Source organism: Eublepharis macularius, chromosome 4 (genome assembly GCF_028583425.1).
Source record: "Eublepharis macularius isolate TG4126 chromosome 4, MPM_Emac_v1.0, whole genome shotgun sequence".
Lineage (NCBI taxonomy): Eukaryota > Metazoa > Chordata > Lepidosauria > Squamata > Eublepharidae > Eublepharis > Eublepharis macularius.
In genome coordinates, this window is record NC_072793.1 from 31,891,730 (window position 1) to 32,148,455 (window position 256,726).

The 256,726-nt window shown below is 43.2% G+C and overlaps 10 protein-coding genes across 21 annotated transcripts in view; 3 read left to right on the forward strand and 7 right to left on the reverse strand.

Moving 5' to 3' along the window:
- Nucleotides 1-2,567, forward strand: part of ARMC7 (armadillo repeat containing 7) — a 5,026-nt gene extending 2,459 nt beyond the window's left edge. For all 4 annotated transcript variants that reach the window (XM_054978599.1, XM_054978597.1, XM_054978600.1 and 1 more), the window contains one exon: nucleotides 1,217-2,567. In XM_054978599.1, the coding sequence (XP_054834574.1) occupies nucleotides 1,217-1,554 (338 nt within the window). In that variant the 3' untranslated portion in view covers nucleotides 1,555-2,567. The remainder of the gene's footprint in view (nucleotides 1-1,216) is intronic.
- A 103-nt stretch (nucleotides 2,568-2,670) lies between these two features.
- Nucleotides 2,671-7,103, reverse strand: NT5C (5', 3'-nucleotidase, cytosolic). The gene is made up of 5 exons (XM_054978595.1): nucleotides 6,903-7,103; nucleotides 5,014-5,114; nucleotides 4,872-4,932; nucleotides 3,005-3,119; nucleotides 2,671-2,907 (listed from the first exon to the last, which is right to left on the reverse strand). Exons 1-5 carry the CDS (start codon nucleotides 7,086-7,088, stop codon nucleotides 2,765-2,767), a joined length of 606 nt encoding a protein of 201 aa, XP_054834570.1. The 5' UTR covers nucleotides 7,089-7,103; the 3' UTR covers nucleotides 2,671-2,764.
- Nucleotides 7,104-11,034: 3,931 nt separating this feature from the next.
- On the reverse strand, nucleotides 11,035-30,307 carry JPT1 (Jupiter microtubule associated homolog 1). Its single transcript, XM_054978521.1, has 5 exons — nucleotides 30,156-30,307; nucleotides 24,728-24,870; nucleotides 23,345-23,442; nucleotides 20,572-20,593; nucleotides 11,035-12,030 (listed from the first exon to the last, which is right to left on the reverse strand). The coding sequence occupies exons 1-5, from the start codon at nucleotides 30,209-30,211 to the stop codon at nucleotides 11,888-11,890; spliced, it is 462 nt and encodes a 153-aa protein (XP_054834496.1). The 5' UTR covers nucleotides 30,212-30,307; the 3' UTR covers nucleotides 11,035-11,887.
- Nucleotides 30,308-33,986: 3,679 nt separating this feature from the next.
- SUMO2 (small ubiquitin like modifier 2) lies at nucleotides 33,987-41,615 on the reverse strand. 2 transcript variants are annotated; one of them, XM_054978632.1, is made up of 4 exons: nucleotides 41,350-41,615; nucleotides 39,264-39,395; nucleotides 36,584-36,655; nucleotides 33,987-34,607 (listed from the first exon to the last, which is right to left on the reverse strand). In XM_054978632.1, exons 1-4 carry the CDS (start codon nucleotides 41,368-41,370, stop codon nucleotides 34,545-34,547), a joined length of 288 nt encoding a protein of 95 aa, XP_054834607.1. In that variant the 5' UTR covers nucleotides 41,371-41,615; the 3' UTR covers nucleotides 33,987-34,544. The 2 variants fall into 2 exon arrangements, with proteins under 2 accessions (XP_054834607.1, XP_054834608.1); XM_054978633.1 differs by lacking the exon at nucleotides 41,350-41,615 and adding an exon at nucleotides 39,695-39,763.
- Nucleotides 41,616-50,593: 8,978 nt separating this feature from the next.
- On the forward strand, nucleotides 50,594-73,856 carry NUP85 (nucleoporin 85). The gene is made up of 19 exons (XM_054978756.1): nucleotides 50,594-50,698; nucleotides 52,525-52,618; nucleotides 53,018-53,180; nucleotides 54,726-54,796; nucleotides 55,687-55,730; nucleotides 59,469-59,538; nucleotides 60,375-60,496; nucleotides 60,806-60,940; nucleotides 61,365-61,487; nucleotides 62,650-62,781; nucleotides 63,520-63,626; nucleotides 64,055-64,138; nucleotides 65,981-66,046; nucleotides 66,252-66,403; nucleotides 66,522-66,639; nucleotides 69,289-69,389; nucleotides 70,137-70,288; nucleotides 71,654-71,740; nucleotides 73,670-73,856. The coding sequence occupies exons 1-19, from the start codon at nucleotides 50,666-50,668 to the stop codon at nucleotides 73,766-73,768; spliced, it is 1,953 nt and encodes a 650-aa protein (XP_054834731.1). The 5' UTR covers nucleotides 50,594-50,665; the 3' UTR covers nucleotides 73,769-73,856.
- Nucleotides 73,857-74,424: 568 nt separating this feature from the next.
- On the reverse strand, nucleotides 74,425-110,240 carry GGA3 (golgi associated, gamma adaptin ear containing, ARF binding protein 3). Of its 3 annotated transcripts, XR_008596917.1 has the most exons (18): nucleotides 110,189-110,240; nucleotides 97,002-97,086; nucleotides 95,360-95,435; nucleotides 92,133-92,231; nucleotides 91,085-91,208; nucleotides 90,357-90,460; nucleotides 89,325-89,405; nucleotides 87,928-88,065; nucleotides 87,006-87,087; nucleotides 86,091-86,207; nucleotides 85,228-85,512; nucleotides 82,797-82,864; nucleotides 82,082-82,386; nucleotides 80,105-80,367; nucleotides 79,135-79,304; nucleotides 78,487-78,597; nucleotides 76,325-76,490; nucleotides 74,425-75,864 (listed from the first exon to the last, which is right to left on the reverse strand). XR_008596917.1 is itself a non-coding variant. In XM_054978509.1 (17 exons), exons 1-17 carry the CDS (start codon nucleotides 110,226-110,228, stop codon nucleotides 76,380-76,382), a joined length of 2,259 nt encoding a protein of 752 aa, XP_054834484.1. In that variant the 5' UTR covers nucleotides 110,229-110,240; the 3' UTR covers nucleotides 74,425-76,379. The 3 variants fall into 3 exon arrangements, 2 of the variants coding, with proteins under 2 accessions (XP_054834484.1, XP_054834485.1); XM_054978509.1 differs by having other exon boundaries at nucleotides 74,425-76,490; XM_054978510.1 differs by lacking the exons at nucleotides 95,360-95,435; nucleotides 97,002-97,086; nucleotides 110,189-110,240 and adding an exon at nucleotides 94,189-94,260 and having other exon boundaries at nucleotides 74,425-76,490.
- Nucleotides 110,241-114,576: 4,336 nt separating this feature from the next.
- MRPS7 (mitochondrial ribosomal protein S7) lies at nucleotides 114,577-122,165 on the forward strand. The gene is made up of 5 exons (XM_054977486.1): nucleotides 114,577-114,653; nucleotides 118,499-118,690; nucleotides 119,706-119,769; nucleotides 120,584-120,751; nucleotides 121,481-122,165. Exons 1-5 carry the CDS (start codon nucleotides 114,577-114,579, stop codon nucleotides 121,700-121,702), a joined length of 723 nt encoding a protein of 240 aa, XP_054833461.1. The 3' UTR covers nucleotides 121,703-122,165.
- Nucleotides 122,166-125,041: 2,876 nt separating this feature from the next.
- On the reverse strand, nucleotides 125,042-133,979 carry MIF4GD (MIF4G domain containing). 6 transcript variants are annotated; one of them, XM_054978501.1, is made up of 7 exons: nucleotides 133,897-133,946; nucleotides 132,106-132,179; nucleotides 129,298-129,432; nucleotides 128,559-128,668; nucleotides 127,208-127,363; nucleotides 125,691-125,783; nucleotides 125,042-125,474 (listed from the first exon to the last, which is right to left on the reverse strand). In XM_054978501.1, the coding sequence occupies exons 3-7, from the start codon at nucleotides 129,377-129,379 to the stop codon at nucleotides 125,247-125,249; spliced, it is 669 nt and encodes a 222-aa protein (XP_054834476.1). In that variant the 5' UTR covers nucleotides 129,380-129,432; nucleotides 132,106-132,179; nucleotides 133,897-133,946; the 3' UTR covers nucleotides 125,042-125,246. The 6 variants fall into 6 exon arrangements, with proteins under 6 accessions (XP_054834476.1, XP_054834477.1, XP_054834474.1 ...); XM_054978502.1 differs by lacking the exon at nucleotides 133,897-133,946 and adding an exon at nucleotides 133,577-133,885; XM_054978499.1 differs by lacking the exon at nucleotides 132,106-132,179 and having other exon boundaries at nucleotides 133,897-133,979.
- Nucleotides 133,980-139,719: 5,740 nt separating this feature from the next.
- SLC25A19 (solute carrier family 25 member 19) lies at nucleotides 139,720-154,957 on the reverse strand. Its single transcript, XM_054978881.1, has 7 exons — nucleotides 154,889-154,957; nucleotides 152,435-152,615; nucleotides 151,358-151,513; nucleotides 149,708-149,878; nucleotides 147,108-147,291; nucleotides 146,031-146,161; nucleotides 139,720-142,821 (listed from the first exon to the last, which is right to left on the reverse strand). Exons 2-7 carry the CDS (start codon nucleotides 152,564-152,566, stop codon nucleotides 142,621-142,623), a joined length of 975 nt encoding a protein of 324 aa, XP_054834856.1. The 5' UTR covers nucleotides 152,567-152,615; nucleotides 154,889-154,957; the 3' UTR covers nucleotides 139,720-142,620.
- A 7,213-nt stretch (nucleotides 154,958-162,170) lies between these two features.
- Nucleotides 162,171-237,681, reverse strand: GRB2 (growth factor receptor bound protein 2). The gene is made up of 6 exons (XM_054977137.1): nucleotides 237,592-237,681; nucleotides 229,378-229,618; nucleotides 175,868-175,965; nucleotides 169,724-169,846; nucleotides 165,718-165,886; nucleotides 162,171-164,295 (listed from the first exon to the last, which is right to left on the reverse strand). Exons 2-6 carry the CDS (start codon nucleotides 229,453-229,455, stop codon nucleotides 164,110-164,112), a joined length of 654 nt encoding a protein of 217 aa, XP_054833112.1. The 5' UTR covers nucleotides 229,456-229,618; nucleotides 237,592-237,681; the 3' UTR covers nucleotides 162,171-164,109.
- Nucleotides 237,682-256,726: the final 19,045 nt, after the last annotated feature.

Consider the following 256,726-nt stretch of genomic DNA (forward strand, 5'->3'; position numbering starts at 1 on the left):
TCCTTCCAGATAGTGAGCAGAATCTTATGACACTCTTGATTTCAAGACTTCTGCAGGTTTTCCTCCCCAACTGGCAGACTTACAGATAACCAGTTTACCAGATGATCACACACACACATCATTGTAAGTTACCACTTGACCAAGAGCAAGAGTCTAGTAGCACCTGTAAGACTAACAAAATTTGGGATAGGGTAATGAGTTTTCATGAGTCTCAACTCACTTCAGATACCATCTGAAGAAGTGAGCTGTGACTCACGAAAGCACATACCCTACCACAAATTTTGTCAATCTTCTAGGTGCTACTGGACTCTTGCTGTTTCCTACTGCCACAGACAGACTAACACAGCTACCCATCTTAATCTATCTCCACTTGACCAAAAGTTCAGCTGCACGCACCCAAAATGTGTGCTTTAGCATCCCACTGTAGCACCCTGCCAAATGGGAGACTTACCTTGTGCCTTCAGAGGAGTGCTTTTTATGGTCAAGGTTACAAATTAGCATCTTGTTCTTACAGATTTTTACTTTGTGTTCAGTGAGAATTACCTTGTCAGCATGCTTAGAATTCCAGCAAGGATTCCTCAAGGAGGAAGCAGTAATGTTGTAAACAAAAGAGCTTAATACAGCATAGCGACTAGTGTTAGGCAAAGGGGTTCAAATCCCTGCTCAGTCTTCAAGCTCACTAGGTGATCTTGGGCTAGAGTTGCCAGGTCCATGTTGGGAAATTCCTGGAGATTGGGAAGGTGGAACCTGGGAAGGGCAGGGTTTGGGGAGGTAAGGGTCTTCAGCTGAGTATAATGCCATAGAGTCCACCTTCCAAGTCAGCCATTTTCACCAAGGGGAACTGATTTTTGTCACCTGGAGACCAGTTGTAATTACGGGAGATCTCCAGCCACTACCTGGACACTGTCAACCCTACCTTGGGCCCTCAACATAGCCTGTCTCACAGGTTGCTCTGTAGCTAAAACGGGGAGGAGGCTTATGTTATGTCACATTTTGGGCGAATCAGCTTAGTGCCTTGCAGGAAGGGCAGCATAAAAATGTAACACAGGAAATAGAGGAGAGGAATTGAACAGCCACTTCTGCCTGTGTTTAGAACCCACATGCTGTAAACACACTGAAACTGCATAAAGAACTGAAGAAGCAGCTTGCCCTGAAACATGAAAGACTTAATAACAGAGTGGAGGTTGTAACAGGCTTTTGTTCTATCATACTTTAGGTGGCCTTTGTAACCTGTGCTTGGACAAAATCAACAAAGACTACATCTTGGAGGCTGATGGGGTAGCTGCTGTCATCAACTGCCTGTCATGCTCCAACGAGGAGACCGTCATGTCTGCAGTTACCGCTCTGATGTACCTGACCACCCCCCAGTCCCGCCAACAGATCACCGCTCTTCCCGTAGTGGAGTGCATGCTGCGTTTCTCTCTCTCAGCCAACAGGAGGCTATCCAACCTGGCAACTATCTTCCTTGAAGACTACTGCAGCCCTCTGCAAGTAGAGGAGGCCAGAAACCTCACCAAACACACAGCTCTAGGGATCCCCCTACCAAAGAATTAATGCATCAGTGAGACATTTCTTCCTGTGCCTGTATGGGAAAACTTAGTCATAAAGGGGAGAAATCAATCCAGAAATTCTGAGCTTGCAAATAACTAAGTAGGCCAGGCCTACTTAATTCTCTGTCATTTTAGGGGCTCCTGCAAAATTCACACTTTCCAGTTATGTTAATTGCTTTTTAATTAACACAAATGCCATTTGGAAGAATGAAAAGCTGCCAAAGAGGCCTTAGTTATTAATAATTAATTATTATGAATAATTAATTTAGTTATTAATAGTTATTATCTGCCTGATACTGGTTCTTTTAACTGATGTTAGTAATTTAATTATGGCCCAGTAAAGCAGAAGGTGGCAGATTATTGTATCACGAGAGACATTAGTTCTTGAGTCTGGGGCCTTTATCACTTTTCATCTGGCCTTGCATATATCAGCTCCAGAGATCTTTAACAGCAGGGGTGTTCACCCATTTTGAGTTTCAAGGGCCAAACTCCCCACCCAACAGACACCCAGGACACATTCATTATTTCACAGTTGTCACCCCCCCCCCTTATAATCCTAGGCACTTCCTCCTGGTGCCACTGGGCATACCTGGTTGCATCCTCTGACACTGCTGACAGTACCTGAATTGGCCCCTCTACCCACAAGAGAGGAAGGGAGAAAAGGAGAGGCTGGAGGGCAGAGAGATGGGAATGGGGTGAGGAAGGAAGCCAGTGCTCGCGCTGGAGGCTCCATGCAGTTACTCACTCATCGGTGAGGTGGCAGAGCTGGTTCTGCCATTTGTTCACCTCGCCTGCCTGCCAACCACAAAAGGGCACATGAGGCCAGTGAGCTGGAGAAGCACCTCTGTGCTGCAGGGACCTCAAGACAGCAGGAAGGCAATCAGGCAGCAAAGCAAAAAAAGCTATTCCCTGTCTGGCAGTCTGTGGGAACGGACTAGTTGACATTTTTGGTGTGCGACACATTTGACACCTATTTTACAGTTTTGTTTACTAAAACAATTATAAAGATACAACACACTGGAATTTAGTATTTTAATAATAACTAATAAACCAAGCATTGCAGGTAGGATAAAATACTATTCTGTTGTGAAGTGGAGAGAAGGAGATACCATTTGACTGGGTGAGTGCATGCTTCCATCCAATGGAACTTGGTCGTCGGCATCCGGACATCACTTGCACTGCCAGTTGAAATGTATGCCCCATTTCCCTGGACATCACCTAGAACGTTTGCTCTCCAGGATTGCCCTCCAGTCGTCAGTCCAAGATTCTAGTCGCCTTTGGGGGGTCTGCAGCTTTAGATGCCGATTATGACAACAAGAGAACAAGATGTGTTCCCAGCTCGGATTAGGCTCTACCCCTATGAAAAATCAGAACATTGTAACGGCAACCATTCCATCATGCAAGCAGCAGTAAAGCCCTTTGATTCGAAAGCCACACCTTGCAGGTTCTCATACCTGTGACCACATCCTTGTCATCAAACAGCAGATCAGCTGACACTACCGTCTTATCTCTGGTCAGAATTAATCGCTCCACAAATCCGGGGCCCAAGTGCTTCTCAATCCAGCTGTACTATCAGGTGAGGAGAGCAGTAATAAGAAAATGTTTTAAATTCTAATAATATCCGTTTTACTACAGGATCCCAGACTGAATGTCATGTTTAATCAGCAGTACCAGACCAGACATGATGTTTGCAATCTGAATTTCAGAGCTCATCTGAAATGTGCTTTGTAAACTTAAGGTGACACATACACAATTACTTTTGCAAATCATATAATCTGCCTCCCTGTACAGATCCTGGTGACTTTCTACAGAATCGTTTTAGTCTGGATGACAGAAATTCTTCACTTTTACACAGAGCAGGATCCTATAAAATGTGTACTGAAGAAGCACACCGCCTTGATCTTTCCTATTTATTCCTTTCCAGTCTTCTCCTCAAGGCCTCCACAAAGCTGATGATGAACATTGTGGGACCTATGTGGACAAACCACATAGACACGCAAACCATGTGGCTGAGCAAAATCACTCCCCTTCAGTCTTGTGCCACCAGAGGCACCACTGCCAGAAGAATATGGGGCTGATTTTGCCTAGTTTCCCTTCTTTACTGCAGTTCCGCAGGCTGGGTGGGCTTTTTGTTTACAAAAATTCCAGGAAGTTCTTGGGAAAATGGAAAGGTGGAAAAGAGCTGTGAATAATGTTAGAGGAACGCTTTGTAGAATCCAACTCATATTCCCTTCTCCCTCTAATCTCTTTTCTGGGGGGGGGGGGGAGTCTTTAATGGGGCCCAAAAAAGCGGTAACAGAGCGTACCATTTTTATGAAGAAGTGCAGTTGCATAAAGAAATACAGTTTGTGATCTGCATATAAATGTGATACTTATTGTTTCTGACAACTTGGTCTTTTGGCTCTACTGCTTAACAATTTACTAACTAAGCATAGTTAAGAGGAGTTACTGCTTCACTGTGAATTGTGGGGGGAGTTAAGACTTTTCATATTTATGTCAGAAGACTATCAGCTTAGAAGACCATGTCCTTTGTGCATTTGATAGAGTAGCACACAAAAACTTACACCATGCATGGCTCATAAAGTGGGAAAGCACAGGTGGAATTAGGCATATGTCTCTTTAAAATTGCAGAAGCTTTGGCCTCATCTGCTCTTTGATAGACACTTTTGAGTTTTAAAATGAACACCCTTTGCAGCAGAAATGTCAGATTATTCATCCAGTCTATATTATTCAAATTCAAGGGAATAACAGGATGAGAGTTGGCACGTATCCAACCTCAGGCTGGAGGAAGGCTTCAGACTGTTCCTTGGTGTGGTAGGATACACTCATGGACTGTAGGATACAAATTCTAGATCTAAACTGACCCCCAATAATTTATCTCACTGGGCAATGTCTGGCTAATCAAACCCAGTTTGATGTAGTGGCTAAGAGCAACAAAACTCTAATCTGGAGAACGGATTTGATTCCCCACTCCTTTGCGTGAAGCCTGCTGTGTGACCGTGGGTCACTCACAGCTCTCTCAGCTCTACCTACCTCACAAAGTTGTTGTTGTGAGGATAATAATAACAGACTTTGTAAACCGCTCTGAGTGTGGCATTAAGTTGTCCTGAAGGGCGGTATATAAATAAAATATTGTTGTTATGAAGGTAACTAAGCTAATAGCATGATTCTCCTGCCAGAATAGTCCTACCATGATGCAGGAGCAGATTAACCAATGGGAGCAAAAGATGTAACTGAGCAGAGAAGAGAGGCCAAGAGAAAGAAGCAAAAGGGAGCAGGGAACTTCAGCAGTAAAGCAATATGAAAAGGAAAGGGGCCAACCTTCTCTGGGATGCAGTATTCGTATCTCCGTAGAGGGCTTGTACAAATAAAAACATCGGTGCTGAAAAGACACAGTGTTACTAATCACCATGAGTACATGGACTATAATCCTGAAATGTTTTATATTTTCAGTGGCTCTTACTTTGGCATTTGGACCATCTCCTGTATTGCTTCAATAGCTGCTGGAATAGGATCCAAGCCCAGAAAGAAGCCTGGGGACTCGTACACACTTGCTGCCTTATCCTAAAATCACATACACAAAATTAGGATTTTTGTATTGCAACAGACTGAACAGCACACACTGAATATTAATTTCAGCTGAGAAGAAGAAATACATGAACTGGGTTTCCTGATCATCAGAGGACCCCAAGAATCTTCTGATTTCTGAAACCATGGCAATAAGCAAACAGCACTAGAAGCAGGGCTTTTTTTCTGGGGAAAGAGGTGGTGGAACTCAGTGGGTTGCCCTTGGAGAAAATGGTCACATGGCTGGTGGCCCCGCCCCCTGATCTCCAGACAGAGGGAAGCTGTGGTGCGGAGGGCAATCAATCTAAACTCGCTTCTGTCTGGAGATCAGGGGGCGGGGCCACCAGCCATGTGACCATTTTCAAGAGGTTCCGGAACTCCATTCCACTGCATTCCAGCTGAAAAAAAGCCCCAATTAGAAGTAATTGGAATGGCAGGGCTGCATTTTATTGCTGCTCAACATCAAGGCGGAACAGTTATTTTCTGTTCAAATAAAACAAGCGCATTGTAGCTTTTTAAATACATTTAGAATAATTTAAAGTGCCCCTAAATTGAAATGTAGATTATGCAAACTAGCATTAAAATCCATGAAGTACATCCAAAGCAGGACGTTTTAATTAGATTATCTCAGAGGGGAAAACGCTAGCTATTCCTTCAATTTCTGCAGACTTCCATAAGGAAAAATTCAACACACACACCAGCCTAAAGGGCATCTACTTTAATTCCATCAGAATAGCAAGCTCTGACTCACAAAAGCTCTCACCATAGAATAACTGTTATTCTTTTTTTTAATATATATTTTATCAAAGTAAAAAACGGATACAAAAAGAAAGGAGGGAAAAGTTAATAAGGTCAAGAAGATTTTGCAACTTACTGCTACAAGAGTTCTTAGAATACAGAATGCACAAAAACTTAATCTTTTTCAATATTTATCCACATAGCAATAAAAATTGCAACTGTTAAGTCCCATTGCTATATACTACACATACATAGCACCTCCCACCTCCTTCCCCTACTTAGTAATAAAAATTAATAATCAAAAAGGAAAAACTCATTCCATTATTACTACACGATTTCATCTTATCTCTTTATGTAACGGATTAATATAGCAATCCTCTCTACTTATCCCTAACTTTATCAATGTTTCCATATCTACAAACTATTTTAGCAATTATATATTTGATTATATATACATACATTTCCCCTCGTCAGACTGTAACCTCTTATAAGATATATACAATAAGTTTGTATGTGATCTTATTCCAATTTATAAAACTACAACATCTTATTCTATTTATAAGCAAAATAATTCCGCCATTTCTCTTCAAATTCACTTATTGGTCTTCTATTTATATAACTTATCAATTTGAATTACTGTTATTCTTCAAGGTAACACTGAACTCTTGTTTAATTTACCAAGAAGTTAGCCGTGCTAGTCTCTAGTTGCAAAATAGTAGTCCAGCAGCACCTTTAAAACTAACAAACTTTATTGTAGCATAAGCTTTCGACAACCACAGCTCTCGACCACAGATTCATCTGACGAAGACAGCTGTGGTTCTTGAAAGCTTATGCTACAATAAAGTTGGCTGGTCTTAAAGGTGCTACTGGACTCTCTACTGTTTAAATTGCGACAGCTATTTTGTACGAACATATCGATCGCTTGCTTGATGCATACATCTGGGCAAATCCTGGCGATCTGTTTCAGACCCTCCTACTTTCCTCTCCCATCCCCGCAGTACTCGGGATCCCGAGGCGGGCAGAAGCCCCTCTTCACCCCGGACTCACCCCCAGGTCCTCCCGCAGGCAGCGGTACTGCTCCCGCGCAGAAAAGCCCCTTCGCTCCGTCAACTCTATGTGGGGATCCCCAGGATAGGAGGCAAGAAAGCCTCTTAGCAGCCCGCCTTCGAAGTCAGCCAGCACCCCGTCCATGTCCACCAGCACCCGAAACGGGCGAGCAGCGCGGCAGGCCATTGCCCCGGCAGGCCAAGCAAGCACGTGGGCGACGGGGACCGACTTCAATGGAGCTGGGCGGAGCCGGAGCCTCGGGATTGGTCTTTGGGGCCTGTGACGTACCAGAGCCGAGGCGGAGGAAAGGCAGCGCCGCGCCGCGCCGAGATGAAAGTGCCAGGCAAGAGCGCCTCTTACCTACTTTGCCGGATCGCTGGGAGAAATGGCAGCAGCAGCTTTGATTCACACCCAGGCCCGTAATTCCGCGGGTGCAAAACGCGCCAGCGAGCATTAGGCTTTCAAGTGCAAATTGTCTAGGCAAAGGCGTTGGTGGAGAAACGTGTGACTCTTGTCATAAATCTTCCAAGTGTGAATTCTCTCCGCAAATGGCTAGAATGGAATCAGTAGTTGGCAAGGCTGGAGAGCCCCGATTTAAAATCATGCTGGAGTAAAACACAGAGAACTATGGAGTGGTCAAAAATGTGTTGACTCACAGCGAAAGGAAGAAAAAGAGCAGAAGGGGTATGTCCCAATAGTCCTGTAGATGTCTTATTGCTGAGGAAATTATTTTTGTCAGAGGAGACACGTTAAGAAGAGGCCCATTGATAAACGAGCGCAAGCCTTCCCCCTAATAGATGCTACCCACAGGAATCTGTGGAATTCGCAGAGGAGAGGCTGTGGTGATTGCTCTTAAGATGTAAAGGTGCTGGGAAGAATTCCCTTGCCTGTGGGCTGCTCTAGAATTATGCCACTGTTGCATAACTCTGTGTGTTTACTTGGAAAACAATCCTACTCTCAGCTTGTTCCTATGCATAATTATGTACTTTATTTGCAGCCCGTCTTTGTCTCTAAGACTCAAGGCAGATGAAACATCTAATAAGCAATGCAATGGGACTAGAATTACAAGTCTGAAATAGAGCAAAAGTTCTTCGACATTATGTCAAACAGTGCAGAAAATTGTATTAGAAAGGTAGAAAGCAGCGCAAAGATCATGCATGCATCAAACAGATACCACACAGTGACACAGTCCATATTCCCAGCCCCTTATTAAAGATACATTTATAGTATGGCCCTCTCCTTCCTGAACAATTCTGCTTTACATAGTTCGCAGGGCGATAGAAGCACGGGAGCTTCCTGAACTCCTCAGGCAGGCCCTTCCACAAGGTGGGGGCTACAACAGAAAATGCATCTGTATGGGCAGCTGTTGATCTTACCCCAAGTTGCAGGGGGGCACCTTTAAAAGGCTTGAATTAGTGATTTAGTTCTGTATTCAATTTGTGATTAAAGTTTTATAACTCTGTGTATTGGGTGTCTCACTTGTCATCATTTTAGTAACTTCTGTATTCTCTTATCCCAAAACTGACGGGTTTGTTGCTAGAACTGGACACCAAGAGTTGCTTGATGTCATGTGTCTAACTGCAGCAGACTTTGTAGTAAAGCAGTTTGTTCTCCAAACGTAGGTCCAGCAAACCCTTCATGACCTTGGCTTCCAAATTACCCCAAAACAGTATCTGGATGCACCAAGGAGTGTTCTAGCTACATCTAGTATGATGGGCACGCTTGGTTGGAATACTGTTTCAAGTGCCAGAACGTTGTTTACTTTTCAGAACATTTACAAAGGACAGAAAAGGAAGTTATATTTACATTGGTTTCAGTAACTGGAAGAAAGGCTCCTGCACTTTTGTAACTGCAAACTCGTAAAACAGAGTTGTTTGGGAGGGCATTTTTATGAAGGCAATGTGGCAATACAGAACTGGACTATATGCCACTATGTATTATCTATTAATTGTATATATTATTGCACTCCTACTGCATTGTTCCCTACTTTTGTCATTCCATTTTCTGCACAGCTTGACATTTTAAGTTGTTTATAATCTGCCTTTTTCACTGAGACTCAAGGCAGATTACACAGTGCAAGTCAATGGGATCGATGGCTGGAGCATTCAATAAATGCAATAAGGTAATGATTGCAGAAAACAGAAATCCAATACAGAGCTGAAACAATGTTGGAAAAAAACACTGGCAAATTGCCACCACATTAAATGATAAACTATCTAGTAGGAGCCTACTTATGGCAACAGTACACAGCATATTATCTACAGTCCCCTCCTATCTCTGTACCAATGCATCTGAACCATTTCCCTACAGCAGTCCTATTACCTATGTAAAAAAGACCTCTTGAATAATTCAGTTTTCCATAGTTTGTGGAATGCCAGGGAGCTCTTCAGGTAGGCCGTTCCATATGTAGAATCTGATATTTTGCACTTTTTAAAGTTTTGTAATCATATTCCTAGTGTATTGTTGCAAGATTTCTTATGCAATTTGATAACGTTTTACACTGTATAATCTGCCTTGAGACTCAGTGAGAAAGGACGAGAAATAAAAAACGATGAGCTGCCCACTCATTTTCTTCCCTAAGAAAAACTTTCTGGCTTTGTGATACACTGCTGGATTTAACTATTTAAAAAAATAAGCATGACAGTTCTGTAGAGATACATGATGGGCTGCACTCCCACTGTGCTCATCCCCCACTCCAACTACAGGCCTGCTCACACTAGGTTTCTCCTTTTTAAATTGGAAAGGATAAAAAGATGTGGAGAAACTGTTTCAAAATCATCGAAGTATTCTCAGCCAAGTCCAGAAGGCAAACTTTTTACTAGACTTCTTGGTTTCATGGTTAGATGCATCTGCACGAAACCAAATCCCCACTCAAAGGTAACGTGTTACAAGGGAAGGTTCAGCCCGGCCATCCGTATGACATACTGTTTTCTTGGGTGCCAGGAGTGCGCTTTTGACAACTGGCGGGATCTTGGAAAAATACCATTACCAATCACCTAATGGAGGAATCATCAACAGATGGCCAGATAATGGCGGAGTCAGCACAGCACAGTAGATCAGTAGCAGCTGCAATACCCACGAGCCCATTGTGTTGTGTACACTGAAGCCAATCCTCAGTGCTGGGGTATGAGTGTGTATTCTTCCAAAACCTGTGACTTGTAGTTCTCTGCATGTTTGCACTTGGGGCTGGGGAGGCTTCCTATTCTTCCATCTTCATCCTTGAAAAAAATCTAAATCACACAAACGAAGTCTATTGCCAAAACAACATCCAGGTCATTGTTTCAGAGGAAGAACAGTTATTGTTAGAACAAGTATTTTCTAAAATTCCATTGGATGAAAGTGACAATTGGTGGGATGTGTATGTCTTTTAAAATACAATGAGGTTTAACAGAAGCATGTCACAACCTACATAATGAAAGCCATGGCCTGTAATGGAGTTAAATATTGATTTTTCATGTTAAAAAAGAACTAAAAGAAGTTTTGAATGTGAGATCAAGTATTGTCTATGACGTAATATAGGTGGTCATTAATTACTGGGAATTTCCTATTGGGAACAGGAACAGGCAAGTCATCAAAAGCACAAAGGATTTAGGAGACCTCACCTGGGTAATCTAGTACTTACATTTTATGCCCTGTAATATAAGCTCTGCAATGTATTCCATTTTTAGATTCTGATGATACTGACCTGCCTGGGGCAGAAATATTATTCTGCTAAATAAAAACTAGTCCTTTGGAAAATTATAGGCATGTTGAATGACCTTGGTTTGTGGCCCTGAATGCATATATAAGAAAGCCAGCCATATATCTCTTTCTCCCATATTTAAGCAAGTAGTATTCTGCAGCGTAAGTAGCATGTGAGCTACATAGACACAGATTACTCACACAAGTCAAATAAAGGCTGTATTTACTTGCAAACCAATATGCTTGCATTGTCACAGCAACCAGTTAGTATGCAGGCTAGCCCAGGAAGTAACTACAATATAACAAACAGATTTTAAAATAATCTTGCCCCTGTATCTGGTTTCCAGTAGAGCATTTCCCATTGTATGCTTTAGTGGATTCTGTTAAAGATATTTGCAAGCAATAGAACAAGCAGTAAATCAAAGCAATCTGAAAATAAAAGCTCTGACACTTCAAAATTTCAATATCCTTTATTTTTAAGCAACAGCCCAGTTTTGTCAAATTACAACACACATTTAGAAAGATGAAATCGTAACCTCACGGTCAAGCACCTGCATGATCATGCATAGCACTGGAGTTGTTTGGACCAGAATGAGTTTCCCATCCAATACTCACTTTCGTAAGATTTGTTCCACCTTCTTTTAAAAAAAAAAAGAATGAAAGGGTCTGATACCCGAGCAAAAGAACAGCCGGCTCACATCACTGTATTTGGCACTGGCCCCATCTTACCAAGGCTGAATCAAGATTCCATTAGTTGAAGGCAGCATGGTAGTTATTAGCACCACGTATCTGTTCTGTAATGCACAAGAGACGCTTGGCAGTTATTGAAGGATACCGTGGATAAACAACCAGTGTGTGGCCAAGATGGGTAGGGAAGAAACCCCCACATCTGTACAACCCTGACTTTCAATCCTTCTAAGCCAACTAAGGGGTTTCTACAAGTTTCAGGACAAAAATGCCACCTAGCGCACACACAGAACCAACCAGTCTAGTTTATGATACACACTACTATATATCTTGGAAATCTTTCCGTCAGCCATGGGCTGTATAGCAAATACCACTGTTCTAAGTCTACCACTGGGGGGGGGGGGGAGAGATCACACATACCACTTCCAGTAGACCCAAGGGAGACAAAAACAAAGTTGAAAAAAATCCTTTAAAAACGAAGTACATAAAGTGCTTCCTTTAATGATAGTTTCGAGATGTACAGTCAGGCTCAAGTTGTGCAGTTCACAAGCATGGAAGGGAAAAGAAAAAGATGACAGACATGAGTTCAAAGTAGTTAGGAACAAAGAGGAAGAAGTTTAACCAAGGACTAGGCTTGACTTCCCACCAGGTGGATTTCTCCTAGAAGGTGCAGGGGCTACTGGGCTAGGAACAGGTGCAGCCGGCAGGGGCTTTTCTTCACTCGGGCCTGAAGCAGTTTCTATTTCAGCTTCGATGTTTTCTAGAAAGAGAACACAACGAGTATTGGAAATAATTCTTCATCTTGAACATCTACTTTATGGGTGCTGCCTGGATGCTTTACTGGCCAAGAACTCCTACATCTTGTGTTGATGCAGCCAGTGGCAGCAGCCCCACCCCCTTTAGAAAAATACCTTTCCTCTCAATTCTCTGCCTCTCAATAAAAACACTGGAAATTTGGGGGAACACTGAAATACCTGTGAAACAGTTTCTTTTAGAAAACTTCTAAAACACTTTTTAGACCAGGTTTTATTCAAAATGTGTAGTATGACTATTTGTGTAGAAATACTTTGTTAGAATATAATTCTTTTGTATGGCATAGACAAAGGTTTAAGGATACTTAAATGTTATTGTGTCCACAATAAATTTGCTATAATGTGTATTATACACTATTTAAGAGTTGTCAGTTTAATTCTATATCCAAATGTATTGCCAATCCTACTCTGGTCTGTACAAGACCTCCTGCCCACATAACATACTTCCTTTTGTTTAAAACTATTTACTATTCTTATTTTTTTCCTGCTCTCCAATGGCAAAAATTAAGATACACGTGCTAAGGTTAAGCACAGGGTACAGCAGACTGTTGCTGTAGTACTGGGAATAGTCACACCTTTGCTAGTAAAAACTAAGCTATATTTACTTTTGCCCTTCATAAATATGAAAGGTAATACATTTTCAGGTGCACAGTTATAATGATGTATTCAATATGTAGGATGCAGCAGATCCACCAATTCCTTCTCCCTTCAGCAGACCTCAAACTCCCAGAAAATTTTGTCTCTGCTCAGCTCTCCTGTGGGGCATTTGCTACCAGTGCCAGATACTCTTTCCCCATTCATCCCATGTACAGAGAGGTTCTGAGCAACTTTGCTTTGCACTGAAGCACTGGCTCCATCATAACTCCCAAACAGTTGAGTACTGCAACAGTAGAAGTAAGGAAGACTCCCAAGAGTTCTCTATTCTGCGGAAACACAGGCCCCATTTCCACTTTGGGGGCTTGATTTGTTGAGAATACTTTGAGTTTGAACCAGCCAATTTAGCAAAAGGGAAAATATCACAAACCATCCTGGGTAAGTATGCACTCTTTTCTTGTAACTGAAGTGATGAATATTTGTTGTACAAGGTGGCATATACAAGCAGCTTACTTATTTTGCTTGAGAAGAAGCTACCAGTATCTGCTTAATTCAAGAAACAGCTTGTAGTAAGGGTCATTCATTACAAGCACATCTAATTGCACAGCAGTGTGGACTAAACATGTTGCAATGTGAAACTAGATGCTGTCAGATATGTTGGTTACAATAAGTCTACTATTTTAGCCAGACAACTGGGGTGCCATGTTAATTTAGACAGATTGTTTTGAAACTGCTTGGGTTGGATCTTTCCTAGAGATGTTTCAGCCAACAGAATTCTGCAGGCAGCAGTGATCAGGATTGGAAAACTAACACTCTTATTTTGGGTAGAATTTTTTTGTATGTATGTAATCAAACTGCTCCTGTCATTGTCTTAAAGTATAACCAGAATATACAAGATTAATGTTTTACTCAACATGCAAGTATGAATTATTCTGCCAAAGACTAAGATTAAGAAATCTGGGCATGTAATATCCATATTATAATTCATTTTCTGTGGAACAGACAACCACAGAACACCTGCTTGCATCAGCAACTCTTTCCAGAGTCTGCTGGAAATGCTTTCCTGGTGCTTGTTTCTGGAATGACCACTATTAATCTTCAATAAGATCCAAAATGTTACAGACAACAGCTTTCATTAGTTGAAGACCTCTGTGTATCTTAAAGTTTTCCAGCTGATACTACATTTAGCTACTGAGAGTTGAGCATTTCTTTAGTTAAGGAAAATGCTTCAATCTCATGTAAGTTCCTCAAAGCAGCAGTGTTCAGATTGTTAGGGATATATTTAGATGGCCCTGTATGTAGGATGTGGATACAGGGCAATGTGCGTAGGAGAGAAGTACGATCACGTATTGCCTCCCCAACTGATGCAGTATATACCACAACATGGGTACAGGGCCTTTTGTTTGTAGGCTCCAACTTGAGAACTGTACATATAGTGTACATAGTTCACATTCACTGAAAGTAGGATCCTACTATTTAATTTTTACCATCATGTAATGCATCTATTAATAGTTATGCTTTGGTTCAGCTTTATTTCAGATTTCTGGCTGGTTCCAAATTTCTATTATCAAATCCTATTGCAAAGTTTATTGGATATGCCATCCTGTTGATTGCACTGACTTACTCGGTAATCCACCTTGAGTGCCAATGAGAAAGGCAGACTATAAACGATGTAAATAAATAAAAAATGCAGCGATACAGCTTTCCAGGCACTATGCAGTCAATGAAGCAATTCATATTCAACAGGCTATACTTCCAATATTATAAACAAAATAGGACTGTGGACTGTACCACAGTTGTTTCACCTGTCAACCGTTTGCATGATCCTGCTGTCAGTGCCACTGCTTTCTACTTATGTATTGTCGGGCTTATCACTGCTTAACATGTCTAATGCTTTATGCTCTGTTTCAGACTTCTATAATCCTAGTCCTGTTACATTGCTTATTAGATGTTTCATCCTATTGCCTGCAATGACTTACAGTGCCTTGTGTCTCAGTGAAAAAAAGCAGGGTATAAAGTAAATAAACATTAACCAATTTCCTCTGAAGTAGCAAGCTCACATTCCACTTGTTAATTCATTTGATATTCTGCAGAAGCTGTAGGTGAAATGCACATTAGTACTGCCTGCCAACTTGGCAGAACTGAGGACTGTTGTAGTTGGAGCCAGTGATTCATGCTGCTTGAATGCTTCATTGTCCATACTCAGAATGAGCAGTCAATTTTATGAAGTATGCATGCCTAATTCCAGACTTCATCTTTCTTCCCAGCACAAAATATTCAGCAGATGGGACAATACTGGCTTCTTTTACTCTAACTCCAAGGAGTGAACCTACCTAGCTCAATCTGACTGAGCTACAAAAAAGCCAGCTTGCAAATGTTCAAAACTGTTACATGGAAGACAGAAATTACACCAACTACTTGTGGGAGCTATGCAGTATAATTATGCAGCATGATCATGAAAACACTCCTCATGGCCTGATAGTCTACCAAAGCACACTGCAAGCCAGAGTCTGAGCAAGAGTTCGAGAATTATCACACAGTGGATAAGACCACTGGTTCAGCTTCCTGCATCACACACTAACTAGTTGCCTCTGGAAGGCCTGCAACTAAGCATGGAGGTCAATGGCCTGCTTCTGTTTCTTTCTCACCCCAGTTTACTGTCCCCAATTCTGAACATGGAGGTTCCATGTCTATAATGGCCAACGGCTACTGATGAACCTGTTTCTCCACTAATTTATCTGATTTCCTTTTAAAGAAAGCTAAAATAGCAACCATCACATCCTGTAGCAGCACACTTCAGAAACCAAACCATGATTGGATTGATAATTGTATTTTCTCTCATTTTACCTAACAAATCTCACAACCCAAGTTTCCTTTCCCTCTGAGGAAGTGATCCCTGCTTTCTTCTGCTCAAGCTGAAGAATCACATCATAATTCTAATGCACGGCACCCTTGCATTCTGGACAAGAACAGAGGAACTCTGCGCTTCAAGCCATGGGAGGAGTGCAACTAGGGATGCCTTTTCCTACAGTGTAATCACTGCAGTCCAAAACCAGAGCAAAGTATAATAGTTACAAGTGAGAAGAACCCGTGCTCAGGCCGTTACAGAGGATATTACTATCTAATCAGACATGCTGCCAATAGTAGCATGCTGAGTTTCTGCTCAGTTTTTATACACTGTCAAAGGGGATGGGTTAAATGACAAGTATCTGAACTTTAGAGTTCTCATCTAGTACATCTGAGTTGATGTTCCTGCAGACCATATGCATGGTTTTTTAAAAAAAAATTAGGCAAAAACTGTTTTTAATGCAGACGGATAGCCCAACTTCTATTGATAAGGTGAACCAGCTTTATGGACAAACCTCCTACTGAGCTACATTTCAAGAAATGCCCTCAAATGACTTGCAGACCAGCCTGTTGACAGTGAACCCAACCTGTTTCTGAAGCTAATCGTTATGCATAAGGGTAAAATTTTCATTCCCAGGAGGTTTTGCATCTTGTTAGCTATTCGAGGAATTCAAGATACATTCAAGAGTCAGCCTGTGGGTTATCACTTAATTCTACTTGAAACCTACATTCTTTGTTAAATGGGGTGGCTATTGTAAATAGCTTCTATCCCTTCTGAATAGTTATTATTCAAACTTTAGCCTCAAAAAGGATCAGAGGGAAGCAAGAGGAAGAAGTTGACTGTGGCTAAAGAGCAATTTGCTTTTCAGGAAGGAGGCTATTTTAAATGCAAATGCCATATAAAGTGCCCCTAGACTTTGGGAACATACCACTTTGGAGTAGGCTCTGGCCCAGACAAAGTGCTAAGCTATTTGAGATGGAGTGAACCTCATGTTTTTAAAAAATGTTTTAAAAACCTAATGTTTTTTTAAAAAAATTAAAAATAACATTCTACCCATGGATTGGGGCTGCAACACAGGAATAGACTACACTTTTCTCCCAATGCTATTTCCTCATACAAATCCCCCACATCTGTTTTTGCTTTGTGAGGAAGCACAGTGGGTATCTGTATGTTTTCCCCCTAAGGCATTAGCAGCTGGGGGAGAATTTGCACAGAGAATGCTTGGGAAAGCATGCCCCAAGGACTGCTCCCCTGCCTCCTCCCCCAAGGCCTTCCAGGTGTCTCTGCAGTTACTTTTAATTATTAAAGAAAAAGGGGAGAGATCCAACCATAGCTCTTCCTGCACCTCATGGGATTTGTTCAACCATAAAAGGTACACATCAACAAATTGAGGTTCAACTTGATTTGCTTTCATTGTCCTTAAGAGTTACCATATTCTAAAATATTTTCATCTCTTGTGGAGTAGTTTTGATTTTATTCTTTCCAAGGTGGCATAAAGCAGTTTGTATAGTTCTTCACATTCAGAGATAAAGGTCTTGCTTTTCCCAAATCTTGTCTCAGGGAGGTGCCCCAAGACATGAACAGTTTAACCACTCCAGTTGTGAGGACAGACCAAGTTCTATTTATGCATTCTATCACCTGCCTGAGGCCAAAAGACCAAACAAGAGTCAGAGGCTTTATTGGGGGTAGTAAATATGCACCCCATTGGCCCCAGTGACACTGTCATTGGCATTTTTAAAGTCAGAATACACATTGATAAGAGCTCATGAGATGCCACCCAGCAACTCTGACAGGCCAATCTCATATTTAACTAGATCACTGATATTCACTCAGTGGCTCAGGAGCTAACTGTGCTTCTAACAGGCTACTTACACCTCTTCTGAGTATAGTTTCCTAGGTGTTGCACCTGCCCTCTATTCCAGGAAAGTGGGCAAGGTCGTATCCTGGTGGGTCTTCTGGTTGGCACCTGGTTCCTTCCCTGCAGCAGCCACCACTGGAGGAACTGGAGGATAGGTAAGCAGCAAACCTCCAAGTGGCAGGCCTCATGGCAGGGATGGAAGTAAAAAACCTGTTGTTTCCAACAATTCCCTACCCTTCTCTGCATCCTCTGTGCTCTTGGGAAACTTTTAACATAGGGGAGTATTACTTTTTAACATCCAGCCTAATATAAGAGTTCTGTAGAACCTGCAAGATCGCACACTGTTTTGTATCAAAAGCCTGACTTGCAAGCCCTTCTCTTCGCTCCAGACACAGAATGGCTGCCTAAGGTTCAACAGTAGTGAGGAGTTACAATCCTACATTTTCAGAGGTATTCTGGAAATTAAAAAGGCTATAGTTACATATTCAATATGAATTGTTTTATTTTATATTATGTGTGTGTGTTTGATGGGGTTCTGTGGCTCTTGTGGTGATGGAAAGTGCTGTCAAGTCATAGCTGACTTATGGCGACCTCTGCTGGGGTTTTCAAGGCAAGAGACTAACAGAGATGGTTTGCCTTTACCTGCCTCTGCTACCCGGGTCTCTCTTGGAGGTCTCCCATCCAATTACTAACCAAACCCAACCCTGCTTAGCTTCCATGATCTCATGAGACCAGGCTTGCCTGCACTATTTTGGTTAATAGTAATTGCCAGTGTGGCTCTCTGTGAGCCATGGGCTGAATTCAATCAACTGGAGTGACCCAAGTCTGTCCTCCTTCCAGAAGTCCTGGAGTAAGTGTAGTGCAGGAATGGGCTTTACACAGGGATGCAAAGGTGAAGTTATGTGACCGTTCACTGTTCATGTTCAGTGATCTCACAAACCTAGATCAAGTTGTTCTTCTGACCTTGGGTTTTAAAATGTTTCAATGGGCAAATTTCTGGATGGTTAGCTACAAGATGAAAGATAGCTCTATATCCAGTTTAATAAGACACTCATCTTGACTGAACACATGGAAAATCAGAGGTCAGTTATGTTTGGAAGACCCGGTTAAGATTATATGCTTGAATTTTTAAAAATTCAGTCATCTCTGAAAAGCTGTTTTCATGCATATACAAAACCAGCTAAGGGAATAGAAAGATCTACAAAGAAACTAGTCGAGTAATCGTGAATAATGACAACTGCCTGCCAAAAGAAATGTATGCTATGTCACAGCTGATGAAGCTACTCATGTGCACAAGGCATTAAGCATCATGGGTAGCTGTAGAGTTCAACAGGAAAGTTCCACTCTAACCACCCCACCTCTTATAAATGAGAGGCTAGTTTTAGATTGCTTTGACCGTTGAAGAGCCCCTTCCTGCAGTGTGATGGACTAAAAGACAGAGCATATGCCAGAATGATAAAAGCACGGCACTCAACAAATACAGCTTACAAAGAATGTATCAATGTGTTCTTTTTGTAGAAAGGATTCCTAGATATCACTACCATCAATAAGGGTGCTATAATATTAAAGGAGGGACTCTGGTTCATTAGGGCAAGGGTTTGTATTCCACATTAGAAGGATCTATGCTGGAGGTCTCGGATTATGATCTTAAACGGCTGATGGACTATGAAAAGCAGTTAGTCATCTCATACATTTATAACCAGCCTCTGAAACTACTCTAAAAATTCCATGGGACTATCTCCCCCGCCCTCCCCCCCAATACAATAAGGAAAGATCTGTTTGCCTTGTTGCAGCAGCCTTAGGTCCCAGAATATGACAACTCTGGAAAGCTTAGTTTTTTTAAATAAAAGCTTGGTTTACTTGCCAGTCTTAATGTAACTAAGGTGAAAACTACTGTGACCACTGTGCTAATGAAAGTCTTTTTCTACTTTCACACTCAGTATTTCAAGAAGAGCAATGAACAATTCTCCCCTTTCTCTTTTGCCTTCCCCTACATAAAGCTTCTAATTAAAAAAAAAACTTAAATGCACCTACCCCACATCACTTCTCATGTGTGGTGGCAGACATGCATCTGTGCCTATGTAGAATTAATGTAGATAATTTAAGTTTTCTGTATTTAAAGACTGTAAGAGGACCAAGGGGCCTCAGAAATAAGCAGGTACCTGAAGGACAGCGGAATAAAGATAGTTAACTTCAAATTCTATCCTCATCCTTTAAACTATATTTACACTTGTGACTTACACTAGTCACAAGTCCTACTGTCAGAGGAGACCTGTGAAAGGAAGTTGCTGAGACTAGGTCTCTGAAGGAAAATGGCTGAACTTAAGGTCAGGACTATTAAGTATTATAAGGTTCATGGCCTAGCTCAGAAATGTGTTTGCAGAGCTGACTGGAAACACTTGTGGAGCAGTAGCTATGTTCCCCAGAGATCTGACCTTGGAGAGACTGTTCTCAGAGAGCTATGCGTTAACTCCCTAGTTTTTCACACAGCTGAAATGCCAATTAACAGTTCATCCCTGATTGGTTCTTGAATTGCTGAGTGATTCACTGAGACCTGAAAAGATGGCTTCTAAGCGCACTCAGTTCCCTTGTCCCTCGTCGAGTTTTCATCATGACGCAAGTATGCCAGAGAGAAGCTAAAAGCTGCATGCTATGCTATCACCTCAACGTGTCCTCATGCCGAACCAACTAGCCATGGAAAAGGGCTCTGATTCTAACGGATGGGTGTGATATGCAACAATGGAAAGCACTTAAGAGATGCTTAGGTAGCTAGATCTCTAGTTTTAGATAGGCAGTTTTAATATGTAGCAACACTAAAAATTTCTTGTTTTAATGCTTGCTGCCTGAATAAAAGTGCTTCATGATTTTCGAGACACTCCTTAATTAATAAACTTATCTTTTACTAAGTTAAGTCTTGAATGCATGCCTTCTGCAGGGATACAGCCCAGAAACAAACCCTGAGATTGGAAAATCTGGCCTTTGGGAAAGGAAGAGCTGTCTCTTTCTCACACGCTCGCGCACAGACACACACACAGACACACACACACACACACACACACACACACACAGGAAGAGATGGCCAAGAGAATGCCTTCAGTAGGGACAGCAAGGAGGAGACAGATAACAAATGCATTCAGGTAGCTCCTTGATGGGGAAAATAATTTCCTTTAGAAGTAAAAAAGTACTCACCAGGAACCTCGACTTCTCCAGCCTAGAACAACAATAATAAAGTTATTTTTGGTTTTGTAACACTTACTAGACACTATGATTTCTGCAGCTATAATCCACCTAACAGCAAATAAGCAGGAACTGCTTACCACAGAAGCCCTGTGAATGTTTAAGTGCACACACTGTTCATGTAGTCTAGAGTTGTGTCAACAGTATTAAGAGAAGCGTTTCTCTATCAATGTGTCAGATCAGTACTCCCAAGCTTTGTACAAAGGCATGCTAGTGTACCATGAAAGAACTACTAGCATGCAAGAAATACATTTAACATTAAGATCCCCTATAAGCCTCTCAGAAGGGTCTGCCTATTGTGTCTCAATTATTCTACCTTGCCTTCTTCCAAGCATCCTCTGCTAAGAGCTGCTCTGCATCAGTAGAGACTGGATCATTCAATCGCTTCCAATGCAGAGATGCAGCAAATTGCCTAACCTTGGAGTCATGCCCAGATCAATGATTCATATAGAAACATGGGGGGCAGGGGTGTCCTCCTTAATGAAGCCTAACAAGTAAACCAAGGAAAATAAAGTTTGTCCCTGTTATCTGAGGAACACTGTACTAAAACACTAACAGTTACAGTTTCAACTGTAAAGCAAAGCTCTAGATCAAGATGAGGAAGTCTACATGGCTGTATCAAAGGTATTAAGGAATCCTACCTCACAGTCTCATAGGATTGATCAGAATCCTGAAGACAACACATTCTCAAACTAGGTCTAACATGAGGTCTGTCTATATCAGAGTCGTATGTTGAAATTTAGAATGTACAAGCAATAAAGATGGCATTGCATTGGCCTACACCACATGCGATGTCCACATGGATTACAGATAAAAAGACTATAGGGCTAATCTACAGATCTTGAGTCTGCGATGTGCAAGCTTCAGCACTGTGTCTGGTGAGGAGGCATGGGTTGCCTGATCCCTACTACCTATCATGGGTACATTCTAAACATCTAGCACAGGGTCAGGAAGGAGGCAAGCTGGGTTCCTGCTGTTCAAAACATTGTACCCTTCCTCCAACTACCCAAATATTTTGCTTCCAGCATTGTATTCTACCCATTGCTTCACTACTTCTAGTCTGCAAAAACAGTTCCAGTCAAAAGTGGTTCTGGTAATTGTAGTTCTGCAACAAGTCTACAATTTGAGCATTCTCAGAATCACCACCACACTATAATTGTTTAAAAGGCCCTTGGGAGAAGCCATGATAGCCAAAGTAATATAAGTGTGCAGTACAGAAACTGTCATAGGAGACCTGAGCTAGACACCCAGCTAAGCTCAACAGTGCAGACATTATCAATGTGGTGACTATATATAGACTCAGTTGCCTATTCACAAGCTTAAGGAAAATCTGCAACATTTTTGTTTCAATTTATTTTTAATAGCCCTCCATTAGTTCAGTTGTTGAATATGCGATTCAGGGATATGAAGCCAAATTTAGACAGCTGTTACATTGCTCTCTGTATAGATCCATGATCAATTTGTGTTATTGAAAAGGCATACACTAAACTCTCTGAAGAGTTCCCAGCATATTCTACAACCACAAGCCCCCACTCTCTCCATATTGGTCCAAGAATTGCCAGTTGCGTACAGTTAATTGGTAACACAACTGATGTACAATGGTGTAAATTTAAAGTATCAGTTTTGAACTCAAACTGAATACATGCAACATTAACTGCAGGTTAAATCCAGCAGCTGCTATTTTAGCAAGACCTGCCTTCTTACATAAGAGACAGAACAAGATTATAATGCAACAAAAAGTGACTGAATTAGAGATGTTAATTAGCACCATATGTATCAAAAGCTTACAAACCTGTTACAAAATACCATCAATCTATGACTAGTTGAACAACAAGATGAAAAACAAGCCAATAATAAGCAAACTTTTTATGCCAATAAAAGGTTTATGATATGTATGAAGCAAACTTTTTTGTAGAACAGATCAATCTTTTATCTAGTAATAACCAAGAGAGATAGTATATAAATAATTTTGACATAGTTCTCCAATCCGTTATGTTCAATCAAGTACGCTTGTAGGCCCAGACTACAATTTGAAGACTTTAGAGTCTTGATGAATTTTTCTGCAGCAAACTGCTGTAATTACTTTGTTAGAATTAATCTTGTGAAATTTAATACCCTACTTGTATGCAAGTGGCCAACCCTATTAAAAGCATCTCTTGGTTAATAAATCATTGGTATGCTCCTTGTTGAAAGCTGAGTCCCAAAACAGTTGTGTAATACTGTTATACGTCTACAAGTCATTGCTCTTCTCCATCGCCTTCAGTCCAAGAAACTATGCAGGATCTTTTTTGAACCCAGGGTTTAACTCCTAATGATAAGGCTTAAAACAAAACCTTTGAAGTCTCAATAAGCTGTTCACCTGTCAATGGGTACTCTGTTGTCTTGTAGAGGGAAGTGGGCTATGACAACACATTCAAGCCAAAACGATATGCTACTACTTCATTTTTGGAAATGGACTCAGTTGACAATTAAAAACAATCACTGCAGGGTAGCTATCTTCCAGAGCCATTTACTCAAGATCTAGTCCTAAATCAAGTGCTAAAAATACATTGTGACTTAACTATACAGGAAGAAGGAAACAGAGTAAGACAGTTGCATCTGATGAAGAGAACTGTGGTTCTCGAAAGCTTATGCTACAGTAAAGTTGGTTAGTCTTAAAGGTGTTACTGGACTCTTTTTGCTAAGACAGTAAAGACATTCATAAGACTCAGTTGCTTTCTCCTACCTTTGGATCTACATAGTCTCCACAGTTTGCATCAGAAGATTTTCTTCTTTGGGATCCAGGTGCTTCAGAACTTTCATTGACATCACTGGATTTGGTTGCTACAAATAAGTTATTTTTTCACTTTATTAACCCTTTCTAGCATTTATATAAAGCAGTAAAAGCAACAAGTTTGATATTTCTAAGCAACAATTGGTAACCTCTAGCCTTCTCAAAAACTCTTTATGACTGCACTGGAATGGTTTAGGAACACCTTTGCTCTAGTCAACTTTTCTCTGCATCAAAGTTATTTTTAGAACATAAAATATCTGTTATATTGTCTTTACACCATATTTAGAAATGTTTCTGTTGTGTTCTTATTTTCACCTGTAGTCTGTTTTGGAGCTTTATGGAGTTTCCTTCATTTATAGGAAGGACCACATAAGTCAAGTCACACAACTGTCACTAACACCTTAACTTTCTTCTAGTTCTTGCAGAATATGAGAGGATATATGATTGGCATAACCCATCCCTGCTACCACGGTACCAGGTGATGGAGTAAACCTTTGTTGTAGGGCTGATTTTGGAAACTGCTGGCCTACATTTGGTGTTTGGATTTTCCCATTGTTTTAAGGGAATTTTAATTGCCAGTTTTATATATTTTTGGCAATTATAAATGATTTGAGGATGCCTGCACCAGAAAGCAAAGGTAAGAATGCTCTAATGAATGAAAAGTACACTGAGGCTGTAGGACTGTAGCACCAGTAAATAGCATACATTCAGGCTAGACCTTGCTTCTGTGTTGAAGGATGTGATGTAATGATTCTATCCGAGATAAGCTGAGGATGTGTGTTACATGCTGTCAAGTCCCCTCTGATTTATGGCAACCCTATGAATTAATGACCTCCAAAACATCCTATCATTAACAGTTTTGAAAATGACAATTGCTCAAAATATAACTGCTAGCATTTATAAAATATGTATTTATATCTGGACTTTCTTCCACCATGGAACTCAAGGCTGCTTACAGAGGATTTCCAGATCTTCCCTCCAGGCACTGACCAAACCCAGACTTGCTTAACTTCAGCAGGATTTCTGGATCAAGTACCTTGGGAAATTCTTGGAGCCATGCCTCTGAGTTTCAGTGTTACACCCAGTAAAGAAAAGAGAAATAGTTTGTGCTTTTCACCTATCTGGGACTGTTCCAGTATAAACAAACCCTAAACTTCATGTTACCTCTTCTTCAGTTAGTCTTTAATAAGTCTGCTAAAGCTATTTTACAGCTTCATAGAAAGGAAAACAGGCATACCTTCCCAGAAGTGCTACAATCACCGAATCCAGATGTACCCAAATTCTCAGGCATTTAAGCATTATGAGAGCCTCCTTTTAAAAAAAAAGAAATTGTACCTGTTGACCTAGCCCAGGAAGGTGGATTCTCTTCTGCAGTCCCAAAGATATCGGATGCCATCCTGTTCTTTCGCACTGGTTGGTCTTTTGGTTCATCAAATCCCAAAGAGAAATTGGAACCACCACCTGGAGGGCGAAGAACTCTAGACAAAGATGCATAATTATATTTAAAGCATTTTCGTTGTACTGAGTTTACATTGCACACAAACAGGCTATCACTTAAACCTCTTAAAGACCAGATTTACTCAACTCTGAGCATGGTACACTTTGCACACTTCAAACTCAATTGTTGCATATTACACATGAAGAAAAGACAGTCATGGAGCTTACCAGTTCCCTTTAGTTCTAATCAAAACTCTTGAGGCCTGATTTTTACCCACACAAGATAATATGGTGGGAAAATTGACTGTAACACTAGATAGCAGGTCCTGGATTGCTCTTTAATGCTCCTTTACATTAAAAAATCCAGTGCAAACTGAACACTAGAATCATATGGGGAAAGTATCTACCACTGCTCTTAGCCTAGCATGCTGCTTTTGTATTTACAGTGAATTTTATTGTGGGGAGCATTCCAAACTGTAATCCCCTTAAGTAACCTGCTGCACTGCTGCCATGTTATCATGACAGAATGCCATGAGTAAGCAGACCTTTCACTTTTATTTACAGACGTGAGTTTGAAAATGGCCATCTAGCAACACAGAGCTTATGATCCCCAAGCTTTAAAGGACTAAACTGAACAATAACTATCACACTTGCTCACTTCTAAAGGTTTGAAGAACACAGGGAGATCTAAGCTAGCTATTCTACACAACAAAAATGGGCATTTGCAGTCAGCCAAGTAATTTTTTTCAGAAGCATCTGTGGGAATACTTTTTGCAAAGTGGGATACTATCTATGAAAAGCCAGCACAGAGGAAGACCGAGTGTTTTACCCTTCTAACATACCTAGCTATTGGCTGCCTTGTGCAGACTCTGGACAGGCAGTTATTTGGAAACTTTATATGCTAAGTAATAAATTATGTATCCCTCAAAGAGCAGACTGAAGAGATCCTGGCTATGCTGACAAAACTTTGCTGGGTAAATATGGTGAACGACAAGCTGAACTTGGCCTTGGGAAAAAGCATCTCTCTGAAACATTCCCTTTCTGCAGGTTAACATGTAGGCAAGTAAACTGATGGTCTCATGGCACAGCTATACCACAATGCATCCAACAACAGTGTGATGGGGCAGGATATTCACAACTTAGGCACATTAAAGCAGTGGTTCCCTGCATTTTCAAGTATGTGAACTCCTTTTTAACTCCAAAAAATTTCATGGACCCCCACACAATAGTACTCATACTATTACAGACTGCTGATCAAGAAAATACATCATGACAAGAAGCTACTATTAATTCGGTAATATTTTTAAATAGATTTGTATTTTATTAATCACACCAGCATCTATGTCTGTTTGAAAAATATTAATATTTAAATGTGTGAGACATTATTTATTCAGTCTACAGAAAGTACAATTGCTTATTTATTATACTGAATCATTTAATAAGATGGCTGGTGCTGCTTTGAAGTTTTCAGAGATTGGGGGATTGGTTGACAGGTAGACAGTACAGACCAATGACTTGACAGAGTATAAGAAAGCTTTATATGTTTGTATAGTTTCAACTAGCAAGATTTGAGTACAGTAGCACCTTAAAGACCAATGAGAACTTGTTCACAGTATAAGCTTTCAAGTGTCAAAGCTCATTTCATCATATACAGTTTAGAGTTATTGGTGTAGCTGCCCAGAATGACCCATTTGCCAATACAGTTAGTCCATATTCATAGAAATTCACTTGGATGCACAAAGAGCTTTCAGTTCTTGACAGAACAACCAGTGGATGCTTGCTTATTTTTACTGTAAACCTGCATTTCAGTGGTAAACTGACTCCAAAGTGAGTTCACAGGTATCAGAATCTAACACAAACAATGCTTTAAGTGCAAACTACAATGTTTCTTGTGGAGAGAATTTTCAGTTGTTCTGGATCCAGGCATGACCAGGGGATGCCTGGCTGCTCCACCCATTCCACCATAGCTTTAGCAATGCTGCTTGTGTTTAATTTACAACATTTATACCCCACCTCAGGAAGGACCATGAAAACCAACTGTTGATCCCTCAAGAAAGTTGCCAACTGAACAGCAGTTCCTCAAAGAGCCACAGTCCACACCTGCTCAAGGTGCAGGCCTTTTCAGCTGTGGCCAGAGATGGGAGGTGGACAAAGGGAGCTAATATGCCCCACCCAAGCCTCTCATGATAAGCAACTCTTCACACAAGTAGGCAAGTAGCCTTGATTGAGGCAGTACCCACTTGGAGACCACTGGCTGAGGCTGGCTCAGATGCCACCTGCCCGGATAGGGCCTTGGAGCAGGTGGTCCAAATTGGGGAGATGTGGCCTGTGGCAGATGAGACCCAGCTAGCAGCGTGTTCAACTCAGAGTTTGAGAGGGGATATAGCTGCCAGGGGGGCAACGTTTTTTGGGGGGGGGGGACCTGCTTGCAATAACTTCACAGCCCCCCAAAGAGTCCCCAGCCCACAGATTAGGAACTACTGCATTAATGTGTGAACAGCCAAAAGATTCAAACTACACTGCAATAGTGTTGATGTTCTTTTCCATTCTGCAAAGTTAGCAGACCTTGATGATACTCAAGACAAGCATGTATATGGTACAATGAGCTACTTGATGATCCAGAGTATAACCATAGCATATTCAGGATAGCACAAAGATTGGAAGTCACTGATATTTCTAGATTACTGATCAGGAAATTTTGTGGAAGTTTCCAAATTCCCCAAAGTGTTATGGATCATTCATGGACATTAATAAGGAACCACCACTTTCTGAGAGTTCAGAAAGCATGCAATACAAGCAATGTGTATGCAAGAGTTCAAATATTCATCTTTTCCTTATATTATATATGTTTCGATCTTATAAGCAGATGCTAATTTCACTGTGTGTATCCACAACAACCAATGCTCTTGCATGTAATCTCTGCAGACCAATAATTATTGTTAATTTCTACATGCAAGACCCTAAGAGATAGTCAGCAGTGCTTACATGATGAAATTAAAACATGACTGCAGAAAAACTTGCTGAGTTTACCACAAACTTCAGTTTGTAAATTTATTTATCAAGAAGTTACCACAGAGACGTTTTAAGAGACAGTTTACCCCACAAGCCAAGATTATTTGTGTCCAAGGTGTGCATTCAAGAGGAACGGTAAGCGTAGAATGATCTTCAGCTTTGTTGCCTGGTAGCTACTCTTATTCATCCCAGGTGTCCAAACAAATCTCCATTCACAAGACTGTATTCACAAGACTGCTTCAACTGAAAAGTGACAGTTCTGTACTATTAACACAATAGGCAAGGCCCACTGCTGTCAGAAGCTTAAACAAAAGCCAGGGTCTTCCAGAAGTTTGTTTTAGAAGCTCGCATGAAAACGTGCCATTTGAAAAGTACGTAACAGAATTTAAATATTCCTGTCTCTGAAAAGAAAGTCCTGGTTTACCCAGTCGCAATACTCCCAGCTAACACCTTTTATTCAGATGACAAAATGAATGTTTTCTTGTTACGTATGCCCCAAAGTCTAGTACACTAGCCTCGTTCACTATGGCTTTGCTAGCCCTTTCCCAACACCCCCTAATTTCCCCAGAAAAGGTTAACAATCCCACTGTTGCTTGACATGACAATATCAGAAGAGTAACTGTTACTCCAATGCATCACATTATCTCTCATGGAATTGTGAAATAAGGTTAGGTATAGGAACTCTATAAGATTATGCATAGGAACTGTATATACTGCAGGCCTGAAAGTAGACAAAAGATTCCACTATATGTGGCAGGGACAGAGGTCTGTGTATGAACAACTTCAGAGCTCCTCTACACTTGGAGAAAATTTCAGCTTCAAAGCAACCTAAAAGATGTTCATCTGCGTTCTGTGAAGTTATTGAGATGCCAGTTTCCAGACCCTGATGTAGGAAACCTTGCTGTGGCACCATTTTAGATTAAAGACTAATATGTCTTGATTTCTTTTGAAAATACACCCAAAGAGAGATTTGTCACCTTTAGACCTGCTTGAAATTGTAATCAACTGGCTCAATCATTCAACTTCTTCTCCGTTTTCCTTTAGCCCAAAACAAGGCATTCCATTATTTTCAGAAGGACCATGCCCCTCGCTCCCTCCAGGGCTCCCTCAGAAACCCAAGAACGGCCCATACAATAATGTAGGGTTTTGACCAGTGCAAAAGATGCTCCAAGTGGCAGCACCGCAGGCAAGGCATTTCTAAAATCTAATCAGTTTAAAGCGACTGTACACTATCAGCTTGATACACCTCCCAAGTCTAAAGCCAAGTTCCAAAAGTTGGGCCAAGATAGGGGAAACCTTTCCCAGGATGCCGGGGAGGTGGCTGGCCCGGCTGCAGCCTCCCAGCCACGACTTAACAGGTAGAGACGGCCACAGATGGCAGACAATGGAAGTGTGCTCCAGCCCCACCCAGTGTGAAGACTCACTTACAGGAACAGAGCCGGCAGGCCAAGGCACCGCCTGGCCAGACAGGCCCGATCAGAGGAGGAAAGGCCAGCCGCTGCGCCGGGGTGGGGTGGGGGGCGCGGTGGGGCAGCGCCTGACCCCGCGGCGAGGCTGAGCGGGGAGGGGCAGCCGCCTCCTTTGTTAGGCTGCCAGGCAAAGCCTTGCAGCCCGCCCCCGCCTCGCCGGCAGCAGCTGTTCCTTCGGGGAGGATGACAGGCGCAACCGCCGGGCGCCCAGAGGCCTCGCCAGGCATTCCCCGGTGGGCGTGCCCCCCGCCCCACCTGCAGCCTCCCGGCAACGCGTTCCGCTCCAGGCGGCAGGGCGTGGCGACCCTCAGGCCGGGAGATGCCGGGCACCGGGAACTGCCGGCAGAAGCGGCGAAAAGCGGGGAGGAGCCGAGCCGCGCAGGGGCGGAAAGAGCCCCGGGCCGAGAGGAGAGGGGAAGGGGCGACCCTCGCCTGCTTCTGAGGAGAGCTCCAGGCGCCGGCACCACGCGCGGGCGGGGGCAGCAGGCCGCAGTGCCCACCGACAGCGGGAGGGGAGAGGCGAGGCCTGCCACGGGCCGCTGAAGCCCCCTCCCGCGAAAAGCCGGGGGCTATGAGGAGAATAACGGTCTCCGCCGGCGGCCCCGAGCCCGTCGCGCCCCGCAGGCCTGAGTTCTCTCCACGCGTCTCCCGCGGCAAGGCCCTTCAGCGCCCCGGCACGACGGCCCAGCAGCACCGCAGGCAGGCAGTCGCGGGAGAGTCAGGCTACGCACATAAGAGGAAGCGGCGGTATTTGCCGAGCCTCTTCTTCCTCTTCCCCAGTAAAAGCTCAGCGGAGCCCTGAAACCCGCTGCACGCACTCATACGCACACGTGTCTCTCTCGTACCTGGAGCTGCTCCGGCCGCTGGGATCCATCCCCTTGAAGGTGGTCGTGGTGGTCATGGTGGGAGAAAAACGGGGATGAGGAAAAGCACCCTCGAATGAGGCGACCGGGTGATGATATTCCCCGCACCTCGCCTCCCTGCGACTGCAAGAGACAACTGCAGCGGCCGCCCACTGCCGGCACCGCCTTTTATAGTGACCGCTCTTTGGGTCACCTCATTGGACGGTTCAAACCCGCTCCTCCCATCTTACTTAGCCAGCCTCATGCCACTCCAACTATTGGCCCGCCTCCAAACTCCAGATACCCGCCTACTCCCCTGAGTTTTGTTTAGACTGGTTGAGAGCTATTTTACTTAGCGCTTATTGGTTGTTCTTGGATGTTCATCCCCTTTGTTCATAATTGGGGGTGGAGCTGTCACTCACATGAGGACGCTTGGAATTGGCTGAGCTACACAACAAGTTCCCGAGCCTTTCTTCATGAAATGGCAATTCAGGGATTTCGGGCCATCCCTTCGCAGGGAGTGCCGTGCCAGCGATTCTCAACTGTTGAGCGGTCTTCGGTTTTTCGGGGAAAAAACTGCACAAGTATAGCATTTCACACAGTGATTAACTAGGGCTTATACCTATACAACTGGACAGATTCTACTGCACCTCAAAAAACTCACTACGCCACGCGAACCCTCCAACTAGCAATTCGCAGCAGTTCATTATCAAAACCTAGTTGCATTGTGGCGTATTAGCATCCCGTCAACTGAAAAAAAATCGGTGTACAATGATGCAGCACAATCTGAGATCGGGATACCTAACTATGCCAGCCACAAAGTCCAGACCATGGAAAACGAAACAAGGATTGAATTCAAGAAACCAACGATGTAAGGGCCGTGAGTAATCATACCACAGACTCTATTCAATGTAATTGTGAACAAGTTTGTCCGGGAATGCATGTTATGAAGGAAACCCAACACCATGGTCCTGCTAACTAAATAAAGACTGTGTTGCCATTTTAAAGTCCCAGTATTCTATGACAAAGGTATCAACTACAAAAGAAAAAAAAGTTACGGTTCTGGTACCAGATGCATCAAGATCCTGACCTCACACTTAACATACTCCTATATTGGGATTTCACTGATTAGTTTGAAAAATTAATTTAAAAATCAAGCAACATATCCAGCATCTCCACATTCACAAATTACACTCAATATTGCTAGTGCAAGAACCATCTCTAGTCACCACTCCAGATCAGCACAAGTCTTTATTTATACATCAGCGAGAGACAGTCTGAAGTCATGGCTGCCCCACTAAATGTTAATAGAAGGGCTAAAATCTCCTTCACTACTCAGAACACCTCATTCTTCACACGCCCTGAAAGCTTGTTGTTTCATGCAGAGTTAATTACCCCACTGGCATCATTTACTTCTGTGCACAATCATGCGACTACAGCCTCATACTCTCAGGATGGGGTGAAAAGACCGCACATATAATCCACTGAGTATCCTAGTGCTTACATGACATCAGAGCTTCTCATTCCTCGACACAGCAGCCTTTTTTAATTTATTTAATGTCATGTATAGTCCACCTTTCTCACTGAGACTTGGCGGATTACATAGTGAGATTAATAAAATCAGTATCAAGGAGAGATTCTGTTCAAATGAGCGAAGCTGCCATGGAGGGACATAGGGAGGGAGGCAGTCCTGTAGGTATGCCAGGCCAAGGCCGTGAAGAGATTTGATTTGTATGCAATAACCAATACCTTGAATTGAGCGCAGTAACTGATACATAGCCAATGGAGTGACTGTAAGATGGAAGTGATGTTCATGCTTCTGCTTGCTCCTATTTACAGCCGAGCGGCAGCATTTTACACCAATTGGAGCCTTCTAGTTAACTTAGATGGGAGACTAACATATAGTGCATTACAATAGTCAAGTTTTGCCAATACCCACACCCCATTCAACCAGTGAAGTACGTTGCTGCCATCATAAAACAATTTCTGGTGCCTTCTCTCCGCTGCTGACCAACACAAGCTTCTCTTCTGGAATTTTTTATCAGGAATGATTTTGTATACTTGCATGCACCTGCAGGTTAAATCCATTGGCTGAGAAACGAGAACTCACCTTAACAAGCCCTCAACAATACACCCCAGGACACCCACTTCCCCTTAAACAGATTCACCATTTTAAAAAATCAGATTGGGCAAGCTGGAGCAAACAACCTAGTGCATTTACATCTCTGCAATGCCCAAGGCAGCAGTTGTCTGAAAATTCATCGTACAAATTTGTCACCATGAACCCAGCATGTACTTTAAACACAAATAGTCTGATTTCCATAAAAATGCCCTTGTGAGGGCCCCCTTCCCAGCCTATTCTATATGCAATTTAACTTTTGGGTGTTTTTCTTTTAAAAGCTGAACATTGAATAACCATCCCGCAAAATTCAGTGCCAGCATATTCAAATCAGGAACCTGACACAATATGCAACATCAACAGATTCACTTACTGATCCTCATCCCAACAAGGGAAGTGTAAGCATCTCAAATTATTGCAATGATCAGTGTAATTACCTTTTCTTTAACTAATTCTATGACATTCCAATGTGCCATTCTTCCAATAAATTTCAGAGGTCACACTATAATGTTGAGATGGAGGCACCATCCCCACATATTAGGAAATCAGCTGATTTTTTAAAATTTAGTTCTTTAGAAGTTTCTAAATTCCTGTAACGTGGAATCAAATGTCAACATCTGATACAGAGGAAGTTGCAGGTAGTTACTCTGAAATAAATCAAATCTTTGGATCCAAGCACTTTCACACAGCAAAGGTTAACTCTCCCCTTCATTTTCTACCTTCCCTTCTCACTTATCTCAGGCAGCTCGATGAGTTGTACTGCGGCAGAGCCAGCAACATCTGCTTGCAGGTAAAGCAGAGCCCTTTGCTCAGCAAGCAACACTGAGCTTGTTGGCTCTAAAGTGCCTTCTAGGAAACCTCTGTATCATGATGCGACACTGGGCTGGTAGGGGTTTTCCACCAACTGCCATGGCTCACTAAAACATTTGTATGAAACGTGAAGGCCACCATACCAACTTGCTCGCACTAGCAGAGGCCCATGACAAAAGCAACAAGGCAGCAAAGTATATGGCTGTTTCAGCACCAATGAGGACTCCAGTTGGACCTTTACACCATAGTGGGACTCACCACACTACTACGATCAAACAAAGGAAAAAACCACAATACTACACATATCAGGAACTGAAAAGTAATTTTTGTACTTTAACACCCTGTCACGGTATGGGGATGCAGACAATTTATACTGTTTATTAATGCAAGCTTTAATATGCACGATGCTTAGGAATTCCCAAATGTGTGTAGCCTACAGTTCTTACTAGGTCACGCCTCCCTATCTTCTTCTTTCTGATGCTACACTGAAAAGTGTAGGTACAACCCCCTTCTTTTTTAATGCATTCAAGCAGCCATGTCTTAGATATAGCCCAATATATTTTACAGACAACTTATTCCAAATGTATGGTGGCATTTTTAAGTTTTGCAAATAGCTAATTTTACACTAATCTAGAAGTGCATACAAACTGCTTTTCTTTAATCTCAAATATTTGCATAAACATAACATTTCAACCTTGGTGTTTCTTGCAAAGGTTGCCAGTGTTAAGAAAGGCTGCTTTCAAATACAACGGCCAGCTTCCTTGTCTCTGGTACTGTTTTCCTCTTCTGTCTAAAATTAAAGAACACAACTACTGGCTGTGAAATCTGATTAAAGCACTGGAATTTGTTTGCCGCGGCAGCTGGTTTAGAGATAAGTATCTCCATAACAGAAAAATAAAAACTGCTTATTTTAAACAAGAAGTTTATTTAAACAACAAGACGCTTTACTTGAAGGGAAAACTATCCAAGATCATTTTTGTTTAGAGTAATTCATCCCTACTTAAAGACAGATTGCTCTACATGTAACAGCTACGTACAAAAAAGTTATAAAATCGTCCTTGGTTGTACAACGATAAAAGAAAAACATTGAAATTATCCAATCAAATAAGGTATGCAAGGTTTTATGTTTTTTCCAACAATTAGAGCAAAATAACTTACTGGAATATAAAGATAAAAGTTAAAGGAGCATGCCACTAGCAGAGAAATGGGGCATTTTCACAGACCAGTTTGTTTTTACCACCCCATTTCCATACGATGTTGATCAAAACATACCATTGGCCATTTAGTTAAAAAAAATATGCATGTCTGTGCACATACACCAGTTACTTTATGTACAATAGAAGGAATAGGAAAAGAAATCAAAGAGAGAAAGCTATACTGCAGTAGTCAGGATGTGGCTGAACCAAGTCTCGTTTTTCTAGTTGTGAATGTGTTGCCTGTGGGAAAAGAAATTTGGTTCTCTTTTAGTAGACTCCTCCTGTCTGCTGCTGGAACACGTCAATTGTATCTTCATCCTCCATTTCCAACTGCATTGAAAAACATAAAAAGTCAACTCAAAGTACAAGCTATGCATCCAATCTTTTGTATTTTAGACAATCTCCCTAAAAGGAACACGTCCATCACATTATGAAGCAGAAGATAACGTGCAGAGCTAGTATAGTGTAGTGGTGAGCATGCCAGACTAGGATCGGGAAGAACCAGGTTAGACTCCCCCCTTTGTCATGGAAGCGTACAGAATGACGCCGGGCCAGTCACACACGTTCAGCTTAACCTATGTCACAGGGTTGTTTTTAGGACAAAATAGAGGAGAGGAGAACAATGTAGGCCACTTTGGGTCCCCACTGGGGTAGTTCAGGTATAAATAAAGTAGATAAAGTCCCCAGGTATGTGAAATGCATATATATTGTAGAACAAACCCTTTAAAAATTTAACAGCCACAGCTGAGGGACTACAATTGACATTTATAGGAAGAAGCAAGTTCCTAAGATAAGACATCCAGAGATTTCTGCAAATTACAGAATAAATGTATGGCACATAATAGATACCATAGCACAATGCTTATCGCCAAAACACAGGCAGCTGTGACATTTCTGTAGTCTCTTTTTCCATTATTGGCATCAACTTAAGGAATGTCTATATTTGCTGTTGGAAACTATTTAGACAAAATTCAAGGTAGCTGGACTCAATTATATTAACTTCAGTGGATACAATTTATAATGTATGGGAACTTACCATAAATCTAATACCATAGTAAATCAAGGCATGTGATCAAACTCCTTCTCCTCCATTAAAGCGAAGGGAAGGGCCTGGCAAAGTTCACATAAAAGATGACACCTAGCTTCCATTTTTAGCTGTTTGGCAATTTCAGCTGAACTCCAAGTAGCATTAAGATAATCAATTCAAGACTACCACAACACTAGTTTTCTTTTCAGGAGATATAACGAAATCATAACCTAGTTTGCATGTACTTTAGCGAACAGGCTGATTTAGCTAAACAAAATTCAGCCACAGACAATCTACTCTAAAATATAAAGTTCATGAATGTGTTCAATTACCCAATGCTGATTTATTAGGATTCTTAATATTAGAAAGAATCCTAACAATCATTTAACACATATTTTAAAAAGTATTGCTATATATACAGAACTATTACATATTTCATTCTAAATTATAGGTTCTAATTCATATACTGCTATTATCACTGCTAAATATTTGTAGCCCTCACAAATAAATGAGTTTTCTAACACCAGATTAATATGACTAATAACTTCCTCCCAAAAGGGCTGAATGACTGAACATGTCCAAAACATATTCTTAAGAGATGCATCTTGTGAATTACACTGCCAAGTGTTAAGACACTCTACTTAAACCTTTAGTAAAAAGATGCTGTGGTGTCCAATACACCCTAAACATAATTTTTTGCTGAATAGGTTGCAACTTAAGATCCACAGCTGCAGGTCTATGACTTAAAGCCTTATCCCATTGCTTTAGCAAAACTGGATGCTCCACATCATTATTCCAACCATCTCTAAGGCTCTGTTTATATTTATTAACTGACCTTAAGTATTTATATACTGCTTTCTGTATTAATTCAGTAAGAATCTCCAAAAGTGGCGGAGATTCTGAGGATGTTAACGTGCTGTTAAGCTACTTGCCTGTCTCTCGGAAACTGATGATAAACGGAAATGGACTCTCTGTGCCCTTATAGTTGATAAGACACTTGTACTTCAACATTGGAAAGACAAAAGCTCACTTACTGTAAATCACTGGACTGAAGACCTTATAAACATAACAACCTGTGAATATATCCTATACAGAAGGTAATTGTGTATGGACTTGTTTTTAGATATTTGGAAATCTTTTGTAGATACCTATGCATAGAGTTTTTGTAGCCAGCACTGTTTTCTATTTTTGCACTATTGATAAAAAATTTAAAAATATGTATTTGTAGCCCTGCTTCCACTTTTCACTGCAGCAGAAACCTTTTACTTGCAGTTTTTACCTGTGCAGGTGTGTCTGTCTCATTGATCGGCTGCCCATCAAACCGGAATCTGATTTGCCTCATTGACAAACCCTACACAAAGAATAAATTGAAAAACAATGGTCCAGTAAGGCAAAAAATAAGTTCATAGTAAATTAACAATTTAGTGGTAGATTAAGTGTTTATGTACCTAGTAGGGGTATTCAGCAGTGTCTTTATTGGTACCAGCTAGAAGATGCTAGAATAAGTACATTAAATTCAGAAGCAGTGATTTGAAAAGAAAGATTTCAGCAACCAGAAGATACAGGATAGAACTTCTGGGGCAACAACTTTCAGAAGCGGCAACTCTCCTGCCAAAGCTAGTACATGTAGCAACTTTGCCACATGAACAGGACTGCTCCATAATCAGCACTTGAAAAACAGCAATTTCTGCCATACTGAAACCACTTCCCTGTTGATACCCAAGGAATCCCAGTGAGCCCAACAAAAGTATTCTCGAACAACAGGTTTCAACGCTGTGTATTAATTTACTTTATCTTCCCCCTCTTTAAAAAATTATCTTGGCTTATAACAAACAGATTCACTTTAGTTACAAATATTTTATTATATAGCTTGGGTTACAACAGCAGAAGGTAATGGTTGTGTCCTAGATTAGGTACTTGAACTAAGTATCTAAGAGATTATGGAACCATATATTTTGTTATACAAGATGTAGAATATGCATTATTTTAATCCTTTTTTCTGTATGATTTATGACAAGCCACTAGCATAACATGAAGATGAAATGACCACATGGAAACTTTTTTACTTCAGAAAAGAATGATTTGACCCTGGTTCCCACCTATTCCAATCACGGAAAAATAAAACTACAACTGAACCCAACACGTGCAAGAAGACAGGTCCAGCAAGAATTATGTTCATCCTACCCTTCTAGTCTTTAATACTAACTTTGCAGCACATCTGCCACCCAACCACCACCCGTTAACCAAAACAGGAAATGTTTAATATGTAAGAACTGTACTTCAGCCCACTAATGTCATTTTTAGCATCAGGAGAAGGTTCCTTGGCTCAGTCAGGTCTTTCTTGCATGCTCAGTATCTAACTGATCATATTTCAGGATGGGAAAAAGGCATCATATAGAGCAGACTGATTGCTAACTTGATATATATAAATTACATACATAAGTCTTCCCTTACAAGGGTCTACAATTTTGCTGTTCACTGATTTACAGGCAGGATTTTTGTCACTGTTATATTGAGCTTCTATGGCACTTGAACCATCTCTGTAGTGCAGCATGGGATAAAGTCCACCCCTTGCAACTTCCTAAACTCCAAGTTCAAGGGGGTTAGGGCCTATGCTTCTGAGGCTATTGGAGCATGTTCAGAGCACAGAATAATGTATTCTGGACATAGTCCTCCCTCCAGAGCTTATAGTGGACAAAGAGGAATTGACCCCTGCATTTGCTCCTGAGAGTGACTAGCTCTCTCTTCCATTCAAACATTATGTTCAATTGTCAACCTTACTTAAGAATGCAGCCTGCTATCGATAGGTACATATTAGAAAGGAGATTCTTCCTTTTCCACTGCATTGCACAGCCAGTACATTATAAAAGAAGAAAATAGTCAGAAGGAACTGAAAGTTAAGACATCCAGCCCTCTTCAGTGGCACCTGTCCACAACCTTTCATTACAAAGGTAAGACAACTACTGCTTACATCTTGTGAACAATGTGATGCTATATGTTAACGTTGGTAAATCTAAAAGATATTCTGATCAAGGTAACAGTAATTGAAACAACAGAGCTAACTCTGGAGACTCACTAAAAGTCACATGGACACACACAAATCCTTTCTTGCTGGAACAGCCCGGTATGGAAGCATGCACCTGTTCAGACCAATCCATTTTGAAACAGCCTTCAACTCATCCATGCACATATGCAAGTAATTATTTTGCAGAACCCCTTTGAATAATCAGTTCACCACAGATTGTTATGGTTAATTCAAATCCAGAAATGAAGAAAACACCTCTAATGAACACTTCAATTTAATACAGTGAAATGTCACAGAAGGAATATGGAGCCACAATGTTTAGATTTCACCCAGCCCACCACAATATTGCTAACATGTTTTGAAAAAAGTGGTTTTAGAAAAAGATGTTTTGAACAGTTATATTTTCTTTGCAGCTGTAATTTGCCACTTAAAAGTTTTCATTTACTTAGTTACAGATATCTAAGAATCTACAGAAGACATAAATGCTTGCACATCTCTCTCAATTGACAAGGAGATACTGTTTCACTGTCTCAAAACCATTTTCAATTTCCAACACAACTTAGTGTCACTTATCTTAATTTGTTATCATGAAATAGTTAGAATCCAGGAGTAAATACTAGAGGAGTTACGGTTACTGCTTATCAGCATTTAACATCCAGCCATGCTTCCTGCTGTAGTTTTGCATCCATAAAGAACAGAGTAAAATGTATCTTGCAACAGGAGGACCTTGGGTAGCAGTCAATACAGAGATACGTTTTTGGTTTTGCCAGTTTCCTGTCTTTTTTCCTTAGGAAAGCAGAAGATATTATAATTGGCTAGCCATATGTTAAACATACAGCTTCATATGTGTGTCACAGAATTAAGAGGCTTTATTCTTTCAGCAACACAAAGGTGCTTCAAACCATATTTTTGGCCATTTATATAGCCATCTTACCTGTCGTTCGCAGTAGGCTTTCATTAGTTTGCTAAGTGGTGTATGCCTTTTAATCTTAAACTGCACCACAGATCCATCTTGCCCAGCAACCTTCAGATTAATGTGGTCATTATTTTCAGTCTTCACTCCTTCCTGAAAGAGAAAAATATTATTTTAAAGACAAATTATTCCACTGAAGAAGTATCTGCGGGTATGGCTTGAGTATATCTATCAATCCTGAAATGATAGAAGCTATAGCTCAACCCCCAAAATATCATTCAATACCCACAAGCATATAAATGAAGTTCCAGAGGGGCTAAGGCACTCAACTAAATTAACAGTCATTGCAACATTCTGCCATGTTTGAAGTGAAAATATCTGATCATTTGATTTTCCTGCCATATAATATTTACTACAACAACAAATAATTGGCAGCAGTGAAAGATAGTTACCTTCATTCAATTACCCAGTTCAACTGACTAGATGATGATGAACATTTACAAGATTGTCATCCTGAATTTCTACAGGAAAAAAAAAACTTTTTAAAAGGCTAAGCAGTAGGATGCAGCTGTGAACTGCACAAGAGTTAATTCTACCCTTGTATAGAAAGCTACATCTATTTTTGGAACTTTAGCTTCAAACATGCTAATTACCACCACATCGCCTCCTTTATTTGAGCTAGGCCAAGCATTAAGTTATTCTTCTTGTGTATATACAACCCTGAAACACTTATTCTGAAATGGGCAGCAAAGACTAACAATAACACCTCCCTTTGCTTATAAAAAGAAATCCAACACATTTATTTTAAATTTCCCCCCTACTTTCTCAACCATAAAACTGGTTTGTTTATTTCAGTGGTTTCTCCATGTCAATATAAGGAATATGAGATAACTTCTTATTTAGCGTTTGTTTTTGCTTTTTAAAGGTCAGAATTTTGTTTTATTTTCGAATGGTCCATTCAAACCATGTGAGTCCAGAAACCCTTATGAAACTCTTGTTAATAATAAACTTTGTGAGTAATTTAGAATAACCATGCTGAATTCATGAACTAGCCAGAGTAACTTTATAAGACTGTATGGTGATTTTCCAGAAATATATAATTTGCAAAACTGTGACTTACTAACTCTACTCCCCACCCCAATACAGAGATACTGGGATAATCAGGGAAAATATATGGCACCCTAATTCAGGAGACAGCATTTTAACATCCCTTATTATAGACAACCACTTACAAAGCCTCAAGGAAGGCCTTACACCGCCACAAAAAGCCACAGCTTATGACCATTCCTATTAAATGCATGGCTTGGAAAACTCTTCCCGACGCCTACTTCCAAGGAGTCTCTCCCCACCCTTACGAGCACAGAACCCAAGCAGCGACCACACTACCGGGCTCTCCGGGCGGCGCACACACTCCACACCACCACGATCCCTTTCGCTACTCCACACAGGCGCACACAAAGCGAAGCCAACTCCACAAACCTCCAGCCCCTCTGCACACCCAACCGCCTTAAGCTGCGGCCTTCCCCGCGCAAGACCCTACCGGGGGCCCGGAGAGAGCGAGAGAGGGAGGAGAGCTCATGGAAGCAGCGGAGCATTTGGCGCCTCCGAAGCCGTATTCAAAACGAGGGCGGAAAGAAGGGGGAAGGCGGCCCACCCTCGCTCAGCAGGACGAGTCCGGCAAGGGCGAGGGGAGTTACCTGCCGGGGCTACTCAGGGGCGGGAAAGAAGCGAGCCAGAAAGGCCCACTTCACACCTCCACGGCGGGCAGCACATGACGAACTAGCGCCGGGTTTCCCCCGCGCCCTGCAGCCGGGAAGGGCCAAGGAAGCCGTCCCGCGAAAAGCGAGTCGATCCCTCCGCTCGTAGGGGCAGGGCAGGTTCTTTTCTGCGGGCCAAGCGGCTCCTCTTCCACCACCAGCGATCCCGCTTTCCTCCCTCCCTCCCGCCCCACCAGAAGAAGCCACAAGGAGGCGGGGGGAGGGGAGGAAAATGGCGCGCAAGAGCCGGCGCGGTGGAGCCAGCGCTGCGCTCCCTCCAACTCGCCGCCCCCCCCCCTCATCCATCCATCCATCCCTCCATGCCGGCCCGTCGCCCTTCCCACGCTTACCTTGGGCTTCTCATCGGCCATGGCGAGTCAGCGGGTCCGCTCCGCTCCAAACACCTCACGGCAAGTGGGGGGACAGAAAGATGAAAAGGCGATCTCGGCGGCCGAGGCAGAAAGGCTGGGGGAGGGGGCGAGTGAGCGCGCACGCACTGCCGCGGGGCCGCGCCTAAGCCTGCGTGCGCGCTCACGCGATGCCTCCCCCTCCCCCCTCAGCCGCATCCTTATTGGGCCGCGGCCTGCGAGAACGCGCAGCGCCGTTACATAACTTGAAAAGAGGCGGGCGAAGGGAGGGCGCTTCTGTGTGCGTGCGCGCGCACGGGCGGAGCCGTCCGCGCCCCTGCCCAACGTGCGCGCGACCCATAGGGCGCAGCGAGCTCTGCTCTTGCTCGTGAAGAGGGCATTGTCTTTTCAAAATGGCCGCCGGGCCTGCGAGGCTGCTGAAGTGTCCACTTAGCCAATTTGCACAGTCAAGCGTTTTAATTTACTGTTGGTATATTATTTTGCTTGGCTCAGTACACAGTATCTCTCTCCTCTTTTTAAGCATAGATTCATTTAGTTTATACACAAGCCATGTTTATTACCCTCTTTTTGTTCTTGTGCACAACCATTACCTTAGTGTGTCCGCATTATCTAGTTTTCCCCCTTTTTTGGGGTACTAATTAAGGGTCACTTATAAGTACTGCTAAAATATATTCCGTGAACCAACTAATTTGTAACTCACAAGTTGGTGCCTTTTTTCTTTCCCCTCTGCTAGCTGTTGCTGAAAACACACAGCTGAGGCAGAGTAGTTATGTTCATGGATCACCATCCAATCTTGATCACTGAGGAATTTTTTTTTAAATTTGGAAACTGGTATTCCTTCTGAATTAAGGGTGACCTCTGCCCATAAAGGATCAGATGAGAATTACGAGGTTGAATATGAAAATAAATAGCCAAGGTATTGTTTAAAATGAAGCCTACTTTTGGTGCAGGGTGTTCCAACTTTGCCAACATTCATTGACTATTTTAGGTCAAGAGTAACTCACATTAACCTTGGATATTTTAACAGCTAAAAATGTATGCTGTGATAAATTCTATTGCTTATGTTCTAAGGGATGTTTGCATATTCTCACAGAGTTGGAAGGGGCCATACAGATCTTCTAGTCCAACCCCCTGCCCAATGCAGGATGAGCCTAAAGCATCTTTGACCAATATTCATCCAGCCTCTTCTTGAAAACTGCCAGTGAAGGGGAGCTCACCACCTCTCGAGGCAGCTGATTCTACCTTTAAACTACTCTGACCATGAAAAGGTTTTTCCTAAGATCTAGCCGATACCTTTCTGCATATAATTTAAGCCCGTTGCTTCAAGTTCTATCCTCTGCTGCCAACTGAAACATCTCCTTGCCCTCCTCCAAATGACAGCCTTTCAAATGTTTAAGGAGATCAATCATGCCCCCCTCAGTCTCCTGTTCTCCAAACTAAACAATCCCAAGGCCCTCAGCTTTTCCTCGTAGGGCTCCATCTCCAGACCCCTGATCATCCTCGTTGCTCTCTTCTGCACCCTCTCAATTTTGTCCACATCTTTTTTGAAGTGGGGCCTCCAGAACTGCACACAGTACTCCAGGTGTGGCCTGAACGAGGCAGTACAGAGAGGGACTATGACCTCCTGCAATCTTGATGCATACTGTTTAATGTGTGCCTCACTTCTCCAAGCAATGAGGAGCTGCAAGGGTAGTGCATACCTGGGCTGGTTTCCTCTGGAGGAGGCAGCACAAATGGAGGTATAGATCTATTCCTACAGAGCAGCAGATCCACTATGCCACATCCAATCTTCAGAGAAAGCCTGCATCCCCAAAGTGCTTCACCCAAGGACAGCAGCGTGTCTCTGCCCTTCCAGCATCAAAAATAGCTTGTTCTCACCCCCCACATTAACATTTCGTTCTCTCTTGTGGGGGGTTCATCACTTCCTTCCCAGATAAACACCTGAACCAGTGTTGTGTCGCAATTAGAATGTCAGATGAAGAACTGGGAGACCCAGGTTCAGATCTCCAGTTTTAAGTACATTCGGTGGCCATGGCCCAGTCCTCCTCTCTTTCAGCCTAACTTACCTCACTGCGTTGTGAGGTCAAAATGGAAGAACAGAGAACAATGTACACTGCCCTAAGCTTCTTGGGAGGAAGGGTGGAATAAAAATGTACTAAGTAACCATTTTCTGATTTGCAAGGCCCAAAAAGGAATAGTTAAGACACATTATCATTCCCTTTGTCATGTAAAACAAATTGAGCCACTGTAATCTGAGGGCAAGTCACAACAATATAAAGCAAGAAAACTGAGCTTTGTTTTATCATTAATGTGAAACAAAACAGGAGGGGTCAGCTGCTTCAAAAGATCTGGTATGAACCAGCTCCCTGCATCCCACCCTCAAGAATATATTTACAAGTCATTTCAAAGGAATTCTGTGGTTCCTCAGAAACTTATCAAGTGTTCCTTGATGAGATCAGTAATGACATACAAGCGCTCCTGAAAGACAGCTTGTCTACCACGGCTTCCTTTGTATTGTGCAATCACAAGAGAATATCGGATTAGTTGCACTTGGAGCAATGCTGAGGTCCAGGAGGATTTTTGTCAGTGCCCTACATTAACTGAATGTGTGCCTAAAACATGCAACAAATTCCTCTGCAACAAGCATGACCGCTAACAAAGGAGTTCCTCGGTAGATGACAAATAGGTTCCCTGAAGTAGAGATGAAGTAGAGATTAGTAGAGATGTTTTGATCGTTAGAAAAAATGTGTTGATGGATACCCTGGGCTTTGGAAGTCAGGCACACAAAATATTAAGGGTAAGACGCTAGATGGGCAAAGCATGCAAACTGAGATCATGTTATGATTTAAAAATAAGTGACTGCACATCACTGATAGAAAGTTTTAAAGCTATTGCAGAAGATTTGATTGGGATTATTGTGTCAAATTGGGGCCCATGTACACATCAGACTAGATGGTTTTTACCCCAAACGTGCTGAGTTCCTCATGTATACAGGATGTTATATATGGCAGGCCTAGCATGAGGACTGATTTAGGTAATGTTGTGCTTATAAAGAGGCAAGTTGGAGGGAAGGTATAGCCCAATTTTGTCCTATCCTGGAATCTAAGCAGTATTGGTGCTTGGATGGGGAACCACCAAGGAAGACTCTGCAGAAGAAGGCAATGGCAAACCATCTCTACTTAATTGCCTTGAAACCCCCTTGCTAGGGTCGCCATATGTTGGTTGCGACTTGACGGCACACATGAACTTTCCTAGAAGAAGGCCTCACTGAATAACATTGGACTGATTTGTATGTAGTCCCAGGATTGCTCTCACAGCCAACTTAATTGCTGTTGCATTACAGAATGTTTGTAAAAATCCTAACTGCTGAGAAATTTTTAAAAATAACAACTATAAGTACACAATGTCTGAAGGTATGGGGCTGTATGCTTTTGTTATGTTGGGAAGACAGCACTATCACAGTGCTGGGCGTATGCGTATTAATATTATATGTTTGTGGATGGTATGCGTGCTCACATGAGGAATTATACCAAATTATAATTATAAATTATAACAATTAAAATTGTGGGGGGGAGTAAAACTAGCAAGATAACATCAGAAATATAAAACTAAAGACATTAACAATACTGTAGAACAAGCAATAAAACAGAAACATCAATTGGTTTCTGCATAGAAAATAGAGTGAATAAAAGCAAGTGCAAACATGAAAACAATCAGGGCAACAAATACAGAACTAGTCATTAAGAAATGCTTGGGAAAATAAGCATGTCTTTACTTGACACCAAAACTTCAGAAATGTCAGACAAACCATATGTATGTGTATGCATGGTCAAGTGTATGAAAGTGTATGAACAGGAAAGTGAACAGAGTATTTAAAAAGTACATTAACAAATGTAGAATCATAGGGTTTGAGCTATATAAATCTGATATATTAAATACATGGTATCACTTCCATAAAAAACATGCCTTTGACACATGGCACTTTCAATGCTACAAATATCAATAGCTAAAGTAATCCTATGCTACCACTTTATTCTCAGTTCTCAGCATTTTCCGCAGTGGTTGTAGTCAAAGAGACGGCTGGCAGTTCACCATATATATTACAAAGCTGACAGTAATCTTTTTAAGTGTAATCAGGTACCTCCTCATATAAGGACTTGGAGACATTCTGTATTGAGAACCACCCCCCCCCCCAGGATCAGCAGCATATGAATGGGAATCTTTGTTGTTCAAAAAACCCTGATATGAAAGATTTACTTGAGGTATTAGGTCATTAATGTCTCATTTACGTATTAAAGTTAGCAGGTGATGAACATGGATGTATGAACAGGCCATAGACTCACCACGCTCATTACCTTTGGGAATTGTCCAGCATTTTCTTTGCATCAATTTTGCTTTGCTTTCTATTCCTTAGAGATGTTAGCACTTTGTTTGGGCAACATTCTGCTACTCAAGTGTTCATTTTGCTCCATATTTCTACCATGTCCTACTTCTAATATTACCAATTAATTTCATCCTGATCAGTGAAACTCTGGTGATACTGCTCCATCATGTCCAAGCCACTGATCAATATTTTTATCCCCCATAAAGTGCAAGTCATAAGTGAAGTGGTGGCATTTTGTAATTCCCTCATTATCTGAGCAAAATACAAAAGTATAAGATTACCAGGCTACTAAAAATAAACTAATTATGTGACATCTCAAATGGAGAAATCAAATCATTCCACCATATGAATTAAATGATCTTGTTTTATCTACCCAGCTTGCTTCTGGACCCAATTCAGAGTGCTGGTGTTGACCTTTAAAGCCCTATAGTGCCTCACTCAGAGCAGTGAACAAAGTCAGTGTTATTATTATACTGACAATACAGCTGAGGAGCTCGGGCTGAGAGGAGTGGCTTACTCAAGGCCATCTACTGAGCTCATGGCAGTGGGATTTGAATCAGCAGTGCTGACATGTAGCTCAGCCACTTACCACTGTGCTACAGCAACTCCCTGGTGTTCCATTTATTCATTTACCCTCGGCAAAATCAACAACTGTCCATACACATGCATTTTCTGTTGTGGCCCTCACCTTATAGAATGGCCAGCCTGAAGAGATCAGGAAAGCTCCCACTCTCTTGGCTTTCCACAAACTGTACAAAACTGAATTGAGCCAGTTTGGTGTAGTGGTTGAGTGCCGGGACTCTAACATAGAGAACCGGGTTTGATTCCCCACTCTTCCGCTTGAAGCCAGCGGGGTGACCTTGGGTCAGTCACAGCTCTTTCAGAGCTCTCTCAGCCCCATCCACCTCACAGAGTGTTTGTTGTGGGGATAATAACAACATACTTTGTAAACCGCTCTGAGTGGGTGTTAAGTTGTCCTGGAGGGCGGTATATAAATTGAATATTATTATTACTCAGGAAGACTTTTTACACAGGCAGAAAAGCTGTATTGTAAGGAAATGGTTCAGAGAGATTAGCAAAAAGATAGGGACTGTAACCTATATTACTGTACTGTATATTGTCTGTTGCAGGATGCATGTTACTACTGGGTAGTTTATGCACTGTTTAATATGTCAGGCTTAATTGCTTATGCTTTGTTCCAGCATAATTTCAGCTCTGTATTGGATTTCTGCGTTTTCAAATCTTTGCAAATTTGCATTTGTATTCCATATTGCATTGTTTATTGAATGTCCCCAGCTGTTGATTGTATTGACTTACACTGTGTAATCCACCGTGAACCGCAGTGAGAAAGGTAGGCTGTAAATAATTTAAATAAATATTATACCCCACCTTTCTCTCCATTGAGGACCCCAAGTGGCTTTACATTGTTCTCCAGCCCTCAGTTTTATCCTCACAACCCTATGAAGTAGGATAGTCAGAGAGTTTGTTTTCACAGTGGGCAGGACTGCCTACATACAGATTTGAGGGCACTCCGTGTCTCTTCTCCCTCCTCCCATCAAGTAGTTCAAGACTGCCACCACCCCAGACCTACCGCTATCATATTCACCAGCACCTTAGGACACTAGTTGGGTTCTGTATATGTGAGAGGAGCGTGGATGCACCTAGGTCCCATCCCCCTTTCCATTTTACAGGCCCTGTGGAACTGTAACAGGTCCCGCAGGGCCCAGATCTCCAGCGGAAGAGCGTTCCACCAGGCCGGGGCCAGGGCAGAAAAAGCCCTGGCCCTGGTTGAGGCCAGATGGCTGTCTGGGCTGGGGACCACCAGCAGTTGCTTGTCTGCAGAATGCAATGCTCTGTAGGGGACATAATTGAAGAGGCGGTCCCTCAGGTATGCAGGTCCCAGTCCGTGAAGGGCTTTAAATGCCAAGGTTAACACTGACTTCTCACAACATGCGTGACTGGCCCAAGGTTATCCAGCTTTCATGGTACAGTAGGGGTTCAAACCTGGTCTCCTAGATTGACACTAACCACTGCACCATGCATCAGGTACACAGAGGTATACTGTATCCAAAAATGAAGGTTGTTTTTGCTAACAGCAGTTGATAGACCTATCCTTCAAGTGCCATTCTAATATCTTTAAAAAGCCATTGAAACTTATGTCCATCAACACATCTTAAGGTTCCATATAAAGCTCTGTAGAAGTACTTTTGTTCTTCCTGAATGCATTATCAATCAAGTTCAGCTGACTTCTGAAGTTCTAACATTAGGAAAAAAAGGTGTGCATAGCCATTCTTAATGCAGTAAGTCTGCCATGCCTCCGTTATTTCCTCCCTAAATTTGCCTTTCTGTATGTTAGTAAGCTCTAAAATATTCTCTTTCTCTTTGAGAAAAGATATTATAAATTTGGTTGTGCCACAAATTTATGAAGTGGCATTTAAGTTTGTTGTTCTTTACTGCCTGGTAAGGTGAAAAACAGACAAATCTGAAACAAACAACAGAAAACTACTTGTTTTCTGTTGTTTTGATGCTACTTGAATTAGAAAAAAATATCTGGAAACTTAAGTTAATTCTGCCCACTTATCAAACTTGATGGAAACAGTTCTTGACTATGAGACATCAGTAAATGCAAACTGCATACTGAAAATGTAAGTTGGTCTCAAGTTAAATATTGATCCGGTATTTGTTTTTACAGAGGTATACTACAATTGTGAAAGTTTCTTGTTAGTCCTTCTGTATAAGAAATACCCAAACAAGTTTAAAAGTTATTCAAAGCTGCTCAACTGGTGACTAAACCATTTTAAAATGTCAGAATTAAAACCAGAGTTTAAGAACGCACACTATTTAAACCTAACCCAACCCAAATTTTTACTTTTATTCTCTGTGTATATTATGTGAAATCAGTGTTTTTTCTGGGAAAAGAGGTGGCAGAACAGTCAAGAGGGAAATTAGGAAGAAATACATGGGTTTCTTTGAAATACTATTTTCAAGCACTATTGCAGAGTATTTTCAAGAGGTGCCGGAACACCGTTCCATCGCGTTCCCCCTGAAAAAAAGCCCCGTGTGATATGTTTTAAGCAGACAGCTATTACTCAGTAATATTAGTTACTATTGCTAGAAACAGAATACAGGTTAGTGAAATCCTAAGCAACCTCCAGTCTAAGCCCATTGAAATAATTGATTTCTAGCTGAAATCAACAGGCTTAGACTGGAGTAACTCTGTTGAGGATTTCACTATTAGTCACTGTAATTCTAAGAACACTTTGGTGGGATGAAATGGGGTTTAGTTTTAAGTAAGGCTCTTTAGGATGTCTTACAATGTGAAGATATTTATACACTTATCAGTGCAGTGTAAGTGGCAGAATGTTGCATGAGCATGTGTTTATTCCGAAGACTGAGTTCAACAGAATTCACTTCCAAGTGTGTGTAGGATTCCTGCATTAGTTTTTTTTTACATAGTTATTACTAGTAATTTATTAAAAGTACTATCCTAACCAGAGTTACACCCTTCTGAGTCCATTGACTATGCTTAGTATTGGTATTGACAGGGGTCATTTCGTAGAAGAGCTGGAGGAACTCATCAGCATAACTCATTAGCATATGCCACTCCCCCTTGCTATCACTGGAAGTGTCATTAGCATGACTGATTTGCATATGCCACACCCCCTGACATCACCTATCTTGGCTGTTTTGGACCCAATCCTGGCCATTCAGGGCCAAAATTGGGCCCAAAATGACAAAAAGGGACTGAAAATGGCCAAAAAGGGGCCCGAAATGGTCAGGATCAGGCCACTGCTGAGCAGGAGAGTGATCCACCACCTGTCAGAGGCCAGATCTGGGCCATTTCTGCCCTAATCCAGGCTGAAACAAGCCCCAAATGGCTGAGTCAGGTGGGTGGGGCCACCTGACATGTGACCTCTTTGAGGAACTGCCGGAACTGTGTTCCCCCTCAAAATGAGCCCTGGGTATTGAAAGCATCTTATTTGTATATGACTCAACCACCACCTAGAAACACTATGAAAGTTTTGTGCCTAAGCAGATTTTTAATTTAGGACTCCCAGGTCTAAAGCATCTCCATATCACAGACTCCACCACTGACGAACACTTTCAATGAGTCTCTGCATTAATAATATTTATATTATCAAAGGATAAAAAATTATTCTTTCAGCTCAAATCTTTTTTTTTAAAAAATTTCTAATTGTTTCCTATTCTCTCTTGTATCCCCATCCTCTCGTCTCCAGATCACCTAACCCTTTTCATAAGTTTCTGGCTCCTATTGAGTGGATCTGGGCGCATAAAACCGATCTATTTACCTAACGCCGAAAATGGATGACGGGGCGGGGGCTACCTTCTCTATCTGACCACCGACCCCAAAGCAAAATAAAACCTAATGAGGCGATATACAAGCTTTGCAAACAGCATCCTTTACTGCTGACTCTCCCCAAGCCTAATCCCGCTCTTTCTCAAGGAAACGAAACTACCCCAAGCAAAGCAGCCCCACCACAACCTCCTCAGCTACTCATGCGCTTTCCCGCCCTATCACGTTGATTCCTTTCAGGGGGGCCTTTCTCAGATTTAGTCTTGATGTCCTCGGCATGCCTGTCTCCAAGGCACATCCCAACCGCCTCCAATTCGAACCCTTCTCAAATCTCCCCTTATCTCTTCCTTATTTTTGGAAGACACTGCGTCCATAGGGAGTCGCGGTGCTGGTATATGATCAGTTTCAGCTTTTGAAACTTTCAGGCACTGCAGTGGAGAGCCCCAAAGATGGACAGCAGCTCCGGTCTGTTCGTGGGGGCGGGGTCCTCCTTTCGTGCGCGCGCGACTGTATGAGAGGCATGGCTATTGGCTGAGAGAGTTCGGTCTCGATCACTGGGGATTGGAGGCGAGGAAGGAGCTTTCCTCGGACTGAGCGACATGGAGGAACTGGATATAGAGCCGCCGCTCACTGTGCGTTGCTTTCCCCTTCTTCTCTGGGACAGACGCGGGTGATGTTGAGGGGAATGGCGGCCAGAAGAGAGCCGTGGGGAAGAAAAAGAAGGGGCAGGGGAGGGAAGCTGAAGGGAAGGGCTGCGCTGCGGGGGTTAAAGATTTGTTTGTATTAAATCTCACAGTGTGTATTCCGCCTCAGTGAGAAAGGCGGACTATAAATGACACCATCATCATTGTTATTATTAACAAGAATAATAATAAGAACAGAATAACAAGAAGAAGAAAGACAAGAAAAGATTAAATATAGAGATCTGGCAATAGAAACCACCCAACCGTGGATGAAGAATACAACAGTAGTCTCTATTGTCATTGGGGCACTGGGAACTATTTTGAAAATTTTTGTAACTTATATGGAAAAACTGCAGCTTTCTGACATAACTGCAAAAGACAGCGTTACTTGGAACAGCGTACATGTTACACTGATACTTGGCTGATACGTAGGTCTCTGGTGGAAACTTGTATCAGCTTAGCAAGGCCGATTGTTAACGTGATCTTTATTTATTATTGATTGTGTTGTGTATAATTTGAATAATAATAATAATAAACAACTGAAACAGAAATCCCCAGGGCAGCTTGTGAACAAGGGAATTCAGTAAGACGCTGAACTCAACAGGTTGATTTCTTTACTCCTCGTAATGCTTTTAACGTGCAGGAGAGAAATATGTGAGATTTGGAAGTGAAACTGTTGTGGGTCTCATCCGCAGTTTGTTTCGATGTAGTATAACTGCGGTGAATCTATACGGCACCTCAGGGAGTGGGAATTGAATTCTCCTTGAACGTAAAAATTGCTAAAATGTAATAAAAGCAAAAGATTATAATAAAATTACAAATTTAAAGCAAGCCTAAGAATCATTGTATGCAAAATGATTCTTGGAAAACTGTGTTTATTCCCCACCCCTGACCATTGTCTGCTAAAGGTCTTTCAGTGAGGGCAGTAGTGATGGAAAATGGAGGGGCTTTCTTAGCCCCTTTGCTGGTGACAGTTGGTGGCTTTGATTTGCAGCAACAGTGATGGAGAATGGGCTGGCTGTGGTTTAGAATTGATTAAGCCTTAATGCCTCAGCCTCAGGTTGGAGGACAGAATGTTGGATATGAACCTATGAAACCAAGTTCCCATGTGGTACCTGGGCAAGCAACACTTAAGTTGTAGTCCCTGTTTAAATAGCTATCATAATTCTATATGCCACAGTAGAACTGTGACTACCTATGCATTTTTTAAAGATATTTTGCATATAAAATATAATAATTGATATCCACACAAGATATTTTGGGTCTCTGGTATAGAAGAGCAGTGCTAATTTTATTGATCAGCTTTGCATAATATCTAAATTAAATTTATTATTTTATTTTGTGTTATTTATAGTCTGCCTTTCTTACTGAGATTCAAAGTGGATTTCTTACTGTAATTCAAATACAATCAACAGGATGGAATATCTAATAAATAAGGTTTTGATTGCAGAAATCTGAAAACGGAGTGGAAACAAAACTGAAACAAAGCATAAGCATTAACATGAGGCATTAAACAAAGCAGAAATTAGATAGTAGGATCCTACTTGCATCAACAGGCAGTAATTGCTATTCACAGTAGTGTAGTCCACAGTCTTCCTGCTTTGTTAGAGATTTGGCAAGAACAGGAGATACAGGGACCGGTGCTTGACTTAATGGTTCTGTTTACTCATTCCAGATTTTATAGAGAACCCTGGTCTCTTTACATTTATTACAAAGTATACTTAAAAAATAAACCTCATTTTTATTGTTATGCTTGCTCTTCATTTGTCATACAGCTGATTCCAGAACTGAACTCTGAGCAGAAGCAGTTATGTTTTGAGTGGGGACCTGTGGAAATGCTGGTGTGTGAAACATTGTTTGAAACAGCAGGTTAGTATTGTTTGTGATTAATATGCCTTGAATTCATGGTAGTGAATAAACCAAGGCTCGATAGCACATTAATAAGCTGTTGTGGATCTGAACTCTTATTGAAGAGTGATCCTTTTTTTCTGCCCTGAAAGCACATGGAAGTGTGCAGAAACCCTTGTGCAATTTTATTTACTTTAAGGGTCTACATGCTTTCATGATCCTAGGTTGTTGAGAACCAATTACGTCTAGGTGGGGTTTTACTGCTTCTGGTTGTAATTAGTATATTAATTCAGATTAGTTACACTAAGACTATTAACTAATGGGGTTTGTTTGGCTTGCATTCTGTGAATTGCACATTACTGTTCTTATTAAGTGTAATAGTGTATTTTTATATTAAAGCTTCCCTTTGGTTTGTTTCAGAGCAGAAAGAGAAAAGGCCAGGCTGCCCTTTTGTTTATATTGTTCGCAGAGATCAAGATGTATACTCCCACACATTGCGGAAACTTTTCAATGAATCACATGGGATATTTGTTGGGCTGCAGAAGGATGAGAAAGAAAGGACTGGGAAGTCAAGGACAACACAGTAAGTGATTTAAAGGTGAAAGTATCCAGACATCATTAGAGATGTATAATAATGTGCTAACTGAACCAGTAGCTCTACATATATAATGCTAGACAATGGCTTGGCATTATTTGCACCTTACCCAGTGTGAGTAAATGTGACCCTGATATTACAGCAACTACAGTGGCTACCGCTCCCATGGCCAAGTCCGACATGGGTTGTGACCAGGGTATCTGAAGGACCATCTTCTCCCATAAGTTCCTGTCCAGAAGTTAAGATCACAGGGAGAGGCCCTGCTGTCTGTCCCAACAACCAAAGAAGCTCGGTTGAAGTGTAGATGGGGCAGGGCCTTTTCGGTGGCAATCCCACAGTTGTGGAACAGTCTCTCTAGGGAGATGCACCCCTCATTTTCTAGCTTCAGGAGGCAGTTGAAGACTCTTTTATTTAGGCAACTTTTAAATGTATTTTAACTGTGTTTTTAACCGGGTTTTTTGGGTGATAGTTTATGCTTATATTTTACATTGTAAGCCACTTTTAGCTGCTTTAGTGGAACGATGGCTAATAAATGTTTTAAATAAATAAAATGCCATCTCAACTTCCATCCTCCTTTTGTATGCTACAGTTCCTTTCCATCTTCATTTTCTCTTTTGAGACCAACCGTAGTTTGTTGTTGCATCCAGACTGGCAAGCCACCATCAGATCCTGATTTGAAGAGCAAACACAAACCACTTTGCCAGTTTGGCTGTAATAACAACATTTGATTTGCTTCAAAATAGGGATGTAACAGGGAATCCAAGTGCAAGAGAAAGGGAAAAGTGTGTGTGCAAGAATGTGATTTCTTATGTAAACACCAGGCAGCGGTTTGGTGCTGCATGTGAATGGAGCCAGTAGGGAATTTATTTGATCTGAATATTTTTTTTATTTGTCTTAGTCGCTTGTGTTTCTCTGTTGCAGATGTGGTGGCAGATAAATTTTTTGTCATAAATGATTATTTTTTTTGACATAAAATAAGATTGAAATACCCAAATGATGCTTGGGACAGCTATGAGAACTGAGAGGAAGATGCTTCTGTACACTTTTTAAAAAACAAGGAATATTGTAAGATATCTATTACACATAAATCCTACTTAGAAATATTCTCCCCTATACAGTAATGAATTCTAATAAGCTATGGATCAACATAGAAGAGATCAGTATACACTAGAAGCGGTTATTTGGGTGCTACATAAACGTTGCCCCAAGGAAATACTGAGTAATCCCTTCTTAACTGCTACACTCAGGATTTGGGAAAACGTAGTTTTATTACGATAAACATAATTTGTGTTAATTAATGTCTTAACTGCTGCTTTTTCTTATACGTTATTGTATTCAGCAGGGTTGAGTTTTGTTTGCTTCAAACTGTTAACTTAGAGTAGTTGATCATATATTTGTATCTGATACAAACTGTTAACTTAGAGTAATTGATCATATATATGTATATGCCCTCTGGCCAAATTATGTTTGACATAACTGAACAATCTGTATTATAAATAAAATACATTTAAAAAACCTTTTTACTTTTGACAGATTGGTTCGAGTGAGCAAAAGCTACCGTTCTGTCATAAGAGCCTGTATGGAAGATTCACACCAGATGGCTGGCAAGTTATCTTCTTTTCTTGAAAGAAAGACTAGTTTTTTCACACACAATGCTGTAAAGAAAAGTGGGGGGAGGCTGTGGCATCTTATAGCAGTTAGTTACGTTTAGTAACAAATTTTTGCTTGTAGCCTTTTTAATAGGAATTGTCTTACATTTTGGGTTGTCTTCCTTTTGAGTCATATTCTGCACTAGTAATGTGGGAAAAGGACAACCTGAATGGTTCAGTTATCCCACAGTCTTGCTTTTGCATGTCAGTTTAATTTGTAAATACCTTTGATTAAGATCTGAATAGGAGTTTACATATAAATAAGCCCAATATGATGCTGATGGTTGCACAGATAGCAGGCAGGTCATAGTGTAAGGAAACAGAGCCTGTGGAATGTACTAATAAATTGCTGAGTAACTAAATATACAGAGCAATGTTAACGCTTCTTTAGAGTGAGATAGGACAGCTAGCCACCTTGCTGGATCTGGGTTGAAAAGGTTCTTGCGGGTGTATTGAAAAGGCTTTTTCAACTGTGTGCCCCAATTTTAGGATTTTTCTGCCCTCGGGATGTCTTTTTCTCCTTATTTTTGAACTTTTTGAGGTCTGTTAAATGTCTTATTCTGGAGGACAGTGGTAGATCAATGACCTTTTCCTCTACTAATTCTTATTCTTTCTGGATTTGTAAACTGCTGGTTGCTGGTTTTAGAACTTTTAAAAGTGTATTTTTATTGCTGTTACAATCTGCTTTTGCTGTTGGGCTTTAGTCTTTTCTGTCTGTTCTGAAAAATTAATTTATATGCCACCATGAGGGCTAAAGAAAGTGGTATAAACTCTTGAAATAAATAAATTAAATCAGTAAACTGGAAAAAGGAGGCAGTCTTAACTTCTTTAATTTTCTTTTGTAGTTTCTACATGGGACCCAGTAATGAGAATGCAGCACAGTACCCAGGTAAATTAAACATGTTTCTTTGAGCTGTCACCTTTGAGAATAAACTTTTACTAGCATCTACCACAAATCCCCCCCCCCTAAAATCCATTGGTATATTCTAATACTGTATAGATTTCATTGAAATTGCTAAAGAAGGAGCTTGTTGCAGGAATCTTCAGTTTAAAAATACTTTATGCTAATCAAACTTCTGTCTGTCTGAAACTTCCAGTGATTTAATGAAACCTTCAAAATACGATTTTTGCAAAGAAAATTTGGAGCAGAGAAGTGGCAGGGACTTGATGTTTACTCTTTTGCTTGCCTGCTGCTTCTCTGCAAAACAAATTACAAACCTCGAAGGTTATATGTTTAATATATTTTGTAAATTTTTGTATTTTTAATTCTTACAAAGGTGCAAGTGCTCAAATGTGATAAATATTCTACAATAAATATACTGTACCTTTAAATCTGTAACTTACGGCTGCAGAAGTGTATTTATATGACATCATGAGCATTAGAATCCTACTGCAATGGTCCATCGGCTCCTTCATCTTCCAGGAAATGAGTGTGGTGGTGTTGGAGTGATTTTGAGAAACAGGCATACATATGGTTTGATTAAGGGAGGTTGTAATCGTGTAATATTTAATGCAACATCATATATCATACAGGTTCTCATAGCCCAATCTTGGAGAGTTTCAGCTGTAACCACTAGGAAATGCTGTCATCTGAGGATACTCCACACAGATATTTATAGTTTTCAAGCTCCACACAGATAGCTTTGAAATCGAACAAGAACTAAGAATATACAGTTTACAACTCTGGTATTTGGAATTGATTTTTCAAAGTGGACTGGAAGGATTGGACGCTTGATGATTATTTATGAATGTTTATTAGCTGTATATTTATTGTAGTATATTTATTGTAGAATATTTACCACATTTGAGCACTTGCACCTTTGTAAGAATTAAAAATATAAAAATTTACAAAATATATTAAACATATAACCTTAGAGGTTTGTAATTTGTTTTGGAGTGTTCTACACTCGGAGGACCCCTCTTATCTGGCTGCTGCTTCTCTGCTGCAGATCTTCCCTTCTTTTTTCACCTTTGGGTGTCTAAAGAAATGATTCTCTTGGAACACCAGGCATGGGGGCACCAACCCACCACTTAAAATCTCCATCGTGAACTGGTTTTTCTCTAGAAAAAGCTGTTGGGCCATTACATGTATACTCGTGTAATGTGTAACCAATGAAGGGGGGCTCAGGGAAGTGCAACTCCTGGGGAGCCAGATCCCTTTTTAGAATATTAGCATGTGCTTATATACTGGCTTCCTGGACAGATTAATGCCTATTCAAGAGGGGTGAACAAAGTCAGTGTTATTTTCCCCACAATATAGCTGGGGCTGAGAGGAGTGGCTTACCCAAGGCCACTTACAGAGTTCATAGCAGTAGTGAGAGTCGAACCAGCAGCGTGCTGATTCGCAACCCAATCACTTAACCATTATGCTACAGCTGTTCCTCCCCTCCAAGTATTTTCAGTGTCTTTTGCCAACCCGCTCAGACACAGTCCATCATGCTTTTCTCAGACTTATTTGAGGAAGCCCCAAGGGATGAGTGCTTAGAGGAGGCAAAAACCTGCACTCAGTGGCAAAGATCCTTTACTCCCTCCCTTTTTCTACACGTTTCCTTAGTGGATGTTCCAGTAACTGCCCTTCTCTCAGGTGTGGTACTGTTCAAAGATGGAGATGCAAGGAGCCTACAGATAGGAAGAACAACCTCTCCCTTAAGGAGGTTTCTGAAGGCGCCCCTCTCAACTTCAGAGCCAGCTGATCTGCTTCAGTCTTCGAGCAGCAGTTCTTTGGGTGGATGAGCTCCTGCAGAATCTGTAACTCAGTCAGACTGAGTTAAGCTCTGCTAAAAATTGTGAGAGCCTCAGAGTTTGCAGACACTGCCATCTTGAATGCCATTCCATTTTCCAGAAAATCCCATGCAGCTAACATCATAATTTGATGCAATCTGGGGCTGAAGCCCTGGAAAGTGGACCACTTGTCCAAAACAGCCTCTTCTCTGTGACCTTGGAGGAGAAAAACGGTGTGGAGACACTTTCCTAGATGAGATCTTAGTTGAGACATAGGAGAAAAAGAAGGCTATGCTCCCCAAAGAGGCACATAAGGTAAATCAGCCTACCCAGAGCTCCTACAGCTCCTTTTGCAGCTCCAACAGACAGCACGACTCCAGAAACTCCTGGTTTTCTAAATCTTCCTGGAACAAGCAAAGATTTCCCCCCAAGGCAACTGGTAGTTCCCTAACCAACCAGGCCATTAAGGAATGGATAAGACAGTTCTGCCAATAATGCCATCATAAGTGGATGCCTCCAGGCCGCCTCCCCAACATGGAAACGGTCCACTTAAGACAGTTGGGCGCATTACACCATCAGTCATGGGTATACAAGAGAATTTTTATACCTCCCCATGGGTCAGGTTCGTCTCCAGGTCCCAAGTGCAATCAAAAATACGCACTCGTGGTGCCAGCCATATGGCACCTCTTGGGAATCCAGGCAATAGAGCCAGTACCAGAGATGCAGAGATTTTCTGGAACATACTGTGTCTTTTTTGTTGAGCTCAAGAGAAATGGAGAAGAGAAGGCTATCCTCAGTCTAAAATGCCATTTAGAGTGCAGCGAGAACATCCAGAACTCAGTGCGATGTCAAATACAGCAGGGCTGATGATAAGCGCAAAGTACTGGCTGTAACTAAGGATAGCCAAAATCTCTGGATCTGTGCATAGGCTAGAATACCAATAAGAAAAGATGGACAAACATCACAGACGTTATACAGCAATTGTTCTTTCTTGAAAGGAATTCCGTAAGTACTGTTACCTTAGGATGGAACAGAACATTGGACTTACTGTGGAAGGTTACTGTGAAAGGTTCTCCTCATCAGGGGTATGGAAGGTGTCCTGAAATGACCCCCTACTCACTCTGCAAGCAGAACTGTGCAGATTGTTTCCGCAGTGCTTCCGAATCTTGCTGGGGGAGAGCCACAGTTTATGACTGCCTAGTTTTGAGTTGAAGTGAATATCCTTATTTATTTATTTATTAAATTTATAGTCCATTCTCCCCGCAAGCAGGCCCAGAGAGGATCACATCAATTTAAAAGACATCAAATAAAACAAATAAAATTGGTAGCATAAAAACACATACAATTTACAGATACCTCCTCAGAAGCACACATTGCAGAGTCCTGTATACAGCCACTCTGGGTCTGTGGGGGCCATTGACAATCATCAGATGAAAACGACAACAGCCAGGGAGGGGATATACGCCCCCCCCCCGGTAGGAGGCCGAGTTGGAGGCCTGGTGAAACATCTCCAACTTGCAGGCCTGGCAGAATGATAATAAATCCTGCTGGGCCCGAGTCGTCACAGATAGAGAGTTCCACCAGGCTGGGGCCAGGGCCGAAAGGGCCTGGTCCTTGGTCGAGGCAAGATGGACCTCCTTGGGGCCAGGGACCACCAATAGGTGTTTGTCTGCTGAATGGAGCAGCCTCCTTGTATGTTTACCTTGTCCCTAGCCTTGAAATCTGAATCCAAGTAGCATGCTATAAGGCAGAGGCCCAAGCTCTTATTTTAGCAATATCTTATTTGTGCAAAGCAAAACTTCTCTGAGTAATGTTTGATTGTTTGACTGATGATCCTTGTATTATGACTGCAAGCTCAAAGTATTAAAATGATTGTTGCCCTTTAATTGGTGTCTGTCTCTTTTAGGTCTCTATTTTGTCTGCTATGGAGTTGATCTGGAATCTCTGTGAGATCATGTTTATTGAAGCAGCACCAGGTGAAAATTTCAGTATAACGTAATTGGGATGACATACTGTGTGTTAGCATGTTTCTAGTTCAGAATTGCTTATGCTATATTTAGCAGTTGGATATTTCTATAAAAATGGTACTAGGGAATGTCTTCAAAAGCATGATCTTTGTTGCTGCCTTTTACTACCATACATCGTGCTTCTTATACTGTATCATTCCCTTCAGTGCTGGCCATCTCTTCTGTTGTACAGCCTCTGTTGCTCAAAGGTTATGGAAAACAGATACTAAAATTTCTTCTCAGATTGAGTTTTATGCAGATGAAGTATAAAAAATAGTCAAATATGTAAGAATAATAAATAAAGAGAATTTCTGCTTGGTGGGGCTGAATTCTCTGGCGCTTCATAGCAAGGGTTTCCACATGGGGGTAGGGTCACTTTCCCCAAAACTAATTTTCTACATGTAATTTTTGGAAATTACGTATGCCACTGCACATCATGAGTGTGTATGTGAGGAATCATATTGGTAGGGGTATATCCAGCAGTTCAGTCACGTGTGTGCTTATTACGTTGCATATAAAAGGTGCATACCTGTTCTACGTGAAATTATTTCCTTGTTATCAAACATGATTTGAAATTGAACAGTGGCATCGTCCAAGAATAGTAGCTATGGCAGGAAATATTTGTTCATATCTGAGGACTTGATTAAGGGCAAAAAGACACAGCACGGAAGGCTGAGAATTGCTTTGGGGAAGCAGAATATCATAAACCCAATTATATGTATCTCTTTTCTCTTCCCAACATAGTAGTTGTAGAGCTAAGGTTTCCCAGTTCTCAAAGATGATGAGAATGTATAACCTTTTTCCAGCTGGTCCTCTCCTCCTTCACCTTCTTGACTGGGTTCGTCTTCATGTCTGTGATGTGGACAACATGGCCTGTGAAGTTCTGAAGAGTGAAAGTCCAGCAAAGCATGAAAACTTTTGGAATGCAGTGAGTGAGGAATTCTTGTCCAAGAAACTAAGCGTGCTTGCCATCTGTGATTTTATTTGTTGAAAAGATGACGCTAGAGCCAAAATAAATACTATGAATGATCTTTCCTAAAGAATTAAGATCCTTGCAGTCTACTTCTGCCTGAGGAAGGAAGACTCTATTGTGTTTGTACCATCTGTGAGTATAAGCTACTGTGTGCACTGTTGGAACAATACATATATAGGATTGTGTGCTTGTATTATGTGTAGGTGATTTCTTATGCTTAATTCCATACTCTGCAACATTCCACCTTGATTTTTTTCCTCCCAGATAACTATCTTTGTGCTTCAAGGCCGAATGGATGAAGCTCGGCAGTTGCTGTCTAAGGAAGCCAGTGCCAATCCTGTTTCAGTGAACATGTGCAAAATTCTGGATGAGCTGATGAAGAAGATGCCTGTGCTCAGTGTATGCAGTCTGTAGATTTCTTTTATAATTCTGTTTAGTAAGTTTTTGTATGGGGAAAAGACTAACTCATACAAATGTACTTGTTTTGGTAAAAGTTTCTTCTGTGTCTATAATAAACAGCTTTGATATGCAACTTCAGGGAGATTGTTTTGGTCTCTGGCTGTGATACAAACCCCCACATTTGGCAGAAAGATCTATTCAAATTAATTGTATAAATGTTATAGAAGAATTGTTCAACATCCATTGTCCTGGATGTTTCATTGGGGAGTTCCCACCCATGTCTTAAATGTTAAAATATTTTTGATTTCTCTATAACTGTTTCCCCCCTCCCGTGGTTTCAAGGGATGTTGTTTGAAGTGCTGCACTGATGATCTTAAAGACTCTACTATTATGGGAAGAAAACTGCATCCTTGTATATTTTCAGCTTGGCAATGCACAAACTCTGACAGAGATGGAACTGAAATGGCAACATTGGCATGACGAATGTCAGCGCTTCCTGCAGGATGGGACGTTTGCGTCTAATCCTCACATGGAAACTCTCTGCAAGGTGTGTAGGATTTTAGAATGAAAGAACGCTGGGTGAGTAAATGATGGGTTGCAGGTTTTGCAACGTGTTTATTATGAAGAATTTAAAGGAAGCCAGGTTTTTAAAATCTGTTCTCTTCCCTATCAGTCAACACTGTATGATCTGGGGGAAGTCTTCAAGCTATTGAGCTTGAACTCTGTCCTTTGCAAGACAGATATATCCAATGAAAGGGCTGGGACTAGGTATCTGAGCAGGATCCTATTCTGGGACAGGAGGAGTAAAAAGTTCTGAGGCCTGCACTGGGCTATGAATCAGATAACTTGTGCTAAAGCCGAACATTCAGGAACCCAGTATATTTTCCAGATGTAACAATTTATGGCAGCCCATCAAGTGAAGGTCCCTGCAGAAAGGTTGCATTTCTAAAACAAATCACAGATTTACACAGTAACAGGCTCCCGTAGTTGTTCCCTGCTCTGTGTTTTGCTGTGCGATGTTAGTTCATTGTAGCAGGAAGCCAAAGTCTTTCCTTGCACTAAGGCGTCTGTTGTTGGGTAATCTTTCTTCACTCAAGCTACAATATCTTGTTACTGGGAAACTGTCCCACCATAAAATGTCATTTACCTCTTTTGTGATCTGGATTACTGAGTAGAACGTGGTTGTGCAAATGTCACAGGCACACATTGGTTAATATCTGTGACACCGCTTGTAGCCCATGCCTTTTTTGTGAACAATTATGTTTTGTCTTCAGAAACAGAGTGCTTTCTGCTAGAGCATGATAGTGCATGTGCTCTTCTGTCTTTTCTTAAAGAAGAGAAATCTCTGTGAACACCAGCAAATCTAATTTTTCCCATTCCATTCTATGAACCCTTCTTTTCAAAAATAGCTTTTACGTGCTCCATCATGGGATGGTGAGGGAGAAGGATGATGGAAAGAATATAATGCAGAACGATTGGGGGGGGGAGAAACACTTTCCCCCTGTCTTCCTTGGTTCTCTGGAGAAAGGCTACTTGCCACCCATTGCACAAAGACAAGAAAATGCACAAATAGTATTTGATCAGAAGAACTGACACTCATTTTGTACTAACTGCCCAGTTTTTTTTAGAGATCGAATGAGTAAATTAATATTCTTTCAGGTCTCTGCTGGGGAGTACTTGAGGGGTTTGACTCTGTTCTTTGTCATTAGATCCTACTGGGAGACGAAAACACCATTCTAGAGAAGAAAGATCTCATGACTACCTGGTACCATTATCTAGTAACCCGATTATTGTATTGTCATCCTACTGTGAAGCCTATGGATCTCCACCTCTATGCACAGGTGACTTGGGTAACGCTGCTTTGAGAGAAGAGCTGGCTTTCATCTTTCTGTCACCCATGCAGAAAGGCATTTAATAATGATGCTTCCTCGCCCCATTCCTGCTTATCTTGTCCTCTGTGACAGTGGGAATTGAGGAATAACACAATTTTAGAGACAGCACATGCAAAAGTGGCACGCCAGTCTCACGTGAGCTTAAGCAAGCAGCTGATTTGGGAAAGTCTCCAAAATAATTGTACCAGACACCACCTCCAAAAGTGGGGGCTGTGTGCATGTGTGGCTTAACAATAAAGTGTCTGCTTAGCTCACAGGATCAGCAAGTGAGTGATATGGAAAAACCTCTGTCTGAGACCCCAGAAAGTGGCTGCCAGTCTCAGTAGATAGTTCTGACCTTGATGGACTAATGGTCTGATGAAGTATAAGGCAGCTTTATGTGACTCAGCCCTTTCCATCACTCAGTTGGCCTTGATTTGAGAAGAGCTGATGCTACTGTGACTTACATGGAGAATGCTGCTCAATATGTATTGTAAGTGACTTGCTTGGCTTATATTGGCCAGACAGTAATAGAAGCTTCTGTTTTCTTGACTATCTTATTGAGGGAACGGTGGTGTGTATCTGTTTCAGTCCTTGTTCCGTTTACTTTCTTTTGTATTCTTGCTGCTGTGTGCTTTTTATGAGTTTAATTGAGTTTGGTGGTGATACACCCATTTTCAGTATTGAATATGTCTCATCTCTTTGTAGTTAAGCCTGGACCAGTTTCTTGGAGGTGAGAGTAGTCCTGAGCCCTTGGACATTATTTTGCTGGCCGCCTTTGAATTTGACATCCATCAAGTGATTAAAGAATGCAGGTGACTTAGTCAACCTTGTTATAGAGCACTTGATCTGTACTTGTAATCTGCCTCAGAATCTAGAATTTCTTGTGTATTTAAAGGAATTGTTTATGAATGTAGTAATAGGAGTATTCAAAAAAAGAAGCCCCATATTAAAATAGTACTAAGTAGGTAGGTAGCCCTGTTGGTCTGCAATAGAAGAGCAAGATTCGAGTCCAGTTGTACCTTAGAGACCACCTGTATCTCCAGAGTATGAGCTCTCGATGCAACTGGATTCAAATCTTACTCTCTCATATTTTAAAAAAAACATACAGAATGAAACACGCACATGATTTTGTTAGATGTACAGTGTTGGATTTGTTTTTACTAAGTTTTTAAAAAGCCTTTACACGCATGGTAACATAAATTATAATTGTGCACTCCCTCTCTTTTACCTCTTTGTGCAGCATTGCCCTGAGCAACTGGTGGTTTGTAGCTCATCTGACAGACCTACTGGATCATTGCAATCTCCTCCAGTCTCACAACCTTTAGTGAGTACTTATAAATATTTATATTCAGTGGCAAGAGAGCCTAATTCAGGATTCTGGCATTGACCTTTTAAGCCTTATATGACTTGGGGGCCAACATACTTTAAGGACCCAAGAAGATTAATTTCTCTCTGTCATTGTTTGGCATTCCCTCACTAACTCTTATCAGCTCTCCCGTTACCCAGAGAGTGTGGTCTCCTTGCAAGTTGGGGGAATTAGCATACAAGGAGATGCAGCAAGAGGGGGTAACTAGCAGATCTCCACCAACGTATACCAGGATGGTTCCTTTGGAGGACTCTCTAATGAACAAGCGGGTGTTCAACAGGAATGGTTTTTATTAAAGGGACATTAAAGGGAAACACACAGGAATAACACACAGCATACACAGAGAGCTAACTAAGAAAATAGGAAGAGGGAGAGAGATTCAGGGTTGGGCGATATTTACCAGTCTAGGGGATAGAGGATGTCCATAGAGAGTAGCAGCTTGAGTGACCAGCACTTCGCAGTGAGGAGGAGGAGGAAGCTCAGACACACGTCTGAGGGTGTGCATAGGATCCCAGGACACGTACAAAACTACAGCAGAGGGCTGCCCAATTATATTGTGAAATGTACCCTGAGGCAGGATTGTGCCTTCTGCCCCAAGAACAATGGGCTTAATGGCTGTCTCTGGAGGTGAGACAATACATTGGGAAAGGCTTGATTGAGCATATCTGGGTAGAACTATAGGTAAAAAAGTGATTGATGACCCATGATTAGCAGAAGGGAAGAGTTATCAGGTCCCTGAATAACTCCTGTTAGGAAGGGAGAAGGGGCAAGATTGGAAGGGTGTGGATGAGATTAAACTCAGGAACTCCTGGAAGACCTCTTTTGTCTTCGTGGTTGAGAGGTCTTTTGGTGACTGGCACCTCAGAATATATTTATCAGGCTGGAGACTTTCATTTAGTGGAACTTTTACAGATAACACAGTGCAATCCTATGGAGAGTTACTCCAGTCTAAGGCCATTTATTTCAGTGGGCTTAGACTGGAGTAACTTTCCATAGGATTGCACTGTTAGTACCTGTGTAACACCTCACTGTGTTCAAAGTGCTTCATGTATGTTATTCTTCAACAGTCCTGTAAGGGAGAAGCTGACAGAATAGTGGCTTGCCTAAGAGCACTGGTGCGCCTGTGACTGAGATGTGGATATTTCCCAGCTTTGCATTCTAAACCACTACACTCTGCTAGGTTTTGCTGATAAAGTATGACTAAACTTCCTGTTTTGGGGTCGTTATCAGTCCTGTGGCACATATTGCTAAGTTAATTTATAGGGCTTTTGTTATCATTCTGATTAAACAGTTTAACTTCCACCATAGTTTTGTTGCAGTAAAGCACCTGCTTTGCATGCGGAAAGTCCGGGGTTCAGTCCCTGGTATCTCCATTTAAAAGGGTTTTGGTGAGCAGGAGCGCAGAAATAGCTGCCTGAGATCCAGAAAGCTGCTGAATATCTTAGTTGCAAATGCTGGACTACATGAGCTAAACAGTCTGACAGCTTCTTAAGGTCATGTGAGTCTGAAGATTGAAACGTAGGCAGTCTTTGGCTCCACCTCTATAGTATGGAACTCTGTTGTCATTGCTCCCCCCCCCCACCCCCCGGGGACATGCATCACATAACGGAGCAAAGAGGAAGATGCAGAAGTCTTTTCTATGAAACCAGGTTTGCTGCAGGAGACAGTTAATTTAGTTCCCTTACATGTTTCTTTCATTTTACAAAATGACATGATTACACAAATGGCAGCTGTTAACAGTGGTCAGCCTTGGTCCTGTTCTTGCTGTGAGGAACTTAGTCCACTGTGTTCTTCTTTCAGTTTTGGTTCCAATATGCGTGAATATCTCCTGTTGGAGTATGCTTCTGGACTCTTCTGCCATCATAGGTAGTATCTTGATTTCTTGTTTTATTGCTATAGTTTTATAGTGCAGTCCTCATATGTGCTGTAAGTCCAAGCCCACTGAAATCAACAGGCTTGAAGTAGAGTAATGCTTTATAGGAATGCACTGTTAGTAGCTTCTGACTTAATAAACTCTTGAATTTTGTCTGCTGAAAAATGCTGTTTAATCATTTCCCTTCCTCTTTTATAGCTTGTGGCAGCTCGCAGTAGACTATTTTGACTACTGTCCAGAGTATGGTAGAGCATACTTGGAGCTTCACATTGAACGGATCCCTTTGGACACAGAACATAAAGCCCTCAAAGTACTCAGAATATGTGAGCAGAGAATGATGAATGATCAAGGTGAATCTTTCTGAGCCTTGGTTTTGGTGTGTGTGTTTTCATTAATATGGTACTATATTTGTGTAACTACCAATCAATGAAAATGCTTGTTTTTTTTTTTTTAAATATCTTTACAAAGTTCGCAGCATCTGTAAAATCATGGCCATGAAAGCTGTCCGGAATAACCGCCTTGGCTCTGCACTGTCATGGAGTATCCGAGCAAAAGATGCTGCTTTTGCTACTCTCATATCAGACAGGTAGGCTTTGACTAGCAAAGGAGTAAAGGAAGTCCTCTGGATGTTTTAGGGATAATCTAGCAGCTGTTAGAGGACAATAATCCATTCAAAAATAGTCTTTGTGATCATGTTGGCTACATCTTGGGTGGTAGAGGTGGATTGTGCATGGCGAACGTTAAGGTCCTTTCTGTGCTAGAGGGACAAGATGCAGCTTATGTAACATTGCTGACATTTTATGTTAATATGCCCATTCCCATTGTTCTCCTGTTCCACACAAGGCATCTCAAAAGGGAACTCTTATCTCTTGCATTCCAAGAATGTTGCTGTGACATAATAGCATAAAGCACTGAGCCCATCTCTTGAGAAAGTGTTGCTTCTTCCTATAGTAGGCTTCAGGTGCTGCAGTGCTCTGAGATACAGATGAGCACAAACCAAAATCAAGCACGAACCAGGCCAGTTTGTGGTTTGCGAACCATGGTTCGTCAGATCCCATTTCTGACGAACTGCCACGAAATTTTAGGCTGGTTCATTTGGTTTGTCACTGCAATGCCAATCAATCAGTTTCCTAGGCAACAGGGGATGGACTTCCTGCAGACATTCTGCTGACCCGGAAGTGAATTTCTGCTGACCTGGAAGTGATGGTTTTCTGACCTGGATGTGATGTTTTCACGAACCAAGCGAACTGGTTCGTGAACCAGGGGCAGGATCATGAAAGTTCGTGGTTCGTGAAATTTGACGAACCACGAACCCCATGGTTCAGTTTTTTTCCGGTTCATGCCCATCTCTACTCTGAGATAGGTGTAAAAGAGGTTAGCTCTGTGTTGAATGCAACCGAGAAGAAATGGATTCCAATTTGTCAAAATGCGACATCTTTGCAAAATAAAAAATCTCCCATCGCCAAACTGTGAGTCATATGGTAACTTTATGACCAAGCCGTTGATCATCAGGCGAATATTACATGGGTGAGGTGTACTAATGTATTTACAACATCAATCAAAGCTTATTGCTATAACCAAAGGCTATAAAATCACTGGTGAAAATCAAGGAGTTTACATCCAAACTAGCTAAGCTCATTAATAAAATATAGAAATCACGCGCACACCCTTTAAAAGCCAAAGACATCACTCATGTTAAAAGCCAAAGATGTTACTTAGGTTAAAAACCAAAATGTTTAGACCTCTATTTCCCCACATACATTGCACATACATTGCTTGAATTTTCTTTGATGCAACTGTAAATAATGCACCTTTATCAGACAGCAGTCAAACAGTTATATCCTGTGATGAACAATCAATAAACTAAATAGTTCTGAGAGAGATGCTAGCTAAGTATAAAAGGAAGCAGCTTAGTAGTATTACTCTAAAACAAATGGAGTGGTTTTTGGAAGGCGATCGAAGAGAAATATAAATGGACTATAGACAGGCATCTCATAGGACACTGTAAATTTTCTAAATATCTGGGAATACATTTTAATAAACAACTTAGTTGGAGATCTCGAAGGCAGTTAAACTTACAACTTCACAAACTGTTCACCAGATCCTGATATTGTTCTATTCAAAAGGAGGCCAGCCCACCTTTAAAATTTATATGGGGAAAGCAATTGTTCAGATGTGTTAGAGATTTGAGAATTCTGGAATAGGTAATATTGCCCCGGATGGCCCAATCTTGTCAGAACTTAGAAGGATCAGACCTGGTTAGTACTTGGATGGGAAACCACCAAGGAAGTTTAAGGTTGCTACTCAGAGGTGGGCCCTGGCAAACCATCTCTGAACATCTCTTGCCTTGAAAAGCTTGTAAGGTCGCCATAAGTGGGCTGTGACCTAACGTCGCTCAACATGCACTACACAATATTGGCTCTGCAAAATAGCTTCTATAAAAGGCTTTTATCAATATTTCCTGGATTTCCTGCAGCTGCTTGGAGAGCAGAGACAGGACTTTCCTCTGTTGAAGCTAGAGCAGGTGGAAGGATGATTCAGTAATGGTGCAGATTGAAAGATATGGCTGGTATGAGCAACTGGGAGCAGGGGGGTTGGACCAATGAGGCAGTATTCAATATCCCCACAACAGTTACTTATCGGTTTCAACAGTTTAAATAAGTAGAACTGTACATTTTACATAAGCTTTGATAGAAAAATAGTAAAGAACTGGTGGTCTTGCTGGCACTGATAGTAACTCTCTAGTCCATTTGTATAAGATCTAGCGTTAAAAAATTGGAAATGGTTTGAGGATGGAATTCCTCTGAAACTAGGCTGGAAAGAAAGAATTCTATTGTGTGTTGTCACACATTTCCTGACAAATCCAGGCTCCCATTTACAAGCTTGAGAAAATGGTAACAAAAGCACTAATAGTCCTGTGAGCCTACATTTTCTACCAACAGAGTATGCTGGCCTGCTGCTTTGCCAGAACAAATTCTCTGGGCCTTGTTTCCTTCCAAATTTTGTATTTTTTCACTGACTAGAAGTAAATCGTTTGGAGTGTGTCTTTAATTTTAATTCATACTATTAAAATTTTGGGGAACACAGTTCTAGACACTAAAAGATCATTTCTTCCAGGACAGCAGGTTTTCAATCTATAGCATAGTTGTTCTGAGGGGCTGGCTTGTTGGAATGAAGTAGCAGTGTGTATTTATTGATTGTCCTGAGTACTAATCTGCTTTCCCCCTCCCCTTAGATTTCTGAAGGATTACTGTGAGAGGGGCACTTTCTCAGATTTGGACCTCATTGACAACTTGGGTTCAGCTATGCTGCTTAGTGATCGGCTGACATTTCTTGGTGAGAGCTACCATCCACACTCCTTTAAAAAAAATGGTAGTGTAAGATAATCCCATGATACCAGTACATGTGCAACACTTAATGTGGCACATCTTGATATGCATTGTATGTATGTTCGTGCACGCAAATTCCACAAGCCAGAGAATGGCTATAATTATCAATCTCCCAGGGAAACGTAAAAGTCATATTTAAGTACATAAGCTGGTGCCTTTTGTGATGTACAAGCACTTTTATAAGGAGCAGCAGCCTCTAGATGCATTAGCACTGTAGCCTGATACAGATATACCATGCGGGGAGGGAAGAGTGAACACAAGTGCACTGACCCCATCCTCCACTTCCACGATTGCTGATTGGAGTGCATGTGCAGAAGAAGTGCTTGCATATATGCCCCCTCCTGCTTAGGAACAACACTACTTCTGAAATGTTGCTGATCGTGGGGAAATTGTGTGCATGTGGGTGTGTGTTCATCCCTGTGCAGACCACTCGGCAGTTGCCTGGAGGTAGGGGGCTGGGGTCAACATGGTGATGCACGCTGTTCCTCCCCATGCATGGTGTGCACACACTAGGGCATTGACCTGCAACTGAAGCTGCCACCGGACATGATCCTGTTTTAATGTCTGCATCCATTCAGTGTTCAATCTAGTCTGCTTAATTTTGGATTGTCCTTATGGGTAGTTTCAAGTGCACCAGTATTAAAATGATTTGCACATCTCTGGGAAAGTGAACTGACTTGGCATTTGGCTATAGGGAAGTATCGGGAATTTCATCGGATGTATGGAGAAAAGCAGTTTTTCCCAGCAGCCAAGCTACTGTTGACACTGATGACAGCTCGTATCGCTCCTTCCTCCTTCTGGATGACCCTGCTGACTGATGCACTTCCTCTCCTGGAGCAGAAAGAGGTAAGTGTGGTATTTCCGAACAGCGGATGACCTCTCAGTAGTGTTAGTCAAAGGAATATCTCTCTGGGGTAACTGATAGCGGGCAAGAAAGTACGTATCCCAAATAGCTTTCATATTGGAGCATAAAGGGACTGCAGTGTTACATTACTGTGAAGAGTCGGGCAAAGGTGACAGCTGAGCTTGCAAGTACACTTTAATCCCTAAAACGTTGTCTGTATTATTCGGAAGAGAGATGGAGAGTACGAACTTCCTCTTTGTTAATGTGTTTGGAACATAAGAATATAGCAGGAGCCATGTTGGACAAGACCAGTAGTCATTGGTCATTTCCGGTGGTGGCCGGCAGGTGCCGTAAGGAAGCCCACAAGCAGGGCCTGCAGAAAACAGTGCAGACTGCTAGCCGGCCTTCTGCCTTTGAACCTGGAGGCCCCGTTCAGTTATCTCAATTAGTAATCGGTGACCCAGTTTTCCATAAATCTGTCCATCCCTCTTTTAAAAGTAATCTAGGACAGTGGTCATCACCACCTTATGGTAGTGGGTCCACAGGTTAACTAACAGGTGGGAAGCTTTCTATCTTGTCTGAATCCGTTGCTGATAGATCCCATAGGGTAATTCCAAGTTCGAGGATTATGAGAGAAGTTTCCTGGCCTACTCTATTACATTATGCATAATTTGGAGATCTGGCATGCCACACCCATTCACCTTTTTTAAAAAACTGAAAAACACTGGACGTTTTAGCCTTACCTCATAGGGCAGGTGTTCAAGCTTTGTGATAGTTCGGGTTGCCCTTTTCAGCAATATCCTTTTTGCGAAAGGCACATTATTCCAAAGGAGGCTGCACCAGGGGAGTCATATACAGAAATTAGTGTGCTAGCTCCGAGCAGTGGGGAAACAGCCAGTTAAACTGCAGGTGGGGCTTGGCTGTCTGGCCGGGAGTTAAACAGCCAAGCCCCGCTGTTTAAATGATCAGCTGCTTGTCGGGGAAATCCCCGACAAGCAGCTGAACGGTGGGTTTAAATGCCCCTTTCTGTGCCGCTGCGAAAGGGGCATTGCTTTTTAAAATGAACAAACCAGCATACCAGTTTGGATGTTTGTGGAAAGGAGCTTCCACGAACCACTGGTTCGTGTTCTGTTTTGTGCCCATCTCTAGTCATAAGCCATAAATATTTGGTACCATACCATTTCTTAAAAGCTTCTACCTCCTAAAAACCCAAAGATGCACACTGTGTACAGGTTAGCTTCAGGTTTTCTCTTTAGCAGAGATTAGTCATGCTTCTGCCACTGAGTCAAGAGATAGAATTCCAGTTTGAAGAAATAAATATTGGAGAAATTGCAGTTCTATTAAACCTGACTACCATTTTTCTCCAGGTGATATTCTCTGCTGATCAGACATATGAATTAATGCGATGCTTGGAAGATGTGATGGCTACAAAATCAAAAAACAGTACGCTACAGGTAATCCTCTTTAAAGGCAGACTGCTGGAGAGTGACAACTTGGGGCTCCTTGATGCATTGTATTTTTATTAAGGCACAGTCCAACCAAAGTTAAGTACTTTTATGTCCCATTGGTTTGCTTAACTTTCCCATTGAGATCACCAAGATCGAATCCTTAAATGATCCATGCTGTTAATATTTCGTGTGTACATGTAAACATGTGACTCCTGCATGTACGCATTTACCATAATGTGTATGATATAGGTACGCATGCCAGAGAAGGTGGGATTAACTACAGTTCTCTGTTTACATGTACACAAAATAATAAAGGCTGGTCCAAGCCTGTCTTGGTCTGAGATCCACCAGCATCTGTATCTGGTTACCCAGCACTTCCCTTTCTTAGGCTCAGCTGAGATGGCCACACTAATCTATGCTTTTGTAACCTTGTGGCAACCCAGAAACTGCTCTTGGTTTAGAATGCAGCAGCCCAGTTTTCATGAGTTAGCTGGCGAGAACACATTTTGCCTCTTTTAGAGCAGCTACAATGTCATTTTGTTTCCAAGTTCAGTTCAAGGTGCTGGTAATGACCGTCACGGCCTAGGAGCCACGTATCTGAAGAACCCTCTCCCCCCATTTGTGATGTTCTCCTAGCTGTAACCTGGTTGTCCCTCTGCGTCCTCTTAAGGTTGCCCTCTTGACATCTATAAGACCGTTCCTTTTCAGTAGTGTCTCCCTTTTTATGTTATGGGCTGTCTGTGGAGGATGCCATCCTTAAAAAGTTTTTAGGAGGTGCTGTAAGGATCTTATTTGCTAGGACTTCTAATGGAGTTTGAGATGCCCGTATCGGGGGTTAGAGGGTTAATGGTTTTTTGTTGTATTATGGTTTTTAATTTAGAATTGTAAGCCACCCTGAGCCACAAGGCAAGCTGGGGCTTAGTAGATTTTAGTAGATGAATACGTGAAGGACCACCTCTCTTCGTATTAACCTGCATGGCACTTTTCTGTTCAAGGATGGTTAATTATCCCTTGCCTGTCCTTGGACTTTTTCTGTAGTTGCTCCTTTTATGGAATAGCCTTTTTGGTATGTCAGGAAGGCATCCACTCTGGTACATTTTCAGAAATTATGCGAGACTGAATTTGATGGCTTTTTCTATGGATAGTTAGGTTTCTAAAGGAGGTTTGTTTGAAGTATATGGTTTGTCCGCCTATGTAGGCTGTCTTAATTATTTTAATTTTATTGTAAGCTGCTTCCAGTCTCAATGGAAGAAAATCAGGTTAGAAATTTAAATGAAGATGCTGCCAGGTGCTGAACACCTTTTTCCTGGCAGTCTTTGTAATCTGGAAACACTTTTGCTACATGTAAATCTGGATTTAAGTAACAGTAAATGAATCTGCATCTGTTAAGAACACGGATGTTTGCCTGGTGGCATCTCTCTGAAATCAGTCTCAAACATGAGAGAATTTAATTCAGCTCAGGCATGGTCTGCTTGAAAGCCATGCTGATTTGCTCAAACCGACCAATTTAAAAGGGCTTCAAAAACTTCCAATTGGAGCATTTAGCCTAAATTGCTACACTTAAGTCAACTATCCTCTCTTGTGTTTGTAGATAGTTGACTTAAGTGTAGCAATTTAGGCTAAATGCTCAAATTGGAAGTTTTTGAATCCCTTTTAAATCAGTCGGTTTGAGCAAATCAGCACGGCTTTCAAGCAGACCATGCCTGAGACCTTCTAGAAGATGAGCCCTGAACAAATATATCGGACTGCATAGGAATCCACTGACAGGGCTTTGACGCTGATAGAAAATATATAGGAAACTTGTAACTGACTGGCTGCTGCATATGTATTTCTCTTACTGAGATAATATTATGGAACTTCTGTAAAACCAGAGGAAGAAAGGAAAATCCAGGTGGTGGTGGTGTTTTGGTGAACTAAAACTATTTTTGTTTCTAGGACGACGACACTGAAACAATGAAGGTGGAAATGCTGAGGCTTGCTCTGGCACGAAACCTTGCACGAGCCATTGTAAAAGAAGGCACGTTGGAAGAATAGCGTAGTGGAGTAACTCTCATACTTTGCTTCAGTTACTCAGTGTACATATTTGGCTGTTTTTCTAGGAATAAATGTCTTTTTTTGCTTACCTTGTCAATTTTCTTTTTCAGTATAGTGATGTGCCTTTTGAAGAAGCAGCTATCTCCAGGTGAAACCATTGGGTTTCACTTGTTTTAGAGCTTTGGCAATTTACAATGTATTGTAAGTCATCACTACTTTGAAGTAAGCCGGCATAGGGTTGCAGAAGGTGGTCTCATCAGCAAAGCCTAGCCCATTTGGTTATTTACAACACATCTAAATTGCCCTTTTTTTATATAAGAGAACTCCTTTGACCAAGGTCAAAGGAAACAACTTTTACAAATAATTGAATTAGAAAGCCATCCACAATGCTGACTAGCAGTACCACCTGGCAACTTTGCTCCTTACAGATTAATGAGAAACTAGTAGATTTTTTTGTAAACATCCCTGATGTCTGCACATGAAAAAAAATCACATAACCCTTTATTGGGACATTTCCATTTTGTTTAGCTACAATGCAGGCAACAGAATTGGAACCGTCTATGTCACAGCCATTGTCTCTCAACAAAACTGGGGTCTTAAGATGTAGGAGAAAAACACCGTCCAGTACCAAACGGCTGCCAAGCAGCTGAAGCAGATAAAGGAAAGCTATTTTATTGAACGTGCAGAAAAGAAAAACAAATGCTTTAGAGACAAATGTACAGTCTTGAGTGACGGTAGAAAGCTGTAACTTCAGCCTATGAACAAGTAACATTCATAAATAATTTCTGAAGCTTGTTAACAGTACACTTCCACACAGTGAGACTATGGGATCTTTCTGCTGGATTATGCACTATGGGCACAGCCATACTGCTGACACTAAGAAAGCCATTTGGTAGAAAGCACTTGTGCTTTTTTCTCTCTGGCTTCCTCAGAAAGAGTGACTTGCAGTGAAACCTGCTATGGATAGACTATGGCACCTGGCACATTTCAGCAGTCTAATGTAAAACCTTATGGTAGGGAGACTAAAATACCAGTAAGGATCAGGTAAAGAAGCAGAAGAAATGCCATCCTTATTCCATCAGATAATTCTGCCCTTCTCTGCATCTCCTTTTAGGCCCTTCAGATACATCCTGTAGATAGTTATGTACACAATTCTGACCTCTCCCAACTGGCACAGAAACATTCACATTGTGGTAACTGGCTGTGTATCTAGAAAACTTTAACTCTTTGCCTAAGCATGTCATTTAAAGAGTATGTGACCCTTTTTTTGTAATATCTGTATGTTGTTAGACATTTCTATTAATACATTTTATTTAGAACAACTCTTAACCTAATGCAGATTTTCACACAGCCTCCTCTTGACAGTACAATAAAATGTTAGAGCAAGAGGAAATTTTTTTAGAAAGACAAATTTACTCAAAGATTCTTTGAGAGGGTATTTAGATCAAAATGTATTGTGGCAGATAGAAGTGACTACTCCATCCAAAGCACTGGTAGTCTCTTATGTAGTTTTGTGCCGGCTTACAAATACAGCTTGCATTCAGAGAGTTCTGTCTGCCTCAATCCTGGCGTCTTTCCTACTGGGGACAATTGCACTTAACCACTTAAATACTTGGAGTGAATAAAAAGAGCACAGTAAACCCAGCACATGCATGGTCATGGCTTTGCTTTTTCCTTAGCTGCAGGCTCTCTTGAGGCTTTCCTTTTGCTTTTATGTACATTGTATGTCCCTAACTAGTAATACTGCCTTCAGGAGAAGAATCGAGACCTGACCTGTCCCACTTTCTACCTCTGACGCTGACAAGTGGATTCTCTTTCCTCGTGTTCCCCTCTTGAGCAATGGGTAAACTCTGCCTTTGTGACTTACCAGTTTCACTTCTCAACAGAATGCTGTTTCTGAATGCACAGGGGAAGTTGCCATCAAGCTATGTGCATACAAAACTTAGCTGCCTAGAAATCACACATTGCTGTGGGAAGAAGAAAATCGAAGGCAGCAGATTCAGAGCTGTGTGTTATGTTCACATGTGGCACAAATGTAAAATATACAGCTCTTTTTCACCAGTATGGTCTGTGCTGGCTTTTACAATAGATGTTGCCTAAGAAAGAAAACGGAGGGTCAGGACATGGCAGAAACCTCCTCTTTGGGATCCTGTGTTATTGCTCAGCAAGCCTACAGGTTGTCCTAGTTCTGGCACCAAGGAGGTAAAAATTGAGCATAGGAACATCTGTTAGGGCTCTGCCCCGAAGGAGCTTATGAAGGCATCATAGCCCTTTGTAGGTATCCAGCCAATACTGAGAGAGACCATCAATCATCTCTCTCTACTTAAAAGTTCTCCCAGTTATCAGTTTTCAAGTTTTAACAAAACGGAAGATAAGACTGGATTGGCCAAGAAGAAAAGCCTGCCAGGCCTCTGTTCCTCATTGCCCACACAAGTTCATGCTTGGCATCAATGCCCCCGACCACTTTACCCCAGAGTGCAGGAAACATTCTGGACTAAAGCTACAAGTGGAGTGGACGGGACATGTGAACAAAGGTAAAATAGCACTGCTGGGTACCTCATATACCCCTTCCACTTCACAATCATTCCAGTCCCATTGAGATGCCTTTAGGTCATAGGTTCCCCCACTGTTCGACTGGGGGGAACTGATCTACTTCCCCCACTTCTGTGCTGGGTTGGTCTCCTAAAGAAAAGGTCAGCCGGTATCTCAGCCGAACTTTCTCCTGCAAGAAAGAAGAAAAACAAAATGACACAGCAGTTAAGCACAGCAGAAAAACAGATGAGCACTGCATGAATTTTGAGGGCATGTTCTGTAATGCATGTCTCAGTAACTCTGAACAATCCACACCAGGGACCAACATTAAAATCAATCATAGCTCAAGCAGAGCCTTTTAAAGTATGCTATCAATAAATAATTGCTAACTATGGGATATCATTCTTGGAGAAAGCACAGTGTAGAAAGCCTGTGCCTATGCAACAGTGCAAAGTATCAAAGCAGAACAGAAACAAAGATGGTGGGGGGGAAAGCAAACACTACAGACACTATATATTACATAAGTATAGGAGTTAGGCTTTCCAGTTGCCCTCCGCTGTTATGCAATCTCCCAGTGGTTTGCCCCATTGCCCGCTCATTGCTGGCAATCAGCTGGAGGTGGCAGCCTCCCCCGCCCCCCCCCCATCGCCTGCCAATCCCAAGAAAGCGTGCACCAGGTGTGCTACTGGTGGGATGCAAGGACATCACTTCCCAACGTGGCGTCGAAGTGCTGGCTGTGGTGGTGCTCCTTTGCTTTGCAAAGTGCAGGTGCAGGCCCATGACCAGCATGATGGCATTACTTCCTGGGAGTGACATCATCACAGGAGCATACATGCACAAAGAAAAATCTCCAGGTAAGTGCCAGATCTCTCCTCCCACAAGGAAGATACAGGGAACAAATCTGCTGACATAACAGGAGTGTTGAGCTGAAGTGGACAACCTCTTATATGGCCCTAGAAATGTGAAGACCCAGCGGGGGGGAAAGCAAAAAAACAACGGTGGGTTTTTCCTCCAAGGAATTTTTTTTCCAGTTGATGTAAATTTTGAGGAGTACTGCCGGGGGGGGGGGGGGGATCAGAGGGGTTTTTTGTTTGAAATGAGTGGAATGGATAGCATTGTGCTTGGTATGTTTGGAGTTTTGTTCGTAGAAAACTAAGGGATCAATATTAACCATTCTACTTGGAATTGCGTCCCATTTTATTCAGCGGGGCTTACTCCCAGGAGTGTTCTTAGGATAGCTCTGCCAGGCATTTATAGTCTTAAGTTCCATAAATGTGCAATGAATACAGTTGTATATGACATCTAAGAGATAAATGATTAATTTTATATTGTTAAAGCACCAAAATAGGTTTAGGTTTGACAATTTTGTATATATTGAAATTTCCTCAAGGTTTTTTTCTCCCATGGCTTCAAAATTTTTGGAAATTTTACATCTCCATCTCTGTTTTCAGGCTGTAGATTACACTACATTATAGACAGTGCTATCTGGAGGCCTACTTGATGGCCTGAATGCCACGTATGTGTGCCAGTCTTTCCATTTCGTCATGAAGTTATACTGAACAGATCCAGAAGTGTCTTAATGTAAAAGCGGACTGGTTGTATCAGTCTTAAAGTCTATCTTGAAACAGGATTCTGCATTGTATCTGGGTAGTTTTTGCACTCAATCTTTTCCAGTTCTCCTCTTATTTATATCCCTCCCTCCTTCCCACTTTATCCATGTAGGTCTCATGATCCCTAGCAAAGCCTTTTGGGGTAGTCAAAGCCCCCCGCCCCCATTTTGTTTCAGCACAGGAAAAGCTAGTTGGATCCAACCCTCTGTTTTTAACAGCAGCCATTCAGATGCCTCTGGAAGCTCACAGAAAGAGCACAGCGGATAGCCAATGCCATCCTCTGGCCCCAATGTACCAGCTGGTAGGTAACGCAAGCGTATGCTGTTTTGAAATATGGAATGAGTCAGAATGAAAGGTCTCTATGTTTCTGAATCATTTCTGTCTCAAACTGAACTGTTTTGGCACTACAGATCAAGAGTGCATGCTCTCTCTTTGTCCACATCATCAAGAGGGAGACAGAGAGCATGCATTTTATACAGAGCGCCTCAACAGTCCGATATGAACAAACATGATAGGATTACCCATCCTAGCAGAAAAGATGGAGACATTGTGACTGCAAGCCAGAGCCCCTCTCACCTTTCTAGGATTTGCAAGCAACATGACCTGGGTAATAGCAGCAGGTGCCTGGATGGGATTGAATGGCGCTAGCTCTGTCCCTGAAGGTGGCTGTAACTTCACTTTCATGGACTGCAGGTAAAAAACCAAAGGACAAATTCTTATGTAACACTCGTTTGTGCGACTGAATGTCTGAGCGATCAGCACCATACATTTAATAAGCAGTGATCAAACCATAAAAATAAATACAATGAGAATGGGCTAGGGAGGAACATGAACTGACATTTTGATTCTAAATTCATTACAAGGAAGGAAGTCCCAATGATTCAACACAATTTAATTTCACCCTTAGGTGCTTTGGGTTGAAGCCCACAGCTGTGGTTTGTAACTACCGGCTGGAATCCACTGGGGCTTTTCTGTGGATGGAAGGATTTCCACCCCTGGAATGTGACGTGTTCATTCCTTTCAAGCTGCAGCCCAAAATGTGTCTCCTGCCCCAGAAACATTAAAACGTTCTGGTGGATCCAAGCCACTGTCATGCAGAGTTGTACCAGGGAACATTTCCTGCTTCTCATTAGAATCTGCACCGGCATGTTTCCTCCAGCAATAAGATGGCCCTGGTTTCTTTATGTTAGCAGTAGCTGACAATTACCATCTTGGTGCCCCTACCTTTGGCACTGCAGCTTGTAACACAATGTTTTTGATAGGAAGGGGTGCTGTATTTAGCATGGACACCACCACTACCAGCACATCAGGCCGCCCATGTGGACACTCCTTGGCAAAGTGCAGAAGAATACGCAAGCCATTTTTGTCATAAGCAGTCACAGGAAGAGCACTGCCTAAAAGAAGAAGAATGCGTTTACATGGTGCAAGAACAGAGTTGAAGCTAGGGGAGGGAATAGAATTGCGGTAACCCCTGGAGTGCTGAGAGCTTCATGAGACAGAAAAGCATCTATTTTGTGTAACTGAGCTGCATTTTGGCTGCGGCACTAAAAGTAAACGAGGGAGCCTCTCTTTAGTTTGCATATATACCATCTAGGACAGAACAGAAGAAATGGCCCACTTCGCGTTCTAATGTCCATCACACCATCCACGAGAAATTAACATTACCTCCTCAGATCTTTACAAAAAACTCAGATAATTTAACTATTGCAGAGAAGTGCCACATTCTGCCAGTGCAACTGGAATATGCAAGTGAGCCGAATGTGCATACACATGTTCTTAATTTCTGTATCATTCCTAGTGTTGAGATGCTGACTTTTCAGAAAGGGGGAAAAGTAGTAAAACGGCAGCAGATGGAAGCACTGCATAGACAAAGAGAAGTCAGAATTACTGACCCACACTGAGACACAGGCTAGGGACTCTGGCATAGAGAGGTTCACCCAGATCCACCCACGAGCCTTTAATAAACATTTCAAGCCTTTTCCTGAAATCAAAAGGGCTGGGTGCGGGAGGAGAAGAAACACAATCATGCAGGTTTTCTAAAACCGTATTCTTACAGTATTTCCAAAAAAACTTGCTGCAGGAAAGTAGCTTGGGAAGTAACTGGATCTCCAAAACCATGGAAAAGAATTGGGACACACAGTCAAATATCAAGGGAGAGGCAGGAAGGGATGAAAAAAATGTCTTAAATGCCTACTGGGCTTAATGGACTCCAGTGGGACATGGACGTTGGCCAAAGAAATCTCGGGTCCTTTCAGAGGACTTCCTTGTTGAAACAAGGCTGGCTGGAACAGGGGACTTCCTGACCCTGTAGTACAGCTGCTTGGATATGGAACGGTAGGGACTCCTGGCGTAGCGAGTGGAAATCCTGTAGAATATGTTGGAGGTGAAGAAGCAGCAGCAGGTAATGTAGCTTGTACATGGAACATGGAGGTTGCCATGTTTACTTGGGACGAAGGCCTGAAATGGAGAGAACATAGTTAAGAGAACATCATAAACATGCAACTTCTCAAGTGCTACCCTGCATTTCTATCTCTTGTTCCATGTGAACCACACTGTATATGGCAACAATTGCCTGCAAATACAGTACTGTCCACAGTGGCCTGTGATATATAGTATAAATGGAAGCTGCTGAACGAACATTGAGATTAAGATTGTGATTCAGCTGGTGGATAGGGTACTGAGCTCCCATCACTGATCCAGGCATTACCCCCAACAAAATGGTACTGGGTCACTAAAGTAAACGAGAAATGAGATTAAAAAAGTCAGAGCCCTGCATAATGACAACCATATTATGTACTCAGGATCCTTCTCCCAAGACCAGGATCCTCAGATCCAGTTTAATATTCCGTTACCTGGGCTTTTTTCTGCATTCTATTAAACAGAAATTGTGTTCTACCACATAGGTACATGCAATGCAATGGCATCCATTATTTTTCTCATGACAGTTTGCAAAAGTTATATATGTTTTGCTTTGGATTTTTTTAAAAAAAAACCCTATAGTTTTGAAAACTTTCATCCAATGCATTTTTCATCCATGTTCACTGACCATTCTGATTATATCTTATCTACTAATAGCCAAGTGGCCCTGATCTGGAGACTGGAGCCGTGAACAGCTGCATGCTACTATTCAATAGCACTCCCTCCCCAAAGCCAGTGTAGTGTAGTGGTTAGAGTTTCAGAGTAGGATCTGGGAGACTCATGTTCGAATCCTGCTCTACTGTGGAAGCTCACTGGGGGACTTTGACCCGTTTACACACTCACAGCCTAACCTACCTCTCAGGGTTGTCGTGAGGATAATATGGAGGCAAGGAGAACGATGTAAGCTGCTGAGGGTTTCCATTGTGGAGAAAGGCAATATATAAAGGAAGTAAATTAAGAAACACAGATGAAGATGGTGGGGGGGGCAGATAAAAGGTAAGTTGTTTAATGGGTTTGAAGGAGACAAGGATGCAGGGAAAGGTAAGCTTATGGAGACAGCCAGGAGGAGGGAAAGAGGAAATAAAGTTGAGAAGGGAATACAGAGGAAAATGAAGTACTCAGCAAGCTCTTGCAGGTTCCCCACCATACAACTGGGCCTGGCTCAGCTGACACTACACCACGGGGCCATAGGGGAGAGGCTGCTGGAGGGGAAGGGGGAAATGTGAGGACAGGGGGCAGACAAAGGTGGACGGGAAGGGCAGAAGGAATTAGGAAAAGAGGGAGAGGCTATGGAGGGCGGGGAAGGGAAAGGGGACATGGTAAGGAGAGGGAAAATAGGATGCCTCCCACAAGTCCTTGTGGGTCCCCCACTTGTAAGTACACCATATTCCAAATATGCGTATTTTCAATCTTATTTGGATGCAGAATAATCATATAGCAGAGTTAGAAGAGATGAAAAAAATCTGCCATAAGGCAAGAATCTCTATTTCATTCAACCTCATCTGCTCTCTACTGATCAGCCCAAGTTTCATTCCCGCATGTGCCACAAACAGGGAGCTGGAGCGATCTTAGTGGGCCGTGCTCAGAAACACCTGCTCGTTTTAAGGAACAGTTGAGTCAACTAATCCAGATGGCTGCATGTTATAATGGAAATACCCCAATTCCTAATTTGCTGGAGGGGACAATGGGAAGGGAATGTAACGAATGAAGTAACGATGATTTTCAAGCACAGAGCATAAGAAAGATTCCTTACCTTTTGGATTCATCCAGAAGATGTCCCAATGGATCCATCTTGTGCAGACCATTGCTTTCCACTGCAGAGTTAAGATACCCAGGGGCAAGTGGCATGGCATTGGAGGGGCCCGGTGGTGGTCCAGAAGAGAACATAAAAGGGGCTGCAGTAGGGACGGGGATACCGGGGACAGACTGAGGGGCTGAGAATGTGGAAGCCAGAGGTGCTGATGTTCCACACGCAACAGGAAGAACAGGGTTCACTGCAGAGTTGCAGCCGGCGGAAACTGGTTTTGGATTCAAGAAGTCCAAGTCTATTGGTTCATTCTGCAACAGAGGAAGTAGGAAAATTGCAGTAATCCTTACAGTCCTTTGAGAAGTATTTCCCTTCCTTTACAATGATCTATGATGGCCTTCCATCAAGTTGGGCATACTCACAAGGATGTGGGAACTGGGAGGCAGAAGGACAAAAGAGTTTACAAAAGACACTAGCCCATTTCATGCTGGCCTTGCCACACCAACTCTTAGAGAAGCGGCTATGGGTGTGGGGCTCCATCGCAACTGGGTGGGAACATCAGACTGGCCCTTATTGCCCGTGTCCCTCATGGGAGCAGAAGCCAGAGCAAAACTCAGTCCTATGCAGATTTATACGTGCTCCCAGTTCCTGGAGCCAAAGATCTTCCTAACATGTATCATTCTGAGTGACAGTTTATTCCCAACAGCATAAAGCCAAGTACCTGAAACATGTTCCACTGATTGCTCTCAGCTGATTCCTTTGCTGCGGTGGGAGCCGGGTCATTCAAGCCTGAGTGCAAGTGGCAATGTTAAGGAATCGTGCGGCCGGGGCGGGGGAAGGAGGAGAGACAGAACGGAAAACTTTTTAGAAGGCAAAAACATACCACTGAGCTGGAGAAGTTCCCATGTGGTGTACTGGGAAGAATGTCTGATGGAGAGAGGGGAGATCTGAACACAAATCCACACTTGGCCAGAAGAACACCCTGAGCAGCCTGGAGTAAGCTAAGCCGTTCTCTCTAAGCTTGTTACCAAAGGGACTGGGGAGGCTGAAGGGCAGGTGATGAATGTGAGAAATAAATTAAGACACACACACACCTGTTCCCTCCCCGCATTCAACTCAGTAACTCTTTGAGAACACAACTAGGGTGTTCACACATCATCTCACATGGAAAAAATCCTCCCAGCAGCTTTAATTCTCTCCTTTCCCAGAACCAGAAGTGAGCTGGTTCTCTGATGCAGCTGCCTGTAGTTCTGCCAGTTGCCCTGGAGATCCAACTGTTTTTTCCAGCTACAACTTTGCATTTACTGTATGGGATCTGAAGTTCTTTGCCTAAGGGACATGAGACCACCATACTGGTTAGGACTTTTGACCTCTATCAGTTAATTTCGGGAGTTCATTTTTTCTTTTGCATTGTTTGTGGATTTTATTATCATTTGTTTGATAGTTACCTTTTAATACATTTTTATACCAGTTTGGTGTAGTGGTTAAGAGCGTGGGACTCTAATCTGGCGAACCGGGTGTGATTCCCCACTCCCCCACTTGAAGCCAGCTGGGTGACTTTGGGTCAGTCGCAGCTCTCTGGAGCTCTCTCAGCCCCACCCTCCTCACAGGGTGATTGTTGTGGGGATAATAACAGAATACTTTGTAAACCACTCTGAGTGGTCATTAAGTTGTCCTGAAGGACGGTATATAAATCACATGTTGTCACACACACACACACACACACACACACACACACACACACACACACACACACACACACAAAATTGTTCATTATTGGGTTCCTTTTTTCATGTTTTGTTGTGTAAAGAGCAGTCTGTGCTGCACTATACATAAAGTGCCATCCCGACCAGCAATTATACCTTTCTAATCCCATTGACTTCAATGGACTTGAAGGGCATAACTCTGTTTAGGATTGCAGAGTTAGTCAAACTGATGTTAACGAATACATTTCCATTATTGTTCTCCATAGTAATTTACTTTTTCCTTATCATTATGACAATGAGTATGCACCAACCTTGGGTTTCATACAACTAAAATTTCAATACAGATTTAAAGTTTTAGGTTGAGGACTTGCTTTGGGGCCCTTTGATGTACCTTTGGGGAAAAAAAAACCTCTTCAGTCCCATGCAGGTGTCTGTCTCCTCCTCACACCCACATATTCTAGAGCCTGAGCAAACAGACGGCAGGCAGTGCCCACTTCTGGCCACAAGCAAGTGCAAAACTAATCAGGCATGCAGAAAATTAGATCATTGCTACCAGGGCTCATTTAGAGGGGGAACACGCAGGAATGCAGTTCCAGCAGTTCCCCAAAGAGGTCACATGTCAGGTGGCCCCGCCCACCTGACTCTCGGCCATTTTGGGCCCGTTTCGTCCAGGATTGGGGCTGAAACGGCCTGGATCAGGCCTCTGACGGGTGGTGGATTACTCTCCTGCTCAGCAGCGGCCCAATCCTGACCATTTTGGGCCCAATTTCGGCCCTGAATGGCCAGGAGTAGGTCCAAAACACCCAGGATAGGTGATGTCAGGGGGTGCGGCATATGCAAATCAGCTATGCTAATGACACATTTCTGGTGATGTCAAGGGTCGTGGCTTATGCTAATGAGTTATGCTAATGAGTTCCTCCAGCTCTTTTTCTACGAAATGACCCGATTGCTACGCTCGCACTGATTGGATCCTCCAAGGGAGAAAGGAGGAGCCAAGAAATCATCACACAGCACAAGAATTGGTTCCGGATGTCAGCTGCTTCCACGCATACCTGGTAATGCATAGAGATAGTCTGTACCCAACATTCCTAAACAGATTAGCTCATTCCATTTCATTTGTAGTCATTACACAATATGAAGAGAGTAGAGTAAACAAAGTGCTGCATACCAGAGATACTGCTCTCATACTAAGGAAACCAATTTGTTTTACTAGACCCTGCAAGTTCAAGCAAGCAAACATTGCCACATCCTACAGCGAAAGGGAAATAAACAAAATGTCTAAGGTTACCAGTTAACCAGAAACAGGAGTAGTGCACTCAATGTCATAGGAAATTGTATCTTGCAAGAAGCTGTACTGCTTCTCACAAACGTCAACCCCCTTGTATTTGGTACTCTCAGAGTAGGCAATGGTGCTTGGCAGTCTTCCGCAGCAAGTGCACGTCTTACCTAAGCAGAGAAGTTCCTCATCCAGCAAAGAGAGGGAATTGCCTGTGCTGGCCAACTGAGCTGCAGTGGCTTCAGCCTGGCTGGATGAACGACTCCGAGAATGACCAGCCATCTGAGGAGGAGGCGGAAGGATGGGGATGTCTGAGGACGCTGGTGCTGGAGTTAGTGTCGGTGCTGGCGTCAATGTCACTGGGGGCATGGGTGGGGGGGGCGGTGGGGGGGTACTGTAAGTGTCCAGTTCCGCCAGATCAATGAGCGTGTTGATGTTATTGGTAGAATCGCTGCCTGCAACGATCAGGAGGGAAAAGGTACAATAGCATGGATGCACAACAATCTCCTCCCTCGGCTAGAATTTACCTTTACCCAATTTTTTTGGTAAGTGCTGTACCAAAGGAACCTAATACCACCCTTGGGAAACCACTGTGCTATGGCAGAGGACACTCGGGTTTTGTCAAACGGAGACTTCTCTGCATAAAAAACAAAACCTCAAAACATTACAAGCCTTTGCTGGTTTCATGACGAGGTACATATACAGACATATAGGGTCCTAATTGATAGCACTCACAGCCAAGCCAGCTCTGAGTCACCTGCCCTTTCGCAACCAGGGTATCCTACATTCAGATGCTCTAATTCTTTGCCCCCGTTTAGTCCTAAGAGGGTAATGTGATCTAGGAGTAATTTGGGGGCTGCTGAAAAGGGGGCAGGGAAACAAGTGAGCAAGGGAAAGTTAGTGCTTTTGAGAAGGCTTAATCCTGTGAAGCCATTTTAGTACAAAGAGATATGAACTATGCATTACAATTATACAAGAATCTGGAAACAGACATTTAACAAAAAGGAACTTTTTGCCAAGGAATGCGACTCACCATCTGTTGTAGGCAACACAGAAATATCTACTTCACCATTGATGACTTGTCCCTCAATAATTCTTTTGTAGGAATTTATTACTCGTGATAAATTGTCGCTGGCCTGCAGTATATCTCCTAAAAGAGAGGGAGGGAGGGAGAGAAAAAAGAGAAAAACTTCATCATGGATATAAATCATTGGATTCTCAGTAATATTTTTCAAATCCAGCCAAATAATCAACTCATTCAAGTTATTCCCAAGACAAAGAAACAAGGTACTAAGCCCATTCTGTTATATTATCACCCCATCCATTTCTGCTACCACAATTTAGTGTATGCAGAAATGTGACAGACATACAAAAAGATTTGGTGGTATTTGAAGAAATACCATTGACTATTCAACAAAGGTTTTCTCTCTCTCATTTGACTAGATTTAAAATCACCAATTATGTAAAAACCATTGGCTTTTTGTATACACAAAATTACTTGTCACTCTATTGTTCTTTTAATCTGGGCTTTTATCCACAGTATCTTATCAACTGACAATTTACATTAAGGTCATAATTAGTTCATTCTACCTTGCCTGGTATACTGGTAGTTGTGCATCAGAAATACTCCTCCCTCCCAATAGGAAGTTATAACTCCGAGATGGCTAAAATGAACATTAAGATGCACACAGTAATAAGCAGAGAGGGGCTAGTGAGGACATGCTCTTTTACCAACTCTCTCCTCTGAGGCTTGAAGCCTGAAATTTGGTTAATATATTGGAAAGCACTTGGGTGACTTATGAATGTCAGTTCTTTTCTGAAAGGGAATGGGTGCTCATATGACATATTACAGCACTTCCTGTGAATTAAATGGATTAAGGGCACATGGACGGAAATACAGCTGTTACAGAACCAACCCCCCCCCCACTTCCCATGGCTCCTGTTTTACCCAAACTGCTGTCATTATCCTCCGTCTCACTGGCCAGCTTGAATAGGGTCCGCCTCTTCGTTTCACATCTGTCAAAGAGCTCCTGGAAATAATGGTGAGAGACAGCCACCAATAAGCCAAACCCAACAACAGGTGCAAGTCTCTTCTTACTCATTCCTGCTAATCCATTCAAAAACATCAATTTTAAAATTTTTAATGGAGAGAGCTGCTGTAGCATAGTGGTTAAGTGGTTTAGCTGCAAATCAGCACTCTACTGGCTCGAATCCCACTACTGCCATGAGCTCAGTAAGTGGCCTTGGGTAAGCCACTCCTCTAAGCCTCAGCTCTCCAGCTGCATTCTGGGGATTAATAATAACACTAACTTGTCAACCGCTCGCTCTGGGTGGGGTAGTAATGCATCTAGAAGAGCGGTATGTAAGTGCAATTATTATTATTTATTAAAATTTAAATGGAGGAATTACCATCTCATATGTACTCAAAGTGACTTCAGAAGCTCAGGCTGCAACTAGACGTGCAGTTAGAGATCAGCGATCAGATCTCCAGAAACCTTAAATTTTATTTGAAAGAAGACTCTGAAGGAAGGGAGAAATTTGGACCAGGACCATGACACTGATTGGACTGGGGTGACGGAACTGTTTTATTAACTCTCCCGCACAGAACACTCCCCTCTGTAGTTGCTGTTCATTCTGGAAAGGGAAACGGAGCGTCACTTCCCCCACTCCCTGGCCAGGTTGCTCTATACAAAGCAGGGATCTAGATTAGAGATCTATTGTATCGTTTCTAGTGCTCTAATTTGACATAGAAACCTGGATTTTTTTTAACTGCTCGCTTCTGCGGCAGAGGAATTTAATAGCGTGGCCATGGCCAAACAGGCAATATAACAAGCATTAAATATTTTACAAGAAAAAAAATTCTTACCCACCTTCATGAGCTCCTTATCAGCCTCTGAAGAGTCCTCTTTATTATAGTGAACCAACATCTCATTTAAGAGTTTCACGTTGTTGTTCACTTCCTCCAAGATGTGCATGCGCTTTGTTACTTTCTGTATCCGTGCCTCGTCCTTCATGTTTTTAAAGCAAAAGAAATGAAACAAGTCTTACTTTTCCCCCCTTGCATCATAAACCAGGGCAGCGTGGATTGAAGAATGCAAGGAGCCTAAGTATCTAGCACCCAGAGGTTCTAAAATTCTGGCTATAAAGATTTTACATCCTTCTCTAAGAAAAGTCAGATTTCGCCTTTTGGAAGACGTTATTCAAATCTGAACAGGCAACCTCAATCCTATGCAAGACAAACTGATTCCAAGGTGTGCTGGGTTAAGTCATGCTTGATTTGCATAGATCAGCCTTGAAACAATTCTATTTGAAATTTCTGGGGAAAGCTTGGAGTTCTGGAAGGGGAAGGGCAGCCTTGGACAGTATGCGTGTATACTGCACAACAGGAGAAACTGTCGTAAGAAGACACAAGAAGTTGTGCGCGCACAATTTTTTCTTAATACTAGGCCACACCAAGGTTTCAGAGGCAGCAACAGAACTAGACAGACAGACAGATCAGGACTCTGTGTATCCCTCCTGCTGTCTCTTCTGATGCTGTCTCTGTGTTTACTTAGATTGCTATTCTCAATTAAATTTCCTTCCTTTCGGCTGACTCTTCCTCCTCCTTTGTCTAACCACCATCAAGACAATCTACAATCTCTTGCCATCCTATCAGAGACAAATATAATGCTAATCCTATTCTTTCCTAATCAGCATGGAGTTCCTTTACACTAAAGGGCTTCTGTTTCTTTACTGAAGCAACAAACCCTTGTGTGAACTTTATTCACACAAGGTTTAGGAACTTTATTCCTAAGTAGCATCCCCATTCTGCTAGTTGTGCAAACCTAACTGTGCCAACAATGTAACGCTAGAAAGAATCACATACAAAGAGGGACAGGGTTCTTTTTAATAGCTGACTAGAAGAAGGGGGGGATTTGGGCAGGTGCAGCTTGTCAAACAGGAGGAGGAAACAAAGTGCTTACCAAAATTCCCTCTTCTGGACTACTACTAAAGATGCAAGAGTCCTACTTCTGAGTAGACCTGCTTAGAGTCGCTCCCAGAGTGAACTACAATTCACTGGCAGGCTTGCCTTAGCTGTAATCCAGGCTCTGGTTACAGCATCAAACTCAGATGGATACCAGATCATCGCTTAAGGAGAGCAAAGGAATGCACAACTTCCAACATTATGCAGCCCAAAGAGATTCTAAAACACTTCCGATAAAAAAAAAATTCCAAGCCCCAAGCAATCTCTGCCTTTACTCATCTATCAGTTAGTGTTCAATCTCACCTCTTTCACCATAGATTTAATAAGCTTGTTTGCCTCTTGTAAGTCATCTGGATTTTTGCTTTTTAACAGTTTTGCTAAAAGCTGTAAAAGAAAAGGGTGGGGGGAGAAAACTTCAGAAAAGTGTTTAGGAATAGTTCACTTAAGATCCGTTCAATTTCCCTGTTTTTTCAAGAGCTTTGCTTGAGGACTTGGTACCCCAGATGTTGAACAACTCTTGTGATCTAGCAAATTGTTTTAAAACTTTGTCTGCATTTGCATCTGGATGCTTCCCTTGTGCAACCGTTATTTCTGTGAACTTGCTTTTCATTTACTCTTCTTTATTTTTAATTGGGGTTTTATGAATTTGTGCGAGCCACCTTAAAAACCTTGCTCTGCAGAAAGGCAAAACAGACCATTCTTAAGTAAATAAATAAATGAAGTTTAGATTAGTCTTTGAAGCAGCAAAGTCTAGAGTTTTGGTGGTCTGAGCATACATTACAATTTTCCTTAACTGTAGCAGATTATAGGTATGAACAACAAAAGAGGGGGAAGTGAGTTAACCTTCTGGCAAGCATCACAAGAAGATTTAATGGCTGCTTATTGGAGTTCTCCCTTTCACTTTACCCAGGGCTGGATCTAGGGTTGCCAGCGCCCAGGGCAACACTAGTCTGACCCCTTGCGCACGCACAGTGTGCGCGCGCTCCCGGCATGGCGTGATGACATCACAGAAGTGACGTCATCACGCAGGGTGGAGTGTGCCACCCGTGCAGTGCGCCGGCGGAGGCAGCATGCGGGGCTGGGAAGCCGCCCGTGCCATTTGCCTCCCCGCAGGACAGGCGAATGGCACGGGCGGCCTTGCAGGACAGGGGGCGTGCGGCAAGCCAACCGCCCCCTGTACTGCGGGGCAGGCGGTTGGCTTGCGTGGGGGACTGGGAGGCTGCCCGCGCTCCCGCCTGCGCGCTCCCGGCAGCTGGCAGCTGCTCCCAGCGCCCCCCCGGCAGCGCCAGGGGCAGACTACCCCCCCTGCCCCCCTCGATCTGGCCCTGACTTTACCTTGGATTTCTCTTCATCATCAAACACAGGATTTTTGGGGCGAGGTGGAGGAGAAGGAATGAGGGTTCTCTCCACAGGAATTACAGGATCTGACAGAACAATGCCTGAAAGAAAAAGGAGAAAACAAATGTCACTCTTTTACCAGTGTAACTCTCAGATTTTCTTGTTCAGGTAAAGTTGCCTGTGCAAAAGAACAGAGAGATCTAGTATGTCAAAGCCTCTGCTACTTGCTGATGGTATGTTCTAGCAATAGCTTGGCAAAGACTAGTGTGCTATCTCGTTATCAATCAAGATCCAGAATGGCGGGGTTCATCAGCAGACAAAGCTCACCACAGCAGTTACTTCCCTTTAAACATGACTTTCCCCATTAGTTTGACCTTTTAGGACTGTTTTTTTGCTCTCAAGCCTGTGAGTTTGCCATCATTCTACTACCTGCTGATATCTTCTGTATTGTAAGACCTGATTTTACCATTACAAGCAGCAAAGATGAATTTAGCATCCAGAATCAGGCATGGGCAGTGAGTGAGATAAAACCAATGCAGCCAGGCTTACACTGCAACAATATTTAACACTAAAGTTGCAGGGGTGTTTGTATCTATTTATCAAGTCTTACTCAGCTGAGCATGTCCAACTTAGGTACAGTTACGATCTACAAAGCCATCATATTAAGAAGTTCTATTGAACAACAAGGAAAAAGAATAAAAGGCAAGGAAGAAGTTGCTCTCGACCTTGTCTCTTCAACATGTAGTAAGCATCTTTGATTTTTGATTCCTCCGGCAGGGCTACCGTCCAGCTGTAGAGCAGCTCAATTATTTTGGCTTTGACCTTCTCTGACACTCTGTCACCTAGGTACTGCCGGGGGGAAAAAAGGGGAAAGAATTAGATTTCTCTCCCTTCAGATAAAAGAATCTACTGTGAACCACTGTAAGTATAAACTGTGAGGGAAACTATGCTATAATCATGATCTTTACTGGTTTGAGGCAGTCTCTTCAGTCACACACAATTACTGAGGTGCTCCTCAGGATGTTAAAGGTACTGATCACTAGACCAAAAAACATTTCCCAACAATCTCTTCTGAGTAAGTAAGGGCCTTTGAGATTTAAAACGAAACTAAAAACTAAAACTAAAATACCTCTCTTATATCTATCTGGAACAGTCATAGGTGGGGAATCTGTCAGTTAAAAATTCTCAAAACAGCATAAACACCTTTAACCATAATGACTGAACAAAGACATTTCTAATTTCAATAATAAGATCAGGAACATTATTTAATGCACATACTGTTTTATTACTGATTTAGTAAAGTGAGCCTGATAGAATAGATTGAAACTGTGTGTCTCATACAGATAAATTAAGAGACAACATATATGGTTTTGAAATCCCCTTTATTCACAGGGGCAAAAATGTTTCATTATATGCATTTATTCCACATTATGGAAATAATATGCATACACGAGCATGTTGAAACAAACTGACCAATATCAAATTGCAAGCTTTGGTAATAACGTTTGGGAATACGAAGAGTATTTTGAAAAGTTAGATTAGCAACAGGAAACCTAACTCATGATTTTTGATAATGCCTAGAAATGAAAAAATGCAGAACTGTCAGCTACCGTTCGCTATTCTAGCCCCTTTATTTAAATCTGCACCTTAGTTATCCAAATGCCTTTTTAGTCTAGTTATTTATGTAAGTAGTGGTAGCCAGCGTGAACAATGCGTTTTAAAGATTTGAGCAGGATACACACATGCACATTAGAGGTCAAACTTCATACTAACCTTTGGAGAAACAACTTTAATTAATTCATTTAAAAAACGAAACTTCCCTACTTCATTATGAAATCTTCGCCCACAATTCTTCATACAAGCTTCCAGTACCTATAGACAAGCAAGAAACAAAACATGGTAGATCCAAGAATAAGGATGAATCTGTCTGGATGAGTCTCCTTACCCTTTCTGATGTGAGCACAGATTGATCGTGAGCACATCAACTACAACCTGTTACCATCTTCGCTTCAGATGGAACTCCCTAGAGACCAACCCTAACCCCCCCCCCCGATCACTTTCCTTTTTCCCCACATTTTTGCCTGTGTATTTATCCCGACTTCACTATCTGAGAAATATATTACTTCCAACATCCTCCCATGTTCATGGAAGAGCCATATGCAGGCCACATTATATGAGAAGAATACAGCAGGTTGGGATCACGTGGCTGGTTCCACAGTTGGACATCAAGTTCACACATGGCTGTGCGTCTAAACCCCAACATACATAGGGGGCAATGATGCCATTGGTACCTTCCAACTTGATGATGCAGCTTTCTCATTGTTCAAGTGCATGTGCACTGGGGTCTTTGTGAAGAATGGATGGTCAGCACGTGGACACCAAGCATGGTGAGGGGCCAGGGCTGACTTAACCCAAGCCCAGCCCTTTCTCCAGGGCACGTTTTTATATACATGCTTGCAAGCAAAACCAATTATGTTAGATATAAGAGAGATTCTTGAATAATCATGTAGTCTCCAAGCCAACAAAGACAGGACAACAGGAAGATTACATACTGGAAAAAGAGAAGTGTTCCATACAGAAACTAGAATTACCACATCCAAGCTTGGGATGAAAATACCTTTGGCTTTTTAAATGGTATAAGAACCCATGCAGAATTAAATGGGGATATCACTATTTCCTTCACAAACAATTCAGTGCTTTCTGTCCCAAGCCACTTCCATTTTATACACAGAGAAACTGGATTCTATCCCTACAAATTCTGCATTTGGGAAAAAACGTTTGCATAAATGCAATTCACGTGCATAAGTTATCCTGATTTGGGTGTTTGTGGCCTCTGGAATATATTGGTAAGGACTGAAATTATAGGTCAAGAAAGAGAGGAAGTAAGACATCTGGGGAGGGGAGAAGTGGACCAGTGAGGATGGAGGGGCAGCGATGTGTTGTCATGGGGAATTAACATGAAATTTTTTGAGTCATAGATGCTCCCCTGTGAAACACTAGAAACCCTGTTCAAAGTGTTTAGGAGACACCACAGGGACATTCTCAAGCTTTCCTTCACAACTACAATAATAACAACATTAGATTGGGAAGCCGCCCTTCAGGACAACTTAATGCCAGAGCAGTTTACTAAGTGTGTTATTATTGTCCTCACAACAATCACCTTGTGAGGTGGGTGGGACTGAGAGAACTCCGAGAAGCTGTGACTGACCCAAGGTCACCCAGCCCATTTCAAAAGGATATGGGAATCAAACCCAGTTCTCCAGATTAGAGTCTTGCCGTTCTTAACCACTATACCAAACTGGACACTTATTCTGAAACAAAAGTTTGGATTAATCTTGCCCAATCTTATGCATATTTACTCCAAAGCAAATCCACTTTAAGACTGCAGCATTAGGAAACATTAGGACTGTGCAACACGTACATGTGTAGATGGAGAAGATATACTGGACAATTCTTATTATTTTCTTTTGTAGGGAAGAAGTAAAGCAGCATTCTATAAGCAAACAGGTTTCAGGAATGATGGGGCCAGGTGAGCAATAATTGGTCATCCACTGCACTTGTGTTGTGCGTTCACAGAATGAGAAGGAACCAAAAGGCTTTAAATGTCTCTACCCCTTAGTGAAAGTGCCAGTCTGTATGTACACTTGAGATAAGGAATGTTATGATAAAAAGATACAGGATGCTTTGATTTACACTCAGGGAAGTCCTGATCTAAAAGAAAACATTTTTCTGTGGGAAAAAGAACCATAAACTTCTCAGATTGCAGACTGAAAGAAGGTAAGATTCCTTTATGGAGACAAATAGACAAGATGAAGCACAATTTGCTCACCTGTCAAGAAAGCGCAAGATAGATATTTGGATATCCTGAGCTGGGTCATAAACATTTTGGAACCTAAGCCTCTGTTTGATTGGAGAAAAGATACATGTACGGATCCCAAATTCTTGACAAGTCAAAGTGAAACCCTCCGATCTGGGACAGGAAAAGTTAAAAAATCAGGACACCCTGTCAATAGCGCAAGCCAAGGTCTAGGGAACAAGGGAGCAATGGAGTGAAGCCTGTCTTGACCACACTCTATTTTTCAAAATAACGGCAGGCTTGCATCTATTTCCGAGAAGGGAATGTCAAGGTAACACTGCTGACTGTACAAATAAGCTAGCCTTATATTTTCTTTTCTTAGTTCTGTATTTTTAAATTTAATTTTCCAGTGTTCTTGCACTCTAGTGAACTGAGACTGTATTTTGGTAAATAATGATATTTTCCTTTTCAAGATCTCAAGCTACGTTTAAAGTCTTTCCCAGGGCATCTGGCTGCTCATCCACTCAACAGACCAAAAACTCCTGACTGAGCTACCGTTAGCTGGCCAGGAAGGAGGGTTGTGTGTGAAGTAGAACACAAACACACAAACTGTCCCTGTCTATGAGCTAAGCTACACGAGGACGCGCACGTGAGGGGAGTCGCAATATTAGCCGGGAAGCTTAGTTTTAAAAGAGATCGGAAGACTTTGTCAATTTCCCCTCTCTACAGACCCAGGGAGATGCTGCACAGAGGGTTTGTTAATTTCCTCTTTGCCTCCCAAAGGCTAGGTCAGTTTCACCTCCCCTTCTAGGAAGCAAAGAGGAAATTAACAAACACTCTGAGCAGCATCTCTCTGACTCTGTAAAGAGAGGAAATTGACAAAGTCTTCCAATTTCTTTTAAAACTCGGCTTCCCAGCTAACACTGTGACTCCCTTCACATGCTTGTCCTTGCGTAATTTTGTCTCTTGTAGCTTAGCTCTATGCCCCAAGCCACAGCTAGAGAAATAAAAGGCAGTGCTTGGGTAGTGGTAGTGCTTGGGTAGTGGTAGTGCTTGGGTAGTGGTGCTAGCTACCGAAGGAGAATGAGAAGCAAGTGCCAGGGGATGAAGAAGCGCTCTCACATGTATGCAGATACTCTTCTGCCTCTTGGGCAAAGACAGTGGGAAGGAAGAGGAAGGGAACTCTCTTACAAGGGACACTTACTGTCAAAGCCTGGACTGCCTCCCATTCCTGTGGTGACTGGACTTTATGAGCCAGCAATCTCACAGCTATCTGTGGTCTGAAACAAAATAAGGAGAAAACTCTCATTTTCCATCTACAGCTGCAGCTTTCATTGTTCGTGCTGCAATCACATATTCAGGCTTTTCTTTGCAAATATAGCAGTGAAAATTACTCTGTAGGTAAAAGGCAAGAAAGAATACTAAAACAGTCAAGGGGTTCCATCCAGCAAAATGATTCCCAATCTTACAGGTTCCTCTCCTCTTATCAGCCATTTCTGACCCTGGAAAATTTTATTATAGGGGTCTCAGGACCCTCATTGAATAAGAGCCACGCAAGTTGAAAGGCTCCAGTGGGGAGGGGAAAGGGAGCAAAATTATTCCCTTCTTCCTCTTTTGTCAGCTGACCTCTCCATTCATGCAAGAGACAGGAAGCAGCAATTTTTCTCCCTCCAAGTCATGTGGCTATTACTCCACACAGATCTGGTGATCCAGGGAATAAACTTTTCAGGGGCTGGGATTATCTGCTGGGAGGATCCACCCAAAAGTTTCCTTTGGTCCCCCTTGTGAACCCTATGTATATGGGTACATTTTTCTTCAACAACTGTATTACACAAGGGGAAAATATGCAGAACCACATTGATATTGTTCAAACTGCAGTTTTATTGCTTGGCATTTAACTAAATATTTTTGCATTATTTGTTTATTTTTTGCATTGTTTTTTGCACTGATTTTATTTTGGTTTTTCTCAAACTTTTTGGTTACCTGATTTATTTTGGGTTGGGGCTTCCTTCCCTTTTTCCCCTTTGCACCTCAAAACTTATCATGTATGCATGACAGACTGTAATGTTCCTCCCTTCATTTCCCCGCTAGGTTAAATATAATCCTTCTCAGTCTCATAGTAGTATCATGCTTCATGAGGGTTAATTATGCCAATAAGCAAACACTTTTAGACTCTACATGAATGCGAGAGGTTGTGATTTCTAAGACATGTTTTAAAAATGGATAACTGAAACTTTAAGAAAGTAACTGATATCCTTGATATTTCAAAAGCAATCAGAACAAAAAACTAAAGCTACTTCCTACTGAATCTTAGTCCTGGAATGAGCCTTAGCCATAACCTTTGGTTGGTTGGTTTCAGCCTATCAAAATAGTCTCATGCTATTTTTTTTTAATTTTTAAAATTTATTTCCCACTTTTCTCCCTGACTGGTGAGTCAAAGCAGCTTTTCACATTGTTTCCCCCTCCTCCACTTAATCCTTACAACAACAACCTTGCGAAGGCAGGTTAGGTTGAGAGATGTGATGATCCCAAGGTCACATGGCTGGTTTCCATAGTTCAGCAACAGATCTGAACCTGGTCATCCCAGGTCATAGTCTTACACTCTAACCACTATACCATGCCAGCTCTGCTTCTTTTATAGTTAGAATTTTTCACAACTTTTTCATGGTTAGAAAACTAGAAAGTATCAACGCTTATCAAAATTAAGTACCCACAACAAATAACTAATTCCATTTCTAACTCGTTCATGAAACATACTAAGTGAAGCACAGAGAACTCCAGCTTTCAATAAAATTACTTCTACTGTGAAACTTTGAACAACTGCTTGCAAGGTTTTGGACACATACCCTTCAAGTTCTTTATTGATCTGATCGCAGAAGCCAATGATGTATTCCCAGTCTTCTTGTCTATTCAGAGGGTTGGTGGCTTTATCTGATGAAAAGAAACAGCAAGTGTGTTGGTTCAAGATGCAAACAAAACCCACCCTGTTTCTCTTGGAAGGGACAGTGGCTGAGAATGAGCATACTCTGCCCTTCCTTTGCTTTCAAAAAGAATTTAAGAACACCAAACCCCATGATCTCAATCAGATCAGCTTGAAATGCTACACATCAGGAAACAATTTCCAAATCAGCTGAGCATGGAGAACATACTACAAAAATGACCTCAAGAAAGTTAAGCAAACATTCATTCATCATCTTCCATTTGCTATTTTCTTCCGTTGTTTGCTAATTTCTCCAGAAGTGAGCTGGCGGGTTACATGGTCAATTTTATTCACGGAACAGCGCTCACAGACTATTCCAAATACAGAAGACTTTTAAACGCTTAACAATCTTGAACGGGAATATTCCAAGGAACAAAACGGCACCAAAGGAGCAAACCATCCAAAATTAAGTACTTTTGTCCCTTTTTACTTGAATAGAACTTAAAACAGCTTAATCTTGGCTGTTTCACCGCCAGAGGTTACCTTGCTGTTTTCAATACATCTGTACTTTCATGTATTTGATGATAAAGGTGATTGCCTATAAAAACTCCTGTCATATAAAAGAAACCAATTAATCTCTTCTTATTGGTCTCTTCTTATTGTTTGTCTATCAGATTATGAGGAAATCCTGCACATGAAAACATCATTGGCATTTGAGTATTGGGGAGAGATTTTAAGTAAGATTTCTGCATCTTGTTCCTGTACTACAGTATTTCAAATTTTCTACCTTTCCACATCAGTTCATCTGCCAAGTAACGCCTATATATCTGCCATGAAAATCTAGCACACTGCAGAGGATTCAGGGGGCATGTTCTCAGCTTGTGTGGGGCAAAAGCCAGGATTCTTATGCTTCATTGTTCACCCCCATGAACTGAGAATGTCTCTGTATGGAAGTTGCTAACCTGAGTCTTTGGGAGGAAATGGCTGGATTTAGGTTCAGGTTGTAAGTATTGTAAAGTTTGTGGCCTGGCACAGCAATGTCGGAGCCTCGTGGCGCAGAGTGGGAAGCTTCAGTACTGCAACCCAAGCTCTGCTTACGATCTGAGTTCGATCCTGGCGGAAGCCAGGTTCAAGGAGCCTACTCAAGGTTGACTCAGCCTTCCATCCTCCCGAGGTTAGTAAAATGAGTACCCAGTTTCCTGGGGGTAAAGTGTAGATGAGTGGGGAAGGCAATGGCAAACCACCTCATAACAAAAAGTCTGCCAAGAAAACATCATGCTGCGATGTCCCCCCACAGGTACCTCTCTACCTACAGGAATGTGTTTGCTGGAGCTAACTGGAAACACTGGTGGAACAGCCTCTAAGTTTCCTAGAGAGTCGACTTTGGAGAGACTGCTGTCAGAGAGCTCTGCTTTTGACTCCCTAGTTTTTCACATAGCTGTAATGCCAATTAACAGCTTAGCCTTGATTGGTTACTGAGTTGCTGGGTGATTCAATGAGGCCTGAATTTTCTCAACTCATTCAGTTCCTTCGCTTAGTTCTTCATCAGGATGCAAGAGAGAAGCTGGAAGCTGCGTGCTATTTTATCACCTTAACATATCCTTATGCTGAATCAACCAAGCATGAGTTAATAAACTTATCTTTTACTAAGCTGAGTCTAGAATTAAGTCTTGTGTGTGGGTATGTCCCAGAAACAAACCCAAAATTGGAAAGCCTGGACTTTGAGAAAGAAAGAAATTTCACTCTCACAAATACAGCGAACGCGTCCTGCCTGCCTGGTTGCTGGAGTGGCTGTGGTCAGTGTCCAGAACTGAAAGGCGAGGTTGCAGGCTTCCTGCAGTCTCCTAAGACATACCCCGTCACCCACGTGTTCTCTTGTAGCTTCAGATTGCAAGAGATCAATAGTACTTAACAAGTTATCTTTCAGGAAAGTCTGTTCAGCATTACTGATCTTCGCATTATGGAGCCAATGATAAGATTCTGGGGGAATTCTAATGGTACCTTGGACATAGATTTTGTAGCTGGTAATTTTGCATTCATTGGAGGTTCATTTCCCACTGGAAACAAGAATCAAACTTCATTATTCAAAGCCTGCCTTTCACAGATTTTGAAAGCAGCAACTGCAGAAAATACAAGATATCAACAGAGATTTGTGTTTCACTTGTTCTACACAGGTTGGCACAGAAGCTGACTAAACCTGATTTTACAGAACTGACCAGAACAACTTGTGACGGAATGACTATTCCTATTCATTCTTTGGATAGAGCAATCAATGTCTGGATTAAATTACAAAAACAATGAATAAAGGACAAGAAAAAAAATCTTACCAGACAAACTAAAACACAGACTGCCAAACTGAATGATGTAACTGCACATTTTTGCAAGTTCACTTTAGAACACGAACTGGCTGACTACAGTCTAGTATAATCTATTTTTTTTAATTAGGATTCCCCAGGATCTACTGATGAGTTTTAAATGTGCAAAGCCAGACTGTTGGCTTAGGATCAAGGAGACCTGGGTACAAAAATCCCTAATCAGCAATGAAGTTCACTAGATGCCCTTGGCCAGATATCATCCCTCAGCCTATTATTATTCCTCAGACTAATAGAATCCCTCAAATATATAAAATGGGGGTAAGGGGAGCGCATTAACCACCCTGAGCTCCCTGGAGGAAGGCTGGGCTAAAAAAATAAATAAACAAAAAATACTCAAGATCTTCTAACATTTAAGGCACAATTAATCTATATCAAGTGTTCCTAAATGAAATGCTTCTTAAGAACCTAAGAAGTAATATATTGGTCTAGCAATCGGGAGGTGTCAAGTAGACCATCAGAAAATATTAAATGGTCCACGAGTAATCTGCTGTCTCTTCCTCTAGAAATTTTACAAACATCTCTATCATTTCAGTGTCTGGTGAGTATTCTGAAGTCCTTAGAGCTCCTGTGCCTTTTTTCTCCTATAGCCCTGCAAATAAATTCATAAATTCTAGTCCTATTACTTTGCTTATCTAAGGTTTTGTTCTATTGATTGCACTGACTTACATTGTATAATATGCTTTGAGGCTCAATAAGAAAAGTGGACTATAACAAAAGTAAATAATAAATAAAACTTACTAGCTAACCCATTTTTGTATTTGCCTACCCTCTCACACATACCTAATTGTGATCTCAACGTTTTAAGATATGTTTCTCCATTTGATCACCTGGAACTGTCCAGGAGCGTAGCTACACAACTGTTTTAGTAAGTACCGCTGTGTTCGTTGTACATGAAGTTGCGCACTACTATCATTCCCGGCATCACTTCCGTACATCCTTCTATGGCTCTGTAATATCACTCAGATATCATTTACCGTTTCTGATTTCAGTATTCTGCATATATACAACAAATACACTTTGCAAAGTTTTCCTAGCCTACTATTATTCAAAATCGTGCCCTTGTTTCTTCATTACCTTCTATGTTCCCTTCCCTGCACAGAGATGACAGATTATAAGAATCATAGAGTTGGAAGGAGTCATACAGGCTATCTAGTCCAACCTCCGGCCCAATGCAGGAACAACTTAATGCATCCCCGACAAGGGCCGTTTCCACATGGCTTACCTTGTTCTGGAAAACAGCGAAATCTCACACAAAGACGTTGTTATTGCATCTTCTCGCGCGATTTCGTGCGAGATTTCGCTGTTTTCCGGAACTAGGTAAGCCGTGTGGAAACGGCCAAGTATTCATCCAGCTGCTCCCTGAAGACTGCCAATGAAGGGGAACTCACCACATCCCCAAGCAGCTGATTCCACTGCTGAATTACTCTCAAAACTTCTAGACTGCTTTTCAGCTAATAAACTATGCAAAATAATCATTATTAAAACTATAAAATCAATATTAAACATTCACAAATCAGTCAACAGCAGCAGAAGAGCATTATGCTCAGAGTGCCTGGCCCATTTACATGCCTGCCATGAGAGATGTGATGCACCACAAAAATGCCAAAGGCAGCTACATTTTTCTTCTCAGCCTATCCCAACCCTTCGGAGATTTCCCTCCCATGGAACACAAACACTGGTCAGGAAAGCTACTTTAGGAAATCCTTATCTGTGTAACATGAGTGAGATTCCAAGATCAAACCTCGCTTACTCATATTTACTGTATTTCTGAACACAGAGCCATGTATATTTAACAAGTATTTTTTTGAAAGTCAAGTTTCTCATGAAAGTACCAGCTAATTTACTTTTATATATGATTCAAATATACGCATTCATAAGTATATTTTATTATTTTGCATAAATTATTCTGCAAATACTTCATGGGACATCCAGAGCAATGAAATCTTGCCTTACTGTCCACTAACTTTCACACTTGTCCTTGTACTATTAAAGATTAGAAACCTGCTTTTTTTTTTAAAGGAGATTTTCAAGATGCTCAGTTTTGCATTGTAAGTACAGTGTGACCAAGGCTTCTGGCTGACTTTCCCAGTTAGCTTAATTTCAACACAGTTGAAAAAGGAAGATGTATCCTATAATACACTAGAGACGCTAATATAGTCCTTCTATGGGGTTCTATTAGCCTGGCCTCAGAGAGAATGTGTTTTGGTCATACAACTATTTTATGTTTATAGGAACAAATACTGTAATATATTTTGGAGAAAATGTGCAGGGCTCTTCATTGCTATAAATTTATTCGCAAACTAGACAGATTGCACTGCCATGGTCAAGATCAGGGTTCCCCAATGTGGTGCCTATGGGCGCTGCGGTGCCTGCTGATACTTCTTTTGGTGCTCACCAAGTTTTATGGAAAGTGGGCATGGTTCCCCATATTCAAATGAAAGAATTTTCCACAGATGTCATAACAGAACATAAGGAGGGCTAGTAACCACTCGAGCTTTCCTTAGTCAATGTGTGGTTCCATTCCCCCTTCAGGCTTTCCTTCTTCCAAAGAAGTACAAGGAGGAAGGTATTTTATTTGGCTCCACCTTCTGCAGTAGCCATTTTGTTTTGTTCCACCTCCTGTAGCAGCCATTTTGGGGGTTTGCTCACCACCGTCTCTCAATGTTCCAAAGATGCCCACAGACTAAACAGGTTGGGGCCCTGGTCAAGATTGTCACTAATTGCAATGGTTATGTTCCTACCCTAAAACACAGAGAGGTACTGAAATTTGCCATTTTGCTTCTAGAAGGTTTCTACAGATCCCTTGACTGACATGAAACTGCAACCTTTTATACTATCTATCTATCTATCTATCTATCTATCTATCTATCTATCTATCTATCTATCTATCTATCTATCTATCTATCTATCTATCTATCTATCTATCTATCTATCTATCTATCTATCGCAATTCTGTCGTAGCATTCTCCCCAAACATATGACTTCAAAACATTAGGCCACATCCAGTAGTAGTTGATTAACAATGCATTACACATACAACATCCTTTTGTCATAGGGTTGCCAGCTCCAGTTTGTGAAATTCCTGGAGATTTGGGAGGTGGAACTTGGATAAGGCAGGGTTTGTGGAAGGGACCTCCTCAGGGTATAATGCCATAAGCTCCACCTTCCAAAGCAGACATTTTCTCCAGGGGAACTGATCTCTATGGCCTGGAGTGCAGTTGTAATTCTGGGAGATCTCCAGCTACCACCTGGAGACTGGCAAGCCTACTTTACCATGTCAAATCCTGAAACATTAAGGAAGCTATGTTCAGATATAGTTTCCGTATAAACTAAGGGCAACTATTCATTCATAGTTTGACTCTTTATGGAACAGGAAACACCAAATGATGGAGCAATTCAATACTCTGACAAAAGAAGGGGAAATGAATAACGAACATCTTAATACAAAAATGCAGAGAAAAATACTAGAAGAAACGTCAGTCAACATGTGGTCTTTACCATGTTAAATAAACAATGTGCCCGTCAGACATTAATTATTAGTTTATATGAGCTTTATATTTGGGTAGTCAACTGTCTGCTCATAGGCCAGATATAGCCCCGAAGTAATTTTTCTGTCTTCTGGCAGGCTTATCAAAATAGTTTCCAAATTATGAGAAATACACATCCATACACATCCCGTTTTTTGGATTTTTGCATGAGGTAAATGTACACATTTTAATTCAAATTACTTTAATGCAAATTCAAATTAATTCCAATTCACTATTAGAGAGAAAAGGCTAGACACTGAGAATCATTCCGGGGATGGAGAGAAAGGGACAAACAAATTAGACCACCACCCTCCCTCCCCTCCATACACAAACACACAGATCTTTCCAGAATTCTGTAAGCTTGTACGGGCTTCAGCTGGCTAATTTCCTCTGCCTGACTCTTAACTATTGTCAATAGTTCTTGCCTCCCAGAGTCTTCATTCAGACCACTGGAGAGGGAAGGTTCTCTTTATTTTACCAAGTCATGTTTATTGGCACAGGAGCAGGTGGGGTCCCTTGAGTATGCAGAAACCCCTTTCTTGTCTGTGGCTGACCCCATTTTGCTATTTTTGTGATCAGCACAATCTATCCAGTTTACTATTAGATCCTCTAGGGGAAAATGTTGTTAACTGTTAGAAACTGGGTGTCTAGGATCGAATGAGTATTTGATTTTCAATCACTGTGTTCTGTCTAAAGAAAGGAAATGGAAGCCCAAGAACTGTTTCTCCAAATAGCTAGAAGCAGGAAGGGGGAGAAATTGTTGCAGGATCATCACTTATCCTACTGCTATATGGGTCTCTGTGATAACAATGTTTATCTGCTACCCAAAGAAGGTAGAATACCAAGGAATAAGAAAATTCTGAACAAGAATGAATTCTCCCTACTCTGATAGGGATAACATGACTAGTTTTCAAACTGAGGAATTCCCCAAATACTGTTTTTTTTAAAAAATTACATTTTTGTTCAGGATCTAAGAGAGTCTTTGCATAATTCTTTCCCGTGTGTGTGTATTCCTAAAACATTATCAGAAATTACATTCAGAAACTGAAAACACTAAGCGTAGAAAAATGTTTAAATAGATGGAAGAAAAGCTAAAAACAAATCTGTTTTTGCAAACTACAATAATATATGAGAGTTTTCCATATGCACTGGAATGTGCTACAGTTAAATTGTATTCAGAGCTCTGATCCTAGACATATTTATGCCAAAACTTAATTTTAGTGATTGCTCCTACTGCAGTAACATTTATTTTGCTAGGTGAAGTACTCAGATGTTTATAGTTTAAATAAGACCCACTGTTGTTAAGCTGAGTCATACAGACTCATTAAGTAGTAGCCACAAAGCCACCCCCTTTCACACTGAAATCTATGTCACTGTTTTAAAGTACTCACAGTCCAGAATAATATAAAAAACTGGACTTAGGCGATTAAAATAAGAAAAAGGAACACCTATGCATCCATGGAAAATTATCTGAAAGGCACAGATATACAAAAGTATGATCTCTAACATTAGCATCGTTCACAAATAAGTCCCAGTTCTCCCAATACTTTTGAATGGAAAATGAACATGATTAATCCGGGCCTGATCCACGTGCAGAGAATTTCCACAGGGTATAACATAGCCATGCCTTTCCCTCCTCAATGTATATGCATAGGAACTCAGTGAACCAAGTGATAACAGAGAATGCAAAGCCTAGAAGGCATCCTATGCTACTTATTTGAACATGGCAAATGGGGGAACTTCTATGCACAAATGATGCCTCTGCACAGGGAAAGATCTAGGCAAGGTATCTTGGATGTAATGCACTTTGATGAGCCTTAGGAACACCTGTACAAATCTTCTTAAGATCCAGAGTCTAAGGGCTTTTCTGTAATATTGTTTTTTTCTATTGGTTCTGGCCCCATACTGCTTTGGTTTATCCCGATTTCTGCATGCATTTTTGTGCCTTTAATTTTCACTTGTTTTTGTTGTTATTTCCTTTCTTTTTCCTTGGTTGTTATGAGATCACTTTTACTTCAAACTTTTTCTGGAAGCTGATTTTGTGTCACCTTTTTTGTGTGCATGTTTCTTTCAGTCTCCTTTGTCCCACCTGTTCCCATCCACCTCCAACCCACTTTTCAATGATCGGACTGTTGTCATAATCAAACAACTCACTCCCACCACCCTGAAAACTAATGGTTTTGTTTTTGATTTTTTAAAAAAAATCAGCCCGTATATCAATATAGCAATATAAACATGCATTTTAAAAGTTGACAGGTTTCACAGGGTCTTTGAATTTCAACTTTCATTTTTTAAAAAGTCTCTAGCCATTTCCCTTGCGGAGATAAGACCTTTTCCTTATATCTCCACAAGGGAAGAGGCTAGAGACTTACTTTGCTTTTTAATGAAAGCTGAGAATTCAGAGAACCTGTGCTGCGCCTATTATTACAATTGTAGGTTGGTGTAGAAATATGAAATAGACATTTTAAAACATTTGCAAAATCTGCTTCTGGTGCCAAAAGAAAAGGTGCAGTCTGAAAGGAACATAGCGCTTCATAAATGGATGTTGGAGCTGCTCCTCTTGTAGGTTTCCCTGTGCAAAGACAAAGGGCATGGCGGGGGGGGGGGCACACTGACCCTCTCCAATAGCCAGCTGCAGCCCCCTACTGGGAATGCTACCCATCCACCCCAGCAGCCTTCCATGTGTCAATGGATTTCATCCCTTAATGTGTGTTCATTTTCAATCTTTTTTTATTTCAGCCATTATATTGATACATAAATATATGCATGCGCAAAAAAAAATGGGGTGCTGTGATGCCACTGATGATGCCACCAATGAAATCAGCACCCTCCCTCAAAAAACTTGATTATTTAAAATATGGGTGGAAGAAAATAAACATACTCCACAACTTTAAAAATGCAGAGGGCAGTCACGTGAAAGAACCACTCACAAAATGATTCCAATGCATGTGAATCGACAGCCTAGGAAATCAAAAGTTGAGCATGGAGAAAAGCCCCAAGTTTTTCCAGCAGAAAATTTCCAAGTGCATTAGAGCCCTTGCACAAATGGAAATGTACTAAAAAGATTATGCTGGTGACTTGCGCTAAATTAAGCATACTGTACCCCAACAACTTGCATGTCTGCTTGTACAAGACACTGCAAGTAATTACCAGCCCTTGGTCTACAGTGCAGTATATCTGGCACTATTGTTTGTGAAAGTGGAACTGCACTAAGTGAATTTATGTTTCTATTCACACATTGCTGGCTGCAACCCTTTATCTTTAAAAAGAACATTTAGTTGAGGAAACATGCTTGAAAGCCTGACAGCACTGCAAAAGGGCCCGCTAACACATTTCTACTCCATCTCTCCAATTACTGAAGATGATTTACAAACATAATTAGAAAGTCAAAATAATGTTAAAACAAACTTAAGACAACCAAAATAATTAAACCAAATGCAACAAGCCAACGGCAGCAAAATCAATCCCACCAACATAGCATTCAACAATTGATTAATTGCAACTGAAAGTATCAATCAATTCTTATTGAAAAGAATTTTAACATGAAGTCTGCTGGAGGAACTGGATCTGTGACGGCTCATTTACTTCTGCAAGTAACCATCTGTACATTGCAGCTACACAATGGATATGCAGGTTCGACTCTATAAGCATATGATTCCAGGGGAGTCTGTTTTGAACACCCAAGTCATTAATTTTGAAAAAAAAAATTACCAGCAGTTTGTATAATCAAAACTTGGTGCAACATATCCTTAAATTACACTATTTACCTTTAACAGTACTACATTTGAGGGAATATGTATTTGCTGAAAAGTCTTCCGCTATAGCTACACATATTTCAAAAATCTAGGTCTTTGAGATCCTTTCAGTTTTAAACTTCTGAGATTCTATGATTGTTGTATATATCACCATTAACAAAGGACAGCAGTAGTAGAGCTCACTTATATCTTTAACCAGGGGTCATTTCGTAGAAAAAGAGCTGGAGGAACTCATTAGCATAACGCATTAGCATATGCCATGCCCCTTGCCATCACTGGAAGTGTGTCATTAGCATAACTGATTTGCATACACCACACCCCCTGACATCACCTATCCTGGCTGTTTTGGACCCAATCCTGGTCTTTCAGGGCCAAAATTGGGCCCAAAATGGCAAAAAGGGGCTGAAAATGGCCAAAAAGGGGCCCAAAATGGTCACGATCAGGCTGCTGCTGAGCAGGAGAGTGATCCGCCACCTGTCAGAGGCCTGATCCGGGCCATTTCGGCCCCAATCCAGGCCAAAACGGGCCCAAAATGGCTGTCAGGTGGGTGGGGCCACCTGTCACATGACCTCTTTGGAGAACTGCCGGAACTGCGTTCCTGCACGTTCCCCCTCAAAATGAGCCCTGTCTTTAACTAACTTTACATGTTACTTCTGTTGGAGAACTCGAACATCAGCTTTTGAGTTTCAAACAGTTCTTCTGAATAGGAAACTCTTTGAAATTCAAGGCTTCCATTTTCTTTCACCAGAAGACAGTAGTCCAGAAAGCTGTTCTGCTATTGTACTGTATGCCTGTTGCATTCTGTTCAACATGACATCATTTTAACAAAAGTTCATTTTTTTAAAAGAAAAGGATCACATGTAACAGCTGTCCTTGAAGCACAGTCTTAATGGTACTTACTATGGTATAGTTGCTAAAGGACTATGGATCAAGAAGTTCCTGGTTCAACTCTCACTTCTGCCATGAACTAACTTAGGCAAGCTTTTTTTTCGCAGCTCCCATCTTTCATCAGCAATATGGGGGGGGGGGACCACCGCCACCTACTTTGCAAGACTGTTCTAAGGATTACTGATATCATCTATATAAAGTGCTTGGAACAGTCTAAAGAACCATCTAAATGCTAAACGGGAAAAAAAATCTTTAACCAATTTATTTCAGCAAAAATGAGAGTTTATTTTCCTTTTTTATAATGTAAAATATTAACTATAGAGTCTTGTATATCCAATAAAAACTGAACAATGCATCAGAACACAGTTCACCTTGAAAATCTAAGAATGCAAATCAGCTGGGAGCTAGAGAGAGTTCTTAATAGCAAAGGAACCAGTCCAATCCTCATCAGAGTGATACACTTCTAAGCACATGGTATTTGGGACTGCACTGTGAGACAAGGAAGACAATGAACACAGAATTTCAAGATCTTCCTCTTTTTAGAAATTAATCACGGGTTAATGGAGCCAGACTTCCGGGTGTCTGTGTCCCCTGCAACTGCAGTTCTGGATTTCTGCTTAGATATCTCAGTCTGAATGCACGGCTTGTTCAAGTGCACAACAGTTTGCATTTAGGAGCTGTAGATTGCACTCTGAAAGGGGAGGGTGAGCAAGAAATGAGCAAGATGAGAGACAGGTAGATAGCAGACAGGAAAAAAATCATTAACTGGGTAGTCGAAGAGAGCTGAAGAACACAGGGATAGGTCCCATTCAGACATTTCTCAGCTTTTCAGGACAACTTTCCCCAGGCATTCCCCCATACATCTTACCCTGTTTCCCAAACTAAATTGGGGGAATCAAAAGCAAGGGGGATTCACAAAGACACCCTGTTACTATACTGTGCAGGAGCCTGTCAGAAAACAGGGGATAACTTATCCTGACAAAAAGGATACTGGAAACACAACTGAATCATCCAGTAAGCACGGCATCTATGAGCTTGGGCACACATGATGGCCCTCCCACCAGGGTCTGCTTTCTGTTCCTTTCTAGAGTGGGTTTAGAACAGTTACAGCCCAGGAGAGGATTTTCTGAGTGACAGCTCCATCTCCATAGAACAGGCTGCCAAATAATGTAAAGACTGTTCCTTCTCTTTTCTAATTTATAAAGAAGTGCAAGGCAGAGCTATTAAGGAGGGCCTTGAGAAGAGTTATAATATTACCTTGGCCTTTAGTGGTTTTAAAATGCTGCTTCTTAGTTTATTGTATATTGGTGTGTTTTTAACATGGAGCCTACTTCAATCTTACTCAGGAAAGGCAGTATATAAATATATGCAGAGTCTACAGAACCTTTATTTAATATAATTACCCGTCAGATCCAGAAGGCTTGCTCCATTTCCACACAGGAAATGCCCGAACTGCCTATACTACTAATTATGAAATATCGTAACAACATTATGGTGAAGTAGAAAGGAAGTAGGTAGAAGTGGCATGATCATAAGACTGGGTGCACATTACAAGGGAAGGGATGAATAATATATCCACAGCACACTTGGAACAATGTTCCAAATATTCATTAATGCTTGCAATAGCACTGCATGTATGGTAGGCAAGTTTTATTATTCCTTTACCAGAATGGGTACTAAGGCTGAGAAATTAGGAAGTATGCTTAAAGGCACTTAATGTGTTCTAAGGCTGTGGTGATATTTGTACTGTATTCCTAGATAAAGGAATACAGATTCCATATAAAGAAGATTAGGGGAGGAGTTGGGGGAAGGCTGTGTGTGTCAGGAGGATAAAATGAAGAATAATGTAAGCTGTTTTGGGTGCCCATCAGGGAAAAGGGTAGGGTATAAAACAAGTAAAATAAAACAACTATACACCCACACATATGGACAGCAGCTGGCAAGAGAGGAACTGACAGACTTATGGGGGGTCATAAAAAGAATCCACTAGAACAGACTAAAGAAAGGGGAAGTAGGAGACTAGAGGAGACATGATCTCTGGGCCAAGGGTGAACAGCAGGAATGCTCTGGGCAGAAGGGGATGGTGCCCTGGGTAAGCCTACAGATGGTCTGGGTGAGACGGAGAGAACTGGGCAAAGCTGAGGAGGAAGGATGGGCAGAGGGTGACGCCAGCCACAGGCAGGGCGGCCAGCAGTGAGCAGCATCTTTAACCTGCCCGCATGCAAAGGCAGCGTGGGCTTGTGTGCCTCCAACCAACGCCAGGAACGGGAATGTCGGCCAGCCCGGCTTGCCACAGGGGTGCGAAACAGCCGCCGTCGCGCCGCCTTGTAGCGGGCTTCCTTGGCCGCCCAGCCTCGCCAAGGCGCCCCACCGCCTCTCTCTTTTGCCCCAGCCCATCACCAGCCCTTCCTCGGGGCTGCCAGCGCCCCACTCGCCCGCCGCGCCCTCCTTCCCCACCCCGAGCAGCTCCCGTGCCTCCGCCCCGTCCGTTCTTTCTCCCCCCAAACCGAGGGGAGGCCGCGCTGCGCCCCCTCGCTCGGCGGAAGGGGAGCGGACCGGGTTACTCACTCAGCCAGGACTCCAGGCTTTCCCCTTCCGCCTCCGCCATGTTGCCGGCCGGCCTGGAGACTCCGCCCCTTGACCGGGCTACGCCGCGGCGGCGCTGAGGCAGAGCCAGCCCTGCTCCGGCAGGCGAGAAATAGTTCCTGCGCTCTTGAATCTCGCGCCCGCTTGTGCCCCGGCTGGCGTTTTGTTATGTTGATGGTGGCTGATTTCTACTTCTCAGATGTACCCTACCTGCTCTATTGTAAAGAGTCCAGTGGCATCTTTAAGACTAAACAATTTTATTGTAGCATAAGCTTTCGAGAACCACAGCTCTTTTCGTCAGATGCATCTGACGAAGAGAGCTGTGGTTCTCGAAAGCTTATGCTACAATAAAATTGTTTAGTCTTAAAGATGCCACTGGACTCTTTACTATTTTGCAACTACAGACTAACACGGCTAGCTCCTCTGGATCTACCTGCTCTAGTTACACTCCACCTCAAGGACTGAGTTTATCTTGCCCTTTCCCAAGGGCTTAGATCCTCTGCCTTTTTACATCTCAACAAGTCTCAGGCATTTGAGACTCAGGGCAGGGCATTTCATAGCTGAGTGGAGTAGGGTTGCAAATTCCAGGTTGGGAAATTCCTGGAGATTTAGGGGTGGAACTTATGGAGGGTAGTTTTGGAAAGGTAGATTGCTCACCGGGGATTTGATTCCCTAGAATTCACCCTTCAAAGTTTCTCTTTCCTCCGGAGAAACTGACCTCTATAGCCTGGAGACCAGTTGTAATTCCAGATCTCCAGGCCCCTCCTGGAGGCTGGCAACCCTAGAGTGGAGAGTTGACCTTGGTTGTCTCTAATGCTTCAAGTATTACACCGTATTGGTTCTCAAGGAAATATAAAAAGAAAAATATGTGGTAGTTTCTGTGCATAAAGTAACCTCTTACATCGTTCAAGCAAGACATCCCTGAAGGAAGAGTAGTATAGGAATGGACTGGACTAGTATCCCCTTGTGCTGAAACCCATAAGGCTATAACCAGCAACTCTTTAACCATCCAGCTTTTGAACATGCAACTCTCAAGTTCCTTTGGACTGGAAGTGTGCCTGATATTTCAAAATCACATTCATCATCATAGCCCAAGATGTTGCACTTTTCTATGAGAAGGCTTAACTGATCCAAGATGAGACCAGCCATTCTTACTCAGTTCCATCCTTTGCGTCATGTGCAATCTGTACAGTACAAACCATGATTCAAGCTCTTTTGTCTTTCCCCCAAGAACAAAGGCAGCTTTCTTTTACTGCTTCTTGCTTTGCAATGCATTCTTGTGTGATCACCGAAAGTTTTAAGGCTGCAAGCCTGTGTGCACTTATTTGGAAGATAGTCCCACTGCACGTAAGACTCTCTTCCAAATAAACACAGATAAGGTCAGGCTGTAAGGTACATACTCTCTGAAATACAATAATAATCCCAGAGGGATAGTTCTATTAAGTCTGTTGCAGCAAAAATGAATAGGAGTCTAGTGGCTCCTGAAACGACAAACACAATGTTCTTCCAGCATAAATTTACATGGACTAGAATTCACTTTTCTTGTCCGTTAAAGTTTATTCTGGAATAAAAATTTGTAGGTCTCTAAGGTGCCACTAGACTCCTGTAGTTAGCATTTGAAATGTGTATGCAAAAAGAAAAAAAATATTAGAAATGGTAGCCATTAACAATGCTTGATCATACTTGCAGTGAAATCCTAAGCAGAGTTATTCCCTTCTAAGCCCATTGATTTCAATGGTCTTCGACAGGTATAACTCTACTTAGGACTGCATTGACAATCTTGCAATAAATACACAAATTGGAATACAGTATATGTTTATTAACGGAGATTTGTGGTTTCTTCTTCATTATTATAGTGTATATGAGCAACAGGACAGAAAGAAAAAGAAGGGGGTGTTGGAGTGGTTATTTTGTTTTTTATTGAAATATTAAAAATGTCAAAAAACATTTTTGAATAAAAAGTATATTTCAAAAAGAATGTCCATTATCTGTAGGGCTGTAGTGTTCTTCAGTATGGGACACCATTTTATGATAATATACATTAGAGCAGAAAGAATCTGACAACTGCTACACTTCTTGCACAGTCTTTTTTCAGTGTTTGGGTGCAATTGTTGCCTAGTGTGTAGATATGCTGAACACATTGGGACTACAATTGCTCTGTTCATTATAGCATAGCATAGCATACATTCTCTGCAATCATGTCCTCCTCTTCTCTGGTCCTAGCTTCCTTCCTAAGCCTGGTTAATAAATAAGAATAGAATGAGACGGTAATGACAAGTGGGGGCAAAATGCTGAAATGATAGGGTGGACTGCTCCATTTCTAACTGCAGCTGATATATTCCAGCTGTGAATGTTCCTTGGCATAAAAGAAACATCATGCAAACAGAGAAAAATAGAACAAAAGAGAAGTGTCAAAAACTTCCTGCAAATAGGAAACTAGTGCAGCAATCAGAGAGGAGTTTTCTATTTGCAAGATGTTTTTAACAGAGGGAAGCGTTCCAAAATGTTATCTTCCACCTACAGTCTGGGGCAGTCATAAGAACATAAGAAAAGCCCTGCTGGAATAGATCAGTGGTCCATCTAGTTCGGTAGTGGCTAACACAGTGGCTAACCAGTTACTATGAAGAGCCAGCAACAGGACAGAGGCCAATCCCATTTTGTCATTCAGGGATGTGTCCTCTATCCATTTATCTACATTTAAAGTAAGCTTAGTGTAGGGGTTGGAATAGGATCTGAGAGATCTAAGTTCATATCCCCACTCTGTCATGAAACCTGCTGAGTAATTATGCGTCAGTCACATTCTCTAAACTTGCATGTGTTATGTGCCATCAAGTTGCCTCTGACCTATGGTGACCCTATGAATGAAAGACCTCCAAAATATCATTAGCAGACTTGCTCAAATCTTGCAAACTGGAAGATGTGGCTTCTTTTATTGAGTCAAGCCATCTTGTTTTAAGTCTTCCTCTTTTCCTACTGCCTTCCACTTTTCCTAGCATTATTGACTTTTCCAGAGAACCTTGTCTTCTCATAATGTGAGCAAAGTATGATAGCCTCAGTTTTGTCATTTTAGCTTCTAGGAAGAATTCAGGCTTGGTTTGATCTAGTACACACTTATTTGTCTTTTTGGATGTCCATGGTATCTGCAGAATTCTCCTCCAGCACATTTCAAATGAATCAATTTTCTTCCTGTCAGCTTTCTTTACTGTCCAACTTTCACATCCATTCTTGGCAATGGGAAATACCACAGTCTGGATTATCTTGATCTTGGTCCCCAGATCTTCTCTAGCTCCCTCACAACTTAACCTACCTCAAAGTGTTGTTGTGAAAGTTAAGGGGGAGGAGGAAGGGCAGTATAGTATAAAAATGTACTAAGAACTAATCCAAGCCAGCAGCCATCACTACATCCCAACCAGTGAGTTCCCCAAGTAAATTAAGCACATTGTGAAGTTGTTTTCTGTCTTGAATTTATGCTGATCGACTTCATTGAATGTTCCCAAACTCTACTGTTTTGGGAAGAAAAATCTCTCTTCATTCTCTCGTCTCTTCACACCATGCATACTTTTACAAAGCTCCTATCTCCCCCACCTTTTGCCTTGTCTCTAAACAGAAAAAAATGTCTTTATCCTTTCTTTGTATGGAAAGTGTTCCACCTTCTTGATCGCTTTGGTTAACTCTTTCGATACATTTTCAAGCTCCATTAACATTCTTTTGAAGATGAGGCATTTTTACCACCTCACTGTTCTCTAGGCACGGGTTGCCAGCCTCCAGGTGGTGGCTGAAGATCTCCCGGAATTACAGCTGATCTACAGCCAACAGAGATCAGTTCCCATGGAGAAAATGTCTGCTTTGGAAGGTGAACTCTATGGGATTATAACCTGCTGAGGCCCCTCGCCTCCCCAAACCCCACCCCCAAAATCTCCAGGAATTTCCCAACCTGGAGCTGGCAACCAGATTAGCCATACAGATGAAGTAGCTGAGGAGCACAAGCATGGTCCATTTCAAAATGGTCATTTGTGACCCCTGAGTAAACCACTGGATATACTTGCGACGACAGAAGGAAATTTATCTTACTCAAGTCGAAGGGAAAACTGTCACGTGCAGTTTGTCTCAGACAACATCTAATTTAGAAAAGACAAAGAAGAAGGGGTCGCTTTCTGATTTTGCAGAGTTTGGAACTGGCAATAAGTAAAAATGTTTTCTGTAGAGAAAAACATAAAACAATTCTACAATTCCGTCTCTATCATTCTTCCACGTCTTGCACGTAAAAGGTCTCTGTGCAGACGCCAGTTTCGAACGTAACTAGAAGAAAGCCACGCAGCCAGGCAATATCTTAAGACAGCTATCCGAAGGGTCCTGAGGAGAGACTGAAAATGGCTGCCTCCATGATGGAGAGGCTCGGGCTAGCGGGGCAGCGCGTGTATGTCTGTAGCAAGGCTTGGTTGCCCGGGTAAGCGGGGTCCTGCAATAATGGTTGTCCGAGACTGGGCTATTAATGCAGGGTGCAGACAGGAATAGGGAATATTTTCTGTAAACTACGGCTTCAAAGCATGCCTTGGAAAAGGATTCGAAAAACGCACAAGATGCAGGTTATTCATACATCAGTGACCTTCAGATTAATTTATGTCATCCAAATGATCTGTGTCGCTACAAGCAGAAAGTGGGTGGAGCTCAGGAAAGCGTGTGTATAGTGTATAGTGTAGTGTGCGCCAGTTGTCTCGCAGTGCAATCCAGTGGTTTTTCCAACCTGAAGCCTCTAAACTCAGTGTTCTTAGACTGCAATAACTCTAAAAGACTGTACTGTCAGGGGTTCTATGAATGAAGGTGCCAGTTAAAGCATGGTGGTGGTGGAAAGTGCCATCAAGTCATAACTGACTTACGATGACTTAACAGGAGGTTTGCCATTGCATGCCTCTTAAACCCTGGTCTTCTTTGGAGGTTTCCCATCCAGTTACTAACCAAGGCCAACCCTGCTTAGCTTCCAAGATCGGGCTTGCCTGGGCTATCCAGGTCTGGGCAGATAAGCAAGCCCCTCCCTAATGTATAATGCATGCGTGGGAGAAGTAATGGTTGTAGGTTCTTGTGGTTTCAGTGTTCCTATAAGCATAAGATGTTTGACTTAGAAGAAAAATGGAAAAAGTTTATTTAAATCAGGATGTTTATATAAATTGCTAGTGGTTAAGATGATGGATCTGGATCTGAATTTTTTATCTCCTGTTACTAAATAAATGCAAACTCGATTGATTTAATTTTACAAGTTATCATCTGTGCATTTCATATTCATATGGAAAACTGTCATCCTTTTGTTTCATTTTAATATCCAAATGTTGATTATAATCCACCATAAGAAGTATACACTAGCTACAAAGGCTCCTTCACCCAAGAACAAACCAATCGAGTAGAAACCTACATGTGAAGGAATAAATGGGAATACACGGGAATAAATGGGAATATCAAAATGCAGTTAATTTGACCTTGTTCACATATGGATAATTGCATATATATATATATCAGTAGACAATCAACATAAGGCAATCAATAATTCATATACAAACCAAATTACACAATTCAAATTCTCATGGCAATGGTCAAGATCAGTACACATCAGATTCATATAACTATCAATGATAGTTGCGGTTGCGGTTGACTCTATGAATGAACTGCTTTGAGACTAGTTTAAAATACACAGCATTTCCAACTCGAATCATTTCGCCCCAGAGGAGGTCATAGGACGAAACAACAGGATACAGACGCCGGCCCTGAGTGTTGGGCAAAGGACACCGTGGGGGCGTCCGATGTGTTTTCTGCATCTTTCACTCCAAAGAAATTATAAGATAAACATCGTTAATTGAATACTTCTTGGAACACTTTCCTGTGATACTTACTTGGGAGATTCAAATACTTATCTGGGAGACTTAACAGTGGACGTTCTCTCTTTTGACTTTATACAGTGAGGTGTTTCCTGCCATTTGACGTGGAATATCAACCTTCATAAAATATTTACTGGTGGGGAGAGTGAGCACTGTCTGTATATGACTCATTGATAGTTATATGAATCTGATGTTTACTGATCTTGACCATTGCCATGGGAATTTGCATTGTGTAATTTGGTTTGTATATGAATTATTGATTGCCTTATGTTGATTGTCTACTGATATATATATATGCAATTATCCATATGTGAACAAGGTCAAATTAACTGCATTTTGATACTGTGAGTACATATGTGTATTCCCATTTATTCCTTCACGTGTAGGTTTCTACTCGATTGGTTTATAATCCACCATAAGCATGCATCCATCCTTTAACGATACTCTGACCATCCTGAACACAAGTCTGAAAATGAAATAGCCTGATCCTATACATGTGTGCCCTGGTAGCACTGAAACTGAACTCCTGTAATATGTTGTAAGTGGGGGCTGCCTTTGAAAATAGTTCAACTGGTGTAGAATATGGTAGTTGGGAGCTGACTGGGATGCATTGTGGGGAATCACATCTCCCTTATGCTACAGCAACTTTATAGGGTTCTAGTCTGTTTCTGGGCCCAATTCACAGTACTGATGCTGACCATTAAAGCTGCAGTCATTTTGATAAGCACTTTGCAGATAATATCTCTTGTGTCTGTTCCAACTTGGACTCTACATCAGCAATGACAGGATCGGGTGGTCCAGGAGTGCTGATTTGTCCAGTTGTATCTTTCAGCATGTCCAGTCTGAGGATGTGGATAGGATTTTTGGGAGTTTGAGACCTGCCATCTACTTATATGACCCTTATCCCTTCTGACTGTTTAAATCTGCCAGGAGGAACTGATGGACTGGGTTCAGGAGACAGTAAATGCCTCCTTGAAAAAGGAAGTCCTTGCTGAGCACTGGTGTGTTCACTCCTAAAGGAGCCTACACAAGATCCAGGAGAGCTGAATAACTACCTTTCAGTCTCAAATGTACAATTCTTGAGCAAGATGACTGAACAAGTGGTGGCTGGGCAACTTCAGGGATTTCTGGATGAAGCAGATTGTTTAAATCTGGTCTCAGGCCTGGTTATGGGACCGAAACAGCCTTGGTCACCCTGGTGGATGACCTGCACCAGATGGTCAGGGGAATGTAACTTGGTTAATTCTCATGGACCTGTTGGTGGCATTTGATACCATCGATCATGGTATCCTTTTGGACAGCCTTTCTGGGTTTTAACTGGTAGGCAGCGTTCTGCAGTGGTTTCAGTCTTACCTTGAAAGTAGGTTTCAGAGTGTGGTGCTGGGGGACTGCTGCTGTGGCCCTTAGCCTCTGGCCCATGGGATCTCTCAAAGTAATCTCATCCCCCATGCTTTCCCACAGCTATGTAAATCGCTGGGAGAGGTCATTCAGAAATTTGGGCTGAATTGCCAGCAATATGATGATGACACTTGGCTCTATCTTGGTCTTCCAGCAGATCCAAGTGAGGCTGTAGGAGCTATGAACAGTGCCTGGAGGCAGTTTTGGGATGGATTGGGGCTAACAAACTGAAACTTAACCCCTCCCAAATGGAGGTGCTTCTGGTAGAGGGAAGGTCCTGGGGTATATCCTGTTCTGGTTGGGGTTGAACTCCCTTTAAAGGGGCAGGTTCATAGCTTGGAGGTGCTGCTGGACCCAGGGCTCCCGTTGGAGAAAGAGGTGCCAGCAGTGCCTTTCATGAGCATCAGCTGGTGAGCCAGCTGCAGTTCTTCCTGGACAGGAAAAATCTTGCCCCTGTGTTGCGTGCCCTGGTAACATCTAGATTAGATTACTTTTCATGTGCTGTACATGGGGCTGTTTTAATGCTGAAATATTTTTATTTTTGCTGCCTTGGGGGCCCCAGTTGGGTGGAAAGGTAGCATAGAAATGTTTTAAATAAACAGCCTTGGAAGTGGGTAGTTGTACAACCACTGATACCCACAATGGCACATTACAATTTCAACCTGCGCATAGCTTGAGATCTGCTACGGTTGGCCCTTCTGCATGTACTGACTTTGCAGAATGTAAGACTGGTGACAGATGGGAAAGGACTTTCTCTGTGGTTATTTTATTATTTCTTATCATATCTTTAAATTTTAAATTGTTGGGATTCCTTTGTTTTTATATTGCTTTATACCTTTTGTAAATTGTCCTGAGTATTTTTAAAGTAGTAGGAAAGGATACAATCTTTTAAGTAAAATAAGTAATACATTCATGTAACTGGGTCACAGAACTGGATGCAGGGATTTACCTGTAGAGTACTATACTTTCAGTTCATGTGAATGAAAAGGTTTGTGTGAAATTCTTCTATTCATTGAATCCTTTTCAGGCTGACCCAAATCAGGTGGAGCCGATACAGTCCTGTTTTCCTTGATCCAGAAGTAAGCAAAGAAGCATATGGCAAGCCTCTAGAACAATTATCAGAAGAGGAAAAGGCAGCGCAAGAGCTCAAGACCGTCCGACCCATGAAAGCTGCCCTTTCCAGTGTCTCCAGTTCTGTGTTTTATGATCCATTAATAAGGTCTGAATGCGGCAGTCTGTCAGTGGACCAGCTATATCTACTGCTTAACAAAGAAAAGTTTCATTGATTTTATTGGGAAATGTAGATAATCATCAATATGTATCAGAAATAGCAACAACTATAAATTAAAGGAGCCAGGAAGCACAACATTATTAGGCAGGTGACCTGAAGTCTCAGGGCTCTGTTGGTAGTGCTTTAATGTGGGGTGGATCAATTCAGAAAACTCCTCAGCTTTTCATAAAACAATGTTTCCCATGTCTCAGTGGTTACCTTTCTCACCTGCCTGTTTTCCATGCTTCGTTGTGCAAGGTAAAGCAATGCAGGGATAAGCTTCAGAGGGGATACCGACCCTGTCTCCTCTAGTTTCTATCTACCTGTTTGCAAGCATCTGCTAAATGTAGAGACAGGATACTAAGTTTAAACTGTGTTTTGCTTGCTTGACAGCTTTTATGTTCTTTGCCACTCTGGGTTATTGATCAACAACAGTTCGCGTAGCCCTCACTGAAGGGCTGGCATCTTCTGCCATTGAGCGCCACTGCATGGAATGAGGAGACTTGATGCCATTATTGGAGGGCATCATCTAGTACTAGAGGCAAGGAGATTGTTCCCTTAACACTATGCAGGAGGATGGCTGCTGAGTGGGCAGAAGTCATAACTCACTTCTGCTCTGGGCTGTATTTTCCACTTAGCAGCCACATGCCTGTATGGAACACAGATTGGCAGGCCTCCATCCTTACTTTGCAGTGCCTTCCAGTAAAGTCTAATGCCTTTCTCCCTAATACAGCAAAGTTTGTCAAGCTGGTAGCCCTCCAGCATACTGCTGTCAGAGCCACCACTGCTATAGACCTTCTCTAGAACAAACACAATGGGAGGATTGACAGCAGATACAAAGTAATTGGCACTCTTGCCCTGAATCTTCATACATAACATTATAGGTGATCAGCGTCATGGTAGAGTTCAGTAATGGGGGTCTTGTGCCTTGGCAATGACTCACATTTGTGCTTTGTCATTACAGCAAATTCACTAACATGATGATGATGGGAGGGAATAAAATTCTGGCCCGGTCCATCATGAATCAGGTATTTATTAATGTTTTGTCTCAGTGTTTATTTATTTACTTCATTTATAGCCTGCCTTTTCCCCCACTGGGGACCCAAAGCGGCTTACCGTTGTTCTCTCCTCCATTTTATCCTCACAACAGTCCTGTGAGGTAGGTTAGGCTGTGAGAAAGTAACTGGCCCAAGGTCATGCAGTGAGCTTCCGTGGCAGAGTGGGGATTTGAACCGAGGTCTCCCATATTCTTGTCCAACACGCTAATCACTACACCACACTGCCTCTAGCCAATCTGGCAAAGGAGTAGTATCCCTCTTTCAAAAGAGACATAGAAAGTGCCTCTCTCTGCCCTAGTCTTTTGAGTATGACCCCATTTTGTATGTCTTCATTCCTATTTCTTCCTTTCCCCATTACTGGCATTTTAACTAAAATTTGCAAACACCACACAGGGTGTTTAATGTTCCTAATTTATTCTTAGATACAGGGGTAGTCCCACAGGTCTGCAATCAGTTGTATACCCTGGCTTTTTGCATTAGATTCAGAGCAGACTCAGGGGAATTTCCTGTTTTTCTTTTTAAAAAGTGCTTGTGGTTGCTGGGAATGTTTTAAAAGTTGAATGCACTGGCTGGTCTCGGTTCTTTGACCTGAATGAGTCTGGGTCAGGGGCCTCCAGTAGCTAGAAAGGAAGCTCAACAGTTGGGGTCCTGCATTTACTTCTTTTAGAAATGGTCATCTCTGCCCAGAGATACTCAGGTGTATGTGTAATACTTATTCCATTCTGACATAATCCTGCTGCTATGAGAATCCTTCACAGAACTTATACTGTTCTTTGCAATTAAGACTTTAGAAGCCATTAAGAGAAAGCAGCTCGAGCAGTACTATAAAGCCGATGAGAAGGAGAGGGAAAACATTGAGTGCAACCCCTATATCATCTTCCATCAGGCACTGAAAAACTGTGAGCCTATTATTGGATTGATGAATGTCCAGAAAGGAGGTCGAACCTACCAGGTAAGTCAAGAGCTGAGTAGATGATGTCATTATCATCTTCTTCCCTTCAACCCAACCTGGCTTGGCTTGACTTGCATCCTACTGAAAACGGAGCCTGTCTTCCTCATCACTGAGTGGCATTAAGAGACCCCTGCAGCCCACCATTCAGTTGAAGCAAACATTAGATGCAGTCAGAATAACACAGGAAGGCGACGGGGAGCAACTCCAGGTCCCTTCTGTATAGCTGCACACTAGGGCTGCTGCAGCTGGAGTCTACCAGGGCACATTTTAAAGGCATTGACTTTGACAGCAACAGACCTTTCTAGCAAAATGAGCTATTGGAATAACTTTGAAGACATAGTGCAAGCCTTTTAAGGCTCTTAGCCTGACATATATATGTACAGGTGTATAATTAACACTCTGCATATGCTCCATTTTCTACATTTTACTTTTTAGTTCTGCAGACCTCATGAAGCTGCTGAATAAAGTGTTGGCTGAGGAAGAGTGGTGATCCTTTTTAAGGCTTGGCGAGGCCAGGTTTTATATTGCCTTTAGAAATTTCTGCCCCCATGGCCTAATACATCAGCACTTTGATTGTCCTACTGCGGTTTTTGTTCAAAAGAAGCCAGGGATTTGAAACCCAAACTTTGGACTGGGAATAAACACCAGCATTAGCATATGCAAGGTGTTTGAAGCTCCTTTCGCTCAGAATGTTTAATACGAAATACATTAAATCTTTGTCTCCTGCAGGTCCCAACCCCTCTGAAGGACAGCCGGCGGCGCTTTCTGTCGATGAAGTGGATGCTCACGGAGTGCAGGGAAAACAAGCACAGGCGGACTTTCATGCACGAAAAGCTCTCCGACGAGCTTCTGGCAGCCTTCCACAACGAAGGCCCTGTGATAAAGAAGAAGCAGGAGTTGCACAAAATGGCAGAGTCTAACCGGGCCTTTGCACACTTTCGCTGGTGGTAGAGAATGCCCCGTTCTGGCAAACGCAGCGTAGGATGACAGAAACTTCCCTGTAAAGCAGAAAAAGGACATCCAGCTGCATTTCTTAGCATACCGCCGGCCTGGGAGTGCTTTTCGACTGACTCTTTTCAAATGACTTTTAACAAATCTCAAAGAAAATTACTTGCTATGATTTCATATTTTAAGGGGTTCCCCCCGCCCTTTCCGAATCTTAGTAAGGTAAAGTTCTAGTTAATCCCATTTCCTGGATGAATTCAAGTATACACAGGCCCCTGCTTTCCGTTTGCTGTATATTGCATTCTGAATTCTTACCAGAGGGCGTATTTATGTTACAGAATGGCATGCTTAAGGCAAACACAGAATCATTAGGGGATTAGCAAAAGACGCCATGTACACTTTTGTATTATTACTGGAGTCTTCTGGAAATATTCTCCGATGAAGCAGAACCACACTAACGATAATAAAGATGGATGGCTTTAAGTAATTTCTCTTTGCTCAACTTTTCTGTCTGTAAAATTGGACAAGAATGACCTGTTGCCTAAACTAGTTGAGGAGGATGGAGAAAAGGACAATAGGACTAATTACACTAGAAGTGCTATATAACTTACCAATGTATAAATGCTCCCTCTTGAACACTCTGCCTCCTGTTTCTCTCCAAAGCAGGGCCTTTATACAGACCATAACAACAACCGCCAATTTATATACTGCCCTTCAGGACAACCACTCCGAGCGGTTTACAACGTATGTTGTTGTTATCCCCACAACAAAACACCCTGTGAGGTGGGTGGGGCTGAGAGCTCCTAGAAGCTGTGACTGCCCCAAGGTCACCCAGCTGTCTTCAAGTGGAGGAGTGGGGAATCAAACCTGGTTCTCCAGACTACAGTCCTGCACTCTTAACCACTAACCCAACCTGGCTGTCATAGAACAGCCTTGCAAAGCCAGAAAAGGTCACAGACCACCACTTTTTATTGTCATTGACTCATTACTTGTGAGCTACAAGAGGGGGGGGAAGCAGCACCCCTCTCCAGTCACATGAAGGAAATGTTTCTTTGCTATAGCTAACTAATTGCAATCCTTCCACAAGCCCCGCCCCCCCTTTAATTTGGAAAGCTCCCTGATGAGTAGGAAAGCAAGCAAAGATTATATGCAGAAATGTAAAACATTCATTTATTTAAAAAGTTCCGAAGCGAATCGATCTTAACAGAAATGTACAATACTGTAGTTCAAAAGTACTTACTGTATAAAAGTTACAAAATAAGGCTCTACCTCTGAGTTCTCAAAGGACTAAGCTTGCTAGGGGTGAGGCTTTGAAATAACCCGTGGGCTTCACACCTCCTTGGAGGAAAAGGCACTACCTTTTTGGCTACCTACATCCAAGCTGGCCAAGAGTAGAGAAGAAGAGGAGGAGCACAGCATTAGCTGCAGGTTGAAAGCATTTTAGCACCTTCTTGCAGCTATGGAAGAATCTGTGTACTCATCCTATTCTTTAAAAAGTGCTGCTGAATTCTCTAAGGCCATATAGTCCAAAGTGCCTTTCCGGAAGCATAAAGCACCACTTGAGGAGGCTATGGCCAGACAGCAACTTTTACAACACCTTGTGCTCTGTCTCCGAAAGCCACATGTCAGTCACAAGGGCTGTCCCTTGCTCACTGAAGAACCACACAATTTAACAGGGCTGTCACTCAAGACGGCATCAGTGCCTGTATGTTTGCCCCAACAAGGCAAATCAGTGGCCTCTTTGGACTGTTTCAAATTGGGGGGGAATGATGCACTGGGAAGATTAATCTCCCCCCTCCCCCATGCCAATTAGAATCAGGCTCTCCCCTACCTGTGATTTTTAAAGAGGGGGAAAAAAGCGTGGAGCTCAGGGCATGGAACTTGGCATTATGTATAGTTTGACCCTAAGACTTGTATTCAGAAATTGTGCAAGATTCAGAAATTTTGCAAGATTCACCCCTTCTAGTACCAAGTGACTTCGCACTGCCAATAAGGGATGACATGATCTCATGTTTTCTGTGTGTGTGTGTGAGAGAGAGAGAGCCAGCCCTGCTTGGACAAAACTGGCACTGCAGTGTGCTAGGCCTTGCATTATTTCATCTCTATGCTAAGTTTTCTATGTTCAAGGACAGTTGGCTTGTTTTGGAGGAGCATTCGAACAGTCAAGGGGATCCCTACAGTCTGAAATGATACAGTCCTTTGCCACATAGTTCTGAAAGAGTTGGCTCTAAGCAGAATCTCAATTTTTCAACACCTTATTTTCAAATTGCAATACACGGGGATGGCACACCCTACTATTTGCTTTTATTTTATTTGTGGCAACGATGTTGGTATATTAAATAATGATTGCTTGTTCCACCTCTGTATGGTAGAAGTAATAATATGCGAGAAAAACTGTTTTCCATTAGCAACGGGAGAACCAGCAATAGGAAGTGTGGTGCAACCATCGGCCGTTGGTGGTTACTGGATGGTAGAAGGAAAATTGGCACATCTTGCCAAGACTGCCAAGCATCTTGACAGTTCAGAACAGAGGTAAAATTGCCCAAATGTTATTCATGTCTCGTAATGACTGCAAACAGAGAAACAAATGGAATTTAGGAAGTTCTCAAAATAGCTTGTAAGGAAGCAAATTGAAATTCTGTGCTAGTGCTTCCATTTAGAATTCCATTTTCCTTTCTCAACCAAAGAGTTAATTAAGGTCAGCTATGGAAGATCAAGAGACGATCAAAGAATAACATGCCAAGCAGGTGCCTGAAGAGGGCGTTGAAGGTCTATAGTCCATCCTCTGGCTAGTTTTAAATGACTGCTGCTTTCAGGTTGCTCACATTCAAATTAGGATCTGCAAGTAAAACCTGCCTAAGGCAGCAACTCTGTGGGGGAAAAAGGCCAGCCCAGCTTGTGACTGATCAGTACAGTTCTCTGTTTAGTGCAATGCCACGAAAACAGTTTTGAAATGCTGTCCCTTTCTCCCAAATCAAACCGCCCTTCCCAGTTTCAGCCATCAGTTACCCAGAATAAAGAGACTATTAAGAGCCAAAACACACGTTAAGAAAAACCTAGGTTCAGCACGTGTTCTCTTACCTCAAGGTTTGCCAGGATCTGTAGGCGTCCTGGAAGCTTAAAGTTTAGCATTTACAGAGCAGCAAAAAGGGGAAGGGAAATACAGGCGCCTGTATTTTAAGCTTTAAGCTTCCAGGAAGCCTTTAAGCTTCCAGGACGCCTACAGATCCTTTAAGCTTCCAGGACTTTAAGCTTCCAGGACGCCTACAGATCTTTAAGCTTCCAGGACGCCTACTTTAAGCTTCCAGGACGCCTACAGATCCCGGCAAACCTTGAGGTAAGAGAACACGTGCTGAACCTAGGTATTTCTTAACGTGTGTTTTGGCTCTAAGTGAGTGCGTTATACATCCTATTTACAAAAAGTGCTAGGGAAAAAAAGTTAATCAAATAATTGCAGCGTTTGTTTAAAATCTGCTGGTGAAAGGATGTCAAGAGTGACAATTCAAGCCCTGCCTTTGGGTAGCAAGAGCAGGGGGCAGCAATTGCCCGCTCAGTCTGTGACCTCGCTGTAATAGTATTTCTGGGCTGCTTCCGTCATCTTCCAGTCAGCGGCCCGGAATTCAATGATCTCCAGCAGCAGCAGCTGGGAAAGGGAGCTGAGTCCCTCCTGCAGAAGGAAGCCGTCTCTTAGGAGGGAAAAGAGCTCGTCCATCCTCTGAGAGTTCATCTTCTCAAGCTGCTCCCCAATACGGTGCAGCTGTAGCACCAGGCAGTCCACCTGAACGGAAGGGAGGAGAAAAGACTGTAAAGGTACAGCTGCCCCAGGCAGATTTTAGTACAAAACCAGCTGAACAAAAAAAGAAAACAGCAGGTCCCTCTCCTCCAATGGATCTGCATAGATTCTCTAGCCCCAAAGCTAAAGGACAGGCAAGCCAGAGATGCCTTTTCGCTGTCCAAACGGCTCTCGCCTCTGTTGCATCCCTGCGACACTTACCTCTTCCTCCTTCTGCAAGCTATCAGGCTGCGCCAGCCGGAACAGACAGTCATACACTGGGTTCACCAATGCCATCATGGGCATGTTGTTTACCTGTTAACGGGCAGTGCATTTGTCAAGCAATGTTCAGAAGCATAACTGAATTTTTAACCGTGATCTGTTTTTATGGCGTATATACTTATGCGGGGCTGGATTCCCCCCTCCCCTCTTTTAAGTTTGCAAGCCAACTCGGGCAGGTTCCTGGAGAAGCAGCATAAAAGTTTTCTAAATAGTAAATAAAAACTGTAGGAGAATAGCAAGGTTAAATAGGTTGCAGCAAGAACACTGAAGAGTTCTGTGGCACTTTCAAAGGGTAACAACGTACTGAGGCATGAGTTTCAAGCCCACTGCATTGGATGCACGTTTTACAAGGAGTTTGATGAAGCAGGTTTTTGCTTATGAAAGCCCATGCCGTATGTCTCTTGGGGTATTTCCACCTTTTTGTATAGTCTGGAAAGAGAGGGGAATGGTTTCTTCTAGAAACTCAGACAAGAATCCAGAAGTATTCAAAACAGTGAATTCACCTGCACAAGTATTTAACAACAGGCTACTTCTGCAAGCTGACTATCTTTCTGTTGACACACCTGCCATGGTGCGCTATGTGAGCATGTGGAAAGAACAGGTACCTCCTGGAACATCTCATTCACCCAGACAGCAAAAGAAGCTCTCTCCTTATCCTCAACAGGAGCTGCCTCTAGTTTTGTTTTCAAGATATAGTTTTACTTTCTCTGGCAGCAGTTGCTTTCCTTTAGTAGACTAAAGGTAGCTGCCCCCCGTTATTGGTACCACTGCAACTTTAAAGGGGCTGCTGCTGCTCCTGCCAAACATAATGGTGGGGGTTAGCCGTTGACCAGCCCTGTAAACCCTCTAGCTCTATATTGGCTGCTGATAGAAGAACGTCTGTCTCTTTCTGCAGCATTTCAGGGAGAGGCAGTTCAAAATCACATATTCCCTCATTAGGAGAGGAACACATGAACAGGCCTTGGATCTGAGACATACACGAAGAGAGACATGTTCTCAGCAGGGGTCATTTCGTAGAAAAAGAGCTGGAGGGACTCATTAGCATAACTCATTAGCATATGCTATGCCCCTTGCCATCGCCAGAAGTGTGTCATTAGCATAACTGATTGGCATACGCCACATCCCCTGACATCACCTATCTTGGCTGTTTTGGCTCCAATCCTGGCCATTCATGGCCGAAATTGGGCCCAAAATGGCAAAAGGGGGCTGAAAAGGGCCAAAAAGGGTCCCAAAATGGTCAGGATCGGGCCGTTGCTGAACGGGAGAGTGATCCACCACCCGTCAGAGGCCCAATCCGGGCCATTTCGGCCCCAATTCAGGCTGAAATGGGCCCCAAACGGCCGAGCGTCATGTGGGCGAGGCCACCTGTCATGTGACCTCTTTGGGGAACTGCCGGAACTGCGTCCCTGCGCGTTCCCCCTCAAAATGAGCCCTGGTTCTCCGCATTGTCCCCTTACCCTCAGGTAATCAAAGATGTTACAGATAAAGGTGACATAGCAGATCCAGGCCTGGAGGGAGCGGGCTCGCAATTCGTCCCGGTCCTTGTATTCCTGCTGCAGTCTGTTGAGGAGGCTTCGCCGGAAGGCACTCTGGCCAACCTGCTTGCTTTCTGCCTGTAACAAAGACAAAGATGTTTATCCCACATGGAGAGTCAGCGTGGTGCAGGGGTTAGAGTGTTGGACTAGATCTGGAAGTCACAGGTTCAAATCCCCATTCTGTCATGGAAGTCTGCTGGGTGACCTGGGGCCAGTCACACGCATTCAGCCTCACAGGACTGATGGGAGGATAAAACAGAGGAGAGGAGAATGATGTCAGCTACTCTGCATCCCCACTAGGGAGAAAGAGAGGATATAAATTAAGTAAATAAATAAATGTGTGCATCTAACTGCCTGTTTATACTTCTCATCATTCAAACCCTATCACTGCATGAAACAGGAACCTATAGGTGCATAAAATTTACAGGTGAGCAAAACCTATTTATATCCTAGCTTTAGTTTTGCCTCCCAAGCCTGGGAGTTCGAACAGACACATCTCAACTCATCAGGAGACAACAAATCGCCTCAAGGCCATGCAGTGCAGAATGTCTGGAGCCCAAGCGGATTTAGCGCTGTTTAATGTGAATATGCAGAGGTACCAGCTTAAATTGTGCTGTGTGGAAAGGGCCTTTGGGTCACACTCTCAGCCTAACCCACAGGGTTGTTGTGAGGATAACGTTAGAGGAAGGGAGAATGATGCAATCTGCTTTGGCTCCCCATCGAGGAGAAAAGTCTAAATATCTAAGGAAAGAACCAAAGGAAAAGAGCACTTTGGAAAGAAATGCTTTCACAGTAACTAAGATGACTAGAAACGTGTTTTAGTGTACTCAAGCTGGTAAAAATAAGTTTGAAAATACGATAATGTCATCCTGGAAAAGACCCCAAAACAAGAATTCAAATAAAAGGGGGCTTGCTTTGTTTTTTTAGTTTTCAAATTTCATGCTTTCAAAGTCTGCTTGTTCTTGAGTTTGCATTAACAATTTGCACATCTGGGACTAGCAATGCTAGAGTCACTCAGGTGGCTGGAAGTCTCAAGGTGAGATGTGATTTATTTTTTACCACTGACAGCCACATTCATTAAAGCAGTGTTCAATATGTGATAACCTGATTACTGCATATGGTTGACAGTGCTGAACAAATTGCCAATTCTGTGTTTAATGTTGCACAACACTGGTTTTAAGAAACATGGTCTATCAATGTTTACATGAATGAATGAATGAATGAATGAATGAATGAATGAATGATGTGAAACGTGGATTCTCAAGTCTCCCACCTGAATGATGGTGTAGCAGATACGCCCAGCCTCTTTGCTGAATACACAGTCTTTGAGGGACTGGTCCACAATTACATTGGCCACTTTCTCCAGGTCCACACTGCTGGGGTCTACAGGAGATGATGCAACACACTTAAAACAGACTTGGAAAAAATACACATTGGAATATTTCTGAACATCTAAAATTGCACGGCTAACATATCCTTTATTTCTGGATTCCTTGATTTTTTTCTGACTGCTGAGTTTATGGACTCTTTGTGGACTGCTCCAACAAATCTTTTCTCATCACAGTCTTTCTGCAAGGAAGATCATTAATTATTCCATTTTAAAGATGGGAGAAACCTGAGGCCAAGAGATGACTGACATGTGGAAGGTTACTCCATGACTGAGCTGATATGTCTAAAATACAAGTTTAATCCTGTCTCACACTGGAAACTATAGTCCATAAACTGGTCAGGAATCCAAACAAATCCTCATGGAAATACAATTCCCAATGTGGTTTTGGCAGTGCAGGGATGGGGGCTGTAAACGATAAGTATTAACTAGTTTCAAACAAATTCAAATGCATAATGGTAGTAGGTCTCTAACCGTGCAATCTTAAACAGAGTTATTCCAGCCTAAGCTCGTTGAAATAAATTGACTTAGGCTGGAATAACTCAGTTTAGGATTGCACTATAAAAGTTCTAGTTTTTCAAACTTCATCATGTTGATTTCTGGGGAGAAAGACAGAGATGCTGACCTTTGAGGGCTGTTTTCAGTAACTGCTGAATCTCTACATCAAATGAATGTATTTTATACTCTTCTTTGCCTGTGTCTCCCATCTCTTGCTCTGTTTCAGTGGTGCTAGGTCAGGAAAGCAATAGACAGTGTCAAACTGTGGACGGAGAAGAAGCGAAACACAGGTTATTCAGATGAGAAAGGAGATTACACCAGATTTCAGATGCTCTGCTTCTCTACTGAACCCAAAACTAGCGGCCCCTCCAAATTAAACTGGAATGGAAACAGTAAATAGTTTGTAAGTACCGTATTTTGCATTTACTCATTCATTTATTAGAGCACTTGTCACTTTATAATACATCTCATTAAATCTATATAGAAAATTTCTATTGGGTTCCCCCCCCTTTTCCTCCCATTGTGGATTTCCACCTTTCCATTCCTGCTTCTCTACCGAGCAGGAAACAGCAGTGCCAATCATACAGCCAGAACAGCAATGCAATCAAGCCCCGGAAAACAAAGCTGGAGCAAAATCTCGTCAATCATAGTCATAGCTTCTATCTTCCTGCCCCCTAGATCCTTCTGATTTAAGACTTCACACTGTTTGGTACATTATGTTCACCTGAGTGGGTTTTGTGTGTGTGCGTGTACGTGGCAGTAGGCATAAAGTACATCCAGCCTTACCTGCCCACCCAATTCCAGACCCAAATGCTTACTGTCCGACTTCTAAACAATGAATTGACAAATAGCTGAACACATTGCTCACTCATCAGAATTCCCTGGCTATGACATGTGCTTATGCTGCAAGTCCAGCAACTGCTGGACGATGGACTTGCAGCATGGAGGGGGAATATTAAGTAGTCTAGGATCCAAAGAAGTAGACAGGCTCAAGAGGAAAACCAGCTATTTATACCCACTGAGAGCCAAGCTGCAAGTGACGCCTGACACAGGTTGGACACTTGTCAGCTTCCCTCAAGTTTTGATAGGAAATGTAGGCATCCTGGTCTTGCAGCTTGGCTCTCCATTTAATTGAAGTTTACAGAGTGGCAGTCTACGGGAGGGAGAACATGTGGTTGGGAGGGGAGTGCAGACTCTCGCCGGGCGCCCACCTTCCCCTCCGCTGGGTGTTGGGTTCTGTAAACTTCAATTAAATGGAGAGCCAAGCTGCAAGATCAGGACGCCTACATTTCCCATCAAAACTTGAGGTAAGCTGACAAGTGTCCAACCTGCGTCAGGCGTCACTTGTAGCTTGGCTCTGAGTTCCCAATTAGATCCTACCACCTTTCTTCATGCTCCTAGCCCTCTCCCCGTTTCAGCATCCAGTTTTATGTCATTAGCTCTTCTCACTTTCTACAATCAAGTCTGTCTGTTATATACCAAGATCTAGAATCAATCTTAGCTCAACCCTACTATCAAGAGCCAAATCAGTTATTGCTTCCAAATGGAAACAGAAAAGTTTGCCCACAGTCACAAATTGGAAAGGTAGACTATGGGACTATTTCATAATGGAAAAGCTGGTGGATCCAATAGCCCAAATGGAACAACAAAAACATATCTCCCATTTCTTGGAGCAGTGGCTTCCAGTTTTGGAATATCTAACTAATCATGATGAACCCACAAACCAAACATCCCCAAGAATGGAATATTATCAAAGGCTGGCCTATCTTTGAATTTGTTCTTAGAATACTGTATAGTTGTACATCTTTAAACAGTATGTAAGTATTGTATACTACTTTATTGACATTGCTATATTAATGTTAAGGAGACAAGAATTACATATGCAAATGTTTTAAAGCCGTTTAATGTTTATTATTAATGACTGTAAAACTGAAAAATTAGTGAATAAAATATAATTGTTTTTTAAAAGTCTGTTATTTATCCCACTCCTGCAGTATTAACAACTCTGTGTTTTCTGCAATGCTTGTATCACCTTGGCATCAAACATGCAGCATGTCAATGATGTAAGCAACACAGCCTTAATGGCGCCCTTTCTAGTAAGGAAGGGCACACATGTATTAATACAGGAAGGGCAAAATACAGTCCTGTGTCTGGCTCTAGGATCTTTCAGCATGAAAACCCCAAAAGGCAGCATTTTTAAAAAGCGCTTATTAAGAATATTTTAACTTTTTGTGCTATAGCCCATAGCTGTAGCAATGTCAGTACTCAGTGTAAACATGCTTATAGTTGGTCCCAATGATGTGCCTGTGACTAGTTTGGTGTAGTGGTTAAGAGTGACGGGACTCTAATCTGGAGAACTGGATTTGATTCCCCACTCCTCCGCTTGTAGCCAGCTGGGTGACCTTGGGTCAGTCACAGCTCTCTCAGAGCTCTCTCAGCCCCACCCACCTCACAGGGTGATTGTTGCGAGGATAATAACAACATACTTTGTAAACCGCTCTGAGTGGGTGTTCAGTTGTCCTTAAGGGAGGAATATAAATAGGTTATCATCATCATCATCATCATCATCATCATCATCATCATTATCATGGCTTTTTTTTAGCTGGAACGCAGTGGAATGGAGTTCTGGCACCTCTTGAAAATGATCACATGGCTGGTGGCCCCGCCCCCTGATCGCCAGACAGAGGGGAGTTGAGTTGCAATCTCAACTCCTCTCTGTCTGGAGATCAGGGGGCGAGGCCACCAGCCATGTGACCATTTTTGCCGAGGCTGATTTAAACTTTTAAAAACTCCCCCCTTGTTCCAGCTGACCCAAAGTGACATCATTGTGTGGTCCTGAGTTCCACCACCTCTTTTCCCAGAAAAAAAGCCCTGATTATTATTATTATTATTACAGACAGACAGACACACACACACACACACACATCCTACTCACAAGTGTCTACTCATCGGAGCAACTAATTCATACAGTCTGCCCTTCTTTGTGAACTGAAAAGTCCTGTTTCATACCTAGTTCACAGAAAAAGTACAGATACACTGTGAGAAGCTCCCCTCATCCAAACAGAGTTCAGTTTGTGTTTTGCAAATGTCAGCCTGCCAGCCTATTGTCAAGAGCAGGCTATCACAACAGACACAGAAAAAGTTGGTCAAAGGTATTAGTGCTCCCACCATTTAATGACAAGATTACATGAAAACCTGGTAGGAAGCGGCAACTGCCTCTGCCCACTGAAAACAGAGATACAAATATACATACACCACAGTGGGTTCTGCATTGCCCTTTGTATCAATCTGATTTCTGTACACACCATGCACCTTGATACATAGTGAATGACATCCACTGCACACAAAGTAATTGTTATCAAGGTTTTAGAGGCATGATCACTTGTATCATGCTCTAGCCAGTGTGTGGCATGATCAGTGAAATGCCAGAAGTTTCAGCCCTGTTCGTGCAATTGCTAGTTTGACTGCAGAGATCAGTGATAAAGCACATAAGGGTCAAACATAAAAATCCTGAGATCTCCATTTTTTAAAAAGAGATCAAGTTTTAGGACCTGGGAAAGGTTTTGGAACACTCCTGCCGGTAGACAATAGAATGACTCAATATAAACACAGTTGCTCTTGCTCATGGAGACTACGGGCTGGAGTGGTTTGGCTTTCCTGTAACTACTACAACATACCGGAGAACCAATTTGGTGTAGTATTTAGAGTGTTGGGCCAGGATTTGGAAGACCCAGGTTCGAATCCCCATGCTGCCATGGAAACTTGGTGTATGACCTTGGGCCAGTCACACACATTCAGCCTAACCCACTTCACAGGGCTGTTGTGAGGATAAAATGGAGGAGAGGAGAGACATAAGCTGCTTTGGGTCCCCAATGGGAAGAAAGGTGGCGTATAAATGAAGTAAAAATAAATTAAAATAAATTTACCACTCATGTTTATGCTTTCACAGCGTGGCACATTCAGTATGATATCTGTACTATTTCTGACCCCAAATCCTGTACTTTGGGTATGGCACTCAGATTTTGTATGCCTCCCTCAACACTCATATAAGATGTTTCCATATGCACTTTCCCAATCGCCTATTTTGAGGGAGGTCTGCCAAAGTTTAACCGACAAGTGTACATACAAGAAGTGTGCATAGCATCCGTAAGCCCGATTGTCAGTTGACACAGTTGGGAAAAGGCCTCGTTTGGATGCAACAAGCCAAAAAGTAAATTGGCTGCCACATCTGCAAATCTCAGTACGCCACTCATGGAAAAACACGTCTGTTTTCCATCCAGGGAAAGCTGAGTCAAGTCAGCCCCAAAACCGCTCCACCCACTCAAGAGTTGCAAGTTTGTTCTTGAAACTGTCTGGGGCAACCCTGCGAGAGTGAAAAGAGTTTATTTTTCCCAAGCGTCACCAACCTGCTTTGGGGTCTTCGCCTTCCCCCTCTCTCAGGACCGGAGCACCCGCATCTTTAGCTGGGAGAGAATCGCAACCCACCCACCCCCAGTCCCACCCCAATCCGCCCTCATTAATTCTTTTTGGTTTCTGGGTCGGGTGGCTGGAGGTAAATCAGGAAGAAGCCCACAGCCAAGACCAGCAGCAAGAGGAGCAGGAAAGGCAGCAGCTCGAGCATGGAGTGCAGGTGCAAAATAGGCATCCTTCGGCGATTCGCCCCGCCACCAGGCAAAGCGCCCAGCTGGCCCAAGCAGGCGGGTTCCCCGGCAGCGGCGGCTCTTACTTTTCACCCTCTCTGGTGCCGGGCGGCGACTCCCGAAAGACGGATTCTTTCCATTGCTTGCAACTCCGGAGGGTTTCCTCTTAGGTCATTTCCTAGCAAGCCCAACCGAAAAGGGGAAGCGAGATGGGGACAGCGCGGCGGCAACAGCGCCGCTTGCTGGACGAAGAGTCCTCGAGTCGCTCAGTCTCCCCACGCGGGCGTTCACACGAACGAAACGCAAACCGCGATCTTTTTCTCAGGAGGAGCAAGTTCTTGGTTCCAGGAGAGGGAGGTCGTTGCTCGGCAAGGTTTAAAGCCCCACGGCTCGAAATCCTTCCGGAGAGGTAGCTAGGGTTGTCGACGACCGGGAGGGCAAATAAAGTCTCGACTCTTTGACAGAGGCTTAATGTGTAAAAATGGGCCGTAGGAGTTTTTAATTTTAATCGCAGTCTTCACTTGGTAAACAACATCACAAGAACCCTGTGTTACAGGAGCAGGACGTCTTTTCTCCAGGTGGTTGATAATCCTGAAGGTCGTCTTGTTAGCCCATTGCAGCAAAAACAAGCTCGTGGCACCTTAAAGCCATTTTATTCCAGTGTAAGATTTTGCAAAAACTGTATCTGAAGAAGTGATATCTAGTCTATGAAAGCTTATATTTTAATGCTCTCGGTACTGTACTAATGCTTCAACAAGGCACATTTAACTGTATATGTGCCATTTCTTCCTTAAACTACTTAGGATTTTTAGGACAGCTCTTCCTTCCCTTAAACTTTTACCTGACGACTTTTACCTGGTCACAACTAACACACACACACACACACCCCAAGCTTCAAGTGTTCTGTACTTTGCCCAAGCTTTTTACCTCAAGAACAAGTTCCCTTTGAGGTATGAATCCCTCAAATCCACTTGAATCCACTAACGCCACCTGTGGCATTTTGCCCTCTGTGTGTGACCTATAATATTGCTGCCCCTCTGACTTCTTCAGTATTCCCAAAAGGTTTTCACTGCCACCAAATGTGTTTCACCTTGGATCTCTTCAGTTTAACTGGAAGGCTTAGTTACAGATGGTAGTACGACAGAATGGTCAGTGTTCGTGGGGTGGCTCCAAGATAAAAAAGGGATCCTGTATTCCAGATGAAACAGGCATTTTGCTTAACCAGAAATAGATTTTATTTATAAGTACATATGTGTAATAGTTACTAAGTATTGATAAGTATTGGTTTCAGAATTGGTTCATAAGCTTGGTGAGTTCATATTAGATATAGATCCTTAAATGTTTATACACAGACCCAGACACAAATACTTTATTTTCCACACAGTTCTTCACTCACAGAATAGTAAAGAGTCCAGTACTACCTTTAATACTAACTTTACTATAGCATAAGCTTTCAAGAACCACAGCTCTGTCAGATGCACAGAATAATTCTCTCAGCATACACTCTCTTAGACTTCATGTTGTCTAATGTCTGTCCTATAATTATGTTCTGTTTCAGTATTTCTTCAACTCTGTATTGGATCCTTGCTAATGCTATGTCTTTGTAAACTTGTATTTATTTACCCTATGACATTGTTTATGGAAATGTCCTTGATACTGATTGTACTGATCTCACACTATGTAATCCGCCTTGAGTCTCAGTGAGAAAGCTGGACTATAAATGACATAAATAAATAAATAGACTGCCTGATTGAACTAGATGCTCTCACTGAACTGGATCCTCTGACAGACTCCTGACTGACTCAACTTTCCCTCTGTTGTCACTTAGGCTGTGCTCACAAACGAGAACAGTCAGATTTCCACACAGACTCCCCAAACTAGACGGAATGAACACTTTCCCTCAGCACTTAGACCAGCGTTTCTGCAGCACCCTGGGGTTCCTCAGGACATTGTCAGGGATTCAATGAAAAATCGTAGAATAAATAAATAAAAATGTTGAAAAAGCATGAAAAATTCCTCAAAATATCGAGGATATTGAGGTTGCATATCAGCTCTTTAAAAATCAATTTTCTTAGCAATAATTTACATAAATCGAATTGCGTTCCCGGACATCAACTTTTCCTGGCCTGTTGGTTAGTAATTGGATGAGAGACCTCCAATGAAGAACAGGGTGGCAGAGGCAGGCAATAGCAAACCCCACCAGTCGCCAGGGGTCGCCATAAGTCAGCTATGACTTCAGGGCAGTCTCCACCACAAACATTTTCATAGGTAGGGGGGTTCCTCAAGATCTGAAAAATTAATTTAGGGGTTTCTCTGGGGGGGAAGTTCGAGAAACACTGAATGAAGTTCACTCTGCCCCCTAGAGTACAGCTACCGTCCAATTAACGTACACTTCACTCACCCATCCAGCCTCCTTCCTTCTTACTACAGAGGCCTACATTTTAAAACACCTTAATAATTATTCAAAATTCTATATAAACAAACACAAACTATATGGCAAAGCATTACACTGTCTAATAATGGTTGGTTGTGTGTAGAAACATTAACTTTACAAGATAGTTAATCCTCAAAACGATCACTGTCTGAAAGAGTGTGCCAATCTACTCTTTCTGAATCATAACACTGCTTCATTCCAGCACCTTTCAACATTTGTTAGCTGAAAACAGGTTCATTTGTGACATGAGAGAACAACTCTTCTAGTACCAATGGGAAGTCATACAACAAGGAGGGCCAAGATCATGACGAGAGGCCTGCCAGCTAGCATGTTCTCAGAGAATCCCAATTTCACAGCTTAGCTGCTAAACGGCAGAATGTTCAGAATTTGCAGGTAATGTAAATAAATAACCAATCGGGACAAATGACCATCGGGAGAAAACTTAAATCACATGGATTCAGGTAGAATTAACCAATCCCATCCTTATTAGGCAAACATTCAATACATACGATATTAATAAACATACAGATGAAGGGGTGCAGATGAAAAGGTGGCATATCGTATACAGAAAGTAACTCTTATCTTATAATCAAATATGACAGGTATTTTTAATTGAGTTTGGTAAATATTACATCCACAAGATCTGCCCCCTCTTTATCTCTAGCGGGGCAGGGATCCATCTAAGAATTCCCTTTCTGCTGAGCATTTAGGTGTTGCCATGTTATCATGGGACCAGCCACAAAGGCTTTTTTTTAAAAAAAAGGCCTTTTAAAACCTCACCCCGTTATACTTTGCCTCAATTTAACCCCTCCTTTGTCATAACTTTGATACTCCTACTTTATGAATGATCTCTGTAAGAGAGGACATAGCTTGAAGGCAGGCAGCCATGTTATGGAGATGTAAGACAATCCTGGAACAAACCTACTGATGAGAGCAACAGCATGCTGGAATTCCCAGCTCCAGGAGACTCTCAAATCTCTTTCGGAGATGAACACTCTACAAGAGCCGACCATGCAAGAAATTGGGAGGTGGGGGCGGGGAGGAGGCTCTTGCAGGCCTCATTAAATCCCAGTCTGAACGCTTGTTAAGCCACTGCCACTGTTAGGCTAGAAAGATTTCTTCAGATGGAGTTTCAAATGATCAAATGGGCAAACAGGTTGTATTCAAACTTACTTTCGCAGAAACAGCAGTAGTCCACTCCCACATTAGCTTCAGCAGCAAGCACTTTGTTTCTCTACAATGCACTCTGCCGAATAGTACATGACCTTCCAAGTGTTAATCCAAATCCATGCTATGCAGTAATCTCTCTCTCTCTCTCTCTCTAATGGCAGTTTGTTGTCAGAAGAATCTGGAAGTCCTTTCAAACAAGCCTCACAGGCACCCTCCTTGTAAGCACGGATTTCACATAAACGGTGCTAACCCTGCTTTCCTGGATTGAGCTTTGGGTTTGCTTTTGAAAAAAATGGTACCCAGCCCACCCCACCCCACCGTCTGCCCTGGATGCACCAATGAGGTCAGCCATCTGTTATTTTAATAGTCTTTTCATGACTCCAGGATCGACCAGGCTTATGCTGATCTAATTAGACATCGCAGTAAAAAAAAGTGAGCATGTTCTGCCTTGCTATGTGCAGGAATAGTGCCCCCTCGCGAGCTGGATTGTGAACTATGAAACCAATAAAAATATTGTCAAAGAGTTGGGGGAGGGGCTGCATCTTACTTACATTGGTATCTAGCTAATAATGCGTGGCAAGTTTTCTACTTATCATCCACCAGGATTGCCAACTTTACAACTGTGCCCTGCTTCTGTGCAATGTGATGTGCAGAATCTAGCTGTTGACCACATTAATCTCCATGTTTACAAGGCTTCACAGGATCTGTGCACGTCAAACTGCTTTTAAAGACACAAGAGCAGGCCAAACCCCTCTTTTCTGGTCAATTAGCAACTCTCTACAGCCACACTTTAAAATACAGATGATCAAGAACTGCTTGTATACAGACTGTTTTGTATTTGGTAATGGATCTTCCAATACAAAGCATACAAAGGAGAAAGGGTAAAGGTAGTCCCCTGTGCAAGCACTGATTCATTACTGACCCATGGGGGGATGTCGCATCACGATGTTTTCTTGGCAGACTTTTTATGGGGTGGTTTGCCATTGCCTTCCCCAGTCATCTACACTTTACCCTCAGGAAACTGGGTACTCATTTTACCAACCTCAGAAGGATGGAAGACTGAAAGTCAAGCTACAAGTGACAAATTACACTTGCCTGGCAAGTGAACAGACTCACGTGTATTCCTCTCTGTTCACTTGCCATTCACTTGCTCTCCACTTGATCAAGTGGAGCACAAGTGAATGGCAAGTGAACAGGGAGGAATACATGCGAGTCTGTTCACTTGCTAGGCAAGTGTAATTCATTACTTGTAGCTTGGCTCTCAGTCAACCTTGAGCTGGTTATTTGGACCCGGCTTCCACCAGGATTCAAGTCAGGTCGTGAGCAGAGCTTGGGCGGTAGGCGGCTGATAATGAACAACACCTGTGTGTATATCAGTTTCTCCCTTATGGACACTTGATCTTTTTTAGACCTTTACTTCTTTGTAGAGAGAAGAAAAAAAGACAATTTTCAAGGTGTTTCTTTGTCAGTTCTCAGGACAAAGGACAAGAGCTGAAGGGGAAAAAACAGCACTCACCAGAAAGATTTATGTTAAATATATTTAATATGTTTCTTCCCAGAGAAGCTACATGGGTCCATACCGGTTGAAAAACAAGAGACTGGTCCAAATTCTTAAAAGAATGCTGCACTTGAGGAAGGCCAGTTTATACGAAAAATACAAAAACTGCAATGAGTTAAATGTTGATGTAACAATAGGAATTGAAAAACAAAACCATCTCAGTAATTGATCCTGAAAAATGTATTCCTTGCACTAATGATCTGTTACTGAGCATGCATACCATCTCAGCTGTGCATCTCAGAAAATAAGCAATTGGGAAAAAATATTGATCCAAGATTTATTAGAGATACTAGCTCTCAACATTACAGGTATCTGCAGACTCCACTTTGACGTTTTGTGGGTTGAGGAGGAAGAATGACTGATACCGAGACATCCAACAAAACTGATCGAATCCATGGATCTGCTTAGTAATGTGCATCTTGACAAGGAGATGGCAGGAGAAGAAATGAAACCTACTGGACTAAGCTGTCTGGGGGATGAACTGCAGAGCGTGACAAGGGGAGAGAACTCTCATATTACTATCAGGTTGCTGTTGCAAAACTGAAACCATAAAACAGTGTGGCTTTGGCTGTTATTGAAGAAGTGTCCTGAGGTCAGAAGGGCAAACCTTTGATGCAAAGACAGCTTGTGCATTTGACCATGGCAGCGGACCCAACCTTGGGAGCTTATGTTTCTGACCACAGTGAAAAATGTGCAAGTTCCTCTATTACAAGAAGTGCCACCAGATAAATGGAAAACTACTTGTTCTTTTTTTTTTGCCTTTATTTCTTTAATAACATCTGACTCTGCTCTGAGAGTGGAACTGCATATTTTTGCAGGTACAAAACCATAGACCTCCCCCCCCCATTCCTGGGTTAGCCAGAGTAAACATGAATCTGTGTGTGGAAAGGTGTTTACACGGGATAACCCATGTGTGAACCTAAGTGTGTTTAACCTTTCCACCATCCTCCATTTCCCCTGAAAATTTCCTCCTCCTAAGATGCGCATTACATCTTAGAAGGTTTGGTAATCCTTAGTTTGCCATAAAATGTGTATTTCCACCCTGAGCGACTGCTATGAGAGAGAATCATCTTGCCAGACTTGAAGGCCAAACAGAAAACAAGCACTGGGCAGAAAGAGAGAACGCGGGAGAAGGAGAACTAGCTGGTCCAAAGCAAACATTTTAGAGGTACAAACAGCTTTTGTTCTCAGCAAGTCAAAGGGCTATACAGGCCAACTCTTCAAACAAGCGGTAGAAGGAACGTGAATTTCAGGCCAACTCTCCTCTGATAAGCAGCGGAGGGAACGTGAATCTCACAAAACTTCAAAGGTGTCGGTTAAATAAAAGTCACACTGTTAAGAGTATAAGGAAGAACCCCAAGACGGGAAGTACAGCGTGACCTGAAGGGTCTTTCCCAGTTACAATTTCTATGTCCCTAAGTGACAGGGCTCCAACGGTACTGATCAAGGGTGATCCAATCACCTCAGAAATAAGATCCATCCTGCTAGTTCTGAAAGAAAAAAAAACCCGTGTAGCAACTTTTGCACAAGGATGGAACCGAGCACTGTTGCTTTTAACCCCCTCTTTTTAGATCTCTCCCACCCTCACCAGAAGCCTCACTTACACCTGGATTCGTGCTGTGGTAAAAGGAACATGAGCACATTTCCCCTCCATTTTCCTCCTCAAGTAGGCCACGTGACTGAACATGTGCTGCATTATTGTGAGACAGGATCACAGGAGGGAAGCAGAATCCGCTTGCCTGGTGGGAAAGCTAGGTGGTTTGCATGAGATCCCAACTTAGTCATTGCCTTGACTTGCAAAGGCACAGGAACTTGATCCATTCTAACAAGCTCCACTTAATCATCTATGCTACAGTGTTGTTACAGTTGGACTGTAGGAGGAAAGTGCCATTTGCTATAGATTGAAATGGGAAACAGGACCACTGCTTCCAGCACTTAAAGCAGATAATATGAATTAGCACAGATGGATCTAGTATACTCAGAGCCTTACAGTAGATGTACAACCCTAAATGCTATGCTGCTGCATACTCTTCATTAAAAACAACGAACAGCAGACCAACACAGCCATCAGTGGACCAGAACTGGGACTCTCTCCTCCAAGGGTATGAAAGCAGACTTCAGTTCTCTGGTACCCCAGACACGTTCTCAACCACTTGTGCTAGTTTCCTGTCAAATTTGCTTATAGCAACAGGATAGTTTAGCCCTTTGTTTGCAAAATGTTGACTTCAACTGACTTTAGCTCAGGGTTAGTCTGAAGAAGAAAGCTTCCTTGACCCAAGGGGATAAAATTTTGGAGAAGGAAAAATGTACAAAAAAAGAAGAAAAAAGACCCACATAATAATAACATTTGCAACGTGTGCGCACTTACGTGTGTTTTCTTCATTATTATAGTGTGATGGTTAGGAACTAACTGTGCCCTCCTAAGCGGAGTTCCACCCTTCAAAGCACGTTGGCTTCAACTGGCTTAGAAGAGCAGAACTCTGCTTAGGACTGCACTGCATGAGACTGATATCGTCTATTGTAAATAAATAAAAAAGCCAAAGTGGAGTAGGTGACAAAGCACAAGAATGGGGATTTCAGTTGGGGCATGTCACCATAAATCTTTGCAATGGCACAGAGAGATATATATGTGCACGAATGATAAATTTAAAATCACATAGAAGCCAGTCCTTTATAAATGTGGATGCTTTGTACGACTACTGGTTGCATATTTCCTGCCACTTGCAGTTTGGCTAGGCAATGAAATACGTGTGTGTGTGTGTGAGAGGAAAGGAAGAACACTAGCACCAATGGAACCACCGATGCAATGGCTATATGCACAGTGGTTGCACACCCCACTCTTCTTTCACATTGCCGTCTGGATGATCTTCAGACACTTCTGCAACACTCTCTTCCTTACGGAGCATTTTTTTGGTTGTTTAATACAGAACCTGCTCCATTGCTCATGAAACATGGCGACATCATAATGCCCCATAAAACTACCAACAAGAAGCAAGACCAAGAGATGGAGATGACACTGCAATTTCATTGCCCGTGCCATCACCATTTATTCAACAGGCAGCCACCCCCTTAACAAACTCACAAATGCCAAGGAGCAAGAAACAAAGCCGCTCTAGGCTCATCATTGCAAATCTGCAATGTGGGGGGAAACCAGCCAGTCACTTGCAGAGGCACAACTCTTTAGTGACGGGAGGAAGGACTGTGTCCTTGGAGAGTTAAAGGGGACGCCAGCATGTCAAGGCAACCAATATGGCACCAGTTGCAACAGGATCGAAAGAGCAGACAGAGCTTTGCAAACAAGATGAGGACATCCGGTTCTTGGAGCAAACCATCAGTCAGAATGGTTTCAACAGTTTCCAAAAGTTATATATTTAAAAATTCTTCCCAGGATTAGGTAATGTCTCTTACAGGGGAGAAGTAACAGGAAGCAGTCTGTGCCGTAGGTGCAAAGGACTGTCTGCAATGCCCCTGACATAAGCCGTGGAGGGCCAGCTGCCTTGCTTCAGCCCAAGTTATCATTAATGTGTGTCTTGTGCGGTGGCAAAGAGACATCTCACTGCACTGTACTCCTCCCTCAACCCTACCCCCACCCGTACAATGGCAAGGCTGACAGAGTTCAGCAACATCTGCTGCAGATAGAAGCTTACGTCAATCTTTCTCCCTCTTAGAGCTGTTCATGTCCTTCAGGGTATGCATCAGACGGCAGAAGAGCTCATACCAGAAAAAGGTGAAGCCTGTTGAGAACGCAGCCTTCAGTAGGCTTGGGGAGAGGCCCTTGAAGAATCCACAGGCTCCCTCATCCTGCACAATCTTCCGGGCACAGTCCATTAAACCACTGTAGGTCCGCACCTGGAGAAAGGAGGGAACAACAGCACAAATCCAGCCGCTGTAGCAAGTCATAAGCAGGCTTGTCTATCACATGAAAATGGCTAAATGCAGCCAGAGGGATTCAACCATAGCCCGACAGTCTCGCTCTGAACAAGAATGAGAAGCCAAATATGCAGGGATCTTCAATGTGGTTGTTGTGGGTTTTCCGGGCTGTATTGCCGTGGTCTTGGCATTGTAGTTCCTGACGTTTCGCCAGCAGCTGTGGCTGGCATCTCCAGAGGTGTAGCACCAAAAGACAGAGATCTCTCAGTGAGATCTCTCAGACTGTGACACTGAGAGATCTCTGTCTTTTGGTGCTACACCTCTGAAGATGCCAGCCACAGCTGCTGGCGAAACGTCAGGAACTACAATGCCAAGACCACGGCAATACAGCCCGGAAAACCCACAACAACCATCGTTCTCCGGCCGTGAAAGCCTTCGACAATACATCTTCAATGTGCTCCATCTAACCCAAGTGGGAGTGAAGGTATCAGTAATCTAACACAGGCACAACAGCTACAAAAGAGCTACAGATGTGGGAAGATGGGGCTGAGAAATTTCTCTTAAAAGCCCTACTGGATATATGTAATAAGCTGGGCAACTTTTCAGCTCAGTTGGCACAGAAACATCTTTCCAGAAGGAAAATCTTATTTCTTTGCTTACAGCAGCAATATCGGCGCCCAAACCTGTGTACTTCGTAAAACCATTTAAAACAAGGAAAATGACAACAAAAAGGAAAATGGAGACTCCAGCAAGCCCAAACCACTTCTCCTCTCCCCATTGCTGGGGGATGACGCTGAAAGAAGGCCTCACCCCCCGGGCCTCAGACAGGTGTGGTTTTGTTGCATTTGCCGTCTCTTTAAGGGCTGTAGTGAAGATCTGAAAGCGACCAGGACCACTCACCTTTTTCTCTGTGGCATCTTTCATTTTATGATTTCAAGCAAGCAAGGGAGGGAATTGGGAACGTATAAGCTGCCCGAATAAGACATGGGTTGAGCATTAACCAGAACAATGTCTATAAAAATATCCTGAAGTATGGACTTGTCCAAAGGGCTGTTGGCCGTATCAGCGGAACTAGCACCAACCTGGATGTCTTTGTGGATTATCAACTGTTTTAAATCTGACTGGACGGCTGTTGGCTTGTGCATTCAATTATCTGTTTACATTTACTATCGTCTGCCTTTCTCCCTAAGACTCAACCTGGATTACGAAGTGTAAGTCCATACGATCAATAGCTGGGACGTTCAATAAACAATACAATAGGGGATGGATTGCAAATATTTGCAAACAAACAGAAATCTGATGCAGAACTGAAACAATGCTGAAACCCAGCATAAGCAATTAAACATGACATATTAAACAGCACAAAAACTACCCAGTAGGAGCATACTTACAACAACAGCACACATTAGTATAGTCTACAGGCCCTATCCCTTTACCAACACATCTCTTTGAACTTTTTCTTACAGTACAACCCTTCTACGTCTGTTTTTTTTAAAAAATCCTGAATAATTCAGTTTTGTATAGTTTGCAGAAACCAGATGTTTTCCTGACCTCTTCAGGCAGGCTGTTCCATAAGGTGGGGGCCACAACAGAGAATGAGCCTGTATGGGCATTGTTGATTCTGCCCATTTGCAAGGAAACACCTGTGGAAGGCCCTGTTCAGATCAGTGAAGCTGCCATGGTGGAGTATAGGTAGAGAGGCAACTCTGTAGATATGAGCAGCCAAGACCATGAAGGGCTTTGTGTGTGATAACAAAACCTTGAATTGAGCCTGGTAGACAATGGCATGACTGCAGAATGGGAGAAATATTCATACTATGCCCAGCTCCTGATAATAATTGAATTGTGGCATTCTGCACCAACTGGAGTCTCTGAGTAAACTTTGAGAGGAGACCCATGCAGAGTGCATTACAGTAGTCTAGTCTAAATGTTACCACCCAGGGTCCAGGTGACCAGATTGGCCTTGTCAAAGTAGGGGGCCATCTTCCAGGCTAGACTGACTTCGCTTTATTTTGCAGGTAAATTAATTTGTATCTCTAGCAGCAGTTCTGGATCCAGTAAAACCCCTAGGGTCTTAATTAGCCAGTTTGGTGTAGTGGTTAAGAGCATGGGACCCTAATCTGGAGAACCAGGTTTGATTCCCCACTCCTCCACTTGAAGCCAGCTGGGTGACCTTGAGTCAGTCACAGCTTCTAGGAGCGCTCTCAGCCCCACCCACCTCACAGGGGGATTATTGTTGTGGGGATAATAATAACATACTTTGTAAACCGTTCTGAGTGGGTGTTAAGTTGTCCTGAAGGGCAGTATATAAATCAAATGTTGTTGTTGATGTTAATTGAATCTGCAAAGGTTAACTGAACCCCAACAAAAGCAGGAAGCACAATGTCCTTCAAGATCTCCAGCTTCCGAATCAGCATCACTTCAGTCTTACCTGGGTTCAGTTTCAATTGGTTTGCTTTCAGTCACTTGACCACAGCAACTCAATACCTTTACAGCATCACTAGGGGATTTGGATAGTGAGATGCAGGGGCTTTTTTTCAGCGGGAACGCGGTGGAACGGAGTTCCGGAACCTCTTGAAAATGGTCACATGGCTGGTGGCCCCGCCCCCTGATCTCCAGACAGAGGCGAGTTTAGTTTGCCCTCTGCGCCTCTGAGCGGTGCGGAGGGCAATCTAAACTCCCCTCTGTCTGGAGATCAGGGGGCGGGGCCACCGGCCATGTGACCATTTTCTCCGAGGTCAACCTACTGAGTTCCACCACCTCTTTCCCCAGAAAAAAAGCCCTGGTGAGATGTAGTTGAGTGTCACTTGCATATTGATGACATCCAGTTTCATAACTAAGAATGTTTTCTCCTAAGGCTTTACACAGAGGTTGAGTAACACAGGGGATTAGATTGTGCTCTGAGGAACCTCACAAGATAACTCTTTATTCTTTGTGTATTTTATTACCCAGTGTGGGAGAATACTAGGATAAAATATTTAAATAAATATATATGTTTTTTTGTGGTGGGGTGGGGAATTATCATTGCACATATACTACAAAATGGTTCACCGGTTATCTTTTTATTTCTGATGCTGGATTATCTTTTGCTGACATTATGAATGAATTCACATTCTTGGACTGTACGAGTATACACAAAGGGAGGCAGGTAGAAAAAAACGCTACATCCAAGTTGAAGCATCTCTCACCTGCCCAAATGTGGCCCGGGCTTGCTCAAAGCCTCCCACTTGCAGTCGCTTCTTGAACAGGTCAAAAGGGTAAGTGAGGGTTTTGCTGATGACTCCAGCACAACTGCCACACACGAAGTGTTTAACATTGCCTGAAAAGAGGTTCGAAAGGTAGGGTTGTATCTCAAAAGGACAGTCTGATTGCTAACTGTACTTTCCACCAGAAGAAAAGAAAAAAGGGTGGTGGTGGTTTGCAGACAGTTCTGAAGAACTAAGAGAAATAGTTGCATGACTACATCCCCCCGCCCCCAGCTAAAACACTATCTGAGCATTCTTTGGGTGGCGTTTTTGTTCGTCAGAGCAAAAAAAAATTGTGCCTAATAATGACAGAGGGTAAATGGAGGGGCAGGGATGTGGGAAGAAACAGACAGGTGAACACGGGAGGATGAAGAAGGTAAGGTGAGCATCAGGAGAGAAGTTAGGGGTCAGAGAAATGTAGATACTAGGGCAACCCCCCAGAAAAGAAAGTCCTACTTTTGACAGTCATCTTTGGGGGACTGCCTCATCAATTGAGCTCTCATAACGAAGGATCACTAATAACATGGGAACTGTGCCACCTGTCCAGCCCTTCTTAGGGCTGTCAAAGAACACCAGGTGGGACTGTTCCAGCAGCCAAGCTCTTTCATACTTGAGGACGACTGGAAAGGGGGGCATCAGTAATTTTTCACTTGCCTAAGCATGGCAAATTGTTCCCACTTTTGTGGCCGTCCTTGGGCAATCTTTTAAAAAATGCAACATTTTGTTGCGGCTCCCCATTCATACTTCACTGTTAATCAAGAGAATCACCAGAAATCAGAAAAGATACCACAAAGATAGCAGCAGGAGACTAGGGGAGAAGAATGATTAAAGCACTTGACTGTATTATAGTAATTATCGACACGGCACTTTTAATATGCAGTGATTTACAAGACCAAACTGCTTTCATCTTCAGAGCCAGCCCTTCAGCGGGACTCTGGACTGCTTTGTGACAAACTACCCGTGTAGTAGCACAGAGTCCACCTGCCATTTCACCCTACAGCTCCTGCACCAAGGACTAACCTGTTTGCGATCCTCCTCTCGGAATGATCCATTCATACAGTGTGGTCAGGAGGTTATATAAGGAAAACTGGAGGCCAGCATAGGGGATAATTGCAATGACGGCTGGGCTGAGACCCTTATAAAAGGTCAGCAGGCCTTCTGTCTGGTATATGTTGACCACAGCATGTCGGAGGTTCCTGTAAATCTAAAAAAATACAAATGGAGCAAGTTTCTTAGTGTGACCAATTAACAGAGGCTTTTGGTGCCAATACTGCTCCCCAGGGCTCATTTCGAAGGGGAATGCACAGGAACGCAGTTCCAGCAGTTCCCCAAAGAGGTCACGTCAGGTGGCCCCGCCCACCTGACTCTTGGCCATTTTGGGCCCATTTCGGCCTGGATTGGGGCTGAAATGGCCTGGATCGGGCCTCTGACGGGTGGTGGATCACTCTCTTGCTCATCAGCGGCCCGATCCTGACCATTTTGGGCCCCTTTTCAGCCATTTTCAGCCCCTTTTTGCCATTTTGGGCCCAATTTCGGCCCTGAATGGCCAGGATTGGGTCCAAAACAGCCAGGATAGGTGATGTCAGGGGGTGTGGCATGTGGAAATCAGTTATACTAATGACACACTTCTGGTGATGGCAAGAGGCGTGGCATATGCTAATGAGTTCCTCCAGCTCTTCTTCTACAAAATGACCCCTGCTGCTCCCCATGCTCCACTGCACATCAGATTTCCACCAATGATCACAAACGGTTTAGGGAGTGGAAAATCTCAAAGGAGGCTGTGTGACCACTTAATGCTTCCTTGATTACTGGCTATATCCCCCTGTTCTACACATTTGCTCCAACACTCTGATCAGTATACCAATCCTTACTCCCCCACCCCCAAATTTTATACAATGATTAACCATGCAGGAAAATAGGTACACTTATACAGTAGCAAATTTGCATAAACAGCATTGATCTGCATAACTTATTTTGAATGCAGAATCTTTTTCCTGATACAGAAAAAAGCAACGCAAAAGAAAGCATCCCTGGACAAAGGATTTGTATTCGTATTTGGGGAGGGGCGACCACAAGGTCAGTGTTCTGGCCCCTCCTGCACCTTCCGCTCAGCTCAGCCTGTTCTGGCACCATCTTATCTAATATTTTCCAATCCTAGCTACTCTTGTAAGCTCTCTCCTCTGTAAATATTCAATACGGTCAAGAAGCATTGCATTCAGATTGGTGTACGGTCTATTCCACTCCTTTCCCACAGCTCCTTCCAGCCCTTTGGAAAGCGATGCAGGGCGTGCCTGGAGGAACAGCTGCGTGAGTAAAGGGGCTGGAGTGAGGAGGGACGTGGGTATGAAACTGCTCCCTCCTCTCAGCAAGGGGGGGGCATGCTTGAAAAGAAGAACCGGTATCCCTCAGTCTAACTTTTCTAGGGTAATCTGTAAGTCCTCTGATAATGACCATGTTATTTATTTGTTCGAGGTAGTTATTCCCCAGCAATGGTGCTAAATATTCAGAAAAACCCAATTAGCTTCCAAGAACACCAGGTGGCCATCACTTAATTTATAAGAGGGCATTACTGATTGTCTTGCTAAGGATCAAGAGCATCTTTAGGGTTTGATGGCAATAAGCATACCAGTGTGGAAGGAAAGCAATTTATTAAACAAAGCAAGTAAAATACAAGAGAGGCATAAATACATAATCACGATGACAGAGCCTACATGCAAAGAAATAACAGAGAAAGTATCAGCACAATAACATAGCAGGACAGAGGAAGGGTACCGCCTGGTGATTTACACTGCCAGCTGTCTGGGATCCCAAAAGACAACAAGCAGACTCCTAGGGCCAATTTGTGCCCAGCACGTTACCGGTTTGTCTAGGCTGAAGTCCAGTTTGAGAAGCAGGGTTTTTATCAGCAGGAACGCGGGGGAACGGAGTTCCGGAACCTCTTGAAAATGGTCACATGGCTGGTGGCCCCGCCCCCTGATCTCCAGACAGAGGGGAGTTGAGATTGCCCTCCGCGCCAAGCGGTGTGGAGGGCAATCTCAACTCCCCTCTGTCTGGAGATCAGGGGGCGGGGCCACCAGCCATGTGACCATTTTCTCTGAGGGCAACCCACTGAGTTCCACCACCTCTTTCCCCAGAAAAAAAGCCCTGTTGAGAAGGATTTCACTAAGACATACAGGTTAAACTTACATATCCCCCCCCCAATCGTACATTAATCTTCCTCAAAAGAGGGATGATTAAAGAGAAGTTGACTGATTGTCACAAAGGGAAGGTTCAAGACCAAAACATGCTGTGTCCCAGGCCAGCTGGCGCCAGTTCAAGAAATTATTGCCTGTCTGTCCTCGGGAACAGGTTGCTTGACCTCTTTGGGAATCCTTATACCCTTGTACTCAAAAGTAAGGCCAGAGTTTACGTCAGCAGAGAACAGTATAGCTTAGCAAGGCATATTCAAGCAAGAAATTATTTAAGACCCTGGCATGAACAGGGCAAGGTGGCAGAACTTGTGATACACCAACAATCTCCACGATATACAATATTCTTGCGCAATTTCCACTACACTGATCTGAAAGGTAGCCACATAACAGGAGAACCTGACTGAAAAGCCCCTCTCAATCGCCGCTTACCTTTGGCTCTCCTTGGGCAGCCATGCGGGTGCGCAGTGTGTCAAGGGGTTGAACCGTCATGGTGGCAGCACAAGCAGACAAACCGCCACAGGCAAAGTGCACAGCAAAGTCACGGGCATGATACGATGTGCCATCGTGCACCAATTTTGTCAGAAACTCAAAGCTGACAAACTTGCACAGGAAGAAAAGAACAAACAGAAGAAATGAGCATGTTCTGGGTTAGGTGAAGACACAGAAGTGCTACCCGCAACCTCCCAATCACTGTGGAAAATGAGACCCTTCAAGTGCAACATATATGCCAGCAATAACAAAAAAATTAGAGCAATGTTTTAGGTAACAGTTCTACATATACTTCCCCTGGGAGCAATACTGGCAGAGCACAGTGAGTTTTAAGTACACACTCTTGGGTCGTTAGTCCCATTGATTAACTTTATGGACTGGTCCCAAATTCTTAGAGAACTTGGGTAATTTAAAGGAAAGCCCATATGTGAATGCTTCATCTTAACTCCGAAGAAAATAGGCTCTTGCCTCTGAAAACACAGTAAATATTAAATTTGCCTGTGAACGTACAAGGCCACTATTTTACCATGGCTTTTTACTGTTGCTGATATGGCTATTCTTGTGAAATGCTTCCTTTTAAGTTCCCTTTTGCACCAGAATTACCTGATGGAATTTCAGCATCCCTTATCACAATATACTTCATAGAACCTCTAATGCCCAGGCACAAGGTCCACTGGTATCCTAGCAGGATGTTACTGTGGCCTTCTCCCACAGCACACAAGAGAGCAGGATGGAAAGATCACAGCAACATCATGGTCAGGGGAGGATCAAACTATCTCACAACTACAAGACAAGAAGAATGCAACAGTTTTGAACTATCAGACCCTAAGCCCCAGATGACCACAGAACCCTGCCTTGGATCCACTGCAGAACCTGTGTAGATGGAAGGATTTCCATCCCTGGAGCGAGAATTTCTCATTCTCACCTCCCTGCTCCCACTGCAGAAGCAGCATTTGGGAGGGGCATTTGGAGCTTCAGTGGAAGATGAAAAGGTCACATTCCACAGACGGAAATTCTCTTCGTGTGGAAACATTTCAGTGGATTCAACTCCCACAATGCAGTTTGGTTACTGGTTAAGAGCATGGGACTCAAATCTGGAGAACCGGGTTTGATTCCTCACTCCTCCACTTGAAGCCAGCTGGGTGACCTTGGGTCAGTCACAGCTCTCTCAGAGCTCTCTTAGCCCCACCCACCTCACAGGGTGTTTTGTTGTGGGGATAATAATAACGTACTTTGTACATCACTCTGTGTGGGTGTTAAATCATTCTGAAGGGCAGTATATAAATGAAATGTTGTTATTGTTAATCCTAAACAGAGTTACTCCAGAGAGAGAGTAACAGAGTTACTCCAGAGTTACACTAACCTTTGTTTAGGATTGCACTGCCATTCTTTAATACTTCAATTCAAAAACCAAACCATTCTGTGTTAACTAACATCTTAATTGTGGCAAAGCAAGTCACAGAATAGTGAAATCAGTCTTTGGAGATAGAGAAATGAAAGGCAGCTACAATAAAAAAAGGACTGCTGTAGAAGCTACCTGGAAAAGCTACCAGAGTAAAGAATTAACCTGATGCATTTTCTGATTCTTACCTGGACAGCTCCAAAGCTGACCGAGAGGAGCTGAGCTGGGACATGGCCCTTCCAGAAAGCCTTCGGCCCTTCCTCCCCCAAAATCTGGCGAGTGGCCTGCCAGATACCATAATATTTAGCCTGTGGGTTTCTGGAAGACAGCTGTTCTATCTGAAGCTGGAGGAAGATAAAGGTCAGTTGTAATGTTTGAAATTTAAACTCTCTGGGGGCTTGAACATGTTTTTTTTTTAAGATGGAAAATGAATTGGAGCCAAGTCCCATATCTTGGGATGGGTTACAAAACAACACTTTATATGAAAAATATCAATAAAGTGTAAACAAGACACAAAAAAATTCAGAAATACTGGAAGAAAGCCAAACCTTAAAAACAGGACACAGCTGTAATCAAATACAAATACAATTCTGATCCAAGGGTGTACCCAGATCAGTTTACGGTGCAATGCCCTAAGCAAGGGAGCTGTACCAAGGACTGCTTTACTTTAAGGACCATTTCCTGCTCCTTTAAAAGCTGCACTGGAGCTCTGTGCCCAGAAACAGTTTGGTTGCACTTGTCATGCAGTGGTTAAAAACAGCCGGAAAAAAGATAGCAATTCTAATGGTTCCCTAGGCTATTACTTCAATTTGTAAACCTCTGGAAATGCAATGCCAGCTAACAAAATCAAAAGGAATTACTATTTGGATCTCAGTTATTATGATATCTTCATTACTGATTTTCTCACCTGTACACAGTCTTATGTAACCCTACATGAACAGCTTTTCTATTAGACTTCGAACAGTTAAGTATTTAGGTGCTTCCCTCCACGAGGCCACATACTGACCTTCTAACTTGGTACATGGTTTCTTACTAGCTTTAATCTGCTGAGAGATAAGAATTATATGACTAATCATATATTCAGAACTGTTTGCATGCTAAAGATCCAGTATCACAAAACAGTTAACCCAACAGTAATATGCAGGGTTGATTACTAGCTATAGGACTGCATATGTAACACTGGAAAGGACAACTTTCTTCCTACTTTTTTAAAACCACCCACTGTAATACCAGAAGGTTGTCACACAAGATGCAGAAAACAGTACCTGAAAACGGATCTTTAGGACATCAAAGGGGCCAATCAGTGCCCGAGTGACCAAACCAGATGCAGACCCTGCAGCTGCTATTTCCACTGCTGATAAGGACGTGCACTGGGAATCAGGGTCATAGCCAACCATCCCTCCAGGATCCAAAAGCCGCTTCAATATCCATCCACTCCTGTGAACACTGACATTGACATCAAGAAAATAAGAGTTCCAGCTGAGACGTCTGCTTCAACTGATCTTACACAACTGAAAACGTAGGAAGTATAAATTGGGTCTACTCATAGATGGGAAGTTAGACAATACCTGCTCCCAGACATGACTGGTATGCATGCATTGGATATAAGGGACAACTGGGGTCTATGTGCACAGAGTCCAATGTACACAAAATTAATCTACATGATACCTTGATTAATCTACACACACCTTCTCAAGATGTCACCTGCTAGGCAAACCTAGAGGGCAGGTGTACTCAGAGGTGGGAGAGTGGCACAATCTCATTTTCTCATCACCAATAGACTGTGTGTGTGCGCGCGCACGCATGCGCGCGCCAGCGCGCGCGCACACACACACACACAAATAGAGCATTAGAATTAAGTAAACTGAGATGCAACGTGTATTGTTTTAGCCATACTATAAGGGCAACCTTTCATCAAAAGCTAGCCAACTGACAAACACATTCCTGTTCAATGCTATATAATACAATATTGAGAAATGAAGCATAAAAATAGAACACAACTAGGAAAAAACCCAATCAACAGACTATTCAAGCACCCAGGCGGAGGTCCCTATTGTCTCAAGTTTCACAGCCCTGGCTCTCTTAAAGCCACTGGCAGTCACCAGATCATATAAAACCCCTACTGTTAAATATCTGACCCAGCGAACCCTTATATTGTGTATCAAGACTGGCAGAAGCTCACCAAGTCCTTTAAAGCCAGTTTGGTGTAGTGGTTAAGAGCGCGGGACTCTAATCTGCAGGGCCGGGTTTGATTCCCCACTCCTCCACTTGAAGCCAGCTGGGTGACCTTGGGCTAGTCACGGCGCTCTGGAGCTCTCTCAGCCCCACCCACCTCACAGGGTGTTTTGTTGTGGGGATAATAATGACATACTTTGTAAACCGCTCTGAGTGGGCATTAAGTTGTCCTGAAGGGCGGTATATAAATCGAATGTTGTTGTTATTATTAATAAACAGGGTCTTTTCAAGATTTGCCACCTGTGCTCTGTCCCTAAACTATGGCCTGGCAACCTTTACAGCTCCATAAAGAAGTATGAGGCAGCCATTCAATAAAGAAAAATGTAAATGCACTGATAATCTCTCCCCATTTTTGCGGCCCCACTGTAAGATAGATTCTGATTTAAGGAGGGGATGACTTTGAACTTGGCCTGAACTTAGTCATGATGGAACAAAACTTTTATAAGGAAAAAGTTACAGAGACAATGCTTTTCTGGCAATATGTAATGCATAGGTTCAGATACAGATATGCTGGGACCATTTTCCTTTGTCAGCTAGAAAGTTTGATAATAGATTTAACTGTTTATTAGTCGATGTTTGGTAAATTGTGACGGCCTATGGCTATAGACAATAAACTTTCTTTGGTAGAAAGTTAGTAATTTGAGTAGAGTCTGATGGTGATAAAGGGAAAGGTTATTGGTTTGTATAGGGACTACGTAGAAAGCTAATGCCATTGGTTTGGGGTAGGACATAAAGGATTTATTCTTTGGTTTTAGACTGGGAGGGGGCTTCCAGGTGATAGCTCCCCCACCATTTCAGCACATGCTTAAGGCAAAGTGAGGATTTTCTACTCACGTTTTCACAGCCTCTTCAAAGACTAGTAGTTGCGCTCTTTTTGACAGTAAACTATGGCTTGCTTGAATGGGGAATGCCTAATTCCAGTCAGAGTTGCCAATAGGCCTGAAGAAAAATATCCTGTCCTTTTAACAGAGGTTTAATGAGGGGAGTACTAGCTCTGGTTCCCCCCTCCCCAAATTCTGGATGACAGATATGACCCCTGTGCACCACCAGCAGAAAACAACCACACATTTGCTCATGGCACACTGGTCTTTGTATTTTTTTACTGCTCTAACAGTGAAATCCTAAGCAGAGTTACTCCAGTCTCACATTAAGAATATGACATAATAAAAAGGTGTGTATATATTTTGTTTAAAAAAATTGTTTACCATCCTCATCCAGAAGGATGAAGAGATTCAATGAGGAATTCACTTAACTGGAGAGAGAGAGAGAAAAAGATCGATCTGGCTCAGGGGGCTTAACCTCTGCCTGCATTCATATATACAACTTGAGAAGCAACAGAACAGGAGGAAGTAAAGCTGAGCATGCGTTCCCAGCACGGCCAGACCTTAAACAAGAACACAGGCTTCCAACAACGACCTCCAGCTGACACACACACATATATAGAAACTAAACCCTGAGCAGCACCCCACGTTCCCGATCCCTACCCTAGAGCCCCTCCTGGGTCGGCATCGGCTCACTCCCGGGCGAAGCAAGCGGCTTCTTCTACACAAGGGCAACTGCCAATTGCGGACAACGCAATGAAGGGGTCACTCTGCCCGCTGAGCGTTCTGGGAAATGTAGTCCACAGGGTACTACAGCCTCTAAGCGTTCTGTTTGCAGAGTCCGACGGGGGGAGAGGGGATAAAAGGTTAAGCAGCAGGTCTATTCGTCCATTCATTTCACACCCTTATTCTTAAGAGCAACCAAATTATAAACGGCCCAGATTGTTCTCATTCTAAACTTATAGATTATCTGTTGCTTTAAATATGTACTCCTATATACTACCTGTGTGCTTCATGTTGTTTAATTTCTGTCCTAGAATTGATTATCTTCTGTTTCAGCGTTTCTTCAACTCTGTATTGGATCCTTGCTAATGTACTATTATTTATTTATTTAAAATATTTCAGTGTTGTCTTTCTACCAAATGGAGGGTCCCCATGGCAGCCAACAGTCAAAAACATTAAAAACAAACTTTAAAGTACGTTAAACTTTAAAATACATAAAAATAAAAATTAAAAACAGAAAAGACACGAACAAGGATGAATCGGTGAGCGACAACACCAAACTAGAAGGTTCCATCTTGTCGCTAATGCTTTTTAAGATCTACACAATCCACCAGAAGAGATCATCTTGGGATTTTGGATGTGGGTCACCAATATGTGGATGACACTCAATTTTCTCTCTTTTCCATCAAGATCCAGGGAAGCTGTGGAAGAAATTTAACAGTATATGAAGAGTCCTGTGGTACCTGTCATTGTGGCAGGTGTGGACTAAGGGGAAGTGTCCTTTCTGAAAAATAGTACATTGCCTGAAAAGGGTAGTGGAAAGGGTATTCTGTGGGACTTATGTGGCTGGTTGCACTGTTGCCCCTACGAATGTGGTTAGTGTAGACCAAGAAATATCAATTCCAAGCTGTTTTTGCACAAAACCAGTGAATTGAATCGGTAATGAAATGTGTGTTCTGTGGAACTTCTGTAGCTTGGTATATCCAGCCTGTTTTGCACTGTTCTGGGGGCATTTTGGCAGAGAAAGGGTTAATAAAAGCATGCCAGTTCAGTGTTTTCATTTTGAAAATATTGTTCTCCAGTGTCTTTAATGCTTCTGTGGTTTTTTTTTTTTTGAGGTACAAGCATTTCTTTAGTGCCTGTTCTGGCCTGTTTTGTGCTGTTCCGGGAGCATATTTGCAGGGAAAGGGTTAATAAAAACAGACTATTTCCATTTTTTCATTTTTAATATATTGAACTCCTGTATCTTTAATGCTTCCCAGTGTTTTTTGGGGTGTTCTGGGAGCATTTTGGCAGGGAAAGGATTAATAAAAGCATGCCAATTCAGTGTTTTGATTTCTAAAATCTTGTTTTCCAGTGTCTTTAATGCTTTCAGTTTTTTTGGTAGCACTAGTAGCATTTCTTTAGCGCTCGTTCTGGCCTGTTTTGCACTGTTCTGGGGCCATTTTGGCAGGGAAAGGGTTAATAAAAGCATGATATTTCCATGTTTTCTTTTCTAAAATCTTGTTCTGCAGGGTCTTGAATGCTTCCCACTGTTTTTGTGGCACCAGCATTTATTTAGTGCCCATTCCGGCCTGTTCCATGGTGTTCTGGGAGCATTTGGGTAGGGAAAGGGTTAAGAAAAGCATGATATTTCAATGTTTTCATTTCTAAAACATAGTTCTCCAATGTCTTTAACATTCCTCACTGTTTTTTCCGGTACCACTCTTTGTTTAATGCCTGTTCTGGCTTTTACCTCATCCCGTTATTTAGGACAGAGAGCCTTTTTGGATAGGTAGCTGCACTCGTTCTTCATTTCCCGAGTTGGTTATATTGGTTTTAATCTGTGAGTCTATGTTTCAATAATTTTGTAATACCCCCTCCCAATCTTTAGTGGAAAGTTAGATAAAAATGGGGTACAGCACACCCACCCTGTCCTGAATGGTTTATCCTAGCCCAGTCTAGAAAGCTACGCAGGGTAGACCCTGGTGTGTCCCCCAGCCATTGATCATATTGCCTTACACTGTATATCCTGCCTTGAGTCTCAGCAAGGAAGGTGGACTGTAATTGACATAAATAAACAGTAATAATAATAATGGATTGTTCTGTTTATCTCACTTGAATTCTCTTGCAAGTTTAAGGGAAGCATACATGAGTTTACCCCACTGTATTCACACAAACCCCCTCTAAATGAGTTTAGGCTAAGATTAGTTTGCCAGTCAGCCCAGACCACAGGCTTGAACTCCAGGTGCCTCCAATTCAATTTCAACACTATGCACAGCCTACTGTCAAACATTTTGACTCCTTGTTAAATCTGAAATATTCTCAAGTGCATAACCACACATTAATGTATTTGATAAATTAATATTTGGTAGTTGAACGCTCAAATCCAGCAACTTTCTGCCCCTTGGTTCCCTGAATGTTATACCTGTTCCAATTCTCTTGTCTGCCCGCAGACCCCAAAATATCTGGAGAGTAACTACATCATCCTCAACAGCATATCCACAAACAGGCAGTCAATACTGTGGTGTAGTGGTTCGAGTGCCAGAGGATCTGGGAGACTCGCACTGTGGTACAGAAATTTGCTGGGGCACTTTGGACCAGTCACACACTCTCAGTTGAACCTACCTCACAGAATTGTTGTTGTGAGGATAAAATGGAGGAGAAGACTATGATGTATGTCACTCTGGGTCTCCAACACGGAGAAAGGCATTGTTTACATAAAGTAAATAAAGAATACTCAGTCCCTTTACCATGGGCCAATTCTTTTAAAAATGTGTGTGTAGAAGGAATGTGGCAAAGACTGAAGTCTGAAACTAGAATAAAGAATGCTTCATAACCGCACAATGAAGAGGTTCTAAAACAGTTTATTTCTTTACTGGCCACAAAAGCGTACACTTCTGAACAGATAAAATCACATTTTAATGTACAGCCCAGAGCATAAAGATTCATTCTCTGTACACTCAAAGTGTTCCCACAGATTGCTTTAGTATTAAGACAATATAGCAAGTTCGTTGTTACTGTGGTTACTTGTAGGCTAAATTTAGAATTTTTGGAGCATAGGCTGACAGCCAAGATCTAAAATTTGAACCACATGTCTTTTGATTGCTGATGATTTGCCAGCAATCAACATAGCAGACAGGTATGCAGGTTTTATTTTTAAAACAGAAATTTAGATGGATTGTGACATGTGAAGGAATACTTGCCTCAAAATAATATTGTACTGAAAGAGGAACACCATTCATGAACAGCAGGACAGGCAGGCAGAGATATAGGCCATTGCACAAAAAGGAAAAATGTGCTCTGAAAATGATTTTTGTTCCAACATGTGGAAACTAATTTTTCCTCCATGGATTTAGGTAGCCAACAGGATCACCAACCTTGAACAAAAAGTTTTGTGCAAAATGTCAAAGCTCTTTAACATATAGCCAGAGAACTTTAAAAGCACACAGCAAGCCAATTTGGGCTTCAAACGGGCCCAATTTGGCCTGTTTGGTACCCAAATCGGCCTGCTGTGAAGTGTGGGAGTGCTCTCAGAGTGGTGTGATGACATTCCCAGGAAGTGATGTCATCATGCCACCCTGGGAGCACGCCTGGGAGACCCGTTCCTGTGCCTTTTCCCCTGCTGGCCAGGTGAGTGGTGGAAGAGGGTGGAAAGGTGAGAGCACAGGATCCCCCGCTACCACCAGGGGACTGGGAACCCTAATCTCAACCCTATTTTTGCACTCCTCTTTGGGGGCTATAACTTGCCTAATATGATATCAAAGATGATAAACAGATCAGAAGTGTGAACAATTAATGGGTACCTCTGGATGTACAGGACAACACAAAATATGTACATGTATGAAAATAGTTTTATAGGTACTGTTCGTTTAGTTTGTAATGGTAGAACAAAATTTGAGTCCAGTAACACTTCAAACAGCAATCCAATTTTCCTCTTATACACTCTAACACCATAATCACTAGCCTAACAAGACCAGCCTCCTCATCTCAGGTTTATTCACTTGGTCATATTCCAGCATTGCCATATATAGGCTATCAGGTGTCAACAATGCCCTTCTACTCTCTACATCAGACAGATAGGCCAGTTCCTAAGCAAAAGAATCAATCTAGCGTTAAAAATCACAATACTCCGAAAGAAGTGGGAGAACATTTTAATCTTATAGGACATTTTATTCCTGACCTGAGAGTGGTTGTTCTCCTACAGAGAAGCTTGAAACGGAGATTTCAATGCAAAATTTACAAACCAGAACTCATTAAATTCAAGACAATGGACCCCCTCCCCTGAGGCTGGACAGGGCGTAGGATTCTTATCAGATTACATCTGTGAATGTTCTGCACTTCTAATTCTAATATTTTACACCGTACCTGTTCATCCTAACTTCAACTGGCTCTACTTTGCAACACCCCTCTCACCTTCCAACCTGGATATAAGGGCTGACTTCATTCTGTTTGTATCTGACAAAATTAACTTTGTCTCAGGAAAGTTTATACCCTGAATAATAATAATAATAATAATAATAATAATAATAATAATAATAATAATAATAATAATAATAATACCGCCCTTCAGGACAACTTAATGCCCACTCAGAGTGGTTCACAAGGTACGCTATTATTATCCCAACAAAACACCCTGTGAGGTGGGTGGGGCTGAGACAGCTCCAGAGAACTGTGATTAGCCCAAGGTCACCCAGCTGGCTTCAAGTGGAGGAGTGGGGAATCAAACCTGGCTCTCCAGATTAGAGTCCCGCTCTCTTAACCACTACACCAAAATGGCACTTGGTCACCAAAATGCTGTTAGTCTTTAAGATGCTACTGGAATCAAATAATGTTCAACATGTATGAAAGGAATTTTAGATATTATTTTTGGAGGCCCATCAACTACATATAATACTTTTTTACTATTAGACAAAAAGAGTAAAGTCATACATAGGATGCAAACACATTTTACTGCTGCGGTAATTCTGAAGGTGCTGATCTGATCAGTTCCTTGAATAGGAATTTATTGGGAATCCTTACAGGTAAGAGAAATCACAAAGATAGCATGTGTTTTTATAAGTTTGTTTTACATCTGTACCATCTTGATTTTAAAAAAACCTTTTTTGATAACATTGGGTTAAAAGTCCTTGAGGATGTCGGGTATCTAAATATACTCAGGTGCTTCCCATGCAGTGAAATGCACAATGGTTGATCACACCCAACGGCTTCGAGGAGACACTACCTACATTGTGCCAGAATGGCAGGGTGTAAACAAGATTGACCATGTAGCAGAATCATGGGTCTTGGCCATAAAGGCCATGTGGTGAGCTCTGAGCATTAATATTAGCATCATAAGCTCTTATCAGCGTACAGGTCAAAGTCCTGCTTTTATTACTGAAATCATAGTGGCACTACATTGCCAAAAATCCTCATTCACAAGTACCACACAGAGAGAAGTAATACCCAATGCTCTTAATTCTGGCAATTTTGTTCCCATATAATGTGTGTTGTAAGCCTCAATCTTTGCACTTTCAATATGGCAAAAAGCGTTCATGAATTAGGCCACCCAAGGTTTCTCTAGTATACAATTTATATTTTAAATATTCAGCAAACTAGGGAATCAATGATATGTGTAGAGTTCAGTTGATGTAGGATACCGCCCAATATCCACCCACCAGATTCAACCATCATGCTACATAGCTATTGAATACTCAGTAGGCTCCACGCCTTTCATACTCAAACAACTCTTCTTATCCCATCAGTAAATACAACTTCAGCCCTTATTAATATCCACAGCAATTTCTGTTCACCCAGTATGAACCACGTTGGCACAGGCTAGATCAGGGTCCCCAACATTTTTGTGCCTGTGGGCATCTTTGGAATCCTGACAGAGATGGTGGGCACAAGCAAAATTGGCTGCCAGGAGACAGGGCCAACCACAAAATGGTGGCTGGAAGAGACGAAGCCAGACCCAAAACTTAACACTAATATTTAATAATTTATCTAGAGTCTTTACATCTTTTGATTTGCACCCCAGACCTGAAGAATAGTGACTGTTGCAAGGCCAATTTTGATTTCAGTTCAGAGATTTTCTTTTTCTGAATCTCAGAACCAAACGGGTCGCTCTTTGACAAGGTGCTGTAGTGTGTCTCAAAGTATCTTCCAGTGTTGCGATTTTTGAGGATTATGACAGCAGAACACAACACATATTTTGCATTTTGAGTCCACAAAACAGCATCTTTCTTTCCGTTTAGAACTGAAAAAGCAGGCCCTAGGTTTCTTACTGGGTCCCCTGATAATTTTGCCAACTGTAGAAAACAGAAAGTATTAGATGTGCAGTGCCTTGTCCTAACCCCAAACAGGAGCCTTCACTCACTAATTTTGGCCCAAACATTAGTGTAAGATCTACTGAATTTAATTGAACATACTCCCAAACCAATATGCATAAAACTGCAGTCTTCCTCGGGAGCAGAAAACTTTCAGTTACTAAATGACATTGAACCTCTATGGGCAGAGGCAGTATACTTCAGTGCAGATATTTATAAGTATTTTTTTGCATGTTACTCTGAAAATTTAAGCGCTGGGTTGGATCCAGCCATCTTTTCTACTGATGAGAAGAAAATTGTGTGTGTGAATGAATGTCACCTTTTTCATTCTCAGACAAATACTATGAATGCTTGTAATCCACGACTTCCCTTGGATTAGGGTGGTACTGTCCTACTTGAAGTTTAGCAGAGTGCACATAATGAAGTGCACCTTTTCTGTCTTCCCCCTCGCTCCAGGTTGAACAAGGAGGATTATTTCTAAGGTCTAGGAGGGTAACTTACCACAGGCAAATAAGATCCTCTTGCTACAGTCCAGACTTCAAGGAGAATGAGCCCTACCTAGCACAAGCCCAGTCCTGCCACACCCACTTCCTGAAAGCCTCAGCGGATGCACAAAGACGTGTCCGCAGGCCCCCTTGCACCCACAGGCTATGGTGCTGGGGATATCTAGTCTAGATGCATTCTAACTTCCTTCAGCCTGGAATTCATTATTTTGAAAATCCTAAATTGTTTGGAACCTGAGCCTCTTCTGGAAGTGATGCAAGGTGTATCTAATACTGGTGCCGGATGGGTTGGGGAGAAGAATGTTGGAAGACTGAGCATTTAGTCGTTACCAGTCCTGAGCCTACAGTGTGCTACAAACCCCAAAGGTATGAGACGTTGGCTGGATGAAAAATTCTTGTTAATGTACAAATTAATAGAAAAAGACACTGATATTCAAGTGAAGAATTCGTTGTATATTTATTATTCACAGTTAATTACTATCTACCAAATGCTGCTGCGGAGTTAAGGATTACATACATAGGCCTTTTTATTTAAACACTGAATTTTTTTTTAATATATATATACACACAAGACATTATGTCTGCAAGGCTGCATGATATACACCAATTCCAAAATAAGAAAACAATCAAATGGTCCAAGTGTAGAATGCCAAAGATTCATTTTCCAATCATTTTAGAAAGAAGGAAGTGGGGGAGAGAAAAGGCTAGCAAGGAAAGGAGGAGAAATTAACACTACAGGATAGCTCTCTTTCATCTGCTGGAGAAACTGAAGTGTAAGGCAGAGTCCATCTCAGGAATAACACACTTTTAACACTTAGTATAAAAAAGGCACCCGCCAACACAGGAATGTCTCCATTTGGGAGGAACAGGAGATCTCTGTGGAGGCTTTGGGGTTTGCTCTCACTGGGATGAAAGTTTCAGCTGTGCGGCACAGCGATAGGAAAGAAGGTGAATATTGGCACAAAGAGCTCTGCAGCTTGCTCTCTCCCATCTTACTTCAAAACACTGATGAAGCCATAGAGGGCATCAGTGAGTGCTATTATTGGGGGAGGGGTGTTTCACAGGCCTGAAATAATCTCCACACAGCCTGCTGTGAATTGGGAGTAAAACACTGACTCCTCCAACTATGATAACACTGATGTGAGGAGGTAGGGAATTGATGGAGTAGGAAGAGACCGACTTTCTTTTCAAGAAACAATCACTGATTGCAATTGTGCCCCAGCCAGCTGTAAAGGGGAACTGAACAACTGATCACCGAGCATCGCATTTAAACATTCACTAGATGTGATTAAGCACATTTTCTTGAGACTACCCAGCATTATTTGGGAAAAATACGTAATTCACAGGACATTCCAGAATATTCACTCTCCATCCTAATTCAGCTTCATACAATATACTTCAGTTTTCATAAGGGTATGGTTTCTCTCAAAAGGTTCCTGGCTACAGATCCTAACCCTGCCTTTTAGAGAACATTTAATGACTTTGCTCACCTGGTAATAAAGAGTATCAGATGCTTATACAAGCTTTAAAAGTTCCATCTGGTTTACGGAGGTCTTTGTCTTTAATAATAAAACCACCTCCTAAACCCCTAAAATATTTACACAAAAGTAGGGGGGGGATCTGAAAAGCTCTGGATTGTCCTTTTAACTTAAGGAAAAGGCACTAATGGAAAAAAAATAATTCAAGAATGTGCTCAACCACACACATGAAAAAAAGAAACCAGCAGTCATTAATGAGAACATGATTTGGCTGTAATTTAGGCCTTTTCAGAACAGCCTTGCAGCCTGGGGGGGCGGGGGGGCGGGGAGGAAGCCCCTCACCATCTTCCCTCTGGTCTGGAGTTGCTGCATTTCCTGGTTGGAGGAAAAATATAGGACCTATATGTTCCAGGCAAAACACTGATGATCAAAGGGAAAAGCGGAATGGTGTGTTTGTGTGTGTGTGAGAGAGAGAGAGACAGAGAGAGAGTCTTTTTTGTCACCAAAAGGCTGGGTTGTGGATTTGGTTCCCTTCTCAGTTCCCCCACAAAGACTGTTTACAGAAACAGCAAGCACCAGCAGAGTTTCTCCCTCTTTCTTTCATGCACTGATGAACTGGTGTGTCAGTTTTTGGGTGAGAAAGGAAGAGTGAGCAATGAAGAAACCTATTAATATCTGTTTAATTTAAAAAGTAAGTTTTGGTGCGTATGCTGGACCCTTCTCCTTCTCCCTCCCACAAAGTTCCATACTGAGTGAAAAAGTGTTTCCCCCTCATGCAGAGAGGTGACTCAGATTTTTATGGCCTGACGACTGGAGATCACTGGCTGCAGTTAGATTCTGAGTGGGTGCTTTAATGTTTCTCTTGTTCTTTAAATAATCTTTAATAATCTGCTCTAGATGTTCCGGTTCACTGGGGTCACGTAGTTGCGTGGAAACATGCCTGTTTGTCCGTGGCAGCCTCCCTTCCACCAGTTGGGGTCAGAATTGTCAAGGACCTGGATAAAGTCTCCACGGCGGAAGCCCAGCTCACCTTCCTCCTGAGGGTCGAAATCAAAAAGAGCCTGAACGAACGTGGGTTGCTGCGAAGGAAACAAAAATGGGAGTTATTCATGCTGCTGATATCTCACTTTTTTCATACTAGGTTCCAGAGGACATGCTCAAACATAAATGAAACCTTTGTCCAGTGTCTGCTAATGAGATAGTGAATGCTTCTTTAGCATCTGACAAGGAATATTCAATGTATCCATTACTATCTCCACAGGGAATGGACATTTTACAGCATACTGTGGACTCATGTAAACTCAAATAGACACTATGGTACAAGAGCCATTCCTACTGATAGACCTTCACTTGGCATCTTCTTCATCTACATGTGTCTTACTCTTCCCCTCCTGATGTTCACTGTAGATTAAGAGTGCTTTCTTAGAGATTATACTTTGATGGTGCAGTCAAGTCATAGCTGACTTAAGGTGACCCTGTAGGGTTTCAAGGCAAGAGATGTTCACAGGTGGTTGCCACTGCCTGCCTCTGCATCTCCCAGGGCCAACCCGGCTTAGCTTCCAAGAATTGATGAGATCAGACTAGCCTGGACCATCCAGGTCAGGGTGATTATGCTTTATGAAGGTCATATTCGAGTGCACATAGCATCACTCAAACATTTTAGTAACTCCTCCTGCTGGTTTCATGGCGCTTCAAGTAAAATGTGTAAACCTATTAATACGTGCACGTTTCTAATCTGTCAGTACCAGGGCTTTTTTTCTGGGAAAAGAGGTGGTGGAACTCAGTGGGTTGCCCTCGAAGAAAATGGTCACGTGGCCGGTGGCCCCGCCCCCTAATCTCCAGACAGAGGGGAGTTGAGATTGCCCTCCATGCCACTCCGGCAGTGCGGAGGGCAATCTAAACTCCCCTCTGTCTGGAGATCAGGGGGAGGGGCCACCGGCCATGTGACCATTTTCAAGAGGTTCCAGAACTCTGTTCCACCGCGTTCCAGCTGAAAAAAAGCCCTGGCCATTACTATATTAGATACTTCTGTTCATTTTCTGAAAAGCTCAGATTCTAGATGGATAAAGATGGAATTTGTCACTCGTTAATCTGTCATTTCTGTAGAGGGGATGGGTGCTTTCGTGAACCAATGTATCCCCTTTCTGAATCATGTAGCTTGATTTGCGGAACACATAGCTGGCTTGTGGGATTACATCAAATAAAGAGACAGTGATTAAATAAAAGATGAGGAAATCAGAACAGAGTGTTAAACTATGAACTAGCAAGTAATATTTTGCGATGCAAAATAGTTCAAAGCTCCTCAAAAAGTTATTGTAAAATCTAGCATCCTAAGGAAAATAGCTCAAAAACTTGAACACTGATGTATATATGATTATTATTGAGGAATACAAAGTATATGAATCTAGCCTTTTCCCTTAAAAGGAAAACTGTATGCATGCCTTGGGTTTCATGATAGAAGAAAGACAGGATATAAATGGAATAACTTTGTTCTCCCTTACCTGAGGCACCTGCTCAATGTCCCGGAGGAATATTTGCTGATTCCTGGAGACAGAGGTGGATCTGTGATAGTCTACTAACTCATTTAGAGAATTGAACTTTACCACCCAGAGGAAATACTTGCCAGCTCCATCTCGAAGCACCTTGAAGTGTTGCACATCATTTCCAAATCTAAGAAAAGGGAAAAGGAAGGACATACCCGAACTTATAACAATGTCTAGTTTGTAAGGTCAGATGCACAACAGGAGCAGTCTTGTTTTGTTACAATTATAAGTCGGGCTGTATATTATAGCTAGCTAACATCACCTGAGCTGGAGGCATGCAAATGTGAATTCAAGATTTTGAACAGCAGGGGGCAGTACCGTGCTACCAGAAGTCACTCAAAAATACATGACTGGTTTTGTGGTAAAAACGTAAGCTGTCTGAAATGAAGATAGTACTTCTCATTACTCCCAACTCCCAGTGTTACAATTTCTACCAAAGATTTACCTATTACTGTGTACGAGTGACTTTTCTGGAGGAGCTGGAGAACAAAACAGACCTGCTGAAGGACTACTTGCAGCTCAAATCAAAAACAACTCTTCCCCACAAACACATTAAAGCTTCCCACCTTTAAAGATAATACACATTTGAGAGTCTTAAATTCTATGAGATTGCATGGTAGAGCTTGACATAGTATCATTTTTTCTGTCATGTGCTGTCAAACTTGTAACCAAACTTTTTGAATATTCTCTGCTACCGATACACCTTTGGGGGGGGGGGCAGGGGCAGCAAATCAACTGTTGTGGGCTACTAAGGTAAGGGCCAAAATAAGGAATGCTTTGAACAAGAGGAGTACTAAGAAGATTTAAAAAAATAATAATCCACGTATCAGAAACAGCCTTTTGTTCACGTAAGTAGTTAAAAATGTAGGATACTGTGATCAAGATGCCAATTTTCCTAAAAAAATAATGAGTTAATAAGGACTGTACTTCGGAAAGGCATTTCCAGTTTCACCAATTCCAGCAGTGAGAGCAGAAAGCTAAAAAGCTAGAGTTTCTACAAGGCAAAAAGAAGAGCAACCAGGTCAATGAGTAACCATCCCATATCACTGTTTGATAATTATGCAAGATGTCCTACTTGCCTACACTGACCAAATCTGTACCCAAAATTCCAGATATTGCAGCCAGAAAAAGATCAAGTTTTCAGGAAGAAATTCTATCAATCAGGGAAGCAAATCAAGTGAGCTTAATTCACTGGGGCTGAGTTCCAAATGTACATAGAAATATAGTGCTAGAAGAGACCCTAGGGTCATCTAGACCAACCCCCTACACAAATGCAGGAAATTTAGTTATATCCGCCCCCCTCACCTTCCCCCAGCGACTCCTGCTCTACACCCAGAGGAAGGCAAAAAACCTCCAGGATCTCTGGCCAGAAGAAATTTCTTTCCTGATCCCAAAGTGGCAACTGGCATTACCCTGGGCATGTAAGATAGGGCCATGAGTGCCAAGTGCCGGCTCATCCCTTCATGCCCTTCCTCTCCTGATCTGTGGATATTCATACTGAGTCAGAGAATCATCATAGCTGTCAGGTGGCCATCTAGCCTCCTCTTAAATACCTCCAAGGAAGGAGAACCCACCATCTCCTGAGGAAGCCTGTCCACTGAGGAACTGCTCTGTCAGGAAGTTCTTCCTAATGTTTATCTGAAAAGTCTTTTGCTTTAACTTTAACTTGTTTCTGGTCCAACCCTTTGGGGCAACAGACAACAACTCTGCTCCATCCTCTATGTGACGGCCTTTCAAATACTTGAAAGAAGACTATCATATCACCTCTCAGTCGCCTCCTCTCCAAGCTAAACATACCCAGTTCCTTCATCCTTCCCTCATAGGACTTGCTATCCAGCCCCCGCACCATCTTTGCTGCCATTCTTTGGACATGTTCCAGCTTGTCAACATCTTTTTAAACTATAGTGCCCAAAACTGAACACAGTACTCAAAGTGAGGTCGAACCAGAGCAAAGTGGTATCAGCCCAAAATTGCATTTGCCTTTTTAGCTACCACCTCACGCTGCTGACTCCTGTTCAATATATGATCTATTAAAACCTCTAGATCCTTTTCACATGTACTACTGCCAAGACAAGTTTCCCCCATCCTATAAGTATGCACTTGATTTTTCCTACCTAAATGCATGTTTACATTTATCTCTGTTGAAATTTATTTTGTTAGTTTTAGCCTAGTTTTCCAGCCTGTCAAGATCATCCTGAATCTTGATCTTGTTTTCTACTGTAGTTGCTACCCATCCCAGTTTAGTATCATCTGCAAATGTAATGAACATACCACCCCATTCCTTCATCAACATCATTTATAAAGATATTAAATGACACAGGGCTCAGGACAGATCCCTAAGGCATTCTACTCGTCACTCCTCTCCAAAGGATGAGGACCATAAACAAGCACTCTTTGGGTGTGATCTCTCAATCAGTTACAAATCCACATAACAGTAATAAGATCTAAACCACATTTTACCAACTTGTCAACCAGAATATCATGTGAAATCTTATTAAAAGCCTTGCTGAAATCAAGATAAACTATGTCCACAGCATTCCCCTAACCCACCAAATCAGTAACTCTCTCAAAAAAAGGAGATAAGGTTAATCTGACATTACTTCTTTGTGAGGAACCCTGTGCTGGCTCTTAGTAATCACAGCTGTCTTTTATAAATGCTCAAGGACTGACTGACTGATGATTTGTTCCAAGACCTTTTCAGACGTCAAGCTGACAGGTCAAAAGTTACCTGGCTCCTTTTTCCCGTTCTTGAAGACGGGGATAACATTTGCCCAGCTCCAGTCTTCTGACACCTCATCTGTTCTTCAAGAATTCTCAAAGATGATAGACAGAGGCCCCACAATTACATCAGCAAATTCCTTTAGTACCCTAGCATGCAATTTATCTGCCCCTGAGGACTCGATTTAATTTAAAGAAGCTAGGTATTTATGTACCACCCCTATGTCTATCCTAGGCTGCAATTCTCTTCCTTCCTCATGTGATCTTTTCTTGCCACAGTAAGCATAGTTCCCCCTGCAAGGGAAGTCTGAGGCAAAGCAGAAATTGAGCAGTTCTGCCCTCTATCACCAGTTAAAATCTCACTTTTGTCTCCCCGAAGTGGGCCTATCACTTCCTTATTCTTTTTCCTGCTCTGAACATAACCAAATAACCCTTTTTGTTTTGTTTAGGATCTATTGCTAGCCTGAGCTCAGATTGAGCTTTAGCCTTTCTAACACTCTCTCTACAAGCACAGGCAATTTGTGTTCATTCTTGGTTACACAGCCCTCTTTCTATTTCTTAAATGTGTCTTTTTAAATGTTTAGACCTTTATGGAGCCACCCTGGCTTCAAGTTCCTCCCATTTTTTTCTCATTGGAATAGTTTGTGATTGTGCCTTCAATATCTCACTTTTAAGAAACACCCACCCATCTTGAACTCCCTTCTCCCTGAATATTTCTGACAATGGGATTCTTCCCAGCATAACTTTGAACTTGTTAAAATTAGCTTTTCTAAAATCCAACTACATACAGCTTTTCCATTACCTAAGATCTTAAAGTCCAAAATTGCATGGTCACTACTGTCCAGGGTGCCCATTACTTTCACCTCGTCAACCAGTTCTTTCCTGTTGGTGAGAATCAAGTCCAAGATAGCAGACCCCCTTGTTTCCTTCTCTGCTTTTTGGAAGACGAAGTTGTCAGCAAGACAAGTCAAGAATTCATTAAACCTTGCATTTTCAGCAGAGTCTGCATTCCAACATATATCAAGGTATTTGAAATCGCCCATGACGACGATGTTCTGTCTTTTTGAAAATTTTGTAATCTGGTCCATGAGTATATCGTCCAAGTCCTCTGCCTGGCCTGATGGTCTGTAGCAGACCCTCATCATAGTATCACTATTATTTCTTTCTCCTTTTATTTTTACCCAGAGGCTCTCAGCTCACCTTCCGTGTTCAGATTCAGGTATCAACCTGCTATAAATGTACTCACTTGACCGAGAGGGAGAAGTCCCCAGGAGCACTTTCACTCTCTCGGATGAGGAAGGCACCATCATGTCTCTGTTTGCCCAACATCTCCTCTGCTTTTACTCGGGGAATCTTCCCAAAAAACCACCTGCGCAGAAAGTTGAAAATTAAGCTCAATTCAAACTCTGTGGAAGAGGTAAGTTTGGATATGTGGAAATTCCACCAGATATGTGTGGAAATTTCACTAGATATAATCAACTTAACTGTTTTGAGGCTCCTTCTTAGAATCTTTGCTGAAATCTACAAGTAGTTAACTTCTGATCTCTGATGGTAAATTTTTCTGTAAAAATTTGCAACCAAACCAAAAAAAACAATGACTTGGGAGGAAAGACGATGAGAACAGTTTGCCTAATGGAAACAGATTTACAGCCTATACAGAATTATATTGGTAAACATGAAATGAATGATCTGTGCAACGTGGAGGGGAGGGCACTGGATAAGTTCACAGGACAGCAGTAAGTTTTCAGATCAAATGAGACCAGGAGCTCACTGAATTGAAAGCCTTGCTAACATATAAACTCACTCTCTTTACAGACACATCGGATAAAGTAAGCCCTGATTTTCAAAAATCTAGGCTGGAATAAATTGTTAATCTCTAGTTGTGCCACTCAACTGTTTTATTAAGCCTTACCAATTTCAGTAACTGGCAATCCACTGGCTTGAGTGCTACAATTCACTGATGCAAGCATAACGGATCTTTTCTGTTATCTCCTCCCCGCCCCCAGAAACATTTATTCCTCAGGTTGCAGGATCTGTGTGGATGAGCTGGGAGAAGGCTGAGCAGGGGAAAGGGTGAAATGGCTACTTCTTCTTCCCTAAGTGCAGTCCCACTGGCAGAGGTGGTAGAAAAGTGATTTCATCCCCTTCCTTCTCCCCATAGCAGCCTCCCAATCTGCGTGGCTATTAGTCCATAGGGGACCCTGTGACCTCAGGAATCATTTTTTCCTGGGATTAGAAAGGACTGTTGTGGGAAGGGGAATGAAGAAATGGTCCACAAGCATCAGTGCCTTCCACCAATGTACAGCAGGATCCGACACAGTTTGATGGAAGGGAGGTCACACAAATCCATCTTCAACGTTTATCTGATCCTTCCCTTTGTAGAGAGTTACCAGCACTGAATATGAAAGTGATCCACCACTACCATTTACGCTCTGTAGGAAAAGTTGTCTCTTACTGGGCAAACTGGGAAGCACATAAGGTTGGTGACCGATTCCCATCATTACATTACAAAAAGAGATGCATCTGTTCAACCTCCAATTTCACTTTCACATGCCAAATTGTATAGGAATTGCCACGACTCACACTTTTGTTTTTATATTTGCCACATGATATGGTTTATTCTTTCAAAATAGAGCTTTCCTTCAAATTTATGAACTGCTCAACCAACGTAAGAGTGATGTCACCCACCAGTTCCAAGCTTGTGCGTACATGCATTTTACAATGTCTTCTTACCATTCCTGGTAAGCAGCTGCCAGAGTAATTGGCTTAGACAAATCTTTTTTTTTTTTTAGTTTACACTAGCTTTTACAAGATGATCGTGCTGGAAGCTGAAGTCTGTGAAAGTAAATGAAAAACCTAGGGCTCATATACTACAAAAGTACTGTCACTCCCTTTCCATATGTAAATTGGCCTATGTTCCTGACTCAACAAGATCTACAACCAGAGTTTTCAGCCAATTATCACCATGGAACCCAGGAATATGTTTGTGGCCAGTCACTATGGAGCCATGTTATGCAGACCCTGGCTTGACTCGCAATCAGCATGCGAAGTGTGTCAGTGCTATGTAATTTAGGCAAACTCTCTTACTACTGGAGTCAGCCAATTCAAAACCACAGTGTGCTCTTTTACCAATGGGTAATGCAAATGGCTTGGAAGCCAAAGATTACACAGTGTATTAAATGAAAAGAGCGGCTGATGTGATGTGTTCAGCTGCTTTAACTAGGCCCATTTGTGATGCCTGAACACAATTTCTCCTTGATGAATGAAGGCACTCAAGGATCTGGTGGGGAAGATTACTAAGCCTGAGGACTTTGATAATACAAATGGAACTAGTGTTTGAATCGAGCTAAAAAACAATGTGGTGGATTTAACAGTGCAATCATTTTAAGTCCACAGGAGGAAGGCTCCTTAAGAAATGCCCAAAATTTTATTGGTACCAGAGGCATTTGCTACTTTTCTCAGCAGACTGGTAGGGCAGGATCTACCCCAGTGCAACAACATCTGCACATATCCTTCCTCTTAAAATATGCCTGTCTTTCTTGCTCTACCCCCCTGCCCCTGCAACTAGATTATACGTTCAGAGGGATCTTTCTTTTGTTCATAGTTTCATATGGGTAGCCATGTTGGTCTGTAGGAGAAGAGCAAGATTTGGGTCCAGCAGCACCTTAGAGATTGACTAGATTTCCAGGGTAATTCTAGATTTCCAGGGTAACTCTGCCTGACACTCCATGTATCTGGGAGCTTTGACTCTCGAAAGCTCACACCCTGGAAACCTGGTTGGTCTCTAAGGTGCTACCGGACCCTAATCTTGCTTTTTTGTTTATGTTATTCTGTAAAACACTTTGTGCATTCTCAGGACTGATTCACAGGCTAGCAACTCATAACTGCTAAAGTGCCACATTCCAGCAACACAAATAGTGGAATGCCAAAGTCCCTAGGTTTAGTAAGCTTCCACACAAGATCATTCCAGTTGACGTTCTCCATGGATGGAGAGGGAGGGGAATTTTTGCTCTTTCCTACTTCCTACAGCAGGCCTCTGACTCCCCTCTCATTCTGTTTCTGGATGTCCCATCACCCAGGAGGAGCATTTGGGGTACATTTGGGAATGCTGGAAATTTCTTTTGCCAAAGAGTCTGTGCAGGATTCACCTCAATAAGTAGTTTTGTTATCTGCCACTAAGGTTTTTTTCCACCCCGCGGGGGGTTCAAAATATGTGGATTTTACAGATTCTAACAAGCTTTCATGTTCTAAGAAAATATCTGAGGAACTGCATGAGTGTTAGACAACGAAATATAGGCCGACATATGGATAAATTCAAATTGTCAGAACAAAAATTAGTGCAGACTTTTCAGCTCGGCTTACTTTCCTGTTTTTGGGGCCTGAACAGCAGGCTCACAGAATGAACAGGCCTTGGTAGGCCCAAAGCAAAGCAAAACGATACAAGACTCAAAGGAATAGTGCTGCATCTGGCTGCCAAAAGTCAATAATCAGAGATGGTTTGACTAGCACGGGCAGAATATTTACTCTGAGCAGTGTCAAAGTGCCCAAAAGTCTGCACTGAGTTGAAATACAGATTTGGAACCAACCTAGAAGCAGGGAGTTCTTTGAGTAATTAAAATGCTTTGTTTTTCTTTTTCAATCACTTGAACATGTGTTCTCCCTACGTGAGTCTGGAACGGAAGAAGGCGAGCAAACCTTTTAAAAATGTATATATATATATGAGTGTGCATGTACATGTGTTTGTGTATATACATGTAACTTTAAGAAAGGCTGAAAATTAATAATTAATGATAAAGTTTTAGGGAGGGGGAAATCCAGGAGTATATATCAGGAAGCCTGCCAAAGGAAACTTTTGTAATGACAATTTTGAAATGACGCCTCAAGTTGGGGGGGGGGGAATTCTGGATCCCTTTTACATTAAATACTATTTTTAAAGTAATAAAAATATTTTCTGTAAGGTTCTATGATTATGGGATATGATACTGGTAAACTGGGATAGAGCTAAGAGTTAGAGAACCAAAGACCAGAATTAATAAGGATCTCTCCTTATGATGCCCAAGGCTTTGGAGAGTCAGATTGATAGTGTCAAGTAGTCGTCACTGTTTCTGAGCGGAATTTGGAAATGTAAAAGAGAACATGCTCTCTCTTCTGAGTCTGAAAGATTTTCATATTTCATAACCATCCTTTCAGTAATTATAGTATCTGCCAATTTCTGTTTAATTATTTGGTGAGTCTGCTTAAGAGACCCTAAGGAATACTCTTTAGGGATAGTGAATACTAGGGATAGCTTTCACATTTTTAGGTTCCTAAAATGACTTCTGTCAGAAGCCATTTGGGGGCAAATGCTAGGTCAGAATTTAGAAATAGTCTTGAATCAGCTATTTCTCTGAACTGGCATGAGGTCAGAATTCTTGGACTTGGCATAAGGAATGAGACTTCTGAAGGCACAAAAGACTTGAGTGTTTTACGAGGGAAAAGGGGATACCCATGTAAAGAATTTATGCCAGGTGTCAACATGTCCCTTGCAGAACCCTCAAACAGCAAATCGATGAAAATCCAAAAGTGATGACATGGTCATGTGGTTCTGACATAGGAAACCTTGGAATTGTATGATTGGTCCACTAATTCTAAGACCACAGGATCCACAATTTAAGAGTATAAAAATAGGAGTGTCTGCTCATGGAAGGTGTGTGCGCACTGTGGTGCAGAGGGGGAAAGGATTTCTTCTAGAGTTCTTCCTTTCCCCTCACCTCTTTGTGCAAATACCTTCTCCAGTCCCTCTTGAGGAAGCCAAGAACTTGCTGACTTGAGGATTCTTCAGCATGACTGATTCTTTGACTAGGCCATTTCCTTGTAAGGTTGCACTCTCTCTCTCTCTCTCTCTCTCTCTCTCTCTCTGTGACTGGTAAGATCATGGCATTATAATTATGTATTGCATAGCACTAGTAGCTAAAATAAGCCTGGTGTGTTCTTGAAATTTCTTTCTATAATGAGGAAATTGATGAGTTACGGGAGTTCTCTCATGTGACTGGAAGAAAGAAACTCTCGTTAAGCCTATGTATCAATAAAATATCATAAAAATTACATACTGTTTCATGACCAATTCTTTTCCTGGAAGTATCATTTTCCTGCCTGAGATTTCAAAGAACCCTTTTGGGAACCTGTTTTGCTGGAACACCATACAGGCTAACAATACTTCTGTCCTGTCCCCCCCCACCCCTGTTGCCCCTACAAACTAGCAAGCAGATCTAGGCATGCTATTATTCCATTATCCCTTGTTCCTAAAGAAAAGTGAAAAAGTGGAAGTGGGTAGTTTTCCAAACATATGCTGTGATCTCTCACATTGTTTCAGTGAACAAAAGCTCATTTCTACTAATTTATATCCGGATCTTATTGGCACGTGGGGCATTTGGTAGAATCCAAAATTAAAGATACAATAAACTTAATATAAGACCATATAGCTTCCAACGAAGATTAAGGAAAAGGGGGAAAAGGACTCAGCATCTTTCGTAGGTTAGTAGTGACCCTATTATTTTTAACAAAGGCACACTCTGACTACTCAGGACCTCACAGCCAACCAGCCGCACATCAAAACTTTTCTACAAATCTATTAGAAACAGCATTTCAATTGAGGGCGTACAGAAAAGAATTAAATGCATAATGTTCTCAACGTTTTTTTTTTTTTAAATACTCAAAGCCGGACCAATTACCACAGCAGTGTCAAAAATGTTGTACTGAGTGAAGGAAGTCTAGAGTCAGAACCACAACAACAAAAATCTGGGCATTACTGCTGATTCTACAAGGCTTTCACTGAATGCACTGACAGAGAACACATGATCCATTTTCCTTGTAGCTAATACCAACAACGGGCACTTCTACAAGCTTTGCTCTACATTAATTTAGCTTGGGGGCATCTCTAACACTCAAAACATAGTCACTGTATGTCTGAATCATACTATACAAGACAATGCTCACAAATCCACCGAGAAATGTTTTTTGAAATATACAGTTCAGAAAGAAGAGATCTGCTGTCTTGCACTGACATAAACAGGACTTCATAGTGCTTTAGTTTGACTGAATTGTACCCCAGGTTTTTATAGAAAAACACATTTCCTATTAAGAACCTGTGTTATCACACAATAGCTTCGTGCTTGTTTATAAAATAGTGATTACAACACTATTTTGATGAACCTCATCTTAGGATAGTTACTATTCAGAAAACTTTTTTTGCATATCACTTCTGTCACCCTCTGCAGCGGGGATTTAGTTACTTCTTCCAAGGTTTTCGTCATTTTGCTTTTCCACAAGAGAAATGAAAGGGAAAGCTCTAGTATCTCTTCCCCAAGCAGAAAGTATGCCAGAGACACAAAAGTCACAATATTTTACTTACGGATGTGGTTTCATTTCAATATAGTTTTTGGGAATGAAGCCATCTTTGCCGTTGAGTTCTGCCTTGTACCAATTTTGATCGCATTCTTCATTCAAAACCTGGGGGACAGAAATGATAGTTTTATATCTGGATAACACATTCTTAATATATCTTTTAAAAATGTGATTTACTAACAAGTAGTGGTTTCCAAGTTCTCTCATATCCTGCTCCTACAACCAAAACATTCTAGATTAGCTTATTCTATGGAATTATTTCAAAAATACAATTTGTCAGTTCTGTATTTAATCATCCAAGGAATATCTCCAACTGAACTTTGTCTTAAGTAAATCTGACATTTAACAGTCAATTTCATTACAAAATATAGGTTTAAGAGAGCATATCTGAAAGGATAAAGAGATTAATGCATCACTTGCATAAATGTTAGGCTCCATTCTGTAGCTTCTAAGACTAGTTCCCAAGAAATCTGAGTTCAAATCCCTATTGTGCTCTTGTAGCTTAACCTACCTCAAAGACTGGTAGGAGGATAAAAATGAGAGGAGGGGACCACATAACTCTTGGAGAATGGAGGAGATTAAAAAGAATCAAGTAAACAAGTGAAAATAGTCATTGTTCTGAAAACCTACTTTCTAGAAGCCTTTGGCCTGCTAAATACATGCATTTTTGTTTCATTGTCTCACCGGGAATAGGAATATACACATCTGCCCTACCCCTGTAGCCCACCCCGCCATGGCAAATGGAGAGCTCCATGGAGCTATGCCCTTCCCCCATAAGGAATTCCCTTTCCAAATAAGCAAACCTACAACAAAAGTTTTGTGTTACTTGTGGCTTTATATACAATACAAAACATGGATTACAAAGTAAAGACAACTGCAGAAAATGCAGGAGATACCTACAATAATCATTACAGTGGACTACAATCCTATTCCACTCTAAGGAGGCCCTCCTGGGTTATCCTGGGGATATAGTGGAGATTAGAATAGTAGTAGAATTCTACTACTATTCTAATCTCTTTTTTTAAAAAAAAACCCTTGAACGTTTCTGTTTTGCCCATTCTGAGGAATGACAGAAGTGCGGGAGCCTTGCTGAACTCCCCAGGCGGGTCATTCCACAAGATGGGAGCCTCAGCTGAGAATGTATGGGAACGGGCAGTTGATGATCTTACACATTTGCAGGGTGGCACCTTTAGAAGGCTTTGCTCAGATGAGCAAAGCTGTTGCAGAGGAGTACCACAGGAGAGGTAGTCTTGCAGGTATGTGGGTCCAAAGCCATTCAGGGTTTGTAGGTGATAACCAGAACTTTGAATCAAATGTGGTGATTAATTGGTTAACAATGAAGCATCTATACAATGGGGGCGATGTGCATGTTGCACCTGCTGCCCAACAGTACCCAGGTTGTGATGCTCTGCACTAACTGACGTTTCCAAGTTGCAGACCCACGTAGAGCCTCAAGTCACCATGGCAGGGATCCATGTGGCCAGAATGGCCAAGTCGTAGATAGGAAGCCACTGCCCAGGCTAACTGAAGATGAAAGAAAGCATTTTTCGCAGACTTATTAATTGGCTTCTCCATCAATAATACTAGATCCCTTGTGTCAGTAAGCATCAGGGGAGCCCACCAAATGGGGAAAGCACAGTGTCTACTGTTATTAACTCAGCCTTCCCAACCAACATTACCTCCTCTCATCAGGACTCAGTTTCGGCTTGTTTACCCGTAACCATTTAACCACAAGCAGTAAGGTGCTTGTTCAGGATCTCTACAGCACCATCAAGCGATTTGGATACAGAAATATAGAGCTGTGTGTCATCAGCATATTGATGACACTCAGCTCTAAAATCATGAATGATTTCTCCCAGTAAGGGTTTTACTCATTTTAAATCTGCAAAATTAGCTGACTGCTGCAAATGGTTAATGATTTTAGATCTTGTCTTATAACAGGTAAATCCCAAATGTTGGTGTCTACAATTAGACCACTGTCCCCAAATAAAATGCAAGTAAAACCTCCTATTAGCAATAAGTCTCCTTTACAGTTTTTTTTAAAAGTGCATTTTCATATGCGTTGTATACAGTGAGTATTGCTGTGCTTTGTACTGTATAAAGCCATATTAACCCGAGAGCAGGAATAAGTGCTTAATAGCTCTACTTAGAAAATGGACAAGGCATAAATTCTGATGATCTAGCTGAAGGTGTCAGCAGAAACCTGGAAGCCAAGCACTGTGTTTTATCAACAATGGGAGAGAATTCCATCACTCCGCGTTAGAAATGAAGCTGAAATTCTTATGGAGCTGAAAGCCAAGTCAGTAATTAATCACGCCAAATTGATGGGAAATAAAGCAACTGTTTCTTTTATGTCGGAACATTTGTGCTTGAGGATAGCTATTTTTAGCAGTTATATTTGAAACACAGAAACTGCCATGATATGGCCTCTGTCTGTATCTAGCCTAGCACTACGGTAATGTAGCAAGAGACTCAAGACTGCAGCCTGTCAGTTCCCAGTTTGATAAGCGATCCATTATCAACACAAATCCATCTGTTTCCATGGTAACAAGAGAAAAGGCAGCTTTTTCAGCAAAAAAAAAAACCACTAAAGAAACTGAAGAGGGTCTTAGTCTTGTATTATCATGAAGCAAAAAAATCCTCCCCCCCTCCCCCCCCCCCCAACATAGGTCACTTTTGCTGCCAAACCCCTCAGGCCAAGAAATGAGGCACATACAGGGAAGTCTAAAACTCTGCCTGACAAAGCTGTACTGTGGATAGTAGAATTAAGGCCATGCAGAATCTGCTTTCACACACTGCATTTTTCTTTCAAAAGCATGTTTCTAGTCCTCAAGGCTGAGGAAAAATGGCAATTCACTAAAAGACTGCAAACTGCACTAGCACTATTCATGGTCCTTTCTGGCCCTAGAAACATTCTTTTTCCTTCCTCCATCCTATCAATTTCCAACATACTCAAAATTCTGGAAAGAATGCCTAAACCAAGCAGTCTCACTAGCTATGTATTTCTATGCACAGTTTATTCAAATAGAGAATAGGTTTCACATTACAGAATTGGTTTTTTAAAATGCCAATTTCTAATACCCCTTACTCCAAGCACAAGACGCTCTTCCTACTTGAACCACACACTCTCATTAGCAGATACACATTGTGTATTTCAGACGTATTCTATTCTGAAACTCTAATGAGTTCTTCTCCAGGCAGCAGATGTCTTATATGTTTCCTGCCCATCAGTCAGAAAAGGGGAACTTTTGATGTCACCCACCAAAAGAGTTTACATGCCCTTCCAGCCAGAGCAGGAGCCCCTCAAAACCACATTAACAAAACTGCTGAATGTGACAACTATCTTAAATGTAAACAGAACAGAAATATGGGAAGCGGAGTGGTGTATCCTTTGATGTCTCCCCCACACCATGCTGCCTATGAGCGTGAACAAAGCACCCAAGTCACGCAAGTAATTTACTTGCTGTAAACATTTCCTTCTCTCCAGGATAAGGTGAGAGGAGTCTCTCCATTTTTGGGAAATATCAAAATGGTGTCATTTCCTAGAGAGGGCCTTACAGTTTACTGATACATTTTGGGCATTAACATTTGATTTACCTTTATCCCCAAAGCATCCTTTCCAGTAGAAATAAGATTAATCGTGCCATATTTCATGAATGTACTCTCAGATATTTACATGGCCATCCTGCAAACCTCCTCTACAGGCAGTTACAAAGGCAAGATTCATGTACAGTAGCACCTTAGAGACCAACTAGATTGTAGCACATTAAGGACCAACTAGATTTTCAGGGTACTCTGGAAATCTAGTTGGTTTTTCAGGTGCTACTGGACCCGAATCTTGTTCTTCTATTACAGACCAACACAGCTATCCACCCAAAACTATCAGTTACAAAAAGCTGTTAATGTAGAGGCACTTCTAACTGGGTGTAAAATTTGCCTACTGGTAGAACATGGCAAACTCTGGAATGCTGCTTTTCACCTTGGAAGTAACCTCAAAAACCTTCATGCCTAGGGCATACTGTTTGTGAGATTCAGTATTAGCCTTAACACTCCTCCACAAAAAAGTTCTATCAAGGTACAGCTTTAGATCCTCTTTAATGTACAATTTATACTTATAGCCTTTCCAGAATGTGTAGGATTACAGACTAGACACAGCATTAGAACCTCTGATTTGCAGATGCAAAGATTGTGTATTTTTCTGTTTTCTCTACTCCCACCAGCAATCTTTCCCAAGTGTGGGAGAGGTTACTCCTGGGATCACGGGACCCATGTGATCCCATGAGAGTCAAGAAAACTAAGAGGGAAATAATCCCTTCTTTCTTTTTCCAACAGCAGAGCTGCACTGACAGAAAAGGTAGAAAGGGCGATTGCTTTTCTTTTTGCACCCTGCTCAATGCTTGCAATTCATCAGGTGCATGCACCCCTCTAGACATCTGTATCTGCAAACGGTACCATCATCCATCATCAGTTCTAACAGGGAGTAAAGTGAAGTATCTGTAGAAGAAGAAAGCATCACAGAGAATGCCCCATGAGAGAGTTTGGGGCCTGCACATCCGCACTCCTGAAGTCTCCTGAGATAAACTAGAAAGGACTGAGTGTAGAGAGATCAGCAGAGTCTAACCGAAGAGGTGAGGGTAGCCCTTCATGGAAAGCGCGCACACTGCCATTTCTAGAATAGTTCAGGCAGAAACTCAGCTATACTTCCACAACAGACATCCCAGCAATAGACAGCAGCTTTGGATATCTGAAAAAGGGCAACTCAAAGGATATATTTTAAATGGGATCTCTGTCTGTCACCCCTGACACTGGATTGGAGTGGGAGAGAGAAGAGGAATGGTTTAGCTGCAAAGCTGTCTGGTGCAGTCTGTGTTCAGGTCACAGGGAGAAGGTGTGTGTGTGTGTCGGGGGGGGATAGCTTTTCTCTCTCCTTCCTTGGGGAAATTATTGGTTTGGTACAATGCAGATGTTTGGCTCTCTGTGACTGCTTCCTATCCCAAAATGAGGTTTCAGATCCCTCTTCCCTTCCTAACCTGGGCCTGGGATTAAGCTAAAGAGGACAGAGGACCGAACCAACTCCCCCTTCCCAGAATAAGGGGGGGGGAAGGCATCTAAAAATGGAGTTCACTTGTTCCAAAGGAGCCATACAACTGCACCAGGAAACAAGATCTAGTTTGGGGGCACAGGGAAGACCCCCCCCCATTTCAAGTCTCTTTTGCCTGCAAGTCTACCAGGAGGATCTTCTACAGGTGGAGATTATTTACCTTGAGGAGAACCTAGGTTTTCCGTATCAACTGCCTTAACTATTATAAACTTTCAATAAAGAACATATCACAACATGATTTATAGTATTTTCAAATTTTGCTTTTCTGTATCTGAGAAATGCATATGTAGTTTCTCTCACCTACAATCTATACAGCTGTGTTGGTACCAGCCCAAGTACAGCCTGTTAAAAACTCCCACATTCATTTTAACCAGCCAAAGAAAACTTAAGTCAGTTTAAAGAAGTGGCTTGCCCTTTAAATCAATCTTTTGGTCCCGAGGAGCTAAACCTTGCAAAATAGCATATGTTTTGTTGGATGCTTGTTGCCCAAAAGTAGAAATATCACCAGCATTGAAAATCAGGGTATTCCAAATGCTGCAACAGAAACATCACTGACTGACTTCTACATCAGCACTACTTCATTGTTTTGCTAAATGGAGAGCTCTATTTTGTGATAAATGATCAGGGAGAAAATATCTAGAGCTATAATCCATCAAGGCCGACCCTGCTTAGCTTCTGAGATCTGATGAGATCAGGATTTCCTGGGCTATCCAGGTCAGGGCCGGCCTTGGTTAGTAAATGGATAGGAGACCTCCAATGAAGGCCAGGGTTGCAGAGGCAGGCAATGACAAGCCACCTCTGTTAGTCTCTTGCCATGAAAACCCCACCGGGGGGGGGCTCGCCACAAGTCAGCTATGACTTGAGGGCAGGATTTCATTTTCATACTCCATCCAAGTTATTTGCATGTACGTGTGAACGTGTAAGAAAGCCACATGCACAGCTACAGCTTGCTATAATATCTAAATTTTAAAGTCAATTTGTTTCAGTGGCTGAGACTCAGTAAAATGCTATGAAGAAATGTGCACCTATATAGGCATGCGCAACGTTTCTTGATTATTATCTAAAAACATGCTTTCAAGTAGCTTGACTCATCATACTTGCAGATTAAATCCCATGAGCTCCTCCACCCCATAGCAGTTTCTTAAAAAGAGGAAGCAGAACATTTCAGCAGACAAAAAACAGGGTTTACTGTGAGTGCTGACAAAGAGCATGAGCCCTTCATAACTAGCAACTACTTGCGCTCAGGATGTTATCAAGGAAACAGAATACAGAACATCCTTCCTTATTTCAAACTCAGTCTCCATTTAACTGTGGAAATGAGGAATACAGAATTTACAGAGCTTGCTTTTATTCTTAGGGATTGCTGCAATCAGTCTTTGTTTAAATGCCTCCTGGTCAAATACATGCTATATTCTATTTTCTTCAGTCTATATGTTTGTTTAGGTCCAATTCTGTAGTCACACTATTATTTAAGCACATACGATGTATGTAGCATTTACCCTAGATCTTTGTTCTCCAAGTAATAACAATCACATCTGGATAGATTCTTGATTTTACTCATATACCTCTCAGCACCATTTCACAGCAACTGTTTGCTATCTATAGTCTATTGCTTTTTAAAAATGCTGCCCTTCTACCCCAAACAGCATTCAATGCAATGCAAAAATATAGACGCAAATGCAATATGACAATTAAAACTGCAACCGATAATGTGCACACAAAGCCCCATAGATAAAAAGGTGAAACATAACAACAACATTCGATTTATATACTGCCCTTCAGGACAACTTAATGCCCACTCAGAGTGGTTTACAAAGTATGTCATTATTATCCCCACTACAAAACACCCTGTGAAGTGGGTGGGACTGAGAGAGCTCCAGAGAACTGTGACTAGCCCAAGGTCACCCAGCTGGCTTTAAGTGGAGGAGTGGGGAATCAAACCCGGCTCTCCAGATTAGAGCCCTGCGCTCTTAACCATGACACCAAACTGGCTCTCATGAAGTTAGTTCAAAGGAAGCAATGAACAGGCAAATGTATGATTTATGCCAATGTATTAAAAAGAATCCAGTATTTCAGAGCAAATAGTTTATAACCTAATTGTCCTTCAATACTTGGCCCCTTTCTCTGTGTTGCTATGACCACTGAGCATCCATTTTGTTGGCATTAGCCTCTACTCCTTTAGTTTGTAACCAACCCACCTGTCCTGCCAATCACAGAAAGGTCTGGTCAGCCCTGGTCCAAGCATTATTCGGTGAGAAGAGAAGATAAGCCTTAGTTGGAGAGGGTGGGTGAAAGATAAAGTAGGCAAGACTGGCTTGGAGAATAGGCAGGAACTTTGCATGAGTAAATTTTAATCGTGAAATATAACAGCTGGCTAGCTTGGTGATGGAAAGGTGTATTCCTGGTACCAAACAAAGGTCCATAGGGAAATGACCCAGCTAAGCATTGAGATCCTATCAAGTTGCCACTGGGCACAATACTCTACTGTCTGCTTGGTCGCGCCTAGCCATAAGACTTCAGGTGATTTCTGCCTGTAACTTAATGAGATTTTTCTACAAGAAGAACTCTCTAAGCTTCTACCTGCTTTTTTGTAAAGCCTTCCCCCTTAAAAGCCCTCCCAGACTTGTCTCCTTCCTGTCTCCCCTGCTCCAAGCTGATCCATGGGCTTGTTTCCATCTTCCCCTGAACTTCAAACATTTCTATTATCCTCTGGCCCTCCAATAGCAAGATCTGTTTCTCTTCATTTGAATTTGTGCATGACTTTTGAACTGCATTACCTGGGTTTCTAGCTGACTTATAGCACCTCCTCCTCGAATTTTCTCCTCTAGACCTTTGGATTACTGCCTGAACTACTGCCCAGATTTCTGCTGGGCTCCCTTGCCATGTTATCCTCTCTGGAACTCTGAGGGTTGCGTGGTTCACTGGATGCCTGACCACTTATACACCCTCCAACAGCAAAGGATACACAATTATCTCCCTCTGTTCTCCTCTCTCATCAGCTCTCCATTCTGTTGCACAGCATGTCTAGTGCACACGTTTCCTTGAGTATGCGTACGACAACTGTTTTGGTGAATAACTGCAGCACATTCTCCCAGCCACAGCATCTTTCCCCAGGCTAGGTGGTGGAAGGAAAAACGAAGGGTGACCTGCGGCATCACTATTTTTTAAAACCATCCTGCCATGAAAAGAAAGCTATTCAGAATCTCAATTTCCATTTTGAAATAAAAGCGTTAAGAGAGTCTACAGACAGGATGCACAGGAATGGTGCTTTCACCAAGGAAGCTCTGAATTTCATGACATCTGAAGTTCATTATAATACCACTGAATGATGCAGTCCTTTCTTTCATAATCTAAAATGAAGCATATTGGTCTTATGGACACATCTGTTACTGTCACTACCTTACAGTGGCCACATGAGGCCAATTGTCTAGTGACAGGATTCAAAGAAAGAAAAGGAAGGAGATAGAGATACCATGCCTGCTCCGAGATTAGTTCAAAGCTCGTTTTGCTTCTTCCATTCCCATCTTCAGAGATCTAAAAGTTTTCCATGCGAGGGAAGGTTCTTTTTTCCACTCTTTTATTGATTAGATTGTGATTCTGGACAGTTTGTTTTAGAATTTAGTATAAACTGTTTGCTTACTTGTAACTAAGTGGTCTACTGGCCATCTGTGCAGTTAAAAATTCTGTACCTGGATAGAAGCCACTTTGGAATAGTCTAGAACTTCAGTCAAAACATTGGTTAAATCCCCACCGCCCCAAGGAACAGATTTGCCTTGCCACACATTCTTTTGGGAAAGGGGCAAGTGCCTCAGCAAATTCCTGGTTCCGAGTGGCAGGAGATTAAAGTGCAAATAGTGGGAAAAGAAGATGGGCTGTGTGAAGATTATCAGTTACAAATCAGCAACAGGGTAAACTCTGGAGTTGGAGGCAGTGGAGTGATTGTTGTAGTTATTTCCGCTACCTCAAGGATTTCTCCCTCAGATAGTGAAGCTGGCAAAGCAGGTCTGTGTCTCACAGATGGAGATGGCGATCTTGGAACCATCTTAAGATCTGAAGGGGCTGCTGGAACCAGGGCTGAAGAAGACCTTTTCTTATTTTGTACTTGCCTCCAGAATGAACAGAACGAGACTTCCCAAGATGTTTCACCTTCATCTTTGTCGTTTGGGCTGGTGGCTCCGACTGGCTTCTAAATGGAACCAATCTGGGCACAGATGGAACTGGAGAGTCCCTGGAGCCCGAATCAGGTGTCAGAGCTGTAGAAGAAACTGAAGAAGCATGTTTGGGACGTTCTGGTTCATTATTGCTGGTTGCCAGAGCTGACAGAGCCTTTCAGGGCCGATTCCCATAGTGCAGCCTTAAGCTGGGATGCCCTTTTGTGGCATGCCTTTAGCATAGACTGTTCACACACAGCACACCTCAAGGTGTCATGTGCTTTGCCGAGACAGAGGAAAGACTTATCATGCGTGTCAGATTGGGCCACCTGCATTCCAAAGTGGGAACATTTCTTGAAGGGTGCCCTTGACACCATGAAGTTGGGAGGCTGAAGACTGCATCCAAGAAAGAAGCCAGGAACCAAAGAGAGAAGTGAGAAATAGCCTTCCTCAGCAGTGGCAAAAGAAGAACTGAGGGAGGGAGTGCTTGCCTGCCTTTTTATAGGCAAGCTGGTGGGGAAAGTGTGCAAAAAGGAGAGGTGAGCATCTCATGCTGTTGGATTTTTTAGAATGTCTGCCTCTGGACTACGCACACGCTGCTTCCATGTGAGACTGCACAGAAGCCATGACAATGAACTGTCAACCTGAAATACAACTGGACCACAAACCCTGTTAATACCCAAGATAAAAGAGTCCAAAAATCCCTTAACTATAGTAGAGAAATTAGGATTGAAGTGATGCTACTGTACAAAGACATCTTCTGCTTAGTCTCACAGTATAGACTGGCCTCTGGGCTGTTATGAACATGATTATTGGAATGAGAGGGTGGAAAGGAACTCTTTCAAACAGGTTCAGGGAATTCATCCATGACTGGAGCGATGGCAGAACCAACAAAATAGTGAGGAAGATTATTATCCAGAATTGGACTACTGAGTTCTGTTGAAGAAACAAGCCAAGATTAGCCAAGAGCATCCCAGAAGAAGTAAGGAAGATGACTGAACTTCCAACAAGATTGCAAAATGGAATTGTTTAGAAGGTCTTCTGGAGCATTATGAGAGTTTTATGACAAAGTTTGACTGATTATAACTCTGGTTTTTCATATTAGGATGTGTTTTTCTGGAGTTTCTAAAACCGTTGATTATGTGCTGTTACTATGCATCGTTGTTATCTGCCCTGGGTCTTAAATATAAGTTGTTTAATTAACTTTGTTTAAAGACAAAGATGCTCCAAAAGACATTGTTGTCTGGGGATCTTTTTGTGTTCACCTACAAGACTAATGAAAACAAGGAGTATTACTCAGCAGCAAAATCGTTATTTCAACAGTAGCAGCAAAATTATCAAACAGGGAAGCACGCAGATGCGCAGGGGATATAACAGATCATATATTACACATTATGATCTGAAAACAGGCTCATTTGCTAATTTAAAATGAACTGAGTCATGAAGTCAGCACTATTATATACATTTTAGATAGTTTTACAACTGTGCAGGTTTACTCAGTTTTTAAAAATTTGTAAATGTGCTTGTTGTATCTAAAGTTCTCATTACCTTGCTTAAAACCAGTTAGTTAAACTTATCTCCTATCATTTCCAAATGTCAGTAGTATGCTTTCTTTCGCTTTTCCCTGCTAGAATTTATCTTAAAGATTTATATTCCCCTTTTCAATTGAATGGTCACCAAGGTGCCTAACAACAGATTCAAGTAGATTGTCTTCCTCAGATCTGGATTCTCAAGGCAACTGGCATTTAGAGCAGAGTTCTTTTGGGCAAGAAGGGGTGAATGCAACCTTCTTGCTGCAGCTTGTTTTCCAGCTAATGGCTAGAGTGGAGGGGGGGAGAACACTCCCCCCATCTTCCCTTTGAAATCTTCCAGGGGAGCGGGGGTGGGGATGGGGACAGGACGGACAGACGAATGGATGGACAACCTCCTAGGATACTTTGAATTTCGGACCATGGGAAAGGCCAGAATGTCTTTCCCCTTATATTCTATTCCTATTACACTTTTGTTGTTGGTGGAGCTACTATATTCAGATTTGTGGTGCATTCTCAAAAAGACAGAACATGCAAATTAGAGACAAAGGCACTGCCACTAAAATCTGTAGGGATCTTTGTTGGGAAAGGATGCTAATTTAATGCAAGTTTTTAACAAACGGCTGGTTCGTGCAATAAGAAGAGTTTCTGGGTCAGGTAACAGCTACCACCCCCCCCTTCCAGAAACCACTCTGAATTTCTGGGATTTTCCTTTCCTGTTTGTTTTGGCAACTCTTGTTTTATCTTGTCATGCCAACAGCAAGACTTATAAGATGATGCTAATGATGTTAAGATAATCTTTTGGCACAGTTAACTGAAGTACTTACCTTCTGTGTTCTATTCCACATTCCCAGCTCCTTCTACCCCCACCCTTTAGGGGACAGCACTGAGCCACTCAATTAAGGGTGTCTGGTTATTTATCTTTTTTTGTACTTCTTATCAGTATTGTGTAATGGTTAAACTGTCAGATGGGGACTGGGGAGATCTGGGGTTAAGCTCCCATTCAACCATGAAGCTCACTGGGAGACCTTGGACCAGTTACTCTCTTTCAACCTAGACTACATCAAAGAGATATTGTGAGGTTAAGATGCAGGAGGGGAGAATAATCTATGTATACCACCTTGAGCTAAAATTGTGGGCTAAAGCAGCCTATCGTGATCTTTCCATATTGCATTATATCTACACAAGTTTTAACCAGTAGGGGAAGATGTAAGAACTCAAAATGTCAGTCTTCACCTTATGTCAAAAGTGTAACAAGCTTAATGACAGGTAGAAAGACAAGGGGAGGGCATCCCGTAATGTGATACAATTGAAAGCTGAAAAATCCAATTTCAGGAACCATGCATCGTTCACACAGGCAACCATTAAACAAATGTCTTTTCAAGCTTCCTCCCTTCAACCATTGGCAAGTTTCACACAACGGAGTAAGCTAGACATACAATAGTGTCTGATGCATAAACATTTTTGGGCTTAATGTTCAACTCAAAGATGCATTGTGCAGTTCTAAAGCTGGCATATTGCATTCTGAATTAGTGGGGGGGGGGGATTTACCTCTGGGAGAATTTACCTGCATGTCTATTTTTTAAAAAAGGAAGCATGAGCTAAGATTTGCCATTCCTAGATATCATTACTTTCATGAGTACTGAAGAAAGGGTTAAGCAAGGAGGTTTTCCCCAAACCTAGAAAACTTACCAGAATGAGATCAAAATAATACTATTACTACAATCTGCCTCACACATATACAGCTTGGGTCTTGTCTAATCATTCCATTCCAAAACAAATGGGGAAGTATGACAGAGATAAGCCAATTTCCTAGAATAAACAGTTTTTCAAGGTTTGCCCCCAAAACAAGTCAACATGTTTTTTTAGTTCCTTGCCTGTATCACCATTCTGAAACAGAAAATATATCCATCCCTGATGTTTAGTTGTATGTACATTTCCTTAAGTAATGGAAGTGATTGATTCTAAGAGACTGGTATCTCTACCAAACTCTGGTTTAGATCCATAAGTGGAGTTCCGCTGAAGGAATGTTGCTTCCTCACCTTTTCCTTCCTTCAGCAGTCCCTTGTGCACTGCGAAAAACAGGTGCTGAAGGTTGGGGGACCCCATGGAGACAGTCTCAAACATGGCACAGGAGTCTTCAGAAGGAAAACAGCAGAAATCCTTCCCTTCCTTATCTCACCTTCCCACCCAATTAAGGCTCTCAAAGCAGCAACCAGGTAAAAAGGCATTTAAAATCAACTTTAAACCACAAGTTTAAATTGCATTTTTTATATGTAAAATCTTGAATTGGGCCTTGAAGCAAACTGGAAGCCAGTGTAGATGGAACAAGACTGGAGCGATATACCTGCAAAATATACCATGGACAAGGTAACATTTTAGGTCCACGCTCTTAAATTTGCAGCCAAGCATAAAGTTGAATATTTTCGTTGTTGTTAAATGGCTGTTTAAGAACAGGCTGTTTGAATACACACTGCCTTTTGTGTACATTTCTGTTTTAATGGTTAAGCTTCTGTTGACCAAATGGAGAGGAAGGAGCACATGGAAACTGAACCCGAGATTGTTTTATACAACAAATCTTATATATTATTGACTGCATCTTTATCTCTCCTTTTTTCCAAAGCATTTAGGGCAGCATACACGGCTATTTACTCTCCCATTTATCCTCACAACCACCTTGTGGGGTAGGTTAGGCTAAGTGAAAATGACTGATGTAAACTTACCCAGTGAGGTTCATGTGAGTAGGGTCCCCCAGGCCTAGTTCAAAAAAAACTACCACAGGGCTGTTTTAAAATGCAGTTAACATGTACAGCTGAAGTCTTGGCTAATCATTCCATTCCAAGATAAATGAAAGCGTTTAAGGGTTTTACAGGTATATAAACTTATCCAACCTTGGCACCTGTTAACTGTATACACCTGCAAAACCCTTAAAAGCTGTTTGGGAGAGGGTTAGAAGTAAAAAGTATTCCTCTAAAAGACTGATACATTCTCCTTATCCTTAAAAGGTTTTGATTCATAATGCGAGTTCATCCCAGATCAAATCAGAAAGGCAAGACACTAACTCAGTCCTTCCTTATGTTGGTTCCGTTTTCTTAATATTACATATAATCACAGAAACAAAAAGAGAGAAAGGAGATGAAGATACGTTATAGGGCTAAATCCAAACTGCTTTTTAAAAATGTGAAGGGTCTAGTACCAATGACAATTTTCATTTTAATCACATTTGATTTCACCATTCTGTAGGAAAGCAAATTTGTCATTACGTTTCACAATACCTAGACACCTGCAGCCTGAAAACACACACATTGATGGAATGTTTCTTTTGTGCAGATTTGCCCCTCCCCTTAATACTGCTCCATTACAAAGCTGAAATTTATTTTCAATTTAAAACAACAAAACCTGTGTTTTGAGCCTAAGATCATTAGAAAACTAATAAACTCTCATAAATTTTAAAGGGAAGCATCTCAAATCTCCAGAGCATCCAAGGATCAGTGTTTTTTGTGAAAACCAAGACAACAAAAACAAAAACCCATGGGATATTTTGTACCTCATATGTTAACATGGACTGGAGTAAGAAAGCACCCCAAAAGTCAAAATCAGTATAGCTGGGGGGGGGGGGGGTGTTACAAAAAAAAAAACCACTAAGTGGCAAGAGGCTGTACTTTGGGGGAGTTGTTTACTAATGTGCATGCAAATGCTGTCAGAGGGAAAAGCTGCACAGACACTTGCATTCTGTCCAAAAGGTGCAACTGGGATAGAAAATTCACCACAAGATTGTCTTCAGGGTTTTAAACATACAAAAGCAGGGCAAAAATTTACCAGACAAACACTAAGAGTGGCTACAGCTGAAACCATTATATATATACACCACAGAACTTTTCTCCTACCACCATCATCAGTCTTTACGACGAAATGTCCTAAACCCATTCTTCTGGAAGAGGTCCAAAACGCGGAGAAGCTCTTTTTACCTGCCTCTTGTGCCTTGGGAGAACTATATTTGAAAGAAGCACTTTCTCTGTGAAGCACCTGTTTGAAAGTTTGTTTGCCTTCGTATGATACATTAGCTTTAGTATGACAACTACACTTTGGGAGACCACTCAATACCAGGAACTAAGGTTTACTGTTCTTTTAAAACATGATTTAGCCTCTTGGGATGAATCATCTGCTTCTGTGCTGTGGAAGTATTAGTTTTGTCTATTCCTGGAAGAATAACTATGTGACACTGCTGAAAAAATTAGCATCTTTATAACTGATGACTAAACTGTTGAGGGGAACTAATCTCTTTAGTAAATCATTTGCAGCAGCTGTCCTGGAGAGCAGCATACCCCCCCATTCTTTTCTGTGATTTTTTTAAAAAAAACTGTCTATTGTTGCTGGTGTTGTAAATGGCAATTTAGGTGGCCTGCTTTATATACATTGCTTATTTAACTCATTCTATTTGATAATTAGTGGGTATTTGTACTTCTGAGGAAAGAGAAAAGGAGGCCATTTGGTTTATTTTAATGAGGAATAATTTATCACCTTTGTTATAGTAGAGAAATAGCTCTAAAACACTGTATTGCATAAAAATTATGCTACAGTTTTTGAGTGAACCATTTCTTAAGCACTGCCCCAGGAAAGTGCTCACTAATGACATCTAAGTTTTTAATCTTGGTGAATGCCTTTGCCGGCCCTATCTGAGTAGCCGCAGCATCGGGAAGCATGGCGATTCTGGTGTCCACCTTTCCTGCTGCACAAATCTGCTCTGTGCCAGTCGCCAGCACAAGGAAGGGAGGTGTAAATTATGACTGGGAGGGTGGAATGGGTAGAAAGCACTGAACAGGCTGTTTCAGGAGAGTTTTTTTGGGGGGGGGGTGACTATTATCCACATTGGCATTACTCCTTGGAATCTGGTGTCCTGTTCTGTAATGCATGTGTTGAACTTGTTATATCAAGGGTATCATGTTTGTGTAGCATTTGTCAGCATCATGTAACTCCTCACATTACAACTGTTGCAGATCTGGGTCAATAGAAGCAAAATGACATGATGAAAAATATTAAATATTTAAGTTAAGGCAAATTAACCTCAATTTTGGATTTTCAACATAGAGCAGAGTCATGCAGACAGGGGCTCTGCATTTGCTGAAACTTTTCAAAGCAGACTGAGTTGTATGAACATACAAAAGCAATCCACTGCATGTGCTGGTTAGGGTTGCCAGGTCCCTCAAGTCTCCCAGCGGAAGACTGGGACGGTAGCTCCTATCTCCTTGGCACTTTTCTTCTTGTGCCCGTGCGCGCGCAAAGTGCGCCCGTGCACCCGGTGTGCATGATGACATCACTTCCAAGACATCACTTCTCTCTCTCTCGCGCCACCGCTGTGGCGCCCCTTGTCCCTGCCGGCGTGGGCAGCACAGGGGCGGCAGCGACGAGAGAGTGAGCTGCAGTGGCCGGGGCCTGCTCTCTCTTGCTGCGGCCGCCGCCATCCCCCTGCAGCCGGCGGCAGAAGGGACAAGGGGGGTGACGGCGGCGAGAGAGAGCAGGCCGTAGTCACCGCAGCTCACTCTCTCGCCACTGCCACCACCACTCCTTGTCCCTGCCGCTGCCAGCTGCAGACGGATGGTGGCGGCTGCGGCAAGAGAGCGGGTCACGGCGGTCATAGTGAGAGTGGCGTGCTCTTGCAACCGCCACCTGCTTTCTCTCTGCTGTTGCCTGCTCTTGTGGCGCAGGAGCGTGCCCCGCACCCAGGGGCGTGCTGCGCCACCCAGGGAGGGAGCGCCCCAGGGAGCACGCCCCCCTGCTGGCCAGGTAAGTGAGCGTGGGGCGGGGGGGGATTGGGAGATCTCCTGCCCCGAGCAGGGGGATGGGAACCCTAGTGCTGGTGTTAACACTTAAAACCTTGAATAGCTTGGGTGTTTAAAGGGTTGCTTTGTGCATGAGTCTGTCTGTACATTAAAATAATTACCTAAAATCTTTCTCCATGAAACCCTACTTGCAGTGGTTATGCATGAACACTGTAAAAGTAGTGGGAACAGGGTTCAGAGGGGCTCTTGTGATTAAAATTGCTTGCTGAGAGAACGGCAGTTAATTTATCAATCACTAGCTGGTATCCCTATTTTCCTTATAATTTTGAAATACATTCTTTATCTGTCATCCTGACTTCTATTTCTAAAATTTTATCTTTGGATGGGATGGACTATAAAGCACCTTTGCATTTTATGATCAGCCACAAATCTCAAAATGGAATGCAAGCTATCCATGTCTAAAAAAGACAAATGTTCCTGTTGGCCTGCATTTTGCATACATTACCAAAGCAAAAGCTGCTTCCAGATGTTTTGACAGCCTCCTGTGCAATATTTATTTACTGATTTTATTTCATTTGACTTCTATTCCGCCCTCCGTGCAAACGGGCTCAGGGTGGATCACATCATTTAAAACAAAGTAACACAGTTACACACATTTTCCATAAAATCAATAATATCGTGGGCAACCATCAGTCTCATTTTATGTTACGCCTTTAAGCAAAAAATGAATTTATATGCATTATTTACCCCCAACTAATATTGCTTTGGTATTGTCTACAGATGTGGAGTAAGGGAAGGAGGTGGTTGGCAAAGGTTAGAGGAAAAGGAAAGAACAACCAGCGTTGTCTGTAGTTAACAGGATGCAATACTTCAAGCTTCGCATTTCAGCAAATGTAGCAATGTACTAATAGAAATACCCATGCAGATCTGGATTAACGTATCCAAATATGCAGCTCCCCTGGAACAGTATTTCCATTAGCAGAGGAGAGAGCAGTGATTTCTGCTGATTCTCATCTCCCCCTTCCCCCAACACAGATCCCCACTTTGCCCCTATGCTGTTCTTGAAACTCTGAGCTCCAGGAACAAAATTTCAGGAGTTCCGTGGGCTGCAATAGGAGAGGAAGTAGAAAAGTACAGCTCTATGAACTCCATCACTAGTTGGATACACATCAATATATTTTACGATTAACACCAGTAAAATACAAACCCTAATTGCAATTTGATTGGAAATTGCAAGCAGGAAATACTTGAGGGGGAAAAGTTCACTTTTTAGGGAGCATTAAAAATTGTTTCAAACTATGTTAAACAGGGTTAACATACCTGTAACTTATGTTCATCGAGTTCTTCTGTGCTGACACACATGGGGGACTGCGCAGGCGCAGGCCAGCCGCCGGAGAATTTTCTAGAGCTTCCATGGCTCCGAAGGGGCCGTTTGTCGCGCGCCTCAGCGACCGTCTTCCCGCCCAAACGGTCACGTGATCCTACAGCGACCAACGGCCCCTTCCCTCAGTTCTCCTTTGCCGCCGCTTGACCAACACACTTCAGCCATAACACCTTAAAAACACCAATATCCGTTACAGCCATCACAGTATTGTGCATTGGAGTTCACAGCGGGGTAGGAGGGAGGGTTGTGTGTCAGCACAGAAGAACTCGATGAACATAAGTTACAGGTATGTTAACCCTGTTTTCATCTTCGTTCTTCTGTGCCTCCACACATGGGAGTGTACCAAGCTTCACACAATAAGGAAGGCGGGGGTGAAGTCCAACACAATTTTATTGAACAAACAAGAACAACAATAAATAGATATGCATATATACATCTATGTAAAAAACTGTGTAAGGACACATAAATATTCAATATTTACATATATACACACCCCCAGGTACATATATACACACTTTCACTCAAGGGTACCCAGCAGGTACGCCAAGAAAGTGATTCCAAAACTCCCTCAGGAAAAAAGGGAGTGTAAGACAGCCTTGGCCACAGATACATCCTGCTCCGCATTGACATCAACGGCGTAATGCCTGACAAAGGTGTCTGCAGAGGACCATGTGGCTGCTTTACAAATGTTAACCAGGGGCACCCCCCTGAGGAGTGCCGAAGAGGATGCTTGGGACCGCGTGGAGTGGGCTGTGACATGAAGCGGGCAAGCCACCCCTGCCAGGGAATAGGCCTTGCTAATGGCCGTCACAATCCACCTAGACAGGGTCTGTGAGGAAGCCCTGTTACCCTTGTCCTTGGCCCCAAAACATACAAACAGGTGAGGACTGGAGCGGAATCCCTTCGTCCTATCCAGGTAATAGGCTAGGGCCCTCTTCAAGTCTAGGGAATGGAGGGCCTTTTCCCCCTTAGAGGAGGGTTGAGGAAAGAATGCAGGCAGTGAGATATCCTGCGAGAGGTGGAAGGCGGACACCACCTTGGGCAGGAACTCAAGGCAGGGACGCAGGACCACCTTGTTGGGATGAAACACAAGAAAGGGAGGGTCAGACCGCAGTGCAGACAGCTCACTGACCCTTCTGGCCGACGTGACGGCCACCAAGAATGCTACCTTGTAGGATAGCATATCCAAGGGGCATGTAGCCATAGGTTCAAATGGAGGCAACATGAGATGTGAGAGCACCAAGGACAGTGACCACTGAGGCACTGGCGCAGACACAGGTGGGTAAAGATTGTACATGCCCTTAAGGAACTGGCGGGATTGTGGGTGAGAAAACACCGTAGCACCCTCAATTCGGGTGTGAGCAGCTGATATCGCTGCCAGGTGGACCTTGAGGGAGGAAACCTTCAAGCCCATACCACGCAAGTGGCACAAATACTCGAATACAACCCCCAAGGGACTGCTGTCAGGCACCACCTCTCTGGCAAGTGCCCAGAGCTCAAACCTGCGCCACTTGGCCGCATAAGCGCGCCTAGTGGATGGCCGACGAGCATTCAGGAGGACCCTCTGTACCTCGTCAGTAAAGCCTATCGGGGAGGAACGATCCGCCAAGCCGTTAGGTGCAGCTGCTTGGGATCGTGGTGGACTAGGCTCCCGTTTAGGAGAAGGTCTTGCCGAGGAGGCAGACTCACATACGCCCGTTTGGACATCCGCAGGAGCTTCGGGAACCAAACCTGCCGTGGCCAGAAGGGGGCCACTAGGATGCAGTCCGTCCCGTCCTCCTCTATCTTGCACAGGACCCTGGGAATCAAGGGGAACGGAGGAAACATGTAGTGCAAGCCCTGCGTCCACGTAAACTGGAAGGCATCCCCAATAGAGAGGGGGTCGCTCCCTGCCCTGGAACAGAACGTGTGGGCCTTGGTGGTCGCCGCAGTGGCGAACACATCTATCACTGGATGACCCCACATCTGGAAGATCGGCCCAACGCACTCTACGTTCAGTTCCCACTCGTGTTCCAGTAAAGGGACCCTGCTGAGGGCATCTGCCCGGGCATTGTCTGACCCAGCCACGTGTATAGCACGGAGCGACACGCCGTTCTTGATAGCCCACTGCCAAGTGAGTGTGGCTTCCCGGCACAGGGCCATGGACACTGTGCCCCCCTGCTGATTCACGTAGTACATGGCAGTCGTGTTGTCCGTCTGCACCAACACCTGACGATTTCTCAGCAGTGCTGTAAGAGACACAAGTGCAAAACGAATGGCCCTTAGTTCAAGCACATTGATATGGAGGGTCTTTTCCCTGTCAGACCAGACATCTTGCACCGACACATCACCACAGTAAGCACCCCATCCCATCAGAGAGGCATCAGTGGTAACCGTGATGTCATGGTGTTGATACCCAAAAGGGGTCCCTCTAAACAAGTTGTCATCAGACAGCCACCAGTCCAAGGAGGAGAGGATGACCCTCGGGATAGAGAATTTGAGGGATGGAGGGTGCAGTAGAGCATCATACCTCCGCACAAACCAGTTCTGGAGAGGGCGCATACGCAGCCTAGCGAAAGGCACCACAGAGGTGGCCGCTGCCATATGCCCTAGTAAGCACTGGATAGTGCGCACAGACTGGAACCGGTTCCTTTTAAACATGGACACTAGACCCCTTAGGGACCGAGCCCTCTCCAAGGGGAGCAGGGCCTTACCCTCCACAGAGTCTAAAAGCGCACCAATGTAGGACACCTTGCAGCTGGGCACCAGCTTGGATTTCTCCAAGTTCACCAGGAGCCCCAGGCGTTGGCAAGTGCTAAGTACCAAGCCAATGTCCTGCACCAGCCTAGACTCCGATTCAGCCACGATGAGCCAGTCATCGAGGTACGGAAAGATGGTACAGCCTTCTTCCCGTAGGAAGGAAACCACAGGGGCCACACATTTAGTGAACACTCGTGGGGCAGTGGACAGGCCAAAGGGGAGCACCTTATACCGGAAAACCCTATGCCGGTAAACAAAACTCAGGTACTTCCTGTGCTCCTTCCGTATGCCCACGTGAAAGTATGCGTCTTTTAAGTCAAGAACCGCAAACCAATCCCCTTGCTTCAGTAAGGCGATCACCGCCGCCAACGTAACCATTTTGAACTTGGTCACCTTGAGGAAGGCATTAAGGCCCCTCAGATCTAAAATGGGACGTAAACCCCCATCCTTCTTAGGGACCAGGAAGAACCTAGAGAAGAAACCCTTTACAGAGTCCTCATAGGGCAATTCTTCCACAGCACCCTTGGCCAAGAGCGACACGATCTCCGCATCCAGCTCGGCCATAGTGTTATTGACAGCTGTCAGGGGTGAACTGCATCTAGGCAGCTCAACGAACTCCAGCCCGTATCCCAGTTCAACAATAGTTAAGACCCATGAGTCAGATGTTATTGACTCCCACTCAGAGAGGAGTGGACTAAGTCTGTCCGAAAAGTTCGGGGATACGGCTGGCGCGACCCGTCAGTACTGCCTCCCGGCGCCCTGCTGGTCTTTCTGCTGGGCCGGTTGCTGTGCCTGACGAGGCTTGAAGGGCCGACGCCTCCTCTGCTGCTGTGCGGGAGGGTAAGGCCGCTGCTGGTAGGCAGGATACTGATGGTAGCCCGGCCGCTGCTGTTGATATCTGCCCTGGTAGTGGTAAGGGCCAGACCTGGGAGCGTACCGTGACCTGGAGGAGGGCTTGTCCGCTGGAGCCAGACCCAAAGACCGCGCCGTCTGCCGGTCCTCCTTCTTTTTCTTCAGGGTCTCGTCGGTCGATTTGGAGAACAGCGAGTCCCCCTCAAATGGCATGCTCTCCACCCTGGAACGTACCTCTTGGGACAGGGCCGTAGACCGCAACCAGGAGTGGCGCCTGAGGACCACCGCCGACGCCATACCTCTAGCAGCAGTGTCAGCAGCGTGGCTCCCAGCGTTCATCTGCTGCTTAGACAGCCTCACAGCCTCTGTCTGCAGCAGGGACACCACAGCCTTCTGCTCAGGAGGGAGGTCTCGTGTATAGGATGCCAACTTCTCCCAGAGGTACAGCTGGTACCCTGCCATGATGGTCTGATAGTTGGCAATCCTCAGACCCAGGGAAGAAACAATGTACTGGCGCCTGCCCATGGCATCCAGCTTCTTGCCCTCCTTATCGGCAGGCACCGAGGAGTGACCCGATCGTCGGGGGTTGAACTCCTCTGTGACCAAGGAGGAAGGTGGAGGGTGTTTCACCAACGCCGGCCAGGTGCCCTGCTTGATCTTGTAAAGCTGCTCGATGCGCTTGGACGTCGGAGGTTGATCACAGGGCACCTGCCACACCTTCTCCACAATCTCCTCAATACCCTCGAGCATGGGGAAGCCTACGTACGCCGGATTATCTCCATAGATACGTTTGAGGAGCTTGTCCTTGGTCTGGGGAAGTGCCGAAGAGATGTCCATCTCGAGAGCCTTGGCCATCCTTGCCATCTGATCGGCGTAGATGCGGAGGTCCTCGAATGGCGAGTCCACAGATGGCACTAGCTCCTCAGCTGGCGATGGTTCGGACCAGGACTCCGACTGGTAGCCGCCAAAACTCTCCCCATCCTCCTCATCGGAACCGAGCTGGGATTCCGGAACCTGGAGCGGAGGGGGAGCCCACACCGACCTCGACGTCGAAGGCCTCGGTTCCGACACGGAGAAGCCCGCAGGTGCCCCCTCCCATTGGCAACGGTATGGCGAGGGGAGGTAGGAAGCCTGCCGATGCCGGGACGCAGTGGACCGGACTGATCGGACACTGTCCCCGGAACCATGCCGCTCACGACCGACCAGAGGTGGAGACGGACGGACAGGCGACGGACGGCTCCGACGAGGAGATGGGCTCGGTTCCAGCCTCGGCGACCGAAGGGCAAGCGATGGTCGGCTCCGACGGTGCGGGCTCGGCTCCGGCCCCGACGAGAATTCCGCGGGCACCGTCTCGAAGGCCATCGGATCCGGCACCTGCACGGAGATGTCCTCTGGCTCCGGGGAGCCCAGGTGAGGGGAAGGCGTGTGAGGAAGCACGATGACCTCCTCCTGAGGAGCGGGACGCGGCGACCGATGATGCTTGGTCTTCTTCTTCTTCTTCGCTGGTTCCGAAGAAGACCTCGGAACCGACGCGCTCCTCGCCTTCGAAGGGGACCTCGGCTTCGACCTCTTAGGCTTCATCGGAACCGATCCGACCGTCGGTTCCGACCGGGGGACTCGGTACCAGGATCCTCGGTTCCGAAGCTGGTCTCGGATCCGACCTGGTAGATGACGCGCTACGGGGCGGCCGCACCGGTCCCTGCGCTGGAGAGGCCGCTCTCGACGCCGAGGTACTCGGGGGACGCGGTTTCGACCCCGACCTCGCGGAGGCCACTGAGCCAGCTCTGGAATGCCGTTCGGCAGAGGGGCTTGGGCCGGCCTTGGAGGAGGGCAACGGAGCGCCTCCGGACATGACCTTCTGCCACAGGGAGGAATTCAATCGGGCCTTGCGCTCCTGCCGGGCCTTGCTGGTGAAGCCCTGGCAAATTTTACAGGCCGTCACATTATGGGTCTCTCCCAAACAGAACAGGCACAGTTCATGGCCATCGGTTTTGGCCATTTTCGTGTGGCATTGGAGGCAATGCTTGAAGAGAGCCTTTGAGGCCATCTTCAGGGGCACGCGAAAGGAAGGTCAAAAACAGTCCGAGTCAAATTACCGAGTCCACAACAATGTCCAAAACGAGATCCGAAGAATAGTCGAGGTCACGAAGTCCGAAGTCAAAAGCCAAGCAATCAGTCAGAATAAAGCACGAAGCACAAAAAAGCACAGAGCAACGAAGCTCACGTTCTCTCCAAGCGGCGGCAAGAAGAGAACTGAGGGAAGGGGCCGTTGGTCGCTGTAGGATCACGTGACCGTTTGGGCGGGAAGACGGTCGCTGAGGCGCGCGACAAACGGCCCCTTCGGAGCCATGGAAGCTCTAGAAAATTCTCCGGCGGCTGGCCTGCGCCTGCGCAGTCCCCCATGTGTGGAGGCACAGAAGAACGAAGATGAACAAATGTTTTGTGCATGAACATTCTCACACTACTTTCCTGTCCCTGACCCTGGAGACCAGGTCTCCCACTATTGGAGACCTCCTGTGCCCCCCCCCACCTGCTGCCCAGTGCTCCAGAAGGAGAAATTGGGTCAAAAAAGTGACATTACACCCAACTATGTATCCAGAATTGATGACACACATTGCTAGGATGTTCTAGCAATTCAACAAAACTCTACAGTAATGTCACATGACTGGAAGAGATGTCACACCCCATCACTTGATGCCACATGATGCTCAGCACTGCCTCGAGAAGCTGCTGGGGAGTACTAACCCCTCAGCTGGCAACCCTACCCTCCACCCAACCATCTAATGGGGGGGGGGCTTACAAAGGGAGAGACTTTCCCTGGATGTATGCATGTATTTTGTCTACGGTACTCCAGGCTTGCCCACGTTACCTGCCTGACTCCAAATGCCAAGTCAGTGTGTCCAGGAGTTCTAAATTGGATAGTAAACTGTTTGCATGTTCTTGCACTACTTCCTGGGAACCGTTGTTTCATCCAGTAAGTTCTGGGCATGCACCAACATGAAGAATTCAATTGACTCTGCAGACACCAGAACAGTACATACATTTCAGAAGTACTGGTCCCTGGCACATCGAGGAAAAATGCCAGTCCACCACATCCGATAGTTTGAAAAGCACTGATCTACACTATTCTGATTCATCCAACTTTGCCAATCCATAAGCCGTTGGAAGCGGCCCACATCTACTCTGACAGGATTATTTACTCTTTTGATTGGATCTCCTTTTCTCCTGCGCTCTATAATATAATGTAGTATACCTTCTCCAGGAAACTGAGCCTTCTGTTTTCTTCATGATGGCTTTTCTCCCCATCCCCACCACTTTCCTGAGTATAAATTTCTTTGTAAATTGAATATAACACTTCATACATTTGATGGAGTGGGCGCTGGCTCACAAAAGCTTATGCTTTGTTCTTTAAGGTGGTGCAAGACACTTTTGTTTGGCTGCAGCAGTCTAATGTGGATATCCCTCTTGAATTATGTTCTTGTAACAGATAACACATTTTTTCTTCACAAAAGTGTTCTACAATATAGTGTGTGTGTGTTATTCCAATACATTTGGGTAAGCCGTTTCAGCAAAAAAAAAAAAAGGCGGGGGGAGAGACCAGGATGTATCAAAGTATGTCTGAGCCCCAGAAAGTAACAATGACCTCTCATAAGATTGATGTAAAACTTATGTTGGATTCTCTACAGCGCAAAGGGATAGCCACACTGAGCTTTGACAGTGTATGATAATTAGAACGAAACAAAGGGTACACCCCTTCTTGAATACACGTCTTAATGTGGTGAGTGGGTGAGCGTGCCAGGGAAGCTGAGAGCAATACCATCAGGAGCTTGGACTCTGTCAAGAGTATAAGCTCTTAGCAGAGATACTTAGGGCAGAATGGTCAGAGCTCAGTTTGGCTATCCCTTTACCTTCTCCTCCCAAACCCCATGAATGGATATACCTCCTCAGATATTACACATCCCCTTCTCCTCAATTCCACACATTTGTTTTTCTCCCTGGTTCTCCCCGCAATCACTGTGGGTGCAGCTGAAAGGCTGGGCCACTCCTCTACTGGAAGGCGCCATCAATGAAGTTGCTGTTCTTGCAGAGGCAGCACAGGTGGCGCAGAAGGTCAGCTACAGGTGACAAGGTGAAATGAAGCTTGAGTTGCCCATGTCGACATCCACCAAGCCCCACAAAGAGTTGCAGCCTTCAGTAATGGCTGCCCACTACATGAAGAACTCAACATCATGGTCCTGAAGCCGGGGTCAGTGATGTGGAAAGGAGTAGAAGCAATAAGGCCAAGCAGGATGAAGCAACGGCTGCAGCAACAGGCCCTGACAATGGCCTAGGTCACCAACAAGGTTGGGCTGCAGCAAGGAGTTGAACGCAGTGTGAGCAAGCTGGGCCCTGCTGCCATCCTCTCTGATTTCATCCATGTTTTCCAGCCAGTGTGCAAGCCATCGGAGCTGGCCTCCAAGGCAGGGCTGCAGGGGTGGGGGAGTCACCTCACCCAGCATCCACGTAGGCCCGTCTAGTCGGGGGCAATGGTGAAGAAGGGGGTGGTCTGGGGCAGGCAAAGGAAACAAGTTTCCTTTCTTTTCTGATTTTAAAATTGGATTATAATTTTCTCTCTTTCCTGAACTTTCTGTGGACTGGCAGCCGAGGGCTCACAGACCTGTACTGGTCTACAAACCTCCACTTTGAGTTGCATTGGTGTAGATAATAGTGTAAGGATAAACAATTACTTTTTTTAATATGCTAACTATCCCAGGCCCCCACTGAGTCCAAGTCTGATGGTAAAATTCATACGCAGACTTGCTAACTCAGTAGCTGCGTGCTGGAGTCTCCCTGAGGAACTTAATCTATCCAGTGTTAATTATTTCTTTTTAATGCCATCAGTTCCACACTCCATATTTAACAAGTTTAGTTAAAAGACATTCATCTAGTAGTTTTTGGTAACCAAGAATGGCCTCTAGTAATCAAACAGGGAAGAATGTATAACCTGTTCGTTTAGAAGAGGTTTTTTCTTTTCATAGCTGCCAAATTGCCCCACATAACTAACACAGGAATGTGTGGACAAACTGAACTATTTACTTTATTCTTCTCCTACATGTCCAACATGAAAATAAAAATTGAGTTACCAAGTACGGGTTTCCCAATCAGAATGGGACTATAGCTTAGGAAAGAGCATTATCAAACGTTACTCCAGTTAAATATTCTTAAACCACACAGAGATATGGAACAGAGATAATAGACAACATAAAAGTACTGCCGGTTTATAAAAGTAGTGGCAATGTAATATAAGTGCAAAGATGAAAAACTTAAACTCAAGTCAACATGAGAATAACACATAGACGTGAAATATATACCATGCCAAGGCACAGGAAGAGGGTAGAAGTTACCACAAGTGCTATTACTCTCACTGTCCCTCTGTACCCATGAGTAATGATGTATATTACCAAGGGAAAGACTGACAGTTTATTCATAAAGTGTCAGGAGCTACCAAATTTCTATTAGAGGCATCATGCAGAAAACTCAACTAGTTTTTCCTATGCTAAGTACTGTTCTTAGTTTGTCACCTTTCTTTCTTCCTTTCAAAGGGCTCCGTTTATTTCTCTCCTCCCCAAGCTGACCTAGTCAAGAAGCAAGCACTCTTGGCTGGGCAAATAAGCCAGCCAATCTAGGCCTGATTATACAACATGCTATCTAAAGGCAGAGCCTTTTTCTCACTGCGCCTAAAAGTCACTGTTGTGTCAGGAAATCCGTACACACTCCGAGGAAATGGGGTTTTTTGGAGGCAGCAGTAGTGAAATGAATATTTCTGAGGGGGGAAAGCAAGGAAAGTTTCGAAATAGTGGCAAATATGTATTCTGATACCCTAACCTCCACACACATTCCCCACTTCAGAAATTTTAGAAACTGTGCTGGTCATTTTGTTGTCTATTTGGCAGTTCTAGAACAATCTGGAGAGAAACATTCTACCACAAAGAGGAATTTTTTTGTTGACATAGAGAAGTTGGATGGATACTGGCAGAGAAGAACTGGAGCTCTCACTCTCATGCTAGAAACAGATACTTGCCTGACTTGTTCGATATTAAAACAGAAGTCCAGTAGCACCTTAAAGACTAAAAACATTTATTTCAACATGCCCCTTTGTGAGTCAGAGCTCATTTTATCAGATATGTGAAGAAGAAATATTGAAAACTCTTAAAGGGAGAATTGTCTAGGGGCCGGATTTATGACAGGATTAACATCAAATCTCTCTCTGTCTCTACTCTTCCTTTCTCCCTCCTGTAATTTCCCCTGCAAGTATTCTCAAAATGATTTTCTTTCCACATATCTAAAGAGGTGAGCTCAGACGAATACAATTTCCCCCTTCTGAAACTGTCTGATTTTGCCTTTCACCCAATTTCTCCTTCACTAACTGGCAAATCTAGAGTGCCATCAAGCTGCCAAAAAAACCTTGATCCAGCCCTAGGTCACCACACCATGTCCACACCTGCAGGACCGCCTGTCAACATATGTTCCCTTGAGGCTGCTTCGTTCAGCAGACAAACGTCTACTGGTGGTCCCCGGCCCCAAGGAGGTTGGCCTTGCTTCAACCAGGGCCTGGGCTTTCTTGGCCCTGGCACCAACCTGGTGGAACTCTCTATCTGCAGCAACGCAGGATCATTTGGACTTATCATCTTTCTGTTGAGCCTGCAAGGCAGGTGTGTCCTGCCAGAAATATAGTGACTGAGGCAAGCGAGCCATTCAAACTGCCTAAACCGGCCTCCTGCCATGGGAGGGGCGTGTGACCCCTCCAACTCTGTATCCATCTGAAACTGGCCACCCTGTTCCATGGGTTTGTTTGGGCTGAATGGGCGGTGCAGTACATGCGCGGCTGTTTTTAGTATTGTTGTTGTGTGCTGATTTATGCTGACCATTTTATTATTGTGTATTTTATATGTTGTGATCCACTCCGAGTCTGCTTGCGGCAAGAGTAGAATATACATTTAATAAATAACAACAATAACAATAATAATGCCCATTAACAAAAATGTTGGGACCCACTACTGTAGTCCAATCAGAGGCACTCAGTGTTTCAGCAGAGGAGCAAATGTCAACTTCTGCCACTAATTGCAACCTAGATACTAAAAAGTGCTTTCCAAGTACCCTTTCCTTCAGTGGGAGTGGAGGAGAGAGCTGGTGCATTTTTATAGCAAAGAGGTCAGAATGTCAGGCTCTGCATACATGAGAAGCTGTTAGCTGCCTAAATTTCTTGGCAGACTTTAATTTGCTCCTCACCCACAGCAATGGGAGTGATTTTACTGCTCAGATACCGTTGGTATTCAGTACTCTTCAATGCTGTTTAGCATTTCTGTATTTGGAACAGGATACCCTACAAGAACAGGATAGTGGCAGAGTGGGGAGCTGGAGCTGGTTTAAAGGAAGCCCAAAGTGCAAGCTTCAGAAGCCCCACGCTGCCTGTTTTCTACTATTGTTACCTGTGGGCAACTCAAGTTGCAAGAGGTGGGGAGTACCATCCCTCCCATGTCTAGCATGTCCTCTCCTCAGGTTTGCAATCTGTGCATGTATGCCTGTGTCTGTCTTTCCTCCTGCACAGGCAATCTTGTGAGGAATGCAGGAGGCAGAAGGAAGCACTTGATAACCTGGGGGGGGGGGCGTGATTGCAAATGTTGATAAAACCAGTATAGTCCTAGATCTGACATCAAACTAACAAGACAGCTTAATAGAAGTTTCATGTGACTATGTTTTAAAAGTAATCTTCACACAAAGGAACCTGGCTGACTTCTGGCTACACGTTCATTCTAACTACACAGAGCCATCTGACAAACCTATGAAGTACCTGATGCCTTTTCTCACAACACATCTCTGTAAAATTGAAATTTCTGCACTTGTTTTTCTGCATTGAAATTTAAATGCTGAAACAAAGCTGGATGCAGAACCAGATCTTAAGTTTGTCACACATACGTGTGTTATGTGCCATCAAGTTGTCTCCAACCTACGGCGACCCTATGAATGAAAGACCTCCAAAATATTTTATCATTAGCAGACTTGCTCAGATCTTGCAAACTGGAGGAGGATGTGGTTTCTTTTAGTGAGTAAAGCCATCTCGTTTTAGGTCTTCCTCTTTTCCTACTGCCTTCTACTTGTCCTAGCATTATTGGCTTTTCCAGAGAATCTTGTCTTCTCATGATGGGATCAAAGAATGATAACCTCAGTTTTGTCATTTTAGCTTCTAGGAAGAATTCAGGCTTGATTTGATCTAGAACCCATTTATTTGTCTTTTTGGCCAAAGAGTTTGGATTATCCTGGTCCCCAGAGAGACACTTATCTTTAAGGATCTTTTCTAGTTCCCTCACTAGGTAAGAGATTAGCAGAAGTGGTTTATCATTGCCTTCCTCTGTGCAATACTAACCAGGATTAGCTGAAGTGACACTGCTGTTGTCTTTGAAAAATCCTCCATCAGCATTACATTCCACTATTGCTGCTGCCCAGTAGCTAGCCTTCAAAAATGGCTCCGCTCCCATCACCACTGGAACAGTTCTCGTCTGCTGATGTGACCATTGTTTCCTGAAGGGGGTGGATGTCTCAGCTCTAACCATTTCACCTTGAGTGACTCTTCCAGGAGTTTAGACTCTTGACCAAGCCTGTGGGTATTGCTTCACTGACACACTCAAACCCCCTCACCATATTAAGGTGCGTATCCAAGAGGGAGTCTCACACATATATGAACTGATATTTTTCAAATATGTGTAGATGATGTGATTAATAAAAATTCATTTAAAGGGGTTATTGAATTCAGAAGTAGCTTTTTATCATTATGTATTGTCTTAATCAACAGATATTAATAGTACAATTGCTATCATATGGGAGTCTGCAAAAAATTTTGATGTTAAAAAGGGGTCCTCATACTGAAAAAGATCAGGAACCTCTGGTCTAAACAAAGCAAAAATTAACAGATCATCTATCAACTCAAAAAAGCTCAAAGAAGTAGCCCCAAGTGAAAACTGATTAATCTCACTGCGGTAACTCAAATGCTGTAGGGAAAACATTACTCCAATATTTTAGCACCACAGTATAACTAATGTTATATAACTACTTCAAAGTTAGTATACATAATTAGCCAGTAGCCAAAACGTATAGATATTTCTTATTTTCAACAGCTTTGAAGTTGCATCTTAGTCTTTCAAGCAAGGGAAACTTCTTTAAAATATACATCAAGGATGCTACAGTGGTCTAACTTCAAATTTAATTCATTAAGAGACATCTTAAATTTAAATGAAACCATTAGAGTAGTTTCTGGATTCTGAAATCTGTGAGTCTGTTAGAAGACTACGCATGCACTAGTTTTCTACAGTTCCACACAAAGCCTGAGGCAAAGGAAAAAAACTGGGCCATTAGAACAGAAAGAGGCATTAGAGCATTTCACAGAGTTGTTTTATTTGTTTTAAAGAATTCAGGGTGTGTATACTATGAAGTAAGGTGGTTCCTGTGCACATACCCATAACACTGGCTTATACAGAGTCAAATCTCTGGTCCGCCACAGTCAGTATTTATTTTGATTGGCAGCAGCTCTGCAGGGTCTCAGACACACGTCTTTCACATCAACTACTACCTAAACCTTTTAACTGGAGGTGCCAGGGACTGAACCTGTAACCTTCTCCAAGCAAAGCAAGTGCTTGACCAATGATCCATGACCCCATCTACATGAAAGGAGGGGTGACATTCCGGTAAACTAATCCAATATTGCCAAATATTACATGAATGACACTGGAGAGGTGGGTAACTTCCCTCCCAATTACACAGTAATTTGTTAGCAAGGGCAGGCCTATCTGCCCCTAGTCCTACACATCAGTTAGGAGCAAAACCATTAGTATAGTAAAGCTTCCCCCTATTTCTCCAACTGCAGACATCTCCAAACAGTAAGAATTGCAGTTCAATACTAAGTAGAGTTTCATCGTTCTAAGTTAATTGAAGTCAATTGGCTTAGAAGTGTATAATTGCTTAGGGTAGCGCACAGGAGTGTGAAATTCGGTATTAATATACCAAATATATACCCAGATAATGGCTAAATTGGCTTTTATCTGGGTATACCAAATCAAATTAGACAACCTCAAATAAAATTGGGATATGGAATACATGAATACATTAATATATTCAGTTTTATCCAGCAAACGCTGCTCAGCCAGTTAAAAACTGGCTGGCTGGCTCTCTAAGTTGTTTCTGTTACTTCGTTTCAAGGGGAGTAATAACAACAATAACAACATTCGATTTCTATACCGCCCTTCAGGACAACTTAATGTCCGCCCAGAGCGGTTTACAAAGCATGCCATTATTATCCCCACAACAAAACACCCTGTGAGGTGGGTGGGGCTGAGAGAGCACTGGAGAGCTGTGACTGACCCAAGGTCACCCAGCCTGCTTCAAGAGGAGGAGTGGGGAATCAAACCTGACTCTCCAGATTAGAGTCCCATGCTCTTAACCACTACACCAAAGTGGCCAATGGATATACATAGGGGAGAGAGTTTTTTTCTGGTTGAGTTAGTTTAAAGCCAACAGCTGCTTGTTAGTATTTCTTCATATTTTATTAAGAATTGTTCTTGTAGGGGATGTTGCTTAAGCAGTTGCTTTCTGTTTATTTACTTGTTGCTTCTTGAGGGGGAGTTGCTTATGCAGGTGCATGCTTGCTGTTTATTTACTTGTTAGTTTTCCTTGCTTCAGTTTGGTTCTGGTGGGATTCTCTGGCTTGATGTTGGTTCCCTTGTTTCAGTTTGGTTCTGTACTATATACACTAAGATTTAATCTAAATAGTAGAAATGAATGTAATAGACCTGTTGTTTCCAGGGGTGTGAGATTCAGGTTTCTGATTGGGGATAAATATTTGAATTGGACCGTTTTGTAAAGATTTGGGATTTCTGAATCAGGCCCAGCATGCTGATCCCGAGTCGGAAATGCCAAATCAAAGCTTCACAAAATGATTCGGGTTGCTTTGGGAAGCTTTGGGGCACTTTCAAACCCTGGCTGGCTCCAGCTGACCAGCAGAGGAGGTTCCCCCGCCACCCAAATGGAGATTAAATGGCCCTTTGCCTGCTATTGCGTGGCAGGTAAAGGGCCCTTTCTGGGCTTCTGCTGGCTCACAGGGGGATCTTCCCGGGCTAGCTGAAGCACAAAAAGGGCCCTTTAAACTTCAGTTGGCCCGTGAGGGGATCCCCCCCCCTTGTGGGCCAGCTGAAGCGTGGGAAGTCCTACCGCTGTTTATTTCACTCTATGGGAGGGGGAGGAAAGAACCCCCTCCTCCCCCTCCCATTGGGGGAGTGGTGGGGCAGGAAGTTTCGGTGTGCTCCAAATCTTCATGGAGCATACTGAAGTAGGGCAATAAGGGGTTTCCGAAGCTGCCTGCTGCTTTGGAAATCACTTATTTCCAATTCTTTTTCCCGCTTCAGATATTCTGAAGCAGGAAAACTGAATCTTTCCATACCTGCATACCCCTAGTTGTTTCTATTCCGCCTTGTCTCTGGTTTTATGTTGGTTCCCTTGTTTTACTTTGGTTCTGTTGGGCTTTGCTGGTTCAGCTTTGCATTGGGACTGGCTTTTTGCCAGAGGCTGTTCGTTTGCTTAAGGTTTCTTTGTCCCTGAAAAGCATTGGAATGTTTTCCTCCATAAGAAACAATGCTGAGTGATGGGGGCAGCTTGTTGTTCTGCGGCTCATGAACCGCTGGGTCCAATCTTCCTGAAATTTGGCAGGTCTTTAGTGGACAGGAAGGACTAGGCTCTGTACCAATTTGGGGCAGTTTACTTGAAAAATGCCCCCCTCTCTCTGCTGGATATTTTCCCCCACAGGGAAGAATGGCCAAATATATTTGGGATTCTCTAATAAAACTGAATCTGATTAGAGGATCTGACACAGATCAGGAATACCGAGTATCTATGGCAATCCTAATATTTGAATACAAATTATACTGATTTTGTTTTTTGCTGCACACCCCGATGGAATGTTGGTTTCCTGCCTTCTTAGCACATCAATAAGACTTGTGTAGTATTCACGGGATACTTTCAGCTTGTCCAGTTTGAGGATGTGGCCAGGATTCTTGGAAGTTTAAAATCTACCACCTGCTTGTAGTATTCCTGCCTCCCCTGGCTGCTTAAGGATGGCAGACTGAGTTCAGAAGACAGTAAATGCCTTCCTGAGACAGGGATTGTTAGCCCTGGCTTGAAGCAGGCAGTGGTGTGTCCACACCTAAAGATACTTATTCTGGACCCAGGAGAGCTGAATAACTACTGTGACTGATCAAGTAGTGGCTGACCAACTTCAGGGATTCCTGAATTAAGTAGATTGTTTTAACCTCTTCCAATGTTTTTTCAGGCCTGGTCAAGGGGCTGAAACAACCTTGGTCACCCTGATAGGTAACCGGTGCCAGAAGATGGACAGGGGAAATGTGACCTTGTTAATGCTCCTGGACCTCTTGGCAGTTTTCAGTACCATTAATCATGGTACCTTCCTGGACCACCTTACAGGATTGGGACTGGGAGGCACTGTTTTGTGGAGGTTTTGGTCCTACCTCGAAGGTAGTTTTCAGAGTGTGGTGTTGGAGGACTGCTGCTCCACCTCTTGGTCTCTGGCCTACATGGTTCCACAAGGTTCCAGCTGGTCCCCCATGCTGTTCTATATGCAATCAGGAGAGGTCATCCGGAGTTTTGGGCTGAGCTGACATCAATATGCAGATGACACTCAGCTCTGTCACACTCTTTCAGCAGATCCCAGGGAGGCTGCAGAAACTGAGCAGATGCCTAGAGGCCGTTTTGGAATGGATGGAGACTAACAAACTGACAAAAATGAAGTGGTACTGTTAGGGGAGAGGTGTACTCCTTCCAAAGAAGGAGATTCATAGCTTGGGCCTCTTGCTGGATCTGGGCCTCCTGGTGAATAAACAGGTAGTGGTGGCTGGGGTGACTTCCCACAGCTCTGGCTGGTGAGCCAGTTGTGGCCCTTCCTGGGAGGGAAATATCCTGCCACTGGTGCACTAACTGGTAGTATCTAGATTAGGTCACTGCAATGTGCTCTGTGTGGGGCTGCTCGTAAAGACTGTCCAGAAGCTACTGCTGGCACAGTATGCAACCGCCAAAATGCTGACTAGTTTGAGCCAAGGGGACAATGTCACTTCAATCTTGTTCCATCGACACTGGCTCCCAATTTACTTCTGGGCCCAATTCAAAGTGCCAGTATTGACCTTTAAAGCCTTGTATGACTTGAGGCCAGCATATCTTAATGACCACCTTCTTTTATACGAACTCACCCATCCACTCCGGTAATCTTCAGAGGCGTTGCTTTGGGTACCTCGACCATCAGAAGCTAGACAGGTGGTCACCTGAGAAAGGGCCTTCTGGATTGTGATGCCAAAACTCTGGCACTCCCATTTGCCTGTTGCCCTGAGTCACTGTCTTCCGCCAGCAGATGAAGACTTTTTGTTTCATTTGGCATACCCCCAGTAAACTTGCATTGGTCCTGCTCCCCAGCTGTGTTGTGCTGGCTTTCCTAAACGTTTTTATTGTATTGTTAAATATCTGATATTTTAAATATTGTTTTAATATTTTAAATGCTGTTTCAAAACTCAGATGTTTTCATGTTTCGGTGTTCACCGCCTTGCAGACTCTATTGGGTGGAAAGGCAGCACAGAAATGTTTTAAATAAACATGAGATATTGTTTTGCTTTATTTTAATTTTGCTTAAAAAATTGAAACAGAAGCTAACCCTGATGTGCCAGGAGAGAAACCAAAGTGAAGAACTGTTCCAATGAACCATTCACCATTATAGAAACTTTACCCACCAGTATTAAGAGCTGTACATTTGTTTTTAACTGTAATTAACAGTTATTGTAAATCAATTAAATCAACCCATTTTTATAGTTAGGATAGCTATCCAACCTGTAGATAATTATTTTTATCATTGTTATAAATGAAGCTAATGCTTTAAAATGCTTGACCCATGTTTTGACTGGTTATGTGTTTAACCCTAAAAGACAGCTGTTTTAGTGCATAAAACCTTCTACTATCAAGAATTTGTCCTAGACTATCCAAACACAGGAGCTATTTTATGCTATACATATGCAGAAGGAGACTGGGGGGGGGGGGTCCTCTGCAGAAGCCCAAGAGTACTTCGTCCAGTGTTTTGCTACCGCAATATATGGTTGCTAATGTTTAGAACACATGCACACAAAACTGAGCCTGTAGATTCGAAGGAGGGACAAACAGAATGTCAACATTATCCAAGTTTAAAGATTTCACTGTGTTAAAACAGCTTGGTGTACAAGGCTTTTACACTATGAAAAACAGTATTCTAAGGAAAACATCCATGAGTTAAACAGAAGCTTTGGCAAAATGTTCCCTGTGCGCAAAGTTCCTTTCACATTAATGGGGAATGGAATAAAAGACAAACAAATAACCTACCAGGAAGTACATTCATATGCAACATACCAGCACACTGAGTTTACATTAAAAGCAGGCAACTATTGAATTAGCTAAGAAGCATCACCAAAACACACACATGGATATACACAAACACGGTTTCCATGTCACACTGACAAAAGAGCCAATAACCTAACAGAGTTGAAAGCATATATATTTGACACTATGGTAAGATGCCAGTTGGTCCCAGCTGGTTTAATCACAGCATTGCTGATACACAGCTATAAAACTTATTAGGAATACAGCTATACAATTAAACAGAGTGCTAACCAGCTGTCTAGAAGCTGGTTCCTCTATGAAAGCTTCAGTTCAACAGCCCTATTTAGTCACTAATAGCTTCATTTAAAAAAACAAGCTTTTTGTAACAAATGAGTTAGTCAAGCTAAGCAAGACAGGACTCGGGCTCCAACACTAGGCTTCATATTTAACACATAATCTGACCACTGATACTTCCAGCAAGGAGTTTATCCGCTAGTATTTTTGAAGAGACCCAGACTATATTAATTAAGAGCTTAGTAGACAAGCCCTGATGTGCATAGCGGGGGGAGTGCCTAAGAGGTTGCTTGAGCTGCTTTGTGGGCTGTGCTGCTTACCTCTCCTCCCCCCACAACCCCTAAACGGCCTCACTGCCTTGCAGGAAAAACCAGAGGGAAGCAGCTTTTACATAAGAGTACACTTCCAGGGGACAAAGGTTGGCTGATTTTGCAAGCAGGACATCTGCTTGCAGGACTGCAGTTTAATAGGAAAAAAACTAAATTATTCCTTGGAAGTTGCATTCCAAGGAAAACTGCAAGACAGCCTTCAGACATCTAAACATGAGTTCGACTTATCAGAAGACAGGGGTGGGGGGTGGGATTTAAATCAGGCTGTCATAACACTGTAATACTGCCTTTCATTATAAATGATAGGTATGTATTTTAAAAATCATGAACCAATTTCTTAAGAACCCACTGGCTACACAAGTGCTTGGAGGGTGCACACAATGCTTTAATTGAGACTAGCATGAAATTCTGTTTGCACCTATACTGTGGGTAGCACAACCGTAACTTTAGAAATGGTACTGGAAACTACCTTTGTCACAGATGGCTGCCTGTGTTCCTATTTGCAGAAGGCTGCACTCAAAGCAGGCAACTAGCAGAAACTTTATTATGTTGGTATGCTTGCCCTTAAGTGCTGCTGGGCTTAGGAGGAAAAGCAGCCCTCATTCCTGTCCTTGCTAACAAATGACAACTTAATGAAATTTACACAGTGAAACTCTTGGCTTCATAAAATATTTGACTATCAAAGTAAGCAGCAAGCAGTCAAACTGACCGATATGCAGCCCTAATTTGTTTTTAAAAGTCTAACAGCTAAAGTTCTCAAACATGTTGCTTTTCAAAACTTAACAGAGGAACCGAGTAAACATCCATCCAAAGCAACACTGTTGGCAAAGTACTGCTGAATTTTTTTTTTAAAAAAAAGCAATTTGTTCTGATCAGCCATTATAAATAGTAGAACTCTGCTGGTTCAGTTGTCAATTCAAAAGTAACCTTTCTCAAGAGGAACGCTTCTGGTGCCAGCCTGCTTCCCTGTCCCCAACAATAACAGTCTCTTGTAAGTTAGAGAAAGTTGTAGTAGCAGGACTCCAATCACAGACACTAGATTTTCTCAGACACTTCACTTAAATTGTAGAAAATCACAACCCTCTGGAATGTAAGAAATTCAGAAATACAATAAAATATTTGTTATCCAGCACAGGATTGGTGCTTAACCAAAAGTGCCAGATACTTATGCTTATGGCTCTGCCCCAGCCCCTAGCTAGAGGAATCTGCATTGACCAAACCCCAACAAAGCAGGAACACAATGTGAAAGCCCCCAGGCCAGCAGCGCCCTCCCCTCTGAGCCTTCCCCTCCCCCAAAGGCGCAATGCCATCCTATGCAGCAGACCGACAAGTGGGACGGCTGCCTGGAAGCCCTTTGGCAAGAGCTAGCTCCTGACAGCTTGAGGCAGGTTCAGGGGAAAGAAACACCCAAGGATGACATCAGCTGGCAGCATCAGCTGGCAGATGCCAAGCAATGATCAGAGGCATGAAGGTGGCACGCATGTGCCTGAAGATGTAAGACTAGGGTGGCTGAGGGGGAGGAGCCTGCCCTTTGGGCGGTACTGGATAACTGAGCTTTCTGGATAAGCAAGTGCTGGACAACAAAGCTATGGCTTTAGTAACAGCATTTTAGAGCCGGATGCTAATTTCATTTTATGTTAAAAGCTTCAAGGATGTGTAGAGTCGCTGCTAGTCAATCATTAGGATCATTTTCTTTGAAGGCCAGCACTCATAAAATGACTGTAGAATATCAGAACGCTTATCGTTAGAAAGCTGACAAGCCAATTTAGCTGCAGGGCCAGAAAAATAGTTTGAATACTTAAGCACCTTTACAACCAGACACCAAGAATTTTCCCAGCTCTCTCTAATGCATTTAGGATACAGAATGCTCTATTAAATAAATAACCCCTTCCAGCTCACGAAAGTGTTCTCTAATCTAAGCTCTTCATGTTTTTCAAATGTTAACAGAAGCTGAACATTAATTTGACAGTTTATTCTTGTATTTATAACTGCCTCTGCGTATTGTGTTTTCAGAAGGTTAACTGCAGCTGCAGAACCGCTGAGAAAAAGAGCAGAGATGTAGATAAAAGCGTGTACATTGCTTTTATGCTGCACCACCACCACCACTTTGATCTCTAAGACAATACAGAAAGAATGCAAAGTTTCTTGTCTTTAGAGACAAATTGAAAAAAAATTCTGAAGCATGAGTCAACAACCAACAGGCTCATAGGAGGGGGGGGGGGCACCTCTAGCCTACAATGTAAAATATCAGTGGAGGAAAGAACTCCGGTTGCCAAATCAACCTTGTCTTTTGTGGGAACGATATAACTAATTAGCACATACTAAAAGTTTAATTGATGCTGGTGAAAACCCTAAGGCTTCACATATGCAAATATCTTACCAACATGTATCAAGGTAACACAATCAAGGTAACACTGGTGTAAACCATCTCTGAATAAAGACTTCTTCGTGTCTGACTCCTTGCGAAAGAAGGGAGATTCAGGGCTTGTCTGAATAATTCTATTTACTTCATTCAGAAGAGTTTATGGAACGCACATATTCTTCCCCCTATTCCCCCTCGCAATGTGCAGAACATCCAAATGAATATTTCATGTTTGTCTGAACACAGAATTCCCCCGCCAACTTTACAAGATAGTGGCATTCATTAAACAGGAGATGCACTGGAACATTCTACAAATCTAGCTACGATGACTACTGTTAATGTACAAAACTGAAATAGAAATCCTTCAAATAAACAGAAATGTGGTTTGTTTACAAGTAGCAGCTAATCACGGGCAGACAGGATTGGGAGTTCATGGCATAGGAACATATAATCCAGTTTGAAGGAGACAGTTAAAAGACAAAAAGTTTAAAGGCTCACTGCAGGCTAGGTCTGTAAGATTTCTCTTTTCCAAGTGGGAAACAGCACTAGGGTTGGCTGTTCAGGCTCACATATGACTGTTTTATGTTACTGCAGAATGTTTTGAAAGTTTATTGTTACATATACTACACTGCTATCAAGTATGTTAACAGATATTAGCCAACTGTTATTTTCTACTCGCCAGCTGTAAAGCCACTACCACAACATTACTTGTAATAAGATTATTCCTAGACTGATCAGACCTTACACTGACAGTGTTAAAAACACACCAGCTTCTGTGCTCACTATCTAAATAAATGAACATATGGCATTTTTTTGCTTTTAAACTAGTTCTGTAATTTTTTCAACCATTTGCCATCTAATTTTTTTCTTGTTCAGCAAACATGTAATTTTTATAACAAGCTCAAACACTGTACAACATCTATATTTTCTGATGAAACAAGCTTCTTTCAAAGATGTGAAAAAAATTGTGCCGATCTATAACTTCATTATATATGGGGGTTTGGTTGTATCACAACCTGTACAAACGGTTTAGGATGTGAGATTGTGAACAGCTACAGCTGGTACACAATACTACAGCCAGAATGTTGATCAGAGTGCATCACAGGGATCGTATCTTGTTCCATCTACACTGGGTCCGAATTTTCAGGCCCAATTCAAGCTGCTGGAACTGACCTTCACAGCCCTCTATGGCATGGCTAGCGTATCTTAAGGACCAACTTCTCCCACATGAACCTACCTGTCCATTCTGGTCCTCTTCAGAGGCCCTGCTTCAGCTGCCCCCGCCATGTAAGACTAGAGGGCTTTCTCAGTCGTGGTGATGAAACTCTGGAACTCCCTCCCCAAGGAAATTCATCTGTCTCCCTCTGTTATTCTCTTCCGCCAATGGGCGAAGGCTTTCCTGTCCTGCCTACATTACCCCCAACAACTACTACTGGCCTCTTCCCAGGTTTCTGGTGTTTGTTCATATGTTTTTATTGAATTACTGTAGATATACTTTATTTTAAATGTTTTTAATGTTGAAATGTTTTCATGTTTGATGTTCATCGCCTCGGGGACCCTATTTAAGTGGAAAAGCAGCATAGAAACGTTTTAAATAAATAAAAACACTCTGTATCGTAAAATTGATACCTTCTAGTGGCAAGTTTAGAAAGAACCTATTTTTTAAAAAAACAAATACTGTTTGTAGATAGATGGGACTGAAGCTCAGTTGAGAGAACATGCTTTGCACACAAGTCTCCAGGTTCACTCAGAGCAGAACCACAAGTGACAAAAGGCACAGATTGGACACTTGTCTGCTTCCCTCATGTTTTGATGGGAAATGTAGGCCTCCTAGTCTTGCAGCTTCGCTCTCTGACTGCTGTCCAATGGACTTTTCAACTGTCACTTGTCCAACATTCCGCCAAGCTGCCTACATCTCCCATCAAAACTTGAGGGAAGCAGACAAGTGTCCAATCTGTGCCTTTTGTCACTTGTGGTTCTGCTCTCAGTGGCATACCCAGGTAAAAGGATCTCTGGGAATACTGCTGAGACTATCAATAGCTGACAGCTTTGGATTTCAGGGTCTCAGTGTAGGCTAGTAACCTTCCCTGAGAAGCTTGTTATTTCACCCTGATCTGTACACCCCCAGCAAACCAGATCTCGTCAGATCTTCAAAGCTAAGCCTTGGGAAGTGAATAGAATGGGAGACATCCAAAGAAGACCATGATAGGCAATGGCAAACCATCTCTGTTTAGTCTCTTGCCTTGAAGAGAGCCTCCAGTGCTTATGGTGCACCATCCACAGGCGCCTCTACAGTGCTGGTCCCTCCTGTCTTCCTCACCCACCAACCTTGGCTTCTCAGGCTCCTCTTTCCCCGAGGTTTCCAAGTCAGAGTCACTGAGCTGGCTAGCAGAGCTCACGGCACATGGGCTGGCTAGAGATCAGTGGTGGGGAGGAAGGGCAGTCCTACATGCTTTGAGATACTTTTGTAATTTCAAGGTTATATTTTATTATTGTACATGTGTATTTGGTTCGGTGGCACACAGGAAAACAGTCATGTAGCTGTTTTGGTTGATGGTCACTGTGATATGACTTAGTGAACCACAGAATGAGGACCACTGGTCTAGATAAGAGCTGATCTGGATGGATCAATGGGCTGACTCGGGTAAGGAAGTTTCATATGTTTAAGGCTGCAACCCTATAAACATCTGCATGGGAGTAAGCCCCAGGGAACCCTGTAGGACTTGCTTCTGTGTAAATATGCGCATGAGCAACCTGAACATCACTGAAGCTCCCTGGCCACTGAGCTTGAAAAAACCTTTTAATATAACTCATATTTAATTTTAGTTTTTAAAAAGGAACTCTATTCTGCTAGACAGACATAAACAGAGAGGAAACTGGATGCTGTACTGGTACAGCTACCCACCCACCCCCTGCCCCACTGAGAAGATAAGAGGGAAAGAGAAGCAGAAAAGACAGCCAAAGACAACTGCTTTTGAGGCACAGAAAACCTTTGCTTAAAATGAAAAGAGTTGGCTGCAAGCCTCATGCTGTGAGCTCTTAAAGTTGCAGTGCAGCAAATTCCTTTGCATTAAAAGGCACTCAACAGAGTGGGAAAACATCCTTGCCATCAGCAATTATGTTTTTTTAAAATGTATGTTATTTATAATCCGCCTTTTCTGCTAAGACTCAAAGCAGATAATATAGTGTAAGACATTACACTCAACAACTGGGACATTCAATAAACAATGCAATAGGAAATGCAAATTTGCAGAGATTTGAAAACAGAGCATAAACAATTAAACATGATATATTAAACAATGCAAAAACAACCAACTAGGAACATACTTACAGCAACAGACATTACACAGTAGTATAGTCTACAGTCCCTATCCCTTTACTCTCTTACCCTATCCCTTTGCGTCTCTTTGAACTTACTTACAGAACAACTCTCTTGTCTGTTTTTTTAAAAAAAACCTGAATAATTCAGTTACACATAGTTTGTGGAAAGCCAGGAGAGTGAGAACTTTCTTGACCTCTTCAGGCAGCCCATTTTATGAGGTGAGGGACCATAACAAAGAATGTGCCTGTATGGGCAGTTGTTGATTTTGCCCATTTGTAAGGTGGCACCTGCAGAAAGCTCCATTCAGATGAGCAACGCTGCTGGGGCAGAGCATAGGGAAAGAGGCAGTCCCACAGATATGAGGGACCAAGGCCATGAAGGGTTTTGTATGTGATAGTTAAGACCTTAACTTGAGCCTAGTAACTGATGGGTAGCCAATGAAGTGACGGTAGAATGGGAAAAATATGCATGGTCTGCCTAGATCCTGATAATAACCGAGCTGACCAACTGGGGTCCCTGAGCTGAGTTTGAGAGGAGACCTAGGTAGAGTGCATTTCAGCAGTCTAGTCTTGATGCTACTGTGGCATGGATCTAATTAGCCTGATCAGCTGTGTCAAGATAGGGGGCCATCTTCCAGGCTAGACTGAGTTGGAAGAAGGCATTTTTTGCAGCTGTGTTTATTTGCTTTTCTAGCAGCGATACTAGTATAATCTGTAGGCTCTTAACCGAGTCTGCAAGGACCAACTGAATCCCACTGAAAGTGCAGAGCACCATGTCCTTCAAGATCTCCACCTTGCCAACCAGCATCACTTCCATATTGCCTTGGTTCCGTTAGGAAGGCACGGGGTAGCGGTGATAATTTTAGACAAGGATCTGGGCAGCCCAGGTTCAAATCCCCACTCTGCCATGAAAGCTTGCTAGCTGATCTTGGGCCATCACACACAGCTTAACCTACCTCACAGGATTGTTGCGAGGATGAAATGGAGAAGGAAGAAGAGCTAAATCCATGAGGAGCAACAAGGAAGCATGACCTTTTCCCTATATTCAGGTGGAGGTCATCAACTAAAGCCTAATTTGGGGAACACTATTAACTTCCATCCTCTAATACACAGAAGCCTTGGCCAAAATGATTATGTTCCTCTATGCTAACTCTATCTTCATCAGATTCTCTAGCTACCACATGGTTGGATCCTGCAGAGGATTTTTACTGATGGAACGGAATAGGCCATTTTTCACTAGTTCCCTCTCATGCCATTCATGGGGGCGTCCTGTCCCCCGATACCAGCGTTTCAGGGATCATTCTGGACTGCAGTGAAAGGTGAGGAAGTCACACTCCATGTATGGAAATCTCCCATCAGCAGAAATGTTCAGCAGGATCCAAAACATAGTAGTTGATATCCTGTATACCACTTGGCTGATAATGTGTTTGTCTTTCACATAAAGCCTGAATCTAGGGATATGTAACCAGCACTTTGGAAGACTCAACACAGTCCCAAATCCCAGAGTTCTTCTCCTCCATTATGAATCTCTGTTGCCTCACATCCCCTCCCCTGTCAGACAAGGTGAGACACAGGCAAGCGGTTCCTCAGTTCTCTCTCAGTATAAGTACCAAGCCTTCAGCAGAGTTTGGGGTCTCTCTTTGTCAGTAGATACGCACTTTGAAGGACAGTTGATATAATCAGTGGAATCACTGTAGTGCTTTTCCTGGGGTGTACCATTTCAGGATGCAGAGGAGATGGAGTTGCTTGCATGTATTTTTAGAGAGATAAGACAAGGTAAAGACCCACGGTGCAAGGAAAGGACAAAAATGTATTACTCATCTAAAAAAAATTCCCTGTGTGTTTTGCCAAATAGGATTCTGAATCTGTTAGTCTTTCAGTGTTCTTTCAACTGGAATACAGCATCAGTATTTGTTCCTTTTCTTGTACCATTTGGCTTGACCTTGTTTTTATCTTTCCATGACAGGTGCAGCCCTTTATTTTCTCCATGCATGAATTTTCATAGAAACAAAACAAAATGCCATGCTTAGAAAAACTAAGCTGTCAAGCAGAAGGCTCCAGTCTTATTTTCTCCCAAACATATTCCTCTATGCACAGGGAGTAACTGCGGAAGTATCTAAACATGTAATGAAATCTTAAATGGGACTTCAAGAACCACTTTGCAACTTAATTATGCTGTTTTTACTCTCCTGGCTCTGAAAGACAGTTTATCAAATATTATGCTAGTGTTTTGGCTTCCACGAGTTAGTCAGGGACAGTCAGTTTTACAACTCACCAACCTCAGACTCAATTCAAACAAAAATTTTGTTGTTGATCAGAGCTTTAAGCAAACCACCATGTTCACTTTAACTAAGCCTCTCTTCCATAGCACTTGATTCTGCCCTGTAGTGTGTGTATATGTTCCTGTACACCCTAATTTAGAAAAATTAAATATGTCGTTCTTATGCTTACAGTAGTATTGTATACCACTGCTTTGTTTTTGTTAGTTTTGGAGTTTGTCTGTCCAGTTGAAACCAAATAGATCTGTTCTGTTTTCAGCAACTGCCGTTGAGGGCCAACACAGTTGTCTCCTAAATAAAGGAACAAAGAAGCCATTTTTCCAAGAGGGCTGTGAATGGAAGTCGACTCCTATAAAAGACTCTCACAAAGGCTGTTTTACACCTTGGATCCGAAACATGTTGACAACTAAGACTAACTTGATTAACTCTATACAGGATTCAACTGCAAGTTGCTTCTCATTTTCTTCTTCCAAATTAGCTGGAAGGGTTTAGCACACCAAATATTCCATACCTTTGCTTATTTTGATTTCATTAGATGTCAAAAAGCTCTCTCTTCTACTAATGTGGGAGTCTTATTTCAAGGAAGGTACTTAAAATACTTTTACCAACAGCCATGAGGATATTTAAAGAAAAGCCAATATGGAAGTATGTGCGTCTGGCTAGACACACATCTGACTCAAGTTGCCTTCACGGGCTTGTCTCCCATTTTTAGGTTTAAGATCATATTAAAACCTTTGCTATTTTGGTACAGAAGCTCAATCAATCTGAAAGATACTGAAAATGTTGAAGTGCATTTATACAAAGGATTAGTATTTTTAGAAATGCTGTGCTTTCCCCAAAATTGACCATGCTTTCTCCAAATAATTACTACTGCATAGCTAATCATATATATTGAAGAATTTATATACTCATTCCATCCATAATGCAACGAATCCCAAAGTTGACCTATTTAATGTCCCCAGCAAAATCTATTTCAAATTATCACTGTTTTCCTGTGCCAAAAAAATGACGTTTCAGCTGCCTCCCAGAACAGCGATTTGATAATTCTTCTGCACCTCTAATACAACTAGATTTGCATTTATCCCAAGCCTAACCCAATTAAAAGGTTACGTAATGGAAAACTTTGAGGGCTAACTCACACATTAGTATATGCAACTCAGTTTTCTGCTGATGTGTAAGTCAGTCGAATACGTGAACTGAACTGATACGAAAGTTCTACTTGATGACTCAGTATATACAGAATATTACTTCATTAGTCATCAGCTGATGGACATGCATGCATGGACCTGCCTTCAGTCTAGCTGCCCCACCCATTAAGATAACAGTTCCTCAATATATACATTTATTGCAAATCATGGTCACAAAAAGACTTTCCCATTTGCAAAGCTGAGCTGCACTACGGGTTGGCACAACCAACACAGCAGACCAACATGGCTACTCACCTGAAACGATGGGTTGGATGAACTATAGATACCATGGAAGGAGCTGTTCTTTCCCTGCCTTACCCAATCAGATTGCTATTTGCTCTGAAAATCCTCTTGGAATACTGGGGCATTGCAGCAATGAGGGGAAATTGGGTAAAATCATTTAATTCTCCATCATCTGCCAGCAGAGGAGGCAATTTTACCCGTTCTCCCTCCTCCTGCCCCACACCACCCCATACTGTCATGCATTTTGCCTGTGAGGCTCTCCTAAACCGCCGAGAGCATTTTCAGAACAAACAGCAGAATGCTTGGGGAACTGTCTGCTGCTCCAACTCCTTCTGTGAACTTTTCCACTGGATCAAGCTCAGTGAATTGAATCATGTGGCGACCGAAAATAAACATGTTAATGAGGAGATGAGATCCTTATTGCCTCTGGACAGCTACATGCAGAATGTTTTTGACATGGAGGAGGCACACAGCAATGTTCACATGGATCAGGATATTGTTTTGCTTTGTGGAAAACACATTAGTTTTTGTCCTTAAGTTTAACATCAGCTGGACAGAAATGGGTGTAAATCGCTGCCAATCTAAACATGACTTTGTAACAATTCACATAGGTCAGATCATTTCTGGGGGGGGGGGGAGGAGGGGGTACAAGGAAGCAAAAATGGGAAGCCCTGTTGCCCTTTGCTCACCTCATCCATTTCACATCGGACAAAAATGTTCTTCCACAATAAAGCTTCAGAAATGTTTTTCATGCAGGAACTGAAAATGCAGCATCAGCACCAGTTCTTTAGAATGACACTATTCTTTTTGACATCTGATCTGAAGGAAAGGCAAACAGACTTACTGAAAAAGAATCACGTGAACACCACTTGACTGTGAAGTTCAGAAGATTAGCTGCTATGAGTGCTGAATAGGAAGAAGCCTTGAGGATTCAATTAAGCCAACTTAAAGACCAGTAAATGACGACTCTTTTACTCCTCCTGTCAACCCACAAGGAACTGATTTATATTCAAAAGCGCTGAACATTGAATGATCTTTGAGGGTTTGACAAAATAGGGTGCAGGAGAAATGGGAGTCTCCAGTGGAGATTTGCTGCATGGTGGGGGAGCAACAAAAAAAAATACCTTAAATACCTTTTCAATCAGCTTTCAAGAAAGATGATAACTGATCTTTAGCTCTTACAAATTTGCAATCTTCCAATTATTCAACAAAAGGGGTGGATCATTAATTATTTTTGTTCGGCAGTGCTTATATGGTATATTTGCATCATTCTATATTCTCCATGCTGGGAATTACTAGGAAAGGGATAGAAAATAAAATGGCCAATATTCAAATGCCCTTGTATATGGTCTGGCCTCATTTGGAATACCGTGTGCTGTTCTGGTCTCCATATCTCAAAAAAAAAATTGCTGAACTGGAAAAAATACAGAAGAGGGCAAGTAAGATGTTTAAGGGATTGGATTACCTTACACAGCCCCAGTGGCCTAATGAATCACCTGTATAGGCCCAGTGGCCTCCTGAGCCAAGGATTGTGGGTTTGAGTCCCATTTGGGTGATGAAAAAACATATTTTTGATCTAGTTGGCCATATATGTAACTTATCAGTAAAATCAGGCACTGTACTAGAAGACTAGAAAGTGGCAAATGCTACACTGGTTTTTAAAAAGGGTCCAGAGAGGAACCAGGAAATTATAGGCCTCTTCGCCTAACATCTGTCCCAGGCAAATTAACAGAAACTGTAATCAAAGATAGAATTATTAGGCACATAGAGTACCAAAGCCTGCAGAGAGGAAATCAGCACGGCTTCTGCAAGGCAAGTCCTGCCTTGGCCTCTGTGCCCTTTTGTTGGCCCTCTATAGCAACTGGTTGGCCACTGTGTTAGACACGATGCGGGACGAGATGGACCACCGATCTGATCCAGCAGGCTTTATTTACATTGTTATATATAAAGCAATGACAACAGGATTGCTACCGCCTCCTATTACGAGATGCCTTATGTAATTTAAACACTTGGTATTTAAAGAGGGGGAGAGTGAAGATGAAGTTGAGCGTCATTTTAAGTCAAAGGAATCAAAGCACATTCTTTTTTCTCCACTCTATTCCAAACCAAAACAAGTATCTGCATACTTTATATTTGGACAGTTGCTGGGGGGCACAGACACCACATAGAACAAAAATCTGCCATAAACGTACTACAGTTTCTCAGGGACACCGTGTGTATTAGATTCATAGAGAATACAGATACAGTGGACAAGAACCAAGGCAGAGAAACCTAAATTCATATTCATGCTAGGAAAGGGCAGGAATCCCAATAGCATCTATCAGACTAACAAAATTTGTGATATAGGGTATGAGCTTTCGTTGGTCACAGCACACTTCTTCAGACACTGGACTCTTGCTCTTTTCTACTGCTACAGACAGACTAACCGGCTATCCTTCTTGATCTAACACACTAGAGTTACAAAACAGCCAGATCCTTCGTGGTAAACATGGAAACCACAGGCATCTTAATACGGACTCTGTTAAGACAGTATCACATAGCAAAACTGCTATATTTCAGACAATAAATTATCTACTGCTTCTCTGTCTATAGGAAGATGAGCCAGATACTTTGGAAGCAACTTTTGCAAATACTGACGGGTGGTTGCGGGTGCATCAAAACAGGTTTCAGGTTGGGGTGAGTACGTGTGTTTGTCCAGTATTAAACCCAGAGGCATGTGTAAAGGTGGCCAGAGGTACCTTGTATCAGTTTCTCATAACATGGAGGTCGCACTCTTCCTTAGAAAGAAGGGAAGTCACTATCTACAGCCATGCCACTGTAATTACTTTACATGGGGCTATTCTTGAAGAGGAGTCAAAAGCTTCTACTAGGACATAATGCAGCTCCATCTCCTTGTAAAGGAGGCGGGGATACTTTCAAGCTATTATGCAGCAACTGCACTGGTTTTATTTATCAGCTTCCTAGTCCCATTCAAGGCGATGTTTTAACCTTCTGAAGGCTCTACATGCCTAAGAGACTTTCTTTCCTCATTTGTCTCTAAGAGTATTGGATACGCCGTTTTGCATTCTGTAATTGGGATGTCAGCCATAAGCAGAGTTGTGTCAGCAATTGCCCCAAGCTTATGGATCAATCTCTCAGAGGAGGTACAACAGAACGCATATGCGATGGCTTTTACAAAAGGATGTAAGATCTACAAGAAAGCATTATCGAGCTGTTGTACAGGAGACATAACTGCCGTAAGTTTGTAGTGTGATTTTTACAAAATAAGTAAAATCAGACACTACAACATTGTCGTGAGCCACCTTGAGAGCAGAAAAGGTGAGATATAAGTATTTGAGAGAGAGAGAGAGATTTTACCATCTTGTAATGCAAATGATAAAATTCTCTGCTGTATGTGCTAGACATTTGTAGACTTTCCAAAAAAGACTGTCCAAGTCCTATCTACTATCAATATCAGCAGAAAAATTAATCATATTGCCTTCTAACATCTAAGTCAGTCAATGTTCAACTGGTTTACACAGTTCTGAGTCAATGTTTAAGTATCTTCATTCACTTTTGGACTACAGCCATAAGGTTACTAACAAGCAAGCAGCTAATGGATGTAGTTCAACTGCTACTCAATCAAGTGCAGAATATATGAGTACACTGCAGTAATGGTATCATGACATCATAGGCAAGTTATCTGTTGAAAATTATACAGAAGGCACTATGCACCTTTCCTCCTCAAAGTAATGTATTACTAATACTTTAAAAATTCTTTGTAGAGGAACAGTTACCCGCTATTTATGCAGACAGCATTTTAAGAACCACAATTCTGCCAGATCAGATACCAATTATAATTTCATACTTTTAAACATCCATTTAAGAAAGTAAATCATAAAGTATGCAAAAGTAGCACTCATTTCCTTCATCTGTCTCCACTACAGCCATGTGAGAAATAAAAACCAAATCCTTTCAGAATTAAGCTAGCAGAATACTCATTTTTATATATACTTCTATTTATCCTGCACTGCAGTTTCCAAATGTGTATAGTTATTTTCCTACCTGGTTTATAGAGTATTAAATAAAAAAGCAATAAAGCCACAATCAGCAAAATTCTCAAAGAGGTATCTGTTATTTAAAAGACCTAGTATCAGTTACCTCCATAATCCAAATAGCTAGTCTTGATCTGTATGTACAGTAAACACTGATAAATACAAGACAGCTTACTTCTTCTCAACAGAGCTCAAGGACATGCTCTGGAACAAGAGAATTGATCTCAGTGATAAAGAAAAATGGATATTATCTCTACACAGATGATTACTAATCAAGAACCAAAACTTTGACTAAATTTAACACCAAATTTGAAATAGAAACTTCTGTTTCTTTAATATTTTATTTTTATTTTGTTTATTTACTTTCAATTTCTATTCCGCCCTCCCCGAACTAGCAGGCTCAGGGCGGATTACATTATGTAAAAATTACACTAAACACTTACATTTTACGATTTTTAAAACAATATAAAACAGTACAATATAAATATTTAAATTTAAGTTAATAAGAAGTTAATTGAGGCCTTCATGGCATGCTTTTTGGCTTGGTGGGCAACAAGTTGCATAGGCCTGTATTGAACCTGACGAGGAAACTTTACAGAAAAGTGCTCCCACCAGCCATTTTGGGAAAGAAGACAATTACAAGGCGCAATCCTGTGTAGAGTTACTCTGCATAAGATTGCACTAAAAAACTTCCAAGGCAGACCAAGATGATAACCAAAATCTGAACTGCATTTCCTGATCATTTCCAGATTAATATGAAGCATGGTAACTGTCATCACCTCACAAAAATATGGTGAACCTATGAAGCACAGTAAACTACGTTAAAGTTAGCAAATGCTGAATAGATGAACATTTTCTTAAAAGTTCTTCATAAAAGTAAAATCTTCCTGAATATACTAAGATACTGATATATATATTTTGTATCTGAATCAGCGAGGCTAAATTGTTCCACTTCAAGAGTCATTACTCTCCAGAAGTACTGGATGAGGGATGCAAAGTCCTGACCGCATTCTGGAAATCACCATCCATGTTTCAGCAACAGCATGGCTAATAACTTAAACATGTGGAAGTAAATACTCAACTCCATCCCTCTCAGCATTAGCTTAGAATATCATTTTTATTACGCTTCCTGAACTTGACGTATACACACATCAAACAGCTAGTCATAAACAGGCCTTCTACCTGCTGGGTCAGTGAGGGTGTCAAAGCATTCAATCTGGATAAAAGAACTACGGATTCCAATTCCTGCTCTGCCACAAAGTCCACTAGGTGGCTTTGATCAAGTCACTGCTTTGGATCCGTAAGATTTCCATGGAAGGAATGGACTGCCACTCATGGAGATGGACTTCCCTCCCACTCTCTTCCGCTCAAAATACTCCCCCAAATGCTACTTCCTGGGGAAATGGAAAGCCCAAAAACTGAATAAGGGGAAGACTGGCAAAAATTATCACCCCATCCATCCACAGAAATCTTGAGTGGGATTCAAACCACCATCTTCAAGCTGAATCTACCCTCACAGAGGTTTGCAGGGGCAAACAGGGATTTGATTCCAGTTCTCTCCCATCCAACTTTCTAACCATCATGCTTATTTTCATTTCCCAATGAGATGTGGGCCAGATACCTATTTACAGCAGAATGAAAGAAAGACAGTACAGTGGAGCACAAGACTGAGATTTCAATCCACCATCTTCAGAATGGTAATTAAACAACTTTGCTGCTATAACTACTATTATAATAACCAATTATCACAGGCAGAATCCTATCAGGCTGGAACTGGAAATGAACTCTACTTTTCAACATTCACTACCTGTGTATCTACTTGGCTTTATTTTCTTAAAAATACAACAGAACCTATGCAGATTGTTATTAAAAATGTGGAATTTTAAATCTTCTTCTTCTTCTTTTTTTTTATTGAACTTTTCCAAACAAAAATAACATAACATAACATTCAACCAGCAATATAGCAGTAACATCAAGTAAGGTACAATAATGCCAATAAATGTTTACAGCTGAGTACATAATATGGTTATGCAATATCATGAGATTAAAGTTACTCATTAAGTACAACTACTAGAAATTTCTTTATGGCTGAGTAATTAAATGCAAAGATTCAGATTTCTGGGTTAATGATCATGTAGTGCGGTAGTTTTGTGGTGAATTTTAAATCTTCTAATAAAAAACAAAACAAAAGCTCTCTTCCACTGTGATGGTAAGAAGTATGATAAAGTCAAAGTCCATTCCAAATGTACTGCAGGGCTAAATTATGCAAAATGAAAATGTTAAGATTCGGCCCTCCATGAGCGCAGAAAGCCAAGAAGCAAGAGGTGCATGAGGGAATAAGTTAGACCAGCTTTCTCCTTCCACTCCAGGCCCATTTCCTAATCATATTGTACCAATTATCCACAGCATCCAATGGATGTGCTCCTCTCTAAAGCTTTATATCATTACATATTTTTAATTCATTTTAACTGCATGATTCCACAAGAACTATTCAGAATTCAAGGCTTTAATGTAAAATTACAAATAAGTTGCAGACCACGTACCATATTCTATTAAATGAAACTAGAGATTCACCTGCATCTTCCTACCACTTTATTCTGTCCTTCCTCCAAAGAGCTCTGGACAGTATACATAGCTTCCGTCCTTCGTTTTTATTGCAACAACTTTGTCAAGTAGATTAGGCTAAGAGACAGTGACTGACCCAAAGTCAGTAAGCTTCATGTTTGAATGAGGATTTGAACCCTGGACACCCTAGACCATGCTAAGCACTACACTAGGCTGCCAAGAATGCATCATCAGACTTCTAATGCAAGTGAATTTACAGAACTGACGCAGGAAACCCTCTGAAATGAAGTTTAGGATCTTCCTTGCACCCATACAAATATATTAGAGTAAAAGACAACTTTGACAGACACAATTTCAGAGAGGATGGAATTGTATGGTGACTGGAGTTTGTCTATCAAAAAGGAATCTCATGTGTGTGTGAGTGAGTGAGTGAGAGAGCGCATCTCTTATATTTTAAAGCAGAACCCAAACATCCATTTGTGACAGCTGTGATTGGTGATAATGTGTTGTGCCTATAAAGGTTTGGCACTCACAATACAGGAAGAGAGAAACAGCAGGAGCAAGCAAATAATAAATATGAGAAATGGCAGCTAGACTAGCATGAACAATCAAAAACTAAGAGAGCAATCCTAAGGAGAGTGACTTCAGTCTAAGCCCATTGATTTCAATGGGCTTAGACTGGAGCAACTTTCCTTAGGATTGAGCTGTTAGCTACAGGAAATCTACCACATACTGGCACAATCGCTTCATTTTATCTCCTAGCATTTGCTTTACTAACCATCCAGAGCACCAGAAAAGTGCTTCTATGAAAAGCTGCAGACCAATTTGGCCTTTTGATTCCGACGCTGAATATTAGGAATGATCCGGTGGAGTTCCAGAGAAAGAGAGCAATTATATCTGAGAAAGCCTGAAGAGGGCAATCTTTGCTCAGCCTTACCTTAAGGATATCCCCCCGTTTGAAGCTGAGCTCATCGTCTGCGGTGGCTTTGAAATCGTATTTGGCGATGGCTTCCATGCTGGGGCCGCTCGTGGACAGCGATGATGGGGTCGCTTAGCAAAGGCTCTCCCCGATTCCTCCTCCGCTCCGGGGACTCCCGGTTCCGCCGGCAGACTCTCTCCCGCGCGACTTCTGGCCCGGTGCTTCACATACAGGGGAAGGCAGCGAGGGCCGATCCGCCCTAGGGGGAAAGGGAGAAGGAAAGCGCCCGAATCAATGACAGAGGCCGCGCCCTGAGCCGCTCCCACCGCCCGGCTCAGCTGCGCTCTGCCGCTTCCTCTTTCTGCAGCCTCTCCCTCGCTTTCTCTCGGCTTCGGGCACAGCCGGGAAGGACTGAGTGGCGCTGGCCGCGCCCAATCGCAGCGCCCAGGAGAAGACACCGCGCGGGCTCCCCGCCCCAGCCAGCGAACAGGAGCCGAGCGCCGGCCGCCGCCCCCGCCCCCCCGCCAGCCTTCCTGCCCAGCGGGCGCAGCTCTGCGCTCCAGCCCTCTTCCTCCAGCGGCAAGGCGGAGAGGCAGACAAAGCCAGGCTTCTCTGCCAGGCAGCGCTGCAGGAAACGCCTGCTGGCTCCCCGGCGGTACGGGGATTATCCCGTACCTGAATAAGTCGACCCCTTCGGGAGTCAGGGAACGGGCGCGCTCCTCACTCCAGGCATGTGCTTATTGCTCCCCAAGCCACCATTTCCCAGAAGAATCGCTCTTCCGCCCCAACTTCCATACACGCACACGCGCCCAGGCTTCTCCCCAACACCGGAGATAGATCAAGATGGGTAGCCCTGTCAGTCTGCCCGAAGCAGTGGAAAAAAGCAAGAATCCAGTAGCACCTAGAAGACTCACAAAATTTGTGGTAGAAGCTACTGATTGCATCTACTCCCCCCTCCCCTCTCCACCTATATATCTGACCAGTTTCTTCTTACCCTCCATGCATCTGACGAAGAGAACTGTGATTCTCGAAAGCTTATGCTACAGTAAAGTTGCTTAGTCTTAAAGGTTCTGCTGGTCTCTTTTCTATTTTGCTACTACAGACTAACACAGCTAACTCCTCTGGAACATTTGTGGTAGGGGGATGAACTTTCGTGAGCTGCAGCTCACTTCTTCAGATACAGCTAGAATGTGAGTCAGTTTGTCACATTCTAGCTGTATCTGAAGAAGTGAGCTGTGGCTCACAAAAGCTCATCCCCTACCATAAACTTTGTTAGGCTTACAGATGCTACTGGACTCTTGCTTTTTTCTACCGGGTCAGGTCTGTTCGAGAGAAACCTTAAGTTGCCACCAATACTCGCCCACATGAGCCGTTTCTAGATTCTCAAACACATCACAGTCTCTAAAAGGTATTATTCACCAAAGGAGTCCCCTCCATTTCTGCCAAGGTAGTCTGGGGTTTTCCTTGCTTCTGTTAAGAGGCTAACGGAATAATCTTAAACATGAGTTAGGACAGTAAATTGCATTTTTTAAAAAAACTATAGAATTCCCAAATAAACAATCGGGCTGTGGCGTGGTACTTGATTCACAACTAAAATATAATTTGACAAGCTTTCAGGAGGCTTGTCTTGAAAGGAAAGAAGATGGCAAGACAGAAAGCAGCTTAATTAATTTATTTATTAATAAACCACCCTGTGAAGTAGGTTAGGCTGAAAGAGACAGCGACTGGCTCAAGCTCACCCTGTGAGATTCTACGGCACAGTAAGGATTTGAATCGGGATCCCCTAAACACTACTCCACACTGGCTACATCAAGCCTGGCTGTTCACAGAAAAGAAGTTTCAGTTTCACAGGAGACTGAATCATAAGTCATCCTTGCATACCACCAGCTACAAAAACAGAACAGCTGTGTAAAAGACAGCCCTTAAACAGGTGCATATTCTAAAAAACAGAATCCACTTTGGAAATAGAAGAAACCTGCAATGGAATGCCATTACATTTTAAGAGGAAGGGATGTCAGTGTGCCCTTATCAAACTGCCATTTGCTCAGTCCAATCTAAAATTCTAAGAACTAGTCAGTAGCGTTTGAGGGTACTGAACAAATATTGAACACTGCAAATATTTAACACTTTCTTAGGGGAATGCCTTTCACTCAGCAGACAAGCTGAAAACACAGAATACCTTGATGGCATAAGAAACTGTATTAGAAACTGTAGAAACTGTCTTATTGCGCACTACTAGTACCATAACTATAAGAGTACAATTTTCAAGATGGCAAGTGTTTCATATCAGCGATGTTCACTTTACACTGCTACAGTTGGCTGCACTAGTTTCAGTCTTTTTTTTAAGGTGAAACACACCTCCCCATCAAAGGGATGGGGAAAAGGCTGTTGTAATAGTGTGTCATTGCGACATGGGAGAAAATAGTATTGCATTTCTTAAAGGCATGCATGAATGCTCTTGTGGTACAGCAGGGAAATGCCTGCCCTTACAGAAAATGATGAAACCCTATCAGAGAAACTGACTGTGTTAGCGGGAAGAACTGCCCCCCTAACCTGCAACTTCGTGATTTACACACTGTAAAATGTACCTGCACCTGAAATACATTTTGGAGGTAATACACCCAAATGGTTTGCTTTAAGGGTAGCCAGCAACTTGGAAAAAAAGATACCCTGTCCCCTTACTGGACACTTTATGGGATATTATTGACCTCCATGCCAGGAAAAGCTTCAAGTGCCTGTTTCAACACATCAAGCATCTATTAAAAGAGCAGGGCCTGACCTGAGTAGCCCAGGTGAACCTGATCTCATCAGATCTCAGAAGCTAAGCAGGGTCAGCCTTGGTTAGTAATTGGATGGGAGACCTCCAACGAAGACCAGGTTTGCAGAGGCAGGCAATGGCAAACTACCTCTGTTAGTCTCTTGCCATGAAAATCCCATCAGGGGTCACCATAAGTCAGCTATGACTTGAGGGCACTCTCCACCACCAAAGGGGCCAGGTATTTTTTCCCCAAGCTGTTGGCAAACTTATTTGCATCGGAATAACCACAAATGTGTGCTGATTCGCCTCTCCTCACAAAGTAGTTACTTAGTGAAGCCAGTGTAAGCTGGTCCCATCCATATTTCTCTTAAAGAAAATCTTACTATACTCAGAGGAACCTAATTACAACCTTACATTTGGCTGTATATAGGGAAACTCAGTTCTGTGGCACAGTTAAAAGAATCGGCATCCGCTAAGTGTTGATACTAAAACATAATAATACCTAGAGTGAATGTTACTGAAATAATTGTAATATACTACTACTACTACTTTGATAGTTACCTATAAAATATATTTGGCTATTAATTTAACTGAAATACTTAAAAAGGCAGACAGAAAGGCTCCTGCCTCAACAAGCTTACTATCTAAAATTTGAGACATACAGATATATGAAGGTGATGAGAAAAACAAAGAAAAATATGTATCCATTTCATTCAGACACAAGTTTCTGTATGGGAGAGGAAACTCAGGGATCATGCTAGGCTTCAGGGGAAAGTAGATCTGAAGCAAGCAAGCAAGAGAAGCGGCACCACAGTGTTCTGTGCAAGAGTTCTAAACATAAGGATCAACAATACAGAAAAGGCAAAATCCCTGATGGTGGTTGGAAATATTAGATGGTGGAGGTTAGTGGAGTTGAAAGAATGATAGTCAAAGGCACAAAATGTGTGATAACAGACATGTTTTGCAAATCCAGAATTGCAAAAACAGAAAGAGGAAAAAAACCAAATGTCTGTATTAGCATTTTGAAACTACACAATAAATGCAAACGTATATTCTTGGACAAACATTCACATTTTTCTTAAATGATACTAAAGTTCTCGAAAGTAGAACAAAAAAGTCCTTTATTACAAGAAAACCACTTAGAAAATCACAGCTCTGTACATTTGATTGGCCTTGATAGCAAGATGTTATTTACAATCAAAATTGATTCTATCCACCTGACATCCTCATGTTCTTTCTCACTTTTTGAATCTGAACGTTGGGTGCAGGCCAACCATCCCTAATGGCACGCTCCTGACCTTTGCACCCTTCTCTTTCCTCTTTTTCCTTGCCAGCTTCTTACATTCTCACCTTACCCTCTGCGACAATAATGAGGGGGGAAAGCTGTCTGGCAACCAGTAGCTTTATGATAGCAGCTGGAAGAAGAGGGGAAAAGGCAGGAGAATAAGTGGGAGCTGTTCATCTCATGGAAAACTGAGAGGAGAGAAAGAGGTGTGTGTGAACACAGGCGCTCCTTCAGCATCCAGACCTCTTGCCCATCCTCCTGCAGTGCCTCCCTGCCCTCCGCCAGCCATGGGTATTGCACTGAGCCACTTGCCACCCACCTCTTTGCCACCATCTGCCATCTTCCTACATCTTCTCAACCCCGGGCTCCCCGAAACAGCTTCTCAGTCTCTTCGGTCACCCCCAGATGAGTCACCATACAACATAAATTTGGACGTGTGGGTTATCATACAAAAAGGCTGGGAACCACTGATCTAGAGACCAACTCCTCCCTTCCCCTTAATTATCTATAAATGTCAGAGAACCTGAGATAGGGATAGGGCCCATCAATTCTGCTGAGCACAAAGCAAAGAACCTTCCATATCTGTGATATAGAGAAAAATGGGGAAAGGGGAGAAGCTTTTCAATTTGTGTTAGGCAGTCTAGAGCAGGAGATATCTAAAATACTGTTGTCACTGTTGTCCATCTAACAACCTCACTTGAAAGTGTTGATATATTATGCAAGCAGTGTAGTGCCTGATAACTTTGTATACAATCGACAGATTAGAGCACAGACTGAAAATATTGAAAACTGACTGTAAACAGGAAAACAATAGCAACCCAATCCCCAATCTACTTAAACCATATCACTTTCATTTAAACTATTTTAAGTACCACTGGATTCAGATGAGACCTTGCGATAGGCTGAACTGCAACTAGCCGTTGGTGAAGACAATATTAAGGCAAAACATTTAAAGAGAACTACATGGACACATGAAAAGTGAACTACAAACATCATATTTACCACTTCCCCCAACAAGGTATGTCTGATAACTTCAGCAGTACCAAAAAGCCAAGAATGTGGCTGCCAAGACATGCAAGCTACCACACACTTTAAATTAATTCAACGAAAGGTTGTTGCATAACTAAATTAATCAAGGAACGTTACAGGCTTACTAGGAAATTGCTTACATGGCCTTTAATATCCCACGTAATACAAGTTGCATGTGCTTAGTGCAGACCTCAAAGATGACATTTTAGAAAACCCCAGCATTGACTACGACACAACAAAACTTGTTATAGAAATGAACAGATGGCCTGACAAGGGAAGTAACTAATACATTTCTTCACAAGACTCCTACAGCTCAGACATTTCTCAATTTTCATCAGACTGGAAAGTCACTATAATCATCTCAGCCCAAAAGTGGGGGGGGGGGGAGGGAAGGCAGATCATCTTGAAAAGCTGAAGTAAAAAAAAAATAAGGCAGTCGCAGAGAGCCCTGTGTGGGGCACCCTCCTGGGGCAAGTAGATTTTCCATGCAAGCCAGAAATACCACTCAAATTGCTTTGCAATACTTCAATATTTGATACTTATCTACAAGGTGGTATACAAAGTCAAATAGAAGGGATTCAGTGGAACTTAGAAGTGATGGGAAGCACATAACCCCATTTCCCATATGATTCATTTACCTCATGTTTGTGCAGAGGTGTATAGAAATAAACAGATGTGGGATTATATGGTTCAGCAGAAGTTATACTACACTGCACCATGCGCTATAGTAGCAGCTAGAAATCAGGCCTCACAGAGTCAGATAAATACCTCAAATCATCCACGCTAAGCATTCAAACTGATGCCAACTGAAACACTAGCATGTGTGAATCAACTCAGTAAGGCTTTATTTGGCAGTGTATTTGTAGCCGTAAAACATATTTCACAGCCATTCACTTTTGAAGGGAAAAGGCCCAATGACAGCCAATTCGTTCTATGCAGGACTTTCAGTGTTTCATGGTACACAAACAATAAGATAATGAAAGGAGCAGTTTGTCTTTCAGATATGTTCCTTAGCTGCATGTTATGTATGTGACAAAACTGCCTTGCAGCCACCCTTTTCTCTTCTTGATATTTACAAGTAAGCTATGAAAACCTGCTTAATCGTATAAAATTAAAAACAAGTAACTGTAGCCAACTAAAAACAGACAATTAAACAGCAGCCAGAGTCTTCAATGACCGGCTGCCAAGAATAATCACCAACACACAAGATGTACAGCAACACTGTAAATCCTGAAACATTCAAGCTTATCTGAATGTTGGTTTAATTGTCAGTATATAAACTGGTTAATATTTCCAGGATAAGGGAGACAGGCATTTCCATTTTCTGCTCTTGAACTAGTCCCAAAACCTTTTGGGGCCAGCTGAGCCACACCTACACAGAGATTAATTGCATACAGCTCAGTCCTATGCATTCTATTCAGGAATAACTCGTGACAAATGGAATCTTTAATTTTTAATGTGGCGATCTCAGCCATGTGCAAAAAAATCATGGTACAGTACACCCAACACATTCATATGAATAACTCAGCTTCGATACAAGACAGATGATAAAGAAAGGAGTTTCCTTTTAGAAAGGGGCTGCCACTTTTTGTCAGATATGAACAGCTAGCTCCACACTTGCTTATAGTCTCTGTAGCACCCAACATATTCTATGAACAGCTACATAGAGAACTGGCCTTTGAGAAATGACAGCAAAAGCCACCATTATTTTCTGAGTAAACAAATAACTGTCGTTAACATTTGAGGAAGTTTGATGAAATCTTCAGTGGAAAAAATAATGGTTGATGAAATCGTCAGTGGAAAAATAATGGTTCATTTCCTCCTTTGTGCCAGTAACAGATACATGTTCAATAAATAGTCAGCTTTCAGAGAACCATTCCACAAATTATCAAAGTGAATATTGTGGACAAGGACACTAGTTAAAAATCTGTAAACTAGTATTACCAGTGTATTTAGCTGGGTTAATTACAGTGCACTTTCTCTATTACAGGGAAGGGAGAGGAGATATTACTTCTGGATACACTAAATTATGACAGACATGTAGACAGGGTGATCTCTAAGCACTGAACTAGGGCATTTGTGAACTAGCATAAGCCTACATTCCTGGTCATAAGGTCAATTTAAACTACTTGGGGGGGGCAAACATCATGCTCAAGTGCTCATAAATATCACCACAGCAATAAAGTAACTTATTCTTACATTTACTCTAAATTAACCCTGAGCTGAGTATGCATACACATGGATGTGTATGCCTGCATGCCTGCTGTGTCCCAAAATGTTAGTTCTAAAGACAGGCAACAAGCCGAATGCGCTTATTTAAAAGTAGTTTCGGGTGGGTAGCCATGTTGGTCTGTAGCAGAAGAATAAGATTCGGGTTCAGTAGCACCTCAAAGACCAACCAGATTTCCAGGATATTAATTTTTGAGAGTCAAATCTCTGACTCGCAAAAGCTTATACCCTGGAAATCTAATTGGTCTTTACGCGAATCTAATTGATCTGCTGGACCCGAACCTTACTTAAAAGTAAGCTCCAGCAGCGTATCTTTTAAGCAAGCTTACTTTTAAGTAAGAGCGATACTTTCCCGAGAAACCAGACACAGGATCAGATCACAGCGATCGGAACGCGGCGTAACTCCAAAGTTTCCTTCCAGTTTATGTCCCCCTCTGGTTTCCCCCCCACTCCGGGAAGGTTTTGTTCCATACAACTTCCGCTTCTCTATAAAGCGCAGGATACAACACTTATTTCGTTCGTCGGGAAAAGGGGAAGCAGCTAGATACCACGATGCACATCTCCACAGCACGCCCCCTCCAAAAACATAACAAAAAACACCCAGCAAGAGGGCCGACCAAAACTGTCCCCCTCGCTTGATCCGATTCCAAGAACGACTAGAACAGCCACGAGCAGGCAACGGCAGAGCTCCAGAGGGGGAGCACAGGAGCGTGCAAGCACGCGCCCTTCCCCGGGCACAGAGCAGGGGCGCGCGCTCCCGACGCGGCGAGGAGGCAGGCGGGTCCCTTGACAGCCAGGGGCGGGGGGGGGTGCTGCCCGGCGCCCGCCCAACCGTCTTTGTCATCCACAAAGGAGCGACTCCAGGACAGCGCCGAACCCCGCCTCAGGCTCGCCCCGCTTCTCCCGTCCCTTTCCCCCGAATCCCGCTTACTGTGAGCCGCTGGGGTTCCGCTGCGAGCGGCCCCCTCTCCTTCCCCTCCGAGGCTCCCGTTTCCTCCCCCCGCCCTCAGCAGGAGCGCCGCAGCCCAGCTTCCGCTATGGCGCTCTCGCGATACTCTGCAAGCAGAACAAGAAGTCCCACGACCGACGGCGCACGCGTGAGTTTTAGAAAGCGACCCGACCAAGCGGGAGGGAAGAAAGGCGAGATTTGACCAGCTCGCATGCGCCCGACCGGCTGCGGCCGAGCAACCGCCCCCCGCCGTATTAGTGCGCAGGCGCTGCGGCTTGCAAGTTGAAATGGGAGTTCAAAAGTCTGCTTTTGAGTATATTTGCTACCTGCTTTGCAAATCATTGGGGGAAATGTACCGTAATTTTGCATGTATTGATTTCTGGTTGCCTTTCTTATGGTCAAAAAGAGTCCAGTAGCACCTTTAAGACTAACCAATTTTATTATAGCATAAGCTTTCGAGAATCAAGTTCTCTTCATCAGATGCCTGATCAAAACTGGGCAGATACAGAAGAGGAGGGGGAAAGAGAGAGAAAAGGGAGGGGTCATAAATCACAAGAAGGCAGAATGCAATTAGCATAGAGGCAATCAAAACATTCCTTTGCTTGGAAATGTAAACATCTCCTTTTGGTGTGCAGTCAGTTTGTAGCAGTGAAGGTGTCCAATTCCTATGTAGTATAAGCCTTCGGTAACCACAGCTCTCCCTGCCAGTTGCATCTGACAAAGAGAACTGTGGTCCCCGAAAGCCCACACCAGGCGTCACTGGGCTCCCCTAGATCACGCCTCTGTAAAGAGAATCTGTTACCTGTGGTAATGTGATAACCATTCATAGTCTCTATTCAGTCCCCGCTTGACAGAGTCAAATTTGCATATGAATTCCAATTCAGCAGCCTCCCGTTGGATTTTGTTTTTGAAAGGTTTCTGTTGAACCACAGCGACCTTTAAGTCTTTGGTGGAATGTCCTGGTAGATTGAAGTGTTCTCCCACTGGTTTTTGGACGTTTCCATTTCTAATGTCAGATTTGTGTCCATTTATTCTTTTGCGTAGAGGTTGGCTGGTTTGTCCAATGTACAGAGCAGAAGGACATTGTTGGCACATGAGGGCATATATCAGATTGGAGGATGAGCAGCTGTAAGAGCCAGAGACAGTGTAGTTGATGCCATTGGGTCCTGTAATTGTATTCCCTGGGTAGATATAGGGGCAGAGCTGGCATCTGGGTCTGTTGCAGGGCCTGGTCCCTGTGCTGGTGACTCTGCTGGCCGATTCATGATTGTAAGTGAGAAGTCGTTTAAGATTGGGGGGCTGTCTGTAGGCAAGGAAAGGTCTTCCACCCAGGGCTTCTGAGAGAGAGGTATCATTTTCCAGGATGGGTTGTAGCTCACTGATGATACGTTGGATGGGTTTGAGCTGGGAGCTATAGGTGACAACCAGTGGTGTTCTGTTATTAGTTCCTTTAGGTTTGTCCTGGAGCAGACTGTTTCTGGGTACTAGTCTGGCCCTGTTAATTTGTTTCTTCACTTCATTTGGTGGGTACTGTAGTCCCAAAAATGCTTGTTGTAAATCTCTTAAGTGTGAGTCTCGGTCGAGAGTATTGGAGCAGATACGGTTGTAACGTAAGGCTTGGCTGTAGACAATAGACCGAGTGGTATGTTTAGGGTGGAAGCTGGAGGCATGTAGATATGAGTATCGGTCTGTTGGTTTCCGGTATAAGGTGGTATTTATTCGTCCATTATGTAGTTGTACAGTGGTGTCCAGGAAGTGTACCTGTTGTGTAGAGTGGTCTTATGGTCGTGCGTTACAATGAGATTTAAAAAATATTAAGACTAAAAAAAAAAGATCTTTCAATGATCTAAAAAGGAAATTCAGTAATATCTTGTAGGACTGTATTATGGATTCCAGTGTATGATGGGGAGATTTCTTCATTCTCAAGATCCAGAGGAATTAGCCATGTTAGTCTGTAGTTGCAAAATAGTAAAGAGTGCCCAGTAGCACCTTTAAGACTAACCAACTTTATTATAGCATAAGCATCTAACGAACAGCGCTGTAGTTGTCGAAAGCTTATGCTATAATAAAGTTGGTTCGTCTTAAAGGTGCTACTGGACTCTTTACTTCATTCTCAAATCATTCAGTCGTGGTCTGTCTCTGGATTATTTTACAGAACAGATAAGTTTCTCGGCCTTGTTATCACTGCTTTATGTTTCCCCTTTAAGTATTGGAATGACAGGAGAATTCTAATAGGATGGAGCCAGCAACCGGAAAAGAGGAGAGGCAGCTGGAAATAGGGCTGGGGGAGACTAGGAAACCGTGTCAGCACATTATTTTCTTAAGAATATTAGCAATTGTGTTACATTTACTATCATTAGCCTGTTAAGTTCCAGAGCTGTGTTGGGCAGTGGCAACAACAACAAAAAAACGAGTTTTGTGGCACCATAAAAATAAACATATTCCACTGTAAGTGCTTGTGGACTAGAAACTCCTTCAGATGTTATTTGATGAGAATCCACACACCCCACCTGAAGGACTGGCCTCTAGTCCACAAAAGCTTATGATGGAATAAAAATGTGTCTGTTTAAGGTACTACAAAGACTCCTGATTATTTTAGCCAGTTTGGTTTCTTTAGCTAGTTAGGTTCTTTTTAACAAAAACATGAACGTATCTGTTTTATCATCAGCAATGCCTCTACCTCATGGAAAATGTTAAGACTATGCAAACCCTGAGCATTGACATCTACCTCTGACAATTTAGAAGAGCCTAATGCAAGCAACAAGATTAGCGTGCATTCTGCCTTAAGTGCTTATCCTGAATACCTCAAAAAATTTGACTAAGGCTTTGTCCACAATAGTGTGTGTGCATGTGTGTGCGCGTGCGCACGCGCGCATGCACAACAGTGCTATGGTGCTGAGGCATAAGGCTTTCTTTAAAGGGGGGAAGACTTCCGTTGGTAGACTGGTGTCTTATCAACGCAAATGGGTTTGGCCTAAGGGGACTGGAGCCAGGTCCTAGGACAAAATAATCATGTCCCTTCACAATTGTGCATTTTTTTCCCAGTGGGTGCTAATTGTCAGAGATAACCAAATGAAGACTTTGAGTGCCCATTAGAACTTGTGGAAGGTGACCCTTCTAGGGAGGCTGGTGTCAAGTGTTAAGAAAGAGTCCAGCATAGACAGTGATAGGAAACAGGCAGACATTGCTGTGAGCTGGCTGAAGTATCTTTGTAACAGGCAGAAGCCCTCTCTTTTAGGGGTTGTAATGTCAGGGTAAGACTCCAGTGCTCTCTCCTTCAAAGGGAATTGGCTTAGGTAAGCAGTGTCCTTGGAACTTTTCATCATTCAGAGAAATGCCAAGTGTTCACTTGAAACGAGGAATATTACGCAACACTAGCTGCAGCAATATTGTGATTTCTCACAATATTTGGCAAAGGCTTTCTCGATGTTTTTGAAAACATTGTGTGTATTCTTTCTTTCATGAAGTTATACAGCCTAAACCGCAAACTGCTTATTTGTTGTCATTTTCAATTAGAAAGAAGTGTTAGTGGAAAGATTACATTAAGAACACATTTAAAGCAATAATTAACTAACCTGGCCATTCAAAGTGGAAGCTTACCCATTACATATTGTTCTTCAATCCAGCAGATGTAATAATGGTTTGCTTGGACCATGTTAATAACATTTTTGAACCCAACATTCTTGGCTTACGGTGCAGTCGTAAACATAGTTACTGTTGTGGGTTGTGCTATGGGGTGGAGGTTGCGGAGGATAGTGGATGTGAGGGGGGAGACCGGGGTGGAGCTAAAGATCCCAGTACTCTGGGGTTGAGGGAGGTATGGCGGTGGGACGTGGTCCTGTAATGGAAGACCACGGAGACGTGGTGGGGCTCGGTATCCTTCCAACCTACATCTCATCCCAAGGCATGCCAGTTGTGGGGCTAGGAGGATGAACTGCCTCCCTCCGGCACTGCTGTTGTGTAATACCAGGTCCATTAATAATAAGACCAAAACACTGCAGGACTTCCTTGCAGCAGAAAAAGCGGACCTGGTGTGCGTGACCGAGACCTGTGTGAGGAATGGCTATAGTCAGACCATTTTGTCCTGAAGGTTCGTCTGGGAGTACCAGCCCCCTCCTGCATAGGCGGCGAGCTAATTTATGCTCGCCTGCGGAGACTAATGGAGCCAACATGGTTCCAGAATGCTCTACAGGATCTGATGCCTCCTGGCGGCTTGTTGGATGAGCTGGTGCGGACTGGTATGACCATATCTCGGAAGCCATCAACGTAATCGCTCCCCATCACCCTCTCCGGTCCTGTGCCAGACTAGCCCCCTGATATACAGGGGAGCTATTGCGAATGAAGCAGGAACTGAGACTGCTTGACCCAGTGTGGTGGCAGAGCTGGGGGTGAAGAGGTGAGATCATCTTATAGCATATATGAAAACCTATGAAGTGGCTGTGAAGGCAGCAAAGAAGGATTACTATGCTGCTTCCATAGCGTCTGTAAGCTCACGCCTGGCGAAATTGTTTCAAGTAGTTTAGTCTTTGGCCTCCTCGCAGGGAGACTGCCATATTGGAAATTCAGCTATTAACTGTGAGGCGTTCAGGAGCTTTTTGGCAGACAAAATCTTATTCCTCTGCCGCAACCTGCTGGCCACCATTGATTCAGTAAGGGAACTGGAGACCCCTTGGCTGTCTTCCGGTCCAATTTTAGATTACTTCAGTCTGGTCTCCCAGGAAGAGGTGGACCGGATCCTGCAGCTGGTCAGGCCCACTACGTGCTCCCTTGACCCCTGCCCTTCGTGGCTGGTGAAAGCGAGCGCGGATGGGCTGAGGGCCCAACTGGAGGGTATTATTAATCTATCACTGAGCTCTGGGGTTTTTCCTGAGACGTTAAAGGAAGCTGCAGTGAGGCCTGTCCTGAAAAAAAATCTTTGGACCCTACCGACCCATCCAGTTATCACCCAGTTTTGAACCTCCTGTTTCTGAGTAAGGTGATTGAACGGACGGTGGTGGAACAGCCACAGGCCTTCCTGGAAGATGCTTCTGTCCTGGACCCATTCCAGTCCGGCTTCTGCTTGGGCCATGGGTCGGAGACAGTGCTGGCCACCCTCATGGACGATCTCCATAGACACCTGGATCGAGGCAGTTCGGTGCTGCTGGTGTTGCTAGATCTCTCAGCAGTGTTTGACACGGTCAACTATGAATTATTGGCCCACTGCCTCACCAGTGTGGGGATCTGAGGGACTCCCTTACAGTGGCTTGTCTCTTTCCTCCATGGTCAGAGACAGAGGGTGGTGCTTGGGGAGATGATATCAGCACACCAATCATTGGTGTGTGGCATCCCACAGGAAGTGATACTCTCCCCTCTGTTGTTCAGTCTTTATATGCGCCCCATTGCCCAGCTGGTATGGAGTTTCAGACTGGGTTGTCATCAGTATGCAGATGACAGCCAGTTGTATCTGTTGATGGGTGGTTAACCTGACTCTGCCCCTGATGTCCTACTTAGAGCTTAAGATGGGTGAAGCAGAGCAGACTGAAGTTGAACCCTGTGGAGACGGAAGTCCTGTACTTGGGACATGGGCTGCTGGGTGCAGGGATTCGGCTCCTGGCCTTTGATGGGGCACCACTTGTGCCCATCCCATTGATCAGGAGTCTTGGAGTGATCCTGGACTCCTCTCTATCTATGGAGGCCAGGTCATGGCAGTTGCTCGGTCTTCCTTTTTTCATCTCCAGTAGGCCAGGCAGCTTGCCCCCTAGCTCTCAGTCCATGACCTAACGACAGTGACCTATGCAACGGTCACCTCCAGATTGGACTACTGTAAGTCGTTCTACGCAGGGCTTCCCTTGGGTCTGACCCAGAAACTTCAGCGGGTCCAGAATGCTGCTGTACATGTCTTGAAATTGTCCTTGATACTGACCGTACTACTCTCACATTCTGAGATCCACCTTGAATCTCCGTGAGAAAGGCGGACCATAAATGACATAAATAAATTTTTTTTAAAATACATTTACAACTGATCTCCAGGCAATAGAGATCAGCACTCCTGGAGAAAATGGCTGCTTTGGAGGGAGGACTGTATGGAATTGTACCTTATTGAGGTCCCTTCCCAGGCTCCATCCCCAAACCTCCAGGAATTTCCTGACTCAAGAGTTGGCAACCAGAGCCTTACCTTGTTGCTATCTGTGCTTCCCCCCACCTCATTAGTTCTAGTTGCTGACTGAATTTTTAGCCCCGCCTCCCAGGATGAGAAGTCTTTAAAGTCCTGAGGGCCAAGGAGGGAGAAGTCAGGTGCTACTGTGCTTATGATAGAACGGCAGTTGTGTGCATGGGGACGGGGCTCCTTAGCCTCTCCTTCAGGAGGAGAGGCCTTTCATGTGCTCATTTCTGTATTTTAGAGACCATAACAGTACAAAGCCCCGTGGGGGGAAAAGTTGGCAATCCTGCTTCCCAATAAGTACATTTGAGATTACAGGCTTACAGTATGGTCTAAGGAACATCTTTATTTTCCCTGAAAGTCATTAAAATGATTATGTTGGGGTTTATTCCAAAGTATGCAAAGTATATCACAGTCCAATCTTGTGCATGTTTATTCAGAAATGAATCCTAATTGTGTTTAATGGATCTGACTCTTAAGTAAGTGTGTAGGGGATTGCTGCTTTACAATGTAATCCTAAACAGAGTTACACCATTCTAAGTTTATTAAAGTCAGTGGGTTTAGAAGGACGTAACTCTTGCTTAGGATGACTCTGTTAAAGGCCGTAATTTTAATACTTATGATTAATGGAGTGAAACTATATACACAACTTCCCTTTTAAAAATAGTACATACACACAGATTTTTATAGAAAAGAGTCCAGTAGCACCTTTAAGACTAACCAACTTTACTGTAGCATAAGCTTTCGAGAATCACAGTTCTCTTCTTCAGATGCATGGAGGGTAAGAAGAAACTGGTCAGATATATAGATGGAGAGGGGAGGGGGGAGTAGATGCAATCAGTAACTTCTGATAATGGGATCTTACAGCTGCTCATCCTCCAATGTGATATATGCCCTCATGTGCCAACAATGTCAATCTGCTCTGTACATTGGACAAACCAGCCAACCTCTGAGCAAAAGAATAAATGGACACAAATCTGACATTAAAAATGGCAACATCCAGAAACCAGTGGGAGAACACTTCAATCTATCAGGACATTCCATCAAGGACTTAAAGGTCACTGTAGTTCAACAGAAAACTTTCAAAAATAGAATCCAACAGCAAACTGCTGAATTGGAATTCATATGTAAATTTGACTCAGGCTTGGATTGAATAGAGACTATGAATGGTTATCTCATCAGAAGTAACTGATTTCATTATCAGAAGCTACTGATTGCATCTACTCCCCCCTCCCCTCTCTACCTATATATCTGACCAGTTTCTTCTTACCCTCCATGCATCTGAAGAAGAGAACTGTGATTCTCAAAAGCTTATGCTACAGTAAAGTTGGTTAGTCTTAAAGATGCTACTGGACTCTTTTCTATTTTTGCTACTACAGACTAACACGGTTGACTCCTCTGGATCTATATGACCACAGAGTTTTATACTTTTATGAATACACAGCATGAACACACGTGAAGCTGTCTTATACTGAATCAGGCTTTTGGTCCATCAAGATCAGAATTGTCTACTCAGACTGGAAGCAGCTCTTCAAGGTCTCAGACCAAGGTCTTTTAATGCCACCCACTGCTTGCTCCATTTAACAGGAGATTACAAGGGCTGAACATGGAACCTTCGCCACACAAAGCAGAGGCTCTTCCACTGGGCCGCAGTCCCTCCCGATCTTTTTATAGGAATAGCACAAGAGTGCATTTACTTCTAAATAACTTTTAGTTATTTTATTGCTGACTGCCTTTCTCCATAAGAATGCTGTGTTAGCAGAGACAGCTCAAGTTATTTTGGCAGCATCCGTTACAGACAAATTCCCATGTGGATTTTTGTTACGATTTCCAGAAAATGTGTTGGCCTCACCAGACTTCAGCAACTTATTTTTAATCTTTCTGGCCCTGATATGACAAGACTGCTAAATGGAGTAAAATGATTTCTCCTGTTCTCCTTTAGGTGTCACTGAAGTCAATGAAAACACCTTATTAAAGTAGGGCAAATCTCCTCTTATTAAAGAAGGGCAAACAATGGAAACTGTTTAAAAGGTTTGAGAGCCTTACAAAACTTACTCATTAATAAATGTTATTAATTTCCAGTCTCGTTGCTCATAAGTCAAAGAAGGACTAACAGTCTGTCACATTTAACCATTTGGTAGAACACAGCAGTATCCTTTGCCAACCTCTCATTGTAACCTTGAGAAATCAAGGATTACAGTGAAGGGTGTATATGAAGTGGTAGAATTTTGAGGTAGTAAAGAATGGACTATACCACGTGAAACTGCAGGTGGGAGTTCCATTTCTGAATGTTCTCTCATGAAAAACTACAAATAAAGAGAAGGGGAGAAAGGCTTTATTCCAGCCTACTCAGCAAGATATCCCCTAACCTGGATAGCCCAGGTGAGCCAGATCTCATCAGATCTCAGAAGCTAAGCAGGGTTGGCCTTGGTTAGTAATTGGATGGGAGACCTCCAATGAAAACCAGGGTTGCAGAGGCAGGCAATGGCAAAGCAACTTCTGCTAGTCTCTTGCCATGAAAACCCTGCCAGGGTTCGCCATAAGTCGTCTATGACTTGAGGATATTCCACCAGCAGCAGCAAGATACACAAGAGGATATTTGTGATTGTACAGTCATACTGCCTCCCCCCTACATTTTATCCTCTATGATGCTGCTTTCAAATAAGAGAAACAGTTGCAATTTAATTCATCTTTTTCAGGGGTCTTCATAACACCCAAATTGTAATTTTTGGAAAGTTTTATCAGTTTTATTTGCTTCCAAGAAAATGGGCATGTAGCCTGATCTTGCGTCTGTTTATGCCAACACAATTCCCCTTGTGTTCCCACTTACTCACTGGTAAGTGTGTGTAGGTTTTTTTTTCTGGTCACAAGAGAGCATCTAAAATCAAAGAGCTGTTTACCCAGATGTTCTTACAATATTAAAAGCACAAGAAAGTAGATTCTACTTTGTGCTTTCATTTCAGTCCTCAGCATTGCATTGTGTACATGTATTATATAACTGGAAGTAGCTTCTTTGCTTTGTTTTAAGAGAGAGCATTCTACAATCAGATAGCCACAGATTTAATTCTATACATTGGAAAAGTGTCCTTATCTTTGGTTACTTTACAGTTTCAGCACCTGTGCATTTTTTTGCCACTTAATAGGGTTGTCTGGAATAGAACTTGATCTTTATAGTAAACTTTGTTCCCTTCATGCCAGTGGAGTAAGCAAGCTGCTGTAGCACAATCCCTACAGCAAAGCATCTAAACATAAGGCTGCACACCGCACAGGGGGAAAAACATGTTCTGTCCCTTAATATGCAGAAATGGCTAGCTGAAGCTTTTCATAGCATGAAGTTAACTGGTAATTGGTTAAAGATCAAACTGATATCAGAAGGACCAATTTAAAAGTTGGCCACCCTAGCTAAACATCTTCCTCTGCACTTAACCATTCAAAAACTCTAAAACATCACCCCAAATAAACAGCTATTGGTGGATGAATCATCCAGAAAAGAAAACAGCATAGACAATGCCACTGAGAGCCAAACTACAAGTGACGTCTTACACAGGTTGGACACTTGTCAGCTTCCCTCAAGTGTTGATGGGAAACGTAGGCATCCTGGTCTTGCAGCTGTAATGGAGAGCCAAGCTGTAAAACCAGGGTGCCTACATTTCCCATCAAAACTTGAGGGAAGCTGACAAGTGTCCAACCTGTGTAAGGCGTCACTTGTAGCTTGGCTCTAAGTGTGTGTGTGGGGGGGGAGTGGGAGTGGGCTGGCATTCCCTGGTCTAAAACGAAACCTGTGACAACTGGAAGGAATGCAATAAACGCAAATTCCCTGTGTTACCACACATGGTTTCTATGGTCACAAAGATAAGAAAAGGATCATTGCCATTAAAAGTGACACTGTGCAGCCAGTGCTATTGTGCTGGGCTTGAGTGCACAATAGCAGCTTGCTGTTACTGATGTGAAAGAAACTGAAATGGGTATGACGAGCGTGTCAGTCGGAGCTATGTCAGTGCTGCAGTCTCTCCTTCCAGCTGACTGGAGATGTGTGTGAGGTAGAGGAAAAACCACTCATTTTAAGCCTCCTTCTTTACAGTGTGCTCAAGGCAACAGTAGAACACCATCAATAAACAACACAGGCACAAAAGCTACATTTCAACAAGAAGTGTGTGTCTGTGTCTGTGAAGGGCCAGCAAGTCACAGCCAATGTATGACAACCCCAGCTAAGGTTTTCAAGGCAAGAGGCTAACAGAGGTTTTTGTCTACCTCTACATAGTGGCCCAGGTCTTTTTTGGTGGTCTCCCATCCAAGTATTAACCAGCACCGATCCTATTTAGTTTCTGAGTGGACATGATCAGGTTAGCCTGGGCCAACCAGGTCAGGGCAGGTACTTTTTTTAGGTACTGCTAAAATTAGGCCAGATTTCAAATGGGAGGGCAACAGAGAAGCCATGTACTTGCCCCGCCTGTCTTGTCACAACCCTCTTTCAGTTGGAGAGTGCAACCTACAATGATCAGCTCAGTATCCAAGCAGGGCAATAGAAGGTCAAACCCTGTCCACCCCAGGCTCTGTTTCCATATCTCTACAAATTTCCTGACCCACAGTTGGCAACCTTGTTTAATCCAACAGGAGGGATAAAGGAGAGATAAAGTTTTTTTTAATGGATAAATTGGATAGATTTTGTTCGCTTTGTTTCTAAAGCTATATTCTGTCTGCTAGGTGGATCTGCCCCATTTCCACATGGGGCTTCAGAGGAATTAATGGCGGTGGGGGGAAACGGGGGGACAACAGTGATTTCTTGATAACCAACAGATAACATCTATAAATATTAATTTAGTCCAAATATATTTTTAATTTATGAATTGTTAGCATCAGAAATGCTTAGGATGAATATGCATTTTTAAAACTCAGCTTATACTGAGCTTCTACTGAGAAATATCTAAGAAGTTTCTTAAGATATTCTTTAAGTACTCCTCCACATTCAGAGTCATAGTAACTAAAGCAGTATCTTTCCCCACTGATGATCCTGATAAAATTGCCCTGACATAGGTGAAATCTTGGATGAGTAAAACTGAGCGTACCATCTGGTTAGTTTGGAATGCTAGCATATTTTGGCTGGGGGTGGAGGTGGAGTCATCAGCCAGCACTGATTTTTTTTAAAGAAGACATTTTCTATTCTAAAAATTAAATGACAATTAAATTCCAAAACTAATCTATTTGTTAACAAATAATCCATTAATGATTCCAAGAAAGGTATTAAAAGAATGGCGGACTATGCACAGGGCCTTCTGCAAGTGCCACCTTGTACATGGGCAAAATCAACAGCTGCCCATACAATGCATTCTCTGTGGTGCCCCCCACTTTATGGAATGGCTTACCTGAGGAGGTTAGAAAAACTCCTAATGCAAAATTGAAATATTCAAGAGGGCTTTTAACTCAGATAGGAAGGCTGTACTCTAAGGAAGTGGTCTCAAGAGATCCATCAGTAAAGGGATAGGGAGGGACTATGGATTTTACTATTATTGCTATCAGGGGTCATTTAGTAGAAAAAGAGCTGGAGGGACTCATTAGCATAAATCATTAGCACAACTCATTAGCATATGCCACACCCCATAATATCACTGGAAGTGTGTCATTAGCATAACTGATTTGCATATGCCACACCCCCTGACATCACCTATCCTGGCTGTTTGGGACCCAATCCTGGCCATTCAGGGCCAAAATTGGGCCCAAAATGGCAAAAAGGGGCTGAAAATGGCCAAAAAGGGGCCCAAAATGGTCAGGATCAGGCCGCTGCTGAGTGGGAGAGTGATCTACCACCTGTCAGAGGCCTGATCTGGGCCGTTTCAGCCCCAATCCAGGCTGAAACGGGCCCAAAATGGCCAAGAGTCAGGTGGGCGGGGCCACCTGGCATGTGACCTCTTTGGGGAACTGCCGTAATTGCGTTCCTGCGCATTCCCCCTCGAAATGAGCCCTGATTGCTATAAACATTGAGGGACCATAAACTTCACTCCTGTTGCTATAAGTATGATCCTACTGGGTAGTTCCTATGTTGTTTAATATGTCAGTAATGGAATCGTTTATGTTCGCTTTTAACATTTCTTCTGCTCTGTATTGGATTTCGGCTGATTTTTAAATCATTGCAAACTTGCATGTATATACCCATTACGTGTTTATTGAAACATCTTTGATATTGACTGTACTGACTCCCCACTGTGTAATCTGCCTTAAGTCTCATTGAGAAAGATGGACTATAAGTGAAGTAAATAAATAAATAGATTTTTTTAATGGAATGAAAAGAAATTGAGGATTAAGGCTAGTTTAACACAATCGAAGGGAAGAAATGGTGGGTTTGGGTTGCCAAATATGTTATACCATATGTAACTGACTCAAATTGGTTTACAGAAAGTCGAGAGAATTATCATAGCTCGATCCCAATTGTTGAACAAGCTTCCATTACGTTTCCTTAAAAACATTTTTTGTGGCTCAAAAAAGCAGATGAAAAGAGATACTGCCTGAAAGATAGGTAGGTAGCTTGTATTGGTATGTAACAGAACAGCAGTATTTGAGTCCAGTGGCACCTTATAGTGATATCCTAAGCTGGGCTACTCCAGTCTAAACTCACTAATTTCATTTTTTTAAAAAAATTTTTATTGGATTAGAATATATAATCATTCAATACAAACATTCCCCCTTTGTAAATATCTACTTCTAACCCCCTCCCTTTCCTCCCCCCTTTTGTTTGACTTTCAACAGTTTTCCAACCCTTTGTCTATCTTATTACTTACTTACTTATTACCTCATATAATCTATTAAACATACACTTACAGCGCAATCCTATGGCCGGCCCCAACGCCGACGCGGCTGCACTGGTGGTGTGGCGGCGCCGCTGGGCCGGATCCTGTGCCAGCAAAGTGTGGCCGCAGCGGCGCCCGCAGCGGCGCAGAGATGCAATTTTGGAGAACCAGAAAGTGTTGTGGGCGGGTTTGATCCACGGCCGCCGCCAGGCGCAGCCAAAGGGCGCTGTTCCTGACAAGCGTCAGGGGGAGGGGCCAGGAAAGGCGCAGCCTATGGGCAGCACGCGATCCTGGCCAGGCCCCAGAGCAGCAGGCAAACCGCGCCCATGCTGGCAGACTGCCTCGGCTCGTGTGTCGGGTGGGGCTCGCAGTCGGGAAGGAGAGGGGTGGGCGTAGTCTGAGAAGCCTTTCCCCCGTTTGCCCAATGTAGCACCAAGTCCCTGGCGGCCGCGTCCAGAGAGGTTGGCATGGGACTGGCAGGCGCCCTGCCATGAGGAATCCAGGGCAGCAGCCAGTCTCTGGCAGCAGGGGACAGCCCCCCAGTGGCGCCGAAGGGGAGGGCTGGCCTGAGGCCGCCACCAAGAGGCAGACACAGCGGGCCTGCCCCCTCGTCCCCATCCCAAGGCAAAGAACACAGACACCCATTGCACAGAAATCAGCCTTTATTATTATATCATCCCACCTCCCCCAGCAGACGTGAGGAAGGGGAGGCGTGTAGGAGAGCCGTCTGTGCAGCAAAACACCCCACCCCACCCCCAAGGCGGCAGCGGCGGTCACCGGCGAGGCCGGCGGCCGGACCCCCTTGGCCGTCCACGGGCCCGGCCTCTCGCACGCAACTGGGCCCGAGGGAGGGGTGCCTCTGGGGCGGGTGGAGCTGCTGCAGCGGGTGGGGCCGGAGGGTCGAGGATGGCGACGAGCCGCCCGAGCAGGGCTTCGGCACGGACTTGAGAGGCACGGACCCCTTCCCCCACTTCCAGTACCGCAGCCATGAACTCCCGGCCGCGGTTGTTCGCCTCCTCCCATGCAGCGTGCACCTCTAGCCGCTCCCTCTCGATCGCCGCCCACATTGCGGCTAGTGTCGGGGGAAGCCGCTGGGCAGGGCGGGGGCCGCGAGCCCGTGCACCTGGAAGGATCCCCTCCATGGGCCCCTCCCCCTCAGAGGCGGAGCCAGGTCCTTCCCGCACACGGCCCATGGCACCCGGGGGCGGGGGGCCTGGAGGGGATGGTGCTGCAGGCTGGGACAGCTCCTCGAGCGGCTCTGTCGATGAGGTGTCCTGAACCGGCGGAGTCCCAGGGCCACCTTCACCCTCCACCGACACAGGGAAGCCGAGCGACTGCAGGAGAGCCGCTCCGGCAGCAGAGGTCCTCCGGGAGGGTGGCAGCTCGCGCAGCTGGGCAATCACCTCCCCGCCTATCTCCAGGCGCATGGTCCATGCTGGAGCGAGACATGGGTGGGAAGAGGCCCCAGGGAGGGAAGAGCAGCGGCCCAACATGGGCTGCCACAGGCCACCGAGCCGGGCCAAGCACACCCATTCCAACTGCGGCCGCAGCCCCTCGTCTTGAGACCGGTCGGCGCCATGAGTGGCCTTGGATGTGTGGCCGAGGCCGGCGGCCGAGCCGGTCCCTGGCCCCACCAGCAGCAGGGCCACAGATACATACCGTGCTCCGGATCCATGCCCCCCGACGGGCCCGGTTGAGGCTCCTCGTCGCTGGCAGCAGGGGCTTGCTGTGGCGGTGGAAGGGCTGCCTGTTCCTGGGCCCCGCTCTCTGCCAGGGGGGGCACAGACTCCGCTGCCTCTGCCTCCGCCTGGCTTGGGTCTGGACCCTCAGGGGCCGTGCCTACTCACGGGAGAGGCCCTGTCACACATGTGCCACGATCCATACGTCCCCCCCCTCGCCTCCCTGAATCCACAAATACTAACCGGGCAGGACCTCAACGCCCAGGCCGCCCACCACCGCCTCCGGGATGACCGCTCGCATGACCGCCTCTGGGCCTGGGAGCCCCTCGTCAAGGGCCCGCTCATAAGGAACCCCCTGAGACATGAGGAGGCGCACTCGTTTGCGCGCGGGCCCGAAAGAATCATTCCAGCGCTTCATTGCCGAGTGAGCAGTGCGGGGCGCGTTGCCCACAGCCGAGACCCTGTCAGCTGCCATCTGCCAGAATGCCCGTCGTCGAGACCGGGACGAGGCGCCCCTGTGCGTGCTCAGGGCGACCTCCGCATTCTCCACCACGAGCCCAAAAAGCAGCACTCTCTCGGCCTCTGTCCAGTTTGACTGGCGCTGGCTTCCGCCGCCACTAGTGCTCTCAGCAGACATGGGGGTAGTGCCCGCTGGAATGTCCGGTCCCCGAGATAAGTGGTGGGAACCAGCCACCTAGTCATGTGCTCACCCATCCCCTCGGCAAGATGGAGGAGGGCACAGGGGGTGCAGGACCGGGAAGGGTGGCTGGGACGGCCCATGCAGCGGACAGAGGACCTGCTCCTGAGCACCACTTGCAACGGGCCGCTGAGACCGGTAGGCCTGCTGCTGTGCGTGGGGGGGGGGTTCAGGGTGCTGAAACTCAACCTGCGTTCCTTCCAGGCAGGACCTTGATCATCCCCGCCTGGTGCCCGCCACTGCCGCCGCGGCTCCCAGCCATCCGGACCAGCCACCTCCTGCCAGCCGTGTTTGTCCGAGCGGCCCTCAGGCGGCGCCGCCTCAGACGCCGCCGCCGGTTCCAGGCCAGGGTGCCATCCCTGCTCCTGGGCGACATGACTTGCCTGGACCGCTTCCGCCTGGACAGGGCAGCCATACAGGCTCTGTGCGAGGAGCTCGCGCCCGCCCTTCAGGGGCAAGCTGCGGCTCCCCGGGGCATCCCCGTCCTCCAGAGGGTCCTGCTGTCCCTCCGCTACCTTGCGACCGGCTCCTTCCAGGGAGTCATGGCTGAGGCCTTGGAGGTCTCCCAGTCATCCGCCAGCCGCTGCCTGCATGCCTTCCTGGACGCCCTAGTTGGTCGGATCCGCGAGCACATCCACTTTCCCACCTCGGAGGCAGAGTTGGCACCCATCCGGGCTGGCTTCTCCTCCTTTGCAGGCTTCCCCAATGTGATTGGAGCAGTCGACTGCACGCATGTGGCCATATGCGCTCCCAGAGAGGAGCCGCAGGTCTACAGGAATCGGCACCGGTTCTACAGTATCAACGTCCAGGCAGCCTGTGACCACCAGGGGATCTTCACGGACCTCGTTGCCAAGTTCCCGGGAAGCGTCCACGACGCACAGATCTTCACCACCTCCAGCCTGAACAGGCTCCTGTCATCATGGCCTGAGGGGAGAGGCTGGCTCCTAGGTCAGGAGTTGGTGGGGGAGCTGTGAGGGGACGGGGATGGGAAGGGAGATCCTAACTCCGCCTCCCCTTGCAGGTGACCGTGGCTATCCATTGCTGCCTTACCTCCTGACGCCATACCCTGCGGATGAGCCCGCCGACAGAGCCAACTACAACCAGGCCCACCGGCGCACGAGGATGGTGATCGAACGTGCTTTCGGTCAGCTGAAAATGCGCTTCAGATGCCTCCATCACACGGGCGGCCGCCTGGCCATGCAGCCGTTCACCGTCGCCAAGCTCGTGGCTGCCTGTGTCATGCTGCACAATATTGCCGTGCGCCAGCAGCTCCCCTTGCCAGCCACAGAGGGCCCAGGCGAGGACCCCTGGCTGCCGCCCGCCGGTCGCCTTTCTCCTGACGCCCCTGCAGAGCCCCAGGAGCATGACCGAGCTGTGCGAGACAGGGTCGCAGAGCACCTGTGGCATGCTGCGCGCTGAGGGCCATGCCTGGCCATGGGGGGCTCGGCCGGCCAAACACTCGCCCTTTACGCCCCTATGGTGTCCCAGGCGGCCCCTCCGAGTCCCCGCTCCCTCAACCCCTGCATGTAGAGAGCATGGGAAAGCCGCCCCGGCCAGCAGCCACCGCCCCCCATGGACGGGCTGCACGGGAAAAGCGGTTAACGAACTTGGCTTTATTCCCAATCGATTTCAGGGCCGCATCAGGCGCCCAGAGAGCAGCTTGCCAACCCAGAACCCCGGCCTCAGCAGCCAGGAGGGTGAGGGCTAGGTAGCGCGTCAGAGCAGGGGGAGGCCAGCGGCCCCGCCACGGCATCCCCGTTACAGAGCAGGGGCCCGGCTGGGGTCCAAGATGCCTGTGCCTGGGATGGCATATCGGCAGCTGCCCGGCCGTCTGCGGGGATGAGCTCCAGCTTCGGCCGCTTCCTGCCAGGCCCCTCCACTGGGTCACCCTCTGGGTCTTCAGCGGGTGGCGGGTAGCGGGGTGGAGACCAGGCGGTGAAGCCCCTCCCAAGTTCCTCCTCATCTGGCGAGGGGCTCCGGGCGGGCGCCGCTGTGGGGGCAAGAGGTGGGGGATGGGAGCGTCAGGGCCCCTGTGGGCTCTGGGGTTGTTGTCGCGGCCGCAGGCCGCCCCACCCCACATGCCCGTGCCCCTCCTGTTGGCGAGACTCACATGGTGCCGCTGCCCGCGCCTGCTGGAATGCCCCGTGAACCCGGTCCATGGCAGCCATCCACCTGTCATTGATGGTCCCTGCAGAGGGGGGAGAGAGGGAGGGGGGCACCCGTTGGTGGCAGCCCGGCATCTGCTGCAAGCACCTGCAACCTGCGCCTCGACGGAAGTGGCTGGGACGCCTCCGGGCCCTTATGGCCTGCCCTCTGTGGCAGCGGAGGAGGCTCCCTGGATGGCGCCGAGGACCCTGACTTACTGCGCGCAGGGCCCGCAGCCACCTCCTCTTCCAGGAGGTCATGCTCCACCTCGCACAGCGCCGTGTCTAGCCACGCTCGTATGAGGTGGGCCTCCTCCGCACGGCCAGGGAAGAGCTCCTCCAGGTAAACTGGCCGCGCAGTCATCGCACCCTCATCTGCCAGGAGGTCATTCCCGGCAGCCTTGGCAATGAGCTGGGCCCCGAGCCTGGCCGCCCACTGCTCCCGCCACCCGTCGCCCTCCATGCAGCCGGGACCGCTGTGGGTATAGTGTTTCTGTGCTGCCCACCGAACTACACCGCCCGCCGGCATGACCTTGGAGGGTCTGAGATGTAACAATTCCCTATCTTCTGTCTGGCAGCTGCATAGTTCATGGATAGGTTCAGCACAGGCCCCCCCCCCGTCTCAGACCTGTGGGTTGGAGGGGAGGGGGCCATGGTGGTTGGCTTCCTATGGCCCCAGGGCCCTCTTCCCTTGCGGGGATGCTGTGCTGCTCAAGTGCATCCTTGCGGGACGTGAACCCTTGGGCCTGGCTGTACGTTGCGCCGTGGGACTGGGAATAAAGCTCATCTACACATGGACCCGTGTCTGCCTGCGATACTTTGGTGAACTGCCAGCCATATCCTGCCCTGGCACCATGAGCGCATGACCAGGCCCGCGGTGACAGCGCATCCCTTCCAAGGGGGGGGGCTTAGGATGCACAAGGACTGGCCAGGGGCCGCTCTGGCATGTCTTCCATATTGCCCTAACACACCTGCCCTGCCTGGCATGCCGCCCTGAGCTGGGGCAGTCACGCAACCTGCCATCGGGGGGCCCTCCCGGGCCTGGGGTGGCCACCCAGCCTGCATGGCCCGGCCGGGGAAGGGGCACGCTGTGGCAGCCAGCCGGGAGGCCTCGGGCTCCCGCATTTTAGCCACTTTGCGCAGCTGATGCGCTCTTCCACTGCCCCTGTGGGCGGGGCCAGCGGCCTTCCCTGCAGGATTGGCGGGGCTGGCAGCCTCGGAGTGGTTCCCCCCCCCGGCAGGGCAACGCGAGTGGCCACAATTGCTGAACGCAGGAGACGGCGCCGAGCCAGTGCGGAGCCACGCGCAGCCTCGGACACACCCCACCCCTCCCAACAACCATGGCCTGTTGGCGTGGGAGGCTGGCAACTGCTCCACGGGATTGGATGCGAGGCAGGACGCCCTGGGGTGGAAGGTGTTGGAATGACCAATGGGGCTGCTGCAGACGCCCGAGGGGCTGGACCCACTCTGGGAGGCGGCCGCTCATGGGACTGTGTTGCTGGGGCTGCGGCTGCGATGGGGGCGACCCTCCCCAGGGGCGCGAGACCTCCTGCCCAGGATATGGCATCCGCCTGCCACCACCCTGGATTCTCCATTGGTGGGGGCTAGGGTTCCCGCGAGTGGACCGTTTCCCCTGCCATCTCCCGCTCCCTTGCAGCGGCAGCTCGCACCACCCT

Bases quoted from the DNA above. Each gene is read 5' to 3' on its own strand.
- NT5C (XM_054978595.1), bottom strand. From the start codon at position 7,088: ATGGCCTGCCGCGCTGCTCGCCCGTTTCGGGTGCTGGTGGACATGGAC. The intron at 5,115-6,902 runs GTGAGTCCGGGG...ATGTGATTTTAG, and splicing joins GCCTGCGGGAGGACCTGGGG to GATAAGGCAGCAAGTGTGTA. The intron at 4,933-5,013 runs GTAAGAGCCACT...GTGTCTTTTCAG, and splicing joins GAGATGGTCCAAATGCCAAA to CACCGATGTTTTTATTTGTA.
- JPT1 (XM_054978521.1), bottom strand. From the start codon at position 30,211: ATGACCACCACGACCACCTTCAAGGGGATGGATCCCAGCGGCCGGAGC. The intron at 24,871-30,155 runs GTACGAGAGAGA...ATCTTTGTCTAG, and splicing joins AGCGGCCGGAGCAGCTCCAG to AGTTCTTCGCCCTCCAGGTG. The intron at 23,443-24,727 runs GTACAATTTCTT...ACTTATTTGTAG, and splicing joins TTCCTGGGCTAGGTCAACAG to CAACCAAATCCAGTGATGTC.
- SUMO2 (XM_054978632.1), bottom strand. From the start codon at position 41,370: ATGGCCGATGAGAAGCCCAAG. The intron at 39,396-41,349 runs GTAAGCGTGGGA...TTTCTCTTTCAG, and splicing joins TGGCCGATGAGAAGCCCAAG to GAAGGAGTGAAGACTGAAAA. The intron at 34,608-36,583 runs GTAAAAACTGCA...TTTTCAATGCAG, and splicing joins AGACAGACACACCTGCACAG to TTGGAAATGGAGGATGAAGA.
- NUP85 (XM_054978756.1), top strand. From the start codon at position 50,666: ATGGAGGAACTGGATATAGAGCCGCCGCTCACT. The intron at 64,139-65,980 runs GTGAGTACTTAT...TTCTTCTTTCAG, and splicing joins CTCCAGTCTCACAACCTTTA to TTTTGGTTCCAATATGCGTG. The intron at 71,741-73,669 runs GTAATCCTCTTT...TTTTGTTTCTAG, and splicing joins CAAAAAACAGTACGCTACAG to GACGACGACACTGAAACAAT.
- GGA3 (XM_054978509.1), bottom strand. From the start codon at position 110,228: ATGGCGGAGGCGGAAGGGGAAAGCCTGGAGTCCTGGCTGA. The intron at 97,087-110,188 runs GTGAGTAACCCG...TCTTTTCATCAG, and splicing joins AAGCCTGGAGTCCTGGCTGA to ATAAAGCCACCAACCCTCTG. The intron at 76,491-78,486 runs GTGAGAGGGGCT...TCTTTCTTGCAG, and splicing joins TGCTTGCAAATCCTAGAAAG to GAGAAAGTTCGGCTGAGATA.
- MRPS7 (XM_054977486.1), top strand. From the start codon at position 114,577: ATGGCTGCCTCCATGATGGAGAGGCTCGGGCTAGCGGGGCAGCGCGTG. The intron at 114,654-118,498 runs GTAAGCGGGGTC...AATCCTTTTCAG, and splicing joins AGCAAGGCTTGGTTGCCCGG to GCTGACCCAAATCAGGTGGA. The intron at 119,770-120,583 runs GTATTTATTAAT...TTTGCAATTAAG, and splicing joins CCCGGTCCATCATGAATCAG to ACTTTAGAAGCCATTAAGAG.
- MIF4GD (XM_054978499.1), bottom strand. From the start codon at position 129,379: ATGGGAGACACAGGCAAAGAAGAGTATAAAATACATTCATTTGATGTA. The intron at 125,784-127,207 runs GTAAGGGGACAA...GCCCGTTAACAG, and splicing joins ACATCTTTGATTACCTGAGG to GTAAACAACATGCCCATGAT. The intron at 125,475-125,690 runs GTAAGTGTCGCA...CCTTCCGTTCAG, and splicing joins GCTTGCAGAAGGAGGAAGAG to GTGGACTGCCTGGTGCTACA.
- SLC25A19 (XM_054978881.1), bottom strand. From the start codon at position 152,566: ATGGTTGGCTATGACCCTGATTCCCAGTGCACGTCCTTATCAGCAGTG. The intron at 147,292-149,707 runs GTAAGCGGCGAT...GTATTTTTTTAG, and splicing joins CTGCCCAAGGAGAGCCAAAG to ATTTACAGGAACCTCCGACA. The intron at 142,822-146,030 runs GTGAGAGATGCT...TCCTTTCTCCAG, and splicing joins CCCGGGCCACATTTGGGCAG to GTGCGGACCTACAGTGGTTT.
- GRB2 (XM_054977137.1), bottom strand. From the start codon at position 229,455: ATGGAAGCCATCGCCAAATACGATTTCAAAGCCACCGCAGACGATGAG. The intron at 169,847-175,867 runs GTAAGTAAAATA...CTTTCTGCGCAG, and splicing joins ATTGAAATGAAACCACATCC to GTGGTTTTTTGGGAAGATTC. The intron at 165,887-169,723 runs GTGAGTACATTT...CCCTTTTCTTAG, and splicing joins GACTTCTCCCTCTCGGTCAA to ATTTGGAAATGATGTGCAAC.